The following is a 288,358-nucleotide window of genomic DNA, read 5'->3' as shown; positions in this document are numbered from 1 at the left end:
CGAATTCCGATCAATTCCGGTCCGCATTTTGGACGGAAGTCCAAAAAATAAAATGCCGCACCGATAGCACCTAAGCAGGCACTGGTTGTCAATTTTCCTGAATATGGTCGGCGGGGCCCGGCCGAAACGTCGAAAATATGTGGTTTCCTAACCAAATAAATTAATTACAATATTGCCCGGAATTCGACTAAACATGATTCAATCTACTTCCCTGGTCACGAATACATCGCAAAAATTAAAATTTGCTTGTTATAAATATGTTCATCTCTGTTTGTGTATTTGTCTATTTGTTTTTTTTTTTTTTTTTAAACTTTTCTACCTCATTCTCTTTTTTTTCTTCCCACTACGTAATCCTGTTATTGTCCAATTATATACAGCTCTTATTTACACTAGCTCTATATTATCGCGCATTATGTATATCCTGTTCGTGATAGAATTATTTTACGCGTAGATCGATTTTTTCCCCATTTCGCCGAAGGACAATGTTAACAGTGTGTCGAAATTTTTTTGTTTTTTTGTTTTTCACACGTGCAATCTTTGCACACTACCTTCTTTTTCATACTCTTTCTTCTTCGTCTTTTACCAACCGGTCTCTTGATTCTTTCAATGCTATTTACAATCGTGTGTATATATATATATATTTGTATAATTAGGCGTTTAAGGTAGGTTAATTTACAAGAAATTTCACGTGCAACTTTGTAAAATCCGTTGATCCTATGGCCAAAGTTTTTTCCCCTTCGTAACTTTTACGACGGATTATTGTTTGACCGAGCGATTTGCCTCGGTTTCGAGTATTTTATAATCCAATGACCGGGAAGCAGGCGAACTACGCGACGATCCTCGAATCCGAATCCGCGAGCTTCCAGCTCACATCGTCTTAGGTTAAATTCAATCTTTTACTCTCGAAGTTCATCTTCTTCTGATCCAGGTAATCCTATCTTGGCGATAATGATCCGGCTTTTAATACGGCCTCCAGACTGGTTTCGCCGGTGCCGGCGAGGTGATTTTCGTCTGGGAAGGACTCTTCGGCGATCTCTGGGATATCAGGGTCTTCGGGGCCTTCAATTCGTTCCTGACTCCCTCCGTTGGTTTCTTCGGCATCGCAGGCGTCGTCGCAGGAACGACCGGCGGCGACTGGTTCAGGGTGCTGAGACGAATCGGTACGAAGGCGCTTCTAACTTCCTCCGCTTCGCTGCCGCTGTCGCTGGGACTCCTCGGCGGTGTCGAGGACGCCTTGATCTTCGGGAGCGTCGCGTATTCCGGATACTTCATCGGTTCCGGAAATGGATAGGCGGACGTTGGCACGGAGGGCGTGAAGGTCGGAAAGAACATGTTCGGAGTTGGCAGCGGCAGAGATCCTGAAAGGTAAAAAATCTTGGGATGAAATCCTGCGTGTCGGTGCGTAATTAGGCAACCGCTGTCGATGTGAAGATCCCGAGAATCGTTCACACGATGACGAATTTTGATCCTCGACGAGCAGAGAGAAAGTGCAGCGAAGACGATACGAGGGGACCAACTTGCATTATTATTCCGAGGGCTGAGAGGGGGTGGGAAACTAGAGGGTTGCACGCAGACTCCCCCTAGGTCCTGTGCCTGGCATGTACACCGGGGAATGAATCATCCTGTGACGTAACACGATCGATATATCGAAACAATGCGACGACCGTTCTTCTCGTCTGCCGCAACAGCCAGAGCTAAGAGGAATCGCGGATTTCGCTGCGCGTTACGTGGTGGAATAAAAAAAAAAAAAATAAAAAGAAGAAAAAAAAAAGCAACTTTTCTCACCTTTGACGAGCGCCGGATGCGGCATGTGCCAAGCGTGTCCTAGATAAGCGGCGTCCAGCCAAGGATTCAGGAGTCCAAGTCCCGAGAATCCGGGTCCGTACTGGTAATCTATAAGCACAAAAGGAGGATTTCTGGGTCAGTTTTTGAAATTAAATTTATCGATTGTTTAGGCACGCGTTGCGTAACCTTTGGTCGACGTAGAAGAAGATCGGAGTTTATAAATAGGGTGAATTCGGATGAGCCAGAGAAGCGATCAACGCGAACAGCAGCGGATTCAAAGAAGATGACGCGGGGCGTGTTATCGGTCCGGTATCGGTAGAAGCCACGATTCGAATAAAAATTCGTGAACCGCGTGGGGAACACAGGCCGCATCGCGATAAACGCGATTAATGGAATAATAAGTCTCGGTCTCGGCGGGAGGATCGTCATTATCGCCCGACTCGTCTCGACTCGATTCGACACGGCGCAGCGCTTCTGCTTGGAAATGTTTACGCGAGGAGTATCGTCGAGGAAGCGACGCATATGTGCCGCGGGGATGAACCATATGCAGCCGAATAAACAAACAACTCCGACGGTGAAACGCGGCGGCCTCTTTGACGCCGCTTCGTTTTCCGGCGCCCCCGCGTCCCTGGGCGACCAATAAACACGCGGGATTAGTTGGCCCCGGCCAATCCCGTTATCCGGCTTGAAAAAACAGCCGCGTCGCCTCGACGGCGAAAGTTGAACGGCTGCCAACTCGGCTCGGGCCACCGCGGCGACCACGGCGCGGTTTTGAGGTCTCGAGAAGCCGGGAAGAACCGCGTAGAGCGACTCCCGGTCCTCCGGAGCTTTAGCGATCGCCTCGAGGAACCGGACGACACGATTATTGCCCAATTTGTACCTCGTACTCACTCGACTTTGATCTAGGTTCCCGGGGTCCGTCGACGGTGACCTTGATCGCCTTGGTGTACGTAGCGACTTGGAGGGGTACCGTGTTGATCTGGATCGTTAGGGAGAACAACTTTCCTGAAAGCATAAAAAGGAGGGCGGTTTCCGTTAGCCGCATTGAAATAATCGAGGCGGAGAAACGGAGAAACGAAAACAAAGAATCCGAGGAAGGGACGAGCAGCGCACCTCTTCCGCTGCGACCGACGAATCTGAGGTCGTTGAACTTGGCAACTTGGTTCTTCATCTCCGCCGTGTAGTTCCTCATTTCACCGGTACAGTACTCGTCGTTTCCGGCACGGATTGTGACCATCGTACCGTCGACCACGTCGTCGAGAGCGACCACCTTGAACGCGACTGGAAGAGACTTGTTCGACCTCCAGTGAGTCGGCAGGGCGCTGCAGAGAATCGCCGGACTTCCGGTCTGCACCAGGTCCCCGTGACAGGCCCTGAGGGTGTCGTGAATAGCGCCGAAGTTATCCATCCCGATGGGACCGTCCGGCAGATGCATTTTCCTTGAAAAATTTCAGGCGTTATCCGAGTAACGCGACAGTCCGAAGCCTTGTCTCGTTCCTCTTGTCGTTACGTGTACTCCAATATCTCCGTGCGTTTTTAACCAGCGTTTATCGCCGAGCACTTCACAAACAACGGTCACACTTCCCGGATTGCAAAACCGTTCACTGACGTACTCGAAACTTCTACGACACACGAATCGTATCGCAAATAATTCTCCTCAAGCGTAACGCGGATGGATCGGGACGGTGCGAAGACGTCGGCGACGCGTTCTCGATGCCGGTTCAGCGGATTCTAGTTTTTCACCGCTTGACGGAGAGCTATTTAGAGGGGATTTTTCTCCCCTCCAATTTTTCCCGAGCCCCTCCCAGACGCGCGCGTCGACCAATGAGGACGGCGGTCGTGTTGTGGCGGCCGCGGCTCGCCGCCTTCGCCCCTAACCAGGCTTAGGGGTTGCTGCCTGCCTGCCTGCCTGCCTGCTCGGGGGCGCCGTCGACACGAACGCGGCGCTCCTTACACCCGAGCCTACCTTATTCTAGCCTCAACGCTCGCGCACCAACACTCGACCGCGACACCCACACGGAAGCCGCGATCCCGCCACCCTCGAGGAGGTATCGCCTCGACACCCACACACGCCCGCGTCCACCCACCCATCCGTCAGTCCATCCACGCGACACCCGGCCAGGTATAATGTTTACTCGTTAAGGGCACCGACGTTTATCCGTCCCTGGATGTGTGCCCGTGCGTGTAAATACCTCGTGACTGATACACCGACGCTCGGGATACGCGTACGAGCCGCTGTTCCGAGGCCTTCGGAACCGACCACGTTTTCACCGATTTTCTTCGTCTAGTTTCAATCGGATTTAACTTAGTCACGTACCGCTCGATCGGCACGAGTCGAGTCTTCGCAATTTTTTACTGGTGGATTTGTGCGGTCTGCGATCCACGCCGATCCAGTGTCGTTTTTGAGATCGAACAATAAAATTATTTAAAAACCCCGTTTACAAATTTGTCTAGTTTCTCGAATTACCCAAGATTCTGTTTCGCTGCATTTTTTTTCGCATCCAAGCTTATGGTTATCGTACAGTCAATCCTACATCGGATAGCAACTCGATCTTTTCGTTTTTAGTATTCGAAACCAGAATCAAAAGTATTTTCATCTGTATGGAGACGAGCAAATTCTTTTACACCTTAAAATCGTGTAAATATGCGCAATTTACTGGTCGTCATTTTTCTTTGTTTCATTTTGCTCCAGAACTCTGTGTAAATCGGTTTCCAAAATCACATATCCTGCGAGCAATTGTGCAATAGCATTTCACCAAACCGACATATCAAACAATGAATTCTACCTGTTTTCTCAATATTTCAAACCAATCACCAAACCACTTGTAAATATTTCACATCCAAAGTGAGATCGAAGGCTGATACATTTTTTTTTTTATTTTTTTTCATTTTTTCAACCAACCTTCGAAAGGGAATACAAATTCATTGTACTACCGGATGAAGTGAAGCGTAAAATTTTTCTGATGATAAGAATAATATTTACCAGGTTTGTAAACAAATACGAAGCCCTACATAACTCACCCTAAAATACGCAAATACATGTGTACGTCAATCAAACGAAGCTAGCTTACCAGTAGAGTGATGCAGAATCGATAAATCGACGATGTGCGAATTGGTGTATGTATGTATATTAGGGTGGTAAAAAAAGGTTTTTTTTCCCTCCAATCTCCTCAAATGTTAGTCATCGATAGAAAAAAAGATCGTTTTCGTTGATAGTTAAAATATTAGTACACTATTCCATATTATTTAAATTCGTATATAAATCTTTGAAGCTGATTCTTCGACTTTTCAAACTTCTACGAATAAGCATAGTTATCATTATTCGAACCGATTTTTTCCTTATCGGTAAAATTTGGTACTTTTCAGATGACTGTAAGGTGTTTTCTAATGATGATATGATGAGTGCGTGTATGCTCACATTTGTCTTTCGGAAGAGAACTCGTTAGATGGCACACGAGGTTTCATCGCACACGACTTTTTTTTCTTTTTCTCCTCGCCGCGGTGTTGGGAATGAAAGACCACGGTGTGTTACAATGATAGTTATGTAGAAACCAGTATACAATAAATGCTTTCTTATTATTAGCTATATCGGATCCAAGAAGTGACTTATCCACCTCACAATTCAACAGATAACTATGCTTCATTACAGAGGTTTGGAAAGCTTGAAGAATTAACTTCAAGAATCTGTACACGAATTTAAAGAATATTAAACAGCTCATAAGTATTTCAAGTTTTAACGAAAAGGGAAATTTTCCCATGCCAAACGAATGGGAAATAAAAATTAAACGGCAATCTGTTAGACTTGAGCAAGAGTGCTCATGTTTTCGGAGCAACTTTTTACCATAAATCACTAAAATTTGATGGGATAAGAACGAAAGACAAAAGAAAAAAATTTTTCATTTTGAACCACCCTAACGTATACAACAAATGTACGTAAATACGAATGAGCGAAAAAGTATCCCAGCATTGAAAGCTAAGCGTTTGCAATTTTGGTGCCAGTTTGACGATTGATCATTTGCACAGCCCTTGTTGTTTCATCGCGCGGCTACGGCGGAGGGAATTTCGAGTTACGTTCAATTTTTAATCGGTCTGTCACGAGTCCCACGCTTGCTTTCATTAGCGTTTTTCGAGCAGGGTATATATTTGGTTGAATCGATGCGTTTCCTCACTCTCTCCGCGGGTACACAAGAGGCGGCACCACAGACGTCGGGTTTACATCTCGGTGTCTTTTACCGTCGTATACCGCCCATTAATTCGTGGGACTGTTGATGGATTCTTGAACGAAATATAAAGCCTCGGGTGATCCGGGTGTTGGTTGCACCTACACGGACAACGTCTCGTACGTCAAAGTTTTACTACCTCGTCTTACGGACGCGGCAACAGCTGTGTTTTGTTTGCTATCAAATGCAATTCGGATGCCAAGGATATATGTCTCGATTGCTTCTCGCCGTTCATCGCTTCGAGTTATTCTCAGAGCTGCTTGATCATTATTCCAAGATTCGGAGTATGAGCCAGCAATGCGAACCGGTTTTAAAAATAGCGAATCGCGATTGCAGACATTCGATCGAACCGGTAATTAAAAACGTTTCATTCGTTTCCGATTACCCCTCTCCTCGCGAATCTTCGAGCTGCTGCAGCTGCTACCGGAACTTAAAAAAATCTGAAATTCTTTTTCAACCCCTCTCACGCGGTACGCAGGAAATCGTACGACCGGGAATAATAATATGATATTTACACGGAAACACGTATATACGGGGAGATATCCGCGAGTTGGCAAAACATTCGGACAGGCAGTCAGAGGGATAGTCGGCAGGGGCTGCAACCGGTACCTGTAAACCATATTATACATCACACGTATGCACATGTTGCCTCGGCGAAGACTTGAGCACCGATGTGTTCCACGGGTGAACGGTGATTTATCGGACTGGCAGTGGTCCGGTTTTGCCGATTTTCGCGTAGAAGAATCGCTCCGATTCACCATAATTCAACCCTTTGGCGCTGAAATTGCAAAGGGAGATTTCTGCCCGACGCTTCGAACCGAAGTCGGTATTGTACGTTGGGCAGAGAGGACAGTCAATAAATTTGAATCGATATTGGGATCTGGTGCAAGCCGACCAACCCACCGCTTTTCAGCCTGTCCATCGGTTCGTCCGTCTCTCAACCCTTTGTAGGTCACCGTGTCGCGTTTGCACAGTGAGACTAATTTATGGTCAAATTCCACAAATCGGTTGCCTTTAACGGGTGAAAACCGTACGAACTGTGGAAGCCTTATTCATCCTCTCCCTGCATGGACAAAATGAGTTTTATCATTCTCTCTTGCGTCGATTCCAACACCCCCGTTCTTTGATCGACAAAATTGCAAGAAAGAAAAGTGAAAGTCGCCGTCTCTTCGCTTCCTTCGTCTTCCGATTTGCCTGCATGAAATTCCTACCCGGCTGCAACTGTAATGTAATTCATTCCAGTAGCCCTCGCGCGTGTTTGCCGAAGCTCTTTGCGTAGGCATAAACGGTATAATTGTGTCACGGAGATTCTCCGAGGCCGAGAATGTAGGTCAGAGGCTGCCCCTGCCGATTCCAGGTCCACCTTTTGCTGACCTGCCTGGTGCGGGACACTGTAAAGACCGCACGGGTTTATTTCTTAGAAAGTTGTCCGGTATTGTCTAGAGGCTAGGTAGGGCCTGAAAAATTTCACTATTACAACGTCCCATTGTGCCTTGGTTCATACCTCCCGAGGGAAGTATATACTTACTAGGATCAGCTGACCACGCGACCCCAAGGTCGGAAAAATTGCAGGACTACTGTGGTGTCCATAATTTCCTTACTTTCACGCACTTAGCCAACCCTAAAGGATGTTTTCACAACTTTTGGGGATTAACGCTGGATTAACCCTGTTTCTTTTTCTCACCCTCTGCGTCTTCGTCTCGTCCCCTCCTCGCGCCCATAAGAAATCGTGCATCTGCAACCATCGAGAACGAAAGTGGAGTAGAAATCAAATCGAATATAAGATTGAAGAAAGCGGTGATCCAGGTTTCTCTCGATTTGGACTGTTCAATCCTTCAACCTTCATTCTAATTTGTGTAATACTGTGAACCACTCCCGTCATTGTACGGGAACGCTCGAAGATACAGGGGTAGAGTGTCTGGAATGATCTATTGACGCTGTTTACACAGGTCGACGACGTATGCGAAGGAGGGGTCGGAATAGATTCGGCAATTAACGCCGGTTCTATATTATTGTCGTCGACGCGTGCTGTTGTACCGATGTTAATATTTTCGCACCCTTTATCTCTCCCCTTTCACTCCCTCAGGAACTTTAAGCCCCAAACTCGGTTGACAGGATCCTCGACAACGGGGCCGCCCCTCGTCGAACATGACACGAGGTATGCGATGCGGGGGTGTGACGAGGCGAATATTTCGGATAAATTTCCTAGGCTGATCATTGTGGAGAATGACAAAACAAAACAAAAAAAAAAATAAATAAAACAGGAAAGAAAAACAAAATCAGCCCCCGTATGAGCTGCGCTACATCGTCGCGGGGGGAAGGGCGGGGGGGGGGGGGGGGGGGGGGATCCACCCTAGCCCAGCTCTAGACGAGCCTGCAGCCTTCATTCTGTTTTCCCAATAACCACGTCCCGCGTGTCCTTAATCCGAGTCAAGATTACAAATTGATTTCGTAGCAGTCTGTATATGAATCAGGCGTCACATGTGCTCGACGCACCCTACTCGCGTATATTCCCCCCCACCCCGAACCCCCCTCTTCGAACGGGCGTACAGTATCCCTCGAAAATCTAACCCCCCACCCACTCCCCCCCCCCCCCCCCCCCGCAGCTCGCTAGCAATATAGGAAAATTTTCCAGCTCGGCTGGACGAATTTTTCGCATCAATATCTCGTGCCGGCGTGGCTAACGTTGCTGTAGGCTTGAAAGATCCCGTGAAAACGGGCCCTTTTTTGGATTCGCGTCGGAATCGCTACGCGTCGCACTTTCGAACGGCACTGTACCTCGGTATATACCGGGTAGGAACGTAGCGGCTGCATGATCGATGCCTCGAGGCATTATTATACTTGCAGCCCCTTAGCATTGTCAGCTAGGCGTTAGGAACCGCCGCCCCCCCTCGGTGGCTGCAATGTCCACGTACTCCGCAAGGCTGGCCGACTGCAGCGTTGTTGCGATCGAAATCGTGCCCCCCTCCCTCCACCCCCCCCCCCCGGCATGTGTGGAAAATCGACCCTTCGTGACGAATCTTAATTGAACATTTTAGCCGCACGAATGTCGCAAGCACCGAGCTGCCAAGCCCCCCCCTTCGCCCTCTGCAGACCTCCAGAGCCACGGGGACCTCGGGGCATCGTTAGCGACGACACAGTTTTTAGGTCTGAGAACGACGACGACGTCGACGCCCGTGTCAACCGAACCCCCGACGCTCGTCTCCGTCAAATGGCTTCTACGCACGTTTTGGCTCAATGCTAATTGATCCACGCGAGAGAATTGTAACGGCGGTAATTTAAGCTTTTTCTTTCTTTTTCGTTTGTATCGTTTTACATCAACGTAGTGTTTGTATAATTCATGTACAAAAACGGTCCACGTTTCAGAGGTTTCTCATTGTTCGAACAATTGTCTATATATAATTTAGGGCATATGTTATGCGAAGATTTGAATTTTGAACGAATAATTTCAAAATTGCTAAGCAAAATATACGCGGCGACCAAAGTCTTACCACTGACGACATTGAGTCGCAACACCATGTAATGTTTAATGTATAATATGAGGTAAACGGGTGTGAAACGATCGAAGCCTGAGCTCTAGAAACGCTTACTTCCGTTTATCAAGTCGGGTATCCGTGTAATTATACCTGAGGTCTCGGCGGTCGTCGGTGCCGACCGGCGCAGGAAGTTGGAACTCATCAGCGCTAACAGGTCCCTCTCACCTAGGTCGGTATGCGGGGGTTGCGTGCGGATAGGGAACCGCGCGAGACGAGACAAAGAAGTCGAGGGTGTGAAAGGAGGGGGAGGGGGTTAGAGGAAAGCGGAAACAAAAGCGAAGCGGGGACTGCCTACGGAATATGGCGTAGCTTCCGGTTCGCTCACCGCACACAATGCGCCCGCTGTGTTCACCTCTGTGCGACGCGTCTTCTCTTTTCGTTTCGCTCCTGAATCGCGCTCCTGTACTTTCGAGCACATATTCGACGACAGCTGGGCGATCGTCCTCCTCCTCCTCAGCGAAACTTCGCGTGCAAACAGCGTCACCGCTGCACCATCAAGCTCGACTCCACCGTCTGCAGGGTGAGGTGCCGGGTAAAAGCACCACGCGTGCACGGTGTCTTTGTCGGAGGCACTAGGGATATTAAAAAGTATCTTTGGAACCATTGGGTGGAAGGAAAAGCGGCGAGTCTGTTGAAAAATTAGTCCTACAGCGATAGCGCAACTTTTTTCTTCGAGTCTCCAGGTCCAAGCTTCTTTCGCGCTAATAAAACAGGCGTCGCGACGAGCGAGTCGCGGAGAAACAATCGCCTCGTTGTTTTTGAGAACTTTATTCAGCCTTGCTCGAGGATTTGATTCGGTCCTGGACGGCTGCGGAAGTCGAAGAGCCAGCCAGTCCCTCGTATCGAGCACTCGGATTTACGACGAAATGGTATTTCGGCGTTATCCACCGGCTCGAACGGCCTCCTCTCTAACCCCCTTACAGAGCCGAGTCATCAGCAAGACAATGTAATTCGGAACGGCTCATCAAACCAAGATAGGTCCTGGACTATTACCTCATTAATGCCCCCGTCGTCCCGAGGTGGGCGAGACGAGACGACGACGACGAGGAGGAGGAGGAGGAGGAGGAGGAAGAGGACGCCGTCCCCGCGGACAAAGTACCTGCACCCGGTATACGCTTCGCCCAAGTAAGGTCACCCAGCAATTTCCGGTAGCCATCTTGGCCATCTCGGATGTATTTCCTACCAGTGGCGTGAATTCGTATAGAGGAATAATTGACCTTAAGGGAGATATTCAAACGAGATATTAGGACGCCCGAAGTTGGAAACGGGCTTCTCGAGTCCGACGCGTCTACGTCGAGCAGACGAGCGACGTCTCGCTCCGCGTTTCCGACGAGAGAAAGGGATGATCATAATTCGCGAATGCTTTCAGGCCGTACTCCGACTACAACCTAGATTACGGGGAAATGTTGTTCTCCGTATAGGAAGATGACGGCGAACGCGTGGCGTGACAGGCGGACAGACGCACGCGTGCGTGCATATGTGTTGTAGTCGAGGCGGTGGGCTGTGTGGTGGCCTGGCTGGATAGATCCGGTCCAATGATGATCACACGAGGTGTAAGGGCGCTTTCAAAGTGGGAAAGCGCGGGGGCGGTGTGGGGTGTTAATTCCATTTTAACCCCTAGATCGGAACTACCCCTAAGACTGCTGCATATTTGATGTCCCCGGTGTGCCAGAAGTAGCCGGGATAGCAGCCAAGTCCTACGGGGTAGGTACTTGTCCGTTATATAATTCAACGCTTCTCAAACTATTGATTGCACGCCCCGGTCTAAGGCACAAACTTTAATGAACCTGCAGATTTCGCCGGAAACTAGTCTAAGATATTATGACTCCCAATGTGTTTAATGCTTGTCGAATTATATATGTGTGTATATTATATATACACCTAGGTATGTATGTATATATATATAGAGATAAGTGTCATAATCCTCACTTTCAGACCAAACTCATCTAATCGCATCACATTGTAATGGAAACCTGAGCCCAGAACCAGACCGCGAAAGCGTACCAATTTACTTTTATTTTATGGTGTCCCGTAGATAAACGCTTGTGTGTGTAAACATAACCAGAGGGGGTTTCCTGGCCGAGGGGTTCCCGACGTAACGCAACGAGAGACCAAAAAAGAAAAAAAAAAAAAAAAAAAGGAAGAAGTAAAAAAGCAGAGGAGAAGAGAATGAAATAAAAAATGATTCCCATGGGTCTTGCCACGGCTCAGCGAACACTTTGTAATTTTGACGTGTTAATCGTATGGGTCGCGTTCGGGGTATCCAGTCGGGATAAATTCGAAAAAACAGAACAGATGCGAGCGGAGACCAACCGAATCGTCCAGATCCTAGACCTAAACGACCTTCCAGCTTCTCAGCCTGATTTCTACGACCGCGTTAAGCATGGCAGAATTTTTTAGCCAGGCTCAATTGATACACATTACACTTTTTCTTCCCCAGCGTCTGTTTAAGGTTTAGCCAGATACCGTACCGGCAGTTTTTTTAATCCGACGTGACGACGCGGAAAGAAGAGTCGGAGTTTGCAAATATTTCCTCCGCGTCTTAGTTTTGTTCAGAAATCTGTTTTCAGGTCTCAACAAACGGATACATGTCCATTCACCGTCATCCTCCCTCCTACGAAGTATATTGAATGGCGAGCTTTGAGCGTCTAGTCGTTTTTCCAAACAGTTTAAAGTTTCGAGTTTCCGAAGGCGGCGGCAGTCGCAGTCAAACAGCGGTGTAAACATATGCCTTTTCGAATGTTTGTGATCGGGGTAATAATACTTGCCGGAGTTGAAAGGTGAAAAGGGGTTCCGTTTGGTCCCCGAGATGCGGTGTAAGCTCTGTTTTCTTAGGACTCGCTCCGCGGCGGAATCCGATTTCGAGTGGCGCAGAAACTGATACTTTGGCCAAACCTAAGGACTCTGTTATTCCGTTTGGTAATCTTTTACACAAAGGCATGCATTCGACATCCCCGTCGCCACACGAAAGCTCTCGAACCTGATTCGTCTAAACGGGTTCTATTCGGCAACAGCGTGCACGGAGGCAAGGGCGAAATTTTTTGGGGGGACGATGATGGAACCCCGGAGGCTAGAAACCGGAATCTAGCCACGCCGGGCCATCTCTCGTTGCGACGTTCAACTAGCCCCGACAATTACCGCGACCCTTCGTAAGCCTCGCGGTATTAGGGTCGCAGGATTAGCCTGCAGAAAGCCCTCTCGGTCAGTGCATGCGGCGTTTCAAATTCGGCAATACTTTCGTCGTTTCATCGTGACTCGGGGTTGTCATTGGTTACCCGGTAGGTATTCACAGTCAGTGCGGTATCAAAATCGTCACAAACGGTTTAGAACCGCACTGTTAAAAGTTTCTGTATAAAACTTCCTTCATTGTAATGGAAGTTTTATTCGGATACGGAACAATGAATTCACCATAAATTTACTGTTTGTTCGCTTTAAAAATCACTTTCTTGTGTTTTTCCTATAAATTTTAGTAAAATCACAAGTTTTTCATTGTAAATTTAAGACAAATACATAGTAATTTACGTCGTTACACCGAATTTGTGAGTTTGGTGAGTTTGCAACTTCATTTCGTAAATTGACAATAATTTTTAACACTTTTCACGACTAGGGAATAAACGGAATCGAATCATTGGTAGTTTACAGTTATAACATACTTTGCTCGATAACTCTAACGAGGAACGAGTTCTCGGCTATACGTTGTTAGCGTATCTGGAAGTCTTTTACCGCCGAATAAGAATTATCGCACATACGTGCACACAGACACTACATTTTTGGCGAGACCACAATGGGAGAGCTGCTTACCGTCCTCAAGTAGGCAAACAGTCGCTGAACGAGGATTTCCCTGCAAATACAGAGGAAGAAGAAGAAGAAGGAGGAGGAGGAGAAAAATACGTCAACCTGAGCGGAAGGCGCGGCACGGGGCAGAAAAAAAAGGCAAAAAAGAGGCATATGCAGGATTGGCAAGAGAACCAACCGACGGATCCGACCAGCTACGGTCTTCCTCTCTCCTTATCCACACGGGTAACTTAATCCATTGTTGCCAACCGGCGAGCAAAAATTGAGCACTGCTTTGTCGGGTTTGTTCACCTGATTTAACTCGCACACTGGCTCGAAAGGGAGTGATACTCGACAGATGTTACCGCGTTTCCACTATTTTCATTTCCCTACTGCCGCCACGCCGCCGTCGCCGACCAGCTATAAGCTCAACGAAACTGCCCCCGGCCTGGCCGGATTTACGATCGGATACTTTGAACTTTCGAGCAATGAATGGCCCGGCATTCATCGCATTTAGAAACGGCTGTCGGATTATGATTTTCACTCGTGATTCCGCGAGTTTCCGACGCATGCCTACGTACTACTTATGGCTAACCGAGTGGTGGCCAAAATCTGTCAATTAATGTTAGAGAGGAGATGGGGATTTGAGGAAATCATTTCACTCCAGCCAGCCGAGGAACCGAATTCGCAGGGTTGCGGAGAGTGGAGGATGGGGGGAAAAATCATGTCACCGCCGTGTAATTTTCGAGTCAGGGTTCTTACAGGTATGGATTTCGTTCCCCCCCCTCATGATTTTTTCAAGACATTTTAAACGCCGTCGGACTTACAAGCTGAGCATGCTGCATGTGCCTGCAGCTCTGTGTAATATTTATTTGCAGACGAGGGAGCAGGTATCAAGAGTTAATTCAGTACGAAATGAAATACCTATCCTGCTATTGTAGGGGCATTGGTAATCAGCCGTATTGTTTTACGATTCGATGAACCCCGAATGCAGGATAATTGGATGCTGATTTCATACCGTGTACAGGTAGCCGGGACAGCGTGCATGGTGTTGATTGCTTTTCGAACAAATTCCCCGTTACGTTCATACCGCACAGTTACGTTTTAAAAAATTCATCGACTGGACGACCATTTTATTATTATAACGACTATAGAATCCAGATATTCAATTATTCGTCCGGTACGGAATTACCGATAACGGTTGAGAGCTGAATCCCGAATTGAATTATTTTATACGTGTATTATGTTGAGCACAAGGCATATGTGTGCATTAACAAATTGAGAAAAACAGAACACAATGGCGTGACAGCGGGAAATAAAGAGAAAATGAATTTCTCTTGAACGTAGAGAAAAAAAAGGAGAGAAAGTTGATTAAAACTTTTTGAAAAACGGCAACGCGTGGGCGTGCAAGTAAATACGAGTTAGTGGTTATGTAGGGTTCATGCATACGCGTTACACTTTTTTCTCGTTTCCAATAATATTTGAAAAAAAAAACGAAAAAAGAAAAAAAACAACTTAAAATGAACCGAATAACGGTTAAACGTGAAATATTCCACAGGCTAACCTCACCGGTCAAAAGAGCGCGGGTAACGAAAAAAGAACGAATGTAAAATGAAACGAAGAGAGCATGAAAAGGTATATTCTCACGAAATGAGGGATGTTAAATGCAGTGTCAGAGATAAATTAACCTGCATACGATAATACAGGTCTTTACTAATCAATTTTGTCTAATTTGAATTATGACTGGATAATAAGAGTAGCAAACACAAGAAATTCGAAAGTGCAATTGCTATAACTTCTGGTCTCATTTAAATAACAAGATCAAAGTTCATGCGGGGTGAAGGAATGGTCAAAAATTCGGCAATGCATACGTTCCGGAATAATCTTATCATATCTCGTTAAGAATCAATCCGTTATGCTGCACACCGGGGTCAAAACGACCCCTCGGCATCTTCACCGTAAATTCCATACGAAAGATATGCAAAATAATCTCGTTTAATCGAAAATAAATTATGAAGTATTGTAGGAATCGTTAATTTATTCTTCTTCGTAAAATTCGAATTCATTCACTCGAACAGGTACTTTTTTTCATCGCGCAATATCTCCATGATTTTTTTTTTTCTCATATATCTGTGTCTTGAGAGTAACTCGGTCAATTTTAAGCTTGAAACATTAAAAATTCAGTGAGTTATGATTTGTTGATTAGAATGCTCCATTTTTCAGTATTTCGTTGTTTTATGCATTTTTTTTTTTGTCACATTCAAAATTTCATTTTGCCAAAGATGACTAATTTTCCTTGAAATATAACAGTTGAGGAGTATCCCAAAATTACTTCAAGTTATTTAAATCTACATCTCAATTTCTACGCAACGATTTTTCACGTGGGGTCTCCAGCGACCCAGGCGTGACATCAGTGTTATAGACAAGAGGTGTGCGGCGCAAGGTTTAAAAGAGTCGAAAAAACGGTGCCCAGAGGTATAAACGCGCAGCGTAACCTACCTTATAATCACCCTGTACATGCTCGCCTATACATATAACCGCGGCATGGGTCGGAATACGAGGTCAAAGTGCGAGGGTTGCGGAGTGGGGAGGGGATCGCGAGGGGGTCGCGAGGGGGGTCGAGGTGTAGCGGTGGCCGAGGTTGGAGTGGGAGGCACATATAGGTACTCGTGTTAGCAACCTCATTGATCTGGCAGTGGACGTGGCAAAAACTACCCCCCGAATAGGGGTTGAAATTTTGCGGAGTGGCGAGCAGCCGCGTCGTTCCATCCTCTGCCCCGTTTTCCTCGGACCTCGGGCTTCCGTCCATCCTTTCATCCTTCCATCCTTCCATCCGTCCATCCGCTCGCACGTCCGGCGGTCCGTCGGACGCGCAACGCGTGAGACCAGCTGCATGATCCGCGTTTTGGGAAGCACCGTTTCGGATAGCTGATACAGAAGGTATGACTGATCCGTCCTTGGCTACGTTGCCGAACACATCGATAGCTTTGGGTCACGCTGACCTAGGCGAAGGTTCACCCTGTCGAATCACGTCGTCTCTACGAAGCCCGAACCGTAAGCGTATCTACGCGATTCGGATCGGATTCCATTGCTGGATTTGCGATATTCCGTTCGTCAGTGATCCGCGACTTGTAACATGACTTCGAGGAATAGGATGAAGGCACAGTTTGTGACCGCTGCAGCATCTTTTGACACACATTTTTCAAATATTTCACTTGTCTCCGATGATATTGGTTCATTCAATTATTGAAGTAATTATACGAAAGTTTATTCCTAATTGCAAAAAGTGTGTATGGAGAAACCTGTCAATACTCAAACGTTCGAAAATCAAATTTTACAGTAAAACGACGTCGACCAAAAACTTACGGTCGCTCGATTATCTTGAGTCGTCAGATAGGGCCGTGCTATTTGAATGGGAAAAAAAGTTATTTGAAAATTTTTTATTTTCCTAAGAAATAACGGATATCTAACTCTGATGTCGGAGGCCTGCGGTAAGTTTCCTGAGAAACCTTCGACATGCGTGCGTTATATATTGATCGATATAAAAAAAAAAGAAAAGAAAAAGAAAAAAAAACAAAGACAACGAAACATAACGGATTTAATCACCCGTACGTTTTCGGAAGAACGCACGTCTGTACAGGTCTATTGGCCAGTCGAAGGTGCAAATATGTCCATACCTACAGAGACGATGAGTAAAACCCGCGTGACACGCGCGCAAATCCGGGGATGCACGGTGGTAGAAGAGAGATACAGGGGGTATACTCGTGCGGAAAAATCCACAAAATAACCAAAAGCCCCGCAGCCCGGGCATTAGCGATGCTCTTTTAACCCTTGGCATTCAACTTTGAGCTGGATACGTGTAAATTTTGCATCAGCGGTCGGTCGGGCGGTGCCTCCGGTAAAATTTTTCGTTGAGTGGCACTGTGCCGCAGCCCAACGGCCGGGAATCGCCCGATTCCACCCCCTCGGTAATCCGACTGGCTAGCCACTCGCGCCAACAAATACCCCGCGACCTCACCGAGCCGTGGTGGTACTCTCTGGTGAACCACCCCCGACACCACGCACACGCCGAGCGACGAGCCCCTCACGCACGCGGAGGGGGTGAATGCACATTGATAAAGAGAGCCGGTCGTATCGGGAGTACATATACTCGGCGAAACTCTCGGCGTAACCTTTGCCCGCCGTGTTTCGCTGCGTATTCCATGCAGTAAAGCCTTGTGTTTTCCTGCACCGCGTACCGCACAGCTCTGTATATGTGTATATATATATATATACGCGAATACGCCGCACGTCCCGTCGTTCTTGCTGGAAGGGTTCCGGTTCCACCTGCATGGGAGAGCGATACCGTGCGCGATATACCGTGATTCGCGGTTTTACTTCGGGACAAAATTCACTGCGGAGTTTAGTTTCACATCGACGCGCGTTGTTCCTGGAGTTTTTTCTAATTGCGATTCTGCGCTCCGTTTTCTCTAGGATGGTTTTTACCCCCCCACCCTGCGAAGTGGTAATCCGCTTTTGACAACGTGCAGACATAGCGATGCCGACTGAGCTAAAAATAGTCGAACGAGACCCGATTAAATCGGTAAAAATTGATCGTTTCGTATTTTTTTAAAACGGTACGACTGAAAGTAAAATTTCGTAAATTTCACTATGTAGTCTTAATAGCGGAAAAGTTTTTCGATAATTTATAGCTTCGTTAAAAATATTTTTCAATTTTAGGTGGAAATATTCATTTATCTTTCACTTGTTATACGAAATGGGTAATTGGTAAGTAAAGCAATGATAGTAATCGATACTCTGATCACATAAAATTGATATTGCATTGCATCCTTCATGAGGGTAAAAAACGAAAACCGATTGTGAGGAAAAATGATCGAGCTTGATAAATAATCGTTTATACTCGGTTTAAAGTGAAAAAATAATCGATTATTTTTGGTAATTTTTCCTCGGCAGTTGATGAACGCTTATATCGGCGTGTTGTATAATAATCATTGAGCTTGACGAAGCTTTTCCGAGAACATCAGGGATTACCGCTGCTGGTGATTGCTTTTTCATCAGCAACGGACAATCCGCGGTATACTCGTCACGTGAATCAATGACTGAATATTTCATCGCGATAATTTCACCGTTCATGTAACGAAAAATACCGAGGCAGCGTTGTTTCGGTATTTTCTAAAAGCGTGGTAGTTATTCGCAAGATTGAAACGCGTTCTCCCCTCTTGTTTTCATCTGTACAATCAACACTGATTCCTTGGGGCCATTTTCAGTCCACTCGAATACCAAAAACAATACACCCAAGGTTTACGCGTAACATCGTTTACAGTTTCTTCCTCAATTCTTGGCGTACCTCTTTCTGCAGCGTTTACCCAATTTCTAACCATTCATTTTGGTACAGCCTACAATCTCCAGCCAGCTTTCATAGTCTTCACACATTTAGACTGATCCAAACGACGCGAGACTCCGGTTTATTTATAACTCGTACTTTGCTTGTTATTTGGTCGATCCTACACCGCCGTTTGTAGCCCACCCCTGCAGCGTCTCAGCATGTAACGTATCTCCGACTACCACTGCTCGAATTGATTTTCTTCCGCGTACAAAATACTTCCAGAAACAAAATCACACTCCGACAAGAACCGACCGCGGTAAATCTACGGAATATAAATAAAAAATGTCGATAAAATATTTATATTGACATCCGTAATGTTATAGGTGTAGATTTTGAGACAGAAAAATGTCACGAGAAAAGTCACTCGAAATATCTCACCTACAAATAGTCCATTTTTGGTTTAATCAATCGTGGAAGAGAGAAGAATGCACGCAGTGGAATTTTGAGGGTATCCTCGTCTCTTCCGGAATTCCGAAGCCCCAACAATTGATCAAAATACCCAACACCAACTCACACTCGGACATACCTGTAATCAAATTTGATTTCTCGACGTCAGTATGTACGAAACAAACACGCGCGAGTACAGAATTAAGGCACAGCACAGCGTGTGGCTGTAGAGGATGTCAAAAGGTCAGCCTCTACAGCTCGCTTAGTGGTTATAGCGACGCGGTGATCCGTCGATCCGTCGATCCGTCCGTCGGTGCGTTAGCCAGGTTTCCCGTTAACTGGGCGAATACATTTTAGGACACTTTGTAGAGGCAGGTAGAGTTGATACAAGCGCGATATTGGCCAGCCGCTGATGACGCTGACGCCGCCATATTTTATCCCACGTCCCCAAAACCGCTCCCAAACACACCCTGATGGATCGTCGGCTCTGTGTACCCGAAGCACCGAGCCCAAAGCCCTCAGGGATGACAATATTGAGATTTTCCAGTCAGCGTTTCCACTCCGATTACCAGCGGGATCGGTGACTGTCCAACCGCTAGGTACACTTTCTCTCGCGTACCACATTGCTGTATAATTTTTCGATCATGGGGCAGAAAAAATTTCGCCATAAACAAAACTAGCGAGTGATTGGAAAAATGGTCGAGCTGAGGCGCGGTATGTTTCATTCCAATAATTGTCAAGGGTTGCTAACCGGCTGGAAAAAGCCTCAGTTCACGTGTAATCTGAGCAAATGTGTTAACCTCTTACCGCATACAAAGCCAGATTTGGCCGTTTGGCTGCTGAGGTTTGTAATTTTTTTGCAGCACGTTAAAAGATTTTTTACCAACACAACCAACTTTGAATACTAATTGTGAATTTCTTTGCGTGACGGAACGTTTTTTCTATTGTCGCGTAAGTGGAAATTGTCAAACTATTTGAGTAAACGTAAAATTTTTATTCCATGTCATTCGTAATTCGTGCAGTAAGAAGTTAATTCTGTACAAGCGCGTCAAAGTTAACACGTACAATCTTTGAACAATAAGTCTCTGTCGCAATTGTTTACGGAGAGGATCCGAACGAGGGGAAAACAAGAGGCAAAGCGCAAGTTTACGATCCGCTCTTATTCTCACGGGTAACAGTTGCGACGCGGTATATTCGGAGTGCGGAGCCAGCCAACCGGTTAACCGGCAATTAGCCGATCTCGGTTGTAAATGTAAATTACCGAAACCGAAAAAGTAAATTATAAAACGTCGAGCGGCGGGCAGGTGAGCGGATGCGTAGGAGGCGCGGCAGGATCTGACCGTTTACGATACGCATGGTGCGTGTGGTCAAGTCTCTAATTATGGGCGAAACAAGGCCCCTGTCATTTCGGTGGAAGCATTCGTAGTTTCAAACGGTCCCTTCAGCGGTGGATCCCTTTTTCATATCGCAACGTCAGCCATTTTTCGCATAAAAATACTACACGGTTGCGAATTTTTTTCGCTCCAGCATTCACCTCAATCGTTAAAAAGTAATATCAATAAACTAGTTCCGCTAGTACGAGCTAATTCTGAAAATTTTCGAAAGCTATTGCGTGTTTGCCTATCACGTTTTTCATTGGCGCCAGAACCTTTCATCGGTATATATTGCCAGGAATGAACAATTACTAGCCCTCGTTACATCGCTGCAAGTACTTGACGAAAACGAATTGCAGAGATGCAGGCAGGCGGAATGCGGGGCATGAAAAAGTTAGGGAAATATTTGAAAGGTAATCGAAATAGCCCTTCAACCATCAACAAATAAACTGTTGGAAACTTCAAAGGCTCGAGTTTTTGATACCGATTGTCAATCTCCAGCAATTGCGAAAAACATTTTCCACGAGGTATTGAAAACCAGTCGTGATGGATTGGCAGCGTGTTGACTAAATTGATTATCCATTGATGTACGAGATAATCGATTAACCAGAAAAACTGGATTTGAATCGATTGAAAATATCGATGCATTTGATAAAAATCTTTCATCGATTTATCATGAATTATGAATTGAAGTTTTCTAGATTCGATTATTTTTCAAGTCATTCGCCAAAACGTTCACCGATTGTACGTAAAACTTACACGTGCAGTTTGTATTGCAGTAGGATATAAGATTTTTCTTAAGAACGACTAGAACCGTTCTTCGGAAAATCTTTCAAGCATTCGCCCCGCAAAAAGAATGCTTACTAAGATTGCGTTCAGAGCCCGGTGCGTCCGTATTTTCGAATGGCGAGATGGAGTGAGCATTATTCGAAGATAAGGGATGCCGCGGTTATTGGTAACCTAAGACTGTAATTACGATACACCGCGATCTCCATTATTCGGAGCCTTTCGGTTCGCCCGATGTCAATGGTATTCTTTCCTGGCAATGCTATCTCGGATCTCGGATAAAAAGATCTAATCGAGAGATGATCTTATTATGCAAGGATCGAGCCGCACAGTTTCGAGGAGCGTATAACGCGGAGGCCGGCAGTCTCAGTGGGAGCCGAGAAGATTGTCTCTCTGTATCTCATCGATCCTTTTAACCGAACTGTAGAGACATAACTTTGCCAATTTGAGAATTTACTCGACCGGAAGCACCGAACGCGTAACAAAGGCTCATCACTGCTGATTCACCAATCTGTATAAGTATCGGTACGAACATATTGTAATAGTATCGAAATACGGATAAACGAAGAGACGAATTAACATACTACGAGAAATCCTTTACTTACGGAGCACAGTTTGCGAAAATAATGCAATGATGCGAGCTGCGTATAATTTATACTCGATCGCATCGGTGGCTCTTAAGTTAACGGATTTTTGGTTCGTTGTATGTATATATACATGTATATCTCCGTTCTTTTCCTCAACTTTTCTTTTCCAAACCATCGATAAATCAGTAATCTCAGAAAACATCCCTCTTGTCTCAACGAGCCCCTTATCCCGAAACTAAATCGCCATCAAACTCAATTGCGTGTGAGAATAGATGCCTTTATACGGCTTGACTGGCCCGTAGATAGCGTCGATTTTATGTATACATACATATATACATATATGTATATATATACCTACACATTCTCACGTAAACTTGAAGCAGATAGAATTGGCCGGAAGTTGCATAAGATATGTAAGGCGTCATCCGAGAATGTCAGCGTTACTTCGACCGAGTCAAAACCATAAGGGTACTGCTGATTGATGCTCGCCGCACGCCTCGATCTGCGTGTATAATTACATACACAACTCCTTCTCTCGCATAGCAGAGACTCGAACACAGGGTGTAGATCACACGGAAACGCATATAATGTATGTCTAACTCTTCTCACCAGCAGCGCTCACTTTTTTCTCTCCACCCCCGACACGCGGGGGTTCATCGCTGACGGGGCAGATCTTCGTGTGCCGATAAGAGTTTGAGAGGAACGACCGTCTAGCGCTGACCCGAGAATCGCTTCCGGTGATCCATGCGCCAAATTAGTTTCTGGGGGGGGGTGAATTTTGATCGCGCGGAGGATGATCCAAGTTAGTGGGATTAAAAATAGCTCCATCTATCACTTAATTCTCAACCCCATCACCCTGGGACGAGTCCGCCTTATGCCGTCCTCCTCTTCGAATACGTTAAGACGACCATCTGTGCCGTGCGGCACGAGGATCAGGGTCTTAATTGGTCAGCATGTAGAGCCGGAACCTTTCCTTTCCGCAGTCCAGGCGGTTGCAGGTGGTCAGTGCTCCGCACGAGTCTCTGCATAGTGGCTTGAGCGTCGACCGAGGCTATTAACATGCATTTTTAATTACGACTCCTCGAGTCCACCGCGAACCGTTTCCTTTGTTCTCCAGTGAATTACGATCGCACGAATTCTTCTTCCGACGTGGTAGTCGGCTCGTTGGATCGAAGATACACTCACCTGATGTTATACTGCGGTGCGTGTCTAATTTGTTTGTATTGCAATTAAGCAATGGAAAAGAAATGAAAACAGGTCGTTCACAATTTATATAACACGTTGACGTAGGTACATAAATTACACAGCGTGTCTTTGGGCCAGGGATGAAGAGAGACATTACGCATGAGAGCTAAGCTGACTTTTTTACTTTCGATCCTTCTTTGGCTTCTTCATGGGATTGGAATAATAAATGCTTTCCAATTGACCGTAAAGGTTGCGACAGCTGCCTATGAATGGTTTTATTAACCTAGATAACGTAAACATATTTAAGAATTATGCCAAGTGCAAATGTTGAAGCTGATTTCAAATATTTTTATCGGTAGACCAGATGAAACCATTCGTAACTGATCAATTGTGACGGGTGAAAGAACGAAACAAAATGGAAAAAACTGGTGGGCTGTTTTTAAATGAAACAAGACACGCAATCTAACGAATGGCGCGATCAGGGCTCTTCATCCACTGAACAACCTATTTGCCCAAATCGCCCGACTACGTATCTACTAATATTCGCATATAATATACACATATACGTACGTAAATAAAACCGGTGGAAGAACCGGACGTTGAACGATATCGAAAGCACATCCTTTTTACTCTAGTGACGGGCAGGCGGGCACAGCGGGTTTATACATACAAGCGGAGGAACAAAAGCCAGCGATAAACCAAAAAATCAACTCACGTCAAAATCGTAACGGCGCTTTATCGAGCTCTCATTACCCGCCGTGGTACGAGCAAACGTGTTTTTCGGGCTCGTGTGGTCGGCCGGTGGCCGCCCCCACCCCCACCCCCAACGTGATCCGAACCCTTTTCAACCCCCTAACACCCTCGACGACCCCTCGACGCAATAATAAACAACCGCCGATCTCCATGGCAACGCGTTCGCCGCGCGCGCGAACAAAACAGCGTCTCTGTGTCGGTGTGCAAAGAGATGGTCAGTGGGGGTGTGAGGGGGTGTTAGCGGGTGTGGGGAGGCAGTGGCTGATGCTGACGAACTGCCTCTGAACCAACTAAACTGTACCCAGTCCGACCTGCCGGACAAGGATCGGCCGCATCGAGTGAGCGTTTGGAAAACAGAGGCCGTGATCATCACTGCGCAAGCTCTTCGTTACATCTAGTATACGAGTATGCATACATATATAAGCGTATAGCTTAACGCATATACCTAGACGTGCGTGTAACATTTGCGGAAAATCCGAGTTCATCGTTGGCTCGCACACCGTAACGTCGTGTAGGTACCTAATGCAGGTGCAACGATGCGGCGCGCCGTAGAGTTTCGTTCGGTAGAACACAAAGGGAATTTACACGAGTAACTTTACCAGGCTGGCTACACGAGTATGTACGCGGCAAGAGATCGGGGCTTATCGCTTTCGGCAATATAACGGTGTCCGTGTTCTTTACCGATCGATAAACGACGCCGCAAACGCAGTACGTGGCACTGATTACTGCGGTTTGTAGTCACGCTGGTAATTATTTAATCACACCATCAATGACCTGCAGAATTATACGACATACGAACTTCGCTCGAAGGTTTTTATTATTCACTAAATATACTTGTCCTGCTTCCAGATAGTCGGATTGATTGGGGTGAGGATCGCCGTTTGGCGCATCAATTTTTGACCGCATTTCAACGATACCGTAACTTGTACGTGCCTCGAGTGAGGTTTTGCGTAAGAAGTAATGTCAGGATCGTGTCCGATTAGTTACACATTAATTATTGATAGTTGATTGACGCGTTGGGTCGCGATGCGTGTGGTTATCTGTAAAAACTCACGTTTACTAAACGAAGCAAGAATCGTGAAGTGCAGTTTAAATCTCGGAGAATCCAGCTAGAGGATTGCACAGTTCGCTCCGAGCCGAATATGAAATGGTGTCGCCCTCTCTGAGCAAAGCCTTGAACCGAAGCGCAACCCTCTCGTTCTATTGCATCCCTTCCCTTTCTGGCACTCAAGCTTAGCAATTTCGTCCACCTAGTTTCTGTTGGTTCGAAAACGATCAATCTACCTTTTTATATTGAAAAACGGCTTTGAAATGACCAAAAGAGTGAAAAAGAAAAAACGAAAATCTTTAAACAATGCTTCCGATTTTTTATATACGTCCAGTTGTATTTGCAAATTGTGATTGCAAAACAAGTCCATTATAATCCCCGGCCATATTTCTCTTTGTGATTAAATTGTGGGCTACTTGATTACTAAGAAATGAATTTATCTGAATATCTTAGCGCAGGATTTGCAGGCAGTTGAATAGGCGCAACGTGATTTCAGCAAATCGTTTCTCGCAGAGAATCATAGATCGCAAGATGCAATACCTTCTTGAAAACCGACTGAAAAGTCTTACAAACAAAAACGAAAACAATCGTTGAGAACCAATCGAACGAATAGCAACCCTGTGTCAACCCCTGAAAGACCTGAACCCTCTCGACATTCCGGATTGCTGGTCACGTACTGTTCGGAGACTGTCTAAAATGTCTAAAATAGAATCTGACTCTACTTAACTAGGTACTGAAATAAGTTCTGCCTTGTCAAGCGTTAGATCGCGGTATCAGTGTTCTATTTTTACACACTCTCAACAACAATGATTATACGCGTATCTTACGATCCGATTCTATGGCCAAGGATTTTTTTTTATTGAACAAGGGTTGTTATGATTTAGAGAATAATAGTAATTAAACGAGAAATAGCAGTGCCGAATCGTCGTTGAATTAGTGTAATGCCACATTAATTGAATCAAAACGAAATCGCTGATTTCAACGTCAGCCACATGTTCTATGATACATGTTTTGGGATTTATAAATATAGCAATGTACCTCCCATTATTCACGAACTATGCAGGCAACTTGAACTCGAAATTTCGACTCAAGTTTGATAACCTTTGGTCGAATATTTTAATCGATTCCAACGCTCAGCGCGGCACTAAATTTTTGCTTTACAAATATCGAAAACACAGTGTAAATATCGTTGTCCTAGTTCGATGTGCACGCATGTATCTAGACCCGTTTCCGCGCCCAACATCTCCTTCCAACACGGGAAACGTCGATACAGTCGATCTCTCTTCCTCGCCCGACCTCGTCGCGTCTACTTTTAGCTGCAGACATAAGCTGCCTCCGTCTCTTTTTCCGTCCCTCCGCATCCCACGTGTTCGTAAATACGACCGTCTCACTTATTCGACCGTAGTTCAAAGCCAACCCTTGAAAACCGCAAGCAGCCGCTACTGACCGTCCGAAAAATATCTATCCTCATTTTAAATGTTTCTTCCAATTTTAAATGATTCTTGTGCGATAATTTTCATCCTCCAATTTCATCTATCATCGCGGGCGTTTCATTCCGTAATTAATTAAAATTGATCTATAAGTTAGACCTGATCCTGATTCTAAATAAATTGCAAAAATCCAAGGCAAAAAATGAGCCGCTCGAACATAGGCACGTTTAATTAGCTGCTGATTTATCCGTAGGCCACTCAGGAAAGGGAATAATGGCAACGAGCTTGCGAGCGGAAAGGGACGAATAAGAATCGCGATACGCAAAATTACGCCGAGAATCAACGGGATCGTCTTACGTTTGCGCGGCAGCACCTGACGGGATCTGAGGCGAAGTAGAGGACGGCCGTTGTGGGTCGGCCGAAACGCGGCGCCGCCCCCTGCGTCTCCGGACAGGCACCAATCTTACCATCTTGCTTTCTCCGCGCCTGTGGTTAGCCATACTTGACTCCCCGTCCTCCGATATCCGAGAGTCGATCTCCGATTAACGAAGACCAAAATACGCGCCGGTCTCGATTTCCCAAATATGTCCCATCAAAGGAGACACGGGCGAATCGGGTAATCGAGGAACACCTAATTTTCTTCTCGGTTAGTCTCTATAAATTTTATCTCAATTTCTACCCTGCTTAAAGTCCGACGGTTCAAAGAAATATTTTGCACCGGTAACCTCGGAATTGACCAACAATTTTCATTCGTCTAAAGTTTCCAATCAAGTAACCTTCGTAATTTTTTCACATTCCAGATTTTGAAAAAAAAAAACATGATTCAGGCGATTTGGTTGAGAAAAAAATGTGTACCGCAACGGTTTGTTTGCAGCTTGGATAATTTCAGCAAGTTATACGAATCCCTAGAATTGATCTTTCAGCTATGTAAATCGCAAGCAAGATTATCATTGTTATACCGAAATAATAAATCAAATATGTATCAATTTCATTTTATTATTTTTATCTGCATTATTCGCAGGTACTATAATTTTTAATTTTTATTAAAACGTACGAACTTTTACCCGAATTGACTAATCACAGATGTTTCAAACCTAAGACTGATTGTACATTTTCATTACTACATAAATTGTCAAACGGTTGGATATTTCTAAAATATCGAAGTTGTAATGAAATACAAAAACCCACTTCAAACTATGTGTAATTTTCTACTGAAACCTGTGTCGTGGAAGAACGTGAAAATGTCCCGTAAGAAACGGGAAGCCCAGGGCAAACGACGTTTTACTTGTACGCACCGTCATCACTTATCATTCAGCTGACCACGAACAGCTGCATCTACTGCATCGTAGTCTGACCGAACCGCAGAGTTTCCACTGCCTGACCTCAGTATTTAATACCACTAATTGCTGCGATCGGTGGTCGAAAATCAATCAAGGGTGTATAGCGCTGATAGTTTATCGTTAGTTAAAAACTGTGCAGTCAAGGAAACAGAAATAATTGATAACCACAAAACAAGGACTTGAATGATGTTATTACAAAACTAAGTTGAGTTCGATCCGATCGAAAAAATGTTCCACCAATGATAAATTGAGACACAAATTTCAAAGACTGCAGAAATTTGAAATATAATTGTATTTTCTGAATACAGAAATTTGTTGCATCAAGTTTTTTTCATGTGAAATTATTGTTGGTCATGGACGTTACGCTGGTGATACGAAATATGAATTTCATCTGTAATATTGATTTTTCAAACCAATTAGAAAAAAAAAAATGTTCAGCAACATTATCTCTCCGAAGTTGTAACGTTACTGAATTTGCACTATTATTCAATACCCTGCATGGTTTTTTTATTCGTTCTTTGCACATTTATCAAAGAACTCTTTCAATAAAAAATTAAGCCGTGTTTAAAATTTCTATGAATACCTGCAACTGTCCAATTGCATTTTGTGTATAATATAAAAAATATACAACAAGCAGACAAAACACAAAAAAATAAAATCAAATAAAATAAACTACACCTAACATTGATCGTACGTATTACGCTTTCGAAAAAATAATTTGACGCGTACTTTTGGCGAGTGGAATAATCAAGTGACACGTGTACAGCGGATAAAAAATATAAACAATACGCCGCAGATTCTTTTCGATCAACGGTAACAGATCGAGCTAAGCCGTGAGAGTGAGAGAGGTTGAAACGTGGCCGTAATATAATAATTTTTACACACCCGCGTGTAATCAAGGCTGCATGTTACACATGTTCTCCCCCCCCCCCCCCCCGCCCCTGCCCCTTACCCCTCGATCCCTGTCTCGCTTCCCCGCTCGAGTCAACCCTTCACCCCCTTTAGCAGCCCTCCCTGAAACTAGAAACCGCACTCGGTGGTGGGGAGTATCTGGTTCCCGCGTTGCGGAGAGGGGAGCCTTGTAGAAATTTCGACGGAGGGGCGGCAGCCGCAGCCAGGATGGCCAGAACCGGAAGGCGGGGGTGGAGAGTGGAGGAGCCGCGCGATACTCGCGGCCGTTTCTGCTTTCAGTATTGTTGTCCAATCGCGTGTACCTCCGAGCTCGACCGGATCCCTTCATTAGAGCGGCACGTGTGCTGCGGCAGCGGCGGCGGCGGCGGCGGCGGCAGCGGCGCTGATGGAAAAACTCGAGTCAGTGCAGCGGTAAAAGTGTGCGCGGATAATCGTGAGGCGGGCGGCGAAGAATATTGCCGAGAGTATACATGGAACAATGTGTTGTATAATTGTATCGCGTGCACGTAAGGGACGTTTTTGGATCGGGGTGGTAAAAATGAGCGAAAAATTCAGTGCCGGGAAACGGATCACGCGTGATCGATGACTTCGTTCGTCACGACGAGCATTTAACGGTAGGACGATAATTGAACTAATTTCGCTGAAACCCTCGATCCTGGAAAAGTAATTAATGATCCTTGTTAATTTGATTACGGTGTGATTTCGACGAATATGTATTTAGTGAAACCCCGTTATTACCTGCACAGAATTAGCTTACACTACTCGCGGATCGCGGATAATTTGGTGATTGTAATTGGGTATCATCGTTCATATAGATGCTCCGGGTTATCATGGTACTGCGTACATTCCCATGAGTAACATTATTCATGGCTATATCTTTCCAAGAATTTACCGTACACGTACATATGAATGCGTGCTAAAAGTATAGTAGACGATGATATCCCAAATATCATGGATCAATACGAGGCATTGCGTTTTGTCGAATTCTTATACTTCGCAAGCTTAAAAATTCATCGAATAACTAATCACTGTCCTGCAGCGGTTTACCAGTTTATTACATACAGTTGATAGTTTATTCATTAGCTCCACCTTACGTACGTATATTATTTTGCTTGAAAAAAAAATCATAAAATAACTCGCTGCTAATCTTTTTGTACCCAATAGCAGATGATTAATTGAACAAAAGTGAGGCTGCGCTGTATTGCTGCATCATTGATAAAGCTCTTTGTGATTTATTTAAGGTAGTGAATATTTAAAAGTTGATTCAAGTGAAATCATTTTTTTTTTTCAACTAAAAATACCCGGGCAAATAAGGATATGTAAAAATTCCAATGTTCGGAATACCTGAATTATTTGCTTCCTATATGGAACTGTGAGGTTGATTGAATTCATCGATAATAAACCTAATTTCCCACAGACCATTCGAATCTCATCAAGCAGACATTGACAGACCGAGTAAAGCGTCATAGCTTATAGTTTACCAATGTAAAGTGATTTCTAGCATGATTTTAACGTCCCGAGGCTGTCGTTCGCTTGCATCTGTTTTCGAAGGGCAGTTGATTGCTGGCTGAACCGGATGGAATGACGAAATGGAATAAAAAAAACTTTGATGAAAATTTAACGTTGTCGGAACCCCGCACGTTTTCCTTCACTTGCACACCCATGTATTAATTTTTTAAGTGCAAACGAATCTCGTTAGAAATATTTCGAAAAATACAAAATAAAAATCCACACTTTTTTAATGGAAAATCTAACCGAGTACGTGATACTGAGAATCAAGTTGATACATGACGTTTAACGTAATTATGCGAAGTTGCACAAGGTCCATGATTTTTGTTCGGGTAAAATTCTTCATTGAACTATAAATTGAAAAATTTGCATTCAAATTTCAGGCAATGATGAGCTCACAAGATTCATTTCCTATGTAAGGAAAATAACATTTTACTTTCTAAGAAATCGTTCCAAGTATGACTGACACTTAATAATCAAAGGTAAAAAAAAAAAAAATCGACTGCAATCAATCGGGCGATTCTGAATTCGTAACGTTGGGAGTGTGAACATTGCCTCGAGTAAGTTATAACTTCATGCATTTCGCGGAGGAGTTTCGAATTTCGTAGTATTACCAGTTGTTAACTCGATTCATCAGCCCGCCCCGTTTCCGGTACCGATTAATCCCTTTCCTTCCCGGGATTACTGACCCCCCTCAATCGTAACTGTCTACCATTCCCAGAGCCTCACACTTCTCCGGTTTAAACCCGTCCGGGAGCCGGTTAGCTGCGGCTCACAATCAGTAGTTCGAATTAGATGCATTCCCCAGCCTCGAACCTTCAGGGCGATAACGCGTCGTAACGGCGGCATGCCCGTGAATTAAACGGCACCGAGATAGCTGAATGAAAATCGTTGCCAGCTTCGAAACAAGTGGAAGATTGCATCCCCCGTGTGATTTCTTTCCCGGCGAACCGATGCGGTGCACATATCGCGCGGTGCTCCACGTTTACCCGAGTGTCTAGTTTCGAGTGCACGATCGGGCGTCGTTTCCCCCCGCGTCGAATGTCCGGCACAACGTCACCCCCGCCCTCGCCGCCGCCCGGGTTGTACGAGGCAAAAGGGTTGAAGGTAGGCCAGGGGATGGTCGGGGGATAAAGCGGGGGAGAAAGAGAGACGCGAGGATACGACCCGAGTGTCTCTGGTCTGTCGGAAAGAGCGGCAAAGAGCGAGAGGGAAAGAGAGAGCCGAGGGAGAGCGGGAGAAAGAGGAACGGAAGAGGGAGGGAACGAAAGCGCGTACATATACACGGGTGTCGGTATACGTATACGTGCAGGAGAATCGCTAGTGGGGGCGGGTGTAGAGGGAGTATGGTGGAGGGTCGAGGGTGGAGGGTGGAGGGTGGAGGGGGAAAGGATTGCTGCGTGTGTTGGCATGGACCAGTGCGTCAACGACGGTTGCCTAACACGTACGGCCAAATTATTGTTAGTCGCCCGGGCGGCAGGCGCTACGTTTGAACCCATTTCAACTCGTGTCCCGGCATTAACCGCCTTCTGGATCTGGGCAGGAAAGCTCCGCCGGCGGTTTGTCTCATCGAATCGTGCGTTTTTCCTATAATTTTGTGAAACCCCGTATTTTTCGCATCCTCGGTATCCTAATTCGTCCGAAACAGTCGCAGAGACGTTGTGCTGATGTCGCGCAATTTTTTTGCTACACCAATCTCACGATTTTATTACACTTCGCACTTTATTACCATGTATACCTGATTTTTCATTTATAATATATAAAATTAATTGTGCAGTGACTGACACGTGAGAACGTTTAAAAAATTCATCCATCGTGATCGTTCTCATCGATCAGTTTCTCGAAGATAATAAAAATTAGCCACTTCTGAAAATGTCGTCACAGTCACGTGTTGTTAAAAAATGTTTGTCTCTTTTTTCGAGGAACAAATTCATTACCGCTAGTTATAACTATCACTATAACCCACATAGTTAGGAACGACGCTTCATGGTTGTAAAATATGACGGAATCGCGTATAACACCCCCGTCACAGATAATTGCACGGCATTTATACCGTGAAATTTCTTCACGCATCTTCACAGCTGTACTACTACTCGTAACTCGACTATTCGCTAATTAAATTCTCGACATTCCGGGACGCTGTTTTATCCACGAAATCATCATATCTGGGGCCAATATTATCGCGAGATGATTGTACGACAAGGAGTGTGTCGTTGATACAGGGGTTCGAACCAAGATCAGCGAGTAGCGTCGAAGGGGTTGAAAGACGGTTGAATATAGTAGGAAACTTGCAATTTTATCCACACAACGACACTTATTACATCCGAGGAAACGGCACATGGCCGTCGCAAGAGATTTGAATGCGAAGAAAAGCGAGAATCTTTCTCCCCTCCTGAAAGTTACACGGCCACCTTTTCTTCCGCGATAATACTAAAGTGCCAAGAGCGCGGGCGCGGATCATAACGCTGGACGGATCGCAGAAGCGAGAAGATATAAATCGGATCGGAAAACAAACGAGAAAAATAGACGAACGTATTCCTATAGAATTCCATGTTTCCATTTAAAATAAACATACTCGCCTATTATATGTGTGTCACGTTTGTTCAATGCACAATTTGCGGCCGATGTACGTGACGCTTTTCTCGCGTCGTGTTCAAATCCAAACTTGCGGACTTATATAATAATTTTAATGTTTACCGTCGTATCGTCGCCGTCGGACGACAGCCGTACGCACACTTCGTATATCCGTGAAAAATCATCGAAAATACGAGACAAAAAAGTATTCGACCATGTATGAAAGGAAATTTCTTCGCAACAAAGAAATGTTTTTTTTCCTCCAAAAACAAATCAAACTTAATTTTTCGAATCGAACCATGTATTTTTTTCGGACTGCTCGACGTGTAGAATTTTTCTGGCTACGCAACATTGACGACAGTTTAAGTATATTGCCAGAATCGGGTTCAATAATCAAACAACATCGAGTTCGAAGCCAAAATAAAAAAAAATAATAATAAAATAATCAGTCGACGCTCAATTTTCAGGGAACAGTTAAACGACAAGGGAGAAACGGGTTTGAAAGAATGTCGAAATCGTGGGGGAGGCAAGGTCAAGTGGCAACGTGGATAAAAATGCCACGTGTAGTCTGACACGCGGTGGTGTCAGTGCGTAACGGGTCGGCCGGGTGGGGTGATACTTTCCCGCGTTCTTTTTTCCCCTATTTTTTCATCCCCACCATCCTCGAGCCGCCCCCTCCGGAGCCCCGCACCACCCGCACCACAGATCCTGTCACGCGGCTGACGCGCGCAAAAATTACTGAATGAACTGTGACGTCACGAACGCCGCGTGAAAAGTGTGACGCGACGGTGGTGCGGGGACGACGCCTCCACCCCAACACCGACGACGACGACGACGACGTTAACCAGGCATTCCGTCTCCCCCGTCTCCACCTTCGTCTTAACGTCGTGCCGAGATTATCAAGGGGATATAATTAAAGGACAAAGAATCTTGAGGGTGGGATTTCACCCTTAAAAGCGGTGCGATTGGAACGATCGAGATTGTAAGACACAGGAAACCCCGCACAGTTCCGTTTCCGTTGCCGACGGCCGAAAGAACATCCTCTGTTTCGTTGTCTCTCGCATCGTGGGACATAGATTATAAGCACAAGATTTGTTACCTCGTTTGTAAAGCTTGTCGCTGGTCCTCCGAGCTTAGACATCAATTTTCAAGAATACGATAACCGACCATGACTGATCAAATCGTTTCTCTGCATTTTCAGGACATCTGGACCGGTTCGAAGAGCAAGTGACTGTGCCTGCCTTGACGTGGATCTGCACAGCATCGTCCGGAGTGTTGGTTTTCTAGGCTTCTCACGTGGTTGCAAGTACCACAATGTGATCGTACAGTGTCTCGAATCAGTGAGTCTCCTGGACTATAAACCAATATCTGAAAAAGTAGGCATAAATTGAGACAGTGTGCGGAATAACCGTTTATGCGAGGAAACAGGTTCAGTCCAAAACGCGAGTTCTTCAGTGCTTCGTAGCTCGGTAAAAAAAGATGTCCAAACTTCTCGTGAATCGTTCAATAAATCCGTCGACAATCATCCGGGTCAGATGCGACGTGACGACCAAGTCAAAACCTGTGAAATCTCAGCCGTCAATTTGAACGACTGTTTTTCCTGTGAACAAGAATCAAGAAAATCGAAACAAAAAGGAGAAAAAGAAAAAAAAAACGAAGCAGTAAAAACTTGGGGAAGATGATAGAGCGGGAATTCTGACTGTTCATCGAGACTCGGATAATCCCCGGAAGAGGCGACGGAAAGGGCGGAAGGATGTTTCACCCGATGTTCTGACTGCCTATGGATATATTCGGTCGTTGCAATAACGTCGGTGTCGGTGCTGGAGTCGGTGGTGGCTGTGGCGGAGGCGGAGGCCGAGGAGAAGGCCGCGTCGGTGCAGGACTGGGGTCAGTTGGCGGAACCGGAAACGGCGGAGGAATGCAGCTGACGGGGGCTTCAGCCCCGGGGGCGGCGGCTTCCCCGGAGTCCGGGGTGTCGCCGCTTGCCGACGCCTACACCAAGATGACCAGCGACATACTCGCGGAACGAACCCTCGGCGATTTTGTCAGCGAACATCCCGGGGAGTTGGTCAGGACGGGTGAGTCGATCCTGGATTTACGTTGGAATTGTCGCTAGGACGGGGAGGCTCGAAAAAATGGAGTTGAACCGGGAAGGAAAATTCATGCAGGGATTCGAATTCGATGAAAACGAATGTTGCTTAGAGCGAAACTTGACGGTTTGAATCAGCAACAAAAGTGAAGGTTGTTGTAAAAATTCAAGTACCTAAAAATCAGTTTCTGCACGTCAGGAAATGGTCAAAGAGTGAGCTTTGTCTCGATCGAATTATAGAAGAGGATTACGGTGTTACCGGAAATCGTTCAATGACTGCGAATCTATCCATCGCTTCTGTGTTGGCAGGTTCTCCGCACTTCGTGTGTACCGTTCTGCCGGTTCATTGGAGGTCGAATAAGACGCTGCCGGTAGCCTTCAAGGTGGTCGCGCTTGGCGAGGTCGGCGACGGCACCCTGGTTACGGTCCGCGCTGGGAACGACGAAAACTGCTGTGCGGATCTCCGGAATTCGACGGCTCTGATGAAGAACCAAGTTGCCAAGTTCAACGATCTTAGATTCGTTGGTAGAAGCGGAAGGGGTGAGTTACGAACATGAATAATATTCGTCGGATTTGTTGTATTTGTCCTTGGATCTGAAACTGCTTTTGATATGACGATGAAAAATTAGTCAGCCGATATTCGTCGCATCGAAAACGTGCAAACCAAGGAAATCCGACAGATGGATGAATAAATATGATATAAATATGCATTTGCGAAATAATATTTACGTATAAAATGTATATAATATTGTTCGCGTTTGTAAAATTGAACATATATTATACAAATAATATAAATTATTGGCGCAGAATGAAGAATATTGAGTACGACAAATTATCCCGAAAGTATAATTCAGTAACGAAATTTTATCAAGCATTGCTATCATTCGAATAATTGTCCGAAATTTTTTGCCTTTTCATCAATATTTTTTGGATAATTCAAGCCTGTAATAATATGTACGAATGTAGAAACTCTTGATTCGTCAACCATTTATAGAAAATATACGAAAGTACAAGTGATCGAAACTTGCAAGTTTCAAGGTTTCAGCGTCTGACACAGTACATATATATATAATGCAAACCAAATAATTTTGCCAAGAGAAGCAGCAACAGACAATAGACGAAATGTAACCGAGTGGTACAAAGCGTGAATACCGTTGGAGTATCCAAGTTTCTCAAAGAAATCCCCCCCTAGCCGCGGGGCAAATTGTGGGTAATAAATGAGAGGGTATATAACGACGGGATTAATTGCACGACTCAGTTAACGCGTCGTTAACGTTACGCGAAGAACCGCGATCTGCTTAAGGAGCGATTAACAAAGTCCTTAGATAAACGGCGGAGGGGCAGGAGGGAGGGAGGGAGGGTGGCAGCTAAGCCTAGCGCCGGAAGAGGGACTCCTCGGGTTCTCTTTCATTCATAAAATTCGAAAGTTCGGAGGGAGGAACCCCCGGAGCAAGGCGACTGGTGGAAAGAAGCTCGCACCCTTAAAGAATGCCGGATCCGGACCTACGGAGTTTCGTGAGGCAGGTCGGGGTTGTCTCAAGAAGCCACCCCTATTTTTCCCAGATACTTCTCCTTCCGGGTGAAACGGCTCGCAGCCTCTCGAATGGGGTGGGTAATGGGTTTTATTTGTCGGCATCGCGACGTCGCGTCGTCGCCTTCAACCACCCTGGTATCGTATCTCCGAGGAAAGTGGTTCGGTTTCGAGGAAGGCGGAGGGGGAGGAGAGGCTGAGACGAGCCGAGGCAGAGGGGGCGATATTAATTGAGGTTTTAGTTGGGTTTTAATCAACGTTATTAGCGTCGGTATTTCCGCCCCTGCCGTCGCGTCGCGTCGCTCGCTCACTTTTGGTCCGTTGAATGCCGAGCACCTGGTCAAATATCAACTGCCGTTAAGGGATGGCACGATCCACGATCGGAGATGAAAACCGGATGAGTTTAATTCGCGTGGGAAAGACTCCGTTGCGCTGATTCTACGTCGGATAAACTTGTACAAATAAAATGTATGTATAAGCCAGATGCAGTCGTTGCATGGACGAAGTTGGGATTAGAAGTGCGAGTGGATCTCACGTTTTCTCGAGGAGTTTCGGTGTGCGGGAATCGGGGCTCTGATGCAAAGCGTTCGTTTCCTAGTCCTCGAGTCCTCAGACCGTTCTCGATCTCGCCACGCTCTCTTATATAAGTGTATAAGCAATTCTCATTCCGAGTGCAGAAAAGTAATTAACAATTCCTAAGACACCCGGGAGGCCCGAGTATAATCGAAATACGAAGACGTAGGTAAGAGCTTCCTCGGCTCGCCCGGGACTTAGTGCCCGCGTTCCTTCGCGAACATCCTTCATCCTAGCTTATGTTAATTCCTCCCTTGAGGAAAACAATTGAGAGCTAATCCGTGACAAATGACTGACGCGTTTCTTAGGGTGATGTCGGAAGTTTGAGTCTATTTTCCACCAATCCTCCCGGGGTCGTAGTAGCTATTTCTCTTATCGGAAATAATCCGAAATTTCTGGGAATATTCTTGAAATACGACGCAATGTGACACCCCCTGAACAAAGTGGAGAGTAAAATTAAATAAAACAGCGACCTCGAATTGAGCGAGAGACGGAATCGAGGGAGTCTGCAAAACCTGCATACAGATTCTGCGTCGTTGCTACGCGAGGGCGTGTGTGTAGCCATTGACTCAACCTGCCGGAGGATCAAAACCCCGCCCGAGAAGTTTGCATTATCGACGGCGAGCTTAACCCTCCCACGTAAGGCTGGCTGTAACGCTGTTCTATCATGGTATAAAGCCTACTTTGAGTAACCGGCAAGGGGGTGGGGAACGGTGCGTTGGGATAGTGGCGAAAGAGGCGGGGGCGGAAGAGGGCCGCATTGATATGTCGGTATACCTACGTAGGTATACCGTGTAAACCACTACCTGCTACCTACCTCACGTTCCAGTTTAATCCCTTTAAGGGGATAGATAACGAGTAGAACACCTGCCGCGCTACTTGTCCCACTCGTGATTGGTGGAAAAAAAAGGCTTTCAACTTTCTGCTCACTGCGTGAAAGAATTCGGTTGACAATGATTTTTACAATCGTTCACAGAAAAAAGTAAGAAATCAAAATTCAAATGCAACGGTGCCAATGTTTTCTTTTTTTTTTTTTTTTATTCCCGTTCTAAACTGTCAATTCTTTGCGAATAAACGAAAAATGAAAATTAATTAAATTCAACAGCCGAACAGACTCAGCGATTGCTTGTGTTATTATTCATGCAATAAAAATATGATCAATAGACGATCAGAGTCGGGCGGATAGCCGGACCTCGTTTTGATACATCAAATGAATAATGCATGATTATTCGATGCACGCTGGGTAACGTGCCTGCGAAATAATGACGGAGATATATTGAACGCGCTTCCTCCATTCGCTTCGGTGATATTTATAATTGTGTTTTAATTTGGCGGAAAAAATCGGGCATAAATGATAACCGAATACAGAACCTGACGGACGTTGACGCGCGACTCTTCTTGCAGTTGGTGAAAACTCGAGAGCGCCGATACAATCTGGTGTTTCAACTTACGAATGAACGAGGCACGAGTCTATTTTTACTAAAAATTGTTTAGACTCCTGGCACGACTCTTGCCTTCACTTTGTCTCGGTCGTCACTGTAACGATCGGGCTTCGGAGATTTATCTGTTTGACTCCTTCTGCATTGGCTAAGGCTACGCGTCGCCTGATTGATGGCCTCAAGTTATCCTCAAAATTCGAACGATGATGTATCATTCCCAAAACTCGATTTATGGGACGCGGAATTTCCCTAGTTGTCCCGGAATCATCGAGAGGACGCATCTTTTATAAATATAAATTACACACAACCGAACTCATCGAAACCACGGATGTAAATTATTTTCCATAATTTAGGGAAAAAGTCTATACGGTCCGCATAATCGCAGATGCGCGTTATCACGGCTGGTAGCAGGCTGCTGGCTCGCCCATTTCGGTAGTTTCGGTAGTTTGTCGGTGACTGGCACCGCCAGTGATACCCCGGCATGCCAACGCGTTGGTACAGTTAATGATAGTTTACCGCCACGATTATAATCCATGGTTAAACCTCGAGTTGAACGCGGGATTCGACGGCAGGCACTGCAGGTGCTTCGTTAGTCCAGGACTCCCGGAACTCACAAAAGGGGATCCCGCCTTCCTCGCGAACGTCCTGACGCCAGGACTACCTCGGTTGAAGGGAGAAACGAGGAGAAAAGAGAAACCGGGAAGCGTGAGGTTCCAAGGGGACCGGGAAAGGCTCTCCTTGCGTGGCGAACCGCCGTGTGGCCACGAACTTCAATTCCCCTTTCCTCGACGCCTTCCACCTAACATCTCAGACACCCAACACTTGCCATTATTTCGCTACTTTGGCGAGGCTTCGCTGGCGCTTCCATGCCAAGACGTAGTCGTCACCCGATACCTTTCGCGAGTTGATTACAGTCATTTACCCATCAGGAAAATGTCATTGTAAAGTGAGCATTGGGCGACCCGAGAGGAGATGGGGGTATGGAGGAAAGTAGATAAATTGCGAATCAGGTAGTAGAAAATCGTCGCCTAGAAAAGAAATTCAGGGCTGGAAAATCCGTTTCTTGCTTATTTTTGGCGGAATAACTTTAACGTGAGTAAATGTCAAACGATTTTTTACCGTATGAATATTAAGCAAGACTCGAGTAAGATGTGTTGACTATTCGCAGAAATATTCATAAAGTTTTAGAAGTTTTTTCCTACTCGATAATCTACAATTTTAACTCAAAAAAATTGAATACAAGAATTTCTGGATCTCACCTTTCCAATTTGGATTAGCGGTTACTAACGGAAATGGAATTTGAAACCGTTCGAACATCCGTACTTCATTTTAAAATGATACCTGCAGGCTGCAGCGAAATTCTACGTGAAATTACAGGATCCGTGCGTTTTGAAAATTTCACGAAGATAACAGGAACGGTTCGCAAAGTGAAAATGTTTTTTTCTGATAAAAAAAAAACTTGTCGTTGCGCTTATGCTTAATTGGAAACCATAAATAAAAATTAGACAGGCGACTGCAGTTCGAGTTTTCACTCTGACTTTGAAATGATTTTGTAGTACTTTATTTATTTATTTATTTATTTCTAACGAGCATTCCAAAACAGGCATTGAAGACGAAAAGACAAAATTACGACTCACCGCTTTGATTCCACTCGAAGATTTGGCTGTCCAATTTTAAGCTTCGATCACCTTTCCCTGGAGTGTGTGTCCCGAGCTTGCAAGGCGATCCAAGAAGCTGTTCATGTCAGCAGCACCCGCACAACACGCTATCGTGTAAACACAATTGTTGTTAGACTTTTTTGCGTCGTCGAACGTGCAGAAGCAGTTCGCGTGCTGCGGAACTCGGTGGTGGAATGTTGGGTCAGGGTAGTACGTTGCGGTGAACCTCTGCGTGTACCTACTGAGTTTTGCATCGTGCGTGCGGCAACGTATTTTACTATTTTTTATGCCTTTTTACCACGACTTCATTTCGCGTTTCACGATTCTTCTTCCCCTCCCGACCCATTCGTCTTCTAAAACGGTCGGCAATTTCCCTTTTCAGGCCTTCTAGCTTCCTCGTGTATTCCGCGTTTAGTCCTCGCGTGATACGATAAAAGTCAAGCTTTACACGCGTTGAAACACTGCACACATATTATGCACAAATCGTCCAAACGTTGGACATATTTTTTTCCTCAAATAACAGTAATGAAATGTGTATTTTTGTGCAGGGAAAAGTTTCACCTTGACGATAACGGTGTCCACGTCACCTCCGCAGGTCGCAACCTACACGAAAGCCATCAAGGTGACCGTCGATGGTCCGCGAGAGCCGAGATCCAAGACCAGTGAGTATCACTGTAAGCATTTTCATGTTCACTTACTTCGTTACCATAGTAATAGACTCGTCAGGTGCAACAAATGTTTGGCAGACATTGGCGTCAGACGAAGAAAGAAGCACTTAAAGCCACAACCGCCCTTATATTTTAAGAAACTGCGTAGCACTTGAAACGGTATTTAAACAAAGACAAGTTTGAAATATTCACTGCTTGGTCGTCATCGCTCGTAACGGCTTACAAATCCACTTTATGCTGTTTTTTAAATTCCAGAAACTAAATTGTTGCTTAATTTGTAATTTATTAAAGGCCAAAAGTCTTTCACCATAACTGAAAACTACCACTCTGGCAAATAACGCGATCAATTTTCACAACGGTCAGACACGAGAGTTACGAAAATATTTGATGCATGTATGCCGGCGTCTCAGCATCTTGATAACACGATATTCGTTGCACTGTGAATATCAAAAGTAAAAGTATAGCTGTTAGCAATACTTTGTACGGTTATATTCCGATCGACCGACGCGTTTCGTAGCTGAAGCCAGACTGATACAACGGCCATTTGCCATACCTGATCAAAACAGAACCGAAGAAATGTCAACACCAGCTATGTTTGGTTTGAATCGTAGCTCCGATACGTAGGAAGAATATTTTCGGTTGCTTGTAGCTGTGTTTCAACTGCTCGGACTGTTACGACAAATTTGTTGCTAGCAGATTGTCGGATGCGAGAATAACGAAATATTGCAATGACTGAAAGCCTATGTGCGGCAAATTTTCTAACGCCGTAAATATTGAGATTACCACTTTTTCCTCGCCTTCGCCATTTATATGTAAACAAAGCCAACGTTACGTCTGCCAAACATTTGGTGCGCCTATTTCGCTGGTTATAATAAAAAAAACGTTCTTGCGCGTGACGTCGTCCGACGGGAAATGGCGAGTCTGTCTTCGTTTCTGACGGTTCTCTATCGACTTTCCAATGCCCTTCAATATCGGTCAAAATTAATCCGTCTACCGTCGGAACAGCTTTTGCTTCGATGTGTAATAATTGAGGCCAATGTATTATTGACACTGCGGCACGAACGTGGGAAGACTCGTTGTGTGCACTTTGGATCACGGATCGGTCGTTTCCATTTTTCACCTTGCCACTCTCGCTTGCTAAACTCGGATCAGCTCCACTTATACAGTCGAGTACCATCCCCTCGAGTATTGCAATTGCACTTGACAATTCCATGTTCCCCATTCACTAACGATTCTCTTTCCTTTGACCGACGTTTGACTGTCGTCGATTGACGATTTCCTGGATGACGTCACGCGCAGGTTAGATTACCTTTGCAGCTTTCTGATCAGCGCTTGAAAGATGACATTTTAAAGCACTGGTTCGTTTCAGAATATTCTCCATGTGTCTCGATTCTACCCCACAGACAATAAATCTTGATCGACAAGGGAAACTACCAATAAGCCATTAGAAATACCTTCTTTCGAGGCGTTGTACTTGCAGGAGATTAATCCCTCTCCCCTCGAGACGGTTTACACGTTATTGCGAAGTGTAAGATCAGGGAATACCGAAGCTCATTTCGGCCGGATATTTATCACGAGATGGAAGTTGGAATTCTGTAAGGAGCTGCGGTCCGGCTAAGCAATTTCCGGCGCAATTGCTATTATTTATAAGGGCGGCGAGAGCATAACATTGATATAGGACTGCGGTATTCTGCAGAGATAGTGCACCAACCTGTACGAACTTTGGGCCGCACAATTGCAGCTCCCTAACTCTTCCAAGATGTACAATTACGCCGTAAACAAGGTATTCGTATTGCCGTTGAAGTTTGCACGTGCATTGCGGACCTGGCAGGGTGGAAAGATGTTCAATTCTCTATATACGGTTTGTACCGCAGTTGGTCGCAGTTTACACCTCCACGGCCATCGTGCTAACCGACACTTCATCTTGGACGTCGAAACGTTTTTGTCCAAGACGTCGCGGACTCCCTGAAATTATCACGTGCATGTAATATTCAAGCAGCCATTGCCTCGTCTTTTAGCAATCGTTTTTTTATGTACCAAACGTCGGGGGCATCGCAGGTGTTTTCCGAGGCTTCGCTTAGTTTTTCAATAAAAATCCATTTGGCAGAGATTCGTGTTGTTTTTCGGTGAGTGCTGGTTTCTTTTACTATCCCGTATATAACCGCCTTCGGTGTACCTACCAAAAATAACTGCACGACTACGACGCTGGTCTTGCTTCGCCTACAGCGTGACCACATCCGCCGCGTTGGCCGCATCTGTGGACCACCCAGCAACCGTAATTCTCCATTATGACACCATCGCGTCAAAACGGTACCAATGCCGAAACGATTTTTAATCCCGCGTGTCGAAAATGTCGAGAACTCCGACCGCGAGAGAAGGGAAGTTAAGCACGTGTAAGTGAAGCGTGAAAAATTGATCCCGTTCCGCTGTAGCTAATTTTTCTCAAATCGTACTCTCGGTAAATGTCCTCCAGATTTCCGGAAAAATCGAACATTCGTTTCGAGCGAACGGTTTAAGCAGTCTATTTGTCACGTCCGTTACGATGCAGGATCTTGTTTTGCCTAGTCTGTCGGTGGCTAAAAGGGGTTAAAAATAAACGTTCGTTAACGGCGAGATATCGTCGGCACGTTGCATCTTAAGTTAAAACAAACCAAGTCCTAAAATGGCTAAACTCTAAGCATACGCTTCGTGAGGAGTAAAACAGTCGAGAGAAAGGGAATACAGGGAGACAAGAAATGAAAAAACCGTCAGATGGGGAAAAAACCCGATAGTCAGAGTTAGAGGAGGGTGCGAGGCGAGATGAAAGCCGTCCGGCCCTTGGGTGGCCTTCGGGCGCCTTTGACAAAAAATTGAACCGCCTTATGACCCCACGTAAGTATAACCGAGTAGCTCGCCGTAACTTGGGTAAATTAAGGGGACCGGTATCGGTTAAGTTCGACGGATGGGGGAAAGACTAATCTACTTATGCAGTTGCGCGGTATAATTGCTATGTGGAAAACTTGAATTTTCACGCCGTCGAAGAAAAAATTACACGCGTAAGTAAAGACCTGGATTTTCTGGAAAAGGATTTTGTGACATTGATTAATTATCAGTTGATGGAACTCAAAATAGAGCGGTAAACAAATTACCACTGCGACTGGAAGAAAATTTTTTTTTTTAATTTTTTTTCTAACTTTTGAATAAAACATTCTGTCGGCGTTTAAAATATAGAACTGTTCACGAGTGACTTCGATGAAAATGCGTGATGAACAGTTTTCTTCTTATTGTTATATTAGACTCAAACCAACACGAGCAACTAGGAAACTCGCAGTAAAATTGATCAATTCAGTGTGCGGGTGGATTTTCATTCATTCGTTTCATTAATCATCGATTGTCGGTGATGAACAAACTGAAACGAATTTCAGAGAGTCTAGATTTTGACTCCTCAGCGCTGATTGATCGAAAAGTGTATTTTTTGAAAACTAATTCCACGGCAACCGAGGCTGCATTATCACCTACACGTTTGTTAAAATGAACTCAGACTGCCGTTCTTTGAAAAGCAAGAATGACACGTGGCGTTATCATTTATTTATTAGGCACCTAGTTGGGTAGCGAAAGACTGCGGGGTTCGATGTTCGTGCACCGTGTGGCCCGTGAGACGATGTACACGAAACGCCTTCCAAATGACTGTCGTAAATCGTTATAACGTAGTGCTCTGCCGACGAGGAAACCAGGATCTGTATCCGACAATACACGTATCAATTGTTTAGTTGGAGAATAGGTTGATACGGAGGCCCTGCGGCCCCCGCGAATCGGTTCTAAATCACTGATTTTTCTTGGCCCCCGGTTGAAGCCGCTGAGGTCGAGGCGGTTTGACAGCACGACGAATGCGTCTTGGCCGCGCCTCAGGGTCGGCGCAAGGGTTGTAATTAATTAAACAAGCAATTCATTAAACATTCAACCCTCGACCCTCCGCCCATCGGTTCGCTGGGAGGGGGAGGGGGGCAAGGAAATTGATTGAGAAGGGTTACTAGGACGCTCTTGGCCAAACTCCGCGGTCAGTAACCTCCTTCCTCGACTTACCCGATCTTCGAATACCCGTTGCCGAATCTGTGCACCCGAAGAACAATAATTCATCGTCGCTCATTTTGTTGATAGGTTTTCGAAAGACTGAACACGCACTGTTAAATATCGAGTGCACTGCCATTGATCGATTCGAAAATTCCACGTAAGATAGGGTTTGATTGACGACAAATTGTAGTTTGGATAGGATCAATAGGATCGTACTCTTCTTACAGCGTATCTTCCCTTTTCGATTTAACCTGTTTCTATTGTACACTGATGAGAACGATCTCAATTATTTCTCCTAAATCTTCTAGAAATCGATTTTCGTAGACTCCAGTTTTGCCACACGAAGCCCCAGAAGGCCGAGGGCAGCACGAGTTGTCACGTCGACTGATTCGTCCGCGGTAAAGAGGGTCCAGCCCTTCTCTTCGGTAATTGCGCTATTAATACCGAAGCCAAGTCTGTATTAGCAGTTCTGCCCCGGTTCTCGTCTCCGTCGGCTGTCGTTTCGGCATCGAGGTTGACAATGAATCCGCCATTTTCCACGCGCTGACAATTCCCGCAATCCGTCGAAACTCGCAATGGTTGACCTTTTTTCACCACGCCTAACGATACGCAGATTCCGCGAAACGGAGGTGCGAGGGTGTTGTTCGAAAAGGATCGTTCACGGCGGCTTGAGGAGGGCTTCCGAACAGCGACACCTAGTGAAATACAACACGTTGTAGGAGCACGCGGCGAGGGTTTGGTGATAAATTTCCCAAACGAATGGGTTAATTTATGAAATGCACCAACCCGGATCCTCGCGTGAGCGGCTTCGTTCAGGTGATCGGCAGGTGCATCGAGGGCCGTCTTGAATCGTCGTTCCGAGTGTTGAAATAATTGAACGGCTACCGTTTAACTCGATCATTTACCCTTCTATCGGTATTCTGACAGGCCATTGTGTCTCCCATTGGCCATCCTCCTCTATTCAGCAAACTACGGTGAATTTCGCGCAGCGAGTTAGAATTAGGGCTTGAATTGGATTATCAGGACGGCAGGCTCTCCCTTCCTCCGACCCCCTGCCTTTCCGTCATCAGCCTGTGTTAGTTTCCCGGTGTCTACCCACACGCCTCCGCGGCTCGCCCAGTGCTCCTCACACATCTTGTATCGCTCGTATACACGTGTAGATACCAACGGCGTGGAGGAGCTTTCGTACCAGGCTGGGTTCGGGCACAGAAGTGGCAAGTGCGAAGGGGTGGTTTCGGCCCTGCAGGGGATAGTCAGCCGCTCGGATGGCACGTCTTTAATTGGGTTGGCGACGCTGTCGGCGAGAAATAAAGTATATCGAATCTTTTACCCCATCCCACGATTCTCTCGTCCACCGGACGTCCAGCCGCGCGGCTGCAGACTGTCTCCTCAAACTGGAGACATTCACTAATGGAGGATCTGTGTTTGTCAAATTGGTAATTGAAAGTACGCACCTATGCTTCGAAATTGTTCCGTCTATTCAGAGCTCACGACGCGTCGTGTAATTCGACGTGATCAAGAGTGGCGCATTACAGATCCTCATTGTCACGTTCTCCGCTTTCCGTTTCATCTGCGTTCAGCAAAGCGACGATGTTCACGTTTCGCGTGTGACATTCACCGAACGCACTTGTTCTTCACGTCACCGTACGACGAATTACGTTTTTATTGTATAATTATTTGAGACAAGCGAACTGCAGGAACTTCGTTCCTTTTTAACTTACTTGAACGACCCTCGGTCCAATGGACAGGCGCACGGTTGATCCCAGTGCTGTCACTTCTAGGGCAGCAGCAGCAGTTTCACGCCTTTGCCTTCGCCTCTCAACGCGGAGGACCGTTCTTCGCATCTCCGTTAGTTGATACCTTGCAGACGTTACCCAACCCCCTGCAGCCCTTGTCGAATCCTCTGCAGCCGAGAGACCCGCTGTCGTCCTTCAGGCACGCGATGCCAGCCAACTGCCAGAGTGAGTATATCTGCTCTTTTACACCTTATCTCGGTTCACGTGTCTTTCCTTATATTTTCATATATTTTATATATAGTTGAAGTGTGCTGTTCCCATTAAAAACTCCCATCGAAGTTTCACTTTTCTGATCGATTGCCAATTCTTGTTCACCAGACGTCAATCGGAATCACTCATGTGCGCAGTGGTACCAATCCACCCTGTGGACCGAGCTCATAAACAACTATTCACTAAATTTTTAGTAAATATTCTACCCGCCCACGGAATCTGAGTTCGCAATCTCTGTACACAGACATGTGGAAATATGCTCGAGTCGAGGTAGAGACTAGAGTGAAAGGCAGGAGAAGCCTGCAGGGCGCGGTTCTAAGCCCCTTCGAAAATCTGCTTTTGTACAACGAATGCGAAAATACCACCGGCCATATTTCAGTGGGAGTATATTCCCATAGCACAGAGGATCATCAGGGTCGGGTTAGGTTCAATTCTCCCGTCTAGGTTAGGCGAGGATAGCCTCGAGACCTAGCTCCTATACGTATACTTCTCCGCAGGAGCAGAAACCACAAGCCTGTTCAAAGCCAGATTAAATATTATATTAAAGGGGTTCGCCAAGGGCATCCTGGGCGTGTGGGGTGGCGGATGGGGGGAGGGGGGGAGGGGGGGAGGGGGGGGGGGTGAGTGGGAGCAGTGGCTCCAGGCGGAGAGGCGGGAAAGGGGCGACGAAGGTCCCGGCACTGACTGAAGCCCCGCTTGTTTGTACATTACACCCTATTATACAAGCCTGACTACGAACTTAGGCTAATTCTGAAGGCTTTATAACCTACACCGCGTCCCGCTTTATCGCGGTGATAAAGGCACCTTTCGGTGCTGCGCCCCCGAGTCCCGTATCGTTATCGTCCCTTATTTCGGGGCATCGTTAGCTTTGCCGTTATACGAATAACTGGCCGTGCTGACATTTCTCGTCGAAAGCGTACTCGTTTCATCGGTCGATGCAGCTACGCGAGCTTGCAATTTTTTTCATTGTAATTTCGAAACGATGTGCTGGAAGGGTGTGAAAAATATTAAAAATTCTTCGAGGTTTGTACATATTTGCCAATGATTTTTCATTTTCATCTACTTTTAAATGACCCGCTACTTTTCTTCACCTCCGCACTGGCGGGTCGACGAAGCTCTGGGAGATAAAAGGCTGTGGTTTCTAACCAGGGAGTAAGGATAGAAATACATCGAACGGTATATATGCAACGTACCTACCTGTATGTAATACTCTACACATATTTTTGTCTGGGTGAAATACCGAACGGTCTTGGCTTCGAGAGCGGGTTATTAATTTTCTCAGATACGCCAGATCGCCGATAACATCTGCACAGTATCAGTGCCGAAACTCCGATAATGTAAAAATTAAAATGCAAATAAGAAGAAAAAAAAAAGAAGAAAGAGAAAAAGAGGGGGAGGGAGAAAGGAGGATAAAAAAAAACAGCAAAAACCAAGAGGAATATTTCGCTTATTAATTTTTCACCTACGGACTACAGAGAATTCTGCGGAATTTTTGAGACACGCGTATCGCATATATAATCTATATTACACACATTAATTTGTTCGAGTACCTCTACGCAGATGCAACGTATAATAATAACGGTAACGCGAATCTGAGAGGAATTGCTTTTTTTCCTTCACGTATAATTACTTCGCAAAATTATTCACGCATCTTTCAATCGTGGTACAAAAGTCGCGATAGTTCGAGAACCTTTCTTTGTTCGATTTACCCGAAGCTAGTACGCGTTGAAAATCCGCAAAACTGAGCGAGGGGCGAAAGCTAGACGGTATTTAGGCTCAGTTTCGGAGCGTGGGCGAAGGTGAAGGTACGAGGTCGTTTATTTGACTTGACTCGACCCGCCGGGTTGACCAACCCTTTGATCTCGGTGCCCACCCTCGAGGGCTGCCCATCCCCGTTCCTCCTTTGCTGCCTTCGCTGACTCGTTGGAAAATCTATCAGTGGTGGGGCCACTCCGTGGAAATATAGACAGGAAAACGGGCTGGTCCAGACGGCGGTATCGAGAGTCAAGGCATACGCAGATCACCGCGGGCGAATCATTTCAATCCACGCGATTCGGTATTTAAATTAAATAACCTACCGTCGAACGAAACTTCCCCTCTCTCTCCCCCTCGCCCCGTTTTCGAATGCCCGATGCACCCTGCACGCTGGGCTTCCAGGACGGTCGTCAAAGACAGCGTAATAACTGTAAAAAAATTATCCTCGATCACGGATTCCGGACCTGTTCGATTCTCTCGACGCGTTTCGCGGATTCTTTCGCGTCCGGGCGAATCGACGACGAGATTTCAAACGGTCGATTTTCAAGTACCGGCTACTCTTTGACCGCGCGAAACGTTTAGTCGAGCTTTCGGCACGGGCACCATAATTAATTAACGCGTGACAAGAACGAGCTGACCGTCATGAGAGAACAGGAATTCCTCGTTATATACAAGCTCGATACTCGGTAGAGGTTTTCCGGAGGGACACCCGCGATGCATAAACTCCAACAGCCGTCCATCAAACGCAAAACTCCCGTCAGGGTGTCGCAGGCCGAAGAAAAACCAAACTCGAATACTTGATCAGGCACTGCTCGTTCCATTCTCGAAATTCAGCAGTTTTTTTCACGCCGTAGTTGTCAGGGTACGAAGTCTTATAATGTCCTGTCATTTTTTAATCGCAAATAAATTTCGCAACTCGTTCCACTCGCAATCAAAACGGTGTGAATTAACATCCGCTATTTTTATTCCTTGCAACTCATTAATTATCGGGCATTGTATCTCAGTTCAACAAAAAATCGACAGCAGAGTTCTAAAATTGGATAAGACAAAAAAAAGTGGAGGAATTAATAGAAGCGGATTGTATAAATTTACGATTGGTTTGATTTCGATTATTTTCCCCGCAGTGTCTCTCTCTCTCTCTCTCTCTGCTATCTTTGTGTAACCTGATGTATTTTTAATGTCCGACCCGTTAATCAACGGTCGTTTAGCTTAATCGCTCCTCCTCCCCGCGTCGCGCTTCTTTCTCCATTTAATACCCCCCCGGTCGCTCGCTCAGGCTGACTTTTATTTTTACACCGTTTTTTGTCAGCTGGTTCCGCGCTCTTTTCACGTAACGAGTAGATCGTGGCCGGTGATAAAAGTGAGCGGATGAGCAGCAGCACCGGCACCGAATTAACCCTATCTTTCTCCTCCTCCTCTCTCGTTCCGCCGTCATTTAAACTCTTTTTTTTTCAATTTAACCACCGTTTTACCGCTTCCAGATCAGGTGTGAGCAAAAAATAAAAAATTCCCCACGATAGTCGGGCAGTTTAATAATCTAGTTTTTACATCTTTCAAGAAAGACATACTTAAAAAAAAATGAAGAACGTCAGTCACTCCAAAGTAAAAATAAAAAATACCACACGTACGCTCAGACATGTCCCAGTTCGGGTTGACGGCAACGAATTCCTGGGGCTACGGCAGCGCCGCAGGTTACGCCGGTTACCTTCCGGGCCCTTTGTCCTCTTGCGCAGCTCAGGCCCCGTTTCCTCCGCCGCCGCCTCCGCCGTCGCTCACCTCGTTCACAGGGACGGCGTCGATGACGACCCCAACGGCTCCCGATTCGACCGCAGGATCAACGGTCGTGGCCGGCGCGACCAGCACGACACCTCAGCAAGACGCTTTCTCCACCGTCTCGTCTCGTGAGTGTTTAAAAATCTGTCAAGCATTGCAAATTTTCGCTTCAATCTGTTCCAGAGCACTTCCCCAACCTCCGCTTATCCACGCTATTTGGGGGGGGGGGGGGGGGTGGTTTACCTTTCCTCACTTGATTTGAAAGTCAACTTTACTGACACGAGAGTTCACGAATAACCAACTTATACGGCTCAAAGACGCTAGTTTCGTCTTTACTTCAAATTATAAAATTTGAAAAACGGTTTATGGCAGGTTGTTACGATACTGTTAGTATCATGCGCGAGGAAAATAATTGAGACATGTTTTCAGGTTCAAAAAACTATCGTATAGTTGCCGTCGGAAGTATAAAAACTTTAATTTCGTCAAGATATTATCTTTTTTCACTACATCTTCCGCAATTTTATTGAATTTCAATACCGTGTATATAATATACAACTCACAGAGTCCAGTTCGGAAATCAATCATTCTACTTCCCGTGAAAACTACTTATCAAAATAAAAAATATAAATAAAATTGCATCAAAGTGCATTTGAACACTTTCTGTAGAACAATTTTCAAATTTCAAAGCTTTCAAACAAAGATAAAACGATAAATAGCCTTTCGGCTTATTCAAAGCTGTCTCGAAGATGAAAAGGTCGATCACCCCTCGACTTCCCACCCTCAAACATGCCGCATGACAATAACGCTGGAATCCCGCAGTGGTTCCAGACACGACGACGCCGAGCCAGCCGGACCCCCTGGACCCACTGAACACCCTGATGTCGGGCTCGGCGCAGAGGTACCAGGACTACGTGTCGCCGAGGTCCTTGTCGACGGACTCGAGCACCACCGAGAGTCCCGTCCACGAGGAAGGCTTCGGGCAAAACTACGGCAACTACTTTCCCACGCCCGGAGTCCTGCCGAGCATCCTCTACTCCCAGCTGTATACAAACCAGTTTCAAAACTCGGAGAACACGGAGCAGCGGGTCGTCACCGAGAGCTGCAGCGTCAGGCAGGAGGAGGTTCGCCCTGACAACAACGTCTGGAGGCCCTACTAGCCGAAACTTCTACAAGCCGAGGAGTATCGATCGTCTTTGACCGACCGAATTTACAACGGATGACGTTTGGTTGAATCGCCGAGCGAACGATAAGAGAAGTGGTTTTTCTAGTGTAAAATATGATTCGTTCGAAAGAGGTTTTTAACGGCGTTCCCAAACGCAGAAGAGACAAATCGAACTGTTCATACTCCGTCGGTGTACGAGAATTAGTGAGCGGAGCAATAAACGATGCAATTTCTTGTGTGTGACAAACTGTGGGCATTATAAATAAAAATTAACGAACGGTATGATCGCTGGTATGCCGAATGAAAGTTTAAACATAGGTATTGAATTAAAATGTGAAAATTATACGTTAAAGCGACAGTGGAGGCGAAGATTAAAAGACGTAAAATGAAAGTGATCGATTCTCCGTTTTGTGCCAAATTTCATGACGGATGTGGTACCTCAACGAATATTAGTTCGGAAATATTTGATTAATAATAATAACAACAACAACAACGGCAACAATTTTACCTGCACAATATTATTACTATTATAATTTAGCGAGAGAGAATGAAATGACAGATAAAGACAGTTAAATGCATATTATACATACATATTATAGTGACGAAAATGTAAATAAATGTAAATATATAATTACATGATAATATCATTGTCTGATAATGCGTCGTCGATTGGATTTCATTCATCCGTGATATGTTATTATGTACTGCGATAACTAATTGTCAAAAGAGGAATCTTCTTTTCGTTGCATAATTACGTTTTCTGTGTTATATATTTAAAATATATCGGGCCCGTATATCGAATGATAGGGAGCACGTGCAATATTGTTCCGCTGTGCCTTCCGGATTGAAAAACCAAGAGTTACGAGTTGTCTGAATAGACGACGTTTGGCAAGCGAAGCAATGTACCATCGGGCATCGGTTACTGTTCCCGGTTCGAATCGTCAATTGCTTGCAGCGGAATGTGCAACAAACGGCCTGCTTACAATAATTAGTTGATATTATTTTTCTCTGTTTAACGTTGTTCTTCCCTTGTTGATCTAGTCACGAATATATCGCTGTTATTTATAGCTATGTAATATTAACCCCTCGTTTGTCTCTAGTGATTTTCGTTAAAATCTGATACATTACGTTGAAGCCATTCGATCGGTGATCGATGTTATTTCGCGTCGAAAATAATTTCTCACCCGCATTCGTTACTAACACCGATATGTATTGCCCTAAACGGCGTTGTTTCATCACCTCATGATATACGATGGTTATATTATTATTTCTTACACATATCTACCGACTATTATTGTTATTGTAGTTTTTGACCGAGTCAAATAAAATGTATTTGAAAATAATTACACTTACGTCGAATTCAATCCTCCTCCTCCACCTCCTATTCATTCGCTGTGCAACCTACACGACAAAATGCAATAGAAATTGAAAAGGAAACGAAGAGAAAAATGGATCGCCCGCAATCTTCGAACATCGTAAGACTTTCGGAACTCAATTTCGTGATCGACACCGAAAACAGGAACCGAGAAGCTATTCTTGGGAAATTTTGAAGAGTGACTGCCGTCTTCGCGGGTACAGGTACGTCGAAAATTATCCATAAATAAACATCACGCAACGATACAGCTTGGGTATTCAAGCCTCGTTGCCCCTTCGAGGGTGCCTCCGTGTTCGAAATTACGTTTGGCCTTTCACTCGACTTGGCGCGAGAATACTAGCTGCCTAAAATTTCCGTCGGCAGGCACGTATGTACGAGCAAAACCAAAATTCTGCAAGAACCGTACGAACTGACGATCGACTGGCTAACCGTCGGAAGCAACGGGGTATAAGCAATGGCACAGTTACTGGCTTTGTGTGCGGCGAAGTACGAGCGGAAACAAGGTGAATCTCGACAAAGGGTGGATGGAGGGTGTAAGTTTATGGAAATTCAGGAAAGATTTAATTAAATTTCGACAGTATCCTCCTCCCCCCCCCCCCCCCCCCCCCTCTCCTTCCTCCCGCAGCCGGCGGTTGGCCCCATTAGCATTCGGCATACGCGTTTCCTCCTCGAGCATATAATCATCCGTATACAATATACGTAGACGAGCGCACTTTACCGCGGCCGACGAGGCCTCTGATTAATCTCGCCGCTGACTCCGAGTCGCGTCGGACGAAGCTCCGCGTAAAGGCGCAAGCTCCGCAAGCACCGCGATTGCCGGAACACTGCCGGCGCTGATAGACGCAGCGGTGAGCCCCTGTTTATACTCACCTGTGTATAAATACGCGACGTATGCACTGCGGGGTATATTATGGAACTCGGGGGTGGCGGATCCACACCGCCAAATGTTGTGGAGAACAGTTGTTGGCTAGCGTTGGCCACTGTGGCCGGGGACACAGCTCGTTGACTCTACACCGCCGCTGATTTACCGGCCCTGCCGCAGCCTCCCGCCGCTTGTATGTGCAGCGAAAGCCGTGCTGAAACCGGCGGTGAAATTTACTTTTTTTATTTTCAATTTTTCTCCATTTTTATCCATTTTACTCCCAGCCAAACTTCAAAGATTTTCGATCTCAGTTTCATGGCCAGGATATAAACAAGTTCGAATGTATTCGACATTTTTTTGTCACCTGCATTTAACAATGAGCTTACACTGGAGGATGAGCTTTTTCCATGAGTGAAACAAAATGGAATACAGCCAGGAAAAAGAACGCCTGAGTCGTGCATGATATTACCAATTCACGATAACCTTTGCACTTGAAATGTACTTTGACTAGATGATACTAGTTTCACTTGAAAAATTACGATTGTTTCACGAATGAAATATTCTCATGTTGCTGACAAAACGGATATTTGCCAATGATCAATTGTCATTGTAACCAGAATCTCGTCTGCAGTTTAAGTCGTTCTTTTTTTAGAATCATCCAATTAACAAAAATGCAATTATAGCTAAATTAGTGTTACGCTTGATTAAGGGATGCTGGACGAGAGATCTATCAAACTGAATCATAATATGCGTGATTCACGAACCCGGGCTTCAGGCATAAAAATATCCCTAATCTCGATAATAACTTTCACGAGTGTGCATTGCTATGTTAATTCTAATTCAACAGAGGACTCGGGAATTTTTCTCGCCGTACTAGCATTTGGTCAAGCATGATTATCATTGATATCATTGCATGATAAATATAATAATCCTGCACGCGTGTGATATATTTTTATGAAAAAATTCCTGAAGGGGTACGGTAAATTAGTTGAAAAGTTATTAACAACGCGGGCGCGGATGTAGATAACGGTGTGCCGCCAGATTTTATCCAACCGTTGAAAATCGAGTTCGGGGTCAAGCGAAGAAACCAATTTGAAACAGAGCCTGCGTTTTAGGGGGACATATAAAACAGCTGGGCACCGCGGCGCGTGGCCTCGCTTGTAATTAACGGAGGCAAGGGTCGGGTTAATAATTATATCCCGGCGCATATACCGCGGGCGGGGAGGAGGACAGCCGAAAGAAACCAGACGGATTTTTCCTATCCTTTGAAAAAATAAATTAATCAAGCGTTTATCCCGCGTGTATCACGCCTCGATCTCGGTGAAGGTCAACGAAGCTTTTCCGCGTTCACCCGAACGTTCATTCTTTTGCTCAATAATAATCCGTCGGGCTCATCTATTCGTACCGAGATTCATAGCGAAAGGTGCAGGGTTCGTGGGGTTTCAGGTCGCGCCACGTGCTCGATGTATCTTGTCGTACGCATTGAGCACACGTGGCTCGGTGGCTCTTTGAATTGGGGCGAGCTTTCGGAGGGTTGGAGTGAGACCGGATCGCGGGGGCGCCGTAATACGCATCGGACACTGGCCAGTGTCGCCGCCGCCTCGGACTCGCCCCATCCTTTACAGGGGTGGGATGGGGTTGACGTTCCCGCAACGTGCCTGTGCCTATGTCTGTTTCTCCGTCAGCCGGTCCGTCGGCCAAACGAACAACTCCCCCGTGGAAAATCACCCTTTGTCCCGTTCAATGGGAAATTAGTTTTTGCCGATCGATTTCGGGGCGAATTTCATCGGATAAAAGAGATGGTCTCATTATTCGCATGTGTGTGTGTAATGCACGCACGTGTCGTTCGTTTTTTATCAAGTACCTACGTTTCAAGAAAGTTTCACACGCGTTCATCGCCGGATTTTTTTATGACTTCGTGAATTGTTGATACGAGATGAAGAAGTTATAGTTGAACGCCTCGGTGGACGAAAAGTCAGAAAACCACGCAAACGAAGATCTGGAAAGTACGAGATTTTTGTGGTTTGCTATTCTGCTGTTATTCACATATGCCGGGGGTTTTCTGTGAAACTTACCACTACAATTTGGCAATGACTTTGTCGATTTAACAAAAAGAACAATGACGTACGCAGGCATCTCTTGTTCCAGTCAGCTTTACGCGAGCATCAGATCGAACCAGTGTTCCGTTTTCCGGTACCCGGTGGTGCCGGGAATATTATTACCCCAGGCACAGCTATGTATATTCGACAGAGCGAAAATGGTAGCGTCGGATGCCTCTCCATCGGTTTATTCGGTAGCCAGGGAATCCGAAGTGAAGTCAGTCTCACTGCGTAGGAGCAGGAGCGTTCCAGGTTATACGGGAATAAGTAAGACTTGACGAAGTGTGCCCGCGGGGCTGCTACCCTTGATTACCAAGATCTTCATCTACATGCTAAACACCGCTCGGAGCACTTCGCCTCCCTTTCGCCCCTCCTTTGAACACTCTTGTACTTACGTATGTATCTAGATCTGCGAACTCCACCCTCCCTCCCACCCTTCCTCTTTCCCTTCCACCTTCCATTCTCATTCCTTTGCCCCCGTATGATGTTTGCTTAGATTAAATTAATCGGCCGAGTGAGCCAGGCTCGGTGTTCCAAGAGTCTCGCCTTTGTTTCCACCATTGTTTCTCTTTACTCTTTCGTTATATGTATAGATATAGAAAACATAGGGATGTTTTTCGACGTTTCGTATTCACCGCAACTCGTTATCCAAAATCCGATTCCCACGCTTCGCTGCAATGTCTAAGCTTTTCAAAAGCGTTCGAAATGGGGATGCGACATTATCGTCGAATCGTCGATTCGCAGCGACATTACTTTCCTCAGACTCGGCTAATTCCTCCGTTCATCGACAACTTTTTACCCACCTTACCCGAAGACTCCAGGTTTTTGCTTTTGCACGGCGCGTCGCCGGAGCTTGCGACCCTTCGAAGATGGCAGCCGAGCGCCACCCTTTCTTACGGTAGCAGCGCGGTGAACTAAACATTTCTTAAAACGTTCTTGCCAGACGTCGGAGTAACGACGCCGCGCCCCTTCTCCACGAAACTTTCCTTACTTTCTTTTCTGGCGCCTTTCTTACCGACGCCGAACCTGCTCGACGTCAAAGCTTTGAAAAACCGCGGGTATCCTCAGATGCGACGCGTTTGTGACGTGCACGTAAAACTACCTGCCGAGTGGAGATCCATTCTCGCACAATTGGAACAACAATTTACCGTTTTTCAAATACAGTAAAAATCATGGTCATACTTTGCTGTTGAAATAAAAAAAGACAGTGTTTTGCGATTATTTGACAGACCGGCAAACGCCAAGGAAAAATTCCACCGTTTGAAAGTGAAAAATAATTTCAGGGATAAAATAACTTGGAGTCATGGTTGTGTGCAAAAATTTTTTACAAGAATATTTCTTTATCAACAATATCTTTTTTTTTTTTGCCTGCAGACTATTTATACCGACGTTTACGCGCCGGCGGCAGTTACGCGCGCTGCCTTACCACGAGGGGTGGTTTTCTTGGGGATGAAAGAGGGTGCAAGAAAGTAGGGTGAGGATTTTCTTAAAGATCTTTGCTGACTTCTCCGACAGAGGGCGACACCGGTACCGTGCTGAGGTGAAAAAATAGTGAACTGAAACAGCGTTAAGTTGAATCTATAATTCTTATTTGCATATTTAAACTCGTCTTGGAGCTGTCATTTGGTTGAATAATTTCAGGCGCCATTTAAAAAGTTTTTCAAATCTATTATTAGTATTATGATTGATCGTGAATTGATCGGTTCTTATTAAATTTTCAATTCTCATAAAGCTCGTGGAAATAACTAACTAGCGAGTAATATTTTCGAACGATGAATTAGAGGAGAAAAAAAGTCGCTCTGTTTAAGATCAGTTTCAAAATCATTATTCCAAATTCCGCGCTGGTAGAATCCACTTTTATCCAGTCCCACCGCTTCCTGGGGCAGAGAGTACTCTCAGGGAGAGAGCATCGTCAATTTTTCACGATCATTATGCATGCAAATGAGGAAAAAAGAGAAAACATCTTCCATCCGCGATCCATCTTGGAGCTAAAATCGAGCAACTTTCCAGTAGGAAGGTAAAAAGAAATAAGGAAGAAAAAAAATAATATGCATATTCATGATTCGTTGGACTGAACCTACAACGCGCGGCGTTTGGCTGCAGGTTATAGTATCTTCTTTCAGAAGAGACGAAGAAGAAGAAGCAGAAGAAGAAGAAGAAAAAGAAGAAGAAGAAGAAAAAGAAGAAGAAGAAAGCTCTAGAGTACCGCGTAGGTTCAATTAAAGTTTCAATAACCCACTATTTTCCTCAAACATCTATTCCGAGCCGCTTATTATCCGGCTCGTCCGCGACTTTTCAGATCTTCCCAAACCAAAGGGAGAACCAATCCTTACAAGGTATCGCCGAACGAGAGGGTCGAGTCCGATTTTGAGACGAGTGCATCACTCTCTCTCTCTCTCTCGAGCGGTGCGAAAAAAACCGTGGGGATTCTGTGAAATTTCGAAAGTCGGAACAATTAGGGAACCGTGTCTACCCGAGCGTGGAAAATGCCCTCGTGCGACAAAAACGGTACGACGGTATCTCAGCGGCGGTGGCCGGGCCTCGGGCGTAGCTAGGCAACCTCTGCCCCCCACGGGCAGCCTTCACCTTTCCTCCTCACCTCGGCGACGAGGCTCTTTCGAAATGCACCCCTCACCCCTCCTCACTCCTTTTCCTCGCCCCCTCCGCCCCCGTCTTCGGCCTCGCCGCCGTCACCGCGGACGCGCGGCGACCCGGGCGCGCCGCAGCGGCCACGTCGTCGGGGGTGGAGAACGTGCCAGGCCGGGGGGCGGGAGAGCGGAGCCAAGAAGCTCGCGTGGAACCTCCGCGTGAACGGATTCTCGAAACGAGGAACGAATTCTCGGTAAGGGAGAAACGGATTCTTCGACTTTCTTCGCGGGCCGGATCACTCCGGCAGTTATATATATACCTGTGCCTGTTTTTCGCCATTGCTTCTCATCCCCGCGTTGCATCTTAGAATCGTATGCCGTACTCGCAACAATTTTCAGGGAACGCTTGCGCCGCATTGTCCGAGAATATCTGATCTTCTTCATGCGCTTGGACAAGTTTATCCGGTGTAGAAAAGATCGTGTGCATTATACTTGGAAGAATTCTCGTTCAAAGAGCGGGTATAGAGCTCTGATGTTAGTTTTTTTTTGTAAGAATTGACGTGTAGAACTTGAAATTCTTTAGAAGAAGCTTTTCCGACGCAAAAAAGAGTTTTCAAAAATATATCATACACGCTGTCGAAGGTACCGTTGCAAATATTTTCTAGATTTCTCACCGATCGCTTTAAGTAGGGTTGAATTTCACGTGATTCGGTTTTTCTCAGCTCTTTACTAATTGAATTTACATTCCTGGAAACTAAAATTACTCATAGCAAACAACTTTTCTTGTATATGCAACACTTCCGTACGGAATCAGGTAGCGTGAATTGCAGTGCTTGCAACTGTAATGCATACCATCTTGCCATCATAAATCACGCACTACTAGAAACGTGGTGTTGAATGTAACACCGAAAATGGTCTATAAAAGTCCCCGCTATTTTGGTGTTGATTTCAAGACCACTCGGTGTTAAGAAACGAACGATTTACACAAACGATGTTTAATTTTATACTAATCGGTGTAGACTTTTATTGACACCCTGAATTTTCCAACAGTGCAAGCGTGTTTTCCTCAGACCTGTTATTGCATTAAGCAAATCGCATTGACATGAGTTTGAACTCCAATCAACCTTGCTCGATCAAAACCGAAGTGAAAATTACAAAAGATCAACCCTCGCCTGATAATACCAAGTCTTCGCTGTCAAGTATTAGGTGTACCCTTTTTTTTACTTCCATTCTAGAAATTCTTTCCAATGGTATTCTTTCAGTTTCATATGCAGGGACACGAGATTCAAGGTCGAAGACGGATTCTAATTAGCCATAGCGTATAATCTGTTAATTGACGAAGATTTCCGCAGCGTCGGCACGCGGTGAATTCCCCGCGTTTCGAATCCTCGGCCCTCGAATCTCGAACGCGAATGAACTTTGTCCCAATCGAAAACGTCGGGGAGCCTGGAAATCAGTTATAACCAAACGACGGCGGTCTGGCGGTGCAAACGACGCGGGGACCCGCGAAAATCACTTGGCGGTCTCCTCCATTTTGTTTTGCGGTCAGGATGCGCCATGGAGTGCGTGACTCGGTGCGTGGCGCGCATCGTCTTGTGGTTGGTTTGCGGTCTGGGGGTGGTCGGGGTGACTGAGGGTGCCTAGGGTGCCTCCAGGGTGGTTCGGGGCGGCCTGCCCGATCATTGGCGCGGGGGTGTGGTGGCACCTTGCGGTTTGCGGGTTGATCTGCCGGATCTACAAGGTCCGATGGAAGGGGCGCCGACTCTACGCGAGCGGCATTCCTCCTCCCTGCATGCTTAACCACGTGTCGCTGTCTATGTTGCACGCCTCTGGTTTATTCATCAAAATCACCCGCTGGATCGATCCCCGTTTCTTACGAGGCGTCGATTCGAAATCAACCGGTCTCACGTGCCAAGTTAATCCGCGAAGGTGCTCACCGTCACTCGCGAATATTTCATGCCGATACTGATTCGCACTCGTTGCCACGTAATTCGTCTTTCAATCACTCGGTCAGTCGGACTGTGATACACTGTAAAGAAAAATGCGGTGTCGACTTCTGTAGAATATCTCTTGGTTTCATTGTTTCGTAGCATTTCGATCACCGTTACATCGGATGATTATCTTTACCGTGAACCGGAAAACGAGCGGTAAGATCTGAAAACCTTTCTCGGCTTCGAGATAATTATTTGCCGGTAGAGATACACAACACAAGAAGTTGGTAACTCGGGAACTGCTCGTAGCCGAGGAAAGAGGAAGTTGTCGCGGCCCGGTGGCGCGCATACTTCAATTAAGAAGACTGTACCAACATATCAAAGTTAAACAGCAATCTTCCGCAACTGCGCCATATTTCATACAGCAGCGTTCTCGTGCGGCATTCGCTCTCTCAAAAGCGAATTTTCCGCACCTCCCCGCGTACGTCTACAAGGGAATACAGCAGCGCCTGCCAGCCATCGTTTAATTACGCGTCCCCGACCAGTTTTCACCCTGTGCCCGCTTCGCTCTTCCGAGCCCCTTTCATTAGAGCAATAATTTTCATAATTTTTATCTTTTCCTATAATCTGCGTAATTGGCATTACGCTTATAAGCTCGCGGTGAGGGTTGCGCAGCGGATCGAGTCTCCGGGAGCGAAGACCCCTGGATGAATTTCATCAGCGTGATGAACGTAAAGCGGAATCTTGGAGCGGGCGGATCGTAACATCAGTCCGGAACCAATTGGCGAAATCGGTTCGCTGCAGAAATGTGTTCGCGAGCGAGTAAATTTCCGCGCATCGCGGCGTCTTGGCTCGCCGTTTTCGCTCAGGAGCCCGGCCAAGGCAACAAAGTCCGCAAACATCGCGACGTCCATGTTCATGAGCCGAACCACTTTTGTTATTTCAAAACTTTTTCAACTTTTCCTCTCCTTTTACGTATGCTCTTTCCGCCGGCGGACAAGCGGCCCGCCCTCGCCTTGCCACTGATCCCGGATGAGCGAAACCCGGAGGGTGGGTGACGGGAGCTGCTTGTATTCAAATGCTGATGAAATTGACCAGACAGTCTTTGATCCGGCCTCTTCAAATATTCGCCAAGAAATTGAAGTGAACATCTGAAGAGAGCCGAGAATTATTCGCGATGACGAGGTCGCTCGGCTTCCTTGGCTCTGATTTCTTTATCCACGCAACGTTCGTCTCGCCTGGCACTACGGATCGAACACTGCTCTCCGCATGGCTATACTCCCGAAAATACGAACATCCATTTTCCTGCTCCGACAGAGGTTTACAACCCCGGTATGCGATCGCGGATCGACGCGGATGCGGAAGTGACGGAGAGGCGTCAAAAGCGTCGAATAAAGAGATACTCGAGTGAGAGTGAGAGGGGGGGGGGGGGGGGATGTAACAAGGGAAGATCACACGTCAGGGATATGCACCCCAAAATCGGAACGTTGTAAATATTAAGATGTTTTATGTGGGGTCGAGCGTAGTAGAGTATAAGGGCAGTTTCCACCCTCTCGTTTAATATTTAAAAGCCCATATGAAATATGTCGATTCTTGATCATAAATATACAGGGATCTCCGCCTTCCCGGGGTACAGGCTTGGCTTCTTGAATCATTCATTTGCGTTTGTTATCTGCCTGCTTTATCGAGTGGCTTGTACTCCCTGCAGAAATTACCAACGTCTGTACGTATGTAATACGTGTACGTAACACTCGGATTGAAAATTGGAATACTCGATCAGTTGACGCTGGTCTCCGAGCGCGTAAAATATCGACTTCCGTCCGGTTCCCTCGTGTTTTCTCTCCTTTTTCATCATCCGTCCGGGTGCAGGATGAAAAAACGCGAGGATCGGTTTCAAAGTTAAATACTGCGGGACAATCCTTGCATCTTACTTCTACTAGCGAATGATCGCCTTGCGGAGGATCAACTTGCCCTCGTCCTGGCGAAGGCAGGACGAAACGGGACTCGAGTAACGAGACCTCCCAGACCTTGGAAGTTAGACGGGTGCTTAGACTCCCTCTGGTACGGTAAATTCAAGGGAAATCTACACGTATCAAGCGAGCGCCCTTCTCTCCTAAACGCGCATTTGATATTCGTAAATCTGGCGGCCGGCTGCTATAAATCAAAAGGACCCCTCGGTACGGCCCTGCGTTATGCCGCACCCCGCAGCACCCTCAAGTGTCTGCAGCATCCGCTCGACATCTCTTACCCTCTTTTAAAAATTGATTTCCACATCCCACCGTCTTTGGTACCTACGTTTATATTTCGTCCTGTCACGACGCCGGCCTGTGCTCAGCAAATCTGCTACGCTTCTCGTCCGATATATTAGGTCAGTGTTTTTTAACCTCCTTGAAGCGCTACCCCTTTAGAAGTAAAAAAATTTGGTGACCCCCCAGGTTCGTAATAAAACTGTGTCGGTGATTTTAAAAGCGACGTGTTTAATTTTCAATGGTAAATATAAAAATTAAGAAGCAAAATAGGCTTCAATTAGAAAATGACTTCATTATTTACGTCTAAACAATATAACAACGATTCGACAATTTATTAAAAATTCAACAGCCACAGCTTTCTCACTAAAAATGTTGTGATATCATTGTAGTGCAAGTCTTACAACCTTGGTTTTTACTCCTACCTGCATTGCGACCACAACCCCCGTGAAATTGCATCTTTAGAATAAGCTTCGCCATTTGGTCGTTGATTTTTCGTCGAATACAACGAACATATCGAGCTAACGCAGAGTAAAAAACGTTCGCTCACTTCCATCTCTCCTCAATGTGAAATGGATGAAAAAAAGTACAGAGGAAAATAAGTTACATTGAGATAAAGGCGCGAGCTGATCGAGGAGGGAAATGGCAGCGAGGGCATCGCGCTAACGGGGAGGAGAGGAAGAGACGCGGCAGAGAAGTTTCGCAGCAGCTCTGGCAATGCCCGGAATTCTTGCCGGGAGTCATTGCGCCCTTAATTAAAAATCCAACAACCCCAAAAACCCCCGTGCAAAGAGTACGACGCGAATAACACACGGGACGACCGAGGTGCGGAACAGCCTGGTCTCCAGGGTTAAGGGCCTCGCAGACCGCATTCTTTAGTTTAATTCGGCGAATTTATAGGCCGGCGGTTAATGCGGCCAGAATTGCAACCCCTGACTTCACGGGCTTGGAAAAGTCCGGAGCGTTTGTCCAGCTGTAACAAATTTTATCGCGCGAGTACGGGAAAACTGATAATATAATATTCGCTGGCTCGTAAGTGTAAAATTTATTCGCAAGAGATCTGGGCTGCAACGTGTTTTCGTCACAATTTTCCGCTACAAATGGCGATGCAGGAACAGGATGCTGCTCGATGACGATGACGATGAGATCCTTATCGACGGTCACAACGGCGCGATGAAAATAATTGATTGAATATTAAATCGGACGGTGAGAGAAGGGGTGAGTGGCTGGGGGTGTTGGAGCGAGAAAGAGGATCAGTTTGTCCTTTGAGATAAAGGCTGCAGGCGAGGTCCTCTTAGTTCCTCGTAGACTCCGCGCGGCGAACGGAGGGCGGTGGAAATAATTAAACCACCTCGCTCGGGTGCAAGTTTTTACGACAAGGTGTTCATTACGGTGGGTAATTAAGACGCCCCGTAACTAGACCCGCTAACCATCCCCGGGGGCGGTAAACCAACTTCTGAGTCGGCGGAGGGCGCGAGTGGGTGGTGGATAGGGACTCCTGCCGTGAGTTTAAGGGCTCGGGGAAAGTTTTTATAAGCGGCGAGTTGTTATTGGTGATTATGGGGAAAGACGGGCGTCGAGGGTGGCCGGAAGTTTAAATTGTTTTAATTGGCTCCTTGTTAATTCGTTTAAGGACGACGCTGCCCTTCGGGGTCGGATGAATGAAGAAAAAGGCAAAATCCGGTCTCAAAATACGGAAGGAAGTATTTTTCTTCGGATATTCTTTACCCGGGTTCGAAGAAATTTCAACAATTTCCGATACATCGAACTTTTCGAACTTTCGGCTAGAAACACGAACGGCTATATCCGCGCAAGCACTCCGGCATCCGTCGGCGAATCCCATTAATTGATTCTAAATATATGCGTAGTAATTTGGCCGACTAACTTGCTACTCGACTAATATAAACACGAGTTAAGCACCGGTATTAGTTGGCATCTAAACATCGCCTAAGTCCGTCTTAAGCCTCGGCCTACGGAGGTATTAGCTTGGTCCTGTGCCCGCATTAATAAGTGACCGTCCTTTACAAATATGCGTGCCCTCTAGCCGACCCTGAGATTCGGACTCACCACGTTTTCACCGTTGTTCTTGCGCCGCGGATCAAGCCTGCTGATTATTAATCCAGGAGAATAAGCTGCCAGGGGATATTGTCGGTTGTACTAGAAGCGCCGAATTCCACGCCTCGATACCAAAATACGTTTCAATTCCAGCCAGATTCGGTATCCCGAAATAATAAGCGTCGACGAACCAATGGGAGTAGGTACGCGTATTTGGCGAGAATTGAGAGGTGGAAAAAAATTAAACCAGATACCTCGTCGGCTCGTACATATACTTCTGTTTCTTTTTGTCGAAAAATCGTATTTCCGTTCTATGAAAGACCCGATGGCGGAAGCGCGATCAAGCATCGCGTCGTGGACAAGCGGCGAGATTCGCAGAGACCGAGGATTATTCGACCCTCCGATATGTATGTATATACATATATATATATATATATATGTGTATATTTAGGGGATGCGGGGTTGGGAAGGGAAAAAACTGAGTATTCATATTTCTATATCTGGAAGGCTTTTTGCGCGTAGTAAAGTCGTGAATCAAATCCGGGTGCTTACTCGATTCCTCCAGTCGTTTAAAAATGATAAATGCTCGGGCGAAATATATAGCTGAGAAAAATACACAAGGGCGGTGGCGACGTGGAACCGTGAGACTGAGGGTGAAAGAGATCGAAAAACTAATATCCGTCCCTGGGGGCCGTTTGTTTCGTATTGTTTCGGACGGCGGCGCCTCCGCCCCCACATCCCTCCACCTCCCCCCACGCACCCCCCTTCCGCGACCACCTCGCCGCCGCCTCTCGGTCCTTGCTTGTCTTCCCGGCGTGATTGAGTGTCGCCATTCTTTATAGACTTTACGCTCCGCAATCCGATGAGAATGAGAAAACCATTTGCAAGTTTCGACCTTCGAGCAGCGCGCCTCCGATAAAAAGAAATATTATTCCCCTGTCAGGGTACCAATGATGGGTCGATCCGCGCCAAACTTCCTTTTTTCGAAAAATCCCACCGCAGCTTTACTCGGGGCGATGAAAGCGTTGCAATCGATAAAAAAAAAAATAAAAAATCTTCCCAACCGGAAGTACAAACCTGGACGCCTCAACCACGGACACCCGATACGAGTCGAATTCTTTCCTCACGAAACACTCGCACTCCAGCTAATCAAGGGTCGATTCCATCCCCTTGCTCTCATTTCGTTCACGGCAATGTCCCCCGACCGTCGTACATCACTTTCCGGTTTGGCCTGGATGAGTTACGCTCAGAGTCGGACGCGAGGGTGTCGACTAGACGAACGGGTCTCTCTGTTTTCGTTGTACATCTTCCGATCCGTCTGAGGTTAGCGTTTCGAAGATTTGTGGCCATCCACGCGGGGGATTCTCGCCTGGTGCACCAGACCAATCGGCCGCCCGCAGCCGCGGCGCAAACCAATCACCCCAAGTTGTTGCCCCATGATTTGTCGCCAAGTTGCAGTCCCGAGGGTTGCCTCGACGTTTTCTTTAAACGCTCGGACTGCCATGCCGCACTTGGAGCCTTAGATCTAGTCTGGGCATAAGCTGGCAATGAGCTGGTACGCGCATGATATAACCCACCGTTTGGTTAACGAGACTAACCAACAGCGCCCTCAATCAAGCGTATCCAGGCAACGATCAGCTCTGCGGATGCTGCGGTGCAGCGGCCTAAGCAATACGAAATATTCGGTGTTAATAATGTCGGAAAAGTTTTTATAATAACCACTCGTGAAACTCGCCGCGATAATCCGCTTCACGGAGAGACGTGAGGGTTTAAGCCAAGTTCTAAGCCGCAAGATGATGCAAGCATCTTACGCTCAGTCGCGACGTGACTAATATTATCCCCGAGCTCTCCAAGCTGGGAGATTTTCGAGCTAGCTGGTTGAACGCTGTCTTCGCGAGCTCGAGTCGACACGTGACAAGGAACTGCGAACCTTATAAGTGCGTGTTGATATGAATACGTGCCAGAGGCGGGACGAGATTACTTCCTCCTTCCGCCTCGAGTCCTTGTGTGTAGTACTTCGAGTTTGGGGTATAAACTACTATCAGACAAGAATCTCACCGAAAGTGCCCTTGATAATAATTGCAAACAGTTCCGAGATCCGCGGCTTGGGTTGGGCTCCGATTATGCCCTTCGAAATTATAGTTCAGCACACGATCTACGCACAGTTAGTATTGTAACCTGTTCGCGCATGTTAACCTGTAAGCACTGTTATCGACGAGTTACTCGACCCGCTATCATCGCTGAGAACTCATCCGTAGTTACCGCGTTTAGCGGAGAGATGAAAAGCCGCAGCCAATTCTATCCGTTATACTGCGACTTACTCGGGGAAGATTGAGTAGAATTTCAAGCTAGAGTCGAAAAGTGTTTTTGTTGTGGAAAGTAAATTTTACGCGTAATATAGCTGTTTTTTTTTTCGCTTCTTCTACGGTGGAGGAAAATTTTACAAAGACATTTTGTGTCGTGAGATTGTCACGCGTAAGCAGTAGAAGAAAGAAAAAAAAAACGACGGAAGAACTGCAACGACACGTGACCCGAAATATGGCTAATCTACGTAATGACAATTTAAATGCATGGATCCTAAATTTGAGCAAGCGACCTTCTTCGCCCACTTGACTCTTGGCGCGCATAAAACTGGCACTGCAGGATGTTTTAGTAGACCGGGAGCAAGAAGGCACGGGCCACCGATGTAAAATAAAACTCGTATACACACCCTCGTCTCAACCAGCTTCATCCCCTATCAATTTCCTTAATTTGACTCACAATAAACCATCCCTATGCAAAGCATCAGCCCCTGAAACCGGGCCTCTGGCACCCCTCAAGAAAAATTCCATCCTGTAAACAAGAAGCCTCTGATTCCAAGTATATCGGAGTATCTTATAGCTTCTCGGGGAATAAGAGAACCGAGAGGATGACGAAAAGAGAGAGAAAGTGAGAGAGGAACGGAAAGAACGGCGGGAAACGCTGACAAAATTAACGAGAAGATTCTTGTCAATCGTTTGAGAAACGAGCCGCGAAGCTTTCCGACAAGTTTTTTTTTTTTTTTTTTTATCCACACTGTACGTACGAGCTGCCACCGTGTATCAAATTTCTGACGCGTAAGACGGCGCCTACACTCCGCTCAGAGCGGGAGGGGGAAATTTATCGACAGGAAATCTTGAGCGGCGGAACCCCTGGCGTGAAATAATTGATCTTTTGGCCCTCGGGCGGATCGAGCCTCGGTTTTTAATTCAATCAAAAGCTTGGCAAGTTGATTGGCGGGCAACGGAGGCGGCGGAGGGGCGAAAGAAAGACGCCGGCTTGGGGTATAAACGAATTTAGCGATTTTTAATTCCCGGATTCGCAGCTTTCGCTTCTCTTGCAGGGGCTGATACAACAAACGATTCAACCGCCTGACCCACCGCCGATTCTGACTCCCCTAAATCACTGATAAGGCTCTCCAAATCCACCGGCTCACCCTCCCGTTATACTATGATGTTCTTAATTCGTGCTCAACGGGCTTTTTTCATCTTCCTCAATCGCCCTTCGCTGCTTGAAGCCTCGATGCAGCTTCGGCGTTTATACGTACACCAGTCAGAAGGGAATCAAATAATTTTTTCATGATTCATTGACATCTCGGACCACGAAACTAAGATTATGAGAATCGGTTCGATTTTCGGATTGTGAAAAGAATTTATATTCACTTGAGGAAAAACTGTTCGAATATATTGAAATTTGAGGAGCAAGCATTTGGGGCCCTGTGGATAAATGACAATTTTTAAATTGGATCAACGAGTATCGCCTTTCTTCATTTCCACTCGCAGACTGAAATTTTATTCCTCTGACCTCAGCGGGTAGAGTGGTTGAGAGCCACTCCGTATTGATGCTCGATCAGCCATCCCCCAGGGGTTTAATTAAATACAACCAGTGCCTCCCTCCACTTATGTCGCCCCCTCCGCTTCCCTGTAACAGCAAAGTGAACCATATTTTTCACTAAACCGCCCTCGACAAGTTTAGATATAGCCTGTTTATGGCCATAATTTAACCAGCTTTATTATATGGATTCCTGGCGTATAAATTCCGAACGGCGTACCGAGCCAAAGATTGAACTACGTAGCAATTTATCGCATCTTGGCCGCTTCGCTGCTTCTGAAAAAGTCAGATAACAGAAGCTACGCCAATACCGTTCGGGTGTACCGTGTTACATCAGCTTCGGGGAGTGTAATAAAGCTCGTCAATCGTGAATATGAAAAGAGAAAACAAACAGCTAATTTACCCGACGTTAAAAGTGACGCATTCGATCTCGTGCCGTGAAGCGAACGTTGATAGGTACGAGAAAAAAATTAGGAGACGGAGATGAAGAAAAAACGAAACGAAACGAAATGAAACATCACGTTAACTCTCCTTCTCGTTTTCTCATCCTATTTTTCTTCCCGCGTTACTTTTCTCCGCCCTCGACCCTCCAGTCTTCATATTTAGTCAAGCTTTGTTTTTAAATTGGAGATTGAGGAGGAAACGGCAAAAGGCACGAAGGGACAAAGAGCGCGTACAGCGTAAGGCAGCTGGGGGGAGAAAAACGCGAGTTTCGTAATAAGGAATACAATTTGACTCCTCTCCAGGGTACCGAGGCCACTCACCTGCGTCATCTGAACCGAAAATTTTCAAGCCCCGGGCCGAATTATGTTCCCGTTAAAAGAATGCCGTGCAGCTTTGCTTCGACTGCACGCGTCTGCGTGCAAATAGCCAAAACGCAGTAATCGCGATATGCATGCCCAGATTTTTTCCCCCAGATTTCGCCTAGCTTCGCCCGCCTGACTGCTTCGGAATTCAACCCCACCCCCGAATGCAGGTACGATCCACACGGTAAGTTTTGCACTGTGTATTGCCGTGGGTGATACGAGAGACGCGCGAGGCAGGAGGGCGACGACACCCACCGGTGTCAAGAATTCACACCACCGGAGGGTGTCGGAGCCGTGGAGGAGGAAGCGGGGATCATAATTAACCAAATACCGATAATACTCCGCCCCTCGCCGCCGCCGCCCAGGGACAATGCGACACGAGGATGGGCGCTGCACCTGCGGACGTGAAGGAGGCGGCATTCCTTGGACACCGCCGTGTTCAATGCGCTGCCATTTAATTATTAAATTTATCTAACGACGTTTTTTTATTTTCGACGGCGATTTAATCACCCACGAATCAACGAGGTACGCGATTTTCACTCACCGAACACGCGACCGATACACGCAGGTTGATTTAATATATATTGGTTGATGGAATTCGAGCTTATCGTGACACGTGTGTTAGAACTGATATTTCTTACGAATTTTGCGTGAATTTTTAAAGGCTGCAATGTACGGTGTATTTGAAATTCAGTTTTCGAGATATGACATCTTTTTTAAAGATTGTCGAAGTGATTTTCAAATTCGATACAGAAAGTGTTTCAATGTTACGGAACGACTATTTAAAACTTTATACTCCGAATTTGAATCAGCGACAACTTTACTCACACTGACAATAAGATGGTAAAATTTCTCCGTAGAATGTGTGTAAAATTATCATGTCAGTTCCCCGTCTGATCAGTAGCGTCACTTTTCATCAATTCGCGTTTCGGTTTCACTGACTGAATTCAGAAAAATACTTATGGCTTAACATGTATGTACAACTTGCCGCAAAAAGCGTCGATCTAACCAACAAATAAATCCAATTATTTTACACACCAAACAAAAATAGTTCAATGCTTTGCACGTAAATGTTTTACACCACAGTCTCAGATTCTTTTGCGATTGCGATATCTGATCTACTCGGTAGAATAATTTTCTAAAAATTAAAAGATGAGTTTTCAATTATCGGATCAGAGGATTATTATTTGAATGTAGTTGGCGCTAAATTAATTGAATAGTACACCGAACAACGATGAGGGAATGTGCAATTGTTGATAGTAGGCTTATTCAAAATCTCGAGTCTTGAATGGTAAGTATTTTAAATGATACTTCCTAAAACTGTAGAGATATTCTTTTCAGTGATAATCGATGCTACGATTTTCCGGTTTCGTTTTAGAGTTCAATTAGTCGATGAGGACTAAAAACATTCACCCCTCAAAAGTTTCTAAGAAAAAAAACGTGTATTTTACTCCATTCATCTGTTTACATATCCAAACCAATCCATCGATCGTTTCTCGCCATCGCAATGAAATATCGTGTCACCTGGATAACGTTTTTGAAAAAGTATGTCTGAAAATTTACTTTATTAAGAATATAAAACGATCTTTCTCTGGCACTGGGATCCGAATATACACCCAATGACACAGCGCCGATTGCTGAAACATACTACGTCAGCTATTCGTTGTACTTTCCACCGCGATTTCTGAGCATTTAATCAAGGATTAATAATCGAAAAGTGCAAGCTGCAACGCTTAATATCGAATGCAGCTTCCTTCGACCATCCAATGACCCACCGTAGAAGACTGTGCATCATCTAAATCCAGCTCGGGATGATCGAGACTATCGGAACGGTCGGCATAGGATTGCGTCTGCGTTTCGTCTTCCTCGGTGCTGACGGGGCAGGGGGGTGGATGCCTCCACTCTTCGGCGTGTCCTCTCCTCGGCCCGCCGTCCCCGCTCCCCCGCACCCGTCACCGTCACATTCCCACCCCCATCTTGGTCTCGGTCTCGGCCTCGGGCGCGTCGCCACCCTCCCGAGCGCCCCTTTACGGGTCTGGTGGCGGTGGCAGCGGTGTCGTATCTTGGGCTCCGCGGCGCGCCGCTCTATCGACGTTCAGCCACCCCCGACTTACCCCTTCCAGCCCGAGCGCCGCCGAGCGACCCCGACCACCTCCGACCTACACCTCCGCACCACCCTCGTGGTAAATCGCGATCCCCGAGATACCGAAGATACAGTTCAAAAGACGCCGCGGAAGGTTTCGCGCCTCCGTTATTGAGACGTCTCCCCGACTGGCTGACGGGGTGCCGGCCTTTTTTCTCATGCCCTCCGACTTTCAGCCGCGAAGCTTTACCGTCTGAGGGACGATAATGAGACCAGCCGCTGCGCCGGCTAAGAGGAAATCGAAAAACCAATTTCGCACCGGGCCGTAAACGCGCGGTAACTGCAACGCGGTGGCGGGTGGCGTCAGGTAGCAGAAGGGACGCTCCCGGGTGAAACCCTAAATCAGGGCTGATTTCAGAGAAACAATTCGACCCTTGGAGGACGGTGTCCGGCAACGCGGACCTCGGGGATGGAGAACAGGAGGGTGGCAGGGAGGGGGGGGGGGGGGGGGGGGGATGGGGATGCATGGAAGAAGATTTAATTAAGCTGGCGCCGATTTATCTCCCTGACAGCGAATCCCCTGCCCCCGAGGTCCTCGTCCCTCCGGCAGCCTCCGACGGACCCTCGGACTCCACGAGACGGTTCTAGGTACCTCGGCGGGTTCGAGTGCGAAATCCTCAGGCCGTCGTTGTGTAAGAGAGTTCCATTTTCGAATCAGGCATCGATGAGAACGCCCAACGGTGCCCTATGTTTTTTCTCCCGCATGTTAAAAAATCATATAATCACCGTCTGAATCAATTTTCGAATTAGGCTCGGAGATTCTTGCATGGAACATAAGTTTTCGTCCATTGTGAATCGTCAGCCTCGAATCCTAAGGTCTCTCAAATGCACATTTCGGGGGTGACAGCGTCGTGGGCGTGTGTGCTCGCCGTCACCTCTGACCTCACCCTCTCTCACTCCCTCTCTCTCTATCTCTCTCTCTCTCTCTCTCTCTCTCTCTCTCTCTCTCTGCACGTTAAGTCAGACCCCAGTAGCTCGCCTTTCCCGTCTCGCAAACTCCTTGCCAAGGTGTACCGTTACTTTGTACCGCTTTGAGCGCACGAAGTGTGGAAGGACGAGGGTGGCGGTTGCTGAAATGTGGAAGAGGCGGCGCGGCAGCGGGCGAGGAAACGGGGAGAAAGAGAAGGGTGGGGGGGCGGGGAGGGGGGCTCTTAGCCGTGTTAATACCTTGAGAGGGGAGCGTTAATTAATAATTGCAGGAGGGTGGCTCTACTAAGGCTGAAAGCTTCCGTACGGATCATACGTGTTGTAGAAGGACGGGCAACCCGGCGAGGCGGGCGACGGGGGAGGACCGGTTATACCCAGGGTTACCCTCTAAGGTCGTCGTCGGGTTAGCTCGTGTGTCTGCGTACTTAACGATAGATTGTGGAAGCTCACGTTGGCGTGTGCCGTGTACAAACGCTAAATTCCATTCCTACAGCGTTGACACGATGGCGAAAATAAGCCACGCGATGGGAGTCGAAAGATTCACAGGTGAAGAAGAACACTGCTAATTAAGAAATTTACGTTGTAAGTTGGTCGGGAACCAGTTTCGAAACGCACCAAGTTTTCGGAATTCGTCGGTTTCGCTCGTTCGGTATTTTTTGTATCACCCCGGCAAAACAGAAGCAGAGTGGACACCGCTTCCGTTCCGGTTTGTCGTTCCGGTAGAACGAAGCGTGAACTACGGGGTGGGCCTATCGATTGCCCGATTGCCAAGCCGGCACGTAAAGCAGCTCGTTAGGCACGCAAAATTTCACGCAAAATACCGTCGAAATTCACGGGACGTTGAATTACCTCTGCAAGTGTAGCACAGTCAATAACAAGCTCATGAACACGCTTCGCCATCACGAACTGGGCGGAAAAGGGCAATGAAAGAACGCGACTCTTCGGTACAGCTTTCGCGTCATTTGGAAATTGGCAATCGGCGATCGCTCGTTATCCACAATCTTGAAACGAAGTACGGAGTAAAATATTTTCCATAAATTGGTTGAGGTCAGAGAATTCCCGCGACAATCCAGCGCGCGTCTCCGGGGAGTTAAAGGGAGAAACGCTTCGCTCGGTTCTTCGGTGATAAAACCGGGAATCACCTAAAGTCGAGGCCAATAGACGTCAAGACCTTTTCCTCGCGCGCTGCACCGTGGGAGCGCGTATTAGAAATAGCCCGTCCATGCCAATCCAACTTGGATACGCGAGGTTCACGAGGGCATCCGCAGAGCGGAATAAGGATTTATAGTTTAATATCTCGGCGGGAGAGCGTTGTCACATTTTCAAGCTCCGAGTGGGACTATATACGTACGACTGCACCCCCGAAGACCTCGAACCGAGCCATTCGCCCCCGTCCAACCCCGACGCCCCCCGCCGCTGCCCCCATCCGCGGAGCGGAGCCGCCTCTATACGTCTCTAATCGCAGGATCAGAGAGGATTTTGGGAAGATTTGTTTCGGTTTTATAGGGCCGTTTAGGCGTGTAGATTCGGTCGTTAGATTGGTAAACGCTTGCTTGGGGTTCCGTGGATGGGGCGTCCTGGAGTTCCGGAGTCTTGCCGTCCTGCAGGACTCCCGCAGAACGGATCACCGTCCCGGGTCCGGCTTGGATAAAAACACCCCGGCTATCTCTTGGAATTGCTACTCTTTTCCAACATTATTTAAGGGGGTAGCCAGCCCTGACTTATCGAATAAGTAGCTGTTCCTCGGAGGATCATACAATTGGAAAGAGAGGACATCGGATGTTAAGGAGACTAATGCGAGGTGCCTTTTCCTTTGATGGAGAAAAAAGGAATGCGCCGATTAAATCGTGTCACGTTATTTGATAATCAGAAATTTAAGTTTTCAAACTCACAATAATCAGAAGCAACTCATCTACAACTACGACATATATCTTGCATAAATTCTGTATCACTTGCTCCACAATCTTTCAGCTCATAGTAATTCTTCGCAAGACGAAATTGCGATTAACTTGAAAAAAAAAACACTATTACTTTCAAACCAGGTTAAAGTTGAACATAATTCCGCTTAACTTTTTCACTTCAAGGGACGAAAACTTGGGTGCTAAAATCCATCCGTCCATGAAGCAGTTTGCGAAGAGCCCGTCAAGATCCTCATAACCCGTGACCTCCAGGCTTCTGGATCCCACGAGCATCCGGTTCGATGGCTCAATTAGCACGGGCAGTTGGCGCCATCGGAGACACTCCATCGGCGTGGTTCACCCTCCTCGCAAAACCCATTTTCATTTCTGATTTTGCCCGCGGGTCCGCGTACCCTTTCGCCGGCAAATGTCTACATTGGCTAAATCTCCGTTAGCACACGCACGTCGTTACAGCGAGCCTGCACTATCGATACACTGGACACACGACATTGAGCGTGATACCGGGACGTAGGGCTATTTTTAATGCGAACCGAATGAAATGATCCGGCGGTGACTTCGCCGCCTGGCAACGTTTTCATTTTATTGTTTGCCGGGGGTGGCTGGGGCGATAGGATGGAGATGTTTACGAAATTGTCGGATGAAGGGGACCTCGATATTGAGGAATAAGGAGCGGAGCGATACTCGCGCGGAGCTAAGCTGCTTAGTTCGAAAGACTTTGGAACTCCGTACCTTCGGCGAAATAAGGCCAGTTGATATACATAAGCCTCTTTTCTCCCCGATCCGGGTACACTGAAACATTCAGAGGCCGGAAGTCAGGTCCCTCGCGGGAGGATACCTCACCGGAAGTTTCTAAGACTCGTAAGAGTGCCGGCGGATTGGAGAAGGGATCGTGGAGGATATTAAAGGAAATAGCGGTATGATTAGTTGAATACGTGATCCGGCGCCCCTCTGCCTCGCCGCCTCGGCTCGTGTTTTATCAAAATGCCCGTCATTCCTATTACCCTCAAACTCTGCTAGCCCTCCAGACCTGTTACATCCACTTCAATTAATTTAACCATTTAACAGCAGCTACGTTACTCGATTCACATGTAAACTTCATCGCTTCGACCATACTTACCGTTTACGTAGTTTCGGTACATAATCATCGTCGGATGCAACGTGAAATTTTAAAAATATATATTTTACAAAATCCGTGAAATCAATTGATAGCTTTTTGATACTCTTACGGTAAATACAATCATTGTATTCGGATGTTTACGAAATATTTGTTCAGATCTTTTCGCTTGTTATTCAACGAATGTTAATTAAAGGAAAGAATCATTCGCATGCTAATTAAAACGTATTCTCCTACGAAATAATGCTGAGGCAATATAATCGTAAACAGCGTACTTGGTTATTTTACATACGAAAAAATGACGTAACACAGCAAGGATTATGCGACAGATAACGTGATTCGGTCAAAACGAGCGAAAAATCGGCGGGAGAAAAGCCCTGGCCATTTCAAAAGACCGCAAAAGACCCGGCCATCCGGTCACTGCTCGGGGATTCCGTGTTTTGGGGGTATGTGCTTGATTTAGGGGTCAAAGAGTGTGTTCTATGTTATCGCGAACAACCCTTTCTTCCCTTTACACCACGTGACATCTGCCATTAGGTGTTCGAACGTTAAAAAATCTCTATATGTATATTTCCAGGGGTTGGTCAATCTCGGTCGTAAAAATTCGGCACTTTTATCCACGAGGAAAATTCTCTATCGTTCGACTTCCAGTCACATCCTGCAAGCGCACCTTTTATCTTGGCTGCGTCGATTGTACCTCTCACTTCGTAACGTCGCTATCAATCTAACAATTCAAAAATATTCCTTCCGCACCTGCAAATATCCCAGGCCTAGAGCGGTGACTGGTACGTAAATATTCCGATATGCACACAAGCTAGCGCCGGCGCTCCTAGTTTGTCTTATTTTATTAATAAGGGTAGTTTCCGCTCCGGGTGGCGAGCGACGGCTGGCACACGGCGAAATGCAGGGTTGAGGGAGAGAAGAGGAGCCAGAGTGGGTCCGGGAAGAGCTATGCTCGCTATGTCCGGTAAGGGCCGCTGCTATACCGACGCTGCCCCGAAGGGGTGAAGGCTGGACCTTGTTAGCTTGAGAATGTTAATTTATTAGGGGTCGCAAGAAGTATGCGAGTGAGCGCGCAGACGGGCGGCCAGGGTGGTCTCCAGTGGTCCGTCGCTTGCTCTGAAGTCACGGAGGAGAACCAAGGTCCCAGACTCGGCACGGCATTCGAATCGGCCACGTCACACATTCGAGTCACTGGCAGGTCCAGCCATCCACTTGTGTCAGCATTAAGCAAGATTCATACAATCTCTCCGAATTTAGTTGGGTGCTCTAGTCGAAAGTCATAATTACTGTACGGAAAGACATCGCCTTTTATCCTCGATGAAATCGATCCATGGTCACTTATGGCGAGGCTTGCGAAACGTGTCTTGGTAAATGGTGATCATCTAGATCATCCGTTAACTATCGGTGGTAATGAGATCGACAAATCAACCATTATACCGTCTAGATCCTAAGGCCTAAGGCTGGGAGAAAATGTTTTGAACTGAGAAACAAACGTTCATGAATCCCGTGGCGAGTTACAATATACCAAAGTGCTTTCACCCCAGCGATTCACATTATAGAAACAGTATCGATACTGATGTTATCCAGGGGTGCGCGCAGATGTATGCTCTGGGAATTTCTGACCAGAGATAAGTGCTTGGACGCACTCCAGTCGTTCCGAGGGGGGAAGGCATCGAACTGAGTGAGCTTCGGTATCGATACGTATACGTACATATATACCTCGCCGATCAGTGAGGGGTAAAAAAAAAAGTCGAACAGCTATTCTCTTTTGTTCTGCAGGGATCCCCGCGGACTTGGCTACGGGAGGTCGAAGCTGCAACAACACCTAACGATGATCGAGAGAAGATCGGGAGTTATACTTTTAATAAAGCGAGGAGGGTAGCCACGGCACCACCGGTTCGCTGCGGAGGAGGTCGAGGGTGTTGCGACGCCACACGTGTCTTGAGGGTGGTAATTACGCGGCATCTGCAGTCGCCCCCGCCCCCAGCCGCCTCACTCCTTGCCACGCTGCGACCTTAGGGGTGGCCAGGGGTGGCTGGGGTGGCTAGGATGGGTGGCCGCAGTATTGATTTTGTCCAAGACAGCCGCCGCCGCCGTTGCTACCGCCGCGGCCAACCAGACCCACCTCTGGGTACCCACTCGCCTCCACCGCCACCCCCTCATCTCCCACGGCTCTCTCGCAGCGCCAGATAAGAACCCGTACAACTCGCCTCCCCCCCTCCCACCCTTCCGCCCTCTCCACCGCGCTTCTCCAGTCTCCGACTGTCCGTCTTCTTCCACCTCTATCTCCACTTCTCGCTCTCTATCCACTTTGGCATGCATCGCTTCAGAGAGCGGAGCATCCATCGGTGCATAGGTCAAGGTGTTTGTGGATCATCCGTATGTACTGGCGTCATTTTGCAAAGAATAACTTTGGGGATGAACACAAGCGGCCAGCACATTTAATATACGTCTAAATTTTCAAGCAATCCTTACGAATGCATTTAAGAAAGATCAGGAACATGTCGATGCATCTGCATGTTCATGCTGCGTACATTTGATACGTACGATAACTCGAGCTTACCAAGTGCTAACGTTTCATTGCTTCTTCTCGTTTTTTAGAATCATCATATTTCGTGGACTGCTAACGGATCTACGGTACGTCGTTGAATTGACGGTTGTGGAAGATTCTGGGCACGGAAAGAACGGGTTCATCGAGAACTCTCAACGTTTGAATAAATGATTTGCACAAAGTGATCTAGTACATCTTCCAGGTTTTGAGTGGTCCGAAGGTGGCCGTTGTCTTGCCGAAAAGGGGATTACACACTTCGTGTTTCTCAAGTTACTTCGACGAACCAGCAACGGTCGGAGTCCAGGCCGTCTTCGTCATCGCTGTCGTCGTCGTCAAAGTAACAATACAGTTTGGAAACTTGGCCTCAGAGACGACGACGCCGGCGGACGTGGGAGCGCAACCAGCTGTCCGGTAGTTAAAATGCATGTCGTCCCTTGAGTCCCGTATTCAAATACAGGATCAGTTCTGGGATCCTTCGACTCGGTGTCCCAGAGAGTGTCCTGATCCCGGTCCAGGTTCACGTCCCTGTACGAACTTTCCTCCCGGCTTCTCCCTCTACGGCGACGACAAAGGCGTCCCGCTCTTTCGGTCCCCCGTGGTATTCCGGGTTCGCAGAACCGTCGGATTTTGGGAAAAACTTGCACCTACGCGTTGACAAGAGCCACGCACCCATAATTCGCGAACATAATTTTCACAGACGAAATTCCATCGATCGGGTGAAATGGAGAGAATTTTTGGAACATCCGAACGGTGGCTGGGCCAAATCACGACGGAATATTACCTTCGGATTTTTCCCTTAATGCATATTCCGCCGACTCCTTGGCCATGAATCACGCCGATATCTCTATCTCTTAGTACCGACTATGAATACAATATCGAATGGTCGTGATAAAAACATCCCCCCCACTATTACAGCCTTTATTCATTTTCTCCCGTGACTGTGCTGCGAGAGCGCGTTATTTCTAACGCGATTTTCTCATTGGCTTAGCTCAAACAAGCCCGGCGGGAAAAGTTCGTTTTGCGTAGGCACTGGGCAACTATAAACAGAGTTACACTGTTTTTCCGGGTTTACTTTCCAACCTGAACGTATTGTATTCCATCCCCTCCGAACTTCGCTGCTGGCTTTTTGATTCGAGATCCAAAACGCGGGCAAAGTCACTGTTTATTCTGTTAAAATTAGATGACTAAGTAATTGTCGCGCGGTCTGTCAAAGAATATCATTCAAGATTTGGGTACGAGAGAACGAATGAATGTAAATTAGACTTCCAAGTGGGATTGGTCAACGTGTTAAATTAATTCGTATAGAACTGAACACTGAAGAGCAAATCAAGGGTGGAAGGAAGGGATATATTCACCCAGCTAGACAAAGGTCCGACCCAGCACCGGACAGTCACATGTATCCAGCTTTGTGAGACCGCAGTTTAAGGAGCTTTGGCTTCCATTTAATCCTGACGGAACAAAAACTAGCTGAGAGAAACAGAAGGGCTGAGCAAGGGATGCGAAATCAGGTCCAGCTCTTTGCGGCGATGAATAGTACGCGGGGTAACTCCGAAATCTCACCTAGTGTCCGTGATAACCTCTCCAAAAAACGAATCAGTAAGTCCACCAGCCTAGGATTTTAACACGGCAAAAACTAGGCGTCATCCACCTTTCTCTCATGAAACAGTATCGTTGGTTTTCTTCAATGTGATTTCTGGCAACGTGGGCGGTTGATCACATTCTTGAAAATAATGTTATTTGTTAAGAAGGTCGTGAAATTTGTATGAAGACTAATCCAGGATTGCTCGGATACCCCCTTGTGAGTTTGAGATCGGGTGAGGCGATTGCTGGAAGGGAATCCCTTGGTCCTTAATCGGTCAAGTGATCGAAGAGCCCCTCCCCAACATCCCGAGCTCCTCCCGCAGGCATCCTTCACCCACAAGAGCAGGCTCGGTCAAGAGAACACGAGAAATGGCTAATTCCGGATATTTATGTAGGGCTCTTCTCGTATGGGCGAAGTAGGGGCTGTTACGGTCTCGAGATCGCGGCTATAACCCCGAAGAGCCAGAAGCGACCAACTGACCAGAAAATTAACCCTCAAGTAGATTCGATAGAATAGGGTTGTGCCAATCCAAATACCTCCACAGTCCCTGCTTTATTTCTTCTTCGCTATCCGTACTTCTCCAGGCTCATCCGTCGTTCCTTCCACTGGATTTACCAACCTACTGAACGCAACGACCGCTGAATTACGACCGAGCAACCCACTTCGGCAAACCTTGAGATATAGTGAGGTGCAGGTGATTCCCTCAACCATTTAAGCTGTCATCAAGCACTGGCTTGCGGTACAGCCTGCGGTGCATTCAGGAGAGATCTTGGAGTGCGACGATCGCGAACTAGAAGCATCGTGAAAAGTGAAGATGTTTCACAGTGACAAATAACTGCAGGAGCGTTGGTTTGTAGACGTCGACCGATAGTAAAGTTGTACAGTCCCATCTTTAATTATTGAGTGACTGTTTTACCGTTGCTAAGAAGGCATGAAACGAGACTCGGAGGTTAGGACGCTGGTAGCGTTCCAAAGGCCATCAATCACGGTAGATATAATTCTGGCAATCTCGATTGCGTAACATATTGTCCGCCTAGCGAAACAAGACCCGGGAGCCTTAGTTTATTAATCAGGCCCGCCGACTCGGCCAAGCGCACAGCGAACCGGGGATCCCCCTTCCCGAGTCAGGCTGCGTTCCAACGCCACTGGCAGCATCGCCGCTACCGGAGCATCCCCCAATAAAAGTCAACAAAAGACTAACGATTCATCCAGCTAATGGAAAAGTCCAAAAACAGAGAAAAGTCCTACTCCCATTGCTCGAGCTACTGCTCATAATTAAGCAGACTTTTAGCAGATTACATCTTCGGTTTCCACAGCTGAAAACTCGCTTTTTAGTACCGCTTCGCAATGCGAATACCGACTCCCTCCGCTCGTTTCAGATTTACAAATGTCTACTTGCAAGCGACGGCCCAGACTCCGAACGCAATATTCGTCCAATTTTCGGCGACGTCTAAAACTCTCCTCCTTGGCAAATTAGTCGCATCAAGACACATCGCGACATGGTTACGTCAAGTCCAGATCCACCCTACGGGACTGGTTTTAAATCTACCCTGATAATCCGTCAATTCTCCAAGACACGTCTGTTCAGCCCCGTCTTCGGTAGCGTTTCTCGAACGGAAGATCGTAATCTGGATTAAGAACGTTTAATCCGGTCCAGGGGAGAAAAATCTCCTCGCACCCTCTTAATCTTTTCTCAGGCTCCTCTCTCGTTGTTCCTCTCCGGTTTCTTTCCGGCCCGTTCCACGGCTCCGTCGTTCCTCCGCAGGGTGTAAACCCCTTGTCGGCATATTGCCACGAATTCACGGCTATAAAAACGGGGTGCGAACGAAGGAGTTGAAGGGGTTGTTGGTTGGCTGGAGGCGGGCGGCAGAAGTGAGGGTGGGGGCGAGTTGGGGAGCGGGCGAGTGACAAATGGCTCGGAATAATACCACCCTGCCTCCACCCACAAACGGGCAGGCGGCACGGGGGTAAAGGGGTGGTTAAGGGGCCGGTAACACCTTCTATCGCGACAGAGGGGCAAAACAATGCCGTTAAATGGTGTCTTTGTTTCATGTACCGGGGCTTTGACGAGGGCTGATTCGGCCGAACGATCAACGCGTTTTCTTCGTCTTCGTCACCGTCTTTCGCAAATGGCGTGTTCTTGACCGCTTCTTGAAATAAAACATCCAACGTAGAACGTTATTTCAAAAGTAGAATAATATGATATTCTTCAGCAATATTATGTCGGAGAGAAAACAATTTTTTTTCAACTAAAAAAACGGTGATTTTTCCCTCGCCATATTCACAATATTTCAGTTCACTTCGTACATTGATTTATTTTCACTTTATACTTACTCGAGATAATAAATTGCAAACTAAAAAATAGAAAACCGTTCGTGAATATATTTTCACTCTGTTTTTCAAATACGAACAAAAGAAGCCATTTATTATTCATTGAATATTTTTCCCGAGAAATGAGCGTGTCTCTTGTTATTCTATCGTCTGAACCGATACGTTTTGTTTCACTTCTAATAACGCAGCGTCTTGATCAGATACATAAGTCTGCTCGCTTTTGAAAAGTATTTCATACCATCAAAGCTTGTCACTTCGTGTATCTGATTACTTTTCAGAAGAGCGTCAAGTTTTTGCAAGTCTACAACTTCGCCGAGGTAGCGAAGTAATTTAACGTGATGCCATAGAAAGTTGCAAGTATACCACGTGTAACCATACGCACCGACAATGTTGTAGCTCATCATTCCTTGTGTCGTACGGGGTATTTGTTTGGAAGTTAGGAAGGCCGGAAAATCAATTTCCATGATATAATTAGCATCACCCTCCATATTTAGCCTCGGGTGATATTTGCTCGGTATTTCGCCACAAGCAGTCCCACGTTATTTGCGGGAGGAAAATCCATTTGATTGCATTTATTTTTCGCAAATATGCAAATTCGTAATGTATAATACCAGAAAAAGATGCCTGGTAACCTGACTATACTTCATACTTCACCCGAAATTATCCAATAAAAAATTACTCTGCTTTCAAGCAATTCTCGCCGTTTTGTGTTCGTAAAATCACACGTGAAATCACGACGGCCTTGAATCCTTACAGGAGTTACAATAATTAATCTTTTTTTCTCTCGGAGGCTGAGCAGAGCTCAGATTCTCAGTCAAACGGATCACGCTCCTTTGATGACTGAGCACTATTTTTTTCATTAGCTTCTTGCATCCCGGGGGCATTCGGGGCCCGAACAGAATGGGATCAGGATCGAAGAGGACACAAAGCTACTTTAAATAAAGGAGAAACTCCATCCATTGAGCCCATTGTCAACCTTCGACGTTGACAGAGCGCTTGCCGGTCTCGAGTCGCCCCGAATCCATCATCTCCATAGAAAACCTTAATTATTTTCTCATGAAAGAACCTTCTCGGGGTCGATTGATTTTTTATCGTTATCTTCTTCTTCCGTAACACGGCAGTGCAGCAGCACGTCCCTTCCTTCCTTCCTTCCATCGCTTCCTTTCCAAAGTCGCGAGGAAAACTATCAGGGATTACCGACAGAATTCTCTTTCGCAAGCTCGTTCGATGTTGCGAGCTTTAATCACCTCAAACGAACATATAGTTTCCTTTCTGTTTTTGTTCCGCTTCATTCTTCTGGCTCTGTTTGAATTATCCGAAAGACGAGGTGAAACGAAGCAAGGGGTGTAAGAAAAACACTCGGCGTTTAAATCCCGGTCGACACTTCTTCGGAGTGAATATTTCTTCCATTCACACGTTTTGCAATTTTTCCATTTCACCGCAGAGGAACGAGTAGGCTGCATTCTTTTGTCTTTTGAGGGAGTTCTTTTTTCGGAAGAGGGACGGAGAATTCTTCTCCTGCGGAAATCTAACGCACCTCTCCCGAACCATTAAGCAAAAACGTTTGGCTAACCGAGGCAAAAATCCGGCGGATGTATTCTTTTCTCTCTCCCTCTCTCTCTCCACGGCATTCCGTGCATGCCTGCACGCACATAGCGGACAAAAGACAAACGCCGTCGCGTCTTTCGTTTGTTTCAAGCGTCATTTGTTTGGCAGGGGTTGAGTCGCGAGGCGGAACAGGCGAAAAGGGAAAGGGAGGCGGAATAGGGACAAGGGCGGCGAGAGGGGGCCAGGATGCAGGGATGTATACCTACGTATACCTCCTAAATTCTGCAGGGTTAGTCGGTTAAGGTTGGGTAAGGCTAGAAAGGCCACATTTGAATGCCACCGGAAAGGGTGGCGCTTTGCTCGCTGCTCTTTCATCTCGGGCCGCGTCTCTGCTTTTGGGACACCGGCAAAGTTCCAGATTCTAGTCCGAGCTTTCGACCATGGTGACCGAAGAAGGTCTGCCAACGTCACGCTCCGCGTTCGATATCGTCGGATTATCCTCGACGTAGCAGTTTGAGGATGAAAACGAAACGTACAAAGCTCGATCGCGATGCGTTGCCCTGATCTTAACGCCAGCTTGCGTCACGAGTCTTTGTCTCTGATTTCCCTTTCCGCGGGAAATGCCCGAACTGCAAGGGGTTCGTCGCCTGCCACACTCGAGAGGATAAAGCTTTATTTAGCAGATGATATTTACGACTTCCAATCCACCTCTGCCCTCACCTCTTTTATAGTATAGTCTTTGGCAAGGATGCTGCCGGCTCTGTGCAAGCTGGAGTTTCCCTTCGTTGAGGTAACTGGAATTTTGATCCGCCAGAGGATTTATATCGAAAATAATTCCCGCGGCAAGTTTCAAAAGGCTCTTTATTACATCGCGTCCCAACGAACTGCCGGGTGAAGCAGGATCAGTTACTTCTTCCAGATATCGGAGTCAGCCAAACGACGTGACCCAAATTCCGTCTCCACGTATCTCGTGAAAGCTCGGAGATCGGCAACGGCTGCCGGCAATTCAACGCCCACCACAAAACCCGCTTAGCGGGAATTTTACGCCGGAACAAGCTTAGCGTCTGCAAATAACAATTTATAGGGAAAAGAATTTGTCAATTGAGCGTCTTACGATCGAACCCCCCTCGCTCCCCTCATATCGGGATGGGGGGTGGAGGGTGGGAGCGGTTGTAAACAGCGTGAGCAAACACAATATGACGACCGCCCCTGGGTAACGGTGCGCGGTGGAAGAGGGGGATGAAACTACCCCCTTTATTCCTCTCTCTCTCTCTCTATCTCTCATTCCCCGTAGCTCAAACTCTCGCGGTCTTCTTGCGCCGCGTACAATCTCCCGCGTACAACGTGCAATGAGACTACGTACGAGGCGCGTGTATCCACTGCATGTTTGTATCGTAACTAAATACACCCCTGTTCATGTATCGCCATACGCGCCAACAATTTCGTAGTAACGTGAACAAGTCGACGAGCTTGCAAGCTCCGGTCTACTTTCACTGTTTCCCCCCGTTTGAACTGGATCTAAATGAAAATTGGGAATACAATTTGCATATTTTTTTTATCTACAACGGAACGTTAGCTGTTTGAGAGACATTTTTGCAGACGATTTCTTGCTGGACGGACGGGATGAACCTTTTTTGAATTGACGTCGACCTCGGCTCCTTGAAAGCACCGCGTAGCAGCCGTCGCCTTGATTCTTTCGACGGGACTTCATTTTTCACTCGTCTAACAGAATTTGTCCAACTCGGACCATGGCTCGGAGGGTTGGATCTAATTTCAGGGGTATTTTCAGGGGTGTTCCGGGTGTTCCGAGAGCCAGGGGCTGGGGCCGGGCTCTGTCTTACCCTTGTAACGATAGGAGCGGAATCATTTATACGAATTACCGTCCTCTCGGGTCGAGCGTCGTTTGTTATTATTAGTTGCTTTCCGGGAGTAATGCTTTTGTGATGCCCATAGGCGGGGATTTTCCCAGTCGACGATGCAGGCGTCGGTCCGATCCCCGCATCTTTTTTCTCCTCGTTCGCATCCCAAATGAAAATTTTTCACCCAAAGTCATCTCCTTGGCGGAGCGAAGACGGCGGCGATTCAAGGCGAACGGCCAACTCGACCCCGCATCGTCTCCGTCTGTTTATCAAATTTCAAGGGAAATCGCGGTAGGAGGCGCTTCTAAATTAAGCGCTATAAGCACAAAGAGATTTCCCGTCGCCGTCGGTGGCGGTCGGTCTTTCTGCCCGCGGTGATGGTGGTGGTGCGTAATGGGTGGCGGGCTTGGTCTAGTTGTTATCACGCAAGATGGCCGCTGCGACGCCAACGTCTGACGTCACACCTTCCTTCGTCTCAGCCTCTTCCTCCAGTCGCGGTCTGACCCGCGCCTCTTTATCGCCGCCCGTTTCCGCTACCTGAGATTCCATTACAGGCGAAACGACGCCGCCTCGCAGATTGACTCGTGAAATACGCGTCACTCCCGTCGGCCATCGCTGCGAGATCGAACCATTGGTCGGCACGGTCGAGCATGGATTCAGAAAAATGAAAATGAGTGACAAACATCGATCAACTCGGTCTCTGAGATGAAATCATGAAAATGGTGAACTATTATCCGCGAGGTACCTTTACTGCATCGGTCAGTTTATCAATCTCGCTGCAGACATTCACAGACATGTTGTATCTACATTCAGAAGTATAACCACCGAGTGCGTGTAATTCCGTCTGACGCGATAATCGATGTGAGAATTAAATGATGGATATCTTGCATTGATTTCGACTCATCTTCATTCCACTTTCACAGATATAATCTAGGTACGCATAGACGAAAAGAGACGATAGTATAATTTAACATGCTTTTGGACTCAGGAAAAGATTTCAGAATATATTTGACTTGAAAGTAAAATTGCGCGAGGTGAAAATTGTGAAAATTCAAATGATCATTTCCCAGATGAATACCCAATTTACCCTTTCGTCGGGTTAAGCGTCCCGGCGTTATTATCTAAAGTGCTCGCCTGGAAGGAGAGTGAAAAAAATTGAAGAAAAAAGTGACGAGAAAAAGCGCGAGCGTGTAAAAAACAGAAAACGAAAAAGCAAGTAATGCCCGCCCGTCAACCTTCTCGGCGCTTCTTCTACTTCGGAACAAAGCCCCGAGAGGTTTAAAATAAATATCCTAAAATCGTTCTCGTTCTCTTTCCTTAACTCGCGAATTCGAACTCATCTCATTCCGTGTGCCCGGAGCAACGTGTACAATGTGTACATGCGCAAAAGTGGTAAGCACATTGTGAATGTCTAAAATTATCGCTGGGTTCGAAGTTAATTACATCAGCCACAAACAGGAAAACTTTATCTAACAATGCAAGGAAGGACTAACGTGGAATAACTACTACTGGAAAATCATGCAGCATGGCAAGAAATTTATTTTCCGACTATCAAACAATACCAATGGTTGAAATAATTCATGAAATGATCACTCAAGTCATTCGATAGTGAATAACCCCTCGCCCAAGTGAGTAAAAGTTTTTGGGAGAAATGAGAAGAGCTCTAAAACGACGTATGACAGAAATAAACCGACGAGTTTTTCGAAATGTGTTAATTTTAGACACATTTCCTCATATTTTCGTATTCAACTTGTCAACATTCGTTGACCTGTTTGAGAAATGAATGAAATAATGAAAAAAATTAACAAACCAGCGAGGAGTTGAATCTCGCATGTGCAAAATCAAAGATGACTCTTCACAAAGAAAAAACAGTACAACGGCCAAGGCTATCAAGGTAGCTCTTGTGGTTCCCAAACCAGTTACCATTTCATTCGTGACTTCCTAACATACCGCTGCTTATTCAAAAATGACATCATTTATTAATGGCTTATTTCCTCACGACATATATACATATGTATGAACCCAACCTAACTTCGTGAGTATAAATTTGCACGACTGCCGCCACCACGGACAGTTGGATCTCTACTGAGCTGAATCCAGGGTCACCATGTCTGCGGTGTTATCGTTAATCGTTTTCGGACAAGTATATGTCCTCGGCCCCGCGTCAAATATTCGACCAATCGTTATTGAATCTGATTACTCAACAGCAATCCCAGCCATCGACCGTACGTTGAATGAGCAAAAACCATCGCAGGGGAATACAAATACAATGTTGATTCCAGAAATAGATCGGAGAATCGAAGAGATACCATCGGAGACGGATGCGAAACGCAGCTATAACACGTGAGTGACTATCAGTTTTAGTGTTTCATCAATTGATTGACCCGATTGGTTTGCAATGCTCGAAACACACAGCGTTATACTAAAATAAAAGGTAGACATTTTTTTACTATACATGCTTACACTACTGTGTAAGAATTTTCAATGTAACATCTTTCTTTATATTCACGATCAAGGATTTCATCGTAGGTGATATTTTTGCTGGAAAACCTACAAGATAAGACACACTAACATTGTGAAATATAATTACGAAGAGGACAATTGTATTTATCTTACTAGCTAAGTGTGTTGCGATTCCGTCCAGACACTAACTTCGCAATATATTACTAGAGTTGCAGTGTCAATTCACATTGATCTTATTATGTATTCTCGGGCTTAAGCTACCCTCTCGTTATCTCGTTAACTTTCTTTGTTTCAGCCCAATCTTCAGCTCGGGATTACGGTCCGACGCTCTACCAGCTCTACCTAATTTCACCTACATTCCAAACATTTCCCTCACCAAACGGAACGACTACACGTAAGAAAGTTTATTCCGTAAGGAAACACGTCATTTCGATTAATGTAAAAATTTCAACTTGTAATTACCGAAATTTTCCACTCATTTCGATTGATTGTAATCAGCTCGAATCATATCAGAAATGAGTGTTCTTCAAAATCCTCCGTATGTCACAATTATTTATTGAAAATTTGAATCATTCACTTAGCTAGATCCTGGTAGCATGTAATGAGGAACCAAAAATCACTGTCCCGTTTACAATCCGATCATTATAAACTATTAAATTAATTAAGCTATTGTAATGAAGAAGAAATGCAATAAATATGTCAAGACTAAGTCTCAAAGTTATTTCTGAATTCAAATTTTTTTTATTGTTTCAAATTACCTAGTTCGATGATAAATCGTTTGTTCTCCATTCTATCGGGATAGTTGTGTAATTATTTCGAATTTTCTTGAGAAAAAGTGTGACGCTAGGAAAATGCCATTTGAAGAACACCAACTTCCGTCTTTATTTGAACCTGTAATATCTAGGAGGCAAACGAATACAATCGATCCACAAACTACGGCAGATACATACTTGCCGCGTGAAACTATTGATAATTGCAATTACATATCGACCCAAAGTTTTGGAATTCCAACGGCACGTACCCTTAGTCAAGTAAAGACACCGCTTCGGAACTCAATTATTCCTTTTTCGACGTGTCACTCACCATGACTGATTCCAATTATCCGTAGCTACACGCCGGGAATCGGTGCTCATAAGGTTCACACCGAAGCGTCTTCGTGGTCAACTGCTTGGAGGAAGTGCCGAGACGAAAAGGCCCACCTCGCTGTCGTCAACTCTCGTGCCGAATCGGAACTAATCGTATCACTCCTAAGAAAAGCGGGTCCTACAAGGGGTGGGAATTCCCCCAACCATGCCCACGTTGGTTTTCATGATTTGTACGCGTACGGCCAATGGGTGACAATTGATGGTCAATCATTGTTTGGGGCAGGATTCAGCGAGTGGCAGGAGGGTGAACCTAGCTACCGGGACCACGGACATGAACATTGTGGATCGATCCACATTTCAGACGGTAAACTCAACAACCAGAATTGCAATTTTGACTTGTCCAGCTTCGTTTGTGAGCTGCCCTAGGCTTGGCCGCCTCGTACAATCAGATATTGATTTATCATGCGTGTTATGAGCAGTATCCATTTTACAAATGAAGTTCTGCTGCCGATGTAGCAAATTGGAATAAATATTTAAAACCACTAGGTTTTCTGTGTTTCAATTACTGTCACTCACCAAGTGTGATCGACCTTGGTTTGTATGCGAAGTGCCAGGTATTTAAGACGATACAGTTACATCAGTATAGTACAGAATTTACTAAACATTAGGACCTCTATGTCATAATATACATATAGTGGAGGGTAGTGTTAATTAATGTCACGAAAATATCGAAAATTCATTCTAATAATATTGCTCGAAACTGTTAATATAAAAAATACACACTATTACTTTGTAATAAACACATGAAAAATATCATCGAGACCTGCGTTCCGTATTAAAATTATTTGAATGGTTTCAAATATTTTTGGGTTTGTCCAGTCCTTCAAACCCAACGTAAAATATCGAATATAGAAATTAGTTGAAAGTTTGACAATTAGTATGATAATTGAACAGACTTCTAACTACGTAGTTCCAGTGTGGTGAAAAGATTTTTCACGCATATCAATAAACAGTTGAAACAGTTTGAATTTCATCATTTCTCTCTGCTCTCTGCACACTTTAGCCTTGTAATTTGAAACCACTTAGTCAGGAGGGATAAAAAAAAGATATGAAAAACATACGTAAATCGATTTTGCCGTTTTCGAATTACGCCGAAATAATTTTCCCGAACATCAATTTCTCTGGGAATCACCGCGCACCGCATTTCCGGCCCGTGCCTGTGCGGCACAGCGAATGAACGATCGGTCAGCTTCGTCCGGCGCCTACTTTTTACCGTCTATTTTAGCAGCTCTCGCCGAGCTGATATTCAATCGATGAATCAATCTGCTCGTCGTGACATTGACGAGATCGGATGGCGCGCGGATCCATAGTTCCACGGTTCGATGGACAACCGATAGATACTGTCGGGGAACACCGGCGACCCAGGGCTGAACCATTGAAATCAAGGAGGGGAGAGGGGCGGAGGTTGGACCAACTATAATGTATACCTATGCAGGCGCGGGTGTATTAAAAACGGGGGTGGTTGTGGTCGCGTACCAATCATTCTCCCTTTTGGCTCTCACACGAGCCACGAACCTCGTCACTAACGCGGAATCGTAGGGGGTTTTCGGTGCAGCGAACGGCCGGAGCAGCTTCCCGTGAAATTTTAATCATCTCGTCATTGGGGTAGTTTGTTGTGATACGCCGACCACAGGCCAATACCCGGCTCCCAGGCTAGTTTTTCGAATACGTCACTGCGAATTTAATGCGTTTTAGTCACGCAATTAGGACTCTTCAAGTCATGGCGTTTCCTCTATCATATCACGAGCTTACAGCTCCAATGAATTTGTTTCGATTCGTCAAAACGCTGTATTCTCGAATCGAGCGACGATCGCGTTTAACGGAAAAATCCACTATTCCATTTTTCATCCATATGGTACATAGGTATACATATCTATTGCACTATCTGCGGTATCTGATACCGAATATTAATAAATACATTCTTGATCGTGTTGTATCACGATGAAGTGATTGTATTGGAACCTCGGCTTCTTCATTCCGCCAATACTTCATCAATACTCTGTTTTCATGTACTTGAACGGGATTTGTCTAACAATAAGATCCAATAAACAAATCTCGTCACAATATAAAATTTCCATCTTCACAATAAACAAAAATCAGAATAAAATACACCTACTTACCATAGTGGAACTTCTGATTAGTCCGCATGCAATTAATGACCAGGAGATAATACGACTTTAGTTTAATAGAACAAATGATATTTATTTCGTAACACATTCCGAACAGTTGATGATTTCAACGTATACGTGAGGTGAGGGGACGAAGGGAAGGCGGGAAGGGAAGAAGTAACAGATATGAGGACAAATAGCGAAATACTTACTGAATTTCGATATTAAATCAAAGATGCGGTTCTTTTTCGTGTGAAGTCGAATCGCCTGACGAGACGATCTTTGAATATTCCAACGAAAATGTCGAAATTAAAACTGCTTGGACGTTTGTTGGAACGAATTCGACACGCCATCCACTCGGATCATTGGCTAAACGAACGGTTAAAAATAATATATTGGCAAATTGTCCGATCTCAAGATCTGTCCCGAGATATTTTTCTCTTAATTACATTCTCTTACATTTTACATACCTAAGCTATACATTACATACGTCGTATCATATATTCATTTTCGAATTTTAGCAGGTGTAAGGGATAAGGCTAAGATATTTACATCGATATTAAATAGCGGGATTAAAATTAAACCTCATTCGAGATATCTTCAATAAAACCTTCGATGTTAATCAGTGACGCGTGATCCTCAAAAAAGCCCTTTGTTGCAGCCCTGCAGCAATTTATTCGCCCGGATTGTCGTCTTTATGGGTCTGTCATCGATTACAGCTTTGAGCTACGCATCCATCGCACTTTCCGCAGTTAGTAACTGAAGTGAAAGTTTCGCGTTTTCCTAATTCGTTGCTCTGATGCTTCGCGTTTTTGGCATCCTTTTTCCATGGGGGCTGCTGTCTCAATAAACCAAACATGCAGACACTGTCGATCGATTGACGGGACAGTCAATAGGCAGAAAATGATTTCATGATCTGTGAGACAGGAATTTGAAATCGGGTGACTGGATCCTGTCATAAATCGAGAACCATCTGAGTCGTATTATCTTCGTCTGCAACCGACGCACGTATGAGTGAACGATGATTACGTCCATGGTTTAAGACTTTGCTATATGGTATGTCTGGCTGATTTACAGGGTCGTGAAATTTTTCAATTAACGTGAACAAATTAGATGGTATTGCACTAGATTCATCGTCACTAATGAAAATCGATACAGACAATTAAGTGGGCAGGTTAATTATCAACCAATTGCACGCCGACCAATGTCTTCCTTTCTTTCTTCTGTAATCCGTCGTCTCTCGGCAACCGCGACCGTGACACAAGTTGGCGAAAGTTACAACATTATTTACCTATGTTTTATAATGAATTACCCGTCGCAACGACTTGCCCAGACATATCTGCGAGTAACGGAGATTCAGTACCTTCGACGATGCATTTTATTTGTTAGATGATTTTCAAATGCGAACTGTAATCTTGACTTTCTAGCTGTTATTTGTTCGTTAGACAAGTTGTACTTTTCGATAGACATGAAACGATTTAATGAAATATCGCTTATCATGGACGAATTTTATTTTGGAAACGTCGTCAGAATGAAACCACAAGAAACAATCATACATTTTGAACGGGCTCGATGTCCAATTCGAATTTTGTTGTATTCAATTGTTCGTATGATGAACGTTATTGCCTGAGTGATTATTCGGGTTCATTCTAAACTGGTTACATGTCTATTTCCTATCAACATGATTTCAAGTAAACATTATACCTTGATTTTCGAGTCACAGCAGTTAAAGAGAGCTCGTAGCAACGGCATGTTTAATAATCCGCAACCTTGTCAAATCCAATTCAAGTCGAAGATTCTTTCATAATGTTAGAGCTTTAATCGTCAACAAATAACAACTAGAAAACAAGATTTGGAAGGAATTTGAATTTTCACCATCACCAGAGATATTGTAATCTCCCAACGATCCAGTACACACGATCACATTACGGATACATATGCCATCGTCAAAAATTTACCACTGACGTAAAGTCTCCTCATGAATCACCGCACGAATTCTCATTGAAACAGTGATAATCACGAGAGCAGGACCGCCAGGACTCGTTCAACGAGAACGACAATGTTGCTTATAATTTTCTTATACTCAATTTAGGACGTCATTATTATATATACAAGTTGAACAGACGTTAACCCTGGTTAGTCCATGAATCATTAAGAATTCCTTCATGATAATATTTCCACCACGGTCTCCAAGCATCAAGAAAACAAAAAAATAAAAACAACGAACCATCAACGAGTAACCATCTCGATCTTCTGACTGTTCCACAAAGACTTGCTGACTTGCGGACGCATCGAAGCGACCGAGAATCGGAAACACACCGGGAGCATCGCTTGGCATCTTCGTTGTCGCGAAAACGTTCTCCTGGATCCCAACGGCACTCGAGGCTGATCCGCCCTCAGCCCCTGCGTCTCGGCCGCTTCGACCACGTCGACCACGACGGCCACCCCGGGTCACCTCAGTCGCCGACTAGTTGCGGGGAAACTCAACTGCCCACTGAGGTGTAAACATCACTGCGCGCCACGAGCCTACGTCGAGGTCTAACCTCGGATGGCTGATTTTGAAAACCCGTGGTTTTCGTCGCGAACGGTGTCCACCGACGGTTCTTAACTTCTTACGCTAAGATTCCGTTTCCGTTTCGTCAGTCATGGCCTAGTAGGGCCTCCAGACTTGCCTGGGTGGCGTGTTCTCCCGCCTGGGTCTCTTTGGCTCCCTAGTGGCCACGTCCTCCTCCTTTCTCCGTGTGGTCAGATCCTGACCCTTGCTCAAGTCCTCCTCCCTGTTCTCCTTGTCGTGATTGCTCTTGGTGCTCAAGTCGACGGTTTCCTCGAGTCGTATTTTTATCGTCAGATCTGTCCTGTTGTCCAGGTCGCTGGCGACGCTCAAATCCTCCTTGAAATTGTTGACGTTCGTCTGGATGCAGATGGTCAACTCTTCCGAGGAGTCCTCGCTTCTCGTGCGGTCCCGCTTCCGTCCGATGGGGATCCTGCTCGCCCCTTCTAGCCTGCGGTCGGACTCGTCGTCCACCTCGATGCTACCCTCGGGACTGTCGGTGTCCCGAGACCTCTCCCTCTCCTCGACGTCCCCGTCCCTGTCCTCCAGAACCTCCTCCTCCTCCCGCTGAGGATCGTCCTTCGAACTTCCGTCGGGGCTGCCGCTGGATCCACGGCGTTTCCGCAGCTGGCCAGGCCGGATGTCCGGCATCTGAAGGCGCTGATGCGCCATGTGCAAAGCCAGCGCGTGCCACTCCGGCTGCGACTGATACAACTGGTTAAACAGCCAATGCGACTGATGCGGGACCAGAGGTGCGAATATCGAGCTAAAGAGCGGGTTGTGTGGACCAAGAAGCGCCGGATGAAGGCCTGGAACCACGGAAATTGGGATCAATCGATCTGGTGCGTAGTCGAAGAAGACGCGTTAACCGCGGACCAGGTGACGTGCGCCTGATAACTCGAGGGGGATAATACCTTGGAAATGATGATGAGGCGGGTGGTGGGTCGACGGGCTTGACGTAGCATTTGTTGGCTCAGCTGGCGGGGTTGGAGCGGCGACAGCAGCGGTGGTTAGCAGTCCTGGCCCGTTTCCAGGGGATGCTGTGGGGCTAACATCCCTCACAGAAACGGTTATGGGACCAAGATCTCCACGCGAAGATTCTGCAAAGTAAACAGTCGGCACATGACGTCGGGGCGATAAGGCTCGTTAGGCAGCAGCAGCAGCAGCAGCGGCGGCGGCAGCGACTACCTCGCTCGACATTGAGAAGAAGCCCGTTGAAAAAGGAAAGAGAAGACGAGCAGGTGCATTGAACGCGGTTCAGCGAAAACCATTTCCCTGGTCTTTGATCTCAGGCCAAGTCGGAACTTGGGCTAATTGTAAGATGTATCGAGCTTCCTGTTACCGGGAAGTTCCTTACCGGTGGTAGCGGGCACTCTTGGCGAGCGCTGCTCAATAGCGTGCTGGAACGGGTTGAATGCTGAGGCACCTCCTGGCGGGGGGTGGGAATGCGAGTGGTGGCCCGGCGGCGGCGGCGGAAGACAGTGCGGGGGGAGACCGCCGCGGGGCAAACCTCCCCATCCGCCCCCGGCTCCGACTCCCTCCAGGCCCAGGTGTGGCAGTCCTGAGAGATCAAATAAAATACCAGGTTACTTAGCGTAATGTCCGCCCACGTTGAAAGCTTCGGGTATTCGTCGCGGCGTTCGATATCAACTGCAACTAGCATCCCTTTCCCACGGCATCAAGTTTCGAGAAAAGTCCTAACCGAAGATGCATAGAGGTATTTTTCAAATAATGACCGATCCAACAGTGTGTCGTTTATGCATCACCGCATTTAGTTCCTCAATCGTTGTTATCCGAAGTGCTCAATTATCTACTAGAAAAAAACTATCGAAGGGAATGTTTTCTGTAGAATTCAACTATACCGGTTCCTGGTTCTAGATATATATACCTACTGATTAGTTAAAGCCGCAAGCTCGAGTATATTATTCGCGAAAAAATCTGCCAAATGGTAATTGAATTCCATAAAGTGAAGAAGACTCTTTTCCCGTTTCTCCTTTACACCTGGCGTCAGCTAAGATTTCACAAAACAAACTTTTGATGGATTGCCATTATTTTTTATCCGCTGCTATCGCTCCAATTTGAGCATTCGTCATCGCGAGAAGCGGGATATCGACACGGAGTTCATTTCAAAAAATCTTCTTAGATTACTCCGTCATCTGTGCGCAGCAGAAGGATTTAAAAAAAATGTTCCCCTCAAAGCTAGCTGCAAGCATCTCTACTCTTGAAGTTAAACGGGAGCGGGAAACGGAGGGGAAGTCGGTGGTAGGGATACATACCGAGCTACTGGCTCCTGGGCGTGACCTGTGGCGCTTGCGGCTGGCCGGATTGGTTGCCCGCAAATGCGCGCCCCTCGAGTGGGGGGAAAAAGCTCTGGCGGGAGCGATGAGTAGGGAGGAGGGGGAGACGGAGGGGAACTTTTTAAGCTCTCTTTAAGCTCGGAAAACAGAGAGGACACTGTTATCTAGCGTACTACCACCGGTGCGATGTTCGTACCTGTGTACAGCTATACAATACCTACCCGGGACTTTATGAGAGGATTAAGAAAACGATAAGAGCCTGCGACTTGAAAAGCTTCGGACTGGAGCTTACAAAGCAAAGAGCCTTCGCTCGTTGTGTCATGCATGCGCCCATCCAGTAGCGAGTCCCCGTTCCCTCCTTTACTCGCGTGTAGATCTGTTACACGTATACGATCGAGTGTCTGACTCGACGGTGTGAGAAACGCGGTACATACGCACGGACTGTGAGTGTAAGCGACCAGCGGATTAATGGAAATTCGCGTGCGGTCGGAAAGTAGTGAATTAATTAATTCTCGTTCGATTATTTTGTCTGATTTTGTAATCTATCTCGGTTGCGCTGCCCGCGCTGTTTGATCTACTGGAAAATTCACGAGCTGCTCTGCTGCACGCTTTGTTTACCGCGTCGAGTGAAACGGAATATCCGGTTAACGAACGCCTCCAAGTAGAGCGACCGGCGATATGGTCGGGCAGTGGTGAGCGATCAAGTCTTTCGGTGAAATTTAATTCTGAGATGAAAAACGTTTCAAATATACCGGTCCGCGGAGAGGTTTTATCGGAGTTTCTTGGGGTTGGGATCGTGCGGGGAAAATTTTGAGTATTCCTGGATTTACAATTCCGCTGTACGTTGAAACCGAAGCGCAAAATTCCTACGGCAAACCGGCACTTGAACTTCAAATTTGCACCCTCGGAAGTTTCACCCCTGCGCGGCTCGTGCCACACCAGCTAACCCAAACTACCCGTAACATATTTTCAATTTAATAAACTTGAAAGCCCACCCTTTCGCCTTGAACCGGGTGAACAGGGGCGGGGGCGATAATTCCGAAAACAAATGAAGACTAATGAGGGGTGTGGGGAAAAGGGTTCGCGCAAGGAGAGAACGGCGACGAAGACGGAGACGAAGCAGCAGAGCCGACGCGCTACCCTTTAAAGGGTGAGAAATGCTAAGCTTAAGCGTTACGACCCCATGGGTAGTTTCCTTCGGTAGCTATACTCTAAGCTATTCTAGCAAGGGATGACGTCCCTTTTAAGGGATGACGTATTATAAACTATCATCCTTCGAACGTGCATGGAGCAACCCTTATACGTGCTACCAAATTCATCTTGAGCTAATCAGCCGGTGGTCAGAAGAGCTCTCAACCTACTCTCAGCCTAGATCTAATGCGTTCAGCTCGAATATCTGCGAAAGAGTTGAGGAATCGGCATTCGAAATCACACCGATCGTATGATTGTAAGGAAAGTCTAATCTTAGAAACATCTGTAGAAATTAATTTCGATGACTTCGTTACGATTCTCAAACAATCGAACTGTATTCAAGTATGATTTCTGATATGAAGCTGTACTTAAATTTCGCGTGTATAAATTGTTGATTCATAAAAATCCCTTTCAAGACTGATCGAATTGCTGTATAATTCTTTTTGAAAATACCAAAAATATGAATGAATTCGATGCAACGTGTGGAAAGTCTTATTATCGTTTGAGATTTAAACTCGACTCTCGTCGAGTGAGTGTTCAAGGGATAGCCTGATCGAGGAAAACAAAGGAACCGCGTGTTTGCAGAAGGTGGAAGGCTTTTTTAATTAAACTCCTTGAAACCATAATGAATTATCGAAAATCCTCGCTGAGTAAACAAGATCCGAGCCTAAGACTTCCCGTGCTTTACTCGGATGGCCTTAAAGAGGTATTAAGTGAAACTCCGACGGGCGGACCCCACGAAAACCTAAACCCAAACTGAACTGTAAATCCGGGGATCTCTTAAAGTCCCGAATCCTAAAACACATAATAAATTAATTCTCGTATTTTCCTCGCCACTCCATCCCTCTCTCTCTTTCTCTCCGTCTATCTCGCACTCTCTTCTTCCCCTCCTCTCTTCTTATCTATTTAAATCTATGCAAAACAGGCGCCTAAAACGCCCTTCTCAAGGTGCTAACCCTTGCGCAACGAGAGGAGCCTTGCTCTTTCCTCGGCTCGGTACTCGCGCGTTCTTCCGCTAGTTATGGGGGTGTGGTGTCGAGGTTGGTGAACGGGGTGTGCGAGGGTGTGCGAAGGGAGTCTTTACTCGAACCAAGCCCAACCTGACTCACCCGGCTGCTCCTGTTCTCATTATCGCAGCGTAGCAACCCCTAAAATGCCACCCCAAAAGGTCCCTCCTCCTGCACCAGTAAGTGTCACCAGTAGAAATTTCAGGAAATGGAATAGTACGTGACTCGCCTCGGGTCACGTGGCTCGCGGTTTTCTTTCAACCCTTTTACGGTAGACGCCCGTCTTCGCGGAAGAAAGTGTATATCGCTGAAACGGAACGAGAGTAATTGTGGATCCGTTGCGCGGATCGATGAGTGTAATAACGATTGCGCCTAGAAGAGAGGCGTGCGGGGGAATCCGTCCGATCCCGGGATATAAAGGATACCCGTGATTGTTACCGCGGGAGTAAACAACCCTCGCTCGGAGATGCCACGCAGACCTGATTAAACCGAGGAAACGAAATGTAAAGAATGAAACGAAAGGGCGTAGATATAGGCAACCCCTGTGTCTCTCCTTTCCGAAATTCGAGACAGAGTTTCTACGCAAAGGTTGCCGCCGAAGGAGAAGTGGACAACCCTTGATACGGCGCGACGCTTCCCTGCCAAGATCAGCCCCGAGTTCTTCCACGGATACGCGCTATGAGTCCCCGGATCCTTAGAAAGTGTTTATTTTCAAAGGGGATTTTCGTACGGAAACAAGACGCGGAGGACTTTTAATTAAATCTACTTTACAGCGGAAGGAATAGTCCAGGTTTGGGTCGTGTGCCCGATGCCTGCAATTGTGCGGCTGCAGCGCATGACGGGTGTTTATTTTTCAAGAATCGTCAAGCTGCTCGGAAACCAAGTCCGCACTACGGTACCAATCTCAAGAGGAGGAAATAAAAACATGAAAGGTTCGGCTTTAAGAGCGTAAATTTATTGCAAAGCGATCCGAGCCAGCCCGGAGTCGACAGTTTTAAACGCGCTCCTAACAATCTCCCCCAAATGAGGTAAAGGCCACCTTATTGAAACAGGGGTTGCGATTTTTCCGCCCCTGGAGGCGGTTAATTGACACGGGAGGCTGAGGGTGACGGAGGGCAGCGAAGGGCGGCGGCCAACGGGGACTCTTGTTAACTTAAACCTCTCTTCCGGATTTTTCATCCCCTTAGCAAGACGCCGAGAGGCCTTGATTGGGGCGTTTTTACTCCTGGATTTTAAATTGGCGACTAAACGTACGGGTAGAGAGAGAGAGAGAGAGGAAGGCACGTAGGAAAGGCTTTACATGACTCCAAGAGCGCCTGCTAATTTGGGAAAATTTTTACATTCAAGAATAACAACCGGAATTTCTCTTTACGAAGTAAACCCAAGCGGGATGAATTATGAACATTAAAAAATAAAGAAAAAAAACAGTATACGGGAGCACTCGAGAAATGAATATACCGACTCTGCGCGAAGTGAAGAAGAGGGAAAAAAATTCACAAACATGAAAGAAGGAGCTTAACCATTCTGAGAGAAGAAAATTACTTTGACAAGAAACTGTGCGAATGAAAGATGCTGAAAAATTCTTCTTTTCTCAGAGCGCACATCGATCGGGCATCGCTTCGAAGTAACAGGGGGGCAACGAATGAATAAACGAACTCGCGCGAGGCGACGCACGACCGACGCTACGGTAGCGATCAGCCATATTCTTAGCATTTATGAAAACCCGTGAAACTCGTCCCTTCTGGCGCTGAGGTGGGCCGAACGAAATTTAATAACAAGCCCCTAGTTACACCTCAATGGACACCTTAACAACCCCTGCTTGGGTCTCCTTTATCAACCCTTGGCGCCGGGATCTAATAAACCACCCCTTGAAACACACCCTTACTACACCGATGATACCCTCTTGGGATCGCACGCGAGGATGGCTCGGGCTTCGGATCGCGAGGCGGGTGGTTCGCCCTGGGGGTTGGGGGTTGGGGGTCGGGGGTTGGGCTGGACGGGGTGGACGGGGTGGGTGCTGACCGCTCGGAAGAGGAGCGGACGGCGGCGCAACCTGTGTTTTATCCGCCGAACTAAATGACCGAAGGGGTTCGTCGGGTAACGCGGAAAGTTTGAATTTCGAAACCCTACACCGCCTCTCTTCCAACGTCTCCTCTTACACAGACCCCGACTCACTCTTGGAGGCATCGCCACGTTTCACCTGCACTGAGAGAAAAATTTGCACATCATGATTCGCGGACTCGTATCAGCCGTCGCCAAGTTGTGGGCAAAGAGTGCGCAGATATCGCTTCAACGAATGACAAATTTGCGACGATCTTATCAAGCGTTTCTTCTGCTCTCGAGTTTACATCCCCCTTATGAAAATTGATTTTTGGACGCACCGTTACGGCTTATATAACAGCGCCATAAAATCCGGCAAAATTTGGCTCCACGACCCAGCGAGCTCGGCCAGCTTTCATTGTCGTTACGATTTTGATCGCGACTGCGGGCTCGTCCGCGGGACTGAATTCGTAGTGGTGGTGGTGGTGGTGGTGGTGGTGGTGGTGGTGGTACTGGGGTGGTGTGGTGGGCGCGGGAAGCTGGGTCGCTGAACAGAGGGTGTGTTAAGCCGCTTATCATGCCGAAACAATACACTGTCGGTGCACCAATATCACTTCCACTCACCGAGGCCGGTTTCGTCAAAATTTCGAGTTCTGGCCGAATTTCAACGAAGAACGAAATACCGCTCTAGAATCGGTAAACGCGGTATGGCTGAACGAAACTCGTTTGTCTTTGTTTTTTCAGACGAAATGCGATGCGGGAAAATTAATTTCTGGCATGGAGGCAAAAAATTTCACGTCGCTGCTTAAGTGAATTTCATAATTTGTTTGATGAACAAACGGGAGCCTTTCCGCGAGACTACGCGAAGGCAAAACTGTTGGCAAATTATAATCGAAGGTACCGAGGAAAGTCGCACCGAGCTTATAATATACAGCTGCTCTGCAGACAGGAATTGAAAAGACAAAGTTCTCCAGTTAGAGAAGAACCCCTCCCACCCTAACCCCCGAACGGCAAAGAGCCCGACTTAATCAGACTCTCCTCTACTTAGACTCGAAGTCAAAACTCAATTTTGACTTCGCAGCAACCGGTGCCGCTCAATTTTGACACCCTTCTCGCGACGAAGACTACCGGAGCGTCGCTCTCGCAAGGGCTGTAAACTTAGTTATCAACGAATCCCATGCAGCCTTGCAAGAACTCGTTTACCAGTCACTCGCTCGGGATGGTATAACTTTCCTGCATTCGGTATTTTACGGACTCGATCATTTCCACGAGGGGATTTCGCGTGACGTGTCAATACACGGTGGTTGAAGTATCGACGAAGAAAAAAAAAAGAACAAGAAAAAAAGAAACGGAACGCTGACGACTCACCGGTTAATTTGAATCCCAGATGATCCTGAGGATGTGCGAAAGTGAAGGTACGCGGCCCAAAGTGATAAGGATGAAAAGCTTGATGTCCTGAAACAGGACACTGCGTGAATTCCTCGTTTATGAAGACGGCACCGTCCGTTCGTCCGTGTTCGTCGACTCGAACAACACGAATCCAAGATAAATTTCGTAGGTACTCACTTGTTTTCGACCTGGGCTCCCTGGGACCGTCGACTGTGACCTTTATGGCCTTCGACAAGGTTGCCACCTGCGGCGGCGACGTCTGCAGCATTATCGTCAGAGTAAAACTCTTTCCTGAAACGTGAAAAATTACGCCTTTCAAAACCTCGCGGAGGACCAGAGGTGGTCAATCTCGTCCAGAACCGGGTGCCGAGGTGCCGGACACGCCAAACCCGGTCCATAAGTACGTATGTTTACGGCATTAGCATATTCCCGTCGGTTTTCCCCGCACGCCCCTCCCGACACTGCGGCGCCATCCGACTACCCCTTACTTCCGGCACATTTATGTTTTGTTTCCAGTAAACGTGGCACAGTGCAGCGCGTTACTGCCTCTGCACATCCTGTAACCGTTCGAAGCGGTGACAGAACCGATCCACCAAATTCACCATGAGCATACATTTCGTCATGGTCTTCATCCCACACTCAGATTACCCATAATCGTGTTGAGGAATTGAGTGGAAACTTTTTAAGATTGAAGTAAAAATATAATATATGTTTTGAATTCCTCGTTGTTGCTATTAGTTTTTATTTACCTCTTCTTCTTTTCTCGCGGGTCACTAGTTCTTTGGAATTCATAACCACTGCTGCAACTGCATGCGGACAATCAGAGTCTTATTTGAGTTTGAAGCGACCGCGGTTAGCGGCGAGTGACGGTTAGGATCTAAAATTCATCACTTTCTGGTGATAAAAAGATTGGAAAGTGAGGCTGGGGCTGGGGGGAATGGGAATAAGCACTTTGCGGCCACGTGGATTGGATTTGAATAATAGAGAGAAACAGGCACGTGGAACACGGCAGAATAACGCGACCCACCGCGAACTTGCACCCCCGGCTTGCGGGCTATCCGAGAAACCGAACTTTTGCGTTCGCCGCATTTTTATGCTTTTTAATTCTTTCCGCGGTTGAGTTACGACTCCGTTTGGAATTCACCTTCGTATCCCTCTCCCTCCGTTCTTCATCCCGGATAGCTACATATAATCGCAGTCTTCGCGAATTATTCAATTCTAATTGGTCGACTGACCTCAAGGCCTCGTCGAATTCGGGCCTTTAAAATTTCTCAGCTTCAGCCCAACTTACGGACTATCTTGCGGGCATCAACGTCGCACAACGGCGTCGGTTAGCTCGCGGAGAGAAACTGAGCAGTTTTATTTTACGGCGAATGCCAGGGTGGCGGAGAATTTTCACGGTGAACCACGACATTTAACAGCTTTGTCGCCGCTCCGTCGAGCCACGGAAAATATCCAGCGAAACGGGGAACTCGCGAATTTCCTCACGCAGTGAGCAGCGAAAACAAAACACCGCCTAGGGCGGAATGACTGAGGGATAGAAAAACGAGATAAGAGATAACGGAAGCGGGAGGATCGCAGGCGACGAGTAGGTTACGTCAGCGACCGCTTTGTCACTACTTTTGTCACCCCCCGCCACAGCTCATATTTTTCTCACACTTCCTGCGAAAGAACTTCTTCCGCAAGAACATTTTTCGGTAAGCAGACGCGAGTCGAGCTACCGAGTACCGCTAAAAGATCATTCGCGGATGATTGCGATCGGAGCTTTTCTTCGATCGGGTATCTGAAAATTCCTTTGAACAATTCCAACGACCAACGGATCGCCTAAATTCCTAATTACGAATCTTTCGCAAAAACACCCGTGTAATTTTTCAAACGGAATTGTCACACGAAGATTCTACCTTGAACGAGTACTACGTGTTTTAAAAATTTTTAACACCGGATCGCGGAGTGTGAAAGGCGAGTATAACAGATTTGCGTATGTTACATACACAGATTACCGAAGATGCAATTACCGATAGACAAATATGCCCGAATGCATTATCTACTCGCTGAACGAGAATTTACACCAACTGAAATTCCACCAGCGAGGAATCTGCTGTTTCGTAGACGTTAATTAATATTTTTTTTCTTCCGATTTAACACCACCGACGGTTCAGGCTTACACGCGCGCGCCTTCGCTAACTGTATCACAAGCACCAAAATTGCGGGGGAGTCGTTCTTCCAGCGTGTTACACATAATGCCTCATAAACACCCCAAAATGCCGCCTCTCCGCCCTCCGCCCTCCACCCTTACCCTTCACCTACGCCCCCTCGACGTTTGGCAACCCTCGAAACCGCTTCTCATCCCTCACCTACGGGACCACAGCAATAAACTTTCGCCTTGTTAGGATTTCGCGACAGGCCTAAACGCCGGGGAAGCCGGAGAATTCGTCGAGAGAATGGCTGAAATTTGGATACATAGGTAGATTCGGTATGCCTGTAGTGAAAAAAAATTATGCGAGCAGACGTTAACGGAATCGTAAAGTTGTTGACGTCGCCATAAAAGAGATAAAGAAAAGAACACGAGAGCTTCTCTCATTCTGGAGGGATTCCAAGAAAGCTCGTTTACTGTGTGGCGAATACAGTGCCCCTCGAGAAGACCGCATCGATTCTGTCTGCTTATACCAATTCGGTAGTTGTATCATCCCTCCACTGTCTAGACTCTTCTTCTTGTCTTCCTTTTGTTTTATTATTTTTCTATTTCTCCGCACCGATCGTATCCTCGACACTTTCATCACGAGGTTGGAAAGTGAATCGCGTTTCGAGAGCAGCTTTGCGGCGTCGACCGAGTGACATTTTATTCCTCATCGCCAAATTCGAGGATCAAAATTTGAATAATTACTGCGGGCATCTTACACGCGCCTCGGGCGAGGACGGTTCACAAAAACATCGGCATTCAGGTTTTTAACGATTTCATATTCACCCCAAGTTTACTCAGGGATCATACAGTGTTAAAAACTCCCCTGTTTGCCACCCGAGCAAAAGGAGGCGCGGAATGGCGGGGTTCAACCTCTGTTTGCCACTCCAGTGTTATTTCAGGGTGTTTGCAGTGTTTTAAGATTCTGACGTTTTGACTACCCGAATCGCTGTTGAGGGACAGGTACACCGGATTGCGTGCGGGAATATTTCAAAAAGATTTACCGTGCGGGGAGTAAAATATCAGCGGTGGACTCGGCGAGGCTCTTCTTTCAGGGCTTAAGGGTGACCCGCACGAGGCAACTTTGACAAACGGGGATGGCTTATCAACATTCAGTCGTGTCGTTGTTACTATTTATTTCTCATTTCGAATCAAGATTTTCGTACTGTAGAAAAATCGAACTTGTACGTCTGGTTATTGAATATTTTGAAACTTTCCTGCAAACACTTTTCACGTTACTCTACACGAATTGGAAATACCACACTTTTGTCTTCAACTTTGTCATCAACCGTCGTTGAATCGATCCGATAAATGAATTTTCCACATCAGCTGCGTAATGCTATTTCTACAACGTAGCGATTGGATCAGCCGCCAGTCCGAATTTGCCTCACGCGAAATCGGCTACACCTGTCTAAATAATTAACTTACCACGGTAATCACGGATAAAGGACCGACATAAATTTACAACGATGCGGTAAGTCGTCCACTGCGTTGAAATTGGAGCCAATTGACGTACGTACGTCACTCGGACAATCAGGAAATGAACGAGATCGGTCATCAAACGTAGAATCACCGGGGCGCGTCCGTGCTAAATATACGCGTATATCCGTTCAAACGGTAGTGTATTCATTACGAAAATTATCGTCGGTTAAATATGAGAAATCGCGAGGCGAATGCCTGGATTCGTAACACGGCGAGGCCCCTCCGATGCAGTACAGAAACGAAATCTCTGGTGCGGAAGACGGCCGCCGCCGGACGGATGGAAGAGGAATAAAATATGTATAATCCGTGCGACAAGGCAGATCGACGGCGCAGTTAGTCAACTGTGCGTGATTCTACCTGAAATAGGTGTGCCAGCCTCGTGAGAGACTTACCGAGGGGACGGTATATTTTTAATTTTTAATTGGGGAAAAAAGCGCAGGCGAACCTCCTCCTCTCCGGGATAAATCAGACTCTCAGGTTCGACAAGTCGTTATCTTGACGGTGAGATCCGTCCGCTGATCTTCAAAATTGGTGTCAAACGGCAACGAGAGGGGGGAATTTTCCAAACCTAACGAAGTCCGTGCGACTCGCGCCGGTCACCTGAAACTTTAATTAAGACCTTGCTCTCGGTACGTCCGGTATTCTTTGATCCAAGGAGATACGGGAGGGACAAAAACCGGAGCTGAGTCGTCGCACAGATTTGCTTTACCGCCCAACGACCGCCTCGTTAGTCGTTGCCATATATTTTTTTTTTTTTTTTTTGGTGTTTCGTGTCGTTTATTTTTTAATTATTTTTTTTTTATTTTGTACGTCTTTCCTCCTTCTCTTTACCATCCAGAGCCACAGGTTGGCCCGCAAATTCACACGTCCAATCGTACCTGCTACCAACACTCGAGCGCTCGCCTACACCAAGAACCCGGTAACAGTATCAGAGTTTCGGCGGACCGACAGATCGGGAGGTTGGGAAAAATAAAAAGGGCTGGTTTTTTTTAAAGGCGACAGATTGTACGTCAACCCTTCTCAACGCAGACAGTTCTTTCGAGTTATTAAATCATTCAGGCCCATTCGCGGGTGAACGTTTTATTTTTCATTATTATACATATGCTCTTACAAATTTGACGAATTTTACGCAAATTTAACTCCTTCATCTCGTATTATACAGTTCGCACTCGTGTCAGCGCTAATTTCCCGCTGAAATCATGCCTGATTTCTTTCTCCGCGTTTCGGCGAACGGTATTATTATTATTACTATTATTATTGTTGTTATTATTATTATTATTGGCGATACGGTACGTTTACCTCTGTGCACACTGTGGGATTGTCGATACTGGTATCGCGTGTGTACCTCTACATATATACATATATATGTATATATATATGGAGTCGGTGAAATCTCCCGAATGGGCGCTCTTTCATAGCTGCCCGCACAAACAGAGAAAATCGCGAACCGTCATAAAACATCAGTAATTCCTGTATTTATGCGACTCGTTCGTCGTTTTGGACTACGTCGCAACGCCGAAGCACACGGATTCACTCACGTACGTACCGAGTCGACTCCAGCCTCCTAGTCGTCGGAGGTTGACGCTAATCCTCGACGGTTCGAGGCAGAATCGCAAAGCAGAGAGAGCCGTATGATGTATAACGCCCTGCGTTGCTACGATAATATTTCCCGTTTCTAGAGCGCCCGGAACTCCCCAGATTAACAACAATCTGTTTCTCCCTCTCCGCCTCTCTCTCACTTTTTTCACATTTTTTCGCTCATTGTCGTTTCTTTTACCGTAGAGTGACCAAACTTTTGGCTCCGCGCTCGCAAACTTACATTTCCATCGAACGTGCTGCTGGAAAAAATTTTTATCTCCAAATTTTATGCCAAAAATTTTATCACCGCACCCCTTTTTCGATATTTCTGTCGTTACACGGATTTATGAACAGTTTTTTTTCCCCATAATACGTTCTGCTCGTGGGGCCATTCGTGATTCAATTAAAATAGTTAGCGAGTTGATTGGTCAAATGGCATATGATCTGTACACGTACATACGAAACCTGCAGAATTTTTCGCATTTGTGGATACACTCGTTATTGCTTTCAAAGCTACTTCATTTATACATACAAATATATGTATATATTGCGAGCGAATGATGATTCGCAACGCAGGCGCAGGTATCAGTTTTGCAAATCGTTCTCCATCGCGCTGATTACACTCAATAAAAACCGGGATTATTATCACAGATGACCAAAACGCTCTGTAATAATTTCGCGAAGGAGTGAAATACGATCACAAAACGCGCCCGAAAAATGCCACGAAAAATTAGGGTAATAACGGTAAACAATTTTTGGTGAACAACGATGGACGGATCAGGTGTCTGAAAAATAGCCCGACTTCACCGAGGCTCAGCAGCTTTTCCCGTATTGCAAGTAAACAGATTCGTGAAATAAATCTTATATTTATGTTGTTTGTCTTGTCCTTTTGCCCCCCTCCTCCCCGCACCTTCACAATTTAGCGAAAAATCGACGCGCTTCGTGACCAGTTTCGGAAAGACGAAGGAACCGGAAATAAGGTAGAGCTTTCGGAAAAAGAAATTCTCAATTATATAAATCTAGCCAGTTTTCTGAATTTATTAAGCGCAATCTATCGATCGGACGAATAATTTCGTGTCACGTGTAATGAGGTGATTATTGCACGGAAGCTCTTTACCAACAAATCACGAATGTAAACCTAGTGTATCCAGTTCGCACGCACGATCGATATCGGGTATACGAATTTCGGCTTACTTTACGCGTCTGGCTATAGCCTTGAGCCGGTACACCGTCAATCTCTGTTTGATAGTTAGGAGATGGCAGTAATGCAGTAATGAGAGCTTATTGCCATGGAAACCAAAGCCGCTTAGACTCAGCCACTCGCCGGAACAATCCCTATTTCAAATACTCGATTCCCCGCAGCGAAAAATTCCGAAACGGTAGCATCGCCCCCGATACGTACATATAGTGTGCTTACCCTAATCTCTGGAGATCGTTCCGCATCCTGGTATATTTCTGTAATTTATCCTCTTAAAATTCGAAACAACGATAAATTGTCACTCTATTTACACGTTAATTTAGCTGAATAGCAACCATCGCTTCGATGCTTTGCACAAGTTACATTTCATACGTTACACATACGGCAGTTAGTAATGTGTTTTTTATACTACAGTAAATTCAAGATTACCCCTTCAGCTTGATCCTCGAATATTACGTTTGTCCAAAAACTCGACTGCGATTTAGCAAATTATTGCTCTCATCTAATCGCGATTCAGCGATCCGTCGCAGCCAGAGCTTGAATTTCGCAATAATAGGCGAAATTAGAAAAACACGTACTCGGATCTGGTTGAACTTGTAAAAGCCTCGAAAAATTTCAGTCGGGTCGAACTGAGGGATAAAGGCGCGTGAAACCCGTCGGCGAGAGCGTCAGCGATAAGAATTGGGAACGATTTAGAGGTGAGATTCCGAGCAGCTGTATATATAAGAGGGTTTGTCTTTTGACGCGAGCAATTCTGGCAATCCGGGGCTAAGAGGTCGGAAAATGTCCCTGAGACGTGAACCATTACCGTTGACAGTTAAAAAATCTGAAAAACCCACCCCCTCCAAAATCCCGCGAAGAGGGTGGCTTTCGTCGTTCATCGCGTCCCTCGATCTAACTGCAATTTCCCTTTCCAATTTACCATAAACAAGCCGACAGCCTCGTCGTTAAGCAATGCCACCGTCTCTGGCTGAGCATTTATCCGCGGCTTCTGCAGGGACCCTCGTCAGAAATTTCACTCAATTTTCCCGCGAAGAAAAGCGAGCCAATGACCAATTCGAAGTGTAAGATGGGAAAATCTGTTGGAAATATTATAAAATCGCCGGAACTTTTTGCGGATCGATCGTTCGACGATAACAATCGGCAGTTCCACAATTCCAGGCGAAGAATTTCCACCTGCTGACGGGAAAAACGGTTTTCCAAGCTTGCGCACTTTTTCCCCAGTACGTTAGCATTTTTTGCCCGAGTTGAACCGAAAAACCGAATTTAAGGTGTCTGGCTTCTGATTGCGAGAGAACGTTTGCTTTCCCATCGGCGCGAGGGTATAAATGACATTAGGAGGTCGTCTGCAGCCCCTTGAAGTGAAACGTCGGGGTGTCGAGTTGGCTGAAAGAAAAGTAACGCGGGCGATATTCAGCCCCGAGGAGTTTTCTTTCCTTAGGCATTAACTACTGGTAATGGGGGCGATTATTACGATGTATTATTCAGGTGCAACGCGCTAACCCAGAGGCTTCTTTTTCCTTGAGGGACGGAACCACCGTCGCTCCAGCAAAGGAGCCCGTGAATTATTAACGAAGGTCTGGAATTAAAAATCCTGTGTCCGCCGACAGACGGATGGATGGAGGGGGTCGGGCTCCGGTATTTGTTGAGTGAATTAAAAATGAGCCCGAATAAGGACTGGGTGATAGAGAAATGAGGCCATCTGGGATCCCCCCTAATGTACCCGCTGAATCATTCATCCCCGGTAGACGCGGCCGGGATCCACCTCGCCGATTTTCAAAGAATCATCCGTTAAACGCGGCCGTCCCTCCAAATTTCCTCACCGCAAATCGCAAATCGCAAATCGCAAATCGCAAATCGCAGCACGCACTCACCTCTTCCGCTCCTCCCGACGAACCTTAGGTCGTTAAACTTGGCCACCTGGTTCTTCATCAGGGCGGTAGAGTTCCTCAGCTCGGCGCAGCAGTTCTCGTCGTTTCCGGCCCGGACGGTGACCAGGGTACCGTCGTTGACCTCGCCCAGGGCGACGACCTTGAAAGCGACCGGCAGCGTCTTGTTGGACCTCCAGTGCCCAGGAAGAACCGTGCAGACGACGTGGGGACATCCTTTTCATAGGGCACACGGCATTCGAGATAATTTCATTCGTTCCCCCGCCCCCGCCCTCCCGGCATCCTCCCTAATGCTAAAAAATCTGCCAAGAGTTTGAGAATAATCATTGAAGGGAAACTCACCGGTCCTTATCAACTCCCCGGGATGCTCGGCGAGCAGTCCGTCGAGGGTCCGCTCGACGAGGAGATCCGCGCTCGGCGGATAGTCCGGGAGGTGATTCGCGCCCTGGTTCCCCTGGGCAGGGACGTCGTTCGCCAGGTGCATCCTTTTCCTGGAGTAGCCCCGAAGCCGACGACCCCTGTTGCTCGCGCAAGCCACTGTGGAGTCTCTGTATTCCAAGCGAAGAGGGCGATCCTCCGAACGGACGGCCGCACGCGAAGGATTCGTCATGAGACCGGACCGCGGTGCATTACCCGATGCGGAAATTAATTCATGTCCGAACGGCGGTCCCGGATCGAACCTACGGCTCAACGGTTCTTCTCAATTCCGTTTCCCCGACGACGCGACGGTGCAGCTTTGACGAATCCCGACTACGCGATCTTACCAGAGTAATAAAAAGATTCCGGAACCAGTTGAATCGCTCCGAGGATCCAGGCGGCGATTATTCGCGCCTGAGAAATGCCGATTCCTTCAATCGGTCCCGGAACACCAATATATCAATCGCTTCCCTCGGGAATTAGATTTGTTCCCGGGTCGGAGAGTACGTACAACGAAACGGCGGAATCGGGGGGCCGCCACCGATGCTGTTGCTCCTCCTCCGGCAGCCTTTGATCCTTATTTCATTATCCTTAGACAGAGTTGAGCGGCCGTTTGCAAATTCTTCAAAACTTGACTGCCAAGTCGCGGAGAAAATTCGTTTTATTGGAATCGAGGAGGTTTCCCGATCTCCCTTTTTACGATTTTTACTTCGCTGAATTTCCCCCTTCTTCACTTGTCTCTCTGCACTCTCGTTTATTATACTCGAGCTGCTTCCGCTTCGACCAGATCCGTTCTTCCCATTCGACGGAGAAACTTTTCAGTTTCCTCAACTAATAACTAAGACTACGTCACAGAACTACGCATCGATACGTCACAAAGCACTCTTCGAGGCAACGAGTCTCGTCGAGTTCTGTTCACAGTGAAAAGTCAACTTCCGATATCCACACTATCTCAAATCGCGCCGCAGCACCACAAATCGAGCGTGTTGTGTTCTCGCAAAAAAACTGATCACCACAACTATATTCTCTGTCACAGTTTGAGCCAGTCGTCCGGTGATCGAGGAGGTTCGATGTTTGGAAAAATGAAAAATCGGTAAAAGTGCGGTGAAAAATTTGGGACCGAAATTGATGAAAAAAAAGAAAAAAAAATCAAAAAAATCACAAACTCTCGAGGTAATCTACACGCACCCAGGCTGCTCAGCGAATGTCAAAATTCCTCGGCGGTGTGACCGGAGTTGAGAAGTTGTCACGGGTCCAAGTTAACCGGAGCACGAGAATAAGGGTAAGTCTTGCGGCCGGTGGTTGCGTTTGGGTTTGGCGGTAGAAAGTGGCGGCTTCTGCGGTAGAGGTGCGCGGTGTGGTTGCGGTGTATTTTTGAGGCCGCCGCCCCCAGCCCCCGGCCCCCGACCTCCGACCCCCACCACCGCCACCACCATAGGCGCCGCGACGCTGGCGGGGCTGCTTTTTCACGCAGAGGGGAAAAATACCGCGGGCGGGGAAAATCACCCTCACGTGGTGCTCGCCTTGTCGCCGCGATCAAAACTAGCGGACGCAGTCGATCACGGCGATGATAATGACGGTGACGACGATGCCTCACTTCGAACGAATCACGCCTCCTGCCTCTTTTACGGTAGTCCGATCATTCCTGGCTTCGGACGCATTTTTCCGACAGATCATTGGTGCGTCACTTTTACGACTTACGCGGTTATGTTTTTGCTTTGGTTTTGCAAAAGTTTCGTTGATTTTCATTGGTTCTTTTTTTTTTACTCAAATATCCTTCACTGACACAATTTACGTTTCGAACTCTCTTCGTCACTCCTCACATGTAACTTGCCGACAGCGCTGGAAATGAACCGATCGTACACGACTGCACCTAATCAGCGAAGTTTTTTCAGACACTCGTCATTTTTTCACTCAGTATTTTTTATCCTCATTGGCAAAAGGATCGATATTCTTTTGCGATAATGTTTATGCTCGTACTTCAGACACAAAAAAAACGAAATATATATACATAATATATATATTATATAAAAAAATTGAAGGGTGAAGCACTCTTGTTTGCAAGTCAGGAACCGAATTTTCTCTTCCTTCGCATCTGAGCTTTTTGACAATTTTTTGCACTCTCGTTTTTCTTCAGTAAATATCTCGATCGCATTCGTTTTAACACGCGTTTAACACTGATCCCTCGGTACCGTTTTATGTTCGACAACTGTTTCACGTCCCACTTGGAACAACACTGCGAAGAAAGGAAAACAAGGACAGTTGAAACCCTAGTTGCGTTTAGCGTTGAGAAATAGGGGTGCGCGTCGGCGGACGGGGGGGCCGGGGGTCGGACCGTCAAGGGGATGAGAGGCTGGGGGGTTCGAGGGTGGGGGTTGATTTCGAACCTACACAGTTGAGTAACGGTAACTAGAGCTAGTTGCTTTCGTCCGCACAGGCATTGACACGACCTTAATGTTACGCGATTTCGTCAAACTATCGGATAGGATTGGGTTTCCAGAATTCAGGGAAACGCGACCGATGACGTAATTACCGGCAGAGAATACTAGCTGGCGTTGACGCTGAACGGGATCGATACCGATTCTCATTTCTCAAAATTCCAGCAAATCTCCCATGATACTCGTTGTTTTGAACGTAATCAGAGTCGAAAGGATCGTGTAACAGCGTTAAAACGTCGAGATCGTTGAACTGTTAAAATTCTGTAGGAAATTTCAATCCCAATGACGACAAGACTTTCCGTCAGCGAGAATGTACGGTGAAGGTTTTACCGCGATTCCTCGCAAACTCGTTATTCCACCGACGACAAGCTTTTCCCACTTTTACATCACTGCATTTGCGTCACTGTAATTTGACGAAAATCGATCCCGCAGCCGCGAATTAATAGCGAAACATAAGAATACGCGAGAAACGAAGGGACGGCGTTGGCGCTGATCGAACGAGTTTTGGTTATCGAAGTTATCAAAGTTATCAAAGTTACGAAACATGTTCGGTCGGAGAGCTCTCCGCAATTCCGCTCGCTCGACGGCCAGCGCGGCACTACTATTGATCATGGGATCTCTGCCGAAGTGGCAGGACCCTAAATGAGAACCCCCCGTAATCCACCCCTGTAACAATGCAAGCCCCCCTGCATCGCGCCCCCGGGCCAGAGCCAAAAAAGTAGTAACACCAGGACGAAGCGCATAGATTCGCCTCGCCCCTGCAGCCGTCGAATCTCAGCTCTACCGTGCCCGAAGTTCCATACGGGGTTGAAAAGAGCGGCTATCCAACGGGCCAGTAGCCGGGCAAAGAGCCTTGATTGCAAGCCCGAGTCCCCATCGGCGTTCGCTGCACGTGACAAATCCGTAACGACGCGTTATCCGTCCATTCAATTTAATAATCCACGAGCCGCTTGTTATCTATGCGCGATCATATTTTCGGCACGGCTCGTACGTTGGGTCTGTTTTTAAAAATCCTTACACCGCGTCTGCTCGTCCTTTCAAATCGCGTTCACGTCGTAGAACCTCGCGAGGCCTTTCCTCCGATGCGCGTAGCCTCTCCGCTGTGTTGCGGCTGTGAGAGGGAAGGCAACGTTCGATTGCCAACAGGTTTTTTTTGCTTAAATTAATTGGACCAATTACGGGGACCGAGCAATTACCTGCGCTGGCGACCAATTAGATCAACCGGTTTACTTGCCACTCGCTACTGCGACTGTTCACCCGCAGTAACAAATAATTTGATTTAATGAACTCGAGTGGAGAATATAGAGATGGGGATGATAAAAAATGGCGAAAGAACTGAAGTGGAAACAGCACATCGACGGGGGTTTTAACAGCGAAAGGAATCCTGCTGGTAAACGTTACTGATCAATTTTTCATCCCACTTGTTGTGTCTGTCTTTGTATAATTTTAATCGTACAATTTTACCACGCAACGAACAATGTTTGGTTATTCCGGTTATATCACTTTTGGTCCAAAGCTTTGGCTTTTCGGAATCGGGATAATTGATGTTCGGTTTCAAAACTGTTTGATCCGCAGTCGCGTTTGAAACTGTTTTCGAAAAAAAAAAAACCAACGGTATCGTTAATGAGCCTCTTGACACACATTCAATTAGCACATCGCGAACAATCGACGGTTAACGCGAATGTGCCGTATTAGGAGGCACGAAAACGGTTCAAACGAATCACCAGATACCTGCTTGAAATTAATTGAATAAAATTAAACGAATCGGTCAGAATTTTAATCGATGATTGACACGTCAAATCACGAGGCCTTCGTCAGTTTTATGCAACATTTCCAACAAACTTTCACACACGACGATAAAAATAAACCAATCAGTTCGGTATCCCTCGATAATTCTCTAACCACTCTGAGGGTGAAGTTTTAGAGTTTTTCACGAAATTCGAATGAAACCGAAAGGCTTAATATTGGAACTCACAGTTTGCACATGGTATAGCGGACAATTCTCGAAAAACTCACAAGTCGTCGCGACGTCTTGGGGGTGTCGGACTCGGCGGTGGGTGGATGGGGCGGTGAGGGCAGGGGGATGAAGGGGGGGGGGTGAACTTGCGGAGGTTCAAACGAGGAGGACGAAGAGGAGAGACGACGAGAGACGGCGGAGGCGGTTCTGGGGGCGGATCGGAGTTTTTCCCGGGGTGCGCATGCGAGCCTTTTTAAACCCCACCAACGCCGCCACCACCTTGGCTCGGTTCTTAAAGGCTTCTTAGGTTGAATTTTGTCCTCCCGCAGCGCAAGAAAGTCGCGGCGGGTGCCCCGGCGGTAGGGGAACGGAGGAAACACGCTACGACACGGGGAGGATCGGGTTTTCGGATCGTCTAGGATGCGGTGCTTGCGGGTTGGCCTCGACGTGTTACTCTTCGTGTCGAAAAGGTTTCGCCTTTACACGAGAACCGGAAGATAAAGGGATTCGAAAATTTTTCACGAAACGTTGGCTTCGGATGAAATTATATTTTTAGTTCCCCTTGGATTCCTGCATCCGTATTTCGATCATTCGCAATCGTAGTTTTATTCGTCATTCGGACCTTCGTCAACGAGTTGGTGACAATTAGATCGTTGAATCAAAAATTTCATTAGGTCCGTCGGATGAAAAGTCGACTAATAATCGACGCCTATTATTTCTTTTCTCAATTCAATGTTTATAGCAATTTGAAATTGACGCGTTACGTTACAATGCGCATAGATATAGTTATACTGCAATGTGAACGTCATGACGTCACGCAAATCCAACTGGCTATATTCTATGCTAATAAACGTTGAATTTTTTGTCATTCTATTTGCCGGACGGACTAATGGAATTTTGTGGAATTTTTCATTCAACAATCTAATTACACTGGTCTCCAAAACAAAAAACTTTCTTCTCTTTCTTATTACTATGTGTAACTATAATAAAAAATATGTACCACGTATACTTTTCGATGTGGTGGTTTTTTTTTTTTTTTTTATTTTTAATGAAACGCTATTTTTGCTTACAAATTACAATCAAAGACCAGTGATAGCAACAATATTCATGAAAAAAAGTTATAAAGTTAAGAAGTTTAAACATTAAAACCGTCAGGAAAGCTATCCACTAATATAATTCGAGTGATTTTATAGCTTTCTTTCTTTTCATATCATCGATTGGAGATCAGGAATTTTTAGCATAACTCGAATCAAAAATCTTACAGAAAGTGGCTATAACCGAACTTTCATCTCATAAAAAAAAAGGTTCAAATGATATTTGAGCAGAATGTGTCAATCCTTAATTTGGCCAGGAGCATTTTATTTCCTTCTTTCTTTTAATTAAGAAGGTGAGTATCGTCAAATCTTGCAAGATTCCCGTTTCTTACTAGTACTCAACTTACGAGTTACAAATGTACCGTTTCTTTTGCCTGGACAAATCAATCAAAAACGTGACAATGATTTCTTGATTTTACTCCGCAAGCTGCGCAGTACTATGAATCTGAACCGAACTCGAAAAAACCAAGTTGTCTGAATAAAAGTTTCGAATACCAAAGAACAGCCTCAAGATTGCGGCTAGTTATTCAGCTCCGTTCAAATATTCAGGAACGGACATTGAAGTACTTTGTTTTTATGGAATCAAAAAGTCACAACGCGCCATATTGCGGGCGAGTCCAAGACGAAGGTCGGTACAAAAATGCATAAAAGCCGAAGACCGATTGATTCGTCACCGAAACTGCAGCCATGATTCCGACGGTCTTTCCCCTCGAAGAAACCAAAGGAGTAGATTCTTAGCGCTGTCAGTCCTGGTATCAGTCAAGCTGCTAGTCGGCCAAATAAGATTATACAAGGAAGACACGTCGGGGCTTCATCAGGTTAGCTGTATTACAGTCAGCCACATTAGCTCGGCCGGGCGTTGGAAGGCGGGCGAGCGCAAAATAATCGAGGCTTAGCTCGGTTCTTTCCACCATGTTCGTTATCGGTGTTCACAGGCGGAAAATACGTGTTCCAAAAATCGGCACGAAGCCGTTCCGAGGATCGTGGAAACGATTCTCGAGCAAATGCGACCACCTACCGAGAACTCGGGACCTGGTGGGGTTCGCGAAGTTGACGGAGTAGAATAAGGAAGCAAATTACCCGGCCGCCAGCCACCCACCGACTTACCCCTTGGGGCGAGGTGTCGATATGACATGTAGGGACTACCAGCCGACGTCTAGGAAAAGCGGGGCACTCGCCCCCCAGGGTTTATTACAAGGGCGGAATCAAATACACCGGGTGTCAAAAAATGAAACGCCACCCTCGCCTCCCCCTCGACCTCCGCACTCTACGAGGAAAACATGGGAACGATGGGGGGGAGGGGGGAGGGATGAGGTTGCGTCAGGGGATCGTTGGCCTTTCCGAAGGAAGTGGATGTGGCGCGGGGGGATGAGGGCGAAGCGGCGCGTTCATTTCTCGGAGATAAAAGTTGGATTGTTTTCTTTCGGGGAGATTCTCTGTAACGTCACAGGGATTTTTTAATGAAACTCGCTGCAGAGTACGAACCCGCCATTCCTCGACCTTTCGCTCAGCCGGCGTCGCGGCTCCTCTCTTTTTTTTCCCCGTCGAAACGGAGGATCGCGTGAAAGCGGAAATACGGAAATCACAATTTCTTATCACGCGGATCGAAGGCAGAGGTATAACGTCCACATCCGCGTTACTTCGTCGCGAGGTATGTTACTTTGTACTCTTTGCCCCAAAAAAAGTTGAACGAGAATTATGGAGGTGTTACGATCATACGGATGCAGCCGATACCGGCCCAGTTAAGCGTGTCGATGTATAAAGTTAACCGTTCTTCTTTTATCCTCCTCGGTGCATAAAGTTTTCCATAAAAACAGTTTCTCTACCGTTTCGCAAGCTTTTATATAAGTGTCGTAAGTTTACAGCACGTGCATTGGGCTGTAGTTATTGGAAGATATTGAAAACTTTTCAATTCATCGATATGTGGTTTTCGCTTCCTCCGAATTTACCTTTATCTCGATTTTATCTCGCATGCGAAATAATATCAGAAATACGACAAAAAAAATTTGCTTCAAATATATAAGTCTAACCGTGTGACATTTCTACTTATTCAACCCGCAAAGGCGATCCGTGTAATTAATTAACACGATTCACGGCTTCCAGCCGTTCACCGCGCTCATATATCCTATTGAGGAATAGAAAACTATGCCGTCATGGGACTACCAGCCCCCATTGTAGAGTAGACAGTTTCAAGGGGTTGCCAGCCACCCTAAAGTTCGCACCCTATTTATGCACCTCCTTGCCTCTCGTTTGTTCCATAATCTTTAAGATTGGAAGGGTTAAGGCGAGGTGAATTTTCGTTAGAAGATCATGTTTTGTCCCTAGTTCGAATCACGCGGTTCCAGGAAACTCTGTATCCCGAGCGATAGCAGCTCTGGGGCAAAGACCGGCACGTTTGAAAACCGTTCTCAGCATCATCGAGGGTATCAGGTCGAAGCGTAAATTACAGAAACCGTCCGAGGAAAGGGTGAAAAGTACAGGAGGCAAACGGACAACAGTTTTACGATCATCGACACCCCGAAACGAGACACTAAGACGGCTTTCAGTGAAATAAATGAATAGCGATTAAATATTATGACCGTCCTTGTCAGTTGCCGCCTAACCCTCAAGACGACACTTAAGATAATTAAAAGATTTCGTCGCAGGAAGTCGTTCACGGTACTGCGATTAAAGGCTCTGGGGTATCCGTACGACGACCGAAAGTACCCACATCTAAAAAATCGAGGCAGCCTCGTTTTACACGCGATGCCCGGAAAAAAGAGTCCTGCACTCTCAAGATTCCGAGGACCGTTACCGACACACAGATGAGAATAGACACGCGTTGCTCGGAGGAGCGAAAGGTTGGAAAGGTAAGGGTTGGCGTTATGAAATATGAGCCACCCTCGCCCTTCGCCCCTCGCCCCTCGCCCCTCGCTACTTCTTCGTCCACCCCCTGGAGCAGCGGGGGTCGGGCAGCGAGCACCCTCGTCACAACTTCTTCCCAGTCTCCCGGCAACCGCCCTCACCCGATTCCCACCCCCGGAGTTCCGCATCCGCGACACATGTTCACACTATCGCCGTCTTTCCATCCTCGCCTCGGCTCGGCTCGAGGCTGAATACGTTTAAAGATATTCTTCTCCCGCGAAGAAAGGGAGCACGGAGTACCTACTGCAGGGGGTATGACTCGTGTTTCATCTCGCGGGGAACTCCGTTCGTCTGGACGTTTTTTCAAAGACAACGACGCCTCGGAAGAAGCCGCGATACTCACGTGGCATTACAATATCATGCAGAAACGAGACGCGAGAAGAAGTACGATGGAAAAAGGCGAACGACGCCGTCTCCGGACGTTATCTACATTCTGAACCCGTAGAGAGGGACCTCATTTCCCTAGGGAAGGACCCTCAAGGGTGAGGGAAGCGCAGCTGGTCACTACTCGATTCAAATCATCCCTTGGCCAGAACTACACACCGCGGTTTCCCGAGGGAATCGCGACCGATGCGGGTTCCGATACTTCCTCTGCCTAATCGATCGTTCTGTGTAAGACGTATTCTCTTCGACGTCTCTGACGCCACTTGTGTACGGTAACTACTCGAGTTATCGTTTTGAATCGTGCAGCTTTGCTTTCGCCGTATATGCGACTGGGGGATGATTCGGAATTACTAATGCTACGGTGCTAGAAAACCGACATTTACATCCGCAATGCGATACAGCGGTTGGGAAGACGTTGCGAGCAAAGACGCGTAACGCGACTATAGGAATAAAGTTGGCCCCTTGAATTTTTCAACGTCTCGCCACGTCCCCGAGGCTCGTGCACGTCATCGTGAAACGGTGCCATTTCACGCGGAACTGACTACTAATGCTGTAATTTTTTCGAGATTTTATGAGCGCAAATTATGCTCCCCGGATTTGCATGGAAATAGAACCGGGTGCGTCGAACCAAACCGCTTCATTCCTCCGGAGCAGTGCATGATGTATTATTTATATATATGTATTATATATATATATGTATTATATATATATGTATGTATTACATGTATTCAAATTCAGTTTTCCCCTACGACATGTAAAACGCGTCGTTTGCCGCTAATAAGGATTCGTAAGAACTGACTGAGTGGACCGTGAATTCATTGAATCATTTCCATCGCATATGAGAGTGATTGTATCGTTTCGAACAGATGAAAGTACACGACTCTAAAAGTATATGAAATTTGACGAGTTATTGTTTTGCGGTGAATGGTAGAAAAATTTTTGTATAGCCAGCCATGAGTCCTTGCAGCTCCTTCATGTTTCAGCGATTTCGAAAAGATGAGCATTTATAATAATTTTTCATGAAAATTAACGTGTTACGAAATTGTTCTGGTTTTTTTCCTCAAGTTTTTAATAGGGTTTTATGGAACTCGCTCTGCGGCGGCTTTACAAGTACCCCGATTTCAATTTGATGCCCATAAAGTAATTTTCATAATCGTGAATTCAATACAGCTGCCTTTGAGCGGAGTAAAATCAATCAATCGCTGGATTTCAACGCAGCTTGATGGCCAGGCATTTTTTCGAGTCACTCGTTCCAAAATTCTAGTGAAGATTTTATTATATTAATACAGATACTACAGTGGACGCCGGAACGTTAACGGTAAATGGTCTACGACCTGACGGTTCATAAATGAAAAACAGCCGCATATCAAGTCTCGTTTGAAACCAGTGATTTGTCATCACTTAATTTTACCCCGATTAAGATTCGCTACGTGATATACATATTAGCAAAGGTTTTGTCACGTGACTTTCACTCTGGATAACTTGACTCCTTAGGTATATGGGATCACCGTTTCGAAAAGCTTCTTTTCAAGGCCCTCGGAGACCAAGTTTGGTGAAAAAAAAAATATCGAAACGTTTCAAACGAAGCTCTTTCAGAACAATCAAGTTCATGCGTTTTTTGCCGCTAATTTCGTACTAGCTATGCTTATTTCGTTCAACAGCGTTAGAGCATGAATTAAGATCACTGATTCAAAGCTCGTGCTTTACAGTATCTTCCACAATTTTTCATGATTGTTCGTTGAAAAAAATGTCTGGTTAAATGTTACCGATGGTATAAAATCCATCTACCACACGATCGTGTCTCTTCGAGTACTTTAACAACGACTTAACCTTCTCGTCTCGTCCTCGCCGGTACACAGAGAAGACGGGAGGTTAGTCAGGACAGTTTATCAAACCGTAGGTCGACCAGGCTGACCTGGAAGATCGCAGAGCGAGGAGCGTGAAGTTGGAGTCGAAATGGTCCCGGAGCAGGAGCCAACCAGCGCCGAGAAGACGCTCTGTCCCTTGAGAAAGGGTTATTACGTTGCGGATGGACGCACATCCGGCGTACAGAGTGAGCCCCCGTCAAAATCTCGGAAGTCCGAGAGGCGCTTGACTCGAATGACTCTGGACGATTGATTAATCGCTCCCGCAGTTCCGGCGATGTCCTTAATCCAAAGCCCCGATCGAAGGTGATCCCCAAAATTGGAACCGACGCGCAGGATCCCCGGGGACGTGTCGTCCTGTTTCACATCGGTCCGCTGAACGGGGAAACGGGAACTCGAGCCGCCCGCACTATTCTCCCACACTTAGCCTGATTTTAAGAGAGCCGGCTCTCTCGGGGGTAGTTTTAAAATTCATCCCCCATACGCGCTACTCGGGTCTAGGGGACCGACCGCCTCCAGCTCTGACTACACACCGCTCATATCAATCTTGGGATCGATAGACGACGTGTGTTCGGTTTAGTTACCGCTGACATGCGTGAACCCCGAGCCCCCGGCTACCGGGGTGAAGGGATCCCTGAAACTTGTCCTTCGGAAATTACCGAATCGCCGCCGCTTCTCTTTTCACTCTCTCAAATTTGAACCTTGTTTTCAGCGCTAATTGAAGGAGCGTCTGATCACCTGACCTGGTCGAAATTGAAATCGGACCTTTTCCCGACTGCAAAGCTTTCGCCGAACGCCTTACCCTTTCGACCCTTTTCCCCACACACGCGATCACACGTCGCGATTCGTCCTTACGAGTGAATTTTGCATCGTATCTCGCGTATAAGCGCACTCAGCTCACCTTTATCTTATTCATACGATCGTCGCCGGGCTAGTTAACGAGTGAGTAGGTTTCCTTGTTTTCTTGCCGCCTCGCGTCCCGGCGTCCCGATTTTATTATCCGAATTCCAAGCTCCGGGGTTTCGTTGTTTTGCGAAAAGATTCGTCTGCAGCGCGGTGATGTTCGAATCGAAAATACGGCTCGTCGTGTTTCGTTGGAAATTTGACAATCAAACGGCTAGGTGGTGCCTTATAACTGTACGGGTGTACATGTGTATATACCTACGTATATTGTACACATGTTTATGCATATACGGTAGGCAAATTTGACAAAATCACTTTATCGTTTCGACAAACAACTGACATACACCGCTCTCGTGCACCCTCCTCGAAGAATAAATTCCTCAAATATTTATACCTACCGCCCTTCGGTGCTCGTTCCACTTCCGCTTCACGCCCACTGACTATGTCAGCTCTGACGCCTATCGACACACGACAAATAACCTGTGTCGTCTCCTCTCGACTCCCCCGATTCGCCCGGGCTTTTGCCAAGAAAGATAGAAGGACGATCGAGACGACGCGTCATCCTCCACACCGCAGAAATTCCTGCATCCCCGCCCCGACGTCACTCCTAAGAATGATCAATCTGTTCCCCAAAATCAATCGGTCGCGACACTTGCGGAAATTCGCGATTTTCGACTTATGACGGATGATCGTGAATTTCGAACGTATCGGTGAATATAAATACATTGTTTTTTTTTTTTTGTTTTTTTTCTTTTCTAGCGTTTTGGTTTTTTTTTCAGTTTGTCACAAAAAGAGGGGACAGATCCGAATCTGAGAAACAAAGGCCACCTCTAGACGCGAATCTTTGAAGAAGCTGCAGCACGGCTGTAAGCAATACGAGTGTACTTGACACGCCGCAACTCTGGAATTAATTTATTTTTCCTCGTTGTCAGTGTTAATTGTTAAACTTAGATGAGCGGTCGTCGGGTCGAGACCTAAACTTGGCTGCACACGGTAGCCAGAGATGGGAAGAGAGAGGGAAAGGGAATCGGGGAACAAGGATGGTCGTAGTTTGAGGGAAGGGAATCGACGCGCGAACGAAGGAAGCCAAGGAGCGCCAAGGATTGGGTTACCAAGATAATTAGAATGATGATTAGGAGAGCAGCACGCCTCGTTGGCCAATTTTCACCCACCTCCTTGTTTTCTTCCACCTACGTATTACACACACCACGCGGGTAGAGGGTATCGATTTGTATTCAGACAAAGGCTTTCTCGACTTTTCGTTTTTTTCTTCTCGCCTTCTCACATCCCCACACAGATAGGTATGGCTGAGAAAGTTGAGGCAAACTAACGTTGAAACGGTTAAACTACGTCTGCGTGACGCTGCTTGTGTGTCATATCTACGCTGTTCCCGCATATAGGCTGACATTTGTAAAGGTAATCAAACCGTCTCAGATAATCGCTGTATTCAAACATCGCGAGAGTAAACACGTCGAGGGTGCGAATTATCACTTCGAAAAAGTGCCTGTGCGCTTCGGTTTTGATTGGAGAGAATTTTATTTCTGCACGACTGGTATTTTTTTGTTTTTTTGCGATATAATATACGTAGTTCGGTACATATTATTGTTCGAACAAATTGCGATCATTTGCGTTAAACTTACGAAAATTATGACTCCTCTACTTACGTTCGTTTTAAACCACCTGGCTGTACTTTATCCGCTTTATTCTCCCACCTGCAGCCATTCTAGTGACACCAACAGATTGATCTGTAAATTGAAAACAACGTTTCGTGTTAAACACTTGGGTTCGGTAAAAAAAAAAAATCTCAAAAATTTGTGCAAACTTGAATATAGGTATAATCGGTAATTTCTCGCAATGCAATTGGCGTTATTCCGAACACAGAGTTTCGATTGATATTGATATTCATTAGCGCTTAAATCTATAAGAGGTACGCGAAGAAATACTCCGATATATCGAAAAAAGTTTGATGATATTGATAAATTCCAGGGTGAAAAAACGGACGGAGGGAAAAGTAGGAGGAAAAAAAAAATTGTATAGGACCCGGGTGGCATATTTTTATGTCCTTCGAAGAATGGGTCACCGGATTGGCTATAGAAATGTTCCTGGGGGTGCCGTTTCTCGGAGATATGTACCAGTCGTAAAAAAAAAAGTTAGGTTTTATCGTGATTATTCGCCTAGCCCCCAAATAAGCTCTACAATATCGCACGATGAATACACGATCGGCTTGCGGAACCGCGTCCTGCATCCCGGTGCGAATCTTTACAAATTCTTGCAGGATAACAGCAGTCGTCTTGACTTGGAGCATGAAGAACCAATTTCGGACTCTCGCTCAACGAATTGAATCACGTATCGACTCGGACGTCGTACCGATACCAGGTTTACGCGCAGGGTACCTAAATGGGTGTAACTGGAACTGGAACCGGAAGCGAATCTCTCTCGAATAGCCGAGCGAATCTCGGCCCTAGAATCGCATTCTCGGGGAAAGCATCATTAGTCGTGCATATTTTTAGCCAACCTGTTTCCGGCTTCGCTCTATTCGCGATGTGAGGGGCGTGTTAATATTTGATCGGTCCTTCAACGCCACCTGCCTCTGGCCCATCCAACGGTCTCCGTCTCCCAGACTCCCGGCCACCGTCGTAGCCGCCCCTCAGCCACCCCCGAGTCGTCCCTGCTGCTGTGGTGAATCATTTAACGTCCCCGGGGACGCCGGTTGCCTCCGTACCTATGCTGACGTGTCACTCCGAGATTTCAGAATTTTTCTTGGAATTTTATACTCCCGCAATTTGTTGCCCCGTCTTGGGTCTCGAAATTTTCGAAAATGGGGCTCGTCGCGATGTTTTTGCCAATTTTCGACCGTTCTCGGGGTCGCTCGTCAGAGAGAAGAGGTGAATTTCATTCGCTTTGTTATTCGTATTACGGATTGTATTTACACGAACCGATACTCCATCCCGTAAAATAATATACAAAAGTTACGCGGCGATCATTTTTTGGATATGGATAAATCTTCTTGCGTGTGTACTTACGAGCGTTCGCATAACGTAACGGCAAATCTCCGCGTTTTCTCTTTATCGTCGAGGACGTTCCCCTGCCACGAAAAATCAACACTGTAAATAGCTCGCACGATCGGCAAATAGGTAAGGTAAGCAAGAAGTAGGAAAGCGCCGTTGCTGAAGGCGTAAATGTCGCCTGATGAAGTCAACTCGCTCCTGAGAATTTAATATTACATTCAAGTAGCAGTCGAACGACACCCCGAAGCGGAATATTCCACCATGAAAAACGGAATAACAGAAACCGAGCCCAAGACCTCGTTTCGAGATTAAAAACATGTACGTATTTTTCAACAGCTTTCTAAAATCCATCGCTGTATTCCAGTTTACGCTAATATCTGTAGAATGGCGAAAATCTTTAATGAACATAATTTGAAAATTTTGTCACTACGGAATTTCAAACTCAATATTCTCCACTTGATGTTGAAGCCCTGCGTCTTGTGGCTGAGGTAAACTGAAATTCATACCTTTCTTGTTAAGTTCCATTCTGAGGCAATCACACAGTCTGTATTTTTCCCAATTTTTTCAGAATGAAATGCTTACATCCATTTGAGGTAAGTTTCCCTTCCTTTCAATCTGCATAAAATACTACTCTACGTAGACCTTTCGAGAACTTGTTAGAAAAATCCTGCTGTAAGGTTTCTTCCAAATAACACGTACCACATACACAATATGTCATTTCAAACACAAACGACCAGACACGCATATAGAATGAACGAGAGATAAAACAAGCATAAAATATTTACCAAAAAATACCTCGGTCATATTCAATTCCACATGCAACGGTACCTGGCGCCACGTCGCAGATACCGAATTTTCGTGTACCCACACGACACGTCGTATCTATGATGCCTCGCGTCAAGGGGTAAGCGCGCCTTACCGTCGGTCGGTAAGTCAGATCCCGCACTACCGATCGTCAGCCGGCTCTTTTCTCCTCCCAACCACCGGTATATGAGGTAACAATCGGAGTTGACGGGAAAGGTGGCGTCGCGACATTCGCAGTGTCGCGGCTGTGGCTCGCAGCGTTTCGGGGTCGTTAGTTTTCTGCGAGCCTCCATTGCGCTCTGGTCGATTTGACACGTTCGGTTAACCCCAGAGAGCCGTGAGACGCCGAGCCCAGTGCCTTCCTTACCTCTGCGGTTCTATCCCAGTTTTGCGAGTATATCCCGATAAATACCAAAGCGGAATAATGGCGGACGACGGTCACGAGAACGGAACGGCGAACGGTGACGTCCCGGAGATAGAATTGATCATAAAGGTGAGTAGGAAAGACCGTCGCGATTCGGTGCCCCGTGAGATGGGCGTGGAACTAACCGACTAACGCAACGCCGCCCGCCAAGCCGTCCGGACATATTTTCCCCTGCGATATTCAATTCCGGCCCGATTCCTCCGCGCAGCGATCTAAACGCCAGTTTCAATCGGCCAGAGAGATACGCCGGCTTACCAGGCTTCGGCCATTTCAACGAGTCACGACCAACAACCTATACTATCGCAGGTGCACGCACATCGTAGGTACGCGAAAACGGCGCTTGCGTTTGGAATTGTCGTCTCACCTCTTTAATTTCATCTCCCCCTCTCCTCCTTTCGCTGTCACCGGTCGTCTTTGTCAGCTGTCTCTTGACGATCGTTTATTCGACCTTTACGTGCTATAAATATTTCCACGATTTCCCTCATTCGCTTTTGACGAACGGAAGGCGATTCGGTTGTCGTTTGGACGCTCGTTCGTTTATCTACTCCTTGTTTCCAAATTTCAATTCAAATTACGTGGGAGACGGGACGATCCTACGCGAAATTTCTCTCCTCTTTGATTTCGTTACTTTCAAGCAGTCGGTTTACACGCAATTGTACACATGCACGCGTGTATGTAGACCAAACGCATACAGGCTATCATATTATACGCGTTACGTACACGCGACGGTAATAAAGTGACGCACGATCTACAAACAGGAGCGGGAACTGTACATGTGCTGCTAATATGTATGCATAAGCGGTGACGCAATTATTTAAATAGAGTCTTCGTCCATGCAGGTAGACCACAACTGCTCATCTGTCGCAGACGTACGGACAAAACCTCGAGATACCTCAGACTGTACATTGAAGTTGATTTTTTTTCTCCTTCAAAATTCTTTTCTTCTTCATCTTTTCTTTGCTACGGTTTAGGAATTTTTGAATTGTCGATTAACGGCTTGCGAAGTACGTACCTACGTAACTCTAACTATTGTTGACTGATTACAACGATCAAGTCGGCTGCCTTAACGATACAACTTCTTACATACGTTACGTATGTGATAAATCGATTTCGTTATGATTCCAAGCATCGATCCCGATCATCGATGTTAAAACAGGCCTGCAGCGTGAATGTAACGACGGTGGACATTATCTGACAAAACGGTCAAGAAAGTTGGTGAACTCGCATTAAAGGATGTTGGAATAATTTTGATTCGTGGCGGAAAAACTCGGAGAGAGAAATGGTAGTTCTCAAACTGGTGTCGATAATTGCAAATTTAATAACCCGTTTCTTCGCGCAAATTTCTTTCGCATCTATCTCTCAAAGGAAGAAAATAACGCGTGAACACCAAGAGACGGAGGAACGGTAAAAAACTTTTGCGGTTCAGTTACGGTCTTTACCTCGGAGCGAAAATAGAAAAGAATATACTGTATATGTATAAGCGAGGAAGGAGCATTATGATGTAGTTCGGAATGAACTTTCTCTGTCTCCGACCGAACCTGATCCTTTCGTTCTCCTAGGAAAGCGTTTATATTATTATCGTACCGTCGTGTCGCGAGGCCTGTTTAATTCTTGTTCCCGTTTTACCGTAAGTTTCCTTAATAGTCGTCTATACCTACACGCGGCAATGGTCGTATAGGAGAGGAAGGAAACTTGATAGTCGTCGACAATGATGGCAATGTAATGCGGTTGTCGCTTGAAACGAACCAACGAACGGCATTCTCCTACCGGGTAAAAGTTCCTTTCCTCTCTCCGTCGAGAGAGAGAGAAAGAGTCGGTCGATTTGACGCAGAAAAAGTAAACTGCAACGAATTTTTGTCCGATGAAAAAAAGTTGTTATATTTCTTATCCCTTTCCTCCACTCCGTATTTCGAACGATTCAATTCCTACATCTGTTATTCCTAGATCATACAGCGTATCGCCAATTTCCGCGGGGTTGAATTACGCAAAAGGCAATAATAACGAGCGTTGTACAGACGTGAACGTCGAGTAATCGCAATAAATTCCGCAGCGGTAAACTGCAATACGGCGACGCTCGTTTATACACGCGCCTTGGGAACCTCGTTAAACAAGTCTGCCTTATTCCTCAAACTTTAACGTATAATAACGTTAGTAATAAACGCCATAGATAACGTGATGGACATCCTCGCCTGCACCTAAAATTTAGAGTTTAAAAAAAAAACGGACATTTTTATTTAATTCATTTTTATTCTCAAGCTTTACCGCAAAGTTCGCATCGAGTCCCGTTGCGGGCAAATGAGCGCCGTGCTTATAACCGCATATGGTACATACATACGTACATCCGCGTATAACTTATAGCCTCGTCCCACATAAGCAGGCGTCTGTAAAGCTGCTGACGAGAGAGAGGGAGAGAGAAGACTCGAGTCGAGGACGACGGATGTCCATTGCCAGCTGCCGAGCAGCAAGAAATGTCTGAATAATGATCGTAATTTCGGTTAAACCGGAAACAGAAGGACGCTAGACCGTATACGTGAAGCTCTTCCTAGTTCATTACCGCCACGGAAATTCACCCCTTGGCAATCCTCCCTCGCTCTCCGATATGATTCTTCGGCGTTCTGTCGGCACCGGATAGGTAAAAGAATGCCGATGATGCATTACGCCTGTTGATGAAAACGGCGAACCTGATGATTAGGAATTCAACGATCGGTTAGAGATCCGGTTTAATGTCCCACGGATTGATTCTCGATCCAAGTAATGGACGAGGCTGAAGTTGGCAACGCTTACGTATCGAACAGAGTTTACAAAATCTGAGTTTGTTGATGCTGTCTTAACGGTTTGCTGAATTTCAGGTATACCTGATCATAAAATTGTAGAATAACGACTTTTTCTAAAGATGCATCATTACAGTAAGGTTAAAAACTTCAGCCAGATAGTATACGAGTATATACCTAATAGACGAATTGTATCATCGCGGCAGGTATCTTGACTTCATTTATCTTGAAGATGAAGTTGGTAACGTTATTGTGACGATCCACGTTTCGGAAAAAATTGTTATACCGAGTTATAATACTGAAAATTATATTCATATTTTGAAAACTCGACTACCTTAGTTACCTTAAAATTGCGAAACTGGTTTTTCCCCCACGTTTCGTTACGTTAACGTTACTAACTTCAGCCCCCTCATTTATCACCGTGTTATAATATCCGTCCGACAGAATTTTTAATAATAATATCTGCACTATTTGCGCGTAATTGCTATTTCAAGTTTCAACGATTCAACAGCGTAAGCAACTTCGCCTCGATCCGTATTTTTGTTGCGGAAATATACGCCAAGTCAGCTGCGTAACTTCCTACTTGCTCGCGTATTGGATCCCCGATCATTCATTCGCATCACGAATCGAGTTTGTTTACTCCGCGGTATTTGAATATTTTTAAGTTTCTAATTAATATAAACGCATCTGCAGCTTTGACCGATCGTATAACATTGGTATCCAAAGATTTTTACACCACAAAAAAATTTCTTCACTATTTAATACACAGAGTTTGTGGTCATCGTTGAACAGTTTTGAAATTTGATTTACTTGTTCTTCATCGATAATTTTCTTCCGACGATTACGCATTCTATGTGTAATTATATACATATATATATATACTCGCTGATCGCGATCTGTTAAAATACCAAGCCGCGTGTGTCAAATTTATTTATTCTTCATATTTTGAGTGGGTGAAGAGGTAGAAAATTTATAACAGCGGTCAAATTTTACTTAGATAATTGAACGCGATAAACGTTATTTCTGTATTTTTTTCTCTCTTTAATTCGATTTAAATACAACGGATGAAAGCTTGTGACAAAATTTCCGCGTCATGCGTTATAGTTTTTCGTCCCGTTCACAAAGAGGGAAAAGTATAGGTGTAGTTATATTATATGTAGCAACAACCTCCGCAAAGTGAGTATAATCGGTACGGCTGACCGAGCAATTCAGTCGAACGCGTAGTTTAGTACAAAATGATGTATTAGCACGTTACACGCACCGTAATACAAATTGATCGTAAACTCAGACTTGAAGCTCATTATATCAATTCTAAGAATGTGTCGTTACAGGATGGATTTTCAGATTTCAAGATTTCTCTGATATATTATATTACAAGCACACACACACACACACACCTTCACTCAAGGCTATGCATGCTTATCGTACCTGTAAACCTCTCGACTAATTGTAAATTCACAATATCTACCAGATATAGATATATGGCGTCACTCTGGTCGTGCCGATGTATTTTATACAAGAGAAAATGACGATTAATCGACGTACGTATTCGGTCATTCGAAAGTTTCTAATTTTTTCGATGGACCTGAATCTTAAATAAAACGAACGTTAACATCATATGTTTTCACAACGATACCGATATTGCAAAAAAAATAAAGTCACATTTTTTCCTCCACGAAGTTCGATCGTTTGTTGAAAATGAACGGTGTGTTCGTTGAGTGAAAAAATGTTTTGGAACGTGCGTTCGCCGATCGGTAAATTATTTCGGATCGATTAATCGACCGGGAACGAGAGAGGATGACGACGACGCGGATGAGCAGGAAGCATGAGAGGAAAAAGATGTGCTCACCTGCTCACCTGCAGTGTCAGAATTTACCGTTGTTTGTACGAGTTGGCGAGTCGAGCCGAGTCCACGACCATTTACCGAACACCCAAGGCCTTAACTGTACCATTATCGTAAAGTTATTTATATCCGAAAGACAGCAGGACGACTCTCCGTGTTGATCCTTGCTCCGAAGACTTCTTTTTGCCTGCAGTCTTTCTTCTTTTTACTCTTCATTTTTCACCATTATCTTGGCTGCGAACGAGATTCGTTTAGTTAGTTGACCGCTGGTCGTTTCAATCCAGCTCTAAATTAATTTTAAAAATTATATCATGCGCCTTTCACGCTTCTCTTAGAACATCTAATTGTATGATCTCTTTTGCCGGGAGTTAACAACCTGCGAAACGGCCGCGTGTGCCTATAAAGAATGTATTAGCATTGCGGTTCGGAATTCTCAACGAAATAACGAAGCAAAGAATTAGTCGACTGCGACGGTGTGACGTGACTTACTCTGATTCGAAAAACAAATAGTAGTTGCTGTCTCTTTTAGCGTGAATTTTACCGATTATAAAAATCACAGGCTTTCATTGGCTCTTCTCTATCAACCAAGAACATGCAAATAACTGTAAACCCGATTTATGCGCATATTTCAACGCGAATAAACTTGGGTTTTTCCCCCTCCTCTTTAGTTATCAATAAACGTTTTGTATACACGACTGTTAATATTTCGTCTTAAAATATTCAAGCTTGTAGAATTAAAAATTTTTGCTGAATTAAAAATCGTTTCAACAAAGATTAGGAACATGCGAAACTACCGCACCGTGTGATTGGTGCACAAAAATCTGAACAAACAATTAGGGTATCCAATTTTTATCGCACAAAGCGACCTCGTTTTCCCTTGAATAAAGACTCAACGCCTATAATCCTAGATCGCTGCGTCGGAAGGCACGATTTTCCATCAGGCATCAGCGAACGTGACCGATCGTCGTCTTGCCGGTTGATCGACAGATGGAAAAACGTCTTGGAATCGATCGTGCACCGCAAAAACCGCGCGTGACGTCGAGATGCAAATGAGGACGATGGTCTAAGCTCTGCAATTCTAACAGCGGGGGTGGGGGTGAAAAACTAGAACAACCGATTGACAGAAGGGACAAAATATCGAATTTTCAAAGACGTTAAATAAAGCTGATTCGTAGAGTTATTATAAAAAAAAAAGAAGTGACCAAAAACATTGCAATCGGATTAAAAACACTCGAACTTAATCATTTCCAACGTTCGAGTAGTAAAACCTTCTCTCGAATTGTTGATATGTAATTGTTTCTGTTATCCGAATTCGTTCAAACGTTCGTTTCTTCATTCGTCTTCACCATCATTATTCTTTTAAGGATTATCGTCCCTAAACGTACGGCGTGAAATTGCGACAGAAATTCGGTGATTGCGAACCGGGCGTGTTTCCGTGACGTTCGCATTACGGTAGATTACTCAGTGCACCACTAAATACAACGGCTGATGATAATGGGACAGATTTCTAATTCACATCCCGTAGCGAAGTAGATCATTAACTGGTCTCGAACGAGCTTTAACCGTTTAAACGATTCCGCTGATTACCAGCAATTAGACGGCTCTTGGTCACGAAAACAACGTCTAGTCGAACAACAGTGACACATCGCACTAGCTGCGGACACGTTAAATTCCCTGGGAGGAACGACGAACGGGCGACCGACCTGAACACGTTCCATTTGCGAGTCGACGCAACGAGCAAAAAGGTCTGCGATGAATTGAACGTGACGACCGAGCGAGCCGTTGGCGTTAAAAAAATAAACTCGTTTTAAACTATAGTATACATACCTATACGGGAAGTCGGGTATTTGCAAAGCATCGGACGTAATACCCCGGTATTTTATTAGGATATATCGAAATGTATCCAGATTATCTTATTTATCATTTGTCAAGATAATTGATGTCAAAATATCTGTAATGCAATCTCAGATAAGAAACGTGACACGGTAGATTTTTATTCATAGTAAAACCGTTGCTGTCGCGCATAAACGTGTATAAAGTCGATTTATGCCACTATAAATTAAAACGCGTGAAAGAAAATTAAAACCAAGTTGAAACATTCTTTTTTTTTTTTTTGTTTTTTGTTCTTTTTTACCTTCTTCTCTTTTTCTTTTTTCTACAAAAACAATCGTTACAAAACATTTAGCCGAGGCGGCCTTCGCCTTATTTAAAATTCATTCACGTGTTAATTAATTAGTTTACTCGGTATTATTATTAAGGTACCAGCGAAACGTGACAACTCTCACCTCGCATTTACTTACGACTGCCAACTGAGTTTTATATATCATCGTATTCAATGGCTCGTGTGACATGTATGATCGTACAATATAATCGTTATTTTTCGTCGTGGTTTTTTTATCTGCAGAACCGCTTAGACGCGATAAGATAATCCGCGGTGATTGGGAAATCAATGTACGAATGTATAACGTTGTTAATAGAACAATTGTAATCCTTTTCTTCGTATTTCAAATTTTAGTTTTATCAGTTTTATAGGGAATAATAATTTGGTCGTTCGTCTTCTTTCTTCATTCGAGACACAGTTGATGCAATTAATTCCAACGTGTTGAGAAAAATTAGGACGTGACGTCATCTGTGTCAAAATATACCTGCCCATTGCAATATTATGTACAAAATAGTAAAGTATAATTGAAATTAATTTTTGCAATTATCGTTTGCAACGCATGTAGAATAGGATTAACTTGTAGAAAAAAAGAAAGTAACAAAATTTTCAAGCCGCGAGCTTCAGCGTCTTACGAACTCTCATGCGGTATGAATCTTTATTTCATAATTATTAATATAATAGTACACACGAGCGTCACTTGTGCCAGAAATAACATTAAGTTATGATAGTTCATGAGACTGAAACGAATTGCCCAATGCATATATATATATGTATAATACAACTCTGAAACGCGTGGCATTAAAATGTCAGTATTAGATATTTCTCATGGTCATCATCATCGTCGTTGAACACTTTTAATTGTATTGCAACGCATAAAAATTCTGCTTACGAAATGTAACATCTATCAACGTTTAGAAAACAGTTAAGAAACAGAAAAAAGAAAACAGATTATTGTCAGTGTTTTTCCGAATTTCTTTAAATAACTGTATTTCAAAATAAATTTGACGTATTTTCGAATTGTCAATTTGCACTGCATATTCGCAATATCGTGAATTTCAATTCGTTCCGTTTGTATGCAAGAAAGTTACACCAATTGCAGGAATATAGTAGACCTGGCAGAACGAGGAGGAACCCGCGAGTTTTAGCGCAGGCTTCTCGATCGTTTTGTTTGAACAGCTTGTTAAACCTTCTTACGAGGTGTCCGTGCAGAGAAGAGCAGTATGTAATATACCGTACGAACATGTACTTGAGAGATTATATAATCGCAAAGTTACGCGTACACCTGAATGCCGCTGCCGGTTCAACAGTGGCTGCATACGCTTTATACGCGTATTAATCTAACAGGTATGCAGCATCGATGTGGGAACGCTTCGCTAATTGACTCTTTATACGTTATTATAACATAACGCAAAACGGCTTATATGCGTGCAGCGTTATGCGATTGGGTAAAAATTGTTGAATAAGAAGAATGAAAAGCGCTATTCAACAACGCGGCAAGTCGTCGGGTTCAAGGTGTCGCTGTACGATATTGTTATACGATAAATATTCATACTCGTAACGACGGTCGGCTGAAAACCGATTCGTTGTCAGTCCATGATCTCTGTACCCGCGTTAATCGTCGTATGTTATATTTAGTAGGGTCTTTCAGAAACGAATAATTTACGATTTTCCAAGGTGGCACCAACTGAAAAGTAGTTTGTTTAGATTTAAAAAAAGATTCCGTTTAAAAATGAACGTTGTAGGTTACGTGGAAGATCGCGCTCGTTTGATTTTTCTCTTTTTTCGCATTTTTTTTGAACTCATAAAAAAACACGTTGTATCACTTTAATTATTATTTCTTTCCTGACATTTATATTCAACCCTAAAATGGCGATCCCCAACAACAGCCATTTATCAACCGGAAATCTTATTCTCTTAAAATGAGAGTTCATATTAAGTTACAACTATTTTATGAGATTGTATTAATAATGGAAAAATTGTCAGATACACTTTTCAAACATCAACTGGAGTCTTAATATCACGAGTGTGGGTCGTCTTTGTGACGTAAATTGATACTACGATTAATTTTATTTTAAAAAAATATATATTATATAGGTATGTGCAGTATAGGTTGTCTCTCTTTACGTTCACTATTCAGTTTTTTTTTTTTTACTCTTATCAGCAAACCGGCGACAGACGCTGCACTAGTTTCAAACAATTATAGCAAACTGGTTCCGCGTCGTAAAACTGTAAAGCAGCTTCTTTTTCGTCAGTCATCGTTGTAAAACCGCCCGAGTCGTTTTATGGTACGTCGCCTGATCACAGCTCTACGATAAAACTGTATTAAAAGAAAGAAAAAGAAACGATAAAAATCCATAAACCGTATTCGATATTCTCGCGATGATCGAGGGGCGAATTGATTATCTGCTTATGATTTTTTATTATTGTACAAATTATACCGAGATGCGCTCAGCTTCGGATTACAATTTGATTTTCTAATGCTGTTTTAAAGTATAGTCAATATACTTGTCGTATAAGTGAAGTTATGTTGTCTATTCGATTTTGTAATTACATTTCTTTTGTCGTCCGTACACTTTAAAAAATAATACCCTCAACTTGCACAATTCGTACAGGATCTAACATTCGTTGGCTGAAGTAATATCGTCACGTGGAGGTCAATTGGATTAGAAACGCCTTTACAAATTCGCGAAACGTATTATCCGTGAAAGTCTGACTATCGCGTAGATGTGAAAACAATCTTTTTCGGTTTTCACAATTTTTCTTAAAAATTTCTCAGCTTTTTCCACCGAATTTAATAAAGTTCGAATTCGGCATGGCTCGAGTGTTGAATTAACGAAAGTACAAGTCTTCGAGGCGTCTCTCGCCTTATTTTCTCACGTGCAGTCTGTATCCATCACTACACAACACGAACACCTACGTACAAGGAAGCCGCTTTCCTGTTACTAACTATTATACTGTACATACATTCGAGATAACGAACGAGTTTGCGGCCGAGGAGACTCACCGACCTTGCAATAGGGCAGGAGGTGGAAGTCCTCGTGGTTAAAAAGTGTGCCAAATGCTGAACCGCGGTTCGTTGTGAAAGCGGCCTGCGAATGCTGCTCGTGACGACTTATTTTCCGCACCGAGTTTATGCCGCTTGGTTTATACCTTCACACACCTTTTGGTGTATAATGCCGTACCGTTACCTCGTTTTATGCACCCCGCGAAATATCTCCGCGCCGTTTCTTTCGCCCCATCTTTGAAAAAAAAAAAAAAATGATTAAAAAAAATAAAAAAATGGAAACACGGAAGTGAACACTTTTGGATGCACGTCGACGAGTTGATATTTTAATGCTGTTTTATCTGTAATATATGAAGCCGTTTACGCCGACTCGTTGCGGAGGTTTGACTAACTGCCTGAAAATCGGTACTTTTCCTCAATTTTATCACGCAATAACAGGAAGTCGAGTATTTGGCAAAATATTGCGTTCGTAGCTTCGAACATATCTTTTTCTTTTTTTCTAAATACAAAAATAAGAAATAGCGAAATCGACATCGATGGTCTAGATATCCGCGCATACTTTTGAATTGCTTCAAAATTGATGAAGTAGATCTAGCAGATTTTCTTCGATTTCACTCATTTTATTCAGAGGATTAGTTTTTTCTTCTTTTCTTCGTCTGTCGATTTAATACTGTAGCCATTTCTTCGTCGTAATTAAAATCGGTGCAATATTACGTAAAATGAAATATCTAACGATGGTAACATATTGAAAAATAGATTTGTTTTATTGTTACTGATTGTGTATAGATAATATAGTCGTATCCTAAAACGACTCATCCCGGAGTGAAATCAGAGGGATCTACTGGATTTTTAATCGATTTGAATCGATTCAAACCGAAACATCGACATTTAAAACGTTTCCATTTGTAATTCCAGTACTTTCTATTTTTCAATTGTTGAAGAAATCGGCGCTGCTCAACGCGAATACAACAATTTGATAAATCTTCGATCTCTGACTACAAACCTCTGAATGAAACTAACAGAAAGCATCGATTTGTGGCGAATTAACTTGTTTAAAAAATGTTACGCAGTTCTGAATTCATTTTATGAAAATGATAATTTTCACCGAGTCTGATGTGCATTAAATTTGTCGAAAATTTGTTGAAAATGAAGCGCGAAATTCTTGACAACGCCGTAATCGGGAATCCCAGCGATTATCGTTCTTTTCACTACTCCCACCATCACCACTTTCTTAATCATCATTAATTCTTTAAGAAAATTTACCGAATAATGGCCGGTCAGATTTGTAAGAAATCGTTCGTGGTTCGAGTGAGGCAAAGGGGTTGTAAAAAAGGCGTATTCCCGACTTGTGAGGCACGTAACGAGATTGATTGCGAGTCTATCGTCGGTGCACGTCTGAACTCTTCGGAAAGTACAGAAACGCGTCACCGCCGTTTATATGCACGCCGTGCGTAAGCATTCGCTGTTCTACCATTGCCCTCGGTTTCGGGGACTTGTAGTAGTTGCGTGTATAATGCATACAAATACCTTCGTACCTACACAACACACGTATGGCTACCCGTACACTTGAAGGAAGCTGATCTCATCCTCGATCCTTTTAGCAACGGTCTTTGCGGCGGCGGCGTCTCTTAGTATCCGGTTATTATTTTGCATTTTAATGCTTAATATTTGATTGAATAATGTTTCTTGATTAGTTGTTGAATTATTATTCGCGTTGCATGCGAGACGGAGATGCAACTGAATTGTTTTTTCTATTTTTATAACAGACGGTAACGATGACGACGTTTTTCACTGTTTTTGATTTTTTTTTTTTTTTATTTCTTCGCACACACGTACGAAGTCGATTATTTGATCGCTGCGACGCGACTCGTGCGGTTTAGTCGAAGTTTCCAGACTTTCAGCTTAGCTGGATTTGCATTCGACGTACGTCACCGTTGTTTATCTCGGACTGAAATGAATTTTTTAATCTATAAACTCTTGTTGCTATTCCGTCAGAGAGCAAATAACTTTTACACGGTTATTTACGTTTCTTCTCAGCGACTGCGTGGGTCTGTTTATAAGCGACGTTCGCGATATAATTAGCAGAGCCACGTTAGAAAAACTGACCATGAGTTAATTATAGCATATAATTTAGTTCTACTTAGGAAAAATCCGTCGTTTAAACCGGAATATTTCGTTTCTAAATTTCTCTGTTGAAGAATATAATCGTAATAAAAAAAATTTCCAGTGCAAATACCTACGATGCGTGAAAAATTTAAATTGATTCAAAGTGCAGAAAATTTGTACGCCAATTATATACATCGGCATAGATGGCATCTGTTTACTTCAAGATTAGTCTACCCTGAATTCGATGAAATCTTCGTTATGCAAAAAAATATAAGATTCGAGATAAAAACTTGTTACAGCTATCATGAAATAACTAGTGAAAAACTTGTCCTCCGCGGGATCAGTTTTCGACGGATGCTCAAATTTTGGTATCAGTTACCTCGTCGCGATTCTACTTACCATCGAATTGTTACGGTGTGAGTGCAACGCGAGAATTCGCGTAAAACGACGCCTAAGCGTCTAGCCTGCGTCCACGTGTCGTTTCACCGAATTCACCATCAGTGCGAAATCCAAGAAGGCTTCTCTCTTCGGCAGACTTGCCGATTCAGTGTTACAATAAATCGCGGATTGCGTCCGGCCCCGTTAATTTTTATTCTTTACACCGGCTCCTTTATTTTTATTTATATATATATATATATATACCTATGTCGCACTGCAATTTATGCACGATACAGCAGCGATTTTCGAGCGAATCGTCAGAGATTGCGAAAGGAATTCAACCTTCGCTTGTATCGTCGAACTATAGGATCGCAAGGATACGATTCTCGTTATGCATACCTGTTCCTATATCGTATACCTTATACTTACTGCTGATCAACCTTTCGCTTCGACTCGTAACAAAACTATCACAGTTACAGAATTTAATTCCCTCGGGATGCTGCAGGCATTAATCATCTTCATCTCTAGGTACGCACGGGATCATCCAATTGTACCATTTTTAAATTATAAACGCGTCCATGTGTCTACTATCTAAACTCCTGAAAGCCTCGTCGATCAAATAATTCCTCCATTCGTTTGAGAATCGGAGCGATCGCTGGATCTTGGATTACATTTTATTTACACCTTACAGCTCTGTGCAAATTTATTTCTTCATTCCATTTTTTCATTATCTTTTTCATCCTTTCAATCTGTGGTTTTCCTCGTTTCATTTTTGTTATATAACCTAGTTTAAGGAATTTTGTTTTTTATTCGTTTCAATTTCACACTGACTACTAACTCGTGTAACCTTAGCTGATAAACAAATTACATAATTATATGAAAAAAAAAATAAACTTCCTCTATTCCAATTAGCGAATTGCGTGTTATCGGATCGGAAAACTGTGTTAATTAAGACGGCGTTGAAACGTACCGGAGATAAATTACCACGGTATAAATTATCCAGTCGAATAGTTATAGTACACGCGGTATGCATGACTCGATTTAAATTGGGCCGAAAAATTAAGTGTCGGTCTCGAGAAGCGATTGACCGCCTTTTAATTTCGAATACGTCACCCAGATACCGCAAAAGCATCTAGACGGGCTTTTTCTACCAACTTTTGTCACTCTTCTTCCATTTTTTTCTTCTTCTTTTTCTTATTCTTCTTCTTCCTCCATTTTACATAACCAGTTTTCGGATGTTGCCCAAGCCATTACGTGCGGCCTCAAATATGCGTAATACATAACGGTGCAAAATTTCCAAATCATCTCGAACGGATAGTCGAAGAAAGTTCTTACATCTGCGTTCCCACTTTCTCATTGCAACACAGAATGTATGATTCGCGATGTGTTATACACGAAAATTAATGGTCATAGAAATTTGAGAGCGCACAACTTTGTGATTTCTGTATAGCAACAAAAATGGCGGTAATGCAATTCAAGTTCACAAATGGTTTCTTCGCCGTGCGGAGAAAGGAAAGGAAACCGAAGATGCAGGTTCGCTACATCTGACATTTGATTCTTACCAAACTCGTATGATATATACGTTCTCTTGACGGTGACGCAGCTCTGCAATAGCTCGCTATGCGAGTATTATTATAAATATATACCTACGTGTAAAAATGAACAAACGAACATTGAGTCAAAGAAAATCTGAATCATGACGAGCTCTGTGCGAACAATCAAGGCTTGCACTTTTCTACGCATAAAAATCGTTATCTTTTCTCAGAATATTGAGTGTGAATTTGTATAATTATACATGTATGATTCAACCGATTGTAATTTGCCGCTATCGTTACACAGTTTCATTCGTTCATTCATTCATTCATTCATTCATTCGTTTATTTCGAATATCGCGATCTAAATTCTGAGGTGATGAAAAGCCCATTTTCATAGTCCAAAACCATTGTCTTGCTTGTCAAACAAGCCATTGCATTTAGTTGTATAAATATTTTCCTTAAGTGCGGTCACAAAGAAAACCGATAGACGCTTACAGCTCAGCATCTTGTAATGTCTGACCAATAATCCAATCGTTGGAGGTCATACGAAATTATAAATCAATGTATCTGTAGTTATTACATATTAACGCATCCATACGTACGTATCTTAGCTGTCAAGAAGATTGTTTTACCAGTGATATATTCTATTCTTAGTATTGAAATGTAATCTGCTCTTGGCAGCGCGGTCTGAAAAATAAGGAAGAGGCGTTAAAAACGTCAGTAGATTGGTAAAACCAGAAAGCTACGTACATATGCTCGGCTGCCTGACAATCAGGTGACCGCGCAAGTGTTCAAAAACAAATTACAAGTCGCGAAAGCTATATTTAAAACCATTTACACAAGCGCGCGTAACACACCGTATGTTGAATAATATAATTACCTATACTAGGAGGGAAAATATTGAAATTAATATTTGGAAACGTCGCGAGATTCGATAGAATCATTCAACATTTTACGAACATACGAATTACGTTCAATTTTCGTGCTTTTCGTTGGAAAACCGCGTGTGCCGAGTTCCATGCTGTGTACAATTTTTGACTTTTTTAAACCTTTTATCAGCGTCGCTGCGGCGTGCGACCAACTGACCCAGAATACGTATGACGACGGGAAAAATATTGTCCGAAAAATAAGGTCGCTCTTACAGAGCGTAATAAGCGTCAACACTTGATCTTTTAACTTTCAAATTACGTAATGCGGCGAAGACCAAACGCGGAGAACTATGCGTCATACGGTAAAAAGTTATACTTGATTATTATCATTTATTACACGACGTTTTACTTTGCTTATTTGTTATTCTTGTTGTCGTCGTCGGAGCTTCAGCGCAGCAGACGCGTTAAAATACGATTCATAAGTAAAATTGGTTTTGTTTTCTTCGCTTTTCAATCTCACTGTCAAAATTCCAATATAATTCAAGAAAAATTACCAAATGATTACACAACAATTTTGTAATCATCGACCGACGTCGGCTGCGGAGTTATTCAAATGTGCAAATGAGATTTTCGAATTACCGTAAACGATATGTTGGAAATTTCCTGGCGATAAAGTACAAGATCAAATCATTCGCGGATAGGCTGCTCGCTTGCATGTGAGTCACGTATCAGAGTCATCGAATTGCCCACGCAACGAGCTTTCGTCCGTATCGCAACCTTATACTTGGAGAAATATCGCTCGTTAAAATCTCCTCCCTTCCTCGTACTTCGTATCGTGCATAGTGTAAATTGAAAATTATTCCAACGTCAGGATTACAGTCGTTCGGAGAAAATATACATCACGAATCTCGCGGTGAATCCGTTAGACCTGAAACTCATGCCTTATATTGCAAACGTTCACGTTTATAATTGACGAATAAACATTATAAACGCACGATGATTTTCTCCGAAGGTGAACAACGGGTGGAAATAATATAAGATTTAGGTATACCATCTTTGTATAATTACATATGCTTCTGCCGTTACTGTTTCTGTGAATTTTTCATTTCTCTTTAATTATTTGTTATATTTTCTTTTTGCAGTAAAATTCGGCACATCTTTCTGTTCTTATTGACCATTTTTTTTGTTTTTTTTTTTTGCCAACGTTTATAGTCGAAGTAATCAAAGATTTATACTTTTCACCATCGCCACTTTATGATGCTTACTTACGATTGATTCAGCGGGAATTGATCGATTACCGTTCCATCGGTTCTATGAATTCACAACGGCGCAGCAGCCGATCGGCTACGCGATGATAGAAAAGTACAGCTTAATTTCTACGCGACGAATAGAATAAGAAAAAACTATTTTACCCGTCACACGTCATCTGTCAGACTGGCTAATTTAATTCTTCTTCGTTTCTTTTTTAATACCATCATAATATATAATCAGGCATAAAATTACTTGATGAAAATTAAAAAAAGAAAATACACCGCGCTCCGCATGGATTTGGGCTTCAAGAATGCGGGCATCTTTTTATCGACACAGCAGTTGTATCACCCATTAAAGGTATAATGATCAAGGTTGTTTGGTCACACAATATGACACCGGCAGCTACCTAATTAAAAATACCTTTAAAATAGTTTGTAATTTTTTTAAATCCATCCAACCGATCCAACACCATAATAAGTCGAAGTTAAAAGTCTTCTAGTGCATACTTGCAAAATTTACATACACGCGATTTATCCAGGGTCAAACTACGCGATTTCTGCAAATGCAGAATCGTTGTTAAACTATCGCCATATCAGCTTCAGCAATCGTGAACAGACACATGAATATCTATAAGTGTACTGCGTGGGAGAGTGGGGAATAAATTTATCCCGACAATTACTGGAACAAGGAAAGCCGGGTGTACAAAAGTGGACCGAAAATATCATCCCATTACGTTAATTTTGGGGCTAGAATTTATCTCATTATAAATTAAACGCGCGCACGGCAGGAAGCGGCTGATGCGTTTCTCTCAAGCTGCAGATAAAAACAAGAATGCGAAACAAAAATTATGCACACACGTGTAAATGCGCTCGCCTAGGATAGTGAACCTTACAATTTATCACCGCTTTTCACAAGAGGCGACAAATATTTTCACACACGTTGCGTGCGTGTCGCCTCCTTGTCGCCGTAAAGAAACGAACAAGCCGTGACTTCATATTCCCATGTGACTCCTACATGTATATATATATATATATATATAATATCCTTTGTTACGGTGAATCATTTTCTTGATATTTCTTTCCTTGTTTCTACCGTTTTTCTTTCTTTTCTTACTCATACTTTTTTTTTTTTTTTTTTTTGTCGTCTTTTTTCTTTACCGCCACGCTCGCACCTTTTACGGAACATATAACAAACAATGCGTGATTTGGTGTTTGCATTAAGTGACGTCACAACCTACCGAATTATTCTCCACGCGCGTTGGAATCATTAATTTAATTATCGTCGCTGTAATGTAACGATTATTCATCTTTTATTTATAATTAGTTGGATGAACTGAAAATTCTTTGGTGCCATAATCGCGTTTTCATGCTTACATTATTATATAACGACGCAATTTTTCATCCCGAACTCGGTACTCGAAACAAGGTTTTAGTTTTTTTTTTTTTTTACCTCTTCGCTCTTTTTCCGTTGTCATTGCTTAAATCACTCGGAATACAACAATACGCCTTCTACGTGATTTATTGTGCAAACAGTTTTCTCCCATGGTTATTAATTTTTGAACCAGCAAATGAATGAAATTTCCTACATTCTGTTACTCCGCTACACACAATTATTCTCAAAATGGCAATTGGTTGACACATAAATCGCATTTATTCCTCGTGCAATTGAATCTCTAAAATTTTCTTCATACGAATCAAATTCAAAAACATAACAGAGTAATACCTCGTAACATTGATTGTGCCTGAATTAACGTAATTACAGAGTCTGTAGTAACACGTTTCCTGTGAAATTGGGTACGCGAATCGGCGGGGGGAGGGGGGGGGGGGGGGGGTACTGCAAGTTGTTTGCACGGTAAGCAAGAAGAGGACAAAAAGCGTGAAAAAAAAGACCGTTTGAGATTGTAGCAGCCATCTGCCAGGATAACTGTACCGACATACCTCGCGATGCGGCAACGCCATGATATGCAGAGAGGCACCTATAATAACGTGTGTGAATGTACACATGTATGTGCATATAACCATATGATATGTACATAAGCTTCTTCCCTCGAGAGATGCAGCATCGGGCACACAAAAATAAACTTATTATACACAGAAAGTACGGGCAGCAATACGCGGCTTATTTTTAGAAACTACCATGCGCTTGAATTCTTATTCCAAGAGAGAGAAAAAGAGAGAGAGAGAGAGAGGCACACACGTACCCTGAGAGAATAGTGTCTTCTTTTTTTCGTGTCTCGTTGCCGCGACATCCGATATCCAATTTCCTATACGTTTGTTTCCTGCAGCAGCCCAAAGCCTTAAAAGAGCTTTAAAGCTACTTGACACCGAACCTTTCGACTCTCAAACGTGCATGGGCTTGAATCAAAAAGCCGAAGATAAGAGTCGACGTAATTGTCAGGCTCTCTGGATGTATATTTTCGCAATCTGTTTTCAGGCCTCGACTATCGATGGCCGCAGAAAAGGCGCGTGCCTCTTTTGCCAAGAGTACTTTATGGATTTGTACCTGCTGGCGGAGCTCAAGACAATATCCCTGAAAGTGACAACCGTCGATATGCAAAAACCTCCACCGGACTTCCGCACAAATTTCCAGGCCACGCCGCCACCGATCCTGATCGACAACGGGGATGCGATTTTGGAAAATGAAAAGATCGAACGACACATCATGAAGAACGTACCGGGTGGTCACAACCTTTTCGTACAGGACAAGGAAGTCGCCACGCTGGTCGAAAACCTCTTCAGCGTGAGTAAAGCTATACACAATACACGATTGATTCGGAAATGAAAACGAAGAGTTTTCTTTAATTTAATCTAAATCCCGATAGTAATTAATTCTTCGATTATTCGTACAGAAACTGAAGCTGATGCTGCTCAACGCCAAGGACAAGGACAAGGACCCGAAGTACTCGTCGCTAATGTCGCATTTGCGTAAAATCGACGAGCATCTCGGGCGCAAGGGAACGCGTTTCCTAACCGGCGATACGATGTGCTGTTTCGATTGCGAATTGATGCCGCGTTTGCAGCACATCAGGGTCGCCGGGAAGTATTTCGCCGACTTTGAGATACCCGAAACCCTCGTACACCTATGGAGATACATGCATCACATGTACAGGCTCGACGCCTTCCTGCAAAGCTGTCCTGCGGATCAGGACATCATCAACCACTATAAGCTCCAGCAGGTGATTTGTCTGAACGTTTTAATTCGTCGTTTCATTCGAGATTCTTACGAGACTTTATTTTATCGCAATTTATCGAGAGCGTATCTGCAGGAAAATTTCTACCTGTTGGGAAGAGGGATTAATGCAGGGTGATAAACAGCCGAAAACACACTCGTGAAAGTTGGGGAATCTTGAAATCGAGAGTTTGATCCTAATCGTGTAATTATCTTTAATCTATTCCGATGTTCGCTTCGCAGAGCATGAAAATGAAGAAACACGAAGAGCTGGAGACTCCGACGTTTACAACGAGCATCCCGATCGAGGTTAACGACGATTAGAGGGCTGGGTTTATCAGAACTGAAATCAAGAACCTCATCATCCCAATTTATTCATAACCGGCGTCGACGTCGGATCGAGAATAACTTCCTTGGCGGATAAAGTTACGTGTAACGAGTTTAATATACACACGGAAGTTCTCGATCTCCTGTAATAATAGCTTAACTAAGCTAAGCGGTAAAGCGCAGCAATCGCTTTCGGCGTAATTTCCTAAATTTCTTCATACTATCACGCGATTTGCTCGCCTGCGCCTAAATTTTTTTATAGACATTTCCCTACCTACAGAGAATTATTTTGATACAATATACCGTATTTTGTAATACTTGTCGGTAGTTTTTGCAGTTTCCTAAAGTGTGTAAAGAAAAAAAATTATATTAAACAGTCGACGCCATTACTAGAGCCGATACGTAATGCTAAGTATCGATTATTAATATTATTATTATTATTATTATTATTATTATTATTATTATTATTGTCATCATTATTGTAAAGATGTATGAAAAAATTTTCGCTCCAAATTTGACTCGACGAGGTATTAAATTATAACCTGTAACGCCAACACCCTGTTTTCCGAGATTGAGAATCGAGAGTTGTGTTTTTTCTTGTATACGAATCGTATAACGATTTGTAGATTGCATCAAAATTATTAAAAGTGGTAAAATCACCCATTTTTTTCTTTTCTTCTCTACTTTCAAACTCAATCCACGTAGATTTTTTGAACACCGTTTATTTCGCTGTAAAGAATTTATCTCTGTTTCCACCGTTCTGATACAATCAAAGAAGCTATATTCGTTCAACCTGATACGTGTTGACGGATATTGACTTTCATTTCACATTTTAGTAAAATAAATAAATAAACCAACACCTGCCATCTACGGGATACTGGTTTCTATCGGAGATATTAATGGCAAATGATGAAAAACAAAATTGAATGTAATTTTGTTTTTCTTTTGTATCACTCTCTGGCTTTGAAGTTACTTACTAGTTGTTAGATTAACGACTTATATTTCGTCATTTTTACTTACCGTTACATTAAAATTTCGGTAATGGAAACAAGGCTGTACATAAAGCACTATATGCTTCGTTATTGTTATATCAGCATAATTAACATTATATATTATCATCTTATGATAAAATGTTAAGTATTAAAGAGAGGAATGAAAAATGATTTGAAAAAAAAAAAGAAATTAACAATGATCGTATTATAGTAGGAACTTTTTTGCGCCTTTAGTTTTTAGCGGCTTTCGCCCAAACGGCTTGATATCGCTAATCTATATTATATACACTATAGACGTATCTTTACTTACGGAATCATACGCGGATTTGTCCCAAGTATTTCTGTTTTTTTTTTTTTTCGCAGCACATGAATTTGTGGCTAACGTACTATTTTATCTGTAAGATTAATTTCGCGGGCTCACACATTGTAGGTATATCATACCTGTTGATCGCATTGACATTCAGTGGTATTATGTTTTGATGAATCATTCTATTTTCAATATCGATCGTTATTTTTACATACACCGAATCATGACAACGCATGACTGTTAAGAAAAGTATTTCTATCCAAAACCCTCATTAAATTTCCATTATCTGTAAACCAGATTATAACTATAAATTATGAATAAATGAAATATTATGAAACTGTACAATAGAAACTATTATTATTATTATAATTCTCATTATCATTATGATCATATTATCACGAATACTATTACGTTTTTAGGAATCAATATACCAGTGTTTACAGTCAATTTTATAGTAGATGTCCGTATTTATCATTTCGCGTAATACGCAATTGTACACACATCTCTCAATTATTTTTCACATACGTTTCTTACCCGTTCAAACGGTATAAGAACATTGTACGTACATGTTCAGAATTATTTTAAATCGACGAACAAATTTGTAACGATGCTGAAGAAGCACGTACGTAATGAACAGATTTTTATACAACGATAAACTTGAAAATTACAAATCGTTACGCGTTTTCCGATACACATCTTTCAAATAAATAAATCTGGCGCTATGATTCTACCACTCAGTTCAATTTTTATCCCTTTCTTATACTCGCATCTACCGCAAAGTTGATAATAGTACCATTGAGTATTTAAATTGCTGTTTTTCTTTTTTTATTTCGTGTTTTTGTTCTTTCTCGTCATATTTTACGTCAAGTAAGTTTTTGAATCGCCCGCCACTGCCTGCGGTCGGCACCTGCTATCCCGGCCCATTCATAAACCGAGTCACTTGTGGCTGAGCGACGCCATTTTGACTACGCTAGTTGACGCAAGGACTAACATGAAAATCGGTAGAGAAGTAAAAGCGACGCTAGGTCCTCAAAACGGGGCGCATAATCAGCGATTTTCGATTTAATCAATTAACGCTGCGATTCGACAGACTTTCGGCGAGACGCGGCTCGACAGAGTTGACCATCTGAACATCGAGTAACAAAACGCAGTGCACAGCTGATCAGTGGTCTCGACGGACGGTCGCCGCTCGCTCGTAACAATTTTTAAAACCCGAGGCAAGACGGAGAGTGTTACAAAACACGGCTCGGAACCGGGACCCGGACTAAATAATTCGCGACATGTTGTCAACCCGGTGTCGAACCTACCAGTCCTCCTAAGTGCCTTTTTGTCTAATTAATACCGGTGTGCGTAGAACCCGAGTGAGTGTGACCGTTCCTTGTAAACTATGGACGTTTCAATGGTTGCCATTCGGTAGGTAGAGCGATGTATCACTCGTACATACATCCTACATATACGTTGTTATACGCGCGAAGCGATCGCGGTACTCGTGCGATTTAACATTCTTACTTCACCTCTTAACCCTCCGCTTTCGCTCTCGATCGACCAATCCCGAGGATTTAGAACCCTTTCTATTCCATAGGTTAAAACTAACTGGCTTGCGTGTCGCACCGTACGTACGTAGTAAGTGTAGCAACATACACGCGAGCACACGTTCACGATCGATTCGAAGGCAAACAAATCGACCGCCTCGATTTTCACCGACGAAATCGCTCGCCGACGCTAAGAGCGGAGGTGATCGAATAGGAGAGAACGAGCGAGAGAGAGAGATAGAGATAGATAGATAGATAGATATTGGGAACCGGTTTGATTTGACTCGCCGACGGCTGATGTCATAGACGCAATGTACCCGATGATCTGTTTCGCATGCGTGTAATTCTCCCGAAAAACCCACACGCGTACATTTCCCACATGTGACTGCAACCGATGTTGTTTACGACACGTGATTAAGTACTATTCAGCTGGTTGAGGGGAAGAGACGAGTTTCTTTTTTCTTTTACATATACCATGTACCTATACGAAACTTTCTTAATTGGTAATTTAATTTCTCGTAACTGGACAATTTGTATTACCCGACAGAGAAACTTTGCGATCTTGATTGTGTTGTATTCTGAGCCCATAATTCCGGTATTCCCAGCATCGTAAACACGCGTCGTAGCGTGATTCATGGATTGAATGTAGTGTTAAGTATGCGCGTAGGTATGTGATAATTATTGTTTGCGCACGAGGTATGATTTTCATCTTAAATCTATGGTCATTTTATTCCACAAACACTGCCAAGGCCAAGATCGCGGAATCTCGCTCTCATCTTAAGTGTGTACATACGCATGTACGTACGCCTGTATCAACGATGTGTAAGTCGAAAGAGAGGGATAGAGAGAGAGAGAGAAAGAGAGCGAGACACGTGTGATCGTCAATGCCTGTGCGTGTACAGGAAGAAGAACCGGTCAGCTGACGCTGACAGCGAACATAGCAAACAATAAATTTGTCTGTACCTTGAAACAATATCACGGACGAGTTGAAGTTGATCAAAGAGCTGATCGAATTTGTCACCTGTCATCTTGGATAGCTTTGAAATTTAACAAAATTAATATAACTCGCCGGCGGCGCCGGTACAATTAATTTGCTAGCGATGACGTTCGTCTGAGGGAGATAAAGATAGAGAGAGAGAAAAAGATGAAAAACATCACACCGCACACAACTTGCATAATTCTTTATCAATTCACGAGATAACTTGACTCGTCATATTATACGTTACAAAATTTGAATTTCAAATTCACGCGAGAACAAACTAAATTCGAACAAGCATCTTTTTCAAGTTTCTTTTTTTGCTTTCCTAATTTTTCTGATCACAACTTCTAAACCCGAAACCTTGGCACGCCGTTAAAAGACTCGCAGTTTTTTTTTGCCTCGCGAATATATGTAATATAATAAGAAGAAGAAAAAAAAACATGAAGAAACTTCGTCACGTCAATATTATAATTCAAAAAATACCTCGCACGTGACTCGCCCCATTCTATGATCTACTGCTTCTATGATATGCCCTCTTCTCGTATTATACGTCTTACACACGTTATTCGGTATTTTATGCACGGCTGTATGACGAACAGAAATAGACTTTGGCTTCAGATTAAATTACATATTCGTGTATATATCCGTTACGTGTCTTGTTACATATATACTATATATATACTACATATGCATATTTGTGATTATGCAATACCGACATTATACACGCTAATTGCATCAATTAAATCGTTATACTGGCCACAGTCCACACAATAATCTCACTTCGTATATCCTGTCCTGTTACGCGTAAAATTTAACGAGATAAAGTCGCTCGGTTGTTGATACATTTATTCATCGTAATTCTGGAACGCTTGAGTAACAAAAATCAATAAAATACACCAGATATTTCCACTCGGAGTATAAATCTATAATCGTATCCTATCTACGATACTTCATGCCAATCTCTTACCAGATTTGCGGACAATTGTACGAATCATCGATTCTTGCGCCGAGAGCGTGAAATTGTCGGTAATAACGAATTCGTCGCCTCTCGATTACTCGTGCAAGCTTAACTTTATAGAATCTTGATCGTAGTTTTTACTTTGGCTTATTCTCAGTGTGATATAAACGATGATGTGCCACTCTGAAGGAATTCGATGAAACGATACGGAGCCAATCGAAATCAACTATAATTTTATATCATTTTAATACACAATTATTCTTATCCTCATTGCCGTACTTCCGATCAACAGCCTTTTTTTTTTGGAATAAAATTCAACTCTCCCATCTGCATCTGTGCGTGTGAAGTTTGTAGTGAAAATGCCACTTTTTGGTCATCAAATTTTCCCTGTAAGGTCGACATGTGTCTATCATACATATCTGTAACGTTTATAAGCAGTAGATCGACAGAATTTGCCACAACATATTACAATAACCGAGAGCGCGCTCTTGAACCTCCTCGGAGTATATAAAGCTTGTATTTATTTTTAAAAGTTTGCACACGATAGTAAAAAAGCTACAATTTGTGTCGTTGTTATACGTTACACACGTGTATGTATATATATAATTATGTATATATCATGTGTATATATATATATATGTGTGTATGTATGCACGTTTATATCCTCCTTCGTTGTCGTATATACACCACGTATATATATATATATATATATATATATATGTATACTTTCGGATGGACTTATGTAGCTACGTTGCGAGGAGGCACAAGCAAGCATACGTCAACCCCGATCTCTGACGTAATAAAACCGCAACGCCGACGGCGACGACGAACCTTCATCGCGTCGAACAGGTGTCGCCGAATTTCGCATTTTTCTCTCTGCCTTGTCGCCGACTTTTTATAAACGTTCGCCGATTCGTTTTGCAGTGTAGTTTATCTGCATAGGAATGAGCAAAGATATTAATATTATCACGAGAAATCTGTCCGCCTCCTCAATTCTTCATTGGCAAATATTCACCGCGGTTGAATTATATCCCGTTGCGATTGTCGGGCAGAAAATATATTTTACTTTGTTCAATTTTTTATCTATCGCCGCTTTCCTACACCGCTGCGGCACAATATTATCTTCGGAATTTATCCGCGGATCCTTCGCTTCGACATTTTTTATTTTTTATTTATTTTTTATTTCGTCTCTAACAAACATTGTTCGCCTGACTATACGCTTGTCGAAAACTATCACACACTTTGTTGACGCGGTATATCACCCAACACCGGACGGACGGATACCTGTGCAATTCTGTGTGACAAATTACCCTCGATAAATTTCAATCGGCGACGTGCCGTTATGGACTCGCGGATGTGTTTCATTTTCACCGATGTACGACAAGAAGTAGCGTAACATCTGAGTTCTGTTTATTTAAAAAATTCCTAACCCCTTTCTCCCTGACTATTTTTTCAACGACTTTACACATAATATAGGTCACAACCATTTTCTCTGTTCATTTTACCGTTGGACGAGATTTCACAGATATGTTTCACAAGGTCTACCCAACAGGAATTAAATTATCCAGACGTGTTGACGAGTAGACTGCACGCGTGACGAAAAATTTGTCAGATATTGTATATTTTTTTAACTTTTTTTTTCGATCTAACAGGAACAAAGTTTACAATTTATGAGAATGAAGTTTGTAACGCTACTGTAGATATGCATGTTGAGGAAAAATTGTTACTTCACACCTTTGGGAATGTCTGAAATTTCGTAAACCGTGATAAATAACGTATACTCATATTTTGCAAAGGCAAATCCTTGAAAGTCATTCCAAAATTGCGCAATAATAATTTTTACTGAGGTTTCATTACGTTAACGTTACTAATTTCAGCCTCATTAAAATTTGAATCGAATCAATTTAATTAGACCCTGATTCAACTGGTAGAAGAGAGAGTAATTTCTAATAGTAATTGAGTAATAGTAACCGACAGGCAAAATTCATTCCATGTAAAGTATGTGATTTGATAAGCTCACCCTAACAATACGAAGTAAAACAACTTACCCATAATTTCCACAGCATCGATTATTTAATTATTCCTCAAAGAAGCGGTAGAAAATTCTTTCGAATCGGGTCATAAAAATGGCAAAAATCCTGCGTGAGACATATAATTAAATATACATTATATTTGACCCTTGCGCTGCACAGTATGGTAAAAATGACCCCAGGGCATATTTGCCATAAATTCCATACGAAAAACCTCCAAAATAATTCAATTTCATCGAAGATAAACAATAAAACATCGCAAAGATCGTTAATTCGTTGTATTGCAAAAAATTCAACCTCACTCACTCAACCGAATACTTTTTTTTCCATAGTTTTTCTCCTCAAATATCTGTGCCTTGAAAGTTACTCGGTTAATTTTCAGCTGAAAATATTGAAAATTCAATGAGTTACGATACATTTATTAAAGTGATCGATTTTCCAGTTTTTTATTGTCCTATGAATTTTTCTTCAATATTCAACGTTTCATTTTGCTAAAGATAACTAATCTGCATTGAAATATCATATCTAAAGTGTATCCCAGAATTTTTTCAACTTTACGCAATGATTTTCTCCAGCGACCCCGTCGTAACACCGGCGTTAAACACAGGACGAGTGCAGCGTAAGGGTTAATTATATTGAGCGGGCGTCAAGTCTCGGTGATCCAGAATTAGGCACACGTGCGTTTTGATTAAAATCGCAGTAACGATAAGCGGTTGGGAAGTGACTGATTTACGTTCGTACGTGTCTCGCAGGGTTATGAAATGTGACATGTTTCGCAAAGTAGGATGTCCGATGGGGATTCGGGGTGTAGTTCGGACGATTCAGACGGTGGACGAGAGACCTCGAGAGCTGGTTTAAAAAAAGCATCCCTCAGGAAGGCAGCGGCGAGCGACTCGCTCCTAACTTGTCCAATTACTCGCACGCGGTTACGGCTGTCATTTACAGACAGGACCGAATTGCGTACGCGTTCGGCAATTAATAACGACGTCTTTTTCTTCAAAATATAACCAGCCACCTGCCATCGGCTCGCCTCGACGCTAATTATCCTAATTATTATTCCCATGCGCTGAGAAATTCGTCCGGCCAACATTTCGTTCCCTGGATTTTCCCTAATTCCTTGCCAAGTATCAGACCGAAGAGATACTCGATTCGTTTCAAATTTCTTTTTATTCCCATCCTCGAGGCCTCTGGAAAAATATTCACCACGTAGGATAATACATATCGTGGATTCTATTTTTTCAACAGATTTTTATTTTTCATACATACATTCTTATTATACATGTACAGTTTAAAAGGGGTCTAATAATTCGTTTCGGTGTATCGTATAATCTCGAATCGTTGCTCGAGAAATGAATCGTCGCTATCGGGTCAATCTAAAAACCGTTTAACCCTGGAATTTGTTTCTTGTTCGCGAAAAGGGAAAATCGACGCAATTCATCCGACGTTCCTTCTACGACCGAATTTCTGTTCAAAATTCGATCGACGTATAATATGTTTGAAAAAATGGTAATTAATTTTTGGTCGTTAATTAAGCGAGTCGAGCCTCCGAATGCGGCGGCAGCGCGACAACCTGCGTGTCTTCTAGCTTAGGGGGAAGGAGAAGGAGGAGAAGGAAGGAGGAGGAGGAGGAGGGCTGCAGACGCCGACGAAGCGCAGTCGGTAGGAACTTAGGTACGTCCTCCGTCGTAGCTGGTATTTCGTGACACAAATATCTTCCCGGCAAGCCAGAATTCCGTTTTTCTTTTACCTTTTTCATTTTCTCTACAAATATTTGCCGGTTTTGCTCTCGTTTGCTTCATATCCATGCCTCTTTCTCTTACTTTCTCCGTCTCTCTGTATCCCCGTATCCTAATCTACGTTAAATTACACCGCGGCGCATCATTCTGTCTTAATCTATTGCAGAGTAAACAAATTTTCGCGATTAATACGACAAGACGGAATTTCGTTTATGAAACGTATCGCTTCGTGCTCCAAGTTTATTATATAATGTCTTGGACCGTACATACTTATTTTCACTTCGATCTTTCACAGAATTTGTATGAATGAAATTCTTCCTCTTTCTCATACGTGTCTACTACACTTGAGATTATTAATACACTCATCGAGATCAAACTTTTAACTGAAATTTTAAACAGAGATCTTATTGTTAGCAAACTTTTTAAATAAATTTTTTGCGAAAATATGTGAGTGGGCTCCCCAAATATCCGTCTGCTAGCGACGTGTTTCATCGACTATTTCGCAACGCCGAAAAGAACGCATGAAATCGACTTCATTCAAGGATAAAACCCAAATCACACGACCACTGGACTTTGCCGGGTTTCACGTTCTTATTATTAGTACAATTGTACCGTTTCGTTTATTTTACACTTTTCTTTAATCTTGTATCAAATTTTCTCAACGATTGACGTGCGAGTTTTGTTTATATAAGTTACATATACGTCACACGGATAAACAAATCGAGTTCAGATGAATCACAGAAACGTTTCGGGCATGCCAAAACATTTTTTCGCCATACACTCGTCATCGATATCGATTTTATCCATCATTGCTTTCGCTAGTCGACGAGTGAGCGAAAGCATATCACCGAGCATAAAGTAATTTCTCTCTGTTTATCGCAGTTTTCCTCACGTTATATAAATATTATACAATATCGTACACACAGCATTTAAAGCAGATGAGTATATGTATCTATGAAAACAACAGTGCTGATTGTCATTGCTTTTACGCAGCTGACTAACAATAAGTAGCGCAAAAATTTCCTCGTCGTAGAATCCCCATCACGCGATTATGTCTAACAATCCGGAAAGTGATCACACTTCTATGGATAATTCACAACGCGCAAAAAGCGTGCCACAAGTTTTTTACATGACAACTTAAGAATAGTACAGGTACTGTACGTACAAGTTGTTGGAAATAATTTGGCGCGATAATAATTGGATGAGAAAAATAACGCCGATAACTTTCGCGTTCTATTTTCATAGTAGGATATAATTATGAATAATGCGTTATGACAAATGGAAGACTTCGCGTATCCAAGATCGTTTATCAATATATTTTCACTAATTTTGACAAGGAACGAGTAATATTTCCTGCAGTAAACGAGCCGAACCGATCTCTAGCCGCGAACTGCATCGTCGTGCTATAAGTTGAACCAATTTACATATCGCGCGTACATACTTTGGGCAACTCGAGTAATCTGGCAACTCTTGCGAAACCCGCTAAGATGATCAAGAATTTCCGTGGATCGTAGATCACATGCCCGGGTATATACATTACACTTATTACTCCGATGCAACGCCTGATATTTTGCCACAGACGCGCTGCTCAGCCAGAATTTGCAACAGCAGCAGCAGCAACGCTTTTCCAACCGCACGACGACGCCGCAATCCGAGCGTTACGAAGCCTTTTGAACAAGGAAGCCCTTTGTTCCTTGACGAGTTGCATGCCTCGCATCCGCGTGCGACTCTCCCCCGCATGAAGCAAAAACACGTCGGTAATTTATCGTGGGTCTAAGGACCGGTCTATGTACCACAAAGTCTGCTGCAACCGGAAATATCGTTTTAATTGAGTGACCGAGGTACGCAAGGATGTTGCGCACCGTAGCTGCATTCACGATTTGTCCTCTTTGAAAATCACCGCCGCCGCGGCGCGATGCTTTTGGTACCTGAAGCAACAGCGGAGAGATGAGATACGAGAGACACCCGACGCATTATAAATAAAAAAATTGAAAATAATTTGTTTGACGCGTAGGATCGCAGCTGCAGACATTTTCGTCTATAGCTCGAAGTTTGTTGCCAACAATGAGGCGGTATCGCCGCTCTTTATCCAACCACCGCTGATGCGATGGTACGTAGTTGGGCTCGCGCAGGCTATGGCGTCCAACTCACGGATGAGTAAAATACACCAGAGGACAAAATATACCTACCGGAGATGATGGCGGTGGTTAATTGCGTGCAGGCAGAACACCTTTGGCACGCGGCACAGGTGTCCACCTCGAGAGGCGGCTGCCAACTCTCTTGGTCTGTGTGCAGAGGTGCCCGTTGCCCTCACCGCGACCCAACAGTGGCGCAATGAACTATACCTTGGTCTTGAAAAATGGGTCAATCCTGATTATAAATAGTCAAAAGTGGTCTGCGGTGGTTTGGATTCATCCTGCGAGCGATCGGAGGAATGAATCGCAGTCGAGAAACGCCTGCCTCGCCAATTCTCGGTCCGCCTCCTCTTCCACCACCACCACCACCACCATCGCCGCCACCAACGTCTATCTCTATGAAAATAATCGAGTTCTCAATCGTCGGCGATCATTCGACCACGGACCGTAGAGTAGCCTGTACGGGGATATGTATGAGGAACGACCGTTACACCTACGCAATATCGCCCGTTCCGTTCGTTTTATACGGTTTTATCGTTAATGCCTGAATTGTGACTGATCCGATGTCTTCTTAGGTAGGCCTTTCCACGAGGATGGGGGCCTGCGATGGGGGACTGTCACTGCTCTAACATCGCGATAATGCAGCTATTCCATGAGCTGAAGCAGCAGTTTCCCGCACTCCCGGACCACGTCGTGTCACAGTGCATTGCCCAGGTACCCAAGGCGAGCCAGCCACGTTCACCATCCCTCCACGAGATACCGATACCCATGTTTTCACACCCTTCGTCATTCTCGTCGTCACCGTGACCGGACCACAAATTTCGTTGTTGCATGCTGTGTGTCGTTGGCGTTGATTGTGATTTTTGTTCATTCGCCGCAAGCCCGTTGTTGCTCTTTTTGCTAATTCTACATGTATGTACCGTAACAGTGTTGAGTTGCTGCCGTTGTTCGTTTACCTGCTGTACGTAGCAATACGTAATTACACTCTGATTATACGAATGACAATAACTCTGTTCCACATATAATCATCCACGCTCTTTTTAATATAGTTGTAACACGATTGTTTTTACGAACCTACCGCAATGTGATTTTTAAACAGACTGAACGTCGTGCTACGTGTATATATACATATACACACATGTATACACTTAGCGACAGTCTTGCGTGACTTACACATGCATGTCAGCTGGCGTGAATAATTCCTCTGTCCCACGTGTTGAAAAGATATTCTGAAAGAAGACTTTCCAACCTCGAAAGCGAGCTTCAGAGAAGAGACGACGGTGGAATTTTTCAACGAGCGCAGTTCCGTTACTGCAACAATTGATTCCGTCACCTCACGTTGTGCAGAATTTTTGAAATTCACGTACGAACTTGCAATATTTTTCTCTTCGTACACAGTTTTCAATATGATTTCCCAAGCTTGGCACAATCACACGTGAAGAGTCCGCGATCAATTGCCGTAATGAAAATGCCTTCTCGACAAATTCCCCTTCGCCCACCCTTCAGCCAGCTCTTCAAACGCCTTACTTTCGAGGCCTCGGACGTACGTACATTCGACACATGCGAGCTCCGATGCGTGAAAACCTCAAGTTGAAGATCACCAAAGGCTTGATCTGCGGTAATGGAAGAGTCGGAGGTCCGAAGGAGGTGTCGCGATGCAAAAGTGTAACCACCGAAGAGCCGGAAATTGATGTTTTCACAATTTGTCGGCCAAAGGCCGAGCGGAGCTCGCATGCCGGGTGTCTCAACTTCACGATCCGCAGTCGGTCCGTTAACTCAGCATGCGTAAGGCCGTCGACTCTCCGATCGGTTGTCGGTGTGTTGGGATTACGGAGCTGAGGCAAGTTGATAACGGACGAGTAAAATCGGAGGGCGTATTTTGCAGAACAGCCACGACAAGGAGACATGCGCGCGAAGCCTTCGCGCGACGCAGGAGTCGCGGCCGCCTTCGGGCGCCTTTCCGCCCCCACCGCCCCCCGACACCCTGACCTCGATCAACGCGATGACCACGAATCATCAGGCCGCACCTCGTCCCCACCGGCCAGCCTCCCTGGACATCGGTGTCGCCCACACCTGTCCTCGCACCCAAAACGGCGCCCCCGCATCCGCACCGGCCGCGTGCCCGTCACGGGGCTTCTTCGACGACCTGACGAATCCCAACAACGCTGGCTTCGAACTCAGCGTCAACGTAGCCTGCAGTCCTGCAGCTGGCAATCGCGGTACGCACCTCTAAATTGCGTTAAGAAAAAGGGATGAATAAATTACGCAACCACCGTTGAAAGGAAGCCGCCTTTGACCGCAAACGCGCGAAAGAATATGCAGGATTTACCTTGCCGATTTGGTTTTCTTTTTTTTTTTTTTCTCTCTTTCCAGGGAGAATTACGATTGTATTTATTTTGTTTGGGGAGGTAGAAAAAAGCGTGGTAACTTGTTTCTATCGGTCGCGCGTGGGCGGAGAAGGGATTCGTATTCAATTCGGGAATTTTATCATTTCTCTTCTGCACACCAGGCTGGAATAATATTGACGGAGAACGAACAAACGGTAGCAACCTCGGGGCGTACATACGTATTACGTTTCAATCATTTTTTAAAACCATATTTCTGTTGAGTAAGGTGAACACCGCCCACCCATGTAACATATACGTATGTATTTATGGAAATGCGTTATTTTTCACGATTCAGAGAGTCTAAATTCAAAATATATTAACTGGAAAACATAATCTACAATTTTTACTGCCAGCGTAAACTACAGCTGTTAAAAATCATGAGAGTAACACCGATTTAACCTGTCGAAGAAATAACGGATATTGGGTACATACATTCATCTCTATCATAAACACAGAGTTCTCATTCATCTTAAACGCGATTTCATCTCACCTCCTCCAGGTTTCACGACCCGATTTAAGAATATTGATCATTTTCCAACTGCGCTAACGACGGTGAAGGTGTAGGTTAATTTTGGTTTGGAATTTTGCTAAGGATGAATCACGTGTAGGTACCTACGGAAGCCCAGTCGAAACAACGTCCAAAGGAAAGAATTACGAAACAATGCCTGAACGAGCGTCTGTAGATATACCGTGGGAATGGTTTTACGACGTAACTTGTGACGATTCGATATATCGTCAGATAATGATTCTAAATCACTGTTTCTTGGTTCTTGCGCTCCGACACTTTGACGGCTGGTCTGTACCTAGACGCGATACATTCTTAAGACCCAACTTAAGGATGAACGAGACCCGCGATCTGAGTCATAAATTGGAGAATCAAATAAAAATACTTGGAAAATCTCAAGCCGTGTTATTCGCGCTAACGATAATAACAACGAATGAAACAACATCCCCGTGCTTATGTGCAACAAGCCCAAAAGCATTAGGATCGGATCGGATACGCCAGAGTTTCATCGTCATTTTGAGCATTCTAATCTTCGAACCTTTTACCGAATAGGTTAATATATCAGCTTTGTCTCATTCGAATTTGAATTTGTTTAGATTCGTTTTTCTCGCACAGAGACTATCATTGGCGCAAATAAGATTGCTTGAGGATGTTTCCAAGGTCTTTTCGTATCTTTTCTTAACTTTTCATCCTTAAGCCAGTCGACTTTCAAACGATCGGGTCCGTCGATTAAATCGATTCTTTTCTTCCACCGGGTCGTGCAGATTTCCGAACGATACCAGTAGTCGGCGGTACCTGTAAACGAAGCGCCCTGCTGGTAGAGCCCCGACCTCACTACGTCGGGCACGTACCCGATCACAACGGGGGACTGACGAACGGCCTCGCCGACACCTCCCGGAGCTACACCTCCGTCAGCCTTACCCTGAGGCCCCCGACCTCCGAGCCCCAGCCTCCGATCAACATCAGATCTCACGGCTCCAGCCTCACCTACTCGACCTCATCCGTCGATCCGAGGGGCTTCCAGAGTCGCCTTCAAATCAGCATCGGGCCCGGCGCCATTGGCAGCGTGGCCGCCGCCAGGATAAGGCCCCCGATGGGTCCGACCAGGCCCACGACGCTGCTTCCCCCGGCTTCGACGCCCCACCGACCCCCGGGTATAAATTTCTTTAGATAACAAAGTTTAACAAAAATTTGTACGTTTTACTTGACACGTGTTTCAAGTTCGTAGCGACGTTAACCTTCGGAGTACACGCCTATTTTATTCCATCACCCTGTGCTTTTTTCAGAACTACTCGTTCCATCGATTTGAAAGAACGTTCCTAGATATTCCTCAAATATTGTCAAATCAATCACCGTAGTTCAAATGCCTCTTCAGAAATGTTGAATCATCGAAAAAAAATGTTCATTTTGACGAAGAAAGACAGACCCTGTGTGTTCTCCAAGGGTTGACCAGCTGTTCCTGGTTTCGTTTCGCGAATCGTCAACGACAAACTGTATAATGGCTAATTGTTCGACAGGGCTTCCGGCCGGACCACCGAGCCAGCTGCCTCGTCCCACGACAACGGTGAGCGCGCCGACGACGCCTTCCGTTCCGACGACGTCGGGCCTCGCGCCCTCGACGAGCCTTCCAACGACACCCGCCTCACCCTCGCCCTCTACTTTCGCACCGAACGCCAACCCTCCACCTCCCATCTTGACGAACACGACCGTTGCCGACTTCTTACAATCGCCGGTAAACAAAGGTGAGATGGAAACCGTCGCGCGCTTCCCTTCTTTTTCTTTTTTCCGTTTCAGGTGAGTATCAAAGCTGCGTGCCTTTGGAGAAGAATTTCCGTAAAACTACGAATTTGAAAAAGCTCCGACGAGGCAAATTTCACCAATTCATTTCGACCCTTTTCTCTCGCCAATTTATTGGATGCCCTAAAACCTCGAAATAATTGTTTCTCATTCTCATCGATTCGCGCGACACCCGCCTTCCCGTATCACTGAAGGTGCTCGCCCAAGGGCGGGTGTGGAACAAGGCGAATGATAGCGTCGGCGGCGAGGTATCGGGATCAACTATGGTCGACGGGCCGGTGTCGGTGATATTTATGAATTCCTGGCCGAGAGCGAGACTATAGATAGCCGGAGTGTGGGAGCGACGCATACCGCATGACGATGGCTGGTGGGCGCTCGAAAAGCGTCAGAGTCGCCCCCGTCGTCGGCCACCTGACCGTCTGGCACTCTGGGATCCAACCCGGTGGCCCCCGTTATGTTAGGGCTAAAACCGTCTCGAACATGGAGGAATTCAGAAGCGGGGAAAACGCGATTTCGCCGTTCGTTCATCCGACGCACATCGCCTTCCGGTTATCAACGACTCGACGAATTCGTCGACCCCGCGAACCCCGTCGACGGAATAATTTGCGGCCTTGTACAGGCTTCTCGATGGCTCTTCTTGCGCGTGTACTTGTAGACTATTCTTTTTCGGCTATTTCAGTTCCTCTCTTTTTCAAGTAACGTTCACCAGAGAGAACGAATTTGCGGGACGCTCTTCGGAACGTGATACGGATTTCTCTAGATCTATGCGTCTGCAGCCGCTTGTATATCCTTCGTCGATGCAATTTAGTACAAGTTTCTTCTAAACTCGATCTCGAGGTCTGGCATTAGCTATATCTATACGCGAGCTTTGATTAATTGCAAAATCTAAGGCTGAATCACGTCACTTTTTCCGCATTGTTGATTGAAACGGAAGATCGTTCTCGTTTATCTTGTACCGTTTGTTAAATTTTTTATTCTCTTCATAATTTTTGGGCGAAACGATTCGCGCATTTTTTACATTGGCGAACATTCCTTCTGAAACAGAGAAAACAGTACAGTACCTAGTACGATACGCTGACAAACAAACAATAAGGTATTTGCTTTGCAAGAAAACACGGAGAACTTCGTCGTCGTTAATCTTGTAATAGATTTGCTTTTCCGATTGCTTCACTGTGCAGACGTCTAAAGTGAGAGAGCGAGAGAGAGAGCGAGAGAGAGAGAGAGAACGGGAAAGGGAAAGAGAGAGATCATCCCCGCGGTTTATTGTTATCCTTGAAATGTTTCGACGATGTAAATTTACACTCTATTCGAGAATTTCCGGAACCGCCAACGCAGAGAACAGTGATCTGTATATATAATGATTTTATTTTAATCTCCGTCACTATTCAGTCCTAGACATAACTCACTGTCAGTCACGTAACAAAACACACCGGTATAAATATCTATTTGAAAAAACATTTCTACCTGCAGGCATCCGAAAAAAGAAACTAGGTACAATGTGCACTATGTACAGTGAAGAAATTAAATTCCCTGCAGATTTGATTCCAATTAAACAGATCGAGTCTGTCCATCCGTTCTGAATTTCAATAAAAAAGAAGAAAAATATTGCGATAAAACTATAACGCAGAAACGTCAGATAAACTAACCGCATACCTAATTCTTTCTCTCCATTCAAGTCTTCACACATTCTTCCCGATCCAATCTCCGAACAGCTCCAACGTATTTCTGCGAATGCATAACGAGTGCGTAACTTGGTCCCGTTTTCCATCGTTGAGGCCGTCGCGGCGTACGGAGGTAAAACCTTTTTCGAAAAATCTCTGTCTGGGTTAATTTCGTGCGTCCGCAGAGCGTTGACAATCAAATGGAGGCGGGGTGCGAAGCCGTCGGGGCGGGTGATTATAAATGTGTATAATTAGCCCCTCCTCGTCGCTCCCTCTTCCTCCTCCACCTACGACCTATCCGGTTGGAATCTGTTCCTACTATTTCCGCGCCAATTTATTGGCTTGTGTTTACTATTCGGTTTAGGCGTGCGTTTATCCGTTCAATAGCTAAAATAGATTTTCCTTGTTGGCGTTTTTCCCACGAGTTATTATACACCCGCGGATAATCCGGACGGAAATCGTAAGTGGTCGCAGCACCGTGAATTTCTACTCTCTTTTCTGCCTACGTATGTACGTACATAAATTGTCCAAGAGCATGCATGTACGTATTATTATACTTGTCGTTTCTACGCCGTACGCGAAAGCTGTTCGTTTTACCTGAATGGTATATTTAGCACATTTTCACTTCTGCATGTTTGTCCCAACGGCCAATCGATCATTGGACAAAGTTCAATTCACCACTTTCGTCATCAGCTGACTCGCAAATATTTACAGCTATCGGACGTTGAGTGTCGAACAATATTGTACTTCACATTCGAAAACATCAGGAAATATACACAGAAGAGATAAGTTAGGGTGAAATATTTCCGTTTCGAAGTGTTGAAGAATAAAAGAGAAAGTAAAAAGATCTGTACGAGGTACGTGATTGTTTCTGCGAATGTCGAGGTCTGCATTTATGGAATATCGACTTTCGACTGAGATACGGAAAACAAATTTGTATAAAAAATTACAAAGGTCCCTAGATTATTTCAAAACAAAGTCCAAATTGACTTTTCGTCATTGAAATGCGAGGTCGAGCCTTCCGACTCCCGTTATGGCTTATCAGCCGACAGATAAGGCCGAATAATCACGTGACAGTTTCGTAATCAGTACCTATGCGAATCCAATGTGGAAAAACATTGGACGATACAAACGACGAAGTTTGTCATGTAGCGTCCGGTCGAAACACGGTAGTGGGTGTTATTGTTCGTCTTCATCTTCCGAGTTTACTTTTCAACTGCTTCGTGATGGAAGACCGATTCGAAAGACGTGAGGCATATCCTCTTAAAGAGATTCTATCATATTATCGATTCGGCTATGTAAATTTTATATCGATTTCTCGCGCAGACGTGGAAAGTTAATTTTTTAAACATGACGTGAAGTTCGCCTGCTTTTGTTCCACGCGCGAAATTATTACTCGTAAAGTTGATGAATAATTAATACAGCTAAAGCATTATCTTTCGTATTCGTGTTACAGTGGCGGATCATCAAAAGCAGCTGGTCGCTGAGCAGATGGTGAGAAGAAATCGTCTCGCTAAGGAATTGCGAGCGGAAAAAGGAAAACTGGACGCCATGAAACGGGAACTGAAATGTTTGGCAAGACCGTTCAACGCCGCTACGCCCCCGCAGGTATAAATTAATCGATCACGATTCAAGCGATACGGTTGATTGCAAAATTGTTCAACCCTCTTCTCATTTCGGTAACCGTTGAATGTCCAACCTCGCACCAAATTCATTGTTCGTCAATTCGCAGGAGCTGGAGAGCAAACTTCGAAGCGAAATTTACCAACTCCAGGTTGAATGCGACAGGATGGCTAGCGAAGTCGACCAATCGTCAGACCCGGCAGGTAAGCAGCGAAATAATTCTATCAAGGAAGGTATCCCAGGTAGATTTCTCCGATTTTATTTCTTTGTAACATGTTATAGTAGACTAAAAATTAAGCGACATGTATTTTTTATTTTTTATTTTTTTGTAAATGCCATTAAACACTTTAAGGGGGTGAAACCAACCTCTAAGGTAAGGCGTGTAAAGGGGCGATTTGGCAGTTTTTTTTATTTAATTTTTTTTCAATTGAGAAACTAATATTTTCCATTTCTCGTTACAAGAAAACTTTTCCAGCTGGATTGGTTAAAAAATATTATGTTCTTGTGGGGGAAACTGTCAAATCACCGTTTGACATGCCTTACTTTGGAGGGTGGTTTCACCCCTCAAAGTGTTTAATGACAGATAAAAAAAAAACACGTGTCGCTTAGTTCTTAGTCCACTACAACATATCGGCGAGATCGATCTGGGAGATATCTTCCTTGTAAAAGATTTGTTGCTTACGAAGTACGACGGAATCGCATTAAAAAAAAAAGTAAAGAAAAAAAAAGCTCGAATTACGTTTTGGCCACGTTACTCGCAGTGCCTCTGGGAGAGACAAACGAAGAGTTCTATCAAAGCATCTACACAGGGCAGCCGTTCGTGCCCTTCGCTGGAACGAACCCGAGGCCACCGCCTCTGCCCTCTCGACCTCCAGCCTGGATTCCGTCCGGGGACCGGGAAGAACGCGACGGACCCTCGTGGGTCTGCGGGATGTGTACCTTCGACAACCATCCGCTTATGGACAAGTGCGAACAGTGCGATATGCCGCGTTTGCCCAGCCACAGTTCAGGTACGGCTAGTCTAAAGTGTTTGGTGCCCGTTGAGAGCTTGAGGCCACTTTTCAACTCTGGTACCACCCAAAAACGTGATGACCAGGCCTCGAAGACAGCCTCGCTGACTCAGGAACGGTGAATCACTGGTGCAGATCGAACCGCAGTTGATCTTTACCCTTTTGGGTTTAATTGGATGTTTACGGTATTTTTCAGCCATTCGTTCACAGCTCGGTTTTTCCACTGGAGATTTTTTCGTTTCGCACTTTGATGTGAAAGGGAGATCCACTCACACAGTGTTTTTGAACAGTGACAGATACTTGTCACAAGCCGACCGTAGACTTACAGTAGCAACGCGTTTGAACTTTTCGTTCGATATTAATTCTCAACAATTTTTTGCGAGACCGAGATAACTAAACTGTATGAAACGCGATAGAAGTTTCTTAGACGACGATGAATGTAATACAAAAGTGTGGGAATTTTTTTTTCCGTTATAATTTGACAATTCACTTTTATCTCACTAGCCCTAAAGTCGGTGGGGTTTTGCAATTCTGCGTCCCAATGATTTTTGTATTTTACTTTTGAGAAAAATCACGTATCAGTCGTGGGTCACCGGAGCTGAAACTTCGCTGCATGAACCCAAAACCAAAAATACTGCTACAAGTAAAGTGTCAAGTGTTGAATGCAGTTTGATAGATTAACAATTGCTCATGTATATACATTAAGTACATATATAACACATCACGTGAAAAGTGCAATACATCCCACAATAAATGAGGCCTATTTTAAAAGCATAACGTATAAATAAATAATTGAATCACGTTTCATTAAAATTGAATACACAATCGCTTCATGTTGAAGATAATTTCTAAACGTCATGTAAATATAAAGGATTTAACTTGAACGATCCAATCAGTTATCAGATGTATGTACACGCATTCCGTAATTCAGTCCCCCACATTTACTTTGCAATTCGCGCGTATAACGTTATACACGCGACGTGTATTTCTACAGTTACACTGTTATATTTTATAAAGTGTGTTGAAAGGTTAACAAGATCGTTGTAGAAAATAAACTCCAATATAGTAAATAGTTAATATGATTTATCGCTAGCCCGTTTCCGGCCTCTTTGGTGTATAGTTATAATAACGGAAACCCCCGTCCAGCAATTCTATCGGTTTGAATACTTGACTAAATTTTTTATTTTTTTAAATGTTTTAGTTTTATTTCTTTCCCCATAACAAAGAAAGAAAATTTCAATAAGCTTCATGTACAAATATTTTTTCATGCAATTATCATTAAAGCTCCATGAGAACCTGATCAAATGTATAGACTTTTGTTTTTAGAGGTATACGCAGAGGCAGGCTCATCTTCACACAAAATAATTCCTTATTGAATACTTGCGTATGATGTGACCTGATGTCGTAATGTTAACTACCATGCATATGTTTTTCCTAATAATTGTACTCTGAAGGTTTTATCAGAATTTTATGTGTGTCTTGCATTCCATGCAAATAAAGAGACTAATTACCATGTATTATTGGCTTCATTTTACAAATTGTTTGAAAGTAATAAAACTAACAGCAAGATGTTTGATCATACCTGCGCATTATTATTCTTGCAAGCGGATCGAGGTAAGTGTCTTTGTTACTCCACAAGAATGTGGATCGGAGTAAAGACATTTGTATATTCTGATTCCCATTACACATTGAAAAACTTTCTTTTTGTCCAGTTATATCTCAACATTTCGTTTTTGGATAATGGAAAAACATGTATCAATCTGCTTAGAACGCAAAAATTAAAACTTGATATCGGAGGAGAAAAAGATTGCAATTTAAATAAATTAAAATTCAGATGTAATGTCGTCGGGCTATACTGCATTTGGAATATCGTAATGAAAGTTGACTTTTCATGTATAGGTGAAACGCAAGATATTCACATACGAGTGACACATCACCACAATTTTTCACCAAGGCGTGAGTATTTTGAACAATGATAGAAAATTAGTTTCAACATTCAAGCGACAATGAGCTGCAGAAATCATTTGCCAAATGTTTCACATTTGTGAACGCAAGAATTGTAGATAGAATCGTATTTTCACTTTCGCCTGTTGCAAACTACACGTCATCTGTCTATGACTGAACGATTAAAATAGCAATTTTCATTACTAGTACATGTTGTATTTTGAAAATGTAATATTTGAAATACGGAACATTTTTTCTTCTCTAGGAACAGTGCACAACTGGGTGGTATGATGTAAACCGAATTAGAGAACTGAAAACTGTATACATATATGCAAGTATATTTGTATACATACCCTGGCATGTATACATATATATCCGAATAAATAATTTATTTATTTATATTTAAAAGAAACTAAATACATAATATAGTAATGATAAAAATAATTATAGGAATTTAAGTGACTGAAATAAAAATGTGAATATTGTAATAATGTAAATTAATTTAATTTTTTATTCAAAATGAGAAATACGTATTTTACATTCAACTGTTCAACCATTATTATTGTTATCTTCAAACCAATACTACCGATTCTAAGTCCAGTTTAATCTTTTTTATTGTAAAATAACAATAAATATTGCATGAATCGCCACACGCTAGATTTTACGCAGTTTGGGATCTTCTAACTTGATTTAATTTTGTCAAAATCTGGGCCAGTTGCAACTTGTTATAAGTTTTCCTTCCTACCGAAACAAGAATACCAACGATCTTCGTACGATTTTTTTTTTTTATTAAGTTCCCAACAGATTGTGTATATAATGTTATTCAATTGAAAAACTGTACTGCGCCAGAACTCCGTGCAGCCGTGCCAAAGTGCACAAAATGGTAAAACCGTACAAATTATCGCGTGGCTGAATAATAAATGAGTCATGAGGTATCGCGAAAGCTGATTACGGAAAGAAATCAAGACCAGCGAAAATTAATATAAAATAAATTTAGAGATGGGTCCATCCTATACAATTAGTAACGTCTACTAATTAGTATGTTATCCATGTCTCTATTATTTTACAAAATTTCTACGGATTTATAAAAAAATTCTCTACAAGATACGAGTAATGCTTGCCGTGACGAATCAAGACACGGCATAGAATCGAAATGATCACCAATAGAGGTGACTTAAACATTCGCATGAACGAAATGATAATTCGTTAAATAGCGGTACCACGTTCCAAGTTGAGTTTAGTTTCACGAGTGTGTTCTCCATAAAACCGTTCCAATTTTTGATTGAATTTGGCATTCCTTTCGTTGATATAGTCGATATCCGCATCGTCGTTGTGCATTCTACGACGACTGTATTTCTCACGTTTAGCAATTCTGAAACAATAAAATGCAATTAAAGTAGCCAGTCCCATGAAAATATATTTCATAACTTCTACCAAATAATCAATATTAATATTCACAATCTTTTGATCATATATTCACAGCAAAAATTGAAGCATTGATTAAAAAATTGACTAACTGTTTTTCCACATCTTCGACCAATCTATCAACGGCATCCTTCTTGTCTTCGTGGAGTCCTTGTAGAATTGTATTCCTATCACCATAAAATGCAGCGCCAAGCTTTTCCTTAGCCGCTTCATAGTTTTCCATATTTGGTTTAATACCTTTGACCAATCGATTATATTGTCTGATAGTTGCCTGTTCAAAGTCTGCAAATCCAGGATCTGGATTTTTCTTTTTCCGTTTACGAGCCAGGCGCTCAGCCTCTGTTGCGTCTATTTGCAATAGCTTCACTCTATCGTAGTCTTCTCCCTGAAAGCAGAGTCGACAATTATTTTAGACAATAATCTTACAGGAAATCATTGCTGATGAAACATATAATATCAGGTGGTAGATAGAGGCAAGTTATTTCCCCTTACGTTGGCCCGTGCTTCCTTTCTAGCTTCTTCATCTTTCATGATCCAGTCTGCCTGACGCTTACGAGCTTCCCAATTAGACGGTAACTTATTTCTTTTGTCTTCTTCGATAACTTCTTTATGATTTTGTTGCCGGGCTTCATTCTGTAAGAACGATTACATTATATGACGAAGTGAACCTGCGTAAATCGGCGCTAACTTTTTTGCAAATTTAACAGTCTAAACCTTTAAGAAACTTTCCAAAATTAGTAAGGCTGTATAAAAATTAAGATACGACAAACACTGTTTACCACGCAAATGTATACTATACATCATCAGTATGTTTACAAACTAGGTTAGAATACGACATTAATTTACAAATAGAATACCCTTTTTGAGTGCAGTTCTCTCAGCCGCTTCATACGCTCGGCCTGTTTATCGGCAAACGATTGCGAACTCGTACCAGCTTCGTCTGCCATTGTTTCTATCAGAATAAACTTGATTCTAAAACTTTTTCAATAGTTTGACAAGTGTGAAATCTCTCAGCCAACAGCGACTCTGATTCCCGTTTTACGTGTTCCTTGCACGAAGTTATTACTACTTTGTGGTTCCTTATCTCTGATGTCCCAGTCGGCCGTTCTCATTTTCCAACGCCCTCTAGCCCGAGGTAGATTTGCGGAACTAATTGTCGAACACTTTGATAAATACGCTCTGCATTATCCACTGTTTACGTGATGCTACCATTCGTCGTGTTAGGTGTCCGTAAAGCGTTTTATAGGGAACCTAGTTGTCCGCAGTGTCTCACCGGTGGCCGTGAGCCAAAACTTTGAAAAGGGCTGAAACTGTATATAACTTCAGTCAACGATATCTGCTAACAGCTAACGTTCGTAAAGTATTTACTTTAAGTTTCAACCGAATTTGAATCGAAGTTTTAGCCTTTTTCAAAGTTTCAGCTTATCGCCACCAGAGAGCGCTGCCGATACCTTCATACTGCATACCACTGTGTGTATGAGAGATCAGTGCTACATGCCAGTCACACCCTTGGTAGGCATCTCGAAAATCAGTGAAGTCTCGAGGCTCCACTTTACTAACTGCGCACTGAAGTCGGTACAGTAGCTCAGCTTCAAGAGCATCGACGTCGGTCAAAGGCTCATTTCCGTATTCAGTCTATTCCGATTCTAAGTTTTGTGTACTTGGGTTTGGGAATCGCAGTTCCTGTTGGGACGTTCAAGATGGAGTCATTCGGAAGAAAAGTTGTATCGTATTGTCAGTAAAATAATTACTGACTATTTTCACTGATAATTTGGTAAGTCTTGAACAAATTGTCTAGCTTACATTACGCTTAAAAAATCTGGTATGAATAATTCCCTAAGAAATGCAGCAGACTCAGCGGACGTCACCGAAAATATTAACAGCTTCCCCAGTTAGAGCTGTATATTGAATACTTACACACCTTTCTTTATCCTCTACCTGATAGTTCAGTTATGTTTGCTAAATATTTTATGTCTTAATTGTATACATAAAACATCTACATTCCTCATCTTCCTCTCACTCTTCAGTTTACCACCTCCACGTTATTATGCGATTTGAAAATGGTAAAACCCATACTTATGCTTTCTGTAATGTATGTATGTAGACTCACTTTACGAATTTACCACTCCACGTAAACATACTCGTATTGTGGTACAGTGGTGAATGTATATATTTATGTTTGGTTTTCGATATTCTATAGGAAGATAAAAATGCTCACACGCTTACATTCACTTGCTACCACGTTTGTTATACAATTTTTCGTCTGGTAGCCCTCTGTGACTTAAGTTTTGAGGAAGGTGATTGCAGACCGAATTTCTCTGCATACAAGTTTTCCAATGTGGCTATAAGCATAAAGAAGTATAAAATAGAAACCAATATAAGTAATATATTTACAATTACTTTGCGTGTATAAATACTATTTGATTACAGCTTTCTTTTTGTTACCGACAGTGGTATGTAGATAGCTGAGCAGTAATATTAGCTAATAAAATAATCTGATAAACTAGTCAACATAGGTACCTATTAGTCGTAAGTAATCTAAAACGTAGATATAAATTTTCAGTTGCATTAATAATATCACGTCTAGTATAAGAATAATTATGCAGTACTGTGTTTGCGGTCGGTACGATTCTATGCCGTGTCAGTTACGCGCCAAATGAGCCCTGCTCTTTTTTGATAAAACATCTGCTGACGCATTTGTGTGATTTTTACCAGCATATGTTTAAGCTTTCCTAAATAACTGTGCAAAAATCAGTAAACGCATTTATATGTCTCATTGTACTTAATTATATCTCCGAAATATACCCAGACAATTTCTTTCCAATACGTGTGAACCATTGAGATTGTTCAGAGAAAAAAGAAGCAAAAATCGTATGGTCAACTGGTCTTCCAATGAGCAAGAGTTGTTGACCTTTTCTGGACTTATAAAACGCAACTCTAGGACCATTTTTATTAATTTTTCAAAATACATTATACATAAAATATTAGAATCGTCAAAAAATGTAACAGTGCCTTTGCCCCGGGGCAAATGGAGACTTCTGTGCAGAGTTAACGTTGGTTAATTCTTTGCATGTTACACGGTTTATCATCGGAAATCAATATTTTGAGTTACTGTGCAAATAGTGTTTTCAAAGACAAAATTGAACTACATGAAAAAAAGATTATCATAAATAAGTTGTAAAAAGCAAAGTTTTAAATCGCTCGGTAAGTAGCTGGAACAGGATCTAATTGTTCCAGCAAGTATAAATAATAATAAATCTGAGAATCCCTAAAATAGGTAATTAACTGAGATAATTTTAATCGGCTAATTAATCATCAAAAACTGTGACTTTCTATGTCATCGTTTTATTTCTGCAAGGCTCTTCGGTTAAGTAATCATGAAAATGTCTGATAGAATGCATAAGGAATGTGCTACTTTGATTGTATTTCAAAAAAATTACTGGGGTGCAGTGCAATAATAAACTCACAACTACAATTAGGATGAGTCACCCTATTCTAAATGAATTCTTCTGAGTCTAAACAGTAACTTCTGTATGCCAGCTTGATCGTAATAGTGTATTATCTTTTGCGTACCTCACATTTTGTAAAATGACAGAAACGTTTGTTGTCTTTATCATTGTGTGAATGATTAGAAGGAATTAAGCCGAATAAAGAATTTGTATAAGACTGATCTTTATAAGTATAAGTATCGATGGTAAGTAGACTGTGGTTTAACTGCATAAGAAAAGCACAAGTTTGATAAAAGTTTTTGGTGGAAAGAAGAAGCTTATCTGCGATTCATTCAGTGAATTTTGTATCTGATTGCATATTGGTGGTTTCAGAGCGTGTTATGGAAGGATATTCTGCGTTTGGAAGTACAATGCCAAACTTCGATGATCTTGATATTGAGGGACGGAATCCCTCCCGCTTGTCTGAAGCAGATAGAGAAAAGGTAACAGCTACGATATGCCTGGCGTTTGAACAATAAATATGAATGTAAAAAAGTATCGCTCAATTATGCATATACCTTAAATATCATTGTATGTGGCAATTGATAATATACATGTATTGAACAGAAAATATGTAATACAGTTGTCATTTTAGTGACTAAAACGCTATATCTACAATGGAAGATCATTGGTTGCTACCAGCACATCTAAAACGTGATATAAATAGTTACCTTGGTTCAAATCAGTGCAGTGCACCAATTATACGTCATTAAGTGTTGACGCTGACGAAGGAGGTGTACATGTGAAGAGAAGTGGATCACATTGTTCCTGTTTAATGTTAAATTGACTGAAAGATCCAATCTGTACATAATAGAAGAGTGCTAAACTTGGAAAAACAATACAGGGATGAAATCTCATTCATTTCTGAAAAAAAAAATTGCTTCGAAAATGCTTCAGATTTTTGTGCTGCGTTATTATATATTTCAATTATACTTTTAGCGTGTGTAGTTGCACATTTTATCCTGTTGTAGGGAGTAAAGTAACATCTGTTGCATTCTTATATCAATTAATTGTATATGTGCCCCGCAGGAGGAACTTGACCATAAAAGGTTGATGCGTAGCAGTGTTACCGCTGAGGATGGAACTCGCAGACCTGTTTACTCGCATACCGATGACGGTGATATTTGGTGTCACATTTGCAATATTGCATTGTTTGGAGCCCACAAGCTCATTAGTCACAACTCTTGCAATCGACACAAGATAAAATTAGACGAATGGCCATATCCCGTTCTACTGTGGTCCAAAAGATCAGACATAGTGAAAAAGTCAGCACCTGCTCCAACCGAAGCTATCGGTGATGCATTAGCGCCTGGAGAACCGGTACCACCAGGTATGGAGGACCAAATGACCAGAACCACTACGATACAAGTCAGCCTGGATAGACATCGTAGTTCTCCTCTTGTGGGCTTGGAATACCTTTTGGAATTGATTGACAATGACTCGTGCGAGCCGAGTTATACTTGTGTTCTCTGTGACAAAAGAGGCGATCCTCGGACTGTAATGGCTCATATTACGAGTTACAATCATCGCATTACATACTTGAATCGGCACTTTCCCACAATATCTCGTGCAATCACAGAACTACCGCGTACCCCTAATTATAAACGTGGAGCAAATGAAATTTCTGTGCTAGTCGCAAAGAAGATTGAAGAACGTTTTGGCAGGCTTCAGCCCCAGTTGGTGGATAAAAATCAGTTTGAGAAGAACAAGATGCAGTACATCAAAAGAGTCTACCAAGACTATCACTTTAGGTAGGTCTGACCAATCTTTACCGCATTAGAATACCGTAGATACTAAAGTACCGATGCGCAAATTTCTACCTACGGAATTCAGATTATAAGCAATGTTGACAGTTTTAATTTCAAATAATACGAGCGCAATAAATCAATGTGGCTGTTTCCTACGTGCAGGGAAACGCCCGAATTAACATTTATGGAAGTTTACGATGTGCGGTGGGTAACGAACTTCGATGAAAAGATGGCTGAAATTGGTGGTGGATCTAAGAAAGGTGAGTATGATAATTTATTTTTAATTCGAAAATTAATATTTACCTACTCTAACAATTGACGTTTATCTTCGAAATGTTTCATATGAAGAATCTTCAGTTCCAGAAGAAAAGGTAGAAGACAAACACAAGAAAGATGAAAATAAAACTGATAAATCATCGCCCAAAAAAGTAGAATCAAAAACAGATACCACCAAGTCGTAAGTTGAATATATCACGTATTACACACATTAATGAATATTCCAAGTCATAGATTTTTATTCTTTTAGTGTATTTCAACAATATTCAATTTCTCACAAACAAGTTTGTCGATATAAAAATAATTCACTGTGTGTGAAATTTTTTTTTATTTTGACACACCAATGAAATTCATATAGTTTTTAATTTAAAAAATCCTCAGTGTGTACGGGTACCTGGAAATATTTTATAATAATTTGTTCAGCGTTGGAATCGAATAATATCTAAATAATGTCCACTGATTGTTGCGTGAAATGAAGTGCATATGTCTTACAGAGGATTCAAGATTCGTATTGTTGCGAAGGACAAAATGAGCTTGCGGAACGTTGAAAAGAATGAGGATGAGTCCAAAAAAACTCCTGCAGTTAGACCATCGGACGATACAAAATCCCTCTCCTCGGTATCTAGCATATCTAGTAGTCCATCGCCTTCGCGTTCTCGATCTCGCACTCCACCCAGAGGTAGGAAACTTAGTTCATTCGACAAGAGTAATCGTTATCGGTACAGAAAACATTCCAGGGACAGATCGCGTTCTCATTCACTAGAACCCACTAAAGAAAGGGACAAGTGGGATAAGTATAGAGATCAAATTAGACGTGCCGAAGAGGCATTGGACAGAGCGCTCAAATTTCATGAGAAAAATCCAGAGAAACATCCTGCATATCCAGACGAATGGAAAAAGTTTTGGAATAGAAGGTACAAAGAGCTACAGGCAGAAGGAAAAGATCCAAGTAAGCATGATTTCAAGCCTGAGTGGATCGAATTCTGGAATAAAAGGATGCGCGAAATGCATAATGATCAACTGAAACAGAGAAAGGAAGAAATTCGAAAAAGATTAGAATTGCCCGAAGATAAACCTCCAGAAAAATGGACATCATCTACGAAACGAGAGCGTTCACCAGTAATAAAACGTAGACATCGCGTCGATAGCGATGACGATGTAGAATATGTTGGTACAAGAACACTGAAAACTGAATATCATGAGCGCCATGATTCACGGGATAGAGAATATACGTATGCCTATCCTCGGGGAAGAGGATCTTACAGAGGCTATTATCCCAGAGTAGCTACAAGGCCTCGATACTATGCTACACCGTACCCTGTTAAAGATAAATCGCCAAGTCCAATAGCCAAGGAAGAGCCACTCAGTGAAGATCTGGAAATTGTTGGGCTTCTACGTCTACTGACAGCTTTAGAAGGACAGCTCGGCTCGCTCGGTCCCAAGGTAGTTTCCTTGTTATCCAAAGCTTTGGCGGCTGAAAAAGCACAGCCAAATTCTGCGGAGGAACTCTTGTTTGACGAAGATGTCAACGTATTATTTGAAACAGTGAAAGAAAAATTGAAAGGCCAACTGTTTGCTGGAATGATTGAAAAAATGGCCATTTCAGCAACTAAATCAGCAATACAAAACATTGCCCAGTTGTTGCACAAGGCTGCTGAAACCAAGCGAAAGCGTGATGAAGAAGCGAAGAAGAGAAAAATACTAGAACTATTAGAACCTAAACCACCCACTTATGTTAGTAGAACTATCTTGCCGCGATCTGTTGAGGTAACGCCAATTAAATCCGAGCCAGTTAGTGTGCCCGGCGTGGGTTCGGTTGATAAAGTTGCCATTGCGCAGCAAATTGCTGCTGCTCTAATAGCTCAGGGAAGAACGAATGTGTCTCACGATGAATTGGAAACTTTAATAAATGCAGTGGTTGGAATGGCCGAAGCATCAAAACAGTGCAATAAGCCAGTTACAGCAGCTGATTTTGTCAAAAGCTTGGCGCAACAAAGCGATCCGCCAAAACCAGCTGGTCCGGAAGCTCAAGCTGCTAGAATGGAATCTTTATCAGATTCTGATCTCAAAACTCTACTTCAGAACTTTAAGGACCTGAGTACAGACGAGCAACATGGACTTATAAATTTCCTTAAGAAACTTGAAGCAACCGATCCTGCACGGGTTGAAAAGTTAAGAGGATTTGTAAATCTGGGTACTCCTGCAGCTCCATCACCAATAAAAAAGCCTGTAAAGTCACCTACCCCGGAAGCAGAGCCGCCGATAACAAGACCTAGTAAAAGTAGCTCTCCATTCTCAACACGAAAAGGAATTCAAAATCCGACAGATGACGAGGACAAGTGGAAACCTAAATTAGATATGTTTGCTGAAGATGATGAAGAAATGGAAAAGAAAAAGGTAGCAGAAAAGACTAAGGAAAAGTTGGATTTGTCCGATGACGATGACGACTACACGTTTGAAGATATTTACAAAGCAGCTGACAAAAATGTTAATGAGAATGAAAAAGCTAAGAAAAAATCACGTTCCTATTCGAGATCGCGCTCAAATTCGCCTGGATCATGGTCCAGATCGCGTTCACGATCGCCACGAACGAAACCTGTAGAGGTTCCAAAAAGCAATGATCCCAATGCTATTCTCAATGAGACAAAGAGACTTATTGCCAATATTATGGGTGAACTCCCGAATAAATATGTGCCAAAGTCTCACTTGCAATCTCCTATTTCCGCTAAAGAAGATCGTGAAACATTGTCAAGAGATCTAAAGTCAACCATGGAATTAGGGCCCCCTGGCACCAGTTCTATGACTCTTTCAAATCCTTACGAACAAATTTGTAATCCTAATCAACCTAATCAACGTTCTTTGCAGGAAACTCAAGCCCCACAATCATATTCTAATATGCAAAACCAATTCCAAACCTACCCTCCACAACAGACCTACAACAACAATCCTGGTTATAATATGAACAATGGGTACAACTATAATCCAGGATATGGAAATATAGGAAATCAAAATGCTTATGGTACACCCCAGATTGCACAAAATCAATACCCTCAAATCCCTCAACAGGGATACCCTGCTTACGGCGGACCACCGCCATTGTCTAGTTATCCTCCACAACAGCAGCAGCAACAACAATATGGGAATTATCCGCCACAGCAACGTTTTTACTAGTGAAGACGGACGGTCATACGATGATAATATAACTTGCACCAATTACTTCCAAACTATCCCTTTGGTGCAGAATCACATCAAGCCGTGTTTTCGTAACTCAATACTATTTTTTCTGAGTTGCAGTGTCCATATTCTACACTGATAGCCAAAAAAATATTGTGATTACCTGGTGTAATAGAGTTATGACGAGAAATGCAACTGACGTATTCGTTGTTTTAATAGAAATCGATTTTACTGATATGATTCTCGGCAATGTTTCTTCTTTCACATTCATCGATACCATGAACATTCATACAATAGGATACTGAAGAATTATACATAATGAAAAGCTCAATTGTTGGCATACTAAAGGAAATTCAAATGATTTCTTCACTTTGGTGTCATTTTATGCACGACAGATATTTCTCATTGAATTTCGTATATATGCATGTAATTATTGTCATGAGTTATTATTATGTTTGATTTTAATCTCGATGTAGGTTAATGAGGTTTAATTATTACTGCAAATGATGAAAATTGTCTACACGCAGGCAGTACCTAATAAACATGATAATATTTGGTATCGGTATCGTCTTACATGTATAAAAATCATATTAATGTACATCATAAAAATTATAAGTCAAAATCTTCATTGTACATAAATCATCAGTTTCAGTTCATAATTCCATTAAATAATTCGATATTGGAATATTCGAAAAATAATACTAGTATCTGAATTTTATTTCTTGGGTAAGCTGTAAACATTTCAAATAGAATATTAAACAATCACTGATTTATTTGGTATATGTAGATCGGTAAGGAAATTGTATTTTCTTCTTTCGACGTCAATTTATTCAACAATTTTTAGTACAAGTGAACAATGTAGCTTGTTTCAAAGTTTAATTACTGTTAGTGACGGAAATAAGCTCGAAACCTTACTCTTTCTCTGCCTTATTTAGTCACGTTTGTCCATTTGAATTTATGCTTTCTAATTTCATGATTAACAAAAGTTCTATAAAGTTGTTATAAAATAATTACACATTACAAAAAGAATGTACTGTTTTTTATTCACAGGGTGTATTTAAATCATGTATGTACGTAGTATAGGTATCCAGGATTCATAGAAATAATACTTTTTGTAAATAACAGTGACCACAAAAGTCTAGATACTCAAAAATAAGAATATGATTATTCTTTATTTTTCGATATACTAACGATTCTGAATTCAATTTTACCAGTTTGAATACAAGTTACCTTAGGTTGACATTGAAAGTACACATTGGTGTAAAACACATCTCGTCTCTGACAGATCTTACAACCACAAGTATGTTCACTTGAAACAAGTGAAAATTAAATCTGCAGTTTAATTTAAATAAAAATTTGGTACATCAAGAATGTCTAATTTTTCTCTGTACAGACTTTATTTTACTACGTTCGATATTAATATTACTGAGGATAATAATCATAGACAGTAAAAAAATTTTTCGTTAAAAACGAAGCTAGTCATTAGTGAATCAATAATACAATATAAATGTTTTTGTCTGAAGTAATCATAGAAAACCACAAGTGAAAGTCTATTCTTTCCGAAATTTCTTTAAATAATTACAAAGTTTGGCGTGGTTCAACAAAATGTTACAAAACACGTACTGAAGAGAATGCGTTTTTTTTTTTTTTTTAGGTATATGAATGAAAGAAGTGAATAATTAGATATAGTAACATGTGGTATTATAGCACTTTATTTTAGCAGTTTGGGTAATCATTATTTATAGCAAGCGGCTGACATTGCACATTGACTAGAGAGTTACAAGGATTCAGTCTAAGTTATTCTTCCGTCTCTCCCTTGAATGGAGACCCACGGCCATATCACAAACAATGAAATAAATTAAACAAGCATACAACGTGATAGTACATATTTACAGAAAATAAAAAATATCAATTTTCAACTTAAGTCAAGACACATTAACTACTTGGGTACTAGTCCTCTAGTTTTAGGGTAAACTGGCGTTGGTATCTGCTGAACCTTATTAACAACGCTTCTAGGACGAACTTTTGCCGATTGTAGGCGTGGCTTAGATCTGAGTCTTGCATCGGAAGCATCTACGTCAATGTCACCTTCGTCACGCAACGCTTCTTCAAGAACAGCTTGAATCGTTGGAGCTATCACCGGGCCCTGATAATCCAGCGTTGTTCTAGGCGGCATATCCAATTCCAAGTTCAAGATATTTTCTCCGGCATAACGATGACCTTTCCCCATAGCAAGGGCAATTTTTGCATATTCCGATATCGGTCTGCGAGCACCAGGGACGGATGTGGGCCGTTTTATAAGATCAACGCTTGAAGGTTCGGGCTCTTTTACAACCCAACAATCTTCATCCTCGTCAAATCGTACTCTGGAGAGAATTTTGTGCTTCTCTTCAACTGGAATAAAATTATCGATAATGAGGTACTTTAGCTTCAACTCTTTAATTAATTCATTTTGCGTTTCCTCTAGATCCCTTCGATCTCTGTTGAATTCTCCGGTGACGTCGTGCAGTTCCTGTTTCAGTGCTTGAAGCTTGGCAAAACATTTTCTCAATTTTCTAGATTTCACATCTACTTCTTGCTGCAGAGTTGTATATGTTTCTCTGACGCCAGAGGTAGTGACCTCCTCCTCTTCTAACTTTTGCTGCATTTCCACTTCTCGTTTTTTACGCTCTGCAATTTCTATAGCTCTTTGTTCGAGAGCTTTCTGCTGCTCGTTTGTGTGATCAATAATATTTTTACCACCGCAAAGCATTTTACTTTCCAGATCTTTTATTCTGAGGACTAAAAATTCAGTCTCCTGTTTTTCAGTTTTCAAAAGTTCTGCAATCAGTTTCTTGTCAGCTTCAGTAACTTTATTATCATCTCTGCTGTCTTCTGTTTCAGAATCTGAATCCGGACTTCCATCTTCTTTCTTCTTCTTTGATTTCCTCTTCTTACGCTGTACTGTTTCTTTCAGTGCAAGTTTTTCTTTAAGCCGATTTATTTCCTCTTGATATTGCCTCAACAAAGCATCTTTAGGATCCTCGTTGATTCTCGGTTTATTTTTAATATTCTTTGCTCGATTTGCGTATCGTAAAGTCGTAAGACTCTCATCATAGTTATAGCTTGCCGGTCCTATATTAGCTACCATAATAGTCTTAGAATTTCCCCCAAGTGAATCTTGCAAAAGTCTCGTGAGTTTTGAGTCCCGATATGGAATATGCGTCGTTTTACCATCAACCAACGCAGAGATCACATTACCGAGCGCGGATAGACTTAAATTAATTTTACTAGCTTCCTTTAATCTCTCGCCACTCGCGCCAGTCTTACTTTGTCTTTCGCTGCCTGCTAAATCAACCAAATTTAGTCTGCCAACCCTGATCCCAGCGCTGTCTCCGATGGTCCCCATTTCTATGGTTATTAAAAAAATTGCATGAGACCTGGAGCTATGCTCATTCATGTTGGTAGCTCCGATTGTTCTATTCTGATTCCCCATGTTCATTAGTTGTTGAATTTCAGCTGCACTTTTGCACACAGAAGTTGATAGATCCTTTACAAAAACTCCTGTGTCTGGTTTTTCCTTTAGTTCGAACCTCAGGCTTTGATCACGATGCAAGAGGTCCCTTATTTCTTCTTGATAAATTTCCAGGTAGCTCGCACGAACCAGATACTGCATATTTTCTGTTCTACTAATGTGGCTGAAAATGTGATCGAATGACCTTGGGATGATTCCTCGCCGTTCAGGATCCGCCCTAATGCCTTCCATTGTAAAAGTTTTCCCCGTTCCAGTTTGCCCGTAGGCAAATATTGTCCCGTTGAAACCGTCCAATACGGAAGAAACCAAGGGCCGAACAGTTTCCTCGTACAAGTCCTGCTGTCTTGAGTGCCAGTCGTAAACGGCATCAAATGTAAACACTTTGACGTTATCCTTGGACGGATCTTCGCGGGGATTTCGGATCTCCACTACTCCTCGGGATGGAACGACGTCTACAACTCTGGTGTGTCCTCTGGCCGTCTCCTTTTCGTCCATTGGTCTGCATCGTACGACGACTTGAACACACTGCGTCCCACCATCCATCGCAAGGGATCTGGCGCTGCGTTTTTTGAGGGTTTTGTCCGACTTCTCCATGTCGATGGTTGCGAATTACAGTTAAACGCTGATTGAGTAATTTCACGAGTATTATAAGCAGATCGAATATCGGTCGGGTTTAATATTAATTTAACGGGGTGTGCCTGATGTGAGTTTCAGGATACGTAATATATACTTATTTTTCTTTGAATTTTTTTCTTTTGTCTTTTTAGCTGAGTATTACGCTTACTTCGATAGATCCGGGAGCGTGTTTATCGTCGCTCTGTTTTCTCCTTCTCAAGACACGTCACGCACGAAGAAGGGTAATTCGTTGCCGTTTTGCCCTCCTCCTCGAGATATTGATCCATTGTTTGGTTCTAGGACGACTCTCTTCCACTGTCAACATCTACCCATTACGCATTGCGTGGTTATGTGCTCGACTTGTTTATCACTAATTGCGTAGGGTAGAGTATACATCGGGGCTCTGAATCCCACGTATTTCACTGCAAAGCATAGTTTTCGTCAACGCTTAACGACACCGAACTGCGCCCGTCGCATTGCGCGTATTTTGACAGAACCCGAAGACAGCCAGCAGACTGGCAAACACTGTCGCTGCCGACCCTGCGCGGTGAAGGGAGCCGTCAAATCAACCAGATCGATGTCTCGATTTGTATTTGTACACGAGCGTGCGCGACATGCGTGTGTTAAATATCGAATTTCTCGTCGAACATAACGTTACGTGAAGGACGTCGTTTCGTAGACACTTTCAAAGCGTTTGGCACGACTTTACCGTTCTGCTAATCTGCTAAGTAGTATGTATATGTAATAGTTTTCACGTAGATAATAATTCGTAAATTTAGCCCAATTATTCACCGAGTACTTAGCGTTCCAACTTAGATCTCTAAAGGTAAGAATACAGTCTAATTATACATGGCTAGCCCATCAATTCAGTTCATATTAGGGTTATGTTCACACCATTGCACATCACTTTTAGACTGCATCGTCCCTATCGATCACTGTGTTTTCTGTTAATCGAGCTAATTACCTGTGCTGCTGATATATTTCTGACTATTAAAATTATGCAAGCTTACATGTGAACTTTTTGCATGACATATACAGACGTGCCTCACGTAAAACGACACATATAATTTCGATTTTCACAATAAAATATTTCCCACGAAAATTTCAAGCTTACAAGTCACGTATATAGGTATGTACTTATTACATCCATGCAAGATACGGAGAGAAACTTTTATCATATTACTTTGTTCCTAAATAATCTCGGCAGCTTACCATTTAGCGATTTTTTTCTAATGTTGTTTCTAAAGTGAAACTGGGCGTGTTTCAATAATCAAATCACAGCTGTTGTCGCTGTTGCTAAAAAGAAATGTTTGACTTTGACCTATTTTCAACCATACAACAGCAATACCGCGCCTCTAAGTATAAGAACAGCAAATGTGTGTGCTGGAGATACGAGTCACAACATAATATTCATTTATTTGTCACTGATATTCCCATAATATTTTGATTCGGGTTAGCTAGATTGATGTCAACGTTTGCTGCAATAGAAGTGTTGATAAAAAAATACAGCTCTTATCTGAGTAATCCATTCTGAGCTTAATATCTCAGAAATAACATCTGACTATTTATTGCGCTGTCTTATAAATGGTAGTTATTTTCCCTGCGAGCCTTTTTCAAATTTTTTTTTCAATCTATCAATTATATGCATATGTGGAGAAATGGGCATTGCATCATTATACGTAATTTTTTTCTAATGAACAATAAAATTATTTCACAAATATAATCTCAATTTGGTTGTAATTTGTGTTCCAGTAAATAATGAGGCTGTGGTTGGTAGCGCTACATATAGCGCTTGTTGGTACAAATTTATGGGTGACAGCACACTTCCAAGAGGAGCTACCCGAAGACAATGAATTTGCAGAATTTGAGGATTTTGAGGAAGAAAAACCAAACCTTGGCGTGCCTGATGATTTAGTCGAACAATTTAGTGAGGCCGAATTAACTGATGGATTCGAAGAAGACGACGTACTAGTCGAAGACGGAGATAGCGAGTTTGATCATTTCCAAGATGAGGAAGAATTTGAAGGATTAGATGCAACCGGAATCAACGCTGGCCCTAAATCAGACGAGCCATCTACGTTAACGATCACAAAAGTTCCGCTTCACCTGCGCGCAAGATGGGATAGTTTCTATTTAGAGATTCTTATGGTTGCTGGGCTACTTGTTTATTTCATAAATTACATAGCTGGTAGATCTAAAAATTGTAGGATTGCCGAAACATGGTTGAACGACCATAAACAGTTGCTCCTAGACAATTTTTCATTGGTGGGTGACACTGGCAAACTGAATGATGAAGTCTCTGAAAACGGATTACTCAAAGAAAGCGAATCTCAGTATAGTTTATATTGCTCTGGTAGAGTAGGATGTGAATCAATGTTGATAGAATTGAAGTTGATCAAGAGGCAAGATCTGGTTGCAGTACTGGCACAACTAGTAAGACCACAAAACGATCACGTACACTTTAATATTGAATTGCCAAAAGATGATGTAGACACTTTTGTCTTAGCCATTGCGGCAAAGAGAACAGCCACGCATTTAGTAAGAGATATGGCAGATGTATGCGTTTATTGCCCTGAGAAGCGGCCTGGAGAAAAGTTTGGTCTTCCAGTTGGATTCTATGTTATGTCAGAAATTGCTGAGGCAGCATCTGCTATCTTGGATACCAGAGTATTACAAGCATTTACAAAGTATGCTCCATATATCGACTATATTCATATTAGCGACCAATTCAGTGGACCCAAACAACAGGAGTATGTATAACATATTTTTTCGTATCCTACAATTCACTAACGTACTATCTGAGTTCTTGATAAGATTCAGTTGTAGATAAGCAGAAATTAATTCATAAACTGGGTCAAATATTGTCTGCTGCAGACACATAAACGAATGAAAATCATTTGGCTATTTTCTTTATTTACAGAGATGCGTCGCAACTTAACATGCCTGAAGTAAAGAGGGTTCTTCTAGTTGGACTTAATATCAACATCAAAGGTCGAACATCTACTCCCGAAGCACAGGAGCAAATGCGACCATTGCTGCAGCTGACATTTTATCTGTTGGATAAATTACGTCGATTTAAATTATCCAAAGAGGTAAATCGTACTTTCAAAGTTGCAGTACTGATTACATAACTTACTAGATTTTTAACACCCGAGGACAAATTTTTTTTACCAACTGTAATTCAGTATAGGTTTATGCGAATTATGAAACTTAAAAATTCCGGTATCCTAAACATTTTTTAACAACTTTTCAAAGTCTGTCGAAACACTCTTTGTTGTCATATAAATAAAATGGGGCGGATTATTTAAAGTTACCAATAATTTCAGGGAAAAAATAAGGCTGACAAAAATCGTTTGCGAGTGGAGGAAGCTTTTCTAAAGACAACACATGCGGCCCGAGCTGAAGCGGCCGCGCAACGTCGTGAAGATCGCAGAAGAGCAGAAAAAGAAAGAATTCTACAGGAAGAAGATCCTGACAAGCAAAGAAAGTGGGAGGAAAAAGAGCAGCGGAGGCTCGCTAAAAAACGTGCACCGAGAATGAAACAACTTAAAGTTAAGGCATTGTGACATGGTTTCAAATATTTGGTACGTAAGGTTGCAAAATTTCTTTAGTCACAAACTGTTTCATACCTTGAACGATTATCGTATTTTCATATTGATAAGTAAATGGTTTTAGTCTAAAAAAATTTTCACTCATTGAAATCTCACAAAATAAAAGCAATACAAGTGAGATTTACATTAAAAACAAAGTACGTTGTGCATTTCACGTTAGTTAATTAATTGAATCGAGTGGGAAATGAACTGCTCCCCTACTTGTAATCAATTATGTGTGGAAATTGATACCAATGGTTTCCACTATAAGAAATCAGCGCTCTCCTTTTTATTTTATAGCATCGTGCTGTTTAATCAATACGGGTACTTTAACTAAATCGTTTTCAGAGTGTAAGAAAATTTACCTTCAAGAAAACGCCAATTACGTCGGCACATCCACATAATATTCGTTAATTTCTGCGCTCGGTTATTGATCGGTATTCCGTCAATTTTCTAGAAAGTATTACTTTGCAAGCGAAACGGTTTTAAACAAAATATCAATTGTAAACGAGGTTCAGATAGTTGCATTCAACAACCACAGTTAACGTATACAATTTCACTGCCTGAGCAACCCCCCTACGAGATTATTGAATTAATTTCTCTCATGAAGTAACGTGTCTTACGTTAGGTGTAATTTTCCAAGAATGCACTTCGTTCACGAACCGAAAAAATATACATACATACATGCATACATACATACATGTGCTTGTGAATGTATGTATGTATATGCCTTAACTATGTATCAATTCATGGAATAAAAGAATCGACTTATTATAATAAGTATAAATGGGGACTCTTTGGTTATTTAATTATTAATATACATCCACTAAATAGGTGTATTTATAGGAAAAGTAATTTAGGACCATCTAATTATTTTTTACAAACACTTGACAAGTCTCCCAAATCAGGAAGACAACGTTATGTGGACTGACTTTTTGATGATGGTATTGATTTATGAAATACTTGTCTCATACTTGCAATCAAAACATACCTTACATACTTGTGCACCACATGCAACATTCATGCCCAATATTCATGAATACTTTGAAGTTAGAGGTGAATCAATGTTTATTTCATATATGCACGTATCTATACAGGTAAATTAGCTTATTTAGTATTTATTGGGCGAGTGATTGAAATTGCGTAATATTTTTGTCATTGACTAAGATTAAATTTTCTAACTATAAATATGGTAACAATATAAAACATAATGCTCAGGTCTCTTGCTCTTTATAGTAATATATTCCTGATCGTTCTGTAACGATCTCAAAGAATTATATTCCAGCAATATAATTTACTTAACAGTATGTATAATGATTGGAATCTGTGCAATGGGTAATATTTTTATCATGATTATTAGTTGCATAGATACTCAATTTTATTTTCAGCCTCTGTGGCGGCACGCAGAAAGTAATTTGTCACGTATTGAACGTTCACCTTACTGGATTAACACCAGTGCTTAACGTATGATGCCATTTATACTCTAGCTCCTAAGGAATTCATGGGTATGTCAAATATTTTTAGTAGTATAAGTTTAAAACTCCTCAAAATCAGTATTTTACCAATCATTTGTTGGTAAAAAATAATATGGTGTAGAAAATTTATTTGAGAAAAGTATCACATATTTTTTGCTTGTTAGCATAAGGTATCCGGTAGCGACTAATGAAGTGAGAAAGTAAAGAAACTAAAAATTCTTCAGCTAAAATACTAAATTAAACTAAACTATCCTTGTACAACAGGGATTATTATCAACAGTAGCCAATTTTTCAAACCAACATGATTGAATCTATGATTTAGATTGAACCTCTATGTATTTTCCAGAGATTGGTTTGCTAGATACTTTTAACATTTCAACATTACGCTGAATTACAGTTTTTGCAAATAAAAAATCATTGTACGACACAAAATCGGATATCACTATGTTCAATCCGTCGCTGCCCGGTTTCTTATTGCGTATCCATGGTAAAGTATTATTTCTACAAACATCGACTAAATCTCTTTCTAAGTTTCCAAAAACATGCTTTACAACATAGAAAGTATCTGGTGTAAGTAAACATTGGGAAACAAAACCAGTTCTTGGATTTCTAGATTCTAGTGATTCGTCCAAAAATTTAATAAGGTGTACCGGGTTGACCGTATTTGGCCATGGAGTCACCCATAAACTACTGAACCAAAAATTAGTGTGATTCATCACAGCCACATTTCTATATATCACGAATACTTGGTACTTTTCTAAGGCAAGCCACTGCAGAGAAATGTGAGTAAAGCTTGGAAAGATTGGACACAGTTTTCCTTTGAATGTTCTTTCAATAATATTTATTAGCATATTGTGGAGAGAATCGTTGAATTGGTAAAAATGTTGGAAATCAAGAATCACAACTTCGCCAGGATGCGACGTAAGCCAATCAGCAATATCTTCAAGTGGTTCCTCAACTGCAGCTCCATACAATCCGTGTAAAAAACATATTTCATTTACACCATCTTTTCTTGCCACTCGCAGGTCGAGGTAACGAATTCCTCCGTTGAGTTGGGCTTTGATGTCATCATGTTGCGTTATCGACCAATTGAATATGACTGGCTTCGCTAGCATCTTGAAGCAGCCCAAGTGCCTCAAGAATTTTGGTCCATCGGGTCCAATCTCACCTTTCCGCGAAATTGTGTAGGTCATTGTATCATGTGAACCTGTTCATGTGTATTCAAATATATACTAACATCAGGCAATTGAAATTTTCTGATTTACAGCATCGATTTTTATTGAAGACATTTTTACACCATGACCTGACTTCGCATCAATCATAAAACAAATGAAAGTTGTACCTGAAGTCCATAGTTTTACTGTAACTCGAGTGACGGGCAAAAACAGTGCAAAAAATATGTGAACGAACTACTAAGTGACAACTTCAAGCAACAGTGGCAAAGTGACAAAAGCTGTGTTCAAAATATATTATCTTAAAAGTTGGCGGAGAATAGAAGAAAGAGAAATTGGACTCTACAACGAGCGTTGTCATCTACGTCATGAGAAAGGTAAATAAGATTTGAAATATTAAAAATTTACGTCGAGTAATAAGTTTTCGTTGTTTTCGTCGTTATGTATGTGCGTAGAAGACATAACCTAATTAGTGTTTAAATCCGGGTCAGCAGCCTCTGCGGTAACGCCTCCGGATAGGAAATATAGGCCGTGTTCGAAAATTGACTGACAGTACTGTCAGCAATCGTTTTTCTCTTTTGCGCTGCCGAGTTCATGGACAGCTCTGTCTCTGTTCTAGCGAATTTCTAGTATTGGCAGTCAATTTACGAACACGGCCATAATAGTTGATAAGCCAAACGTACCGGGTATGGCCAGATGATTTATGGGTAATGTTTTCAACTGTGGCGGGAGATCGGACATCCAGAATTCGAGATTTTTGTAAATCGCGGTCTCTTCGGGCGGAGCATCGTCGATGTTCTGCATACCGAAAACTCTCACTTAATTACAAACGATAAAACCACCTGGTTCAAGGACCGGAATAATGTCACTGACTGCTACTCGCAGGTGTTCCTTGTAGCAGGTTTGTGACGCAAATGTCAGCCGCAGCCGCGCGATCGTTGCGAAGCTGACCTCACGCGATTCCATCTACTCGTCGTCTAAGTTTTTCTCTCTCTCCTGCCGTCTATCGTGATTGTCGAAATCGAGTTTAGTATTTATTCGAGTCTTTGTTCCCTTCCCCCATTGCTACTAATGGCTTACACAGCAGTTCCCTGCAGATGTGAATTAGCGTTATTATTTCCCTTATCACACACGCCACCGAGCACGCAACGTTCACAGAATTTTGCGAATTTTCTTTTGTTGGCAAACAAAAGGATTTCAAACTGCCAATCCAGCATCCGAGCCAAAACGATACTGTCCGATAACGCGTTTGATATGCATACAAAAGACAAAGGAAAAGATAGTCCATTAATCAATATCCGCGTAGACATGTTTATTATACATATTATACATGTATTATTTGATTAACCGCACCAGGCTTTATCTTTTTCTCTTTCTGTCGCCTGCAATATTGATGGCTTGCAATCCGTCTTCGCGTGTTGCTTAGGCTGTAGGCTAAATACTAACACACAGGTCTACATCGTCGTTAACGCTTCGTATAACAATATTTATCTCTACTTATATAACTCGTCTATTTCTATTCGCATTTTCAATACTCACTATTTTTAACTATGTATTCACCGTTAACCTATAATTTACTTGAACTCGCCTCACCTGTGCATACTTTATTATATGCGTAATTTGTTCAGCTGTCAGCTTAACAATTTTTATATATTATTTTCCTCTTCAACACACACAATTGTTATTATTCTCACGACAATATCTGAAATTTTAACCAACGCGCGTTATGCTACATATGAAATTCTATCATGATTATGTATATTCACGCTTTCGTATACCTAGCATTGCGTAACTAATATACGTATGTCATACACTTCGCGCACTAAAATTAAAAATATTAAACAATTGATGCCGTGGCCAAGAGTTGAAAAAATACAAGAATACGAAATTATGGATATTACAAAAACCTGAGTCTTAAGCTGAAAGTTGGGCCTGTAGGTTTCATTTTCAATTTCGCATGTTTTTAAAACCCAAATTTAATCGTATTCAAATTTATATAATAAAACACTGAATCTTGGCTTCACGGGTATAACGAAATGTTATATCGATGGAATCAACCGCTACTCCACTAGCTGATACGTATTGTAAGCTGCATATAGTTAGGCACACCTGCTTCGGCAATCCTCTTTCGTTATTTCGCTGCTGCTTGCTATTCAATGCATAACTGAAATTCAAATTTTATACTAATCATCACAATTGTAAAGTATAATCTATTCGAATAAGCGTTATTCGATGTACACAGCTTATCAGTCAGTTTGTTATAGTTTCTCTGTTTTTTCAAACTCCAGTTGTTCAATGAGTAGAATGTTTGTTTTATCCTGATATCGATATATTCGACGTCAGTATACAAGATATTTTATATCCTCTTTGGTCAGCTCTGAAGAATTCTTTGTAGCGTTTTTCTTGCTTTCAACTCACGCATGTATAAACTCATTTCTTGAATATCCGAAGGTTTTCTTATGACTCCTGATCAACATAGGCGTAACAAAGAAACGGCGTATTGATTATACATCGACGCACAAGGCGGGGAGAAAAAGAACTTGTATTTCTTTGGGAATGCCTGATAAATAGAGTACAATATACAACAGCTATTTTATACTATGCAGGTATCACATGTATCAAACAACTTTCGTTACTAATGCATGTTTAATTTCCTGATCGTTCACGTGACTATTTCGTTTACCTTAGCCCGGCCGTTTTACCACAACAAAGAGAGAGAGATGTCTCGAGTAAATATTTTTTAAAGACACACATTTGCACTTTGCTAGTCACATGCGATCAATAATATTCATTGAGGTCAGTTTACATATAAGCCATATGTTAGAGAGAAAGTGTATACTATGTATGTGAAGAAGAAAAATAGGTAGTGACGTTGATTGTGAAGCTGGCAACCCGAGCCGCCAACTGTCAGGGCCGAATCCAAGCCCGAGGCCCCAGGACAGAAATTTTATTGTTTCGTTTCACTGACGATGCGGAGTAAGTGTAAACGTAAGGGACTTTATGCAGAAACAGTATACAAGTATTTAAATATGGAAGCAAAATGTGCGTTTCAAAGCAAACAAAAAAAAATTGTTTTTCTGGCAAAGAAACGAAGCTTCAAATCAACGTTTCTCCATGCAAGTAATCCACTCACGTACGTTTAATACATTTCGAACAAGCTGCATCTCTTCCACACGAACACGAAAATTCAATTTTTTCACTTGTACACTGTTTACGCCATGATTTTTTCACGTTTTCATTAGCCTTAAGATGTCAGTAAAGGAGACGTTGCTGTTGAAAACCAGCAGTATCTTTGGATAATTTCATTACAAGAGATTACGATTTTATTCGGAAGATGATTCTCTACAATCCCACAATTACATTTTTTCAACACATCACTATCTTCAAATCATTTTTCAAAACTATTCTGATATTGATTTTGATCAAGAAATTCAGTATTGTTATACTGAATTGATTATTGAGAGAGAAGAAAATATAAGATATGGTGAATATATAGCAGGTTATCTACAGAAAAAATGAGTTATCGTGGCCTGAGAAATTGAACAAGTTTATTGAATTTCTCACCGTTTTCAATCGAATTGAAATAGAAGAAAAACGATATCGAATCTCATGTCCTTAATGAGTAAAACCGTAATGTTTCACAATAATTTTAACTGTACCATCTCCTCATCTGCAATACAAAATCTTCGGTATCGGGGCCCCTGGCCCGCGATTCGTCCCTGAAAAGCGGCAAGTTTTAGTGTCATAAAATGCTCCGATGTCATTATTGTCTTATCCGTAAATGGGTCACGTTGCTTTAAATTCGTACAATGCGTCTCGTATATTTAATTGTAGAATGAATTCTCACGACAAAAGATTCGCCTTGACCCTCCACGAGGAACCCCCTGCGAATTACAACAGACCAGTGTTAAGTGGTAAGAGGTCATACTTCCTATGATTTGAAACTAATTCGAGGCTGACCATGGGTTGAAATATTCAATTTAGCTGAGTAATGGTCGTCGAGGTAAGGACGAGTTATTTATACATTACGGATCAAGGAATAAATAATTTAGTACAATTATAAGCCTTACGCCATTAACCTTGTGCCGAAATTATTGCTTTTCACAAAATCTTGTTTACCAACTTAAAAATTCTTAGAATTATGGTATCATGCACAGTCTATAAGTGCATGCCTGTAAAAAATTGGGCTAGCCTTACAGGCTCGTGTTTATGCAACTACCTTGGATGTTCTTGCAAGTAGCATTTCAACGATCACTAGATCATTGTACAATAACAACAAACCGAGCCAGATCGAATTCCCAGTTCATCGAGCACTGTTATTCAAGCCCAAGTGTTTAATTTTTTTCATCCTGAAAGTACCCTCTGAATTAATGTCGTTCGTCCAAACTCGTGAATATATGGTTTCCGGATCAGAAATTAAAGTCACATCGCGTTCGTCTCTTCCTCAATGTTCGTTGTTAATTGAATGTTGCGTGCGAATAGAGAGTCTGTGGCACATAATAGGCAAGGTGACCAAAGTGCTGTCCGCTCAGTTAGTACAGACTAGTACTACAGTATTTTTGCAACCGAGACTGACGAATAACGCGGGATATCAAGAATGACTGAATTTTCACTATAATTTAACTCTCGTAAACATCAGGTGCACAGTATGTAATTAACCAGAATGAACTGCGGCTTCCTGTTTGCGCTTTTATCAGTGTGTTCTGCACGAAGCTACACGGATTACAGGTAAATATTCAGTCATAACTTTATCATGCGATGAGTGATCGCGGGGGGTGGAACAAATTAGGCACAACGTCGGTAATTTAACACCTTCCATATCAAAACAGCACTGTAAAACCAAATTTCATTAGTATGACAAAGCGTTCTCAAACATCATTCGGGATCACAACTGACACGTTAAATGTTTATTTTTGTCACGTCACAACTAGCAGAGTTGTAAATCGTCGATACAATCAGCACATATTATACGTACTTCGTTTTATCAGGTATATAAGAAGAGCTAGGACTAACTGCAAAGAAATATGGATAGTTGTAGAATTTTATCATCGCGTGTTCCGAAAGCATCCTCTTGTACTCACCGATGTTTATATTTGCACGGTTTCTTTTATTTTTTTTTTCGTCAAACAGACACATATTGATGCAGATATGGACGTTTCTACCTATGATAAACTGAGTTATACATGAGATATTGTGTATTTTATCGTCGGATCATACGCCGGGCGCCTCACCTGCGGTGCTGATTGTGAGCTGTTTGTGCCGTACATATAATAATTATATCAGCCTTACGATTCGCAGAATATTTCGCTGCGCATAACTCGTTTCACAACAAGAATTTCCAAACACGCAAATTTCTACAGCTGAAATAATACTTGTACTTCATTCGATGTATCCACCGCGTTATTTGAACAAAAATATAGAAATAAAAAACATGTTCTTCGGGGATCTATCTTTGGGTCTGATACAGATGTGCAAATTTTCGATTGATTGAATCGGAACAAAACTTTTGCGTATAGGCATATTTATAAATTATTTTCGCATAACTTAATTGACTTGTAAACTGCGACAAACTTGAAAATGACTATCAATTTGCATCAAGTTTTTCGGATAAAGATATCGTTGTATTTTATTGTATAAAAGTAATCGATCTATCGTCATCGAAAACTGTGCCACGTGTCACATCTGTGTCGGTGTTCACGTGGCAAACGCGGCCACATATTTTCGTAAGTCACTTTTCTCCTTATTGCGATGAAAACTAAGTATAAGTGTGATCTTTGTACGCAATTAGCCTTTCACGAATAAGATAACGTTCATCCATCCTAGGTAAAGACCTAATGTAAAAGGCATATCTTATCCGTCGTTTCCCGTCGATATGCGCAATCAAAGATTTAGAGCGATATTCCAACTTTTCAAATTTCGTACCGAAGATTCCTTCTACCAATATTTATGCAAAGCACACCCCTTTTTCCTAGAAATTATTATCTAAAAATGAAAATGGACTATCAATTATTTTTCTTCTATTGTTAACAACAGCAATATTTAAATTTCGATGGGTTAACTTTACACACATTAGGAACCGAGGGGTAAACATATCCCAACATATATCGACCACTTTCCTACGCTTAATAAGATCAGTGAACCGTTTTTAGGTCGTGAGATAAATAAAATTCATTACACCTGTGCGTGCCGTGTTTTATATTTGAAGGCTGAGAGTTACCGCAATTGTAACTGTAAATAACAATTCAAGGCAGCTCATGTAGTTAAATAGATAAGACTGCAAACGTAGAAAAGAAAAAAAATGTATATGACCGATGACGAGAAATGGACTCCGTACCATTTTTTCTTCACCGTCATCCACTGATTAAGCTGATCGATTTGCGACACGTTTCACATGTCGTTGATTTCAATTCAACCTTGTTTACGCCTAGATAATAACCTCACGACCACAACGCGTCTTCTTAAGGTTCGTTCAATTCTCGAACTGCACGTAATGAATTTAAATTTCGGGCAATCCCTGATCAACTGTTCATTTTTTGACCCTTTATTAATTTTTTTTTTTTTTGTATTTGTATTTGTGATAATGGCCAGTCTTACGATTAACTTGTAGTTTTATTTTGCCACGAAATTGCACTCGCCGAAGGACCTGCCAACCATGTATATTAGGCATGGTACCAAGAACTCGATGAACTGCCTTCCCACTTGATACACGTGGATATAAAGTTCCCCAACCCGCGAAGCCATCAAGCCATTTCCACGAAACTTTTTCCCGAGAATATAAACAAGCCAGCCTCTAGAAATACTTCTGAAAGTTGATAACACAATTTGGACCAAACCACTTATACCATTTTCTCTGATTTCGCGCACACAATTTATCCTAATGACTTGCAGTCAGGTGCGTCGACCACAAGATGCACAATGAAATGGGAAGTGACAGATTATATGACTGAAATACAAGCGGTAGATACTTGTCCTCGGTTCGATAACCTTTGGCGATAATTTAATTGCATTTACAGCTGCGTTTGAACACTCAACGGAATATAACGTGTTATTTGAACGTCGAAATGTTGAGGCAATTATTTTGTTTCTTCATTTGTATCTAACACACTTTCATGCATTATACACATACAGTACATAACATGTTACCCCCACGTATTTACGTACTTCCATCTCTATGTACGTACATACATACATATTCTGTTAACGAAACGCTGGTCGAACCAATTGCACGATAGATAATGCGATGAACTTTCCGTGACCTCCGCGTAATACTTGTTTCGATTCGCTTATCGAAATTATCACATTTTTCCAGACAAGTTTATGGTACAAATTATTTCATTTCGTAATCGGTAGGTCAACGTGACGTCACGTTGCACAATGGTACACGTTAACCATCCTACTGCATTCTGGCAATAAGTTGTCGCAACGACCGTGGCCTCGGTTATACCTTCATGTGCGAATCTTGGCGACTAGGTTTTTTTTTTCTTTTTTTTTTCGACAACTTCTAGATCTCGAAGTCTACGCAAGCTTCGTTGACTCGAAAAAATATAATGGCACGAGTCTCTTATGCGTTGACCGAATTATGACGATTTGGAAAATTGCATAATGCGAACGAATTGAAAAGTTATACGAGAACAGTGTGTAACCACCGAACAGTTGCTGTATTGTCTTTGTCGACGTTTCCGTCACGCGATGACAAGTTACCAGATGTTAGCAAGCATCGCACGCTTTCTGGGTGTTATTCGTGGATATGCGTAAGCAGTCTACTTTTCGTCATGTCTTCCTCGTGTCATGTCACTCACTCTCTTCTCGGAAATCGGAATACTGTGCCAGAGGAAATGAATCTTGGTTTGTCCATGAAGGAGCTCTCACGATTTATAAGATTAAAACGCGAATCGAGATTGTGTATCGGATATTTCGCGCTTTCTCAATTCAAAAACATCCCGTGTCTGTTATTTCGATGACATATCAAAAGCGGTGTCGATACGCGAGACAAACGCTCGAACGGATCAAAGGACGACTTCAGACGCCTCAGCTTTCACGTTACTTCCATCAACGTAAATTTTTATATTTCTCGCAACTTTTCCAAACCGCTGCTGCAGATTAAGCAGATTGTATTTATAGCACTAGATCAATTATGTTGTAAAAAAAAAAAAAAAAAAATTGTAATTACCGCGATAAATGACGATAGAGGAAAACACGACGTCGCCTTGGATGGATCAGGATTAAGTCAGGATAACGAATGCGATAATCGATTTCTTAATTATACCTATGTGGTCGAACGAAGGGAACTGGCAGGAAGTTTATTACCATATCATCTCTCATATACGTACATTGTAGTTGTGATAATTTGAAAACGCTGCGAACTCATTGGACGCCGAAATAGACACGCCTCAGAAACACGTTTTTGTCTTATCACCGCGCTGCGTATCGCAACCACCCGCGAATATACCGTCGAGAAAGTTGTAGTACGGAGTGATCAGCGGCTGAGTTCGGTCCTCTCTCCCATATCGAAATTTCAAGCTTCCAATTCATTCATATCAGCTTCCTGAATCCATTTCAGGACTTTATCAATCAACGTACCAATAGCTGAGACATCGCGGTTATGGTACGTGACTGGGCTCTATGTATAACGAACTTCGCAATGCGATCAGCTCTTATTCGTAATTATCGATAACAAAGTATTCTCAACGAATAAATTTGATACTTGTTACAGGACGAAAGTCAGGCCAAGGATCCGACCCCATTAGCAATGCTCTTCGCAGGTGCGTGTACCTCAGTTTATTTAAATACCGGTATCCAGCTGGTATGCCAAAAGCCTTCGGCTTGGCAAATGCTGATGTGCAGGTAGCATATTTCGTAGGATTCGATGATTGCTGGATCGCGGGGGATCCAGGCTTCTGTCGAGGACGTGAGGCTCGTTTCTCACTTTTAGAAAAACGATCGGGGAACGTAACAGTCACGTTACGTCGACGTTTGATGGGCGCGTTGATTATTCTTGTCTTATAATTTTTTTTTTTTATATTTTTTCTCTACGGTCATATCACTGCAATTCAAACTCAAATGACGATGGACGCGGTTGTTGTTTGCGACTGACGACGCGTTTACGCGACTTCCCGTGGAAGTAAAAACGTTCGGTGGCATTTGCGCGAGAATCGGGTCAATTAAGTAACACGTATTCAAAAATTAAAACGTTCATGCGATAAACAGCGAGATGCCATTACAGCCAAACAACACGTTGGAACGATGTTTTGCAATTGATTTTAACACTGGCATTGCAAAACGTTTTACGCGCTATCGCAATCAGGCTTTTTTTATTATTTCAATTTTGAATTAACAAAGGCGTACTTGTGCGAGCAATTTCGAATAAGTACACTGTTAAAAATGATTGTATATTTACTGAAAGATAGTTGCAAGTTTACAAATTACTATGTATTTGATTTAAACTTACAATAAAAATTTTTGATTCTACTAAAATTTATAAGACTAAAGCGAAAAAGTAATTTGAATTTACTGTATTGTGTAATAAATTTATTGTTTTACCAGTGTAAAAACAGGCGTAACATAAGTAAAAGAAGTGAAAAAAAATTCGTAACACAAACACTTATAAACAATAAATTACTTGCGCCTGTTCTTCAAATTTACTCTTGATCACACTACGCAAACACCTGGGTAGAGAGTTATATTGCTAACGAAACTTTTGGAAATCAGATTAATTACGTTTAATGAGTCGTAAGGTCTAAGGGATAATTATCACGGAGTAACATTGTTAACGCACGTGTCTGCAATTATTTTTGTCCACCTGCGCAGATCACGTGATAAATCACATACACATTGAAGTCGAATATTTGTACCTTCTCTGCTCCCTGTAATACCTCATCTGTCAGCATTCTGTAACGAAGATAAGATATTGCTCTAGAATCAATCATCGCCTCGTATTATTACGAGCGCACGTGTTCTAGTTCCCGTGGAAGAGCTAACAGTTTGTCTAATCTTTTCGCAGGGTCGATTTCTTTCGCAATTTCAGAATCAACGGTATATATACAGGAAATTTCCTACCGAGCAGCGAATTATTATATCGGCCCTGTTGTCACGGATAAAAAATATGGTGCGTTTAAAAAAAAAGACAATAAGAATATTGATCGAAATACAAAATATAATTAAAATAATCGCTGAACACATTAATATCAACGATTTGTATAATGTAATATTAATACGCGTTATCTCATGTTATGCGCTGCTGTATAACCATGGCACTTGTGCAAATCGGTACTCACGCCTGTTATCACTCTTATTTCACTGGCGTAGACTTACTGCCATTAAATATTTGCATTTGAAATTTTTCGAACTCGCGTAATACAACCTGCGTACGTGTCGGACCATCAGGTACAATGTTTTCTTCAAATTATCGGCGAATCTTCGTTATTAGGAGCGATTACCTTGACCAGCCGTTCTTAGTATTCACCGGACATACGTACGTGAGAGGAGTGATAATCATCTCACTGATAATTCGGTAAATATTGCCTGTTCGATCGACACGTAGTACGAATTGGTCTAATTGTTTTGCGAATGTTTTTGTTCACCACTTTTAATTAGTAGTGTTCTATAATTCCTGAGCTTCTAGACGCGTAGATATTTGTTTCAAGGTTTTGCTAATCTGAAGCTGACACCTCTCTTATTATTCTTTCAAGTCTGACAATCAATTCACGTTTATAAATAGTTTTTGCGTTTTATAAACCTTGGTTGACTCTAAGTTCGTGTTTATCTGCCTCCCCAAAATCTCCTTGATTTCTTTTACCAGGTAAACCTCCGTCATTCGAACACACAAATACTGTAGATTACTCGAGTTACCGGCTGCTTGTGTTTCATAGATTCTCTGTTTTTCAACCATCCGAATATGATCGGTTCGCACAACCAACGGGCAGAAAATGTTCTAACAACCCTGTTTCCTATAAAAAATAACCTGTTGTTGAAACGAAAATCTAGAAATATCTCTCAATGATACAACGGAATGCCTGACCTCGGTTTGCTCGAGTCTGGCAACAGCAGCTATGAATAATTTTTGAAATTTTACGTACGTTTCACGGTTGGTACGACGAAATTAAATATTGATCTTTCAGTCCGAGATTCTGTTGGCTTCCAAAATGTGCTTTGTTGAAAGTTTGCAAATATCAGTATGCACATAAAGACCTGGAACCCGATGTAGAAAGATTTTACTTGGTTGCCGCAGGCGTCTGTTTCACGCAAAGTTGCGTAAAAAAAGATTATACAGCTTCTCCGAATAACACGGAAAATTATTATTGTTACTCGCTGTTTGAACCAGCTTCAAGAAAAGCACATCCGAGTGAAAATAGATGCAGTTCAAAAACCGAATCTGAACGTGGCGTGGTAAATGGTAAAAAAAATCAAATTACGCCGAGATCTATACAGCGAATACTATATATACCTATACAGGGCGAATCAACTTTTATTTAAAGGATTCAGCAGCTTCCACGAAACTGTTCGAGAATTAGATAGAGGTCAAGGGAGCGTTCGAAATTTGCACCCCACAGGTAAAAATATTAGTTGCCTTGAACGAATGGTTCTAATGTCGTTCATAAAACTTCCACAATCTCGCTTTAAATGAACTCTGTGTAAACGATCATCCAATTAGCCGTCTTATTTTTTAATTTCTACAGCTAGAAAGCGCAGAAAAAATTTGGCACCGAATTTTCATTTCTCGGAACTGTTGGATCGTTGATACTCAGTTTTATTTATATAAGAAGTAGGAAATATTTTATTTAGTTTAAAAATAATGTGGGTATCAACGAGCAAGATTGAACTCTACGGGAAAGAACATGTTTTCACTTTTATTTATATATCATTATTATTATAAGAAAGTTTGACGACAATCTGTGGATCATTTTTCTTGCAAGTAAATTTGTTCTGACGTACATCACAGAAAAAGAATTTCGTTTGTGCTTAATTTAGTCTCTTATTCAGTTGAACTTAATTTATAAGTAGGTACACTCACTTGGCGAGTTGTTTTTTCAGGCAAATTTATTTATACCGATATCTTCGCAAATGTTTTCGGAACTAAGCACAAAAAATAAAATAATATTGAAATGACAAGAAAGATTCGATTCATTGCACAATGATAGCGGTGTTTCAAGATAACGTCAGGATCCGATGAATGCAAATTCACCGTTGTAGGAACAACGTATATTTTTCGCCGTCATGACGGTGTATACTTTTTGAAACCGTAGTGATATCAGCCTGTGCGATTCTTTTGGATTACTCGGCTTATCGTTAGCCAGAATATTTTTTCCCCAATTCGAGTTCGAGCGGCACTACGAAGCATAATACGAAATCTCATTGACCCAAAAAAATAATGTTCTTGCTATGAACCCGGTCTGAAAACGCTGCGCGTATAAACTATTCCAAGACGAACATCATCTTTGCTGCGAATTGGATGCCAGCCAAGTGCAAGAAATAGATTTGAAACATTTTGCAAGCTTAAAATCGGACACGAGGGCTTCGCATAGTCTGATCCTAAATGTTCAATTGTACATGACGCTGGCTGGATTGAGTTTACTGCGCGTGTTCCACACTAGAACAATGAAAGATCAGAACAAATCATTCATCGTGTGTCGTGATCAAAGAAACTTCCTGCCTGCGCAAAACTTAGAATAGGCAAATGTACGTTCATTGAATGTCTCATGACCGGTTTTTCAACGTCGACGAGTCGTGAAAAACATCTTTTGGAAGTCAATAAACGGGTTACGAGACCCCTTTTAATTAACCATCGTTTTGACGGTTTGACTCTGGTGCCTTCTGGGTCATTATTCATGAACTGGTAAGTCGATGTTACGACGAAAGAATATCGGGCATTATGTAGAACAATTTCTCACACCTAGGTGTATGTATGTAAATATGCAATACAATGCCAGAAACGGAAATAAAGTTAGGTATATGTGGTCGCTACTTGGACGAGCCTAGGAAATACTCTAAAACTTTTTCAGACAACGAACCGATATCGGTGCGGACGTTTCTTCGTCTTTGAGGCGTAACCCATGCGTCGTGAAAGCCTGAGGTACAAAATTCCACCTACTTACCGAATATACCACTTGCAGTAGATAAAGATAGTTCGTGTAGATGAAAAAGAATTCTAACTTTAGAAATATGATTACGACAATTTATTAAAAAGCTTACTAGTTGCTAAAGATATTCACGTAATCGCATCGATTTAGAAAACTAAACTAGAATAAATACTGATATTGTAAGGTTAGGTCGGGGGGTAATTTTTATGACCATTACTTAATTTTCGAGAATTTAAGGTGAACTCCGCCAACGGGTTCCAACAGGAAAGCTGCTGGGCTAGGCACGTATGGAATATTGGTTTTATCGGACATGTCAACTTTGAAGTTTGATAATATTTTGATCAAGCCCAATTTCGTTTGGTAGGTACCGAATCGTGCACCTGTAACAAGCATTGAATATTATATTAAAATACTAACGCGGAAACAAAGACGATTGCAACAAGTGTTATTTCAATTCGGAACGACAAACGTTACCGATGCAGTTTCTGGGTCCGTCGCCAAAAGGTAGATACGTCATCGGGTGCCTGGCTTTGACCATCTCATCCGTGAACCGTTCGGGATCGAAGACTGTTGGTTTTGGGTAGTATTCGGGATTCTGTTGAATTTCCCAGGTCGGGATCCATATCATTTGACCTTTCGGAATCGTGAGGTTTGTGCCTCTAAAAGTATACTCGGCCATTGCCTTTCGCATGTGCAAGAGAACCGGTGGCCTGAGCCTCAGGGTTTCTGAAACCAGTAGAAAGAAAATTACATCTCATCCATCCTCGAAGTTGATTCAGTATTCGCAATTCGCATCTGTACGGCTTCTGAGCATCACCTTGGAAAACCATGTCCAAATACTTTAGCTTCTTCACACCATCGTAGGTAATATCCCCATTATTAGCTTCAAGTGATTCGATTATCTCTTGTCGCAGTCTTTCCTGCAAGTCGTGGTTTTGGGCGAGCTCCATTAAAGCGTGGCTGATGGTAGTTGACGAAGTCTCGAAGCCAGCAATGAAAAATACAAAGGCCTGAGCAGCGATTATAGCATCCGTCAGTTCTGCAATCAAATCGGTAGGGTTTAAATTTTTATGTGCATATCGTCTACTAGCGGCTCTGTCTAGACTTATATCTTTTCAGTACCTCCGATATCTCGTCAAGAGCTTATAGATATCGCGGAACACTCGGCAATCAGCAAACGCTGAAGTGTATCGTACGCTAATATCAGCAGGATCAAGAATTGTCCGTCGCGCAGGGAAGGCGTCATATTGTTCTAGCATATAAGATTGCCAACGAAAGAATGCATGGAAAAAAATTATCGTAGCATTTACTACATTGAAGACTGGCGCACTTTTGTTGTCGACTTCACTACAATTCTTGTAACTACAACTTTTCTCCGTGATAAATTGGACTCGTAACTTGGACAATTTTTGCAGTAATTTCGACAGGAACCTGCGCCATTCCCTCATTTTTCCGGCAAGGTAGTAAACCCAGCAGTAATTTTTCTCCGTGAACGTGTCGACTCATCGTGAGTATTAAAGAATGATGCAAAGTGTTTCACGATTAGTAAGTTACATGCAATGAAAGCTTTGGCAAAGCCGTACAAACACGGTACGGGCACAATCTTTGTCAACGTGACTTTAAATATTATCATACAAGAATAGAGTACCGAAACGTGACGTATGTATCAGAATCTCTATTCGAAAAGTATGATAATCGCTAACGTAAGATTCATATACTCTTACCGAAATCTGATTTTTCCGGATGATTTTTTATTTCCATTAGCATCTCAATAAGATCGGCTCTACGAACGTTATTTTTCATTCGGTGATCGATCGTTTCCTTCACCGACGACAAAAAAAAATTCGTAATATCATCTCCCATAGCCGATATTCCGAGTAACTCGTAAAGCCAAGGGGACGACGATCGCAACAAGCCGAGAACTCTTCTTTTCCGATCCATCTTGAAAAATTTTCTCCCCATTTTTCTGAATTCACTGTCTTCGTCAGCGAGCGCGTTCATCTGCAGGCCAAAAGCGCAGCTACCGATCACGTCGGTGGTGTACTTGGCAGTTATTTCGCGGCAGTCGATGGGCTCACCCTTTTCCACGATATTGTTTAAGTACTCTTCAAAGTAATCGGCACATTCCAATATCAGGTAGAACATATTCTTCATTTTCCCCGAGGTGAACGCCGGCGATAGCTTAGAACGAAGTGGTCGCCACCTCGTTGTTTCCAAATTGAATAGATGCGTACTTAGTGGTTCGACCTTGTCGTGAACAGGCAAACCTCTCTCCGAGAACGTCGAAAAGTCTTTGATCATCACGTCCTTGATGAGTTCAGGGTCACGCACGATCAGCACGGGCGTGCGACGATCGTATATGCCTATCAAAGGAGCACCAGGGAACTGATCGCATATCTTCTTCAACTGCACTCCAAAGTTCTCTCTTACGAGCAAGACGTCCTTCATGTTTCCAAATATCAGCCCAGGTTCTGGTCCTAAAATTCCACGCTCCTTCCAAAAACTGTAGTTTGCCACAAGGTAGTACCAGATACCAGTCAAGATAATCGCGACAGCGCACAGCGACTCCGCAGGCCCAAGGGCGCCGATCATTTTTAATGATTTCGACGAACGACACCAATTCGTGAATGAATAAGAATAACAATTGTTGGTGCAAGTAACCTAGTTGTTCTACGCGTGGTTAACTGATATGCTATTACCGTGCCAGTGTACCGCTTACTGAACTGAAACGAGCCTTGTTATGTACTTTTACCAGACATGAGCAATCAAGATATTGCAGCATGACCGTGGAAATGAAGTCTCACTCTCAGAAATACCGCATCGTAACGCTGAGCAAGCTATTTCTGAAAGATAACTGGTTTTTTTTCTTCCAATTTCTTCGTTTTTTTTTACATTTCGAGAACTGGGACAGATTCGTTCGAAACTAATCTCATTTCCCGAAGGGTTCAGCCTTTTTCGTTTCATTTACAGATACTTAGATTGATTCTGACACGTTCTGTATCCCTAGAAAATTTACGACCCACGGTGCTGGACAAGCACCGTATGAACTTCTTTTTTATTTGCTGCTCGGCCTGAGCACTGAACTATGAATTATAGTGTGGTGAGCCTGAGGCCCGTGGTAGGCAGTCCAACCGGTGCTCCTCCAACACCGTGGATCGTAAAATTTCTAGGGATATCGAACTTGTCAGAATCTAAGTGTCGGTACTGTAAGAATTTGAACGTGGTAGTCGCATACATACATACAGCGCTCAAGCGTAATGCGATGAATGAAGTTACGCTACATCGTGCCGAGCAGGGCGTCGAGAGGTATCTGTCGAAGAGTAAACACATAAATTAGCGAGTGACGATTTGAGGTAAGTGTAACGGTGATTGACACGTTTAGACCCAATTATTGACGCTTTTATTTTCCAAAATAATGAATTGACGGTACAAATTGTGAATTTCTTGATGACTAAAACCAATTGCTAGAGGGTTGGACACTACAAATTTATTTTTTGGTAATTTCAAAACTAACGTTCAAACAGATACAACCGAAAAAGGTCAATAAGCGGTACACTTACCTTAAAATTAGAAAGTGTTATATTATAAATTATTTTATCACGGCGTTTGTTCTTCTTATTCCTTCGAACCCTGTTGGGAAATTTATAAATTCGCAATTATAAATTTTGAAAACTGACAATATAAGAGGAATACTGACGGTTCAACATAATCACAATTAAAACATATATTCAGCATACGACGCTTCTAAAGATAAACATTACATTTATTTATTATTAATCGTTCAAAATATTGAAATTTCGTTACAAATTCAACGTTTAACAAAATTTTTCTTATCCGACAATTATCCCGTTTGCAATTGCAAATATTATTATTTTTATAGAAACTAATATAGTTCTAAGAAATTCGTTACAATACCTACTTCGTTTTTGAAAGTGCTTAATAGCATTCGATCCAACTTTTTTCCCACATTTTCATTTCGAATGTTGGTAAGTAGGTACATTTGGTACAGTGACTTGAAATGTTTATGGCGTTTTTATTCTATTTTCTTAAAAGCAAGAATTAACAATTTTATAGGCAATTGAATTTCAGTGTTTTATGTATAAACATGTTTTACAATTAACCATGGTGACGTCACAACTCTGCTCTTATCGATCCGTCGTATGAGCAATAATTTTTGTCCAATTGGAAAAAGAAAGAATATAACTTCGTTATTTTGTCGTGAAAACTGTGCAAATATACAACAAAAATAAAAAATAATAAAATTCTATTTGTCCACAGTGCTACTTCGTACTTCACGTAGTAAAATCCAATAATTCTACCGTTGCAGGTAGATGTGATAAAAATCACGAATTAAGCTTATCACGCACAATTAAAATGAAGAGCCTGACGAGCAATACAAGAATTAACGTAATCATGTACTACCAATTGTAAGTAGGTAAATTACTATTGTTTTAAGTTAGATAATTTTGGAGAATTTAAGGAATGTTCCTCCGAGGGGGGTGAGCAGGAGCGATTTAGGATCGGGCTTGTACGGAATCCGAGTTTCATCGCATACCTCAATTTTGAACTTACGTAATATCTTGACCAATCCCAATTTCGTTTGATAAATACCGAAGCGAGCACCTGTAACAAGCATAAGTATCCGGCAATTATGGAAAACAATTCATGAGCAAACAAATCGGAGTGGTATAACACGGACTGCCATTTGAATGTGAAAGAATAAAGAGTGACCTACCGATGCAATTTCTGGGTCCGTCGCCAAAAGGTATATACGTCATCGGATGTCTGGCTTTGACCATCTCATCCGTGAACCGTTCGGGATCGAAGACTTCCGGATTTGGATAATATTCTGGGTTCTGCTGAATATCCCAGACCGGGATCCACACCCGCTGCCCTTTCGGAATCGTAACTTTTGTGCCCCTGAAAGTGTAATCGGACATTGCTTTTCGCAAATGAAAAGTAACCGGCGGTCTCAGCCTGAGTGTTTCTGAAAAAATATCAATCATAACAACGAGGGTCCCGTTTTTTCCCTACAATCAATCATTCGTTACAATTTTTATCCGATCGTAAGGACTGTGGGTAGTACCTTGGAACACCATGTCTAGATACTTCATTTGTTTGACACTATCGTACGTGATGCTTCCATTATTCTCGTCAAGTGTTTGTTTTATTTCCCGTCGTAGTCTTTCCTGTATGTCGTGGTTTTGGGCAAGCTCCAGTAAAGCATGGCTGATGGTCGTTGACGAAGTCTCAAAACCAGCAACGAAAAACACAAAGGCCTGAGCGGTTATTAGCGCATCAGACAGCTCTGCAATCATATGAAAGTAATTTTTATCATGCCGCGAACACGTAGTGATAACGTGATAATACCCCACATTTTTTCTTCAGTTCAAAGAATAACGTATCTAATTTGCGCATTAAACATTGTCAAAGAGCTCTGTAAAGATTAGATACATGAACCTAAGTGAGAAAAATGCAGAATCATCGAGTGTGACTGTGATATACCGAACAGGTAACGAATAAATAAATCAGTGTCACCTTGTTGTAAGTATGTACGGATGATACGAATAGCTCTCAGATTCTCAGGTAAAACTACTCAAAATACGGTCTCTACATACGTAAATACCGTACAAGATGTCCCGTAATTCGAGCGTTGTAAGCCCGTAGTGCTGTTGTGCATGAAGCATGAGGATAGTCAGAGATAAGCCATCTTTCTCTATCGCGCATACTGACGAAGCTACGCATGATGCAACAGTGAACAAGTTATTCACCCATTTGAAATATACATATTTCCTTACCTCTTATTGATTAAAAATTCAAAAAATGGGAGTTCTTGATATCTCTGATTACGAATCGAACCTAAAAATTCGGAAATTCAAACCAATATGGCTATTCGAAATGCAAAAAATTATTTGATTTTATTAAAATTTGGTTATAACCGCTGTATTTTGAGGACGCTGATTACATATCATTCATACATATAAATTCAACTTACGATGCGGGAATTACGGGACACCGCTATGTGGTTACTTTTGAATACCGTAGTACTCGAATGAAGAAAGAATTAGCATGACGTACGGAGCACTCGAAAATAGATTACTCGTTCTTGTCTGCTCGATGAATAGTGTATTTTTTCTTTTTTCAACAAAGTTACGGATGAGTTACAATACGAATACAAATTGAGCGTGAATATCCCACCGAAATCAGACTTTCCCGTGTTCTTCTTTATGTCTATGAGAATGTCAACGAGGTCTCCTCTTGGAATATTATTCTTCATTCGGTGATCCATAGTTTGCTTCAACGACGTAGTGAAGAATCCCGTAATATCATTCGAAAGTTTAGGAATTCCCAGTAATTTAAAGAGCCACGGTGCTGCTATCCGCAATGCACCGAGAATTCGGTTCCTCAGGTTCGCCTGAAAAACTTTTCTTCCCATTTTCCTAAACTCGCTGTCATCATCGGCTATGGCGTTCATCTGCAGGCCGAAAGCGCAGCTCCCGATCACGTCCGTGGTGAACTTGGCAGTAATTTCACGGCAGTCGATCGGTTTTCCCTTCTCGACGAGGGTATCTACGTACATTTCAAAGTGCTCCGCGCACTCAGTCATCAGAGTGAACATGTGCTTCATTTTACCCGAAGTGAACGCTGGTGATAATTTGGAACGAAGAGGTCGCCACCTCGTCGGTTCTAAATTGAACAGATTCAGGTCGAACGGTTCAAATTTTTCGTGTATCTCAATGCCTCTGTCCGAAAAGTTAGAAAAATCCTTAATCATCACGTCCTTGATCAGATCAGGATCGCGCACCAAAAGTACAGGCTGGCTACGTGCGTATATGCCTACCAAAGGAGCATCGGGAAATGGATCGCACATTTTCTTTAAGGACAATCCAAAGAATTCCTTTCCGAGCGCGATATCCTTTATATTTCCAAAAATTATCTCGGGCTCCGGACCTGGAACCCCGCGCTCCTTCCAGAAGTTGTAATTTGATACGAGGTAGTACCAGACACCTGTTAAGATTACTGCCACAGCGCACAGTACCTCCACCAATCCAATTGCACCAACCATTTTGAGGTGTTACGAATACGCGTCCTTGTTACCGAAATTATTCCAAGTAGGAATTCTTAACACTCAACTTGTTGAATAGTACTCGTGAATCAACGTTCTACAGTCCATACGGCAGTACGACACGTACTAGACCACACACGTATTTAATTGAACCAGACTGCATAGTGTGCGGCAATATATACCTACCTGTAAGATATTTCAAAGATTAGTAATCCCTAGATAACTTAAAAATGATGCCCCCACCCATTCTGAATCGACCAATAACAATTGCGCCGTTCTTGCGAACCTACCTAGGACGTATGTATATTAAAAGTGACAGCGAGGTACTCATTGTTTGGAAACAATGTTTGACGTCTTTAATCTGTCGATTAAAATCATTCGTTGCGCACGCGATCATAAATAACTTCGTGTAAATTGAACTGCCGTTTAAATGAAATGATAATTTCATGAAATACTCGAGTACATGGTGTGAAATACAATCATGGTGGTCGAATGCAATTAACTCAATAGTGAACAAACTGGGTAATAATAAATTGATTGCACTTCATCTGGGAAAACTTCAGAGTAAAGCTGTATATTACTGCCACGTCACTGACAGTATAATCTTGGTGATATTGCGGAGTAATTAAAGATGTATTTCTCCGAGGAGCGTCAATAAAAATGACTGGCGTTCGGGCTTGTATCGAATATGAGTCTCATCGCCAAATGTCAACTTCGGAGCTTGAACATTATCTTAATTAACCCCAGTCCCGATAGGTAGCCGTAGTGGCGTAGCGCGTAGCTGTAAGAGGCGTTAGGTATTACGACAGTCAATTTTCAAACCGAAAGACTCGATGACAGTCTCCAATCCTAAAATTAATTACGAAAAGTTATTATCGACGCAATTCCTAGGTCCGTCACCCGAGGAGGACGGTTGTCGATCTGTCGATACAGAAAATGTAGCATGAATTGCAATTGTTGTGGAAATATATTGTTCGGAGCTGTAGCGTTCCTTAATATCATGTGCTTCGTTCTCGAAAGAACTATAAATTTTCGAAATTTCTTTTCAAACAGCTACTCCCTGCTTTACATAGTAACATGTAGTTAATCTATCAATGTTTGTAAGCATAGATGTTGAATTCTCTGCAAAATATGCACTACAAGACCGACCACATTATAGATGTGATCAATAACTACTGCTACCGTTTGTTTGATCAGTACGGTAACCAGGTAGAACTAGCTTGCCATCCCAATCTTGTAGTGAATTGAGGAGTCATTAATATTTATTAGAAAAGAAATGGAGTTGCTACTTTTGCACGCATCACGTAAGAAAAACATGTAGCGCAAAATTAATGTAATTCAACTTGTTAAAACTAATAATCTAATGATAAATGCGATCTAAACATGCAGAATAACATAGTAAAAGACTAAAAATAACGCTACAGTTATAATCTATCAAATCATACGATAATTAACGTCATCTTGTGCAGATAAGTGACGACAATCAAAATAATTTTTATTCGATTTAAACGATTTTGGAGAATTTAAGGTGTACTCCTCCAACAGGTGAGAGTAGCAGAGAGCCAGGATCAGGCTTGTAGGGAACGCAAGTTTTACTGCATACCTCAACTTTGTACTTTCGTAATATCTTTATCAGTCCCAATTTTGTTTGAACGATGCCAAAGCGTGCACCTGTAACAAGCATCAAGCAGCATATTGATTATTTCAATCGTGAATAGAAAGTTATATAACACGAACCGCCATCTAACAACGAATGTAGAACTATAGATGTTACCGATGCAATTACTCGGTCCATCGCCAAATGGTAGATATGTCATTGGGTGCCTGGCTTTGAGCATCTCATTCGTGAACCGTTCGGGATCGAAGACTGTTGGTTTTGGATAATATTTTGTGTTCTGGTGAATATCCCAGACTGGGATCCACACCCGCTGTCCTTTCGGAATCGTGATGCTTGTAAAAGTATAGTCCGCAGATGCTCGTCGAATAAGAAAACATTCGGTAGACTCGGCCTAAGTATTTCTGAATCGAGTCGACAATCGTATCGTTCACTTTTACAGTCCATGCACTGTTGTCGAGGAGCTTTAAGCAGTACCTCGAAACACCATGTCCAAAATTACTTCATTTCAGTCACACTGTCGTAAGTCACGATGCCATCATTTGCCTCAGGGGATTCTTCTATTTCTTATCTATCTTTAGTCTATCTTTCACATCCTGGCACTGCGCGAGTTCCAATAAAGAGTGTCTGATTGTAGCTGAAGAATTGTTACATACTCATACATTTCTGATAGTACAATCCAAATTTTGTCTATACCTGATTTGTGTAGGGAATAATTAATTCAATTGCATTCATAAACTTGATACAAACTCAAGACGGGTTGTAATATAAATAATCATGAATACTACGCGTAATCTTTATTCAATCAAATTACGACTGACTTGAATCATCTTTCGCGTCAGTAATCAGACACATAGATTGGTGATAGTCTGCTGCTGAAGGTTTAATTATTTGCATATCTCCCCGTTCAAACGAAATAACAAAAGCACACACCGAGGAAATGTTATTCTTATAATTATTGCGCTGATCAAATAGAGTTGTCATGATAGAAGAAAATGCAGGATCCTCAGATAACAAGGTAAAATCTTTCTGCGCAATCAAAGAGTCATAAGCTATTACTGAAACATACTAACTGACTGTACTTGACAAATACGGAAAGAAGAACGAAGTAAACGCGTTTCTATAACTGTTTTTTATGGTACTAGCAACAGTAGAATTTAAATTCTTCACGGCTTGGAAACAGTGCCTGAATCGCAGCTGTGTGAGAAAAGTCTTTGGTTCCAAAATACATATCATTGATGCGCCATGAGAGTCTGCGTGACTATGGAAATGCCAACTGCTCAACGCCGCACCTTACCCTGCATAAAAGTTCATTTACGTTGGTTGGAAATATTTCGCAGTAGTATGGTATAGGATTGCAAGGTCATAGGTATCACGAGTATCACGAATGAAACATACAAGTAAAATGATCAATTTTTATTGAAACAATCAATATTAATCACATCAGAATCACGTATTAACAAAACTTGATAATAATAAACCAGTTAAATAACAGCTAGAAAATTTTCGTTAAAAAAAGGATCCTCGACACTGTTCGGTCAATCTAATTAACCTTGGAGAATTGAAGGTATACACCTCCAATGGGTGCCAACAGGAACGATTTAGGGTCAGGTTTGTATGGAATATGAGTTTTATCGCAGACGTCGACTTTGAAGTTTGACAATACCTTGATCAAGCCCAATTTCGTTTGATAGACAGCGAAGCGCGCACCTGTAATAAGCGTTAAGTATTATGACGGTAAATTTTTGTGAGAAGAAGCTCGAGACCAGTGATCATCATTTAAATGTCGATCAAAAATTGATACCGATGCAGTTCCTTGGTCCGTCGCCAAAAGGTAGATACGTCATTGGGTGTCTGGCCTGACGCATGTCATCAGTAAAGCGTTCCGGGTCAAAGACTTCTGGTTTTGGGTAGTACTCTGGGTTCTGATGGATATCCCATACTGGAATCCAGACCCTTTGTCCTTTTGGAATCGTTACGTTCGTGCCTCTAAACGTATAGTCGGTCACTGCTTTTCGCATGTGAAACACAACCGGCGGTCTGAGCCTAAGCGTTTCTGAAACAAAACATCAATCACGTTTTTCATCCTTACAGTCAATCCACTGTCGTCACTCTCATCTGCGAAAATTTAATATAAGCAGTACCTTGGAATACCATGTCCAAGTACTTCATTTCCTTCACACTGTCGTATGTAACACTGTGATTGTTTGCCTTGAGTGATTCTTTTATTTCTTTGCGTAGTCTGTCCTGTATATCTTGGTATTGGGCGAGTTCTAGTAAAGCATGACTGATCGTCGTTGACGAAGTCTCGAAGCCGGCAAGAAAAAACACGAAGGCCTGAGCAGTAATTAGCGCATCAGTGAGCTCTGTAATAAAATCGATATTTCTTTTACCCTGGCATCAAATGCCCGATGACGACGTCATAATTATTACTCTTGCGGTTTTCCTGAGGCAGTATTTTAATTCGTAGACCTAGAATTGTTTTTACAGAATAATATCTTTGAGTAATCGACTTTTTAAATCGCCTCGTACGGTCGGTTAGCGATCAAAACATGTTGGAAAGAAATTGTCCGCAAACTTATCGAGTTCATAAGTACTTTGTACAATGAGATTAATAGGTATCAGATAGAAGTGTCAACAATACAGAAATACTGCGTATGATAACAAGTGGCAATCGGGTGATTCTTTGTCAACATATCGGGAATTATAGGTGTACAGATAGTTTTGAAAACCGTGATAGCAGGACAGCGATTATAAATGAACGATAATAATTGGTCGAGAATAAGGTGCTATATTGTCCGCTTGATATTCCGATTCCATTTCATTTCTATGTGTGACGTTAATATAACGATGATTCAGATTGCGCTTAATATGCTCACCGAAATCTAATTTTTCCGGATTGTTTTTTATCTCTATTAGCATGTCAACTAGGTCCCCTCTGCGAAAGTCATTTTTCATTCGATAATCTATCGTTTCCTTCATTGACGACATGAAGAACTGCTGCACATCAAGAGGCAGTGCTGATATTCCTATTAATTCATAGAGCCAAGGTGCTGCCATGCGCATTATCTGCAAGATCCTTGCTTTCAAGCTAACCTCAAATACTTTTCTTCCCATTTTCCTAAACTCGCTGTCTTCGTCGCCGATGGCATTCATCTGCAGGCCGAAAGCACAGCTGCCGATCACGTCCGTGGTGAACTTGGCAGTGATTTCGCGGCAATCAATGGGCTCACCCTTCTCAGCGAGGATATGGATATACTTCTCAAAATAGTCCGCACACTCCAATATCAGGGCAAACATATGCTTCATTTTACCCGTGGTAAATAATGGCGACAATTTGGGACGAAGGGATCTCCATCTTTTAGTTTCTAGATTGAACAGATGCGCAGCGAGCGGTTCTATTTTCTCGTGCATAGGATTGCCCCTCTCCGAGAACGTCGAAAAGTCTTTGATCATCACGTCCTTGACGAGTTCAGGGTCACGCACGAGCAGCACGGGCGTGCGACGGGCGTATATACCCACCAAAGGTGCACCAGGGAATTGGTCGCACATTTTCTTCAACGACTCCCCGAAGGAATCTCTTACGAGCATGATGTCCTTTATGTTTCCAAAAAGTAGCCTGGGTTCTGGTCCTGGGACTCCACGCTCCTTCCAGAAGCCGTAGTTTCCCACGAGGTAGTACCAGATACCGGTTAGGATGGCTGCGAGAGCGCAGAGCATCTCCACCGTTCCAAGAACACCAATCATTTCGAAAGCTCTGAATGCTCACCGTCGATTTATCAATCCAATGTCTAAAAATAACAACTGTCGGAGTAACTTACGTAACACTATTGTGGGACTTAACGCCCCACTATAGCCACACGACCGCGCGATCCTCACCGTACTGAAGCCAGCAGCAACGAATGCCTGTAGAAACCGTTGGAAGATGAAGTTCTATTCTCCCCTCTCTCGGTATTCTGCCCTGTAATTCCGACGTTGCCTGCAATCCTGCAAACCAGATAAACTGGTTTTTTTCACGCTCCCCATTGTTTACGTGAGGCTTATCCTTTCTCGGATATAGATTAAAGAGCTACTCTCAATCGCGAAGTGCTTCAGACGTCCCACCATCGGTCACATGCAACATTCGTTTGGACGCTACGTCTATTTATAAACCAACACGTCCTACCGTCGACGGCATCCGTCTACTAACCGCAATGGTTCTCTTCCAAACGTGCGCTGTCGCGCTACGCGCAGTTGATTATGCCAGCCACGCGTAGATGCGTAAACAACACTATCAACGAGTCACGTGATACAGGATGAATCTTCAACCTAGACTGCATCCAGTATCTGCGTCAATTGGTATTTTTCTTTTGTCAGGTATAAAAGGAGTGCACCCGTTATATCAGTGCTTGAAAAAGGTGCTGCTCCAAAACGCAAGATTTACGTTCTGCGAATAAAATTTTGAAATTTTCGTAACCAGCCACTCGATAGCCTCTGTTATCCTTTCGCCTTATCGGTATAGGAGTTATCGCTACCAGTGGATACAGTGTGATTAAGGCTGCTGATGAAAAAAAGTATTACGATTCGGTAGACCTCTTGAAAAAGGGGTTACTTATACCATTGACCCGTTACTCTTCATCTGTATATCGGTTCACGTGATCCATGTGACACTTGGAAGAGGAATCGGTAGTTATGGATGATACTTGAGTTGGATGCAGAGCTCGGTGCAAGAATGATTACTTAAACTGGCAGGATTATACAAGGTTACCGTATTCCATTAGTAATAGAGACAGCGCAAATTTTCTTAACGCATTTACACATATATATCCCCGTCACGCATGCACCTGAATGTTATTAATTTCGCAAAGAAATTCCGACGCGATGCATGGATTGTTAACCGGCGTAACTACCGATCAATCCATCGCAGAGGAGTTGCACGCCACATCATTCTCTCGGAAATTATACCTCTCTGTTATAGTTACTTGGGTTCGAAAGTGAAGATAAATTAATTTGTGTATTACAGCACTAGCCAATTTTTGGAAGGTCTCTAAACATGAGTTTAGGAGACTGAAAATGTATTGCCTGTGTAATGAAAACGAGCTGCGATTAATAGATTTGAATAAGAAGTCAAATAACGCTGTGATAAATTTGCCTTCGAAATAAACCGTGATAATGTTTACTTGTGGGAAATGTGAATTATCAAAACCATATTATTGAAATAAAACACGTTTGTTGAATAGGTGGCTTCGATACCGCATTGGCGTGAATAAATGTTCAAACATTATAACCACGTTGGCAAACAACTCTGGAAATCGTGTGGTTATACCGCGTGTGGATTTCGTCAATACGGAGACTTGATAATTTGAAAATTCAATTCACCAAACATCTAGTGAACCTATAGGTACTTTCGTGAAAGTATTCCTGGAGTACAACAACGTTGCAGTATGTCCGACGACAGGTGATTCAACGAACCATCCTGCCGGCTGACCGGTGAATGTGCTTAAGCTTTCGTCGCATACGTAATTACCAAGTCACGTGTACTGTACACGTTTTCTTTTATACCTTGACCAGGCAGCGAGGCATGAATTTCGAATGGTGGCGGACCTTCGTTCGATCTCGGGACAAAACAGCCGGACAAAGGTTGTTGAGCTGGTGGCGCCAACAAACAAACCGCCACGATAAAAGCATATGGCGGTCTGCCGCCGATGACATGACCAGAATCCAATATTGTAATACATTTTTTTGATGCCCGATCGCGGCAATCAAATTAAACAATTTTTTTGAGCAATTTCGGTTGCACCAAATCTGTCACGCCATTATACCATTTCTTTGGGGTAGGAAAGAGGTTGAAGCTGCGTGACAAATGAGTGAATCCTCTTTCAAAACATAAACTTCCCGACGTACTTGGAAGCTGTCTCATCGGTGGAAATCAGCTTTCGCAAATCCGGACGAGCTAATAATTTATTACAACCATGACTCCTCGACGTTCCTTCCGATGAACCTCGATTCCAATATTCGCGTTTCGCACCAAGGCCAAAATTTAGCCAACTACCGTCGGCGTTCCGTCTTCCCGTTTGCGGTTATCCGTATTCAGTCGTAATCTAAGCCGAGAGATAAACCGTTCAAGTTTTCATGGATGCCGCGTCGCCAGTTGCGCAGACGACTCAACCAATAATGGAACGCAAGGCAGGAGGGGTGGAGGAGGAGTGGCTTTCGACCGGGTCGATGCTAAAAGGAGAAACGGGCGACGCGCGGAACAGTCCAGGGTTAGAGCTCGACGGAGAATACACAGCTGCGGTGGACGGTCGATAAGACGATATCAGTGAAATAAGCGAGCCAAGTAAACAAGAACAGCTTCCGACTATTTCCTCTCGAATATTGACTCATTTCGTAGTTGCTCTTCTCCGGTTAAATCACTGGAAAGAGTCAGACGATACCAGCGACGTTGTCCCGTAGGTGTAGAACACTAGTAAGAAGCTGAAGAGAACTGGGAATAAATAACGAAGGTCGAAGTGTGTATATTAATAGTTGAGTGCATCAACGGGGCAAACGGTACCTGCAGAGATCGCGTCTTCGGAGTGACCAATTCAGCGAATCCCGCCGTTCAGGGGTTTCATTGTCAGTGATCTTCGTTACACCAAACTCGCGTCACTGGGGGGAACCAGTGACTATGTAAGCCGGGGGAAAAACGGAACAGCCCGGTATCATTGAAGAAGTTCACTCAAAGCCTGAACCAGAAGCTCGCAAACTGGCTCCGGAAGTAACGATAAAGCAAATTGGTATGAGGGAGGATCTGCTCTCGATAATTCGTCACACAAGTAGCGACCATTTTTCTGAAGAACTTTAGCGGCAACCCCAGGCCCGCAACCCCTCGAGTTTTATCTAGGTACCTGTCGCTACTCTGTGATAAATAACCGATCCATTCCGAGACCCAAGAGATTGTCCTCGACCACCGGACTCCCGCAAAACGGACAGAATACTTCCTTGGTTCGTTACCGACCCTACTTTGAAAACGGACCGCTCGTCGTCAGCCCTTGGAAGGAGCAGAGATCCGAGAAAGCATCGGTTCGCCAATTGTATCCTGCGAACCAGAAGCGAAAACGCGACCTTGTTATGCCCTGGGTAGCCGCCTGTCTCGATCTGCTGGTCGGACCGCTGTTTGGCTATTGCCTTGCCGTCAGGAAGCTAGCTCTCCACGTTGGGATTCTCCACGAGGCTGGGGTAGTCGCGAACTCTTCGGTTGGAATAACTACCAAAACTATGGCGCCGAGTGTCGAGGCGAAGAGCTGTGCCGAAGAGGTGCACAAAGGTAAGCCGTAAAAGTGGCCGTGCCCTAACGATTTTCCACCTTGCCTTGTCCTCCTGATTTATTCATGGCGTTGGACTTGACCTATGACCATCGTTGCCGTATCGTAGGTACCCCGATGCCACTGCGGTTCGCAATGTTTTTTTTTTTTTTTTTGCTCTTGTTTCCTCGACCGTAAATACCAAAGGAGCAGACGGAAGCCTGTGCTTCGTTGGGAGTAATCTTGGCTCTCATCTGCGGTCTCCATGCTGCATATCGCAGAAAAACAAATGAGACTAAGCAAATGTTTCCCTAACGTATACTGCGACGTGAGCTCTCCGGTAACTGCTTGCAGAAAATCAATGGCGCCCTCGCTTTCTCCTACCCTCAGCGCTGACTGACTTACCTATACTGTCTATTTTCGAATCCGTAATTCACGCTCTTCTTCTCGTCTTTCCTATGAAATTCTGAACTGTAAACTGCAACATTCCCTTCTGAATAACAAATGCAACTCTCGAGCCTTCGCCCGTTTGGGCTTTGAATTTCTCAGCTGGAAACTGGAACCGGAGACACTGGGCTCAGTCTTTTAGTAAACAAGTTGATGCTGGGAGGGAGATTGGTGGGAGAGGCATAGAGGGAGAGAGAGAGAGAGATAGAGAAAGAGAGGGGAAAGCGAGAGAGGGACTGTAATAGACAAGGACGGAAGGTCCATCTGTTTGAGCCGAGAATTTCAAGAAGGCTGAGAAGCAAGAGGAGAAAATATGCGGTGGCCCAGCCACCGACATGTGCCTCCTGCAAACGTGTGATATGCTCAGGGACGTGCCTCCTGGTAATGAGGCCCGGTATTTTTAAGTTAATGTTTTTTCCACTCAGACGCGCAGACGCGCCACCAACAATTGGTTAAACAACACCGCAGCTGTATCGCTAAAAAATATTATTACCGCTAGCGTACGGAGTCAGTGGAAGTGCACACATGTGCTATTCAAGACGTATCGTTTCAGCTTAACCGAGCACTCGAAGTCTGCAGCGTGTTGCTGAGCGTAGCGCACCTTTACATTACCCCAAAATAACTCGCGATAGCGCAGCGTAAGCTAAAATGATCCAACGCGGCAGTATGCATATCAATCATGAGAATTAAATTGACCGCGTTTAAGTAGGGTCTTTGACATCGAGTTAGACGAAGAGAGTTAACTCGTCTCCATTCGCTAACGGGGTTTCGCGTTTCCCTACTTTGATCAAAACAACTTCTGCACGCCTGGTGCGGTTGCTGATTCGCGAACGCGATCGAGTTCCGTATACCATAATCGCCAAAAAACGCCTGCACGTCGCGATTATTTTCTGGACGATTTGTCCAAAGCAACGAAGCTGGTGGATTTCAGTACCGCGTCCCACTTGACTTTTTAATTATACACGCAATCAAGAAAATACGTCAATACCGCTACCGCGGAGGCTTGGCCGCCGATGCTGTGACCGTTCGTAAACAAGCCAACGTGTCGTCGTCCCAGGTACCACAGCGACACTCTTGTTCTCTCTTTCACTAAAGTATTTCGGTTTTACTCCGACGGACCCCTGTTGGCTTTGTTTTTTTTTTTTTTTTTTCATTCTTTTATTTTTATTATAATTTTTTAAATTTCATCATTATCGTTTCTGTGGCTCGGTTCGAACGTGTTTGTTTACATATTTTAACCAGCTTTTCAGGACCTCCCGCATTTAATTAGCCTTCAGCGATATTATAACGAGCTGACCATTTGCGCCTCGACCTCTTGTATTTCTCTTTCTATCTCTCTTTCTCTCTCTTTCTCTTCCACGTCGCTTTCCCCTCTCCGTTGAAAAGCAACTCCGCGCTGCCAGATCTACATGTGTTTAAAGAACTTGTAGCTGGTGTGGTAAAGGCCGCGCCCGCCTCGTCGACCAATCAGAGAACGACCCCCAGCGTCTCGTGTATACACACTGACACGCGCTCGGTAGGTCTGTTTATAGCAATCTGAAACCAGAAACTGTCCACCGTGCACAACACAGATGGCTGCTCTTGTGTAAAGAGAATCACTAAAGTTCAAGCTGATAACTTCAAGCTGACGATGAAACGTTGAAATAAAATTATTACCCTGTGGATCGTGAATCTTCGTCTGGAGACGGAAATCATTGGAGAAAACTTTCGATCGAATTTGTCAAGTAAATCCCCGCTGTTCGTTGAGGCCTGACGATGGAATACAAGACACATGTTTTCGTTGTTATACTTTGACTCGATTAAAACCTTTCTCTCGATACCGTATTCATTGCTCGTTAGCTCTATTCAATTTACCACTTATTTCCGATTACTGTTTTCGTTTTCGAGCACTTTTATTCAGTCTCTGGCTATGCAATGCTTGGAGCGCCGCTGGAGTGTAGCTTCGAAGGTTGTACGAACCGTGTTCGTACATTAGTTTACACCCAACATTCTGGGTTACGAAATAATACGACAAGCGTATAGGCTAACTCAATGATATAACTTTCGAGGCGGCGATAACAAGTGTCGAAATAAGTCGCAAACCCGCTTATGCAATCTCGGTTGCAAAGAAAAACTTTACTGTCTTACGAACTGCAATCCATTCTGCATCACTCGACATGGTCGACCTCTAATATACGTATGCGGTACGGAAATATATTTTGAGTCAATTTATCGCCCCACTGATACCGATATCTTAAACTTTGTTCACACGACACGGCATTTCCGCTTCGTAAATGCTTATTCTACGCGTGAATTGTAGTGGCTATAGTACCGACTCAATACAAGCATCGTCTGTCGTAACTTGTTACTTTGGAATTGCAGAGGACGGATTGCATCCCGCAGAAGAGTAAGGCGGCAATTATGATGTATAAAGCACGTTGCAAACGGTAATAAGCGGTTTTCGCAACTTTCGAGATTCAACTCACGCCGTAGATCTAAACAATCTTCTAAGTATAACAAAACCCCTTTAGTCGTGAGGAATTCAACTATGTGAAGTGAACTTTTAACCGTTGAACGATCATCTGTCCGAGTGAAGAATAGAATGTTATTTCAAGTCAACTGTGAACAATGGGTGTTGTGATCGATTCTTAGTTACGACTAGAGTTCGGAAATTGAATAATTCATTCGTTCAGCCTAGATTTTTAGAATCGACGGATTTTTTTTTTTTTCGTAGCTATTGCACTTAAGGAACAATTATCATAAATACCAGACCGCAGAAATCAAAAATAAATTTTTTTATCAAAACGACGTGAGAGAGGTACATTCGCTTCGAGCACTTCATCTATATAAACCCAGACAATACTTGAATACAGTTATCCTGTTTTTGTTGATAAACGTCTTTCATAATTAACGTCATTAACTTATATCACAGCCGGCAAAAGACTTTAAGATTCGCCCAGCGCCTCATTTCGGATCTCTTGATTCAAGAGTGATTTTAGCGCAAGATAACAGCAAAGCTGTGTCTTTTCGCGAAAATATTTCGCGCCACGAGGCCTTGATATTCCTCAAACGTTTTCTTTGCCACTCGAGCGAGACCGCAGCAAATTGCCTTCGAAGGTCCTCCGAGCCTTACAGAACTGTCGGTCCCGTTAAATGCCGGTTTTCAACAACATGTATACACAGGGGAGCTTAATGGCTGGTGATAAGCCTGCTCCAAGATAAGGGCTGGTGATGCGACAAATGTTGTCTTAGAGTTCTAGAGTCAGTCAGTTGCCGATTCCCACTCTGACCAGAACAAACTGCTCCGCAGCTGAAAGTTACGTAAAAGCAGCGATCACTTACAAGCGATAGTATACCTACACCTACCTATAATCGTTGTACCAGCGGTGTAACCTTGGAAAATGTTCACTGTTTGAACGCTTGATAAACCCCGCGTATACGGCATATATCGGTGCTCACTCTTTGTACGCGCATAGGTGATGAATTTTGGTCTTTGGCCTGTTATATACCGACGCAAAATTGCGCCCTCAATTACGTCAGAGTTTGGCGACGGCTAGCACATGTATATAAAATACATCCAGAGGTACATCCGCACGTTATACATCCCCCAGGAGATCGCCTACGACTTTGTCTAATTTTAAAACGTTGGCAAAGAAACCGGCGCAGAAGTCAGTTCGCAAGGATCACTCGAAGGAATCACTTCTAAACATTCAGGCGTGATCGTTGATATCAAGAAAAGATTTTTAAAACCTCTATAATACACCGAGGGATTAATTGCGTTACGTAACCGATCTTCAACATGTGTCGCAGCGGTAAGTGTAGGTCTTAATGGCAACTATCTGAAACTTATCAATCGTCCTGGAACGTTTATTTTTAACTTAAATTTAGCCACGATCAATTGATACCGCTAAATAATTTAGTTACGCAGCGCACTCCCGATAACCACGATGATGATGATGACACTTAATTTTATCAGGCGCTTAACAGTGACTGTAAACAAAATCAATCACCCACCCGACAGGCCTGCAATTAATCCCATTCATCCCGTGACACTGGGTCCGATTTTTGTTTTACCTATTTTTAGGAGCTAGCGTTTTCTTGCCGTGTTCGTCGTCCCCCTCCAGGTTCAAATAGTATACATTCGAGAGACTTCTCCCAATCGCCGGTATGCAAAAAATACTGTAGCGAATTGTCAACAACGATTGTTAGGAGGGCAGTGACGCGAATGCCGTACCTGTTTAAGCCAAGAACATTGAGACGTCGGTAGTTCCAATGAAATCGGTCTAATTTCACCATTCCACGTAATCCACTGTATCCGGTACGATACATATTAATGATCCCCGTCGAGTCTTTAAACTATCATTAACTGATTAGTCTCTAGCTGTAACGAAGGCTGGGAAGACGTATATTCGGTAAATTCCGAGAAGTCTCTGGGAATTAACGTGGCGTTTTCGGTCGAAGTATTTAGTATGTTATTTTGAGATAACGAGGGTCCCAAATGAGGAACGCTTTGTGCAAGTTTAGTTTGGAGTGTGCGGCAGGTAAAAAAAATACGAAGCCAATGTGCCCATGCTCCGCAAGTAGCAATTACGCTCGGTTTTGTGTTAATAACGAACAAGTATCGACGCAACGAGGCAGCTGCTGGGAAAATTGCGCTCTCGCTTTTAAACGGAAAAAGTAGAACTCATTCTTGTTTCAGCCTAGCGGCCTCACACCTCGATTTATCTCTCACATACTTTGTGCTCGGCTGTTTTGCAAGCACTTGATATATTGTATGTTGATATATTATATGATCTACAATTGTCGATCGTGAACTATCTTTGGCACGAGTCCATCCAAGCTGAACCGTATTACAATATATCTTTACACCAAGAGTAACCATGGGTTCAAAGTAGCTTCACGATACGACGCAACTGTCTTTCGGTATCCGACTGTGTCGATGATTAACAAAAAAAAAATCGAAACACCTTATTGATGCAACAGAGTTCGGACAATAATAGACTTCGGTTCGTTAACAAGCGCCAATCATGAGTCTCGACTATCGATCGGAGTGCAAACACAGCCGCGAACGCATCGTAATTTATTTGCTTCACAGTACGTCAGAATTGACGATCCGTTAAAGTTATTGCTACTTCTCAATGACACGGTGGAATAATGAAATAATACCGCGTCACAGTGACTTATTGCATGCGGTGTTTTCTACGAAATGACGAACAATTATGGAACAGATGTTATCTTCAGAAAAAAATCATACCACCTAGTATGTAATTATCTCTCTGTATATGTGTACAAATGAATGGCTGCGAACAGGAAGTGACAGAAGAGATTGGAGAATTCAAATGTGACGAACCATCAACTCTAATGTAAGGAAATGTCGACAGTAGCAAATTATTTCGACGCGTTCAAACTAGTCGAACTTTAAAAGTTAATATATTAGTTGTAGGATATTCATTTCCGCAAAAAAAAAAAAAATAAACTTGAATCGGTCCTTATAATATGTACACAACTTAATTATGCAAACATGGATTTTATTTATACGACATCCGTCGTCGCCATGAAATACAAGTTGTGGAATAGGCATGTAGCAATCCAACTACGAAAATAATTACGACATCGTTTTTTATAACGAGCTAAACCTTTTTTCCCTATTTTTTTCATTGCAGAAACCGGCCAGGAAATGCCAGCGAGAAGCGGCAACAAGGCTAAGCCTCCACGCAGGTTTGCTGGGGTTGTCGTCGCCATGGCAGGTTTGCCGGCCAGGGGTAAAACTCAGGTCGCACATTGTCTTGCTCGGAGGTTGAACTGGAACGGCGAGTCTGCTAAAGGTGATTTGAAATTAGTGTAAGATACCCAATCCCACTCGCGTCGATATTGTTATGGTACAGGTATGAGGCTCGCTTCGTGTACATAAAGAGTCGACAAGCCATTCAACCAGAAAGCCTTTTCCTTATTGGAGAACGCGTTTTGCTGCAGGGTATAGCGAGTGTATGCTAGTCAAGGTGAAATTCCCGAGTACCGCACATGCGGTATCTCATTTGTAATTTTACTAATCGAGTGTAGGCACAGCACATTATGTTGGTAAGCGATCGCTGAGTGCAGCAGCAACGTCATATTATACTCTACGAAATTCGTTTCGAATCCGTTTAACGTCACTCGGGATTGTTTGCTCTTTGATCAATATAAGCCAAGTTGATACAAACGTCAGTCTTTCGGTTAGTAAAAGAAAGCGACCCTAGATGACCATTCCTCTCACCGTTAGTTGCGTTATAGTGTGTTCGTTGTATACAGATTATGGAATCGTGATGTTCCGTGAATGAAATATTCCAGACGCGTGTAGATCGTTACATACGATATCCTTCATTTGAAAAATTTACGATGAAAATACGTTTACAGTTATGCGCGTCAGCGTGTACCGCCAGAAACGACTGGACATGTACGCCTCTCATGAACTCTTCAGGCCAGATCATTCCACCAATGTGGCGATCAGGTCCCTTGCTCAGAAGGACGCCATGCGGGACTGTGCGTCTTGGTTGGCCGCTGGGAATAGTCTTGCTGTAAGTATTCATCGATCCTAAATAAGAGCAACGAAACTGGTGTCAGCCCATACCGGGTCAGAAAATTCCTCTTACAATTCGTAATTTGAATTGGAGGAGATCTTGGGGCGAAATTCTCCATCGATGACCTAAATATATCAGATTAATTATGCACACGTGTATAAATCTGAAATGACTGATAAAATTATTGCGCAAATATCTGTGATGCAAAAAATTTCTGATTATACCAAAATTGCAGAGAGATTGTGAACACCCCGTCTGACCTTTTCGCAGTAGAGTATAATTTGTTAAGTTTGAATAAATGCACGATGAAGGAAAAAGTAATAACGAAAATAAGAATAATGAATAAATAAACCAACGAATAAAAGTAAAGAAGTTGAATTCTAAGAAATTAATCTGAAACGGCGGTTAAGACGGAGCAGCTTGGGTATGTCCTACGTTTTGTAAGCCTGTAATTTGCTTCATTCGTATGACCTTATTTAACGACATTTAATCACTACTACCAGGATTATAAATAGTTGTTTTTCAATTCCGTGGTGAGTCTCTTATAGCACATAACATGACAATAAAAATTGATTGTAGAGTTCAAGATCAATTGGCCAACTTAGCAGTAAAAGGAAAAAAATAGTCTGACGTAGAAGATGTTAGTTTTATACAGCATGTATATCATTTGATGAAAGCAGGGTCTTTCCAGCTATCGCGTTGTGTTTAAACAACAGATAACTTATCAGCTTTCACCGCGATGTTTGGCATTGCGATTTCTTCAACTACAGATAGATCAATTTCGTTGTACTATATTCGTACGTTCAACAGCCTGGTACATTTACGATAGTTGGCTGTGATTTTGTGTGACATTCCACCCAAAAAATTCCGTTATTCATTGATTTCCAACAATTTTTAAGATCCTAGACGGCACTCTCGTGACCCACGAACAGCGAGCGGAGGTCTTCGACTACTTTTCCGGGCAACTTGGCTACCGCGTCATCTTCATCGAGTGCGTGTGTTCCGATCCTGCGTCGTTGGAACAAAATTACCAAGGGATCCTAACGTACAGTGCCGACTACAAGAACATGGACAAGGCCAGAGCGGCCGAGGACTTGCGTTTGAAGGTCGCCCATTACGCCCAAGCCTACGAACCCATGGATGAAAAGACTTGGCCCAGGATCACCGTTGACACTGGCAACATGGATATCACAGCGCACAAAGTTAGCGGTCACGTCGAGACCAAGATCTTGGGATACCTTGGCAGCGTCAGGATCCAGCCTCATACCCTCTACTTCTCAAGGGTAAGTGTAACGATGCCGTGAATGCGTGCTGCGAGCAGTTGCCAGGGTTTGTTCGAAATTCTCGAAGTCAAACATCTTTTTACGTCTGTCTTTCAGCATGGGGAGAGCGAGTACAATGTCCTCGGAAAAATTGGCGGGGATGCTGTTTTGAGTGCTCGTGGAGAGCGCTACGCGCAAGCCTTGGCTACCCACATCAACGGCTTGCACGTACCGGAATTACGAGTCCTTACAAGCCGACTTCGGAGGACCATCGCGACTGCTCGAGGCGTTGAAGCCGCCCAAGAGCACATTTCTGAGCTGAACGAGCTCGATGCCGGAGTTTGCGAGGGACTTTCCTACGAAGAAATGCAGGAACAATACCCGCAGGTAATTTTCCGAACTTCTGACACCATCGGCGTAATGTGTATACCTTCTAGCAAATTTATGTGTAAGAAAACCGCGAGGCTCCGAACGGTTTTTAAAGGCGCCACAGGTTCGGTGACGTGAATAATCTTTAAGTTTCAAACGCATAACCGTTGTTTGCTGCTAAAAGTGCTTTCACGACTTTGCGTTCTCAAGCACACGATATTTCCCGTCGATGCACGATTCTCCTCTTTTTTCCCCCCTCTTCTTAATTCTTTTCTTCCAACGTGTTTCAGTGCGTCTTAACTTTTTGGGGTGAAGTTAATATTTCTATTAATAAAACTGACGTTATTCAGGCTTTAGAGCAAGATGAAATTACAGCGTGAGTCAAGTTTGTGGAAGACTGTAAATTTGTCAACGGCGATGACAGTCAGCTTTTGTTAACATCCAGTTTTCGCCCACAATGTGGTAAAGTGTTTCTGCTAATTTATCACTGCTTTGTGTACTTCTATGTCAGCCTATACTTGGTAATGTCAACTATATCACTGCTTGGAGTTCATTTCAGATGGAAAAATAACTCTTTTCCACAATAACAACTAAAGTAGTAATGTAGAATAACACAGACCTTGGTATTATTCTCTTTTAATTAACGTCGAGCAGGACGAACAACTACAGGATTCAAACCACGTTGAATTAAAATTTCCATCATTGCAGAGTATCGAGTTCCACGTTTTTCGAAGAAAAATACCCATGCTATTTTCGGAACGACAGCTTAGTACCTTATCCAATATACCATGGCTGTTCTGCAAAAGCCTTTGGCAATTTTTCGTCGTCTACTCACCGTCACATATTTATGTAAACGTTTTTCACTATATGCATGCACGTAAAGCATTCGTGTACACGGATTCTGACTTGAAAATCCTCGTCCCGAATGTCTTACCCCCACAATAATCGACTTGGCGCAAACTCGACTATCACGTTACTCCACGTGTTGCACTGGTACTAATAACTAGGATATTTTTCCAACCACGCAAGGTGTGAGACCGCAATTACTTAGCGTTCTGTACATAAATATGCCCCACAGGGGTAGGCCGTGACGAATACGTCGTGTCTGTAGTAGGTCATGATGATGAGAATCTGTGACCTAGTTTTCTAGTTCCATATATACATATACATATATACAAGTAGACGTAAGATACTGACAATGAACGAGCCGTGCCCGAATAATCAGCGGAGTCTGCGCAACGAGAGCCGTGGTATCGTCGACTAGGTGTAAGCGATTGAAGACAAACGGCCAATAAATAACGAGATCTTTGTCTGAATGATTGCAGGAGTTCGCCTGGCGTGACCAGGACAAGCTAAGGTATAGGTACCCCTGGGGCGAGAGCTACGTGGATATAATGCAGCGGGTGGAACCAGTTTTGGCCGACCTTCAACAGGCCACGAACATGCTGGTGATATCTCACCAGGCGGTTCTACGGTGCATAATCGGTTTTTTCATGGACAAAAAACCCGAGGAGTTGCCCTACATGGAGGTCCCACTGCATACCATAATCAAGATCACTAGCCGCGGGTTTAACTACGAACTCGAGTTCTTCAAGCTGCCGATCGAGTGCGTGAACACCACCAGAGTTAAGCCGAAGAATTGCAGCGTTAACAGGACTGCCGACGATGCTTTGCTGACGGTGCCGGCTCACTTCGACATACCCGATCCTTGGAGGAATCCAGCCAGTGGTCCGACCCTCGTCCAACAACACTGAGGGCAGGACAAAGTCTCCGAAAAGGGTTGTACCGACCCTAAGCAAGGCTCATCGAAGTCCTCGAGCGACAAGTGCTCTTCGAAGAGCGACTTCGCGGTCCCGTTGGATCGGAGATAAAGTATTATATTTAGATGTATTTCGGTAAATGACTATACCGAATATCGAATCTGAGCTTTTCTTATCATCTGTTAGAGGATTCGGAATAATCGGATTATCGCGTACGATATAATATTGAGGAGTTCTGTACGGGTTTATTGTTAATCCGAGCATCGGTATTGAAAATTTGGAAACCAAATTTGAGTAACGATTTAATTTCTGATCGGGTTGACTGCTCAACTAATTCGACAATTCAACCAATCGCCACTTGTGTAGAATTGGTAGGAAAACCACGGTGATGAAGTTAGGGGTTGAGTTGGATTTTCATCTGATAGAAATCCGTAGTACACGGATATAGACCGACGGCCGAAGAATATTGGAAATTTTGAGAAAGAGTCAAATTGATTCTTTTCACCCTCGGTCCATTGAAATTAAAAGGTAAATTATAAAATCTGGTAATATTTGAGGCCAAATACAATACCATAATTTGGAAAATCTTGTAATATACTCTTCCCGTAATTGAACAATAAGTACTACATACCTGTGTATGGTGTAACCAAAAAATCAGTAAAATTCTACAAATGTTTTTCAATTTATGCAGTGGAGAGTAGAAAGTAAACAATTAGATTAAAATAGCTATTAGTGACTATTGTAGAAACGAAGACCGATGATGCTGGTTGCCAAGTGGAATGGTTGGTGTTGGGATTCATCTAGTTGAAAGGTAAAATGGTAAAGTATCGAACGGCAGTATTTCGGTGCCCACTGCCTGAGCCTTCTTCATTTTTTAGTATATGGTACTTAGAGTAGTTTATTTTTAATTTATACATTACGTTATAGAGTGTATTTTAATATTACAAAAACAGAAGGAAAAAAAACCACTGACAAGGAAAATATGAAAAAACTGATTTTATTGAAGCAAATATCGCGTAGATTATGAATACATATACGGTATTTGAGGACACATTTAAATCTCTATAAAATTTACACAGCTTATTAAGAACGGGGATGCTATATACGAGTCCCGCGCAGTTAAAACAGCCTGTAAACAAAATTGCATATTAGAATAGCGTATATTTTGCGGGGCGCGAATACGCGCGCCGAGGCACATAGTGTGGACACGATATATTTATTTAAATCAAAGTCCATATTTTTGGATAGTATGACACAATACATACATATACATGATCGATGTGTTATTCCTATTTAAAAGTCGACGTTGCATTTTGCTGCAGAGTGATGTCCCCCCCCTACCCCCCTCGCGTAGAAGCTAGATTTGTACTTTAAGAATAATGAATTTATTTCACAAAAAGCCGCATGTTACGAGAATGCATAACAATGCGAATTTCATAGTAAATAGATTCCTCTTGTAAAATAACATACATTCAGGAATGATCAGAAGAAACGATATAACGTAAAAAATAGCTGAGGTGAAATTGTTAGTTAAGTTTTAAAGGTTTAGAAAACTCGCAAGTTATGTTTAGAATTAAAAATTTTCTGAACGTTTCGTAGAGGATTCGTGAGTAGGTTTTCTTGTTGAAATGAACTGTTGAATGTATTTTATTGTAAAAAGTTATCAATATACAGATTTGTCTTGGGGTTGTAAGGGAAAGTCATTTCTTCATCAGTCGTGACTAATGAACGCCAATTATTAATAAGTAACCTATAAAATATCCGTGATGCATGCGTTATACTGTATTATATATTATACACGTATAGCCCCCATAACTTTGGGATTTTGTTATTGCCATAACTATTTTTATCATTTCAATGTAGTACATTTTATGATAAATATGATAACAATAAAGATTTTCTTTTTTTACGATGACATTAACCGCATTTAATTTTTTTGCATAGCAAACTCGAGGGTTCGTGTTAACACATGCATGAAGACCTCTTGCTACACGAAGACAAATGATTGGTACAGCCTACCAGTTGACGTTCCAGTGATGAAAAGTCATTGAAACGTTGGTATCTTGGTAATTATAAAGTTACAACATTCAAACTACGTCTGTATAATTGACAAACATCGATTTATCTCACGTTTCCGAAATACCCGAATGAAAGTATAATAATTGTTTTTGAATTGTCGAAAACAGTCGTCATAACGAAGTCATCATCATTCCTGTGTTTTGTATTGTTACCAAAATCTAATTGTCATGTGTTCCATCGTTAGTAGCACCGAGATCGAAAAACAGATAAGCTGATGATGATTTCTTCGTCGTTTTCCATTTTGCGTTCTCTCCAAGTGTTAGTTATAGGCAAACGAAAGCATGTAATCGTCATGTGGTTTCTTACAGCCTAGCTGTACGATGATCTTTCTTAACGGCATCCCGTACATTGAACTTCACGGAAGCATAATATTGTCATTGTCGCGTACAATCTTAGCCCATAATCAATTATGGAACAGATCTGAGAGAATTAAAAAGAAAGTAGCTGCGTTGGCGGAGACCACCCCATGTACAGGTATTACATACAATTCCCAACACCAGTTGAATACGGATACTGATATTCAGAATTCAACGTCGTGACATATTTTCAGAAATTTTTTTGCTGAACTAGCTGAAGCCGCAACTCAATTTTTAACCGACATAATTTGTTTGTTTAGCAATTTTGTTGATGTGAACGAACGATATACCTAATGTATAAAGTTATGTATCGTAAATAACCATCTTGCGTTATTGCGCAAAAAGAGGTGAGATATTCAAATATAAGATTCATGCAAAAGCTATATTCGAATAAAACGTAATAAGTAGATTTTCGTAAGCGAAATCCTGCATTACGTACGAAAATTTTGGGAAGAGTATTCTTAAATAATGATTACGTTGGAAGTTAGATCCTGCTGGACTAAAAAAAATATGAAAATTAATTCCATCACGCAAATTCGTTCGTACAGGTATGAGTTAATGAAAGTTAAATGACCTTCCGTCACGAGCGTCGAATTAATTAGAGAAGTTGACGGTCACACTGTTCATGCGAAGTTGTCTGAATAATAAATAATACGAATATACAGGAAAAATTAAAGAAAACAATATTCTTGAAGGGGTCAGGGGATACGAAATGACGACAAAGTACGTTACGTATTATCTTGTATAACTATTTTATCGGCTAAAAGAAATAAACTATAGTTTCAGATATGTGAGAATGTAGACGCATTAGGAAGAATGAGAAGAAGAATTCCAATTGTAGAATAAGAATCGATTAACCAATATCGGTGTAAAAAAAATATGTTGCTTTAAAATCATTAGTGTAGCCTGAACTAAGCTTCTATGGCAAAATGTTCTAACTGCGAACTGTCGTGTTATACATATGTACGTACACGATGACAATTACCATAGAACTTTATCGTCTTGTACGCGGAAATATTCTTATTGTTAGATGATTCTTTTCCGGACACTCGCGTGACAAAATTTGCATCGCGTATTGAGAAGAGACATTTGTTTAATTCTTCTATTCAATAATAACAATCACGACATTGTCTATTGTATAATAATGCTTATATTTCACGTGCCAGAAAAGACTGTGAAAAAACCGGTAACTGTGTAAAGAAGAAAAATCGACAACAGCTTAGAAAAGGGGATTGAACAAGGGTCAGAAGAGAGTGAAGTAGAAACAGAGTGAAAGAAAAGTGTGCTTAATTAAATAATTTATGAAAATGTCGTCCAGTTTCAAGAGCTTCCCATTCAAGCTGAAGTGGTCACCAAGTCCCTATTTTGCTAAATTTATACATCGCCAATTATGGGAGAAACTGAGGCAAAGTGAGGCAGGTCAAAGATGTAATGAACAAAAAAAAAACTGTATTCATACTTATTTTAAGGCACGTACTCGGCTCGAAGAATTTTTTTATTTGTATTTTATTTTTTCTGAATATAAAATTTTTCTTATTTACAGCTTTACAAGTAAAATACGTCCATCAATAAAAAGTAACAAAAGAATGTCATATGAATGAACAAACGTAATCATGTCGAGCTCCACGTACATAGGTATTGTTAGTCCGCCGGTGCAGCGTCTATAGTAAGAGATTTAAAAATAATTCATAGTTCAGACCTTACATACACATAATATATAACGTAATACACCCGGCGTGCATGTAAAACGTGAAAACGACGCTCCGATGAAACGGAGAATACACAGGTCAGAATGGCATAATATAATCACATTCGTACCTAGAGTACATAAAATATAACGTTATACGTGGATTGGCGAGACCTTAACCCCCCCCGCCGCTCCATTTTGCGCGGCAAGAAGGCCCGATCAACACGGACAGCGCAAAAGGCGCGCAACGCAAAGCGGATTCGGTCGAGAGAGTCAGCTGATGCCTCCCCCCCCCCCCCCCCTCCCCCGCCCCGCCGCCCGGGGCCCATGGTGGGCGAGGTGGGCGCAAGCATATTGACGATTCAACGGGTAGCGCGAACTCCGAACGGTGTTCAAACTCGCCTCGCGTTTCGACGAGACGCGCGTCATATCGCAGAAAAGCGAAAAGCGCGAACGACCGGCCGGCCGCTTCCTCGACCGGCATTACAGACAACGATTGACGGGTAATAATTCCCTGTGAATATTTAACTAATCGGATTTCATCGCGGTTAGTTAGGTTAGAAGTTAGCTCTCGCATATCGCAGCTGCGGGCAAGTCGAAGCGCGTCTCTCGCTGATCGACGGCGCATGTGTGCTTGCGCATCGGTGCATTGGTTTTATAAAATTGTGCGCTTCGCGTCTACCTATATCCGTCAGGCGCAGCGTATGCGGCTAGCTTCATTGTCAGTGGCTGAGAGTTTGTTCAAACCTCCCGGGCTGACGCGGTGTTTCTGAATAACTTCATTATCAACATGAACGAAAAGGATCTCCATCTCGCCCAGGCGATGGTCGACATGGAAATAGACGGCAAGAGGCCCAAGAAAACCAACGTTTCACGAATGCAGGACAAACAACAAACGTTCAGGTATGTCTGACGAATCTGAAGGGAAGTGCTGAGTTTTGCTTTTGGCAATACTTGCTCGTTTCTTTTTTCTCTACACCCCTTTATCCTGCGAACTTAGATTTTTGATTTATTCACCTTCGTCGCAGCACCGTCGTTATATGCTTAATTTACCGATTAACATTATATGCACCGACGTTACCCGACTCTGATGAACGATCAAGTCGGAACAACATAATTGGCTTCGTGCCACCGACTTCGTCGGACTTGGAAATGTTGCTGTTGTGTTATTATTACTGTCATTATTATTGTTATCATACCGCCGCTTCGAACGATCTTGGTTTTAATTTATAAAAACTACCTATTTGCTAACAGGATATGCCAGCAGATTGTAAGTACCGTGTGCAAACTAATTTGAAATTTTAATATTTATGATGCCACCGCCGTAGATTCTCAGTTCTTTGTTAGTTGATAGGAGTAACTACCAGCGTAAAATATGCAAAAAGAAAAAAGAGAAAACACCATCGGGTCACGTTCGCGTGTAATTGAAAAATTCAAAGTCGAAGGTCACGCTGTTCGTTTAGTTCATTTTCAAAATGTATAGATTACGTTCCGTATCCATCGTAACGTCCGGTATGGTCTAGTGGCTAGGATACCTGGCTCTCACCCAGGAGGCTCGGGTTCGATTCCCGGTACCGGAAATTTTTTTGATAATTTTTTGTCTTGTTTATGAATACTACCACCCCCCCTCCCCAGTCTATGTCAAAAAAAAAAAAAAAAAAATGGATACGGCCAAAAATGTTTAAACGCCATACAGTCCATATGATCATATTTTTGAAACTATTCGCTCACTATATGTTACTTGCATTCTTTGCACGGAGGAACGAATGCACGGTCTGTATTGGTACAGCAGAAAAATAATATAACAAAGTCCCTTTGAGCCCAAAAATAAACCGCACAAACAATTTTACAACGTTGATACATTAATAATCGTTCGCTTCTCTATTGTTGCGATACCACGCTTATTCACCATTGATCATGTGCGATGGTGGTGTAATGGTCAGCATAGTTGCCTTCCAAGCAGTTGATCCGGGTTCGATTCCCGGCCATCGCACGTCAATTTTTTTTATTCTGTTTATTTCACGGCCCCCATATGGTCTTTGAGGCTTTGACATTTCTTCACTTTTTTGAGTGAATATAGATTTTCCTATTAGAGCGAATAGCCCAGCACAAAATAAAACGAAGCAAATATTACAGTCCGTTTGAATACGGAAAGAAGAATAATGTAGATTTTACCTCTCCTGTGGTGAATACATGGCCAGCACTTTTTTAGAGTTAAATTGTGGCAAGACTTACAATTGTGATAGCAAGTGTTTGAAAACTATTACTAATAGTAAGAGTTACAATACGCTTAAGTAGATCTATCGCAATTGATGTAGATTTAACTCCAAAAAAGTGCCGTACCTACATATATTCACCACAGCAGATGTAAAATCTTCATAACATTTTTTCCTTGAAGATTTACGAGGGGCGTGTTATCGTGATTGGCTCGCGAGAAATATATCCCGTGAGTCTGTCGATTCGTTCAATAAATTTCCAGCCGGGTCGATTCCAACTTTCGGAAAGGGGTCGCAGGGCATTCGCGTGATTCGCATGACCAGCAGAAATCGGTCACCTGCTGATGTTGGTAATAGCTCGAAAGTTCTGCACATTATAATTTTTGGGAATCTGTGTCAAGGATAAAATGGGCAGAATTTATTCAATCTAGGCGGTTCGACACTTCAGATTTGTGACTTCGGTAATGTCGTAGTTGTAATCTATTATGCTGCGGCCATGCGGTTGTCACTGCACGAGGCAGAACACTAACAATATAAAACTACATTCTCTACTTTGCCGAAAGACTTACAATTAGCCCCCGGCTATAACACAGACTTACACTCACCCGAAATCGTATTTTAACAACCAAGCGTAACGCGTTTATACTGCGGTCCAACTTACAATATTTTTCAACCAAAGACATTATGTGATACCGTTATGCTTCATATTATAAAACTATCAATAAAATCGTAATTATGGAATATTTTTTTCCTGCAACGCCGCGGTTTGCATCATTCCTGCGATAAAGTCTTTATATCCTGACGTGATCTGAAAATTTTAACGATAACTGCGCATAACAATGACCGCAACGCAGACTTGTGCAGATATAAAATGCAAAGCCTGCATCGCCGGAACGTGACATTAAGCCATTTTCTGTACTTATAAGTTGCGTTTTTAAAGACGAGTATGGACCGTGCACTGTTCGAATGGCAAAGTGTACGGTTGACTGGCAACTGTACATTATACATGTATACAAAGACGCGATTGTGTTTGGCGAGCTAGAAGCGCCGATATCGATCTAGTTTATGAACAATCGTCTTGCAGGAATATATATCTATTCCTAGATACGCGGACAGGTATGCTTACTTGCATCTCAGCTTCCCAAGAGCTTCGAAGAACTCGAATCGAAGTCAAGGTTCCGGTCTCAATTGACTTATCCCCTTCTATAGTTATCGTATCGTACCTGTCGCGGTTTAACGTTGCAATTTATCACTGCACCAAGGTACATGTCCGATTTGCGGTTTATCTTTTCGCTTGACATCTATAATAATTGTAGATGAGAAACAAGAAAGAAAAGAAATAATCTACTCAATTCATATTTATATGACACGTATGTCGCGTGTAACGTTCATTCGTAGCTTTTGCAATTTTCTGTTGTTTTTTTCGAATTATACCGAATACGGAATCCAAAATGCATTGACACGCATTCGTGAATTGCAATTTTTCAGCTTCGGATAACATTCATCCGAGTAACTCGACATTGTTTTAAACTTTCAACGCTTTGAAGACAACCGCGTTTTATGCTTCGTTATAACCGCAATTTAAGTATCTCGGTTCAGTACAACGATATAAACGGAAATAAGTTTACCATCTCGTGCAACAAAATTACAAGTACCGAACGCTCAGTTACCTTGCTAATATTTTTTATACCTATTTGTTATGCGAAGTGAATGGAGCTCCAAAAGTCTGTTCGCGGTGTTTCTTTTTTGGCAATGTAGATTCTTGCTAGAGTCAAACGTTACTAGGTCAGTGTCCCCGACAAATGTAGATAAATGTTACATTCGCTTATGGTATCAGTGTTTTATTCTTTCATTTTACAGCATTTATTAGAACTTACAGGAAAACGTTCTTCCGCTGTAGATTACACGATGCACATTTCTTCTCTTTCGATACTCTCTTATCTTTTACGACATGAACATTTATTTCATAACGGAGAGTGAATCCGAGAGAATTTTTGCACGAAGGTTGTTTAGGAATACCGAAATTTGGAAATTACATCGATTACTGCAGTAGCATAATTTCTCAGCCAACTTGCAACCTGTTTCTAATGATCTTTTTCGTTTTTCATGAAGCGAATCGCAGACTGCTTTATCGGTCGAGCTGCCGGAGCCACGAAGGTAAAAGAGTTTCTGACTGCACTTTGTAGCTGGCTCCATCTGCATGTTATTTTAACCCCAAGCAGTTTTTGATGTTATAGCTAGTTTTACTTCTCCCTTTTTTTCTTCATTTATTTTTGTTATATTATCGATGCTCTCGATCTCCTCATAATTCGTCTAAATCACTTATTAGCTGTAGAGCGAATGTCTAATCAACGCTGGTAATTAGTACGATTGATATTTTTTACGCCTCTTCAAATTGCACGTTACAATTCAACATATAAGTGTGTCAAATATTTATTCTCTAAATTGTTGATATTTTTTCGATCCCCGTTAATTTGCACGATTCCAGTACTTTAACTAGCTCCATTGTTACGTATTGCTTAATAATTTTTTATAACATATACAATAGTCATTACGGTTTGTTCCGTAAACTTTTACTTTCAATCATTTGAACACTTAGAAGGTGTGTTATCATATATTGGCACGGTGGAATTACCTTTGCACGAATAATTTGACAAAAATTTCTTCTTTCACGTGCAACTGGTACTCGAGTGTTTACCTGCGACTACTTTTTGCCCTGCATGCATACGCGTGGCCAACATCCGCCTTCGGAACAATCGAGCACACACTTGCGCCAATGGCAACGGCTGTATAATTGCTTGCTGGGTCAAGACAACGACAACCACCCAAGCTTCTACAGTTCCGGACAATTAATAATGTCCGTAATGCGGTACCGTGAACGCCTGAGGAGACTCGGGGATCCGACCAGAGCGTGGGTTTACACCTGCAGCACCATCAAACTTCGTGCGCGGGTCAAAAACTAGAAAGTTGCATTTCGTCTATAAGACTGTCGGGATCGGGGCGATGAGGTAATTCTAGCACACGGCCTGATTTCCAACCACCTCAAGCTATCTTCGTGACAGACTACTCAAAATATTTCACTCCAAAGCTTGGTCTCGGCGACGCTCATCCGTCGAGACCGCGTCGCCTGGCGCATAAATATGAAGCATGTCTTTCACCGTCACCGACGATGTCGTGGATAATTTGCGTCAAAGGCGACACGATCGACCCGCAGAAGGGTGGCAGGTCAAATCAGTTCCTCGAGTATCCGTTGACGGCTTTTATGCAGCGCGCGAGTCCGAGGAAATTCGCTGAGTGCATCGTCGCGAAGTGCAATCGAGACGAGCGACGCGGAGTCACGTGACGTAATAACACCCGGTTGTAATTGGCTCTCCTCTCAGCGATATATAACTGGACAGGCGAAATTCACTCCGAGAGCTAGGCGGAAGTGGCCGTCGGCGATCGGCCTCGAAGACTCGAGGAGAGGCGAGCAATACGGCAAGTGCTGGGTGGGACGATCGAATCGTCAACACACTTTCTCGGGGTTTATTACAGTTGCGTTCCGCGAGCTGGTTAACTTTGCCCAGTGAGTGACGTCGAGGTGACCGGACACTCCTCGTCGCTCATCCTCGTCTCCGCGGCGGTCGAGACCTTCGCACCTTCTCACCTTCGCACCTTCGGCATCGGGATGTCGCTCTCCCCGTCAAGCAGCAGTGGATTCCATTCGTTGGAGGACCTTTCCGTATGGTGAGCACGAAACCAGTTAAAACTCTCTATCGACGAGGTTCTTTCGGACTGTGCGACATTCGGCAATCGGACGTCGATCGCAACATGCGTTTGGAATGCTGTTTTCTACGCAAACCAGATGCAATGGCGTTTTGCCGAATGTATGAGCTTGTCGGAATTCAGCTTCCTTTCGTCATGTTTTCCCGTTACATTACGATACCCGCACCTTCAAAGTCTGATCGCCTGATTGACAAGCTTTTATTGCGTGTTCACAACGATGTATTCTGATGAATTATACACAGTTACAAGTTTTCTTCTACTTGTCGATGTACAGCTGACTGGTTTTTTTTTCCTCCGCAAAACACACCAATGGGCGTTACGCGTCTACGGTTATTGTTACTTCTGACAATCTTGTGCCAGTTTGACGAACCTCTTGAATCGAGGTGTACGTCAACTAATCTTGTGGAGGTGTAGAAAATGTAGCGAGGTGGACTGCACGGAGGCGTCGTGATACAGAAACTTGAAATATCAGCAGTGAACGGTACGCAAAAAGGTTCAATTTCACGGGAAATGATGTAATCTATATTGTCACAAGTCTGACGTTTGAAAAGTCGGCATTTTGACTGTTCGGTATTATCGCAATTCGATATTTTTCCCTTCGTATTCTTGCCCATTCTCAGAAACAAAAACACGTCGGTATAAATTTATTTATACATTGTTGCGGTTTCAATTTTCATTTTTCTAAAAGACAATTTTTGTATTTATCGTCGTTCTACATTACTAACTGTCCATAATTTGACTTTCGTCATTTCGTCCCGTCGGCTTTTTGATCTTTCGCATTTATGTACTCTACCCCTTCTTCATTTATCTCGTCTAATTAGCTTGGGCTTTTGAAAAACAATCAGCTCAATACAGTAGCAACTATTAATATCGCGCTAGCAGAATAAGCGGAGTTTTTTCACTGCCAGGTGTGAAGGTTAGCTTAAAAACACGAATTTCGTCGATATACTCTTGCAGAACCTACAAAAGTAGTTCCACCTCGATATGTTCAGCAAAACGGTGAAATCCTGTCTGTCTTGAAGCAGTTCTAGAACTATTATTCAGTGCGCAATTCTGGTGAAGTTTTGGCCCCCTATATGAGTGACTCCTGTACATTCCTTTCCATTCGGAATACCGTCGGTAATTATTGGATTTTGACTACACGGCTTGTCGTCGAACAATTGGATTTGAAGACAAGTAATCAACCGAATCAAAGTCCATGAAAACGGACGAAAAATTCGAAAAGTACATGTCCGCTCGAAGGGAACTTCTTTGCATAATGTGACAGTGATTTCCGTGGTCATTAGTTACTAAAAGTTGATAAAATTGTTAATTGGGTCGATTCGATAAAAAAAAAAGACAAGCAGGGACGGTAGCGATTCTGGAGCGAATAGGTAAAAATGTTGAACTATATAGTAGCTAAAGAAGGCTGTGGGTCAACAGAGTTCAATGTGCGGCTCGCCGTTGTATTTTTCAGGTCTACGTTTTATTGCTGACCACACGTAACTTCAGTTTAAAATCGTTCGCTCGAAACATTCCCATGGTGCTCTGTGGCGCTCTGTGACGTCACATTATAAGCATTACTGCACCTTGGAACACGCATTGTGCAAGTATGCATATTACAAACAATGGATGTATGTATCCGATCAACCACGATAAAGTCACATACGTCTAGAGTTGTTCACGGATTAGATCCACCAGTTTATTTCTTGGTACAGATTGCCGATGATACCTATATGGATATTACGTGTATACGATTGCAGCGAAAGTATAATAACGGTTGTAGGGGTCGAAGTCTTGTTGTTGTCATCAAGGATACAGCGTGGAAGAACGACTCAGGAGTTCAGTGGAAACTACTTACTCGTTAATAGAACTCTTGTCGTTTGTGAATGTGTAATTTTTGGACTTGGTGCTAATTCCCAAGGGTGTGCCGTGCCGATTTTAATATTAACTTGTGGTATAAACGTAACTGTGATTGATAAATGTTCAGCGTCTGTTTTCTGGTTATCTGTACAGAGTATAAGCCGCGCTCTCCTAGTTACTGATCAAAGTCTCTTTGCGGTGCTAGCAGGCATCGGGCTCATTGTGGGTATCTCCATTTGGGATAGACCTATCGGAATCGCGCAGTTTCGTTCGATTAGCCGTACGGTACAAATATTGACGTACCTTCAACGAGTAGATGTGATAAGCAAGAAACACGCGCGTCGTTAGGCATATAATTGTGTTTGTCGCGTGAGTCAAGCGATTGAAAATGTAATCAGAGGCAAAGTCAAACTAAACTAAGTACATTGTCGCATCGTCGAAACTGTTAAGAGTAGATGAAGAAATTTAATAAATTAGCCGAAAATTGAGAGTGTTCGCGAAAAATCGTTCGGGCATACATCGTGACTGGTCAATGACACACGCTTATGTGTGTAATAACGCATTGTACGTATAGGTGTGTCACGGCGGTCGATATTGTATGTATAAATCAAAGGGTTATCGAGAAGTTCGCGTTATCTATGAAATAATTTGCGCGCGATGGTGGACGCAGCTTTGTAAGAAGTAACTAACCAACGTATATAGAAATGAACGTTGCTTGTCATGAAGGGCACGAAGGGCATCTTGAAGGCAGTGCTTCGCACGCGAACCATCTTTATCAACAACGGAATCAGGTACAATAGCCGTTAAATTATTTCATCATGCACAAGTGCGTTACGTGTACGTTCTATCATAGACGTGTAACACTGGCATTATAATTGTTGTGTACAACGACCATTTTTCCCGGCGCCTTGAAATATGGCTGTGGATTTCTGTAGCGTACGTGTTGTAAGTTCACAGCTCGATTTCATTCGGTTTTTGAAAAAATTCTGTCAAATTTCACGCGGCTCGCGTGATTATCGATCGTTCGATAACTGTCACACCGACACATACGACACATCGTTTCATATTCGATCCTACGCTTTTTTTGTCCCGGCGTCGTTGAATTATAAATCGATCCAATGTCACGCCGGGCGACTTACGTAGGCTCGGACAAAGGCTAGCCGTTAGCTTTTTGCCGTGAAGCAAAAACTAGCGTCGAATGCTTAAATATGTTTGCCTGAACGTCCCTAGATATTTTTTTTTTTTATACATCTGCTTACTTTTTTTTCCCTCAGTGTCTAATAATAAGTGGACGTGGTGAGTGAAACTGACACACAATTCGGAGATCACATCTGATCGTTTTATTTTATACAAAACATGAAATTCCATTGAATCTAACATTGAGTAAAAAAAATTATGGAGAGGAGAAAAAAAAATTGCACTGCCCGGGAATCGAACCCGGGTCGCAAGAATGGGAATCTTGCATGATACCACTACACCAGCAGTGCTCTTGGTACGCAGAGTGTACTGAGGCTTCATATCTGCTTAAAGCTATAAGATTGAAATTTACCGTTGAATTTATTTCCTCATGAATACATTGAAAATTTTATTCCACCGTATAAATTTGGCACCGTATATTTCACTTGGTTCAAATATTCTATTCATTATAAACCATCTGAGGTATTTGCGTATAAAGTATAAATATACGAATCAAACAATTATATTTCACTTTCAAATAAAATTTCTATCTAATTCATTTCGAATGAAAAGAATATTTTCTTTCAAGTTTGCACGTATCCAGAGTTAGGTCGGAGATGTAAAAAATTTGAGTGCGATGGCCGGGAATCGAACCCGGATCAACTGCTTGGAAGGCAACTATGCTGACCATTACACCACCATCGCACATGTCTGCAAGGTGAAAGTACGTTTTATTATTCGAATAAACATGAAAAAACATGTAAAAACATTTCGATGATTGATATATTCAGCAGACACATCGTCCAGTCCTCAGCCTATCTACATGACATTGCAGAGTTTCGTATAAGTAACCAGCGACCAAGTCGTCATTACGTAAAGTTTGCCCTCCTCACTTCAGATCTATGTATAGGAGAAAAAGGAGAGAATCAGTAGAAGAGTAAAATAAAACAATGATCAAGCACTGCAACACCTCCGGAGAATGAACTACCTCATTCTCTCATAGACGAATATAGATGAGGTTGAGAGTTCATCACGGTTCACGGCTGCAGCGAATCACCGTCTATATTCTCAACTTTATATTCAGTTTTACCTGGCTCAAATCACTTTTCGGCAAATCCTGCTAAAAAGGTTCAGGACTTGGAATTTTTCGGGAGTGACAGTCGTTCCCGAGTTTTCTAAGGATTGCAGAGGGAAAAAACGGGAGTTGGATGTTAAATTGAACAATGAATATCTGTCGAAGTCGTATGCTTAGAATCCTTCGTGAAATAAAGATTTCGAGAAAATTACGTGACTAAATCTGGCTTATCTCTAATCCAGTGAACGTATTGCAGTTTGAGTTAATTGAAAGTGTTCAAACTACGAATATCCCCTGAATCCGCACAGGAATATTTCACTTATGAAAACTACTAAGTAAAACTCTATAATTCTTACGATTGTATAATCAAAAAATCGGTTTCTTTCACTCTAGAAATCATCCGAACAGCTTCGTTGTGGCAATTAAAGTTCGTGGTGAGAATTGTAGTTTATTATTTTGGTGCTTTCATGTAAAGTAGGTAGGAGTTGTTTGAAGGTAGGTAGCTTCCGGTAATAAAGATAGGTATATAATAACGAGTCATCAACGTTCACGGTCTTTTGTCTTCGCTGATGTGAGTGGCGTTAAGAATTTATTTGAATTTTAAGGGTATTCAAGTTTCTATTATGTGGCAGAACTCTAGTAATATAACGCATTCAATGCATAATATATGCAATTTGAAAATACCGGAAATTTCTCTCGTGAGATGTATTACATATTATATACATATTACATATTATATTAAAATTGCGAGCACGAGTAAACGTGCCTGAGAATGACAAGTTTTGGAAAATAGGAATTCGGCAGAAGCTAGAGAAGTACGTAGAACCGGGTCACGAATTAAAATTAGATTACCGAATGGAACCACGTGATTGTGACTTGCGATGTTCCACGACTTTTTGTGTCATTAAAATGCAATTAGTACGCAATTCTCCCAGCTTTTAGGTATATTGCGATATAAAAGTAGTCCAGATGTGTCGACACGACTGTGGAAAATTGTTAATCGATGCAGATGTTATTAAGTTCACCTGTTATTTTCAAGCTGATTTCAGCCGCAAAACTTTTGTCCAAGAAAGTCGTGTATTGATCATCGAGGAATCGGAGAAATTACATGTTTCTCTCGCGCCTCTATTACACGTACGTTTTACAAACGCCTTAACAACAAGCTAAAGTAAATTTATCGGAACAAACAACGAAACTAATTTATGTCTATTTTCTTCCCTAAAACTTCGAAATAACTTCTACACAGAAGAAGTTAATGAGTTTTTCGTTAACAACTTTGTCCGCAGGCTTAAAAATACCGTTCAGACTAATTTCCGTTATTTTATTACACTGTAAGTCTAAAAAAGGTGTTCACGCAATTTGGAGAAGAATGACAAATATTGATCGGTATTGAAGAAGTATCATCACAACCGGGCTATGAAAAATCGAAGCAATTGTTGATGCGGACAATGAATTATTGCATCTGTGGTTTCCCCCGAACCGACCGGAAACCCTTTCTTCCGAGTCCCTAGAATGCGCAAACACGATTTTGCGACGGTATGCATATACGTTGCACTCCGTACTTCTTTTCATCGTCAGTATGCGTGCGTGACGTGTACATATAGGTTATTCACGATCTAAGGCATTGCGTAAGCCTGCATGCTGCAGGCGCCGAGGGCTTACACTTATTGTTAGCAATAGTCCACGCTTATCGTTAGCTAGTTCGTTAGTAACATAGTGTTGAGTGTAACTTTTCAAGTTCCAGATAAAGTAACAGCGGTGCTCAATTCCGTGCATGTCGGGGCTCAACACAGTCGAGGCATCCGGCCCGAAGCGCGTCGACGTTCAAATCCGACCTAAATTTCACAGGTGTAACAAAATATATCACGCATGATTACATTCCTTATGTTTTCGCCAATATTTCAATCGCAGCTTGTGACGCGAGGGAAGGTTTTTACGCCAGCTAATCTAGCGCCACGTAGTTTTTATAGTTATATTAATTATATTAATTAGCATTAGCGCGCGTGCATTTCGAGCAGAAATTGACCCGAAGAACCGGAGCATCGATTTTCACAGTCGGCGGACTAATTTTTAGAAGCGTCACGCCGCCGTGGCCTTTGGATGTTATTCCCGCTATTACGGCCAATGTGTGTGCGACCTGGTGGCCGGCCTCGCATAGCCTGCAGTGTATTATGGAATTGAGAAAGTCTATCGCACGGTGTCCTTCGTTTATCATAGAGAACCTTACGTGGCACATTTGTAAATACACGCTGCTAACACGCACGTGTAAACACAATCCCGAAACGCACACACAGGCTTGTTTGTACACGTTTCTTCTTTACAGATATCATGCAATAATTCATTCGGCGAAAGTTCGAGCTCCGTTTCCGTCGCGTATAAACAACGCGAATAAAAAGTATTAGAGACTCCCCGCGGATTATTTTCAGGGAAATTTTCCAACCCCATGTTCATCCAGCTTTCGTTATGACCACCGTATTACTCGTATACGTGATTAGGTTTTCAAGTGATTTTCGTGCTACTTTTTTTGTTTGTTTGTTAATAAAAGCAACTTTGCTTCGACTGAATTTCAATGTATAGAGGTAAAAACTTTTTCTGAATAGCTTGTATAATTATATACGATCAATCGTTACATCCAAGTTTGCAATGATAATAATAAACTGCTCGTTGTACTTTGAAAAAATTTTGAAAGTCTAATTCCTTCGAAACGCAAGACTAGCCTTCGGTGACGTCCTGTCATATTACCCAATGAAAAAAGAAATATTGCAAACAGTCGTTCTCAACTCTGATATTTTTCTTAAGATTCAGAATTATGTAACGCATCAATTCTCTAGATCTTTCAGTTTTTGCAAATGATCTTACGGCCTTCGATAACCCCTTGATGCAGAAATAGCTCTAAATTATTCTTTTTTCTCTAATGCCCAGCTACAAGAAAACGTTGAAGCTTATAAATTCGTTAAATTATTTCTCAATTGCACGCGTGCAGCTCGCTATATCGTAGGATTAAAGTACATAATCATTATTGTTATTCTACCCACATACAGCAAATATAAAGAATACCTGAATGTGCGAATCGGCGATTCATTATATTATTATAAGTATACGTGCCACCAAAAACGAGGAAAAAAATTCACATCAACTGCATTTAATTTATTCAGCCACACCTCATTTAAATTGACTAAATTAACATTCGGATCAACTGATTTTTGATTTTATCGAACAAGTTTTCTGTCCGATCAGCAAGTTTAGTACCATGTTTTTACCCGTATACATATCGTATGTCAACGAATTTCACGTACAATACATACATATTTACAGAACTCGCCTAGATTCTGACACGTTCGATATCCCTAGGAATTTTACAACCCACGGTGTTGGATGAGCACCGTTTGCATCGCCGGCCGTCCGGCGCAGACTCTTTTTTGTTTTCTACTCGGCCCTAAGCGCTTGGCCGGTAGTGAAAACGGTGCTCATCCAACACAGTGGGTCGTAAAATTCCTAGGGATATCGAACGTTTCAGAATCTGTCTAATTTTCTGCACATAGCTCGGAAGTAGATATAATAAATAATAAATGCGCAAATTCCGAAGCACGGTTAACGATTTCATTAGAAGAACAAATCCGTGACGGTATCTGCACGATGCTGTGTACGGGGCAGAGGGGGGGAGGATGGGGATGGGGATGGGAGAAGGGTTGAGATGGATACCTACTCCGGTGACACGCGGTCGTCGAAAGGCTGATCGGGTTGGCGGGGAGGGGGGAGGATAGCAAGCCCCCGGGGAAGGCAACTGGGCGACTTCTGGTTGCCCGACTTCAGTCGGTGCTCCGATCATCGCCAGTAAACTCGTTGAAGCCGTAGTCGGAGGTTTCGTCGACGAGTGAAAACGAGACGCGTTGTGGAACGCGTAGCTTGTAACTAACGGTTTTACGTATACAACCGCCAGCTGTGCCCGTGTCGTGTGAAACGGATCTAGTCGAAAATCGCGATATCTTGTGCTAATGGGCGGTATATATATTGTAACTATGCGCGTATGCGAGGTCAACAAACGAGCGGTATAGAATCGCGATCACATATTGTTATGTGTGTATAGCGTTTGACGCGCGAAACAGCGCGGTTTGAATTGCGGGAATTTGTGTCTGTAACTACAGCGGACAGTTTCACTGTACTCTACGAAGTACCGTAACCCTGATACGAGACGTACATTTTTATGCATGTATGTATATATTTATAAATTGAGACCCATCGACAGTCGCTGAGCATATAATTAATAATACAGCGGTGCGTTTTAACGTGACGACGAGTTACGGACTGTTGTTAACAACGCGCGAATGTCTCTATTGACGAAGCTCTCGTCGCTCGTTTCTATCGGGGATTGACGAGTGAATACATTAGTGAATTCTTGCTAAAAAAGAAAGTTTTAAAAGCCACGAGGCCACGGATGTGGAGCGTGGAATTCCAACGTTCGTTGTGTATTCTTATCAGCCGATCGCTGGGCAACACAGTTTCAAGAGGAGGAAATAGACGAAATCAGCGCGAATTTTACGATATATTGTCGGGTCTTGATTGACCGATGATACCGAGCACCTCCGATTCTCAGCAACGGGATCGGTCATCAACTGTGCAACTGTACCTACTTTACACAATAGATTCCTCCTACCGTCCGGTCCCGAAGAAAGTGCGCCGTTCGGTCGTAAGTATTAGCGACTCTCGAATAGCGAGCGGAAACTCGAGGCATTCCAACGACGGTTAAACGAAGAGTTTCATATCGGATTTGCCGACGGCTAACCAAGCGAAGCGATCGGATCAATCCGGATCCTCGGCGACGAGAGGAGTTTCACTTTTGATCCGGTGAACGTACAGAGCGAAGATCTTATCCTCTTTCCCCGCCGCCTCTCACAGACACGGACAGCCTGAAGAGAGCGTAAAACGAAACGGGGAATCTCTCTACAGCGGTATTAAAAACGACAATGACGATGATCTTCTCCGTCGGATACGGCGGCAAAGCGATGCTGTTGCGTGCGAGGTGATAGTCGATTATGGAGAGGATGAGAGAGAGGCCGCGAACCCGAAGTGTCAGCGAGCTACTCGACCGGAGTGCTAAGCTTATCGAAGACGAGGATCCTGACGGAAGTGACTTCAGACGCCGGAAGCGATCCGGTACATGGCCGTGAGTCTCACAACCGTATATTATCCTTGTACCTTACTTCACGCGTTGGAGAATTTAAGGACTGCGGTTTGCTGACGCGACAAGCCTTTTACTCTTTCGGATCGGTTTATCTCCCACACAGTGTCAGGATTGAATTAACGGTATACACCTACTCCTGCGTGACTTTCTTCGAACATTGAGAAATTTTCACTTGGTCTTGATTGTAGTAAAGAAGGTCATTATTAGAAAGTCGAGGTTTTGTTTTTATTCGACTTTTATACGCTCATGCAAAATCATTGTTCGATATTTATTTTTTCTTCATCTAAATCCATCACACCAAAGAGTATCTCACCGGTACTGCAGAGTATAGGAATCCAATGAAAAGCGAACAAGGAAGATGAAGGAAAAAATTATAGGAGCGAAGTTTCGAAGCTCATTGTAGACGAACAATATCGTGGGTGTAAGACGAAACCCTGCTGAGTCCGTGTTTCCTGGAAGTACACCAAAGAGCGGAGAATCCGTACAGTACTTGAATTCATTTGTAGATTAAGACAGTTTGACGTCTCCGGTCTATTTCACTTGGTCATACGACTGTAACGTACTAAATATAGTCTGTTCGAAAGTTTGTTCTAAAACAGTTTCGTTTCGGTAGAGAAATGTATTATTCTCTAAAGAACGTTGTGAAAATATTAACAAAAAGGTGAAACTGTTTGAACAACATTGCTATGTGCAGTTTCAAAAAGTTGTTCCATTTAAAATTTGTGCGCGAAATACCGTGAAACGCGAAGAAAGAGTTATTCATTCTTATCGCTATCGAGGTCGTAAGAATTTAGATAAAATTTCCTTCCCATGGTCGATGCCTTATAGTGTACTCTCAAGATTTGCGAATGATAATTATCAGAGCCGTCGTATGTATGAAAGTTCTATACCACTGTTAAGAGTATATTATAGAAAGCCATTTGCTGGCTGCCGAGAGGTGCATTATAGCTGTAATGGACCAGCCTGCGTTTTCCATGTGCAATTGCCTGGTTAGTTAATTCTGTTTCCGGTAGCAGTGTTTTGCACGGCTACCGCGAATCTCCATATCGTTTTTCGGCATCCGTAGTTATCTGCCGATACTCCGTGAGCCAGAAGGCTTGAGGATTTTTTTTACCGGCGCTAAAATTGTTGATGGATAATTGGAATAATTTAAATAATACAATTTGTACTAATATCAAATTGTTCGTACGAATTAATATGAAATTCATATACCGTAAACAATGACCGATGGAAGTGCGTTCGGGATAAACTGGAACATTCGTAATTTGCGCGGCAAATCCGGCAGATGGCGGGTCAAGCAGCAGCGGCTGCGCGCGCATGCCTCAAACCTCTTCCATGCAACCAAAGCTCTCAACCCCACTTTTGTGACTCGAATTCCGGCGGCGAGTATAAACCCTCGCTGAGAGCCAATCTCGGGACTCTCTCTTTTGACTATATTTCGCCTATACTCACAAAATTAGTTCATAAAATCTCGAAACTTGTTTGGATTTCCGTTGAAAGAATTCAAACTAGGAAAATTTCTGCATGTTATAATATCACAAAATTGCACGTTTGCAGCACTTATTGTATGACGATTGTACTAATTTCGTGCTCCTGTAGTTATCGACTCGCAGACATTCGATTCCTTTTTACAAACATTTGATTCTGGATTCTGCTAATTGTGAGTGGTGGATGGTTAGTTTGGAAATTTTTTTTGTTTTTTTTTTTGATCCCATACTTTGGACCTGGCGATAAATCACTGTCAAATTGATTTATCCTGTCGGGTGAATTTGAATTGACGAATGGCAAGCTCGACGTCTACACAATATGATACCAGGCAGGCGTTAACCACTCTACATATACATATATACATGTATATAATACATTATACATGCTCACATCTCCTCGCGCTGCTGGTTGCTTATTAATGCGTGGAATATTCCCGCTCCAAAATATCGAGTCCATACCATTAAGGCACGCGATGCTCCTGTCCTGACAATGACCTTAGGTACTTTCCATTGCGAATATCCGTCTGCCTGATGATTGGTCAACGATTATAACAGAGCGGCTTATTCTTTACTTCGGTTCCGTGCTAAATGTAACCTATTCCAGGCGTAACTTGCCGTACGAACTATGCATGGATGCACTGAAACACGAGAAGACTATGTAAATCATACGGGGTCAGATTATACTTCGATATCAAGAATAGAGCAAACGTTTTTGATCTATATTCCTTTGGCTGCAATCTTTGCCTGTGGTTTTATAATAATTTTATTGACCTCTAACCGATTATTGACTTAAGGGGGGAAACCGGTTGATGAGGTCGAAATTTTGCTGTATTTCATGGTTTTTCTAACCAGGAAGGAATAATCACAAATTGTTTAAACTTGGAGGATATTTTATTTATGTTTTCAAGTACACTTTAAAATTTTTTCAAACGATTTCCGCCGGAAATAGTGGAGTTACCGCGTGCAGTCTATGGGCGATTGCCATCCGAGCATTTGGCTGGCGTGCATCCCTGACGTCGCAGTTTTTATCTGTAATCATCAGGATTTTTTTTTTTTCATTAAAAACATATTTTCTAAGAATATGAACCTAATTTTGATCAAACAAATTGAAAATTGCATGTTTTTGAGGTGTTTGAACACAATGTCATGTTTTTATACTATATTTTTTCATCTTTCTTGCATAAAAACATATATTTTTAATAACAATATAATCCCCGAATTTGGTTCATGTTACGTGGAATTGAATAAAGAATATCTACACCAAATTTCAGAACGATTGACCAATAACTTTTTGAGCTAGAATGTACGCTGGTCGAAAAAAAGTCGTTTCGAGAAAAACGCGTTTGAAATAAAATGTAGCGAAAACGAGAAATTCAAGGCAGTAATTAATTATAAAAAATGCTCACCGGTTAATCAGCTATTCCAGCACCATATAGCAATCCCTCTTCTTGCTCATATGCGTCATTCTATTATTCAATAGCACAGCGGTATTGAGGCAGGTAGCTGGAAAAGAAGGGCCTGGGCGACCGCTCCGTTATAATTACCGTGCGCTTCTTCACAGAACCGACGGGCGGTCACTTAAGTGCTCATTGCATTCGAACTAATGGGAATTTTGCTTTGAAATTTTGACCACATATTCTTGAATAGTTATACTAACGATTCATGCAATAAAAAAAGAAGATTTTTCGATCGGTCTAAACTGGTTTCCCCCCTTAACGGAACCTTATGACAACCGGGTCAATAAATCATCGCAAATCATCACGATGATGTCCGACCTGTTATGGTACAGTTCCGGATCTGTCTGCACTTTTACGCCCGCCGATATCTTCACTCGTCGATTTTTCCAGCTGTACTCTGCGAGGATCGTCGCTTTACCGAATTTTAACTGCATTCCAGAGCCGCTGTCGCCTGAATCACCGCTCTGAAAGTAAATCGTCGAGCTTAATATCTGAGAGCGCCGGGAAACTGATTTTTTTTTTCGCTCTCCCGCTCCACTATTCTCGCGTAGTGCATGGAGCTGTCCATGAACGCATGAGTTTCTCTTGCTGCGCTTTTTACACCTCTCTCGCCGATCTTTTTGCGTAAGCGCTCACCGTCTCATCGTCCTCTTTTACTGGTATTTCAACCCTATATTTTTCGGGCTTGAGGTTGTTCTTGGTGTTGGTGTTGCTGTTGTTGCAAACTAATTTGAAATTTTTATATTTATGATGCAATCGCCGTAGATTCTCAATTCTTTGTTAGTTGATACGAGTAACTACCAGCGCAAAATATACAAAAAAAAAAAAGAAAAAAGAGAAAACACCATCGGGTCACGTTCTCGTGTAATTGAAAAATTCAAAGTCGAAGGTCACGCTGTTCGTTTAGTTAATTTTCAAAATGTATACATTACGTCCCGTATCCATCGTAACGTCCGGTATGGTCTAGTGGCTAGGATACCTGGCTCTCACCCAGGAGGCTCGGGTTCGATTCCCGGTACCGGAATTTTTTTTTCTTAATTCTGTCTTTGCACTTATTATTAAAATTATTGCTCGATTTTAATCCCTGGTTATTTTTACCTCAAAGATTTTGTTCTGGCTCCACATCGATTTAGACAAAAACGAGTACCTGAGAAATCAAAGTATAACGCGATGCCACTCTTTCTCTGACCATGCAGAACTCTTGCCAATTCACACATGTGTTCCGTGCGAACCTTAGACGGTGATCTATTTTTGTTTCGCTTCAGTTACAATTTTAACACCCAGCAATTACCTACAAACGGTAAACACTTGTCGATCATAAAATGTCAAGTCTTTAGCGACAATGTTTGTAAAAGTCGTGTAAAAATTGTCTTCACATTTGTTTCTCTATCTCCATTGTAGTTGGTTGATCAATTTCCATAAGGGAACTTCCTCCCGCGTTCCTTGTAACGGCCCCTTGAATTGATCCCAAGATAATTGAGGAACATGCGCAGACGTTACGGTGCGTCGGAACGCAAACCGCCTCGAAGTATCCGTGATGCGCCAGAAGCGTCGCGTCTCTAACGGCGAAACGACGGTGTCGTCGAAAAGTGATGCACAGAGCTGATTGTGCAGGTGAACCTGTAGTGTGATACTTGGGAGGTGCTACAAGTGTCGTACTCCGTTCCGATAGTCAACCTGTTTCGTCGCGCGCACGACGTGCCTGCAATCAATGGATTCGTTGTCCAGGTGTACCAGTCTCGTCGATGACGCAGAGATGGAGTTAAGGTAGGAGACAACCTGCAAACTCTGTCGCGTCGTCTGCTCCGGCAGTGAGTAAAATTGAATCTCTCCTTTTCGTTGGGTATTTGGCCCCTCTGACCCGCAACTAGACCGGCTACTTTGTCTAAGAACAGGGCCAACTCTCTCTATCTCTCGGACGATGATACAGGTTGGGAAAATTTATTTTTAACTCTGCCGAGTTGACTGGATCTGCCAAGTTCCCCGACTTCTCCAAACCGAGTGACTTACTTGAGAGGTTATTACGAAGGCTCGGAAGATTTAACTCTCATGTAGTTAGAACCACCAAGCCACACAGCGAGACTTCGGGTCACCTGGATCCTGCATTAAGGAGAAAGGTATTCCCGAAATTTCGAGGCAATTTACACGCCGGCATGTGCGTTGTTTTTATTGGACGCCGCTCTCTTTAAACACCGAAGACTGGTGAAGGCGCGTACGTTACAGCTTCCACATACCTGCGCCAATTTCCACGGTATAAGTTTATATTATACTCGTTAACAAACACTTGCAACTAACTACACAACTGCAGCAATATTTTTCTCCAAGTCTTCGTGACTTCAGACGTCTCTGAGTAACTTGAAGTCAATTTGAGTGGCTCGAAATTACTTCGTATACGGTCTCGAGTGACTTGACCCCACTTCAACTCACTTGAATTATTACTTAATCACGGACTTGAGAGATAAACTTGAAAGACCTGTTCGAATAGTATCATCGATTACACTTCGTGTGAAATTATTCGAATTCTTTTTGTAAACTGTTTTTCAAGGTGTATGTCAAACATCGGACATTAATCATTTAGTAACTATTGCAACAAGATACCAATCGCCTCAATTAAAGTTAATTGTTGTAGAGATTAAATGCATCTGGGTACAAACGAAACCGTGTAATTTAGGGGTTGCGATAAATTCCGAAGCACTAGCATTATTTTGAACTATGCTGCGGTTAATGACGCGAGCTAGATTTCTCACTCTGCGGTACATGTGTACGAATTCCTCGTTACTGTAATTAGAAAGTACGATAACTAGAGCCCTTCGCTTTCGGCAAAGGATAATTGGTGATGATCGATTGGCAAGCAAGAGAATGAATTGATTCAGTGCAAAATGTGGTAAAACAGCGAGAGTGAATTCCTTGCTTGCTTTCTTCACTTCCACTTGCTTACATCGGGATATTTCGATCAAGTATAAAAAATACTTACTTGCCTAGTTATATGACTTCCGCTTTTATCCAATTTATTCGACGATTATTATTGCATCGACTTTTACACAGCGCATATGTTTACTGGTGGTTTTCAACGTCGGCGAGTATCGTATCTACGTCATTAGTTCGTGATAATCAAGCACTAAAAGGTCGTGGTTTTTTTCTTAACTGCACAATATTTCACTCATTGAAAATGCTGACAGTTAGTTTTGTTTGTTTCGTGTTCTACCCTCTTGGCACATATATTATTCAGCGATAGAACGATATCTTCAGCGTGCCATTGAATTTGACGCAGCACGCAGTTGGTCGCGGTTATCTTTAACGTCTACACGTCCGTTGGGTTACTCGGATTGCAGAACGTATTTGTCGTACGTTTTTGCAAGATGATCGTTGCTACTCGTGTTTAAAAAATTTGCCAGACTGCACAATTAAAGCTTCAAATAAAAACTCGTGTCTTAAGCAGCAGTTTTTCCTGAAGTTGGACTCACTGCGCAAATTTTTTCTACATTGTTCCACTTCGCAAAGAACATTGTCATTCTCAACGTATATACATATAAAAGGTAAATACGGACATTGTTGCGCAAAAATTGAATATTTTCTTATGATAAATCATCTTATATATTTTTCCTAGCCATGCACGGGCACCAAATAGATCTGCAACTGATCCACGAGTTGTAATTATATGAACTGCAGACGAATATCTCAATCTGAATCTCATAATCCATTCGATATTACCGGCGACTGTTTGACGCTGTAGAACGTCTCATAACTTACTGATAATTAATATCGCATCGTCCGAAGCTCGAACAGCGTGATAAGCGTGATGTTTCTTGTAGCTTACAAGATTACTTCATTATACAAGCTACGCGTCAAATGCTTCATTACTTTTCGCAATGCGTTTTACGTCGCACCTGCGGTCGATACGTCGGCTGATATATTTTGCGATATCTAGTTTTTCGCGAATCTAACAGCCGCCTTGGTGCGAATAATGAGTTCCTTGTTCGTAATGTGTTGTGAACATTTTGTGTTAACATTTTGGGTGCAATCATCGCGACGCTTGCGGTATATCTGATATAAGATAATATCGAGCAACGTTCCTACCGCCATTCTTTCTCCTAGAGATTTCTCCGCCGATCAGGAGAAAGCCGAACTCGATTCCGCTTGACTCGAGTGATCGGCATACAATATCTCACAAGAGTGTATCGTGCTAAACGGGCTTAACTTGAAAACTTCGAGTTGTAGATAATATTACAAACTCTCAGCTCGATTGTGCGTGTAAACGTTTTGTCATTCGCAACTCTATATTTTTCGTACGAGTATTCTATTTTTGTATTCTTAGTTCTGTCGATAGATTCTCATAGTTTTTCCAATTCTTCAAACTGGAAAATGCAAATTTCATTATTAACATTTTCATCATACATGAAACTGAATTCTCATTAAACTCTATGCACCTGGGGGTAATAAACTGGTTATCGAATCAGGTGATAGTTGGAAAAGATTGACGGCAAACAAATTCGCAGACGATTTATCATTGCGTTGAATCACGTTCAGCGAACGGTGAGAGTTTAAAATTTCCGGCATGAAATACAAAAACCCTGAAGGTTATGTCACACATATATACGTCGTAATGATTATCCTCGAGTTAATTACATCTCAAGGCGAAGTAATAACCGCCAGCTGTTATCAGGGGCGTATAACAACCCAATTACGACGAGACGAAAAGTCGTGTGAAAATGTGTTTTCACCACAGTACATACTTTCAGATCCGACGCGTTCGCGGCGAGTATAATTTGTGATCCGAATGCCCCGCGGCTGATTTCCACGGCGTAAACGCCTCGTGTAAACAACAGTTTCGTCACATACGAATGGCTTATTCCGCCACCGGTCCGACACTATCTCCCCATCGTCGTTGAAGCCCGTATCCGCCGGTTATAGCCGTCACCACGAGGCCTCGCGTTATCGTCACGTGGTCGGCGGGACGGTCGGCCATCTCCGAGGAATTCCTTAATTGCCCACCGCCCTGGGGCAAATCGTTTCTGAGTTAACCGGCAACAGGGGCCCTGAGTCCCAGTGGCGGGTTCCCCTCAAGTGAAACGCGTTTCTCGGCAAGTTTCCGTCCATTACGCGTGTTGGTCGCCGGTCAGTCGGTCAGTGGTCAGTGGTCGAGCAGCACATTAAGGAAAAGGAGTTGTTCCGTCTCGATCAGCGTGAGTTCTCTCTCTCTCTCTCTATCTCTCTATCTCTCTATCTCTCTCGCAATCAGCCTTGTCGCACACGCAATCAGCAAAATGACGTTTCTTTGTGCTGCCGACTTGGAGGATAAATCGGAATCTCGGTACTGAGCTCGAAATTGTCGCGCTTCGCTCTAGCTCCTGGTTATCGAAGCTTTTCGCGAGTTTGCGTCGCGGTTCGCACAGTGACTGGAGATCAGGTGAAATTGCGTTGTGTTTCGTTGGAACTCCTGTCCCACCAAGGCTTCTCAAGGACGACTCGACCAGCGACGACGCCTACGTCCTCGAGATCGGCGACGACGCCGGGGGCTTCTCAGTTCATCGTCAGACTGGAATGAAGCAGGCGAGATCTGTGAAGGTGCCTCCGCTATTTTATCGCACTGACGATGTTTCCGCAGCGAGTTTTCGTTATACGCCAACGACGACAACCGGTGTGCAACGCAGTTGCGAAACCTCTGTACATCGCGGCCGTAATCGGTTTGTGAAGTGCTGACGATCGGATCTACAGCTGACGGAATATCGTTCGTTACGATTTAAATTCATTTCCTTGTTACTGTCTGGTGTCCGCCCATTTATGCGGTAGTTTTGCGATCAGCTTAATCCCGTGTTTCGTGAAAATTTATTACAAAGAGAATTTTCTTACCACCGCACGCTCGCATCCTCCGATTATTATGATTTACCAGTTTAATTTTTTTGCACAGTGTTTCGTGCAAAACACACGTCCCCCATTTGCGATAGTTTGAATTAATCGTTGCTTTGCTCCATTCGCAGTGAAATTTACACGACTCCTGAAGGCACCTACGTAATTGTTAATCAAAATTTACCCGAAACTCTGTTACAAATGAAATTTTCACGACTTCGCCGTACGCGTTCTTCTGTCATCGGTATTCATTGTAGCTATCCAAGACACACACACACAGACACACGTGATTACCACTGTCGTTCCAAGCTCAGCTCGAAGCGATGCATTAAGTATGTTCTTGTTCAGCTATAATATACACCAGTGAAAAATCTACATGTATGTAAAAAGTCCAGACGAATGAGCAAAACAACGAAAAAATCCTACCAGTGTACCGTGTCGTAAAGTTTTAAACGTCGCGGTTTAAAAAGATTCCACCGCAGCTCGTTACGACACCGGATCCTCGCGGCTAGATTCTTATCCTTGACCTCCGGTTTGTTTTATGAGTTATTGGTTGCTAATTTTCTCCTTCTTATTTTCATTCTCCTTCCGCGCTCGATACTGAATGATTGTGATTAAGACGGTCGAATATAGTGATTAATCGAATAGTGACGGATAGATACTGAGGTGAGTTTCGTGCTTGGGACTTCGGACACGCGTTCGACACACTGTAACGTAGGATGGCAGACCAGGTGCCTCCTCTCCGAGTCGTCGAAAGCAACGGGCATGCGGACAGCTCCTACGAGATTGATCAGCTCGAGAATGGACTGGCAAGACTCCCGCTAGGAAGTCCTCGGAACAGGGTTCTCAGGTAGTTTGAAACATCTCTTCTCATCTCGTCGACCGAGACGTTTTCCATACCCTTGTCAGTTCGGTTTGAATACGTACGGTCTAATGAACGACCTATTCTGACTGCGCAATTCACTTTCCTTCATAAATTTTTCACTTTTTCTATGTGTGACATTTAACTCTAATCAATCAGACCTCTGCAGACTGACTACCGCAGACTACTCGTGTTAAAATGACCTTTTTGCGAGCACAAATTTCGTCGTCAAGTGCCGACAATTCTCATTAAGTATTCTACTCACGATCACAGAAGCGATGTGTCGGTCAAAGATCTCGAAATGAGATCCGGAATAAGGTAAAAAATTCTTTTTCATTCGTATCTCATTTTACCTCATACGGAGCGCCATGTGCGGCTCGGCGGCCTTACAAGGATGATGGATCATCGACTCGACATGTCACTCTACGCATTACGTGCATAAAGTGGAATTTGCACCTAGTACTACACCTCCTTGTTCCTTATTGATAAAATCGTCTCTCACGCAGTTTTCGAACACTTTTGTCAAGCATATATTATGACCTTAAATTTTTCCACATGGTAATATATGCATAATGAGTGCACGGTTGCGCCAAGGTGAAAACTCAAATCATGAGGCTGTTTTCGTATGCAACAGTCACTGACATGGACGTTGTCTTGTGGTTAGACGCGACCGGTGTTTAGGTGGGAATCGTAAGGTATATCAATCTGACAAAGATTGAAAGATTGAGGGGCAGTCCAAGATCGAAGGTGGAGTTTTGAGGTAACGTTCCCATTCCTGCTTCTTCGACTCAACGAAACGGAATCATGATATTGAATTTTGGAGACCTTACATAAGAACGATTCTAACTTGATAACTAGATACGGTTCGACCTTCTCGTTTTTTCGCTACAGCGATAAAGCACACAATTACAATTTCACTCAATATTACTCAATTTTATTCCCACCAATAATTGTAGTTTATAACTGTCTTTATAATCTGTGATAATCGTCTGAAGCACTTTTGATCGCTTTTGATGTTGCGACGATCGGTTGTAATTGAGCTCGAAAATCAACCGATAGAAAGCACCGTTTCATTGCGTGACACAAACTAATAGACAAGTATTTATAAAATAGACGTTGTAAACAGAAGAGAATGGATTGGAGAAATTTTTTAATTCCACATACGTTATATATTACAGTGTCCTAAAGAAATGTAAAAACAAATGTAAAGAAAATATTCCCGTGGAGCACATTTTCAATTCAATACGCATTTTACCCATTATTCAAACAACGACGAAACGTTAAGTAAGTATGTAATTAAATGCTTATCGTTCGTACGGTTTTTGCAGCTTGGTAAAAGAACAAAGCAAAATATCTTAGTCACGCGCTGCAAGTGCAGAGATTTGGTGAATTTATAGGCCGTGTCACCGAGGTCAATCGGTTGTTGGCTTCGAATGACTTCCACCACACGCGCGGTATCATTCGATGGGTCTCTGCATACGTTCGTACACGCTGCTATCACGTGCTCATCGACTCACAAATAAAAGAATAACAGATAATTTATCAACCATTCTGGAACAGATTGCGGGTAACACAGCAATTTGTATAAATTGTATCGATAAAACTACACAGCTAGATAGTACCTATGATTTTTAAGCTAAAAAACATGTTTCAGTTACTTGATTGATACTCTTGGGTATCGTACTCGTACCGAAAATATCACATTTTATTTTACACGCTTGGTAGGTGAGATAACATGCCATGCGGTGTAAATTAATTACAACAATTTCCAATCTATCGCGGGCCAATCGTCACCTTATACCAATATCTACACTTCTACAACAGAATACAATTTAACGTAGTTAATGTATTGTGTAAAATAATTTTCAACACCCCGTCAGTGCACTGTAATATATGTATGACTATAATAATATTTTTAATCACCTATTATATAAATATGTACATAACCCAATTTTAAAGTGAAGGGTGAGAATTCTCGACCTCGTAGATAATATATTATTGAATCTTGGTGAGCGGTCATAGAAATGTAAAACGTATTTTCGTTAACGTTTCGGCCCGGATATGGGCCCTCCTCAGAACTTGAGGTAAAAAAAAAAAAATTAATCGTTCTGAAGAGGGCCCATATCCGGGCCGAAACGTTAACGAAAATACGTTTTACATTTCTATGACCGCTCACCAAGATTCAATAATATATGTACATAACCCTTGTCTAGCTTTGACGATGAGTGTGACTATAATAATATTTTGAATCACCTGTTATATAAATATGTACATAACCTTTGTCTAGCTTTGACGATGAGTGTCGAGACAATTTGTCACAGCTCTACAGCTATCTGATCTTGATTGTTTCCAATTTTATCACTGTTCGATTGTTTAATAAAAAACATTTCTAATGACGTTTTCTATTATCTCTTGTTACAGGAGAACTAGAAGCCTGAATGCTCCGAGTCCGATCCAACAGTTTGGGCCATGCGGTCGAATAATGAAGAACTCTGCTATGGTCATGTAAGTACACGTATACCCGTAATTTGCATTTCGTAAGTTTCAAGTTTTCGTCAATACTCGTATAGAACCATGCGTCGAATTGTGCTGTATACGGTTGGCACTATTGCTTCAATATCGAACTATTTTACACCCATCGAATAAAGATAACTCGGTCGTTCCACAATTCTATTTAATACGCTGCAGGATTCATAAATCTTCATGTCGTTTCAATTTGCCTGAAAACAATCACGTCATAGATCGAAAAACAATCGGTTATTCCTGTTAACTGCAAAACGAGACGCGGAAAAAGAACCTTTGAATTTACGCGCAGGACAGTAATTATATACAGTAAGAACTTTTTGATTTTGTGTAGTTTGAAATCTGTAAGGACTCGTGCGAATTTTACTGGAGCTCATCAAAATTCACATGAATTTCATTCCAAAAAAGAAAATTTCCGACAGCTTCACGCATCATGGTGCAAATTTTGCAAGAATACTTACGAACTTTAATTGAATCAAGGATGTGTGAAATTAAAACTAAAAACTAAAAAAATACTCGAAATTTTGAAAAGTAAAAATTACAGGAATCGCGACGAGAAATAGTTACGTTGACAAATGTTCTTTGAAATTTTGAAGTACCAATAATTTATAAATTGTTTTTTTTTTTTTTTTTATATTTGTGCGCAACCATGTAATTTTTTTGACGATTCTCCATCCGGAGTCAAGTCGTTACAGACATTTTGCGTATCGCTACGGTTCACCGCAATGAGCGCAAAGCGAGAAGAAAAGCAAAGAACTTAGCAATTCCACGACACATTTTATCGCAATCACAGTATTCGACGATGCGTGTAAAAGTATATCAATTTTCAAGTGAGTGCGTTTATAATATTGTCGCGTGGGCTTATCATCGATATTAGATGCGTGTATGTGTAGCAGTATTAACAAGGCGAAGCGATTCCGCGTTTTCTTCAAGACCTGCAACGAGTATACGGAGGCGCATGCGCGATACCGAGTTGTTTGACATTAAAAAAGTGTGACTTAATTCATCGGACGCGACAGTAGGGCCACGACTCTCGTTGGTGAACGACATGGTGGGGACGCCGTCTGTCAGGTGGGCAATTCATGATATCCTGACTTTTGACCGTGCACGTCAAACGGACAGCTTTTGCAACGGTGCACCGGAACGAGACTCGACAACACCTCGTTTCGCTCATTTCAGTGCATTTAATGCAACGTTGGTATTCATGAACGAAAATAAAACAAAAAATAAAATAAAACGAACGACGAAAGACGTAATGATCAAAAAGAAAAAAAGCTGACCACTTTATGTAACAGATAACATTGTGCCTACTGACCAAATTTTAATATCTTGTGTGATTTCTTTATACCGGCTATTGCGCTTTATTTCCGTAACTGACTATGGGATTCACGCAAAATGCACAGTCAACAGGCGTGAGTTTACGAACACAGTTGTTTTCATCCTCTTTTCGTGCTTTTCTTGCCGTAGGACGGGTGATAGAAAATAGCTGAATGATTAGAGGTCAGCGAATATACGGTAAAAAAGAAGCATTACTTCACTATCAAATTCCGTGAACATTTTTATTTAATCTTGTGAACTCTCGGCTGCGAGTACAATATAGACACATGTTTGAAAGTCTTCTCCAATCACTTTTTTTGTGATTGAACACCTCCGATCGACACTCTCAACACGATTTCACTCGCATTCTTCCATAATTTATGTGTACCGTGTCTGGCGTCCTTGTGTCGACATTTGCCCAAAGCTATATCGCAAATATTTATATCAAATAAATATTTTACATCGCCTTGCGCGCTGCAGCAATACGCAAACTTTACTCTATGTATTATGTACGTTCATTCGGAGTCAAGCGTTTTCCGTTCGATCCTAAACCTATAAATAATGAAATAATATCACTCGTGTGATAATATTACACCGATGGTGGTCAAATCGATTCACAGTTGCCGCGCGTAATCGTAACAAACGCAAGGCTGTTGCGAATCTGCAAGGCTCGTTCGCGAATCGACCGGCGTCAACTTGCCGAACTGCCATATTTCTAGAAATCAATTTTTTGATTCGCTCGAAAAACAAGTTTTCAGCCAAAGTATGTACCTATTGAAATTCGAAAACCGTCCCGGGGAATCGCAACCGATCGTTTAGACACGTTCTTTACCGCAGTGCAAGTGTCCTTCGAAGCTCGAAGGCCTCCGCATCTATCCATCATTGATTATAACAACGTTATTTATGTGAAAGTAATGATGAGTAATGGTTAAGTGCTGTTATAATCGTGTGCCGCATGAGTACTTTTTCTGCGGGAAAGCTCAGGGCTGAAACGGTGTTGTGACATCGAACGTAACGAGGTACCTGTAATATTCGTATAATACTTCGCTTGAAAAATGTGTAATCGTTCGAAATGTCGAGTCATTTGACGATTTTCACGGGTTCGGATCCCTGTAGCTTTGTAATCGATGATACGAAATTGAAATACTAGTAATTAGCAAGGTGAATCCGGCCAATGTAGAAACCTACAATTGAAAACATTGATAATTGATCTGACTTTTTCAAAAAACCAAAAAATGAAACAGTAGTTGACAGTTTGACATAAGTATAATTGATCACTGCGAAGAATTTCTAAATTGTTTCGCAAGAGGATGATGTTTCGTTAATTTTAATGATTCTTACACTAATCGCGAAGAATTTTGTCAATTTGCGAAGAGAATACATCAAAGGTTGAATGAATTATTTACTGAAATTATCGATGAATTAAATTTATCTATAATATTACAGTCATAACGCATGCGAGACAAACAAATATCAATCGCTCTTAGGTTTCAAGGATATTGTGCGGCTGATTGACGTCTGGCAAATTGTGTGCTCATTAATGTAATGCGAGGTTCATTAATGGCAGTAATTCATGTAAGAAACGCTCTATAGTAGGATACGCTCTGATCAGCCAAGATACCCTGTCAAATTCTATTAATTATTTGCAATTATGTACGTTTTTCAAGGCGAACGCCTTCGTCATAAGTTTCATTAATTATAAATTTAACTTCATTACTTTACCGTACCACAAAAATATTAACTTAACAGATACTATACCGCTAAACATAATTTAAAAAGAAACGAAAAATAGTAGCGAAATTTTCTTTTCACAGCCAGATTTTTCCAATTCTCATTCGACGAGCAAATTTATTGTACGACTATCTGGCAGTGTGGTATCGTAAAATAAAATTTCTTGCCCAAGATCATCGGGCAATAGATTATTATGCGTCGGTAATTGGGTGTTAAGTCTTGTCCAGCAAGTCTAACACGTGTACATAATCGATTTGAGAAATTGTCACTATTTCCTGTTTGAATATTCCAGAATAGTTCTTCCCAAGTTTTCTCGTGTGGTGAATTTGCTTTGAAAGCTCGAGCTTTCTAACGGCCTACATATTTTACAGTCATTATCTTGTAGTTCATTATGATAATATTCCAAATATTCATAATCTTTTTATACGGTCGAGAATGCCGCTTGAATCGCTCAACGAAACGTTTCACAATAAGCCCGGTAATAAGCCACTGACTTATCGTGAGCAGCTCTATACTTGCTTTAAACAATACCAAAAGAAGCATAGATTATGTCATCGCTGTCAATTGAAGACTGTTAATGACAATGCAACTGGTAACAGGCGAAACACTTCCAACGGAAGAAAGAGACGAAACGTTACTTATAACAAATTTTCTTCTTGTCTCTTTCTTTGACTTATTATTCCGCGTGAATTTGCATTTGTATTAATAACTAGATTAAACAAACCCGTTTCATTCATTCATGCATTCATTTCAGACAGTATATCGATACTCACTGCAGCTTTATTCTCTGCTACACTGAGACAGAAAATACAAAAAGAAATTGGTTTCCTATTCGACTCGATTCGATTTTGTTTTATTTTGACGTACTTCGAGTTTTCACTGGTCAATATTACGTATGTAACGTTACGTGCGCCCATGAATTATGTATTTGTCACATGGTAGAATTATACCTTAGAATCGTTGACGTGCGCTTAGAAGTCGAGTATATATGTGGTGACGTAAGTTCACGCGGTGACAACGCACTTGTCATAATCCAGCGGTGCGTTGGTATCAAAAAAAGCAGGGGAGAAATAAATTCGAGAAAAAAGAGGAAATTTATTCCGCTTATTGTCCGCTAGCTGCTTCACCGGAAACCGCCACGTGACCATAAGTATCCAACTTGTCACGCACATTGGTAGTCAATATTATGTAATAGCAGACTCATCGCGTTCACATTTCATTACAATAAACCTGAATTAATTTCAAGCGTCGTACACCCGATTGAACATACATCGGATTCTTTCTGGAATTATATTCGCTTGCCTCGTAATTTCATTGATCTAATAATCGGAACGATTTTCAGGACCATCCAGGACCCCGCGTCTCAGAGGCTGACGTGGTACAAGCCACCGTTAACGGTGCTCGTCATCAAGAAGGTCCGCGACTCGTCAGTTTTGCCACCTTTCGTTCAACTGGTTACATGGCTGATCGAGGTAAGCCGGAAATTCTTTCTTTTCTTCCTTAACTTGTTCGGTCGATGCTTATCCGAGATCTGGCTTCAGAGACCAAAGATTTATTCGTATATACTTCCCCTTTGAATTTTTACCCCTTTGCCGTTCCATGTGTTTCATGGTGCTCATTTCCGTGGTTAAGATAGCGTTGCAAAATTTATCCTACTCTCTGCGTGGAAAAAAAGGAGTCGTTACTTGTCGGCGTCTAATCTAGCCAAGTCTTAAAGTTTAGGATATAATAAAAGAATGAAGATATGAGATTTCAAGTCTATAAGGGGAATAAGTTTATTTTTTATGTATTATTTATAATTTTCAAGTCAATCTGTGCTGTTGTTTGAAAACTATAACGAAGTTGAATATTTTATTTGCCAATCACGAAACATTAATTATCTGCCAATTAATGCAAACTCTGTATTCTTTTAGGAGAAACGGATGGTGGTTTTCGTCGAAGCATCCGTCCTGGAGGATCCCGCCTTAGCGCGGGACCCCAGGTTCCAAGGTGTTCGAGACAGACTTCAAACTTTCCGAGACGGCACAGACGATCTTCAGGTTCTTAAATTTGTTGTAATAACCCTACGAGAGATGATATCCCGATGCCTGTGTAGTTGATATTTAAGTGAACCTAATTCGATACGTTCGTATGTCTTTTCTGGATCTTTCTTTAAGCATTTATTCTCTCAAACGTTTGGCGTTTCACATGTTTCGCCCTGGAGTAGTTCACTGTAACCTCGATGAAACGTTAATTACAATATTTCTCGGATTTTAAAGAGATTCTCTGCAGGACCGTATCGACTTCATCGTCTGCCTTGGTGGTGATGGGACCCTCCTCTACGCCAGCCTCCTATTTCAACAGTCCGTACCGCCTGTGATGGCCTTTCACTTGGGTTCCTTGGGTTTTCTTACACCCTTCGAGTTCGACAACTTTCAGGAGCAAGTCACCAACGTCCTAGAAGGTCAGTACTCACCAACGAATATTCGCCCGTATTATACCTATTCACGTCTATTTTCATTCCCGTTCCTTACCCAGCATCCTACTCTTCTGCAGAGCGTCCCGATTCCCGTCAATATTCAAGCCGTAGTTGCGGCACTTCGTACAAGATTCAAACCGAGAAAGCTGCCCAGAAAGATTCGTGCAAAGTTATAAATAATCGGCGTGAATCGGAGGTGAAAATCGATACATCAGAAATTTACTGTTCATGGGATGGCAACAGGTGTCAGCGACACTTTAACGTACCTCTGCTGACTTCTTTCGACATTGAAGAGTCCACGGGTGAATTTTTAGAGAGCGATAAAATCGCCGGAAGTGAATCCAACCCGTTGTTTGAGATTAAGAATCGCCGATCTGACGTACCTGATGAGCTCACGAGAGTAAACGTCTTGGGTGAAAACACGTCAGACTTCGATCATCGGGTCACGAATATGATCTCACAATCAGAGAAGTCACTCGTTTCCGATGAAAATTATCGGACACGTCTTGATCGCGCAACGAATGAGAATTGTAGTACGGTTATTTCTGATGTACCTGTAATACGGCAGTCTGATCGATAATACGGGCTTCCCGGTTAAATTAGTGTTGACAAAATATGATAACAAGCGAAAAAACAGATTCACCATCACTGCGTGTTACGTACTACTATTCATCGTTTCATTACATATCCCTTACCAAGATCGTCGTTGACGTTACCAATTTGCTTTGATCAAACATCGGCGGATGAGAATTTGCGCCAGGCTGCATTGGCGAGTAAATATTGTTGGAAAAGATTATTGCTGTAACCGTGTTACATTTTAAGAAATGATTTGCCTGTCGATTCAACCATATCAGTATAACTAAATTTGCGATAAATTGGCTCAACTCTGTTTGAATTTTTATCAGGTCATGCGGCGCTGACTCTGAGGAGCCGTCTTCGTTGCATAATCATACGCAAGGGCGAGGAGGGACAACCGGCAAAACCACCGACGAACCTTCTGGTACTGAACGAGGTGGTAGTCGACCGAGGTCCCTCGCCTTACCTCTCGAATATCGACTTGTTCATCGACGGCAAACACGTTACCAGCGTCCAAGGAGATGGTCTGATCGTTAGCACGCCCACGGGGTCAACGGCGTACGCTGTTGCTGCCGGGGCCAGCATGATTCACCCCTCGGTACCGGCTATCATGGTCACCCCTATTTGTCCGCACTCTCTGTCCTTCAGGCCAATCGTTGTTCCGGCTGGAGTCGAACTCAAGGTATCTCAGTCCGCACGAGAGGAGAACGATTTCTTGTTTTCTTGCCCAGGAGTATCGTCATAGCATATTCTCATTATAGAGGTTCGATACATTGATAATATTTTCTTGGTTTTTCCAATTTTATTCCTATTTACTACTGCTTGAGGTGAGGTTTAGTCGTCACAAAAGTATAAACGAATAGAATATCAAGTTTTTTCGTAAACATAGGGAACATGTAATATCAACATTTTTTTCACTTCATTAGATGCTTCGCAACCTTCCGGTGTAAGAAAGAAAATTTTCAAACACTGACGTTGCATACAGTACATGCATAGCCAAAATTGCATAGTCGTGTATAAATTGCTTCTCCTGGGCAGGATTATCAAATTAACATAAAGTAACAAAAAAAAAAAAAAATTTCCATGCTAACGAACATATGATGTACTTTTTATTTTTGTATATTTTTTTTTTTTTGTTATGCTTATTTGTTAATTCTAAATCAAGAATTCACTGATATAATCTAACAATTGGATGTTGTCGAACAAGTCTAGCTTCTATTAGCTAAGAAAATCAGTTGTTCCGCACCTTTTGTCAAGATTAGTTGAGTCGAAATTTATTATTTTTGTGTCAAAGTTATCTTTACACGAATAGACAAAGAAAGCGATTAATAGATGTGAACTATGATGATGATAGATATCCGTGTCACCGGACAGCAGAAATACGTCTTGGGTATCGTTTGATGGAAGAAATCGTCAGGAGCTTTTCCACGGAGACAGGTAAATGAATATATTATTAGGACGAAATTTTAACAGGTAGTATTTATCGTTTTCAGATAATGGCCAACAGCGAGGCTCGCAGTACAGCCTACGTCTCCTTCGACGGACGTAACCAGCAAGAGCTTCGCGTTGGGGATAGGTTTGTCCCAAAAGATATACTTTTTTTTATATCTTGTCACATATCACTTTTCCATCCTCAATTTGTTCAGCCAAATATTCGATTCATGGGTGTGGTCATGTAATTTTTCCAATATACCGTGGTCACACTACTAAATCCGTTCGTAATATATCCGTGACAAAGTTTTTTATCAAGATTTTTTCGACATTTTCACTGTATAAAATCTATCACTGTTCACTCTACACAAATGCCATTTTTTTCTTCTCTTTGTTGAATATTTTTTCATTGTATGTTACTAATGTTACAACGAGACGTGGGCTGTCAAGACTGCTGTGCAACGTTGATGTGCTGGTGATGGTGACCTTAGTTATTAATCTCATACACTGGAATAAAAAATATTGCGTACCATATACTATCCCTGAGTAACTTTATGGTGAAGGGGAAATGTTAACCATGGGATGGTGATGGTGATATATTTATTAAATAAGACTACTAGCTTCATTTGAGAAGACATATGGAGGAAGATGAATGTTGTCATAGATTAAAATTGGGAAATGAAATTCAGAGTTTTACAAAATTTTTGAAGTGTATTCATAATATGAAAAATCGAATTATGGTGCTATTAACTGAAAGGATTGTCAAATATGCTTAGGATTATTTTGTCTCAAGCATAAAATACACTTTAAATACTGTAATATTACATGAACAATATGAATTCTTACCAAGGTATTTTGCTGTCCAACAGCTTGAGAGTAACAACTTCAATTTATCCGGTACCCAGCATCTGTGCAGCTGATCAAATCACCGACTGGTTTGATTCTCTGGCGGAATGCTTACATTGGAATGTCAGGAAACGACAGAAACACTTGGATGAACTCAGCGATCTGACGCATTCCTCCAGCAACGACACTTTGGATTCGCTTGATCGCGACAGCTAGGCGTCATGCATTTTTCTTCTCAATTGTCTGATGTAATACGCTGTTCAATTTTAAGATGAACTTCTTAAGATGTTCAGATTCTTCTCAAACATCCCTTAATCAATTTTCTTTTAGATAGCACGATCGTACACAACGCTGGTCTGATGAATGAATGCGGCGAAGTATATCTGGTTTATTCGAATCTCTTGCCAAATGAGGTTCGACTGCTCACGGATGGTAAAGCGGACCAACTTATCGCCAGATTCGATTGAATATACAATATGATACTGATTAAGTTTAGGATATACAAAACAGAGAAACAAAATGAAAATAATGATGTAACGCTTGTTTAATCGATTTTGATCTGTCAGAACATGGTCAAACAAATATCGTGATTAGAGGGAGATACTAAGTAAGTTAACTATCGCGAAAGCTCAGCATTAAAGCGAACCAAGACAATATATGGACTTTATAAATGCCACTTACTATTACTGTATAACAAATTCGATTGCAATGCGCATGAAGTGTTGCTTAAAACTGTTCACTATTTTTAAGAACCCTAACTTATATCGCATGCATAGAATAACATGTAAGTGTAGATCGGTAGAGGATATTTTTTTATTTATTTAAGCATTAAAACATTGAATTAGTTAATGAGGAATGAAAAATTACAAAACCAGCAGCGACTGGGTCACAGCCAAATCATCCCTGACACTTTTCACAGTTTGCATGTCCCCAATATTTGACGTTGTTGTCATGAACCGTATGTTTTATTACTAGGAAATTTTGTTGGGCACATGCAATGGTTTTACGTATACATGTACATGAATATATACCAATTTACTGTAGAATTTGATCATTACTGAGATAAAACGGTGCATCTAGACCAATTTGTTGTAAATTTTGAACGAATCTTACCATTAATCATTGTTTTCAATAAAAATTACTTTTGTACAAATATTCGAAAGTTATTATTCAATCGAAACCCTCAATCTATTTAATAAGGATCGGAGTGTTATTACCTCATTTCGTCTGATTTCGGGGGTGGAGAACGTGTGATGAGTGGGAACTTTGAGGATTGTCAACTAAGCTACAGGCGATTGGTCGTCAATAGCACAGCTTCGAAGCCAAAATGCTGCATATTATATTCTAACTGTAAAAAGAGAAATTATCTCCGTGGAAGAAGTATTTATCGCGCAAGCATACGAAAGAATTTTAAACAACATTGAAATCTATAGATCCATTCGCAAAATTGACTAGTTAATATATACGAGAGATATCTTATCTGAAGTGCTTCAAAATGACCCCATTTTGGAGTAAAGGAATCCAAAGGGGTGTGCCTCACTTTTCACGATTTTTGAGTCAGTAACCTTCAGTACGGAAATCGATGATCGCAGCGTATTGGGACTGCGCCCAATCGATTTCTCTCGCAAAATTACGTCGAAATAGTGCATGAAAGAATTCATTCCAGCACTTTTCAAAATCGCGAAAATTTTCGCCAAAAACACAAAGGGGTTAGCCTTACTTTTTTTTTGGGCAAAAAACTTTTGGTCTCAGATTCGATCTGAATGACCCTTATCCGACCAATTGGATCCTCAGGAACTCAGAAATCGCAGCGAAAAGAGCGTAGGCCCAACAGGAGAGAAATGGCGAGCGAAAAAGCACTTGCTGAAAAATGTCGAAAATTCAGGCTCTGGTTTTTTGGCTGTAAGTTTCGATGCGTTGATCGCAGCGTATTGAGACTGCGCCCAATCGATTTCTCTCGCAAAATTACGTCGATATAGTGCGCCAAAGAATTGATTCCAGCACTTTTCAAAATCGCGAAAATTTTCGCCAAAAACACAAAGGGGTTAGCCTTACTTTTTTTTTGGGCAAAAAACTTTTGGTCTCAGATTCGATCTGAATGACCCTTATCCGACCAATTGGATCCTCAGGAACTCAGAAATCGCAGCGAAAAGAGCGTAGGCCCAACAGGAGAGAAATGGCGAGCAAAAAAGCACCTGCTGAAAAACGTCGAAAACACAGGATCTCGTTTTTTGCTGTAACTTTTGATCCGTCGATCGCAGCGTATTGGGACTGCGCCCAATCGATTTCTCTCGCAAAATTACGTCGATATAGTGCGCCAAAGAATTGATTTCAGCACTTTTCAAAATCGCGAAAATTTTCGCCAAAAACACAAAGGGGTTAGCCTTACTTTTTTTTTGGGCAAAAAACTTTTGGTCTCAGATTCGATCTGAATGACCCTTATCCGACCAATTGGATCCTCAGGAACTCAGAAATCGCAGCGAAAAGAGCGTAGGCCCAACAGGAGAGAAATGGCGAGCAAAAAAGCACCTGCTGAAAAACGTCGAAAACACAGGATCTCGTTTTTTGCTGTAACTTTTGATCCGTCGATCGCAGCGTATTGGGACTGCGCCCAATCGATTTCTCTCGCAAAATTACGTCGATATAGTGCGCCTAAGAATTGATTTCAGCACTTTTCAAAATCGCGAAAATTTTCGCCAAAAACACAAAGGGGTTAGCCTTACTTTTTTTTTGGGCAAAAAACTTTTGGTCTCAGATTCGATCTGAATGACCCTTATCCGACCAATTGGATCCTCAGAAACTCAGAAATCGCAGCGAAAAGAGCGTAGGACCAACAGGAGAGAAATGGCGACCAAAAAAGCACCTGCTGAAAAACGTCGAAAACACAGGATCTCGTTTTTTGCTGTAACTTTTGATCCGTTGATCGCAGCGTATTGGGACTGCGCCCAATCGATTCCTCTCGCAGAATTACGTCGGAATAGTGCATGAAAGAGTTTATTCCAGCACCTTTCAAAATCGCGATAATTTTCGCCAAAAACACAAAGGGGTTAGCCTTACTTTTTTTTTGGGCAAAAAACTTTTGGTCTCAGATTCGATCTGAATGACCCTTATCCGACCAATTGGATCCTTAGGAACTCAGAAATCGCAGCGAAAAGAGCGTAGGACCAACAGGAGAGAAATGGCGAGCAAAAAAGCACCTGCTGAAAAACGTCGAAAACACAGGATCTCGTTTTTTGCTGTAACTTTTGATCCGTCAATCGCAGCGTATTGGGACTGCGCCCAATCGATTTCTCTCGCAAAATTACGTCGGAATAGTGCATGAAAGAGTTCATTCCACCACTTTTCAAAATCGCGATAATTTTCGCCAAAAACACAAAGGGGTTAGCCTTACTTTTTTTTTGGGCAAAAAACTTTCGGTCTCAGATTCGATCTGAATGACCCTTATCCGACCAATTAGATCCTCAGGAACTCAGAAATCGCAGCGAAAAGAGCGTAGGACCAACAGGAGAGGAATAGCGAGCGAAAAAGCACTTGCTGAAAAATGTCGAAAATTCAGGCTCTGGTTTTTTGGCTGTAAGTTTCGATGCGTTGATCGCAGCGTATTGAGACTGCGCCCAATCAATTTCTCTCGCAAAATTACGTCGATATAGTGCGCCAAAGAATTGATTCCAGCACTTTTCAAAATCGCGAAAATTTTCGCCAAAAACACAAAGGGGTTAGCCTTACTTTTTTTTTGGGCAAAAAACTTTTGGTCTCAGATTCGATCTGAATGACCCTTATCCGACCAATTGGATCCTCAGGAACTCAGAAATCGCAGCGAAAAGAGCGTAGGCCCAACAGGAGAGAAATGGCGAGCAAAAAAGCACCTGCTGAAAAACGTCGAAAACACAGGATCTCGTTTTTTGCTGTAACTTTTGATCCGTCGATCGCAGCGTATTGGGACTGCGCCCAATCGATTTCTCTCGCAAAATTACGTCGATATAGTGCGCCAAAGAATTGATTTCAGCACTTTTCAAAATCGCGAAAATTTTCGCCAAAAACACAAAGGGGTTAGCCTTACTTTTTTTTTGGGCAAAAAACTTTTGGTCTCAGATTCGATCTGAATGACCCTTATCCGACCAATTGGATCCTCAGGAACTCAGAAATCGCAGCGAAAAGAGCGTAGGCCCAACAGGAGAGAAATGGCGAGCAAAAAAGCACCTGCTGAAAAACGTCGAAAACACAGGATCTCGTTTTTTGCTGTAACTTTTGATCCGTCGATCGCAGCGTATTGGGACTGCGCCCAATCGATTTCTCTCGCAAAATTACGTCGATATAGTGCGCCAAAGAATTGATTTCAGCACTTTTCAAAATCGCGAAAATTTTCGCCAAAAACACAAAGGGGTTAGCCTTACTTTTTTTTTGGGCAAAAAACTTTTGGTCTCAGATTCGATCTGAATGACCCTTATCCGACCAATTGGATCCTCAGGAACTCAGAAATCGCAGCGAAAAGAGCGTAGGACCAACAGGAGAGAAATGGCGAGCAAAAAAGCACCTGCTGAAAAACGTCGAAAACACAGGATCTCGTTTTTTGCTGTAACTTTTGATCCGTCGATCGCAGCGTATTGGGACTGCGCCCAATCGATTTCTCTCGCAAAATTACGTCGGAATAGTGCATGAAAGAGTTCATTCCACCACTTTTCAAAATCGCGATAATTTTCGCCAAAAACACAAAGGGGTTAGCCTTACTTTTTTTTTGGGCAAAAAACTTTCGGTCTCAGATTCGATCTGAATGACCCTTATCCGACCAATTAGATCCTCAGGAACTCAGAAATCGCAGCGAAAAGAGCGTAGGACCAACAGGAGAGGAATAGCGAGCGAAAAAGCACTTGCTGAAAAATGTCGAAAATTCAGGCTCTGGTTTTTTGGCTGTAAGTTTCGATGCGTTGATCGCAGCGTATTGAGACTGCGCCCAATCAATTTCTCTCGCAAAATTACGTCGATATAGTGCGCCAAAGAATTGATTCCAGCACTTTTCAAAATCGCGAAAATTTTCGCCAAAAACACAAAGGGGTTAGCCTTACTTTTTTTTTGGGCAAAAAACTTTTGGTCTCAGATTCGATCTGAATGACCCTTATCCAACCAATTGGATCCTCAGGAACTCAGAAATCGCAGCGCAAAGAGCGTAGGCCCAACAGGAGAGAAATGGCGAGCAAAAAAGCACCTGCTGAAAAACGTCGAAAACACAGGATCTCGTTTTTTGCTGTAACTTTTGATCCGTCGATCGCAGCGTATTGGGACTGCGCCCAATCGATTTCTCTCGCAAAATTACGTCGGAATAGTGCATGAAAGAATTCATTCCAGCACTTTTCAAAATCGCGAAAATTTTCGCCAAAAACACAAAGGGGTTAGCCTTACTTTTTTTTTGGGCAAAAAACTTTTGGTCTCAGATTCGATCTGAATGACCCTTATCCGACCAATTGGATCCTCAGGAACTCAGAAATCGCAGCGAAAAGAGCGTAGGCCCAACAGGAGAGAAATGGCGAGCAAAAAAGCACCTGCTGAAAAACGTCGAAAACACAGGATCTCGTTTTTTGCTGTAACTTTTGATCCGTCGATCGCAGCGTATTGGGACTGCGCCCAATCGATTTCTCTCGCAAAATTACGTCGATATAGTGCGCCAAAGAATTGATTTCAGCACTTTTCAAAATCGCGAAAATTTTCGCCAAAAACACAAAGGGGTTAGCCTTACTTTTTTTTTGGGCAAAAAACTTTTGGTCTCAGATTCGATCTGAATGACCCTTATCCGACCAATTGGATCCTCAGGAACTCAGAAATCGCAGCGAAAAGAGCGTAGGACCAACAGGAGAGAAATGGCGACCAAAAAAGCACCTGCTGAAAAACGTCGAAAACACAGGATCTCGTTTTTTGCTGTAACTTTTGATCCGTTGATCGCAGCGTATTGGGACTGCGCCCAATCGATTCCTCTCGCAAAATTACGTCGGAATAGTGCATGAAAGAGTTTATTCCAGCACCTTTCAAAATCGCGATAATTTTCGCCAAAAACACAAAGGGGTTAGCCTTACTTTTTTTTTGGGCAAAAAACTTTTGGTCTCAGATTCGATCTGAATGACCCTTATCCGACCAATTGGATCCTCAGGAACTCAGAAATCGCAGCGAAAAGAGCGTAGGACCAACAGGAGAGAAATGGCGAGCAAAAAAGCACCTGCTGAAAAACGTCGAAAACACAGGATCTCGTTTTTTGCTGTAACTTTTGATCCGTCGATCGCAGCGTATTGGGACTGCGCCCAATCGATTCCTCTCGCAAAATTACGTCGGAATAGTGCATGAAAGAGTTTATTCCAGCACCTTTCAAAATCGCGATAATTTTCGCCAAAAACACAAAGGGGTTAGCCTTACTTTTTTTTTGGGCAAAAAACTTTTGGTCTCAGATTCGATCTGAATGACCCTTATCCGACCAATTGGATCCTCAGGAACTCAGAAATCGCAGCGAAAAGAGCGTAGGACCAACAGGAGAGAAATGGCGAGCAAAAAAGCACCTGCTGAAAAACGTCGAAAACACAGGATCTCGTTTTTTGCTGTAACTTTTGATCCGTCGATCGCAGCGTATTGGGACTGCGCCCAATCGATTCCTCTCGCAAAATTACGTCGGAATAGTGCATAAAAGAATTCATTCCACCACTTTTCAAAATCGCGATAATTTTCGCCAAAAACACAAAGGGGTTAGCCTTACTTTTTTTTTGGGCAAAAAACTTTCGGTCTCAGATTCGATCTGAATGACCCTTATCCGACCAATTAGATCCTCAGGAACTCAGAAATCGCAGCGAAAAGAGCGTAGGACCAACAGGAGAGGAATAGCGAGCGAAAAAGCACTTGCTGAAAAATGTCGAAAATTCAGGCTCTGGTTTTTTGGCTGTAAGTTTCGATGCGTTGATCGCAGCGTATTGAGACTGCGCCCAATCAATTTCTCTCGCAAAATTACGTCGATATAGTGCGCCAAAGAATTGATTCCAGCACTTTTCAAAATCGCGAAAATTTTCGCCAAAAACACAAAGGGGTTAGCCTTACTTTTTTTTTGGGCAAAAAACTTTTGGTCTCAGATTCGATCTGAATGACCCTTATCCAACCAATTGGATCCTCAGGAACTCAGAAATCGCAGCGCAAAGAGCGTAGGCCCAACAGGAGAGAAATGGCGAGCAAAAAAGCACCTGCTGAAAAACGTCGAAAACACAGGATCTCGTTTTTTGCTGTAACTTTTGATCCGTCGATCGCAGCGTATTGGGACTGCGCCCAATCGATTTCTCTCGCAAAATTACGTCGGAATAGTGCATGAAAGAATTCATTCCAGCACTTTTCAAAATCGCGAAAATTTTCGCCAAAAACACAAAGGGGTTAGCCTTACTTTTTTTTTGGGCAAAAAACTTTTGGTCTCAGATTCGATCTGAATGACCCTTATCCGACCAATTGGATCCTCAGGAACTCAGAAATCGCAGCGAAAAGAGCGTAGGCCCAACAGGAGAGAAATGGCGAGCAAAAAAGCACCTGCTGAAAAACGTCGAAAACACAGGATCTCGTTTTTTGCTGTAACTTTTGATCCGTCGATCGCAGCGTATTGGGACTGCGCCCAATCGATTTCTCTCGCAAAATTACGTCGATATAGTGCGCCAAAGAATTGATTTCAGCACTTTTCAAAATCGCGAAAATTTTCGCCAAAAACACAAAGGGGTTAGCCTTACTTTTTTTTTGGGCAAAAAACTTTTGGTCTCAGATTCGATCTGAATGACCCTTATCCGACCAATTGGATCCTCAGGAACTCAGAAATCGCAGCGAAAAGAGCGTAGGACCAACAGGAGAGAAATGGCGACCAAAAAAGCACCTGCTGAAAAACGTCGAAAACACAGGATCTCGTTTTTTGCTGTAACTTTTGATCCGTTGATCGCAGCGTATTGGGACTGCGCCCAATCGATTCCTCTCGCAAAATTACGTCGGAATAGTGCATGAAAGAGTTTATTCCAGCACCTTTCAAAATCGCGATAATTTTCGCCAAAAACACAAAGGGGTTAGCCTTACTTTTTTTTTGGGCAAAAAACTTTTGGTCTCAGATTCGATCTGAATGACCCTTATCCGACCAATTGGATCCTCAGGAACTCAGAAATCGCAGCGAAAAGAGCGTAGGACCAACAGGAGAGAAATGGCGAGCAAAAAAGCACCTGCTGAAAAACGTCGAAAACACAGGATCTCGTTTTTTGCTGTAACTTTTGATCCGTCGATCGCAGCGTATTGGGACTGCGCCCAATCGATTCCTCTCGCAAAATTACGTCGGAATAGTGCATGAAAGAGTTTATTCCAGCACCTTTCAAAATCGCGATAATTTTCGCCAAAAACACAAAGGGGTTAGCCTTACTTTTTTTTTGGGCAAAAAACTTTTGGTCTCAGATTCGATCTGAATGACCCTTATCCGACCAATTGGATCCTCAGGAACTCAGAAATCGCAGCGAAAAGAGCGTAGGACCAACAGGAGAGAAATGGCGAGCAAAAAAGCACCTGCTGAAAAACGTCGAAAACACAGGATCTCGTTTTTTGCTGTAACTTTTGATCCGTCGATCGCAGCGTATTGGGACTGCGCCCAATCGATTCCTCTCGCAAAATTACGTCGGAATAGTGCATAAAAGAATTCATTTCAGCGCTTTTCAAAATCGCGAAAATTTTCGCCAAAAACACAAAGGGGTTAGCCTTACTTTTTTTTTGGGCAAAAAACTTTTGGTCTCAGATTCGATCTAAATGACCCTTATCCGACCAATTGGATCCTCAGGAACTCAGAAAACGCAGCGAAAAGAGCGTAGGCCCAACAGGAGAGAAATGGCGAGCAAAAAAGCACCTGCTGAAAAACGTCGAAAACACAGGATCTCGTTTTTTGCTGTAACTTTTGATCCGTCGATCGCAGCGTATTGGGACTGCGCCCAATCGATTTCTCTCGCAAAATTACGTCGATATAGTGCGCCAAAGAATTGATTTCGGCACTTTTCAAAATCGCGAAAATTTTCGCCAAAAACACAAAGGGGTTAGCCTTACTTTTTTTTTGGGCAAAAAACTTTTGGTCTCAGATTCGATCTGAATGACCCTTATCCGACCAATTGGATCCTCAGAAACTCAGAAATCGCAGCGAACAGAGCGTAGGCCCAACAGGAGAGAAATGGCGAGCAAAAAAGCACCTGCTGAAAAACGTCGAAAACACAGGATCTCGTTTTTTGCTGTAACTTTTGATCCGTCGATCGCAGCGTATTGGGACTGCGCCCAATTGATTTCTCTCGCAAAATTACGTCGATATAGTGCGCCAAAGAATTGATTTCAGCACTTTTCAAAATCGCGAAAATTTTCGCCAAAAACACAAAGGGGTTAGCCTTACTTTTTTTTTGGGCAAAAAACTTTTGGTCTCAGATTCGATCTGAATGACCCTTATCCGACCAATTGGATCCTCAGGAACTCAGAAATCGCAGCGAAAAGAGCGTAGGCCCAACAGGAGAGAAATGGCGAGCAAAAAAGCACCTGCTGAAAAACGTCGAAAACACAGGATCTCGTTTTTTGCTGTAACTTTTGATCCGTCGATCGCAGCGTATTGGGACTGCGCCCAATCGATTTCTCTCGCAAAATTACGTCGATATAGTGCGCCAAAGAATTGATTTCAGCACTTTTCAAAATCGCGAAAATTTTCGCCAAAAACACAAAGGGGTTAGCCTTACTTTTTTTTTGGGCAAAAAACTTTTGGTCTCAGATTCGATCTGAATGACCCTTATCCGACCAATTGGATCCTCAGGAACTCAGAAATCGCAGCGAAAAGAGCGTAGGCCCAACAGGAGAGAAATGGCGAGCAAAAAAGCACCTGCTGAAAAACGTCGAAAACACAGGATCTCGTTTTTTGCTGTAACTTTTGATCCGTCGATCGCAGCGTATTGGGACTGCGCCCAATCGATTTCTCTCGCAAAATTACGTCGATATAGTGCGCCAAAGAATTGATTTCAGCACTTTTCAAAATCGCGAAAATTTTCGCCAAAAACACAAAGGGGTTAGCCTTACTTTTTTTTTGGGCAAAAAACTTTTGGTCTCAGATTCGATCTGAATGACCCTTATCCGACCAATTGGATCCTCAGGAACTCAGAAATCGCAGCGAAAAGAGCGTAGGACCAACAGGAGAGAAATGGCGAGCAAAAAAGCACCTGCTGAAAAACGTCGAAAACACAGGATCTCGTTTTTTGCTGTAACTTTTGATCCGTCGATCGCAGCGTATTGGGACTGCGCCCAATCGATTTCTCTCGCAAAATTACGTCGGAATAGTGCATGAAAGAGTTCATTCCACCACTTTTCAAAATCGCGATAATTTTCGCCAAAAACACAAAGGGGTTAGCCTTACTTTTTTTTTGGGCAAAAAACTTTCGGTCTCAGATTCGATCTGAATGACCCTTATCCGACCAATTAGATCCTCAGGAACTCAGAAATCGCAGCGAAAAGAGCGTAGGACCAACAGGAGAGGAATAGCGAGCGAAAAAGCACTTGCTGAAAAATGTCGAAAATTCAGGCTCTGGTTTTTTGGCTGTAAGTTTCGATGCGTTGATCGCAGCGTATTGAGACTGCGCCCAATCAATTTCTCTCGCAAAATTACGTCGATATAGTGCGCCAAAGAATTGATTCCAGCACTTTTCAAAATCGCGAAAATTTTCGCCAAAAACACAAAGGGGTTAGCCTTACTTTTTTTTTGGGCAAAAAACTTTTGGTCTCAGATTCGATCTGAATGACCCTTATCCAACCAATTGGATCCTCAGGAACTCAGAAATCGCAGCGCAAAGAGCGTAGGCCCAACAGGAGAGAAATGGCGAGCAAAAAAGCACCTGCTGAAAAACGTCGAAAACACAGGATCTCGTTTTTTGCTGTAACTTTTGATCCGTCGATCGCAGCGTATTGGGACTGCGCCCAATCGATTTCTCTCGCAAAATTACGTCGGAATAGTGCATGAAAGAATTCATTCCAGCACTTTTCAAAATCGCGAAAATTTTCGCCAAAAACACAAAGGGGTTAGCCTTACTTTTTTTTTGGGCAAAAAACTTTTGGTCTCAGATTCGATCTGAATGACCCTTATCCGACCAATTGGATCCTCAGGAACTCAGAAATCGCAGCGAAAAGAGCGTAGGCCCAACAGGAGAGAAATGGCGAGCAAAAAAGCACCTGCTGAAAAACGTCGAAAACACAGGATCTCGTTTTTTGCTGTAACTTTTGATCCGTCGATCGCAGCGTATTGGGACTGCGCCCAATCGATTTCTCTCGCAAAATTACGTCGATATAGTGCGCCAAAGAATTGATTTCAGCACTTTTCAAAATCGCGAAAATTTTCGCCAAAAACACAAAGGGGTTAGCCTTACTTTTTTTTTTGGGCAAAAAACTTTTGGTCTCAGATTCGATCTGAATGACCCTTATCCGACCAATTGGATCCTCAGGAACTCAGAAATCGCAGCGAAAAGAGCGTAGGACCAACAGGAGAGAAATGGCGACCAAAAAAGCACCTGCTGAGAAACGTCGAAAACTCAGGATCTCGTTTTTTGCTGTAACTTTTGATCCGTTGATCGCAGCGTATTGGGACTGCGCCCAATCGATTCCTCTCGCAAAATTACGTCGGAATAGTGCATGAAAGAGTTTATTCCAGCACCTTTCAAAATCGCGATAATTTTCGCCAAAAACACAAAGGGGTTAGCCTTACTTTTTTTTTGGGCAAAAAACTTTTGGTCTCAGATTCGATCTGAATGACCCTTATCCGACCAATTGGATCCTCAGGAACTCAGAAATCGCAGCGAAAAGAGCGTAGGACCAACAGGAGAGAAATGGCGAGCAAAAAAGCACCTGCTGAAAAACGTCGAAAACACAGGATCTCGTTTTTTGCTGTAACTTTTGATCCGTCGATCGCAGCGTATTGGGACTGCGCCCAATCGATTCCTCTCGCAAAATTACGTCGGAATAGTGCATGAAAGAGTTTATTCCAGCACCTTTCAAAATCGCGATAATTTTCGCCAAAAACACAAAGGGGTTAGCCTTACTTTTTTTTTGGGCAAAAAACTTTTGGTCTCAGATTCGATCTGAATGACCCTTATCCGACCAATTGGATCCTCAGGAACTCAGAAATCGCAGCGAAAAGAGCGTAGGACCAACAGGAGAGAAATGGCGAGCAAAAAAGCACCTGCTGAAAAACGTCGAAAACACAGGATCTCGTTTTTTGCTGTAACTTTTGATCCGTCGATCGCAGCGTATTGGGACTGCGCCCAATCGATTTCTCTCGCAAAATTACGTCGGAATAGTGCATGAAAGAGTTCATTCCACCACTTTTCAAAATCGCGATAATTTTCGCCAAAAACACAAAGGGGTTAGCCTTACTTTTTTTTTGGGCAAAAAACTTTCGGTCTCAGATTCGATCTGAATGACCCTTATCCGACCAATTAGATCCTCAGGAACTCAGAAATCGCAGCGAAAAGAGCGTAGGACCAACAGGAGAGGAATAGCGAGCGAAAAAGCACTTGCTGAAAAATGTCGAAAATTCAGGCTCTGGTTTTTTGGCTGTAAGTTTCGATGCGTTGATCGCAGCGTATTGAGACTGCGCCCAATCAATTTCTCTCGCAAAATTACGTCGATATAGTGCGCCAAAGAATTGATTCCAGCACTTTTCAAAATCGCGAAAATTTTCGCCAAAAACACAAAGGGGTTAGCCTTACTTTTTTTTTGGGCAAAAAACTTTTGGTCTCAGATTCGATCTGAATGACCCTTATCCGACCAATTGGATCCTCAGGAACTCAGAAATCGCAGCGAAAAGAGCGTAGGACCAACAGAAGAGAAATGGCGAGCAAAAAAGCACCTGCTGAAAAACGTCGAAAACACAGGATCTCGTTTTTTGCTGTAACTTTTGATCCGTCGATCGCAGCGTATTGGGACTGCGCCCAATCGATTTCTTTCGCAAAATTACGTCGGAATAGTGCATGAAAGAGTTCATTTCAGCACCTTTCAAAATCGCGAAAATTTTCGCCAAAAACACAAAGGGGTTAGCCTTACTTTTTTTTTGGGCAAAAAACTTTTGGTCTCAGATTCGATCTGAATGACCCTTATCCGACCAATTGGATCCTCAGGAACTCAGAAATCGCAGCGAAAAGAGCGTAGGACCAACAGGAGAGAAATGGCGAGCAAAAAAGCACCTGCTGAAAAACGTCGAAAACACAGGATCTCGTTTTTTGCTGTAACTTTTGATCCGTCGATCGCAGCGTATTGGGACTGCGCCCAATCGATTTCTCTCGCAAAATTACGTCGGAATAGTGCATGAAAGAGTTCATTCCACCACTTTTCAAAATCGCGATAATTTTCGCCAAAAACACAAAGGGGTTAGCCTTACTTTTTTTTTGGGCAAGAAACTTCTGGTCTCAGATTCGATCTGAATGACCCTTATCCGACCAATTGGATCCTCAGGAACTCGGAAATCGCAGCGAAAAGAGCGTAGGACCAACAGGAGAGAAATGGCGAGCAAAAAAGCACCTGCTGAAAAACGTCGAAAACACAGGATCTCGTTTTTTGCTGTAACTTTTGATCCGTCGATCGCGGCGTATTGGGACTGCGCCCAATCGATTCCTCTCGCAAAATTACGTCGGAATAGTGCATGAAAGAATTTATTCCAGCGCTTTTCAAAATCGCGAAAATTTTCGCCAAAAACACAAAGGGGTTAGCCTTACTTTTTTTTTGGGCAAAAAACTTTTGGTCTCAGATTCGATCTAAATGACCCTTATCCGACCAATTGGATCCTCAGGAACTCAGAAATCGCAGCGAAAAGAGCGTAGGACCAACAGAAGAGAAATGGCGAGCAAAAAAGCACCTGCTGAAAAACGTCGAAAACACAGGATCTCGTTTTTTGCTGTAACTTTTGATCCGTCGATCGCAGCGTATTGGGACTGCGCCCAATCGATTTCTCTCGCAAAATTACGTCGGAATAGTGCATGAAAGAGTTCATTTCAGCACCTTTCAAAATCGCGAAAATTTTCGCCAAAAACACAAAGGGGTTAGCCTTACTTTTTTTTTGGGCAAAAAACTTTTGGTCTCAGATTCGATCTGAATGACCCTTATCCGACCAATTGGATCCTCAGGAACTCAGAAATCGCAGCGAAAAGAGCGTAGGCCCAACAGGAGAGAAATGGCGAGCAAAAAAGCACCTGCTGAAAAACGTCGAAAACACAGGATCTCGTTTTTTGCTGTAACTTTTGATCCGTCGATCGCAGCGTATTGGGACTGCGCCCAATCGATTTCTCTCGCAAAATTACGTCGGAATAGTGCATGAAAGAGTTCATTCCAGCACTTTTCAAAATCGCGAAAATTTTCGCCAAAAACACAAAGGGGTTAGCCTTACTTTTTTTTTGGGCAAAAAACTTTTGGTCTCAGATTCGATCTAAATGACCCTTATCCGACCAATTGGATCCTCAGGAACTCAGAAAACGCAGCGAAAAGAGCGTAGACCCAACAGGAGAGAAATGGCGAGCAAAAAAGCACCTGCTGAAAAACATCGAAAACACAGGATCTCGTTTTTTGCTGTAACTTTTGATCCGTCGATCGCAGCGTATTGGGACTGCGCACAATCGATTTCTCTCGCAAAATTACGTCGATATAGTGCGCCAAAGAATTGATTCCAGCACTTTTCAAAATCGCGAAAATTTTCGCCAAAAACACAAAGGGGTTAGCCTTACTTTTTTTTTGGGCAAAAAACTTTTGGTCTCAGATTCGATCTGAATGACCCTTATCCGACCAATTGGATCCTCAGGAACTCAGAAATCGCAGCGAAAAGAGCGTAGGACCAACAGAAGAGAAATGGCGAGCAAAAAAGCACCTGCTGAAAAACGTCGAAAACACAGGATCTCGTTTTTTGCTGTAACTTTTGATCCGTCGATCGCAGCGTATTGGGACTGCGCCCAATCGATTTCTCTCGCAAAATTACGTCGGAATAGTGCATGAAAGAGTTCATTTCAGCACCTTTCAAAATCGCGAAAATTTTCGCCAAAAACACAAAGGGGTTAGCCTTACTTTTTTTTTGGGCAAAAAACTTTTGGTCTCAGATTCGATCTGAATGACCCTTATCCGACCAATTGGATCCTCAGGAACTCAGAAATCGCAGCGAAAAGAGCGTAGGCCCAACAGGAGAGAAATGGCGAGCAAAAAAGCACCTGCTGAAAAACGTCGAAAACACAGGATCTCGTTTTTTGCTGTAACTTTTGATCCGTCGATCGCAGCGTATTGGGACTGCGCCCAATCGATTTCTCTCGCAAAATTACGTCGGAATAGTGCATGAAAGAGTTCATTCCAGCACTTTTCAAAATCGCGAAAATTTTCGCCAAAAACACAAAGGGGTTAGCCTTACTTTTTTTTTGGGCAAAAAACTTTTGGTCTCAGATTCGATCTGAATGACCCTTATCCGACCAATTGGATCCTCAGGAACTCAGAAATCGCAGCGAAAAGAGCGTAGGCCCAACAGGAGAGAAATGGCGAGCAAAAAAGCACCTGCTGAAAAACGTCGAAAACACAGGATCTCGTTTTTTGCTGTAACTTTTGATCCGTCGATCGCAGCGTATTGGGACTGCGCCCAATCGATTTCTCTCGCAAAATTACGTCGATATAGTGCGCCAAAGAACTGATTTCAGCACTTTCCAAAATCGCGAAAATTTTCGCCAGAAACACAAAGGGGTTAGCCTTACTTTTTTTTTGGGCAAAAAACTTTTGGTCTCAGATTCGATCTGAATGACCCTTATCCGACCAATTGGATCCTCAGGAACTCAGAAATCGCAGCGACAAGAGCGTAGGACCAACAGGAGAGAAATGGCGACCAAAAAAGCACCTGCTGAAAAACGTCGAAAACACAGGATCTCGTTTTTTGCTGTAACTTTTGATCCGTCGATCGCAGCGTATTGGGACTGCGCCCAATCGATTCCTCTCGCAAAATTACGTCGGAATAGTGCATGAAAGAATTCATTCCAGCGCTTTTCAAAATCGCGAAAATTTTCGCCAAAAACACAAAGGGGTTAGCCTTACTTTTTTTTTGGGCAAAAAACTTTTGGTCTCAGATTCGATCTGAATGACCCTTATCCGACCAATTGGATCCTCAGGAACTCAGAAATCGCAGCGAAAAGAGCGTAGGACCAACAGGAGAGAAATGGCGAGCAAAAAAGCACCTGCTGAAAAACGTCGAAAACACAGGATCTCGTTTTTTGCTGTAACTTTTGATCCGTTGATCGCAGCGTATTGGGACTGCGCCCAATCGATTCCTCTCGCAAAATTACGTCGGAATAGTGCATGAAAGAGTTTATTCCAGCACCTTTCAAAATCGCGATAATTTTCGCCAAAAACACAAAGGGGTTAGCCTTACTTTTTTTTTGGGCAAAAAACTTTTGGTCTCAGATTCGATCTGAATGACCCTTATCCGACCAATTGGATCCTCAGGAACTCAGAAATCGCAGCGAAAAGAGCGTAGGACCAACAGGAGAGAAATGGCGACCAAAAAAGCACCTGCTGAAAAACGTCGAAAACACAGGATCTCGTTTTCTGCTGTAACTTTTGATCCGTCGATCGCAGCGTATTGGGACTGCGCCCAATCGATTTCTCTCGCAAAATTCCGTCGATATAGTGCGCCAAAGAATTGATTCCAGCACTTTTCAAAATTGCGAAAATTTTCGCCAAAAACACAAAGGGGTTAGCCTTACTTTTTTTTTGGGCAAAAAACTTTTGGTTTCAGATTCGATCTGAATGACCCTTATCCGACCAATTGGATCCTCAGGAACTCAGAAAACGCAGCGAAAAGAGCGTAGGCCCAACAGGAGAGAAATGGCGAGCAAAAAAGCACCTGCTGAAAAACGTCGAAAACACAGGATCTCGTTTTTTGCTGTAACTTTTGATCCGTCGATCGCAGCCTATTGGGACTGCGCCCAATCGATTCCTCTCGCAAAATTACGTCGGAATAGTGCATGAAAGAGTTTATTCCAGCACTTTTCAAAATCGCGATAATTTTCGCCAAAAACACAAAGGGGTTAGCCTTACTTTTTTTTTGGGCAAAAAACTTTTGGTCTCAGATTTGATTTATATGACCCTCATCTGACCAGTCGGACCCTCAGGAACTCAGAAATTGCAGCGAAAAGAGCGTAGGACCAACAGGAGAGAAATGGCGAGCGAAAAAGCACTCGGTGAAAAATGTCGAAAATTCAGGCTCTGGTTTTTTGGCTGTAACTTTTGATGCGTTGATCGCAGCGTATTGGGACTGCGCCCAATCGATTTCCCTCGCAAAATTACGTCGGAATAGTGAATGAAAGAATTTATTTCAGCAATTTTCAAGATCGCTAAAGTTTTCGCCAAAAATGCAATGGGGCGAAAGTAAGCCCCACTGCATCTACGAGCAAAAAATCACAGGTTTCCCATTCTATCCGTATGACCCTCTCTGACCAATCGGACCCGCAGGAGCTCAGCAATGTTACGTGAAAAGCATACGACTATCAGCAATGCAATAATAATAGGCAGACTCGTCTTCTGAACGTCAGTCGCGTTCCGTTCCGCGCATTGTCCTCGGGCTGCGCAGAACTGAAGTGGCTTGCAATATTGCTTTCCATGTGAAGCATCGCAAAATTGATTCATATATTTTTCAAAATCGACTAAATTCACATCACATCGCAAGGGGCCCAATTATTTTTCGTCTCACAATGAATTGGTATGATTCTTGTCATACTCATCGGAACCGTGGCAGTGTGAACGAGAGATCAAGAACAGCAAAAGAACCAACAGATGGGGAAATTCAAAACAATACGGTTAAAATTAATTTTCTGTTTATTTCAATACAGGTTACATAAAATACAGACAGTACTTTATCATAGATCATACATTGTAATCTACAGAGGTATGTTGCACCCATACGCCGAAACTGAAGCTTCACTTATAATAACTATCTGATATAGATCATGCATATTCTGCTGAATACAATGCATACTGCACACTCATTTCCGCACATGTACAATACTTAGGTTTTTCATGTAATGTTTAATTTTTGTGGAATTCTCTTCGTTTCTCACTTCAATACTATTTTTCAGATACTTAAATTACTACACACAGTGACACTCGAACACTCATACCGTAATTCAGGCGCATTGATTCAACCATAACATTGATGCATCAATTTTTGATTTTCCATCCTTACCTTTTTGAAAACCCATCGCAAATTTCATGATTTTCGGCCGTAACTTATTATCTGTCGTTCATAGGATAATTATTGCTCATTCTGCAGTTTCGTAAGAGAAATCGGATCCCCCCACAGGTGCAAAATAGACACGTAGGACAGCAGAAGACCAACAGCTGAAGAAATACTGTGAAATTTCTTCGTTTTTCGGCTGCACCTTTGCATCTGTTATCCTAGCGTATTCGGACTTCGCGCAATCCATTCCTATTGCAAAATCACGTCGATATAGTACATCGAAGAATTGATTCCAGCATTTTGCAAAAACGTCAAAATATCACCAAAAACCGAAAACCTTACTTTTTTAAGTAAAGTTCTTCCGTCTCAGAATTGAATGGTATGATACTTTCTGCACCAACTTGACCTTCAATCACGCAAAAATCACATCGGAAAAAGCCTAGGATCAAACAAACAGCAGATAAATTTCTGTATACAGTTTTTCTCGCGTTTGTTATTGTTGTTCTTGTCAATTGTAATGTGTCACGTGTCATGTCTTTTCTTCATGTGTCAAGTCTTATGTATTAGGTCTCAAGTCTCAATTGGTCACTATAAAGTCCTGTGTTTTTTGTCTAATATCAACATCGAGAATTTTTTGGTATCGAAAATTGTTTCATTGTCAGCGAGCTCAATTTGATGGTTTTTATGGAATAAGAATGTATTATAATATAACAGAAATAAAGTTCACCCAAACATGGTGATTTATTGCACGATGTTCCAGAACACACATCAGTTTCCTAAAAAAAATGTTATGTCCTAATACGGAGCCCCTATCAAGGCGGGACCCGGGGCTTCAGCCTCTCAAAGCTTCTTCCTCAATCCAGTACTGGATTTGTAGGTTCTTTTTCCGATTAATCGATCTCTCAGGGTCGCAAAAAACACTACTAGAACATCGTAGGATAAGTAGCTGGGCAATTACGAAGCATATTTTCTGTTTTGCGGCTATTACCTTCGATTCGCTCACCACAGTTCCTTCAGACTATGCTTAACTTATTTTTTTCAAAACTCACGTTCGTGTAGCGTCTGTATAATCGATAGTTTTTATTCGAAAAGCGAAAAATATTTTCCCATACAAGTCTGCCGCGACTGTGCATGGTAAAATAATCTCGATTGATGTTTCTGTATTCTATAAGATCGTACAGTGCGTGTGAGCCAGTTCTGGCTCTTTCCTCGTGACCTCAGTGTCGCAGTAATACTTGTAGTATCGCGTGTGACAAACTTCGAAGCTCGATGAAACAAAAGTAACGGGGAGAGAGGTACCAACGTGAATGCATAAAGGTTCGATCTAGATTGCACTGCATAGGCCGGAACCGAAATCACCTCTCTACGTATATCTATACATATGTATGTACCTGCATTGCATATGGATATAAAGTTATTCTCTACACATATGTTTATTCACGCACACCTGAGTCGAATCTGTCGCTGGTGGTGCTGACTCGATACGATATCAAGGCCAGTGATCCTATTATCCGAGTTTCTTGTAGCACCAACTGACAATGAGTAGCGTTCACGGAGAAAAAAATCTGAGAAAAATTACCCTGCTGTTACTATAATCGTGATGTAAAAAACACCTAATGCAGTTGTTACCGTGCTGCATCAGAAAAATGTGTCGTCACATTTTAAATTTTGTGCTGCCGAAATACATAGTTTTTACGCAAGGTAGTAATTTTTTTCATAAAAACCCATAATTTTTGTAACATGCATCAATCAAAACTGCATTAGGTGTATTTTACATCACGATTAGTAACAGCAGGCTAATTTTTCTCAGATTTTTCTCTTCGTGTACCTACGACTAAATCTGACTAGAGACGATAAGTATTCAACGGGAAACGGTATCAAATTCGCTGAAATCAGAGTAGAAATTTTACAAAGTCGAAGAAATCACTACAATATTACAATAATCACGTATCAATTTTTAGGAGCGAAATTTCAAGCTGTTCTGGACTAATTGAACATTTTTATTCTACAATGAATTTGCAAAAATCTAGGTGCGTAATCCCTGGCAAAAGTTCTCTTGTACAGTTGTAAAACGATGCATCATGGATGTCATTATGACGATCGGTGTAAAAACAAGAATGGATATTATAGAAATAAAACATCGCGCGTCAAATAACGACTGTAACGGAATTGCAGCCGTGACGCTTTGAAGCGTGATACGTGACTCGACAGAGGATAACAATTTAACAATTACACGAAACCAACATGGTACATCCATTGACAATGTTGTTACAATTAGTTAGGGAATGCAAAACGAAAAAAAAACCTTCATTGTATGTAGCACTCGAAATGAAAATCGTGGGTAATTATCGAATAACTGTTGTAACTGTTATACGTTCCTCGATACGAATAAGGCGACACTGTAATCCTGATGTTTTTCATTTCTACTAGAAATTTTGGAAAAAAAAAACACAGTGAGCATCGAATTGTCGGGTGGCAAAAATTGCCAAGGAGAGAAGATATAAGAACGAAACGAACAAGCACAAGGATGCAAGTTTAATAAAACGCGTATACGATCAAACAACTTAAGGAAGGATTGTGAGCATTCATTCGGTTATTTCACATTAGCACGTGAAATTAACAACTATCCGAAAGAAAACCTTCAGTTTCCGAGTGCTAATTAGCTACATACTTTGGACTTAGTTGAAGTAAAGCAAAGGAAATAATCGTTAAGCTCTACAGCTAGTCTTGCATGAAAGTGTACGTGCGTAATAACGCATAAGCATAACTGAGGCGTAAATATATGTGCATTGTCGACTGGAAAATATAATAGCCGTACCGTTATCCCTGGGTTATAACCACTCATCTGCTCCGGCCGAGTGATCCCAAACAGTTTCGAACGAAGTTCAATTATGATTTCTGTAAAATACGAACCTGCACACGTTTTTACAATAATCATTACGACCATCGTTCGGTTACGCGAATTAATCATCAGATATACACGTTGATGACGAATAGAAAAGTCATATCCGAACCACTTGTATTCGGGAACAATTCATTGACGTTAATCAAAAACTCGACAATTCCAATTTGGTCAGCCTATGGCAATATAACAGATTAATTTTATTATCTCAAGTTCGGCACAATTATACGTCACTGGTCGTGAATTTTGACGCGAGTTGCGTCGATTGCAATAATGTATTACCTACACAGGTTCAATTTTAATCAAATAATACTATCGATTGCTTCTTGTTTGAAAAGTCTCTTAGCCTGAAATAATGGTTACATGATTCCGATATACTCGCATGTGCAACTCGAGTGCATGCAGCATACGTATATCTACATATCTACATATTACGTTCGAACCTACGTACGTACATATATACCACCGTCTTGCGGATATGTTCACCAGTTGGATCGGTTGATGTCGGTATGTATACTCGTAATAAACGAAATAGCGTACGCTTTAATGCACCAAGGCTACGGATGACTTTCTAACAACAATCACTTTATGTAACGGCCATTATTCGTTCCTTTATTACAACAAACGTAAATACAAATAA

At 42.9% G+C, this 288,358-nt stretch overlaps 15 protein-coding genes, 1 long non-coding RNA gene and 5 other non-coding genes across 59 annotated transcripts; 10 read left to right on the top strand and 11 right to left on the bottom strand.

The window, feature by feature from the left end:
* Positions 1 to 268: 268 nt before the first annotated feature.
* Positions 269 to 3,637, bottom strand: LOC124182729 (segmentation protein Runt-like). Its single transcript, XM_046570344.1, has 4 exons — positions 2,899 to 3,637; positions 2,677 to 2,790; positions 1,786 to 1,893; positions 269 to 1,358 (listed from the first exon to the last, which is right to left on the bottom strand). The coding sequence occupies exons 1-4, from the start codon at positions 3,218 to 3,220 to the stop codon at positions 961 to 963; spliced, it is 942 nt and encodes a 313-aa protein (XP_046426300.1). The 5' UTR covers positions 3,221 to 3,637; the 3' UTR covers positions 269 to 960.
* Positions 3,638 to 33,945: 30,308 nt separating this feature from the next.
* LOC124182163 (runt-related transcription factor 1-like) lies at positions 33,946 to 52,572 on the top strand. Of its 4 annotated transcripts, none has more exons than XM_046569092.1 (6): positions 33,946 to 34,663; positions 34,984 to 35,214; positions 40,424 to 40,537; positions 46,375 to 46,554; positions 49,989 to 50,255; positions 50,947 to 52,572. In XM_046569092.1, exons 1-6 carry the CDS (start codon positions 34,366 to 34,368, stop codon positions 51,282 to 51,284), a joined length of 1,428 nt encoding a protein of 475 aa, XP_046425048.1. In that variant the 5' UTR covers positions 33,946 to 34,365; the 3' UTR covers positions 51,285 to 52,572. The 4 variants fall into 4 exon arrangements, with proteins under 4 accessions (XP_046425048.1, XP_046425028.1, XP_046425039.1 ...); XM_046569072.1 differs by having other exon boundaries at positions 46,360 to 46,554; XM_046569083.1 differs by having other exon boundaries at positions 40,424 to 40,549.
* On the bottom strand, positions 35,123 to 41,051 carry LOC124182174. The gene is made up of 3 exons (XR_006870706.1): positions 39,855 to 41,051; positions 39,477 to 39,660; positions 35,123 to 35,274 (listed from the first exon to the last, which is right to left on the bottom strand). It is a non-coding gene; the product is annotated as an uncharacterized LOC124182174 (long non-coding RNA).
* Positions 52,573 to 87,175: 34,603 nt separating the features above from the next.
* LOC124179339 (hemolymph lipopolysaccharide-binding protein-like) lies at positions 87,176 to 89,170 on the top strand. The gene is made up of 4 exons (XM_046563627.1): positions 87,176 to 87,220; positions 87,285 to 87,420; positions 87,836 to 87,934; positions 88,649 to 89,170. Exons 2-4 carry the CDS (start codon positions 87,347 to 87,349, stop codon positions 89,049 to 89,051), a joined length of 576 nt encoding a protein of 191 aa, XP_046419583.1. The 5' UTR covers positions 87,176 to 87,220; positions 87,285 to 87,346; the 3' UTR covers positions 89,052 to 89,170.
* Positions 89,171 to 90,932: 1,762 nt separating this feature from the next.
* Positions 90,933 to 111,369, bottom strand: LOC124174700. Of its 3 annotated transcripts, XM_046554104.1 has the most exons (8): positions 110,523 to 110,532; positions 109,937 to 110,442; positions 109,580 to 109,810; positions 101,446 to 101,559; positions 101,248 to 101,334; positions 94,702 to 94,905; positions 94,259 to 94,444; positions 90,933 to 94,153 (listed from the first exon to the last, which is right to left on the bottom strand). In XM_046554104.1, the coding sequence occupies exons 2-8, from the start codon at positions 110,202 to 110,204 to the stop codon at positions 93,444 to 93,446; spliced, it is 1,800 nt and encodes a 599-aa protein (XP_046410060.1). In that variant the 5' UTR covers positions 110,205 to 110,442; positions 110,523 to 110,532; the 3' UTR covers positions 90,933 to 93,443. The 3 variants fall into 3 exon arrangements, with proteins under 3 accessions (XP_046410060.1, XP_046410052.1, XP_046410063.1); XM_046554096.1 differs by having other exon boundaries at positions 109,937 to 111,369; XM_046554107.1 differs by having other exon boundaries at positions 101,248 to 101,325; positions 109,937 to 111,369.
* Positions 111,370 to 125,632: 14,263 nt separating this feature from the next.
* On the top strand, positions 125,633 to 146,849 carry LOC124174797 (chloride intracellular channel exc-4). The gene is made up of 4 exons (XM_046554287.1): positions 125,633 to 125,861; positions 144,144 to 144,449; positions 144,559 to 144,885; positions 145,122 to 146,849. Exons 1-4 carry the CDS (start codon positions 125,793 to 125,795, stop codon positions 145,200 to 145,202), a joined length of 783 nt encoding a protein of 260 aa, XP_046410243.1. The 5' UTR covers positions 125,633 to 125,792; the 3' UTR covers positions 145,203 to 146,849.
* A 788-nt stretch (positions 146,850 to 147,637) lies between these two features.
* Positions 147,638 to 167,879, top strand: LOC124174709 (TGF-beta-activated kinase 1 and MAP3K7-binding protein 2-like). Of its 6 annotated transcripts, XM_046554119.1 has the most exons (9): positions 156,454 to 156,588; positions 157,760 to 158,093; positions 159,531 to 159,920; positions 160,284 to 160,508; positions 163,681 to 163,832; positions 163,957 to 164,050; positions 164,609 to 164,857; positions 166,757 to 166,813; positions 167,067 to 167,879. In XM_046554119.1, the coding sequence occupies exons 1-9, from the start codon at positions 156,481 to 156,483 to the stop codon at positions 167,090 to 167,092; spliced, it is 1,635 nt and encodes a 544-aa protein (XP_046410075.1). In that variant the 5' UTR covers positions 156,454 to 156,480; the 3' UTR covers positions 167,093 to 167,879. The 6 variants fall into 6 exon arrangements, with proteins under 6 accessions (XP_046410095.1, XP_046410088.1, XP_046410103.1 ...); XM_046554139.1 differs by lacking the exons at positions 166,757 to 166,813; positions 167,067 to 167,879 and adding an exon at positions 147,638 to 147,917 and having other exon boundaries at positions 164,609 to 166,374; XM_046554132.1 differs by lacking the exons at positions 166,757 to 166,813; positions 167,067 to 167,879 and adding an exon at positions 147,638 to 147,917 and having other exon boundaries at positions 156,450 to 156,588; positions 164,609 to 166,374.
* LOC124174804 (pre-mRNA-splicing factor syf2) lies at positions 167,284 to 169,274 on the bottom strand. Its single transcript, XM_046554301.1, has 4 exons — positions 169,084 to 169,274; positions 168,719 to 168,859; positions 168,319 to 168,611; positions 167,284 to 168,173 (listed from the first exon to the last, which is right to left on the bottom strand). The coding sequence occupies exons 1-4, from the start codon at positions 169,171 to 169,173 to the stop codon at positions 168,008 to 168,010; spliced, it is 690 nt and encodes a 229-aa protein (XP_046410257.1). The 5' UTR covers positions 169,174 to 169,274; the 3' UTR covers positions 167,284 to 168,007.
* Positions 169,275 to 169,719: 445 nt separating this feature from the next.
* LOC124174674 (PAT complex subunit CCDC47-like) lies at positions 169,720 to 185,418 on the top strand. Of its 6 annotated transcripts, none has more exons than XM_046554033.1 (6): positions 169,720 to 170,000; positions 172,048 to 172,157; positions 172,744 to 173,465; positions 173,625 to 173,722; positions 173,820 to 173,919; positions 174,233 to 177,941. In XM_046554033.1, exons 2-6 carry the CDS (start codon positions 172,056 to 172,058, stop codon positions 176,907 to 176,909), a joined length of 3,699 nt encoding a protein of 1,232 aa, XP_046409989.1. In that variant the 5' UTR covers positions 169,720 to 170,000; positions 172,048 to 172,055; the 3' UTR covers positions 176,910 to 177,941. The 6 variants fall into 6 exon arrangements, with proteins under 6 accessions (XP_046409989.1, XP_046409982.1, XP_046410001.1 ...); XM_046554026.1 differs by having other exon boundaries at positions 173,811 to 173,919; XM_046554045.1 differs by lacking the exon at positions 172,048 to 172,157 and having other exon boundaries at positions 173,811 to 173,919.
* Positions 177,723 to 181,571, bottom strand: LOC124174692 (kinesin-like protein KIF3B). Its single transcript, XM_046554084.1, has 2 exons — positions 181,211 to 181,571; positions 177,723 to 181,048 (listed from the first exon to the last, which is right to left on the bottom strand). The coding sequence occupies exon 2, from the start codon at positions 181,018 to 181,020 to the stop codon at positions 178,852 to 178,854; it is 2,169 nt and encodes a 722-aa protein (XP_046410040.1). The 5' UTR covers positions 181,021 to 181,048; positions 181,211 to 181,571; the 3' UTR covers positions 177,723 to 178,851.
* An 848-nt stretch (positions 185,419 to 186,266) lies between the features above and the next one.
* LOC124174779 (PI-PLC X domain-containing protein 3) lies at positions 186,267 to 192,326 on the bottom strand. Of its 4 annotated transcripts, XM_046554250.1 has the most exons (4): positions 192,254 to 192,326; positions 191,498 to 191,627; positions 187,962 to 191,162; positions 186,267 to 187,313 (listed from the first exon to the last, which is right to left on the bottom strand). In XM_046554250.1, the coding sequence occupies exons 3-4, from the start codon at positions 188,080 to 188,082 to the stop codon at positions 186,418 to 186,420; spliced, it is 1,017 nt and encodes a 338-aa protein (XP_046410206.1). In that variant the 5' UTR covers positions 188,083 to 191,162; positions 191,498 to 191,627; positions 192,254 to 192,326; the 3' UTR covers positions 186,267 to 186,417. The 4 variants fall into 4 exon arrangements, with proteins under 4 accessions (XP_046410206.1, XP_046410215.1, XP_046410233.1 ...); XM_046554259.1 differs by lacking the exon at positions 191,498 to 191,627 and having other exon boundaries at positions 192,254 to 192,324; XM_046554277.1 differs by lacking the exons at positions 187,962 to 191,162; positions 191,498 to 191,627; positions 192,254 to 192,326 and adding an exon at positions 187,687 to 187,951.
* Positions 187,632 to 227,630, top strand: LOC124174736 (6-phosphofructo-2-kinase/fructose-2,6-bisphosphatase-like). 4 transcript variants are annotated; one of them, XM_046554170.1, is made up of 7 exons: positions 187,632 to 187,655; positions 195,992 to 196,040; positions 222,390 to 222,551; positions 223,120 to 223,280; positions 224,183 to 224,566; positions 224,663 to 224,932; positions 226,240 to 227,630. In XM_046554170.1, exons 1-7 carry the CDS (start codon positions 187,647 to 187,649, stop codon positions 226,666 to 226,668), a joined length of 1,464 nt encoding a protein of 487 aa, XP_046410126.1. In that variant the 5' UTR covers positions 187,632 to 187,646; the 3' UTR covers positions 226,669 to 227,630. The 4 variants fall into 4 exon arrangements, with proteins under 4 accessions (XP_046410126.1, XP_046410136.1, XP_046410118.1 ...); XM_046554180.1 differs by lacking the exon at positions 187,632 to 187,655 and adding an exon at positions 195,773 to 195,883; XM_046554162.1 differs by lacking the exons at positions 187,632 to 187,655; positions 195,992 to 196,040 and adding an exon at positions 215,267 to 216,323.
* LOC124174765 (cytochrome P450 6A1-like) lies at positions 200,436 to 203,076 on the bottom strand. Its single transcript, XM_046554231.1, has 4 exons — positions 202,079 to 203,076; positions 201,172 to 201,393; positions 200,829 to 201,080; positions 200,436 to 200,734 (listed from the first exon to the last, which is right to left on the bottom strand). The coding sequence occupies exons 1-4, from the start codon at positions 202,944 to 202,946 to the stop codon at positions 200,568 to 200,570; spliced, it is 1,509 nt and encodes a 502-aa protein (XP_046410187.1). The 5' UTR covers positions 202,947 to 203,076; the 3' UTR covers positions 200,436 to 200,567.
* LOC124174773 (cytochrome P450 6a2-like) lies at positions 204,371 to 207,561 on the bottom strand. The gene is made up of 4 exons (XM_046554238.1): positions 206,553 to 207,561; positions 205,441 to 205,662; positions 205,090 to 205,341; positions 204,371 to 204,977 (listed from the first exon to the last, which is right to left on the bottom strand). Exons 1-4 carry the CDS (start codon positions 207,418 to 207,420, stop codon positions 204,811 to 204,813), a joined length of 1,509 nt encoding a protein of 502 aa, XP_046410194.1. The 5' UTR covers positions 207,421 to 207,561; the 3' UTR covers positions 204,371 to 204,810.
* LOC124174754 (cytochrome P450 6A1-like) lies at positions 210,437 to 213,197 on the bottom strand. Of its 3 annotated transcripts, XM_046554210.1 has the most exons (5): positions 212,915 to 213,190; positions 211,915 to 212,826; positions 211,180 to 211,401; positions 210,840 to 211,091; positions 210,437 to 210,745 (listed from the first exon to the last, which is right to left on the bottom strand). In XM_046554210.1, exons 2-5 carry the CDS (start codon positions 212,780 to 212,782, stop codon positions 210,579 to 210,581), a joined length of 1,509 nt encoding a protein of 502 aa, XP_046410166.1. In that variant the 5' UTR covers positions 212,783 to 212,826; positions 212,915 to 213,190; the 3' UTR covers positions 210,437 to 210,578. The 3 variants fall into 3 exon arrangements, with proteins under 3 accessions (XP_046410166.1, XP_046410157.1, XP_046410176.1); XM_046554201.1 differs by having other exon boundaries at positions 211,915 to 213,190; XM_046554220.1 differs by lacking the exon at positions 211,180 to 211,401 and having other exon boundaries at positions 211,915 to 213,197.
* A 3,569-nt stretch (positions 227,631 to 231,199) lies between the features above and the next one.
* On the top strand, positions 231,200 to 267,742 carry LOC124175297 (NAD kinase-like). Of its 16 annotated transcripts, none has more exons than XM_046555439.1 (10): positions 253,777 to 254,179; positions 255,502 to 255,693; positions 258,127 to 258,210; positions 262,619 to 262,748; positions 263,190 to 263,315; positions 263,548 to 263,719; positions 264,640 to 264,992; positions 265,665 to 265,747; positions 266,611 to 266,835; positions 266,918 to 267,742. In XM_046555439.1, exons 2-9 carry the CDS (start codon positions 255,563 to 255,565, stop codon positions 266,801 to 266,803), a joined length of 1,272 nt encoding a protein of 423 aa, XP_046411395.1. In that variant the 5' UTR covers positions 253,777 to 254,179; positions 255,502 to 255,562; the 3' UTR covers positions 266,804 to 266,835; positions 266,918 to 267,742. The 16 variants fall into 16 exon arrangements, with proteins under 16 accessions (XP_046411413.1, XP_046411354.1, XP_046411343.1 ...); XM_046555447.1 differs by having other exon boundaries at positions 255,477 to 255,693; XM_046555432.1 differs by lacking the exon at positions 253,777 to 254,179 and adding an exon at positions 254,428 to 254,561 and having other exon boundaries at positions 255,463 to 255,693.
* Positions 232,305 to 232,376, top strand: Trnae-cuc. The gene has a single exon. It is a non-coding gene; the product is annotated as a tRNA-Glu (tRNA).
* Positions 232,718 to 232,789, top strand: Trnag-ucc. The gene has a single exon. It is a non-coding gene; the product is annotated as a tRNA-Gly (tRNA).
* Positions 240,036 to 240,106, bottom strand: Trnag-ccc. The gene has a single exon. It is a non-coding gene; the product is annotated as a tRNA-Gly (tRNA).
* Trnag-ucc lies at positions 240,429 to 240,500 on the bottom strand. Its single transcript has one exon. It is a non-coding gene; the product is annotated as a tRNA-Gly (tRNA).
* Trnae-cuc lies at positions 249,949 to 250,020 on the top strand. Its single transcript has one exon. It is a non-coding gene; the product is annotated as a tRNA-Glu (tRNA).
* Positions 267,743 to 288,358: the final 20,616 nt, after the last annotated feature.

The sequence above is a fragment of the Neodiprion fabricii genome, chromosome 1, assembly GCF_021155785.1.
Source record: "Neodiprion fabricii isolate iyNeoFabr1 chromosome 1, iyNeoFabr1.1, whole genome shotgun sequence".
Taxonomy (NCBI): domain Eukaryota; kingdom Metazoa; phylum Arthropoda; class Insecta; order Hymenoptera; family Diprionidae; genus Neodiprion; species Neodiprion fabricii.
This window is presented reverse-complemented; position numbering and strand designations above follow the sequence as displayed.

Coding starts and splice junctions, on each gene's coding strand:
- LOC124182729 (XM_046570344.1), bottom strand. CDS start 3,220: ATGCATCTGCCGGACGGTCCCATCGGGATGGATAACTTCGGCGCTATT. Junction 2,791..2,898: donor CGTCGGTCGCAGCGGAAGAG/GTGCGCTGCTCG, acceptor TTATGCTTTCAG/GAAAGTTGTTCTCCCTAACG. Junction 1,359..1,785: donor GCATCCGGCGCTCGTCAAAG/GTGAGAAAAGTT, acceptor TTTACCTTTCAG/GATCTCTGCCGCTGCCAACT.
- LOC124182163 (XM_046569061.1), top strand. CDS start 34,366: ATGGATATATTCGGTCGTTGCAATAACGTCGGTGTCGGTGCTGGAGTC. Junction 35,215..40,423: donor CGTTGGTAGAAGCGGAAGGG/GTGAGTTACGAA, acceptor ATTTTTGTGCAG/GGAAAAGTTTCACCTTGACG. Junction 40,550..46,359: donor CAAGACCAGTGAGTATCACT/GTAAGCATTTTC, acceptor GGTTGATCCCAG/TGCTGTCACTTCTAGGGCAG.
- LOC124179339 (XM_046563627.1), top strand. CDS start 87,347: ATGTTGATTCCAGAAATAGATCGGAGAATCGAAGAGATACCATCGGAG. Junction 87,421..87,835: donor GCGAAACGCAGCTATAACAC/GTGAGTGACTAT, acceptor TCTTTGTTTCAG/CCCAATCTTCAGCTCGGGAT. Junction 87,935..88,648: donor ACCAAACGGAACGACTACAC/GTAAGAAAGTTT, acceptor AATTATCCGTAG/CTACACGCCGGGAATCGGTG.
- LOC124174700 (XM_046554096.1), bottom strand. CDS start 110,204: ATGACGAATCCTTCGCGTGCGGCCGTCCGTTCGGAGGATCGCCCTCTT. Junction 109,811..109,936: donor CGGGGAGTTGATAAGGACCG/GTGAGTTTCCCT, acceptor CCCTATGAAAAG/GATGTCCCCACGTCGTCTGC. Junction 94,445..94,701: donor AAGAGTGCCCGCTACCACCG/GTAAGGAACTTC, acceptor TTTACTTTGCAG/AATCTTCGCGTGGAGATCTT.
- LOC124174797 (XM_046554287.1), top strand. CDS start 125,793: ATGGCGGACGACGGTCACGAGAACGGAACGGCGAACGGTGACGTCCCG. Junction 125,862..144,143: donor AGATAGAATTGATCATAAAG/GTGAGTAGGAAA, acceptor ATCTGTTTTCAG/GCCTCGACTATCGATGGCCG. Junction 144,886..145,121: donor ACCACTATAAGCTCCAGCAG/GTGATTTGTCTG, acceptor TTCGCTTCGCAG/AGCATGAAAATGAAGAAACA.
- LOC124174709 (XM_046554139.1), top strand. CDS start 156,481: ATGGGGGACTGTCACTGCTCTAACATCGCGATAATGCAGCTATTCCAT. Junction 156,589..157,759: donor TGTCACAGTGCATTGCCCAG/GTACCCAAGGCG, acceptor CGTATTTTGCAG/AACAGCCACGACAAGGAGAC. Junction 160,509..163,680: donor ACAATCGCCGGTAAACAAAG/GTGAGATGGAAA, acceptor TTCGTGTTACAG/TGGCGGATCATCAAAAGCAG.
- LOC124174804 (XM_046554301.1), bottom strand. CDS start 169,173: ATGGCAGACGAAGCTGGTACGAGTTCGCAATCGTTTGCCGATAAACAG. Junction 168,612..168,718: donor GAAAGGAAGCACGGGCCAAC/GTAAGGGGAAAT, acceptor CTCTGCTTTCAG/GGAGAAGACTACGATAGAGT. Junction 168,174..168,318: donor GTCGAAGATGTGGAAAAACA/GTTAGTCAATTT, acceptor TTATTGTTTCAG/AATTGCTAAACGTGAGAAAT.
- LOC124174674 (XM_046554026.1), top strand. CDS start 172,056: ATGGAAGGATATTCTGCGTTTGGAAGTACAATGCCAAACTTCGATGAT. Junction 172,158..172,743: donor CTGAAGCAGATAGAGAAAAG/GTAACAGCTACG, acceptor TGTGCCCCGCAG/GAGGAACTTGACCATAAAAG. Junction 173,920..174,232: donor AAAACAGATACCACCAAGTC/GTAAGTTGAATA, acceptor TATGTCTTACAG/AGGATTCAAGATTCGTATTG.
- LOC124174692 (XM_046554084.1), bottom strand. CDS start 181,020: ATGGAGAAGTCGGACAAAACCCTCAAAAAACGCAGCGCCAGATCCCTT.
- LOC124174779 (XM_046554250.1), bottom strand. CDS start 188,082: ATGCAGAACATCGACGATGCTCCGCCCGAAGAGACCGCGATTTACAAA. Junction 187,314..187,961: donor AAATCATCTGGCCATACCCG/GTACGTTTGGCT, acceptor ACACATGAACAG/GTTCACATGATACAATGACC.
- LOC124174765 (XM_046554231.1), bottom strand. CDS start 202,946: ATGATCGGCGCCCTTGGGCCTGCGGAGTCGCTGTGCGCTGTCGCGATT. Junction 201,394..202,078: donor TCCGGAAAAATCAGATTTCG/GTAAGAGTATAT, acceptor ATTTGATTGCAG/AACTGACGGATGCTATAATC. Junction 200,735..200,828: donor CGGACCCAGAAACTGCATCG/GTAACGTTTGTC, acceptor TGCTTGTTACAG/GTGCACGATTCGGTACCTAC.
- LOC124174773 (XM_046554238.1), bottom strand. CDS start 207,420: ATGGTTGGTGCAATTGGATTGGTGGAGGTACTGTGCGCTGTGGCAGTA. Junction 205,663..206,552: donor CACGGGAAAGTCTGATTTCG/GTGGGATATTCA, acceptor ATATGATTGCAG/AGCTGTCTGATGCGCTAATA. Junction 205,342..205,440: donor TCTAGACATGGTGTTCCAAG/GTACTACCCACA, acceptor ATATTTTTTCAG/AAACACTCAGGCTGAGACCG.
- LOC124174754 (XM_046554201.1), bottom strand. CDS start 212,782: ATGATTGGTGTTCTTGGAACGGTGGAGATGCTCTGCGCTCTCGCAGCC. Junction 211,402..211,914: donor TCCGGAAAAATTAGATTTCG/GTGAGCATATTA, acceptor ATTTTATTACAG/AGCTCACTGATGCGCTAATT. Junction 210,746..210,839: donor CGGACCAAGGAACTGCATCG/GTATCAATTTTT, acceptor CGCTTATTACAG/GTGCGCGCTTCGCTGTCTAT.
- LOC124174736 (XM_046554162.1), top strand. CDS start 216,128: ATGCCCTGGGTAGCCGCCTGTCTCGATCTGCTGGTCGGACCGCTGTTT. Junction 222,552..223,119: donor GAACGGCGAGTCTGCTAAAG/GTGATTTGAAAT, acceptor ATACGTTTACAG/TTATGCGCGTCAGCGTGTAC. Junction 224,933..226,239: donor TGCAGGAACAATACCCGCAG/GTAATTTTCCGA, acceptor GAATGATTGCAG/GAGTTCGCCTGGCGTGACCA.
- LOC124175297 (XM_046555406.1), top strand. CDS start 245,904: ATGGAGAGGATGAGAGAGAGGCCGCGAACCCGAAGTGTCAGCGAGCTA. Junction 258,211..262,618: donor AAGAACTCTGCTATGGTCAT/GTAAGTACACGT, acceptor AACGATTTTCAG/GACCATCCAGGACCCCGCGT. Junction 263,720..264,639: donor AGTCACCAACGTCCTAGAAG/GTCAGTACTCAC, acceptor AATTTTTATCAG/GTCATGCGGCGCTGACTCTG.